This window comes from Phalacrocorax aristotelis, chromosome 1 (assembly GCF_949628215.1).
Source record: "Phalacrocorax aristotelis chromosome 1, bGulAri2.1, whole genome shotgun sequence".
Lineage (NCBI taxonomy): Eukaryota > Metazoa > Chordata > Aves > Suliformes > Phalacrocoracidae > Phalacrocorax > Phalacrocorax aristotelis.
The window spans coordinates 156,443,730-156,659,144 of NC_134276.1; the positions used below are offsets into that span (position 1 = coordinate 156,443,730).

At 39.6% G+C, this 215,415-nt stretch overlaps 5 protein-coding genes and 1 long non-coding RNA gene across 17 annotated transcripts; 3 read left to right on the top strand and 3 right to left on the bottom strand.

Annotated features, from left to right (window-relative positions):
- Nucleotides 1-5,789: 5,789 nt before the first annotated feature.
- On the top strand, nucleotides 5,790-85,232 carry MYBPC1 (myosin binding protein C1). 3 transcript variants are annotated; one of them, XM_075074757.1, is made up of 34 exons: nucleotides 5,794-5,920; nucleotides 26,696-26,728; nucleotides 29,702-29,743; nucleotides 36,261-36,296; nucleotides 37,549-37,584; nucleotides 40,168-40,272; nucleotides 41,704-41,852; nucleotides 42,210-42,327; nucleotides 43,624-43,675; nucleotides 45,311-45,367; nucleotides 48,909-49,075; nucleotides 51,305-51,437; nucleotides 53,058-53,182; nucleotides 54,264-54,369; nucleotides 54,676-54,842; nucleotides 55,896-56,058; nucleotides 57,299-57,405; nucleotides 58,627-58,760; nucleotides 59,919-60,075; nucleotides 60,767-60,871; nucleotides 61,513-61,701; nucleotides 62,739-62,873; nucleotides 62,946-63,026; nucleotides 66,419-66,487; nucleotides 67,605-67,772; nucleotides 68,241-68,329; nucleotides 69,713-69,908; nucleotides 71,307-71,446; nucleotides 73,166-73,325; nucleotides 74,830-74,966; nucleotides 76,093-76,279; nucleotides 81,100-81,158; nucleotides 82,626-82,632; nucleotides 84,523-85,231. In XM_075074757.1, exons 1-34 carry the CDS (start codon nucleotides 5,896-5,898, stop codon nucleotides 84,621-84,623), a joined length of 3,735 nt encoding a protein of 1,244 aa, XP_074930858.1. In that variant the 5' UTR covers nucleotides 5,794-5,895; the 3' UTR covers nucleotides 84,624-85,231. The 3 variants fall into 3 exon arrangements, with proteins under 3 accessions (XP_074930848.1, XP_074930839.1, XP_074930858.1); XM_075074738.1 differs by lacking the exons at nucleotides 62,946-63,026; nucleotides 66,419-66,487; nucleotides 81,100-81,158 and having other exon boundaries at nucleotides 5,792-5,920; nucleotides 82,626-82,665; nucleotides 84,523-85,232; XM_075074747.1 differs by lacking the exons at nucleotides 36,261-36,296; nucleotides 37,549-37,584; nucleotides 62,946-63,026; nucleotides 66,419-66,487; nucleotides 81,100-81,158 and having other exon boundaries at nucleotides 5,790-5,920; nucleotides 82,626-82,665; nucleotides 84,523-85,232.
- A 4,956-nt stretch (nucleotides 85,233-90,188) lies between these two features.
- On the top strand, nucleotides 90,189-114,922 carry CHPT1 (choline phosphotransferase 1). Of its 2 annotated transcripts, XM_075074776.1 has the most exons (9): nucleotides 90,189-90,550; nucleotides 100,757-100,904; nucleotides 101,947-102,088; nucleotides 105,649-105,733; nucleotides 107,330-107,461; nucleotides 107,839-107,997; nucleotides 110,658-110,783; nucleotides 111,262-111,372; nucleotides 114,748-114,922. In XM_075074776.1, the coding sequence occupies exons 1-9, from the start codon at nucleotides 90,308-90,310 to the stop codon at nucleotides 114,790-114,792; spliced, it is 1,191 nt and encodes a 396-aa protein (XP_074930877.1). In that variant the 5' UTR covers nucleotides 90,189-90,307; the 3' UTR covers nucleotides 114,793-114,922. The 2 variants fall into 2 exon arrangements, with proteins under 2 accessions (XP_074930877.1, XP_074930868.1); XM_075074767.1 differs by lacking the exons at nucleotides 110,658-110,783; nucleotides 111,262-111,372; nucleotides 114,748-114,922 and adding an exon at nucleotides 109,263-109,461 and having other exon boundaries at nucleotides 90,205-90,550.
- On the bottom strand, nucleotides 113,208-127,145 carry SYCP3 (synaptonemal complex protein 3). Of its 5 annotated transcripts, none has more exons than XM_075074819.1 (10): nucleotides 126,917-127,020; nucleotides 124,800-124,830; nucleotides 124,572-124,716; nucleotides 123,407-123,479; nucleotides 122,278-122,312; nucleotides 119,867-119,960; nucleotides 118,732-118,831; nucleotides 117,791-117,889; nucleotides 114,970-115,074; nucleotides 113,208-114,827 (listed from the first exon to the last, which is right to left on the bottom strand). In XM_075074819.1, the coding sequence occupies exons 3-10, from the start codon at nucleotides 124,699-124,701 to the stop codon at nucleotides 114,774-114,776; spliced, it is 690 nt and encodes a 229-aa protein (XP_074930920.1). In that variant the 5' UTR covers nucleotides 124,702-124,716; nucleotides 124,800-124,830; nucleotides 126,917-127,020; the 3' UTR covers nucleotides 113,208-114,773. The 5 variants fall into 5 exon arrangements, with proteins under 5 accessions (XP_074930920.1, XP_074930898.1, XP_074930889.1 ...); XM_075074797.1 differs by having other exon boundaries at nucleotides 119,867-119,984; XM_075074788.1 differs by lacking the exon at nucleotides 124,800-124,830 and having other exon boundaries at nucleotides 119,867-119,984; nucleotides 126,917-127,145.
- Nucleotides 127,146-128,855: 1,710 nt separating this feature from the next.
- GNPTAB (N-acetylglucosamine-1-phosphate transferase subunits alpha and beta) lies at nucleotides 128,856-174,895 on the bottom strand. Of its 3 annotated transcripts, XM_075074827.1 has the most exons (22): nucleotides 174,686-174,889; nucleotides 169,778-169,863; nucleotides 164,452-164,571; nucleotides 162,486-162,527; nucleotides 161,529-161,734; nucleotides 160,769-160,833; nucleotides 160,364-160,498; nucleotides 152,175-152,336; nucleotides 150,240-150,419; nucleotides 148,988-149,158; nucleotides 147,138-147,261; nucleotides 146,211-146,414; nucleotides 143,955-145,063; nucleotides 142,725-142,924; nucleotides 142,233-142,452; nucleotides 141,085-141,198; nucleotides 138,404-138,489; nucleotides 136,580-136,678; nucleotides 132,723-132,890; nucleotides 131,285-131,375; nucleotides 130,625-130,682; nucleotides 128,856-130,115 (listed from the first exon to the last, which is right to left on the bottom strand). In XM_075074827.1, the coding sequence occupies exons 1-21, from the start codon at nucleotides 174,800-174,802 to the stop codon at nucleotides 130,635-130,637; spliced, it is 3,747 nt and encodes a 1,248-aa protein (XP_074930928.1). In that variant the 5' UTR covers nucleotides 174,803-174,889; the 3' UTR covers nucleotides 128,856-130,115; nucleotides 130,625-130,634. The 3 variants fall into 3 exon arrangements, with proteins under 3 accessions (XP_074930928.1, XP_074930945.1, XP_074930936.1); XM_075074844.1 differs by lacking the exon at nucleotides 130,625-130,682 and having other exon boundaries at nucleotides 174,686-174,895; XM_075074835.1 differs by lacking the exons at nucleotides 130,625-130,682; nucleotides 174,686-174,889 and adding an exon at nucleotides 174,055-174,207.
- A 5,858-nt stretch (nucleotides 174,896-180,753) lies between these two features.
- Nucleotides 180,754-191,111, bottom strand: LOC142048203 (uncharacterized). 3 transcript variants are annotated; one of them, XR_012657431.1, is made up of 5 exons: nucleotides 190,214-191,110; nucleotides 189,163-189,214; nucleotides 187,958-188,081; nucleotides 182,320-182,505; nucleotides 180,754-181,313 (listed from the first exon to the last, which is right to left on the bottom strand). It is a non-coding gene; the product is annotated as an uncharacterized LOC142048203 (long non-coding RNA). The 3 variants fall into 3 exon arrangements; XR_012657430.1 differs by having other exon boundaries at nucleotides 187,958-189,214; nucleotides 190,214-191,111; XR_012657429.1 differs by having other exon boundaries at nucleotides 187,958-191,105.
- DRAM1 (DNA damage regulated autophagy modulator 1) lies at nucleotides 190,960-210,408 on the top strand. The gene is made up of 7 exons (XM_075074850.1): nucleotides 190,960-191,405; nucleotides 198,854-198,921; nucleotides 200,243-200,385; nucleotides 204,156-204,333; nucleotides 205,344-205,402; nucleotides 206,778-206,870; nucleotides 209,074-210,408. The coding sequence occupies exons 1-7, from the start codon at nucleotides 191,248-191,250 to the stop codon at nucleotides 209,116-209,118; spliced, it is 744 nt and encodes a 247-aa protein (XP_074930951.1). The 5' UTR covers nucleotides 190,960-191,247; the 3' UTR covers nucleotides 209,119-210,408.
- Nucleotides 210,409-215,415: the final 5,007 nt, after the last annotated feature.

Sequence of the window (215,415 nt, forward strand, 5' to 3'; positions counted from 1 at the left end):
TCCAGCATGGGTCTTGCTTACCTAGGCATAGCTCAGGTGAGGAGGGACTGCTCGCAATTTCACCTGTGGAAGTAAGAACAAAAATCTGGGCCGCAATGTCTCTTTTCTCTCCTGGCTGCAGGGTCCTCTTTCAAGTTTCCTCTTAAAAATAGAGGGAAATAAGCTCTGGCTCTCTTGAAGTCAGTGGCAAAGTTCCCATCACTTTTCCCTTCTTAGCAACCCTCATCTTAGTTTTTTCTGACTGAACCAGCCAAGCAGCCAACAGAAAGAAGCTGCTCTCCTTCTTTCTCCTGCCTTTTAGCCTGCTACCCTGACCTAGGGACTAGCCCTTGACTTTGGTGCCGAGTGCCTCAGAGCACTGGAATTTACTGTCAGAAAGGAAACACTCTGACTGCTATAGGACACCATGGGGCATGTGTTGCTTACACAGTAATGTCACCCTTTGGGTCATCGTAAGGCAGAAGGTAAAGCTGACAAGTGGTGTTTATCTGTCAACGACATCTTGTACATGCCTTGAAGTGCCTCCAAGCCGACTGTCTTGGAAAAAAAATGCAATCTAGGCTTTAAAGTTTAATCTTCCCTCGTCTTGCTATATAGAGTAAGACCCCATTTGTGGATACTACATTTATACAGAAAGTATTTCTCATCACTTCTCAACCAAGGTCATGTCTCATTGACATGGCACAAAAGTGAAGTGCATGACAGAGTAGAAAATTCTTTTTTTCTGGCAGGTCTACAATGCAAGGCTGTGATTAAACTCAGATGGCCAGGTAAATACAGGTGTCTTCCATCAACACCAATAAGTTCAGCCAAGTTGTCATGAAAAAAGGACTGCCTTCACAAATTAGATGGGGACTTAAAAAAAGTGAAAGATATCCTGAGATGCAGCATTCTTTCATGCTGAAGTACCTTCCTTTCTTGCGAAAGTAGAAGTTTTGCATTTTTTTGTTGTACATTCTTAGTCTTCCACTTGCCAGCATGGTAGATGTTTAAATAATTGATTTATTATTTTTACTGGAAAAAGAATAAAATGCTCTATGGATTATCAGTGATATCTATAATGTCCTATTTTAAATAGTATATGTGAAAAAGGCAGAATCTGAGCACAAAATGATGTCGCTATGATGCGATTCTCCTGCAGACATGGAGAACAGGATTTTCAGGCCTTGTGCCTGGTGGACAGGGCGTGGGACTTGAATGGGGCTTGGGCACTGTCAAGCATTGTTCCAGGGTCCTCCTGGAAAAATGCATTTATGAGTTCCTCCTGATGGGAGGGAAGGCTCTGTCTGCTGCTGCTTCTTATCCTTCATCCTTGGACTCAGTAAATAACTGTTTCCTAGAGGCTTCAAGGCTCCAAAAATTAAAACTGTTTAAAATGGTTCTCTGTTATATAAGACTTCAACACTTCAGGTTCTTTATTAGTGCAAAACCAAGATGCTGTTTATTTTTTAATGAAAATGCATAGGCACACCAGCATTTTGAGGGTTATTCCCAGATTTTGCGCTGCATAGGCTGGGAATCCTTTTCCATTCTCATCTAAACTGACAATTTTTGCCCAACATTCTTATTTCAATCCATCACCTTTTCTTAATATCAATCAAACCTTTCAGTGGAAAATTTTTTAATAGTTTGGTTAAAGATCTGTCTCTGAGGTCTTCTGGGAGTGTCCTGATCTTTTGGCTTGGTGACAAGATGAAGATTTTTCTCTGGTAACAGACAGCGACTTACTAGAATAGAGACTGAAGTAAGTGAGAGAGTTCAGTCCTAGGAATAGCAGCAAATATGAAGTTATGGGTGCAGATCTGGCAGCTGCAAGAGCAAATAAGGCTTTGGATGTTTGACCAAGGGAGTTTGTTAAAAACAAGCAAGAGAGAATGATTTAATTATCTGACGCCTTGGGTAGCTGCTGTTTGGAAACTGCTCAAGGAGCTGAACAGAGTTAAAATAGGATACTCATGTTTTGGAAAGAGACCACAGAAGATTAGTCGGGGCAGGCATGCTAGGCAAAGACTCAGAAAGCTTAGCATGTTTGGCCCCTGAGGTGACTGAGAAGAGGGCTTATGGCAGTACACAAAAGCCATACTGTGATGAGGATAAATTTTGGTCAGAAGGCATTCACTCTACAGAAGGGCAAAATACAAGGTCACAAGCCAACTTATGGAAGAGGAATGTCAAATTATGACAAGGGACGTTTCCATCCAGAGACATGAGGCAATCTGTGCAAACAGGGGTGCTTTTAGCAATAGGGTAAGTTAATGAAAGGATGACTGGGGAAAACATGGCCTTTAGTTCTACTGAGGTACAGAAGGTGGGCTAGAAACAAGATGGAGCACACCTATTTCCGCCTCACAATTTCTGTGAAAGGTCTGGATAAATCATTTGGCAAGTAGGCTGGTGGCTGAGTCAGAAGGTGCTTTGTGGCCCTTTCACTTGCTCAGGAGTTGTGTGTTCAGCACAGAGGAGCTAAACACTTCCTCTTCTGGCTCAGCTCTCACAAAATCAGACGCAATCAAATCAGATGAGTGATTGTCATACACAAGGAAGCAGAGCAAAACAGCAAGAAAAAAAATGTTTAAAATCTGGACTTCATAGAATAAATAGATAAATGCATTTATTAACAGAGAGTATACAGGTTGAGTGTATGGATAATTTTGTTTAGACGTCTCTGTGATCCAAGAAGCATAAGCTTAGAAATTACCAAAATGGAAAAAAACCCAAACAGGTCAAGCAAACCCTAGGAGAAGGTCAGGTGTTTCCTTCCCTTCTGTTTTTTCCCTTCTTTTTTAACCAGTCTTAAAGCAATCTGGGCAACTGTTGGCCAAAATCAACACCTCTCCTGTATGCAGTGGTGAAGCAAGTTTGGTGACTAACATGCACTCTGCCTATGTGGAAAAAGACTGTAAGAAGGTAAGCTCTGAACGACAGCTATCCAATAGCACCAAAGTACTAATAACTGTTACAACACAGGGAAAACGGTGTCAACTTTGTGACAACACTTGTGGAGGAAGAAAAGTAAACTAAAATGACTAGATTGTCTTAGAGTGGAGTATAAAGTATCTGCAGGTGCTTGAGGCATGCACTTAGTGGGAATTAGAATCAAACAAACAAAATATGGCTTGCTTTCTTACAAAATAAACTGCTTTCCCTGTCACTTCTAGTGCTAAGGTACACTGAGATATCACAGACTAAATCTACCCCAGTGGCATCTTTTATAATACTATTAAAATTACATTACAGGAAAGTTGCAATACTGGAATTTTTTATCAGAGTAAAAAAGAACGTAATATGAAATGCAATGAATTATACAAGCCTAATGTAAGGGTAGGAAAGAGTGAAAAGATGAGAAAATTTTCAGATTGTTGCTACTCCACAGTTTCAATTTATTTCATGTGGTTGAAGAGCCTTTTGCTTCCACTCTTAGCTGGCCTTTACAAAATAGAGACCTCAAGAAACACACATATCTCCACATGCTACAGAGGCAACTATAGTGTTTTGTGATGTTTTTCTACCCATAACCTATCTTCTTCCCTCATTGCCTAGCAGAGGTTAAAGAGCCAATTTAGTTTTTCTAGCTATGTCTATGCCAGTAAATAAAGCAGGGCTCAGGCATGGGTTCAAATGTTGTCCTGTGATTATCCATGCTGGAGGATGGTTAGCATGTTCCCTGGTACTATTTTGGCTGAGGCCAGCTAGCACTCTCCCACCTATGCCTAAGCATAGCTCAGGCACATGCCAGCCGCCACTCCCTGTGGACATTTTGACTGCAGTCTCACAGGCTCGGGGTAGAGAAGGGGTTTTGCCGTGCAGATGAGAACCACACAGTTTCATTTGGCCTTTGGTCTAGGGAGAGGTCTCAGTACTGATTTATTTAGTAGTATAAAGGTAGTCTATGAGTTAGATTCTGTCTTCATGAATATCCTTCTTCCTCCTCCTGTAAAGGAAGCCCTTTAAGGCTGTAAGTATATGCACTGGCCTCCAATCCTTTTTCACTGTAAGATTGCAATGGAGGTTCTCTCTAACCCATCCAGTGCTAAACTGTGACTGTATTTGATCTTGTCTGTATTAAAAGGAATCTCCAGACATGTAGTTCTCAGCACCTCTTGGCACATGGTGGGTGAAATGCAAAGCAAACTGTCTTTACATCTTACAAGGAGCCACTAAGGAAACACCATGCTGGAGAGAATTGGCAGTTGCTCTTCATATGCGTCTGGTTCCAGCCATCACAGTATTCGGTGCCTGGATGTGAGTAGAAGAAAGGGGAACAAGAAAAAATTATCTCTTTATTAGGTCTGTTCATGTACTAATTCCCCACTGCCACCACACTCGTACACAGAGGGACAAAATCCCCAGTTACGTATTCAGGGTAGCATTCTGCTTTTCAAGGACAGGAATTATTTCAGTGATATAAGGACGTTTACCTAGATAGTAATATGAAACAAAGGAGGAAAATAGCCTTAATATTCCTTGTTTGCGTTCTTGTAGGCAGGGGTCCTGCCTTTCTCTTTATTTTACAGGCACATGAATCAGTCAAATAATAAAACACCACAATGAGTAGAGCAGAAAAACACAGATGGTAGTCTGGTCTTTAAAAAAAAAAAAAGGAATGAAATGCCCATCCCTTATAAGATGTCTATAAAATGGCTAAATAGCCAGAAGACAACAGATTGTAGAGGAAACAATCATGCGTTGGCTACAGGATAAACAGGCACGTGACCACTGTTACATCTAACTCCTGTTCGAAGATGTAAAGTATGTTTTCCATAACATTTGGGTGAATTTAGAGAGTAGATTTAGTCTGCCTAGTAGCCTAGCTCTTACTGATATGTGATTATGGCATGAACATGTGTTTTAATAGCATGAAGCCCTTGAGGATCACTACATCTATTGCACTAATCACTACAGTTTTGTCTCAAAATCCTAAAAGGACATATGAAAATAAATCCTAGCACCCCCTGATTAACTTGACCTGCATTTCTATTGCCTACATAGTCATAGTTTAAGTAGGAGTTTAAGACAAGGGCACCCCGGTGGCTTAGTTTAGTGGCTCGGTGTGTGTGCTACAGATAGGATTTCCATTCCTTCTGTCTGGTTTCCTGGCTTGGCAAAGGCAAGGAGTGTTGCATCTCCTGGATGAGTGGAAAAGAGAATATCTCATCTCTCAGCAGTGACCTCCCCAGTTAATGAGGTAGTAGTGCTGACAGGAACACTATAGTCTCTACGAAAGCCAAAATGGGGATGGCTACAGGGAAATGACCCAAGTAAGTGTAAAAATGTAAAGCGAAGAACACAATAATCCTTTTCTCTTCATTAATACTGCAAAGTACTCTACTTCTCACTCCATCTTTGCATACCATTTTCTCTTGAAGATAATGAAGTTTCACTGCAGGCATACTGTCTATACTTATTTGTCCCTTTTATGTTGTGGGAAAAGGCATAAATGTATACAGGTAGTTCCTATAAGTTCTGCAGGCAGGAGGGGCTCTTTAATAGTGTGGCAGTCACTTTTTCAACCCCTATCTGCATGTGTATGCGTGTCTGCATGTTACAGAGAGAGACACAGAGAGCGGGCAGTGCAGCTGAATTTAGAAAGTTATAGATGTTCTCATCAGCCCCATGCAATGCAGCAGAGATTCCTTCCAAAAGCCAAGGGAGCAGAGGCTGCAGACAACAGATGTGAGAGGGGTTCCCATAACTGTCAATTTTCAAAGTGTTTGCATTGAAAAGAGAGGAGGTGCTATTTTGATTGATATTTCAGTCGCAGTATATAGACCAGAGGAATTCTTCTTACCCTCTGCTTGTCATACTGATCTGCATACTCTCTCAGCTGGACTTGGGGCTACTACTTACTGCATTTGAAAGGCTGAAACTCACTGGGAATAAAGAGTTCTTGTAACAATGCCGGAACCCACCAAGAAAGATGGTAAGCATAGCAAATATTACCTGAATGTTTCTTAATTACAGGAATTATGAGTACGCACACACACAAAACACCTTTTAGATCACCTTGAATAATTCAGCAACAAATAATATCTAAGAGCGATAGCCATGTAACATCATTATATCATTACAGATCACCAGTCCTTTTAAACTAAGAAATTACTTTCAGGTACGGGTATAGAGCAAAACTGTTTTGGCCTCTGACGATTTTAGCAAATAAACAATGGCTTGGCAGAGAAGTTGAGAAGCTACTTGATTGGGCAAATGCTGTATTCACTTTTTAAGGTCTGCAGGATTTTTTTAGTGCAATTAGTGGTTTCTCTATAGCTAAGATATCTAGACTCTGGAAAACAGGGGATAAGCATTTCTTATGGTTTAAAAAATCAACATGTTAGTATGTTTTTCATTAAGTTTTATAGGTTATTGAATAGACAGGTTGTGTTCATGAAACAGTTTTAAGGTTCTGATGAAAATGTATTCTCTATGTCTAATGCATAAGTGAAGAATATAGTGAGTTTTTCTGTACAGCTCAAACTGGAATGATACATTTTGCCACACTACAGAAATTCTTATGTTTCAGATGGATAGTTAAAGGCAGTAATACTGTCCTCTTTTGTGGTACTATTAAGCTCATAGCAAAGAAACGGAGTATGTAGTCTGCTAGCGAGATACAGAATTGTCCATTGGAGGCTGCCCAACCAGGCGTAAAATGTTCATGGTTTATTAATTCATAACTTTTTAAAAGCTAGCATTTACTTTTTACTATTTTGAAAATTTCAGCTAAATAAGTTTCCTATATTTGCATTACTTCTATAGCCCTTCTTTTATTTTTCTTTCAAACCAAGACATTTTGGCAAGAATTTTTGATGATTATTGTTTAGCATTGACAATATACATAACTTCTGCAAAGCCATAAAGGGGCAAACTGTATATGCTTTGCAAGTGTTGGAAAAAAAGTGGTATACAGGCAGGTTCCCTAATGCATTCCTAAATGCAAACTGAGTTTAATCTTAAAAATAATCTTGTGGAAAGTATAGAAGTCATTAAGTAGCATTTGTTTCCCATCATTTCTGAAAGATCTGGTAGGCCCATGTGTGCAGTTTGAATAAGTACATTTGATTTAACACTCACCTATCGATAGCATTTGCTTTATCTTAGCAGTCTTTTTGAAATATTTTCTGGTTTTGTGGAAGACAAGAGCAGAGCAACTATCAGGAGCATTAGGCAGTTTCAGCACCTTGTTGGGTTGGGGGCATATGAAAACCAAACTTTTTGCATGACTGAGTCTTAAGCAAGTAGTGTTGACAGACTGATGTGATCATTTTACTTACTGGCCCTCCTTAGTACTCGAGGACAATGATGGATGAAGTATCCTTCTGAAAATAGCTACACCAAGTGCACGTATTAATACAAGAGCCTAATCCTCTATATCAAACCTAGAGCCAAGCCCCTTCTAGAGTGTCTTATTTGTAATTCAAATGATTTACACATGTATTAAGTGTCCTTTTTATCTGATCTGTTATTTGACTGGATATTACACAGTTTAATAAGAATGCATTCTGTAGCCGCCAACTAAAAAAAACCCTAAAACATTTATGCACTTTCAAAAGATATGTGCTTTGCAGAAAATCTGTTTGGAGCCTCATGTTTCTGAAGGTTATTATTCTTTTTAAGACTAGATCGTTTCAAAGATGTTCTTACAATTCAGCGATTACTAATGCAGCTCCATAGTAGTGTTAAAAAAAAAACCTAGCAACTATGAACAACATTATAGCGACAGTGGACTAAATGTTATTTTTGATAAGTCAATATTCAGGAACATAAAAAATATTGAAGCCTTCTGTCCTGATAGAGCTAGAGTTCACAAGTAGTAATGAGGTCCGGAACAGTGATACATACAGGTTGTACCCTGGTTGTTCCTCATTGCATCCAGCTTATTTGCAGCCAGTAGATCAGGGTGATAACAGGTTTATTTTTGTACTTAAGAGATTAGCTGCTTCCTAAAGAATTTTTGTTGATCAAGAACTCACCTGAGCTGTGGCAGTACTTGTATAGTAAGTGCAAGTACTTGCTGTATTAGTGGCAGGAGGATTCAGTACCAATAATAGTATAATACCACGGCTAGTATGTGTACTAACTCTACCAGTTAGAATTCAGAACCTCAAGTGTCCATGAAATGCCCATTCTCAGTGTAATTTCCAAGGCATGAAGGATTGAAGGTAATTAATGACTGAAGGTGAACCTTGGACTGGCTACATTCTGGAAGGTAGCACTGGAAGGACTCTCTGAGAAACCTTTTGGGAACTGGTTGGCAGACTACAATAGGAAGCAGAGAAAAAAAAGAGGCTTAAGGCTTCTGCACCACAAGGGCACCTAAGCAGTATTCTTCTGACATTTCCAAAAGAGGCAATCTACATGAATGATCACGTACTCCTTATTCTCATAGGTCCTGCCAGTTAAAAACAGCACACGCAAGAACAAGCAGCTGAGAAGTCAGAAACTGGCTAACACTTGTATGTTAAGAAAATCTCAGCTTTGTGTTTTTTTGTCCCTGCAGTCTGAGGTACACAGCTAGATTTTCCAGAAGCACTACTGCAGCAAGCTCCCAGGCTTTTATTCAGGCCAAATCCTCTTTGAGCTATTTTAAGATTCTTAGATTACCAAAGTAAGAAATATCCTGACTTGGTGAGAGCGTAGTCCCACGATGCGCTCTTAACAAATAGGATCACCAAATTAAACACACCACTCAGCTTAGAGAAAGTTGCTGGAGCATTTCAGCCTGATGGAATGTGTCACTGTGGAAACAGGCTTCCATGACTAATGATTTAAGGCCTTTATTGCACTCCTAAAAAGTCGAAGTCCTATATATTATATCAGCTGTGGCTTCTTCGGAGTGTATGGTCATGCTGTTGTAAGATAGTTTTGTCTTAGCCTGTTCAAAATTTCATATTCACAGGGTGAAGTTTACATCAATGGGTTAACTGATCCCAGTGGATGAGTCGGATGGGACTGTGATGCCAAAGACCTTTACCAGTGCATTTAAATTTAATGGCCTTTAGCTTTCCTGGTGACTAATAAAATAACCCTCCCTCATATAATTGCTTCCTGGAATTTATTGTAATGAGTCAGTCAATCTTTCCTCTCCCTGCTTTCCTTTAACCAATATTCATAATAAGAGCTGCCCATTAATTAGGTGCCCTCTTAAACTGTCACAGGCCATGGCATTTGGATATGCTTTTGTAAAAGTGCCAAGTCTTTCAAGAGCAACAGTTTCAAACTATTTGTGGGCACCGTCCCACAGTGACAGGTGCAAGTCAGTCCCTAGTTCTGTAAATTTGCCTTATTTATTCTCCCAAATCTAGGAAATAATTCATGGCCATGAGTTAAGTGACCATTCCAGATTTCAAGCCAAGGCATTTATCGATTGTCTGCCAACTTAATTTTCTAAGGGTTTGCAAGCTCAGTTTGAGCACTGCTGGAGCACCCACATATTGGCAAGGAATCAAAATTAAAAATCAGTGTGTCTACTTTAGAAAGTGTTTCAGTAAAACTTTTTTTCAATCTATAAACAGCATAGATGTAATAGTTGTGAAGAAAACTATGTGCATATATTGCCTGTTAGAAGGACAATCTCTAAAACATGAAGGAATTTCTGAAAGGAGGTAAAAAGACATATCAGTAGAGACTGCTTTGGAGACATATTAACACTGTTGTCTCTGAAGAAGCCCAGTTGAAACAGCCTTTACTTTATTGGCTTTTAAACATGACCAGTTTTCTTTCACTGCACAATTCTTCTATAATTATATTTGCATTATATTTATAATGTTTAAAACAATACCATGGTCCAGTGTATCAAGATAATAGGCACTGTCAAACAAGTCAGCTAGTCATAAACCATGTAAGTAGACATGTAGAGCAGCTTCCCAGTGGGAAATCAATATCAATATCAAGGTTGGATAAGAGTTAATTAAAGTAAGACTTCTTTTAATATCCTATTTTCAAGACAAATTTTTCAGAGGTGAAAAAGAAGTTAAATGGAAATTCTGCTTTGGGATATGGATTTGGCTTGTGTCAAAATTAACACTGATGATGGAAAGTTTTCCTGAAAACTCAAGAACCCAGCATGTGAACATCGTATTACATTGCTTAGTGCTTTCCATGCAGAAGACTGGACCTGTATAATCATTTTATTGCGGCACCAAACTGGGTAGTGCAGCTGCTGCTGTCCTTGCTACATAGATGCATGCTTCAGTGAGGCAAACGAAAAGCATACAGACATCCATCTTCGCCATCATCATTGTCCCTCTGCAGGACTGACTGTAAATCTTGGAGCCAAATCACATTCCAAGTGAGGCCCATATATATCTTTTACAAGCCCCGTATTAAAGTCACAGGTAAATGGGTTTTGGTGGACGAGGGGAAGAGGAAACCCTAACCCCTTGTCTTATTTTCCCTCTTAATTCTTTAGAAAGTTTCTCTTCATCACCTCTATCTAATAAATTTAAAGCCCTCACAGACGGAAAGCAAACTTACGCCTAACTGTTGTAATTAGATCCATTAGGGTGGGCCCTGCTCCCATCCTGAGCCCTTTAGAGCAGTGTCCTCCTGCACAGATCTTGTCGCACGCTGGGAAATGAGTTGTTCTTAGATTGTCTTTGCCCTCCCATTGCTAATTTCTAAGTGTTGCTCCCACACTTCCTTCTGAGGTACCAGAGCATCTCAGATTTATTCTTTGACCTTCTGCCTCCACTACTCCTAAGTTTAAGACTACTTTTCCAGTCAGATTAATTTGATTGAGAAAACCCTACACTGGCAAAGAAATATCCCCAAAGTTGATTTACTTTGGATTTTTTTATGTTTTGTTTTATTATGGTGTAAATTGAAGGAACTACATTGATTTTTTTTTCTTATACAATGCATTGATTTTATTTTAATACTAGTGTAGGAGGATAATGCAAGATTGATATGACTTATTGTTGTTCTTACTTGACTTGAAAATCTCAACCACCCTGTGAAAAATGCAGTGCATCTATGCACAGGAAAAATATTTCGTATTGTCGCACTAGAAGAAAAAAACTCACTGAGTTTAGAAGGAAAGCAGGGAATGGTCTTTCAACAGACCAGAGGGTGCTTTGTACTTGGCAAAACTGAAATTAGCAAATGCTGCCTTTGTGCCTCCCTATGCTGCACCTGTTGGGAAGATAAATAAAGGACTGCCCAGTTCTTTCCCCTCATACCTCCTAAATATATCACTTTAAGAGAGCTTTAAAAAAACCCAACCATGCTACAGTACCCTTCTGTTCCATGAAAAACTGGATGAGTTTCTTCATATTAGTTTCAAGGATCTACCAAGCAAGATGGGAAGGTCTGTGGTCACATAGCAAAACAATAGCAGGGAGATCTGGGGAGACTTCAGTTATCAAAACATTAGTAGCTGCCACATGTTAACAGTCTTTGGAAAATACGTTGTACAACATATTTCATGTTTCACAAGGGGACATCCAGAGGGTTCCTTGAAGCAGAAGAGCAAATCAAGTTTGAAAATAAATTGCCTGGGGAAATATCCCTTGGGATACAGCCAGCTACTAGAATGGTCACTCAGGGAAAACGCAGAGATTCCACTAGGTTACAGGGCCTAATTTAAAAATTGTTCTAGAGTGAGGGGGAAAAGATTGTTCTCATCCAGACTGTAATGTGGCTTTGTACTGGATGTAAAAATCTGTAAAATAAAGGAGAAGGTAAATGGAGAGAATCATTAACTTCAGTTGTAATTGGCTTCTCTCAGTCTCACTGCAAACAGCTCTGTCTCTTGCATCCTAGGAACTGTGTGGCTGAGAAACAGTCTCTTCCCATCTAGCCCTTTCTGTTCTCAGTCACAACTGAAGTGCTACTTCTGAAGACTCAAAAAAAAGTTTTCTCTTTTTCACTGCTGTTAGGAAACCAATATTTGAAGCCATTTTTCCATCATTCACTAGGGGCGTTTGATGCACTTCACATCCACCAGGAGACTTCATTCTTTTGGTTTGAAGAGTTGTTGGTGTTTTAAGAGTTAGCAAAGAGAGGACTGATCTGACATGAACGTCCATGTTAGTTCATTGAAAATTTTGATAAGTTTGCAACCGTACAGAGATCCTAATGGTCTTTACACTGCCACAGAAGATCTCTGGGTTAGGAATCTGATACCCAAATGGAAGCGTGTGCAAGTGAATTAGGTGTCCCCGTTCCCACTGGAGTCACGGACAGCAGGTCATTACAGTCAGTGGAGCCTAGACTGGTTCTCAGCTGACCAGCCAGCAGTTGCCTAAACACAGGTGCCTACTGTCATATGAGATGCTCTAGGATACACAGAATACCCATTTTGGACATGCAGATATGACTCAGGACCTCTGGGAGATCTGCAACACCCTGGAGTAGCAGCTAGAAGCCAGAAGGGTATGCTACAGCATCTGAATGTCATTGATCACCTATGTTTAAGAACATTAATTGAGCTGTAAGCAGCTATTTTATGGTGAATAAAAATCTAATTCAATTGATTATAATGGTAGCTTGGGCTCCTAACTCACACTGTAGGCACACTCATGTGTCTCCTTTTTTTCTGAGTACCTTAACAATAAGGCTGCAGAGTTATTTTATATAATTTGTTCAATTAGTGTTTAAGGATTTTGTGCAATTATTAGTTTTATAAGAAGACAAGGAGAGTTCCACTCCAGCATGATTTGCATGTGATACTTGGATGCTCTCCCTCAGTACATGAGGGTGTACATTGGGCCCGGATTCCCTTGAGCAGAGGAGAGTGTGCCCTTCTGTAATCTGCTGGGTGCACTGATAAAAATAAAAATTAAAAAAAAAAAAAGGTGCTACTGCCATTTTTTCTGTTATTTGGAAGATCTAGCTAGGGTCTCTTGCTTTATTATTTGTAAAAAGGAGTTAATATATTTTATTTCATGGCTAAGCTGAGTGTTTAAATAAAAATTAAATTTATTTTTTGCATCAATGAGAGGAAACATAAGATTGCATTCCTCTTCAAATCAATATTAATTTCTCCTTTTCCTTTCTGCTCTGGTTACTCTCACTTCCTCCAACAGCTTTATGCTGTTCGATGAATGACTGGTTACAGCAAGGACATTTGTAGATGTGACTTACAAGTACTTTTACATTAAATAATAAAATGTTTATTAATATTCTACAATGTGTTCAGCAAAACACACGTAGTTTAGGAATCTCCATTATTCCTATTGCTGGAATTTACTCTCCCTAATTTGTCAGGTATGGTTTTAGCACCTAGAGCTCACTGAACCAGCAGGTGGTTCAGCCAAGATGAAGATGTTTACAGAAGAGAGTGAATTGGAGTCAAAATCCAGTTCTGTGTCCAACAGGACTTTATGTCCTAAGAAGCTGTTCTAGCAAGCATGTTTTGGTAAAGGTTTCAGTCAATCTTCACCACTTCCTGAGGTGCTGTAGGGACAGAAAGTTACTGTAGACTCAAGAAGTATGAAGATAGATTTCTGCTCAGGGACCTCTGAGAACCCTAAAAAATGTGACATTCACAAAATGGAGTGGTTCAGGCTTCACTCCCCCATTACCTATGTCTGTATTGCTAATGGCATCTCCACAGAGCAGTGGGACCGAGGCTAAGCAATGCAGGATGCGTTTCATCCACACTGCTTGGAAGTGCCACTGCTGAAGATGACCAGTCACACCTCCAATTCTCTACTGCTTGGCCAAGTGTCTTTACATATATTTTCAGTTCAAAGTGCAACAATAACCTGTGGCCTCTGCTGCAGTTAGCCGTGGTGTTAGCCGTTAGATGTTTCATGTCCTGCTCTCTGGTAGTGCTAGATGGGTGTTAATTTAGGATATTAGACCTCCTTCAGTAGTGTCGGAGGGCTGTTGAACCAAAAGTCAAATATGGCACAGTCTCAGAAAAGTTTCCAAATTCTAAAAAGAATGACCATCCTAAGAACTGCTGTTTGTTTGAAAGACCCTCACAAATACAGTAACTTGCAAGTCGGTCAGTACAGGTGGCTTCCATGCAGTGCAGAGATTTGCAGCACCAGGACGTGGGTGCTTGGTGACTCATTCCCCAGTTTAGACCCACTCCATGTCCCAGCTCCATGTTCCCAAAAGCGTACAGACACTGCAGCAGGAAGGGAGTCCTTTTGTATCCTGCAGCAATGGAACATGTTCAAGAGAGTCATTGCTTCCCTGGAGATTAAGAAATATTTCTTACATAACTTGCTATGCCCTGGCCCTATTACTAATTGAAAATAGCATGTGATCTACTTCTAAGGGCAGTTGTCCTTATATGTGGTGGCTCTAGCAAGTTATTTTGATCAGGTGATTATTACAAAAAGCTCCGTTCTAATTTAATTCTCCATAGGATCAAATGGTGGTTTTAGTGAGTGTCTGAAGGCATTGTTCAGTAGTACCACAATGCTTCCTGAGAGGGATCTGTATTAAAATACACACTCACCACGACTTTGCAAGCTCAGAATAACTTCCTAATTTTGGTCATAAATGCCAAGATTAGGTTGCAGTCATACACAGACACAGATAAAGATTCCCTCTTCATACAGATTACTGTTTATAAATCTTATCTCTGTTTGCATAGGTATAAATTACAGAGACATTTGCTCCACTTCTTGTTATTGAACCCACTGGATGGAACATGTTAGGTGGGAGCTGAGCAAAAGCAACTCACAAAATAGCTCAAATGGTTACTTTTTTCTTGAGCAGGAGCTGTGCTTTGCTCAGCCAGCATGCAAACCCAGTCAGACAGCCTATTCCATATTTTGTCTTCTCTCAAAGCCCTGAAGTTGTGATGAAATTAAACCAAATACAGATGCAGTTAAAACTGGAAGATATCCCAAATGAAAAGCTTACTGGTTCATTTGATGTGATAGGTCTTAATCCTTGATACTCACCTACTCTGGTGTGCGAGCGGACTAGAAGGAGCAGTGAGACATAGTTGTTGAACAGTCATTGAATTCCAGCCTTTGGGCATTTTTGTGTTCATTTCATAACTTTCTGCCATGAGATCTTTCCTGTACAAGAGAAATGCACAAATTATGGCCCCTAGCACCAGTTCCAACTGTTTTAAAAGGAAGAGCTGATTGTGCTACTGTAGTAGGGCCTTTCACTGTTTTCTGACCTGAAATTAAACTTTTCAAACCATTTGCACTCCTAAATGTACATATCATTGCATTTCTGTCCTTTTTCAACAGCTTTATTAGTTTCCAGTACCACTAAAGCATTGTTCCTAGCAAAAATTAGAGAAAACACTTATCCCTGGTGATGTGGAGAATATCTGTGGCTAGAGATATCTAGGAACAGTCACATGAGAAATGCCATGCAGATGGACTACGTCATTGACTAATAGCTTCTGGGTCTTGTGCTATGATATTCATGTAGATAGAGATATACATACACATGCTGTAGCATATTCAGTAGCTTGTGTTTTTATAAGAACATAGTATCTAGGCCAAAAAACTTATTTTAGACCCAAAGAGGAGCATAATACCAATGGAGGCTGTGGCTGCCACTCCTCCACAGATGCAGACTTCAGTGAAGGCACAGAGGGTCACATGCCTGGTGACATTTTTTCCATGGCATTCCCTCCAGCCTTACTAATCTTTCATCTAAGCTTTCCTTAGCCCTATTTTTAAAGGGGAAATCTGACCTCTGTCCTCTGCCCCTTTTTCTTTGCCCTTGTTTTGCATTTCCATGTTTTGCAATGAAGGGTTCTCTCTTACCCAACAGCTTTTTAGCTGGATAGAAAGTATATTCAGTGAGCTGTGACTGTTATTCCCAATAGCATCTCAATGCTGTTGTGCTTTGTAAGAGCTCTCTTTTATACGTATCACTTACTGATTTACTGATGAAAACCCTCACAATTTGTCTGCAAACATCCTGCCGTGGTGTTTTCCCTAAAGGCAAAGTTAAGTGATTTTTTTTAAGTGGAGGGTTAAAATTCTCACAGTTATCTTCATTGCTGCAGAATGGTCTTGAGATGTAGAAAATGTAACAGTATTAACACAGAGGGATGTATGTAATTTTGTATGCCTAACACCCACAAAGGGGCATATATGACTTTCACGTACATAAATATTGCTGCACGATCCACCAAAGATTTGCCTGGTGCCAGAGTTCTCTCAGACCTTAGTTCTCTTAAATTTTTACCTACAGAAAAGGTCCTTTCTCTCCACATATGCAAAATACTCCTAAAGATTTTTCAATACAACACTGAATTCATGGCATTTGAACAACAATAAATATTTATATGCAAATAAGCTTACGAAAAAAGCAAACTCCCAAAGTCATTACATAGAATTCCCATTAAATAAGTAAGTTTCTGAGTTGTACAGTAACTTCTGATTCTTCAAGTGTTTGGTATCAGCAATACTTCAATTCTAATACAGAGCTTTCCTGCACTGCCAGTTATGTTTGGGGGTTTTTTAAATTCTTCTCCAGACTTAATTACAAATCATCTTTGGCTGGCAAGTACTGGAACACCAGCAGTCACAAAAAGTAGCAGCCCCTGAATATCACAGCCCATAAATATGAGTTACCCTTAGTAAGCTAAGAAAATGGATGCTACTACCCTCTTTTTCATCTCGAGTGAGTTATTTTCCATAAGCCTGATGACTGAAAATTAGCATTGGGTAAAAAATTCAGGTTGACACAAGTAGTGGATTAGTAGTGATTAGCTACTTGAAACAATCTTTAATCACCTACGCACCTGACAGCCCTGTGTCAGGGTTCCTTGTTACAATCCCATCCTGTAAGACATTGTCTCTCAAGAGGAGACCAAGTACTGAAGTGCAGATGACAGAAAAGTGCTCTTATCTGAAGGAAGTCTGAGGAGACTCTTCCTTCTTGAAAATATCACAGAGTATCAGATTATCTGTCACCCACTGTCAAACAGACTTGAAGCAAATGCTTTTCTTATTTGGTATTTGGACACAGTCATGACAGTGTTTAGACACAGTTGTAGTACATATTACTTTGACAAAGAGCTGATAACAAGCTGAGAAATTCAGTACTGGGGAAATCCCAACATGTGCACGTTTAGTTTTGCCCTGACCCTCAAAGAAAAGTTGACATTTCAGAAGCTATGGAATGGGAATAACAGCAGATTTTAACTTTAAATTGTTGAAACGTTTTATTCTGAAATTTGGTTAAAATTAAGCCTATCAGCACATCTCAAATGTTTCCTTGTAATTTGCTGAAGTTAGATTGCATGTATTCACGTCACCACAGCTTTATGCCGATGCCTTCATTTTCCCCTGCAAGTCAAGCTCCCTAAGTGGAATGATTTCCTACTATCTGCACATATTCACATAGCTCTCGGGACTAACCTGAATGTACTGAACAACAGGAATCATGGTCCTTTGTGGAACTCACTGCAGTTACACAGCGCATTGGGTCCGTAACGCAATTTCCATAAAACAATACTGCAATTGATTTCCTTGATTCCGGGTGAAGTTTTTCAGGATAGCTCAGCAGAACAACAGTGTTGTCATTTGGGTCAAGCAAGATTGAAGACATTTTTCTAAATTAGGAAAATGCTTCTTGAGCTGGTTTGGAAATTATCTGGACAATCTGAAAGGAAGTTCTTTACTGGTTAAGTATTCATCTCTTGAAATAACTGCCCTTTCAACTTTATTGCTGACTTTTATCCTATAATTAGAAGAGCAACTGCCATTGAAAATATATTGTTAAACCTGAGGAATAAATTACTGTCATTCCTGAGCAGCAGTTCTTTGTTTTATGAAGTTTTTAATCCAATAACCTGGTCCACTTTATTACATTTTGCAGCTTCCAGAAAGGAAGTTAGCATTACTCAGTGTACTGCTGTGTCTGGTATCATACCATGGTGCCTTTTGCTTTCATTTTTCCCTAGGGAATCTCTTGAACTAAATTAAATTGTTTGGTTCCAGACATAAATTATTGACAAACTGTTACAAAGAAGGATAGGGAACTGAGAATCAGGTCTATCTATTGCCATACTTTTTTACATGGGATCAAAGTTTTCTGACGAGTGAATTAATTGATTTCAGTAAATGCATGACAGATTAATTAGATTTGGGTTAAAACAAGAATTTCACTTGGCTAGAAGTAATTTCAAAAGCTTGATTTCTCATTAGCACCTGCTGCCAAAAAATCATGTTAATTCACAGACAATTTAACACATTAAAAATGTGCTGCAACATTTTATGATTCTAAAGAAATCAAAACTATTCTGTGTTCATGCATTTTGTGTTTATGCAGAAAAGGCTGTCTCCTGAACATTGGAACTAACAAAACCCAGCTCTCTATTGCTGTGTGTCTTTTGTCTCCACAAATACTAAAATACGGATCACTGAATTTTAACCTGTGAGCCAGATCACTAATTTTTGACCTGAAGAAAAGAATCAGACCTGCTCTGACTCCTTGCTGCTCTCTGGAAATCACAGTCATACCTGAGGCTTGGAACCCGGAGAGCAAGTGGGGGACATGGGCGGTACTGTGAGCCGGCAGCGCCCCTTACGGGTCATTAGCAAATCCCACGGAGACCATCAGGTTTAGACGCATAGTACGCATCGGTTCGCAGACCTTAATGGGAACTTTTTAACACACACTATAAAAAAGGCAGAGTGAACACTCACAGCTGAACTATAGCATAGTGGGAGTGATGCTGCGGAGCTTCCACTACACCTACACCCCTGTAGACAGGAATCTGTGCTAAGTGCTGAGACGAAGCAGAGCTAGGGCTTTCAGGTATGAAACCGTAGAGGTAAATCTATGAGGTTGAGAAGTCTGGATCAGGTATTTCAGGACTGTTTTATTGTTGGCTTTACAATGTAAAAATAGGAATGCTGCTTCTATCCTTTAGACATAAGTACTCATCTGGTTCGGCAATATTTACACAGCCAGTTTTCTCCTTCCCCTGTTTTATCTGGAGCCAGAACCATGTAGCACATCATGTGACGCACCATTAAAGAGCAGCTCAGATGATTGAGAACAGGTAGGTGAGAAATACAGAATTTCAGGAGTAGGGAATCATTTCAGACTTACATTAAATTGATGGTATATAAACCGAGATGGTGCCATAATACAGGAAAGCTTGAGACTTTCTATCATTGAGCTACCATTTGTAGGAAGAAGCTGACTCTGGGTGGAATTTACAGTTTTTACTATGCAAATATTATGGAGAAAATGCCTACTAAGAATTTTTTCAGTGATATTTGGGATTGCATATACCTCATTTTATAACAAGCTTTTCAATTATAGTTCAAAATAAAACGTTTTTATTTCCAAACATAGAAATAAAACCTAAAACATCAGGATGTGGAATAAAAGATAAATCAATATAGCCACAAACAGACTTAGGCCCTGAGAATTATTCAATGGCTTTGCAGGGACAGCTGTGCTGACAAAGCCTTCTCATAAAGGTACAGTTACAATGGCAAACTGAATTACCTTATCAGCACAAGTCACTTCGATAAACACTATATTTCAGCAAAACCCTTTTGCCATATAGATGGTGCAGCCATTAAAACTTTTTCTACAAGGTTTTGCAGGATAGCATCACAAAATTTCAGTGTCGAAAGTTAAAAAAAAAATCATTTAACTTAGAAAACTGCAATTGTGAAAAGCTCAATGGAAAAATATTTAGTAAAAAAATTTCAACTAAGCATAGCCCTCAAACTGTAGTCTACTACTAGTCTGTGATCTGGGAGTTACAAGCAGGAATACTCTTTTTTCTCTTAGATGTACAAGTGCTCAGGAACTAACTTTTATGGATTAATTTCTTTTCATATAAAGTAGAAGAATGATAAAATGGAAATACAAATGGAATTTAATTACTCCATGTTGGTGCCTTGTGGGCTGAGTAGGTTAAAAATGAGTTTGAGAATGCATTGGAGCTCAATAAATAGACTAAAGGCACCAACTTTAGCTTTATCTATCTATTTAAAATACTGTCAATGTTTGGCAGCCGTCTAGTTCCCAGTTACAGTACATACACAACTTCCAGACTGCCAAGGAAGTTTTACACCATCTGATGAGGGTGCTGACTGCTGATGGCTGCCTCCTACCTACTATGAATTAAATATGGGGGAGTTTAATGCATAGATGACATAGTCCTTTACTGGACAGTCTACTTGCACAAACTTAATTTACTTTAAACTTAAATTACTTTTGTTCAGGTCATGGTTACAACGTTCTTCAGATATTCATTCCCATATGAAAGCAAAGTTCTCATAAGAAATGAGGAAGATGTGGAAGCTTACACATGATCAGATTTTACTTAATAGCATCATCTTACAAAAATGGGAACTGCAAGGAAAACACACTAAATAAGCAATGTTTGCTTTATGTGCTTTCATAATTGTGGATGGCAATGGAGACAAAATCTGGAGTCACCAATTACACTGCAGCTCCTCAAGTGGATCTATAAAGTACTTCTTTGGTGTCTAATCCGTTCCACAGAATTCACTATTACTAGGCTTTTGTTTCAACTGTTCATTCAGTTTTTCAGTCCTTAAGTCAGGGAACATTCTGCATTTATCATATGTTGGTTTAACTGTATCCCATGGCCCATAAAATCCTTTGCAATTTGAAGTATTTAGATTATTCCCGAAATGGGAGTATTGGAGGTGATATTATATGCTGGAATTAATTATTATCCTTGGATTTGTTTTTTCCTACAAGCTGAAATTCATCAGGAATGGTTTTGAATTTTAATCATATGCAAAACTAAATTTTTAAGCAAGCTCTTTGTTAAGATTATTTTTTCTCCAGTACCTACCTGAAGATGCATCACTGGATTACAATGCTTTTAATTGTTGGAATGTAAAAATAACTTCAGCTTCAGTGAACAGGCTGATTTGTTCACTTTGTTGCAATAAGAGACAGTATTTAACCTAAAGTTGCTATTTTCATGTCTGACCAGAAACAGTCACAGTGAGCCAAAACAGGCAGTCTCATCTGTCCACACCATCATTACAAGTGGAAACAGAAAACAGAAATACATTAATAAATTTATCAGTCTGGCTCCATCATACTGTTGGCCACAATAATAGTCATCTAGGCAGTCACCAGAGCACCACTTATTCACTTCAGTCCTTTACAATGACTTTTGCTCTTTACAATGTCCTTTACAAAGTCCTTTACAATGACATTGCTTTACAATGACAATGAGCTAGGACTCAAATTTGTTTAGAATAGTTTCTGTAGCTTTATTTTAAAAGTAATAGAGAAAATGTTCATGAATATTCATAAAAATGGTAATGATTTCAGCTGGTACTACAGTTTCCTGCTTCTGTTCAGTTTGTCTGCGGAAGTTGCGTGCAAATCCCATTATTTCTCAGTGGAGAACTGAGACTCATAAGGCAGCAGGCAGACCCTGTCTGCATGACTGACTGTGCTCAGGATTTGTAGAATTCTGAGTATTCCACTGTTTATTGATAAGACTAGTATTTACTTCAATTTAAGTCCAACTGAATGCATTAAGAGTGCTTTCATATATTACAAATGACTGAATGAAGCCCTCTGTTTCCCAATTAAATGCTCGTCATGCTCTGGTAATCTCTATAGTTTCTTGAACAAGTGCCTGTCTTCCAAAAGACGAGGCATTTAATCACATTGCATCACTGATGCCACTGTGACCCTATACTGGTCTGGGTGAAGTAACCCATAGGAAAATGGTCAGACTGTTTTCAGCCATTTATCTTCTTCAGAGCACTTTTTTTGCAGGGAATGTAACACTGAAAGGAAGAAGCTTTATAGCTTTTCTCTGCTGATGATCTGGACATGAGGTCTGTCAAGTAACTGTTCCACATCCTTGGTCTTTCCCTGCCCACCTATTTCAGTGGAGCATCTACCCCAGGGGAAAGCCATGTGCCACGACAGCAGTTCTCATGTCTTATAGGGGCCGCGCACAGGGAACAGTCCTTACACATGACAACGGCACAAGGGCTGGGGTGAGCCATGCTCTCTCCCCAAACTAGCATTTTGTCTATTTTTGTCTGACTAGCAGAGTCAGCACTTTAGGAATGCCTACGTAATAGTTATATTTGTCTGATCCCTTGAGGCTATGTCCGCGAGCTTAATCCACCTACTTAAATTTGACACAGGTTGACAGGTCTTTGTGACAAAAAGCATTAAGTGACCATCCTCGTGCTCTTTGACATATGAAAGTCACTTTAATATGCTGCTGTTACACAGACAGATATCATACCTGTATCCATGATGATGCAGTCCCGGTTTCCCTTTCAGGTAAATGGGAGTGTGCCCTCTGGTCAGACTGGGTGAGATCCTAAATCCCTTGGCTGTTCAGACCGGAGTCTTTGCTGGGTTGTAACCAATCTATATCTAACTGCAGGGGCAAATTAGTGCAGGAGACTTTCCTCCTCCCTCTTGTGAATGTTCCAGCCTAGTAGTGGTGAAATGCTATCTTTAGACTGTGCAATCCCTGCTTTAATGCTCAAGGTCATTTCCTTCACTAAGAGAAAAAACAAAACAAACCAAAACAAACCCCAAACCAACCACTACTCATTTTCCAATTTCACTGAAAGTTCCTAAGCCTGCCCAAAACAAGCCTGCTCCTGAGTACAGAGCTGCAAAATGAGAAGGGTTATCCAGCCAGACCTCTTTCCCGTTATGCTTGCAGATAACCTGTAGCTCTCCAATGGTCTGAACTGCCAGTCTCCAGAATACTTTGCTCCCAGCACAGTAGTAGAGTAGGACCTGGAGACTGTTTTAGAACTGTCAGCATGCCTCATTATGTTTACTCTTCAGCGTGAAAAGTAAAATATATGATGTCAGGGAGTTTCTATGCTTGTTGCTGTCACAAAAGCCAGTGGAAGTGGGAATTTAGGGCCCTTGAAAACTGGCCATCACACATAAGCACCCTGCCAGTTCCCTGCCAAAGCTTCTTGTGGTTATTGCAGGTCAGATGTCAGTGCAGCCAGACCTAAAATGGAATTGAAATTTTAAACAATGATAGTCCCAATTTAACATGGTTCTTAAGCATTTTCATAACTTTAGCACATGGGTAATATGGAACTTTTTAAAGCTTAGTTATCTATATGCATAGCAAGATATTTTAAGTCTCATGTGAAAAACTGAGCATAGTAAATGCAGAACAGTGATGGAAGATTGCATCTCCTGCTGATTTTCAAGAGTATATGTGTGCATGTATAATTATAAATCACAAATAAAATATCTTGGCTCTAAGTGCTCATATCCTATGTCAAACTGGATCCTGAATGCATCTCATGACATGGCTGAGGCATGAAAGCATTTCTGGAGACGTTATCTAAGTGACAGTTGTGCTTTCAGTTGATCTGCTAACTACACTTCTTAATTTATTATCCTTTCTGAATAGCCATAAAGAAAGGACTCCTAAGTTAATTCCTTTTCTTGCTGTAGAATTATATATATAGCCAGCAGCTTTACAAGTTTCACAACCAATGAATAACCTAAGGTCTGTGTTTAGCACAAACAAACCACTGAAATGCAGCGTTCTTCTCAAACAAAGAACTGCAAAGAAAAAAAAACATTACCTTTTGTCTTAGAAACTGTGAGGCAGAAGTTAGCTTTAGTTGCTTAGTAGAAGGCCCAGTTGAAATTATGGTATCAATTAAGCGGTAATTGGACCTTCAGGAGCCTCTTTCCCCTGTAGCTCAAGAGACATCATTACAACCAGGTGAAGAACACTTCTTCCAAGGGGCTGAGGAGTTGCTGGAGGCAACACTTTCTCCACTGCCAGCCCCTCGATAATGCCTCAACAGAGCACCATATTAGGTAATGGGGCTGTTGGGAATGGCATCTAGGGACTCCAGTGAGCATGCCTCCTAGGAAGGAGCACAACCGTAAGCTGCTGGTTGAGTGCACAGAGCCCTTTCCTGGCTGACGAGCCTGTTGCAGAGGTCAGCCAGAGAGGGCTATCATTCTTTGGGGAGTTGGAAACTACTCGGTGCTATTAATGGGTTTTTTCCTGGCTATCCTCAGGAATGGAACTGTAAGCCAAGCATGACCATGAAAGGGGTCGCACATGGCCAAAAGCTTATGTCGAAGTATCTCCCATGTCTCTATGTCTCAGCCACCCCCAGTGCCTGGAACTCTCCCCCTTCCTTTTTCCATTCCACACTGCACTTCAGGTTTCTCCCCTGAGCTCAGTTCTTGCCTCACTTTTCCTAGCAATAGCCCAAACGGTCTTGAATTATGATTTAGGAAAGAAACCACTGACTTCCTGGTCTGGCTTCAGTCATCACCCCATCACAGAACTGCAGAATAGCTGAGGTTGGAAAGGACCTTTGCAGGTTGTCTAGTTCAACCTCCCTGCTAGGAACAGGGTCAGCTAGAGTAGGTTGCCCATGTCATTGCTCAGGTTTTGAGTATCTCCTTGTACGTCTGCATGTATGAGGTGAAGTTTAGATAATAATAACAGTGTTTCAGATCTGGTCTGTGCTGTAGATTTTGGCTAACATCTGTGCCTACTGCTAGGTAAGACAGGACTAGAAAGATGTGTGATTTCTGACCAACACTACTGTGTGATGAAGCCATGAAATACCATTCAAAATAAAACAAAAATTCAAGGCAAGTCCCTCAAAAGGCTCATAACCCTTTCATATGAGCCTGGAAAGCGCTTAGTTTGGTGAACTTTTGTTTATAAATGTGTGGCTCTTGCTAGTAAGCCAGGCAGAATTTTCTAATTCAGTATTCATAAGAATACTCCCTGTTTCTAGCTATTGAATTTCAAAAAGACGAGTATACAGTCAATAATTTTCTTCTATTACTTTTCCATGCCACAGAGATGTTATTTTATTCTCAGTGGAAGCAGTGAAAATGTCATGGTAATAAAGGGAATATGTTCCAAGATGTACTTTTTGAGGTGGAATTTTCATATTTTCATATGAAAAAATATTCATATTTTCCTAGGCCACAAAGCAAAACTTGGTATGTTAGTAATTAGACCAGAAAAAAAGGAATTGCTATGAACCTAAGTAAAGCTATTTTAATATCGGACTCTCTGTCTGTTGGTCTTTAATATACATTGTCCCTTTTATTCCATACGATGGGTGCTGTGACCAGAATGTACAGCACTGAGCTCTTGACCCTCTATGAGGATTTGCTACAGCATCCGCCTATGTGGCTGGAAGTTGCTAAACCATATCAAATTCACACACTCAGCTTAAAATTATATTTGTACTAAAAGTATTCCTCCCTTTTAAACATTAAATGGATTTATTAAGAATGAGAAGTATGTTTTAGTTATATTTAGACCTGAGTGCAAAGGAATAACCTTACCAGCATTTCTGTGTGACAGAAATTGAAACTTTATTTCCTGAATATGACCTGGAGTGGGGTCCCAAAGGTTAATGCCCATAACATGACAAAGGTTAGTAAGAGCCATCTACTGTTACAGTTAAGGTTTTCAACCTTTTAAATCTTTGCTTGTTGCAAGTAGTTGAGCTACAAGTCAATGCACTATCTCCAATAAATACTACTATTTTCAGCCAGTCCAGAGTCCTAAGGATTTTACAGGTTGAAAATAAGCTTCCTTTAATGATTTAAAAATTAATTTGATCTAGTTAATTTGTTCTTATGTTTTTAGATCGGAGAACATGTCATCCCAAAAGGATAACATTTAAGTAGGCTAAAAAACCTGCTTTCTGTATCACACATCTGAAAGGGAAATGATTTCAATTAAAAACCATGACTGAAAGAAAGAAAAACCAAAGATACTGTAGGTCCTAAGCAGAGCAGCTAAGCTGATTTTTTTTTACTTTCTGCTCACACTGAACACTGAACTCTAGATCTAATGGTGCAGTGAATATGAGATAAAGGTCTCTGGATCCTCTGTGCATGATCCCCCGCAGTTAATGTATCCATTATGCTTCATGATTAAAGTAATAGCAAATATTATTCCAGTTGATGGGAAGTTTGCTTAAACATAGGGTATCACCTGACAGAAGCATACTGATATGGTAAGTTATACAATTAAGCTTAGGTTCAAGTCCAATTGACTTAAATGTATCAAACCCAAACTTGAAATTCAGCTTGGATTCCATGACATTCCAGAACTGTCCTAAACTGGAATTGCAAAAAGATCCTGAAATGTACTGGGGCCCACCTATGTATAAATTAATACAAATACATACAGGTAGATGACCTGCATGTCAGGAAGACACCTTATTGCTCCCTACAACTACTTGAAAGGAGGTTGTAGTGAGGTGGGTGTCAGTCTTGTCTCCCAAGTAACAAGGGATAGGACAAGAGGAAATGGCCTCAAGTTGCATCAGGGTAGGTTTAGATTGGGTAGTAGAAAAAAATTCTTCACCAAAAGGGTTGTCAAGCATTGGAGCAGGCTGCCCAGGAAAGCAGTTGAGTCACCATACCTGGAGGTATTTAAAAGACATGCAGACATGGCACTTAGGGACATGGTTTAGTGGTGGACTTGGCAGTGTTAGGTTAATGCTTGGACTCAGTGATCTTAAAGATCTTTCCCAATCTAAATGATTCTATGAGTATTATATCTCTCAGTAAGTCAATACGGAGTCAGACTCAATAAATTCAGTACCCTCTTTTCATAGAGCATAACTTTTAGGCCTCTGGTCATGTCACTCTGAAGATGCCATGTGTTGCATGTGTGAAAGCAAAAAAAATTGAGAACTTCATTAAAATATTAAATTAACTCACACTGTGTCCAAATTCAACAAGCATATACCAAATGTGTGAAAAACCTCTGTCTTCTTTCCTCATTTTTCAGAGACTGAAACTGAAAGTGCACCACCACCTCCAGGTTAGTGTAAAAAATGCTAATTTCTACTGTAACACTAACAATGGTTGCATGAGGCTAGATACTGCATTGCCATAATATGATTTGTGTTCATTGTCCCTTTGAAAATGAAAGGACAGTAAGAAAAGTAGGAAAACCTGCCCTAATAAGATCTCACTTCACTTTGCCTGAATGTTTATTTTTCAGACTCCATTTTTGTTTGTGAGAGACTTGTTTGCATAATGATGCAAATGTCCTTCAGGATACAGGAAAATTATGACTGCTTAAATTCGGTGGCTAAATTATGCTGTCTTCTTTGATGCTGAATAGCTTCTAATTACCAAAATATTCCCTTTCATTTCTCCTCAAAGGTACGCTGTGAGTAAAGTTGACAGAATCAAGCAGGGATTCATTTCACCTAATTTTAGCCATTTGAGGATTGGGTATCTTGTCTAAGTTCTTCAACAGTGCTCCACCTATAACCAATGGAGCAGATCCTGGGTCACACATGCTCATCCAATGGGCATTTCCTGGATAACCTGTCTAAAATGTCACTGGCTGTCTATGTATAGGCAATTGCCCCAAGGAATCTGGTTTTCTAGATTGGAGTGGGTAAAAAAGTTCCAGGAAGCCAAAGTTAGGTGAGATGAAACTCATTCATAAGTACTAGGGCTTCAGGTAAAGCTGAAGCTCTGTGCAAAGATGTTACATTTCCTTCCATGGTAACTGGAAAGGTAGGCAAGCCTTTGTCTTGTGGGTTTGATTTGCATTGAGTAACTTGCGTTATATTCTCAGATACTGGTTAGTACATATATACATTATCCATATCTAATTTAACGATTTGGTATTTTTTATTCTCTGTATAGCTACCTAAACAGCAATACCAAACAGAACAAACACTCTCCAGGTGTTTAACTTCCATTTACTTACAGTCTTGCAAACTGGCATTTTACGAGGCTGATTCAAGATATTTTTGTCTTTTATTTTTGATGATTCATTTGAATGATACACTCTTTCACTAGAAAATGAGAAAGTATGGAGGTAGTAGTATCATTTGCCACAAGGAGTTTCATGTTTAAATAAACCATATATTATTTTATGTTAGGATAAACTCTTTCATATTGCATATATTTGTAAAGAAAGTTAATTGATATTTCATCATGATGGTTTTATTTTCCTCAACTGTAAAATCTGTAGAGTTGATATTAAAGTAATTAATTTCAAAATATTCACACAGAGGTTCCTATCTGATATACTTTGTACTTGAATTCATGTTGTTCATCAATCTTAACTTTTAAGTATAACTGAAATGAGAAACTGCTTTTTGTAGACAGAAAAGAATAGCGTCTTTAAAGCACTATATTAAAAACATCTACTATCATTTTCAAATAAATACCATATTTGTTTCTATTTAAATACACATTATTAAATACTAAATCACTCCTATAACCCACTTCCTTTTCCCTATACCTGTACTTCTTCTGTAAAACTGGGATATTTCTAAGCTGGAAGAGCCAGTCACTTCTCCTAGCTGTCTTCTGCCTGACTCAAGATGCTGTCATCTTGGATTACCAAGTGCTATCACACAAAGAGGGAAGCTGGTTGTTCAAGAATCCAAATGCTATAACATATAAATAGTTTTTTGGACATAATCAGCATCTTGAACTACACCAGGAAATTTTTGGGAAGCCATTGTAAGAGCTCCTTCTAGAGCTCAATCTCAAGCCACCAGTTGGTATACGTAGCCCTGATGAGGTTTTCAAATGGGATTTAGACATGCTACCACCTGCCAAGAACAGTGAATTCTCCTAACCCCAGTTCCTAGCAGGGAAGGAAAGTGTTACTGTGGCAAAATTCCCATTAAAAAGGAACAGGTTTGACCATCTAGCCAAGATGGACAACCTGACAACTGGAGCTTGGAAATGTAGGGAATCCAGACAGAAGCATCTGGGAGTCTGTCACACTTCCAGAATATGAACTTGTCTTCCAAATGTCAACTTGTTTTCATAGTTACCATGGCTATGCACATGTGAACAAGAAATCAAGGTAATCGTAATATCAGCTGGCTCTTGCAGATGTTCCCCCCATAGCACAAAACTTATCTTAGCTCTATCTTGACACTGTTAGTCCATTGGCCATCATTCAAACCCATGTTCTATCAGGCAGTTGACAGGTAAGTTTGCCACAGAAAGTGATTATAAGCAGGCAGTAGAATATTGAGTGTTTACACCTTGAAGACAGCACAATTCATATGATTTGACACGTCTCTAAATGGCCTTGTGTGCAAATTGAATGAGATAGGAAACCAAAGAGAACAGGAATCCTATCAAATCCTGAAATAGAGAAAGCATAGAAAATTTTGTTTTGTTGAAAATATAGTCCAAGTTTTCTCATCCATATGAGGTCAAAGACAATTCACATTCATCTGCTTGGAGCAGAGGACAAGCTGACAACTCTTCTGATCAAGAAAACTAAAATCAAATAGCCTAGGAAATATTATAATGATAATGAAGAAGATGATGGTAAAGAATTAAGAACACCCTCAATACACTCTCTCTGCGGTGTACTTTGTCTTAAGTATAAACTGATTAGGGTGATGGAGCTCTAGATACCATTAATATTTGGCAGTATCTCATGTCTGATCCAATTCCATTCAAATTAACAATGATATATAACTCTTTTCAAAGGATTTTGTAAATAAGCCCAAAACCAAGAGACTAACAATTGCTACTTCTAAAAACCCCAGTATTTTTCTTTCACTGAGTACAAGAACAACAATCTTACAAGACTCATTCAAAACATAGAAAATGCATTGATGCCCACAGAGCTGCAAAATATTTTATGGAATTACAACTGTATGCACGTATATCAATAATTCTTTAATTCTGGTTTTTCAATACTAGCAGAATGTAGAATATTGCTGTATTTTTAATGCTGTGTAAGTTTTTCTTTTTACTTTAAGATCCTTTCAAAAATATACTTGTACTTCCTACACAGAACAAAAAACACCACAGGAGGGTGGAACTGGAAAGGGTAAAGGTGAGTCTGAAATCGTATTTAAAAAATGGGCAGTAAAGAGAACATTCCTAAATGCTGTCCTGATGCTGGATTGCTTGAGCTTTATTTCAGAATTTTGGTGCCAAATTTCCGAAGTGTGATGTGAAGCTTCCTGGATCCTTTTTCTGCATGACTTATCCAGCACAAGGAAGTTACGATACTTATGAGTATCTTCAAAAATTCCACAAAGACAACTGACACTTTAGCAACAGTATTTATATAGACTGCTTAATTAATAGATCAAATTTCAAGTGATTTGCATGAGCAGAGAGCCATGTTTAAGGGAGCCTGGATGTTGGCACTGAGCAAGCTTGCTAAAACTCAGATACCACATTGGTAGCTTTTAAATAAAGTGGACAATCTCCTACTATCATTCTAAGCTGTTTGTATTCTACCACAGAAACATGATATTGCATGTTTGACCTTTCAGCAAGGTCCAATAGATTTTTTTTCATCTGAAAACAGAAATCACTCATTTGACTCTGTCCTCATTGGGAGCTCAGCGATTGCGCTCATTACAAGCTCTGAAAAATGTCTTTGAGGACTGCCTGTGGTGAACAAACACATAACTGTTCCACTAGCAATGCATGTAAAAATCAGCTCCATTTTTACTATATATTTTTGTGCCACTGAGATTAGACGCCAGTTCTGTTGGCAATTCTTCCAGTTACAAAGCTATATTTTGAGGAAACTGGGCCAAATTCCACTCCTTTTTGTACTCCATGCCAAAGTAGAATTCAAACAGCTCATCAGCATATTTTGAAATTAATAATCTTTTTTTTTCTTCATTCTGATAAAAGCCTAAACCAGACCAAAATATACTTACAACTGATGCAATGCTTGCTTTTCATTTGGCACAGTTATGCTTTTTCATGGCAAATCAAGAAATGGCTTGCTTGAAAATGTATTCTGGCTTTTGGTCTCTTCCAGACAAAATCTTGCCTTTAGACAGACTGGATGCATACTTGGTACTTGCAGATTTATTTGGCAAAGGCATGCATGGCTATTTTTCTCAGCAAAGTCAAAATATAAATGCTAAGAGAGTGTGATTGAAGTACCCTTTTGAAAATAAAAATGCTGAACCAGGATTCAGTGCATGTTATTTTGCCAGCTATCATTGCATTGAGCAATTATTTTGACACACAAAATTTCATGTGAGTAATCAAATCTGTCATCTTGGTAATGGAAGCACAATTCAGGGAAAATTTGCATGCCTAATGATTGGAAAGAAGATTAAGGTCTTGCCTCAAGCTATTCCAGCAGTTAGTTCTGCTTGCTTTAATTTTGATATGAGAGAAATATTTGTTCCCAAACTGAATATGAATGGTGTCTTCACCACTGCTTACAAGTCTATATTTACTGAATAAAATGAAAACATGGTAGGTATCTTAGAAAATACTTCTATTATCTTTTTATACATTATTATGTTTCTGTTTTGAATTTAGTGAAGAACAGAGGTATTTCCTAAGGGCAAAAATGCTTTCCTGGTGTTTATCCTGTTTAGGAAGATTTTGCTAGTGAAGAAATTGTTTGAGAACCTAGTATGGGAAGTGTTTCCAGTTTCAGTCCATGGTGGCAGCAGCTGCCTCACAGAGACTTCCAGTGAAAGTCTGAATATCAGTATGTAGAAGGAATGACCTCCTGCCATGCTCCAGTGAAACTGTCACCTCTGCAAAGCAATGTAGATGTCATTGCCAGATACTCAGTAGTAATTTTTTTTAATTAGTGCAATTGTTCCTATCAGCTCCTATTTTGTTAGAGTCTCACCAAGTATGGGAAAGTATATTTTCTTAAAGTGATTCCTTCACATTTGTCTGCCAGATGAAAACCTTTATAGTGGTGAGCATAATTCACAAAATGGGAAAAGGTTCCATTCTTCCAATCAGTCCATTTACACTAGAAAATGAGCATTTCAACATGGAAATGATGGCAGAACCAGCTAGAGGTTAGCTTTTGTGTAAGCTATTTATAAAACTGTTTCTGTAGCTTCAGAAATAACAGACTTGGGTACTTCCCTGAATGGGAATGAGATGGGAAAGATTTCATATCTAAATTCCACAGTGATTCTACAATACCCGTGTGTTAGCAGTTGTGACCTCTTTGCTGATAATTTACAAGAAAGAGCATACTGTAGCAACCTGGGACAGCCCCTCTCTGCAGCACAGTCACGCTGTGCTGGAACCTGGCATCTAGGAAAGAAAACTTGGTAGTCCATGTAAACCATGTAGTCCATAATTTTCAACTCATTTCTAAGACAAGTTTAACAACAGAAGTTAGGAAGATAGAGTACAACTTATCTGTGTGTCTGTTTTATGTTCTGTTTCTTTTTAGTAGTTATTGTCTGTGTGAAATTACATATTTATGTACCTTTATGTTCATTGTAAAGTTAAGAAAAGGAGGACAGTGTGATAAATTCTTTGTTATCTTGTGGTTATTTCACTGTAAATCAGTAGGTCAGAGCAGTAAAAATAAAATTTCCTTGCATACATTAATCTTTCCTTGATCTTCTAGAGCATTTCTAGTTTCAAAAATATCTGAATTTAGTGAAAAAATCAGGATATCTATGATCATCCATTTTATTTTCAGAGAAAAAAGTGACTCAGCAGAAATCCCACCAAATTTACTCTGTTACTTCATATTCATTCAATTTACATTCTTCTGTCTTTATTTTTAATTTTAGCATTATCGTACATGTTGAATATTGCTATAATTGTATTCCCAATTGCTGAAATAATAATAGAATTTTAATATCAATTTGCTCATTCCTTTTTTTAGGTCCCAGCAGCCACTCAGAGAGCTACTAAAATTTCTGCATGTTTTACTGATATCTTTTTCTCTAGGTTCCATCCAACCATCTACTAAAATGTTTGCATGTTTCATCCTTGTATTTCTCCAGGTTTCACTTATCCATTCATCTCTCTACTAAAACCTCCATTGCTGTATGTATGTACCTCAGTTACTACTTCCAAAGTGCCAATCCCCTCGATAGGACTGCTGAATACTCTTTGAAAATCAGATGGTAATTGAAGGCGACTTAATTTTAAACTCTCAGCCTCAGAAGGGTTAAAATGTGCTCAGCAATTTCAGCATAATCCAAAATGATTCAGCCAGTTGGTTGAGTTACTCTGTATTTATTAAGGTACAGTGAAGAAAAAGGTTCAATCTTTGTGGTGTTTATCTACCTCCTGCCTTAGCCTGGAACACTTGATCCAGTGTGCAGTAGCACAGATAAATATTAAGGCACTCCGAAGTCACCTGCAGCTGCAAAACAGTGTCTCTGCCCTGTTCGCCACCCTGCCTATATATATATACATGCCTACCATATCTCTCATGCCAGATCCCATGGTCATCAGTGAGTGGGAGCAGGGAACAACAACAAAAGAATATTAATTAGTTCACCAGCTCTGTTAGCTGGTTAAATCAAGTTTGAGAATCTGCTCCAGTGGAGTAAATTCCAAAATTCCCCTGTTCAGTTCTGTAGCACCAGACTTTTGACACTGACACATGGCTTTCAAGTCTTCTTTTAAACAGCGAAAAAAGAGAAAAGTAAAATAATAGATTAATATGATTTTGCCACTTCTGCAAAACATTAAATTTAGCAACAATGTGACTGACGGCAGAATAGCAGCTTCCATTTTTGTCTGGTAGATTTCAAATCAAAGGGAACTAGAAGGTCTAAAATTCTTGATATCAGCAGTTCATACATACATCAGTAGTTATTGCTTATATTTTGACAGATTTTTCTACACTCCTGCTTGTCAGCAGTCAGAAATTTTAATATTGAGGTTACACTAATTATGAGTATAAAATTTTTACATCAGCTACTTCTGAGATATGGAGTGTTCTTTCCTCCTACAAGAAGACTCTGCTCCTGATGGAACTTTGAGAGGCCTGGTCCTCAGTTAATATAATCATTTCGATGCAAGAGAATAAACTTAAATATTGTGTTTGTTAATGAAAATGTGCCATAGATGAGTGGAATCCAAAGAACAAAAGTCTCTGTAGAGTAATACCTCCTATCAACCTACTGTCAAATGAATGATTTCTTCATACTTATCTCCTGTCATAAAACAGATTGCTAAATATAATCCATTAATAGTTTACTTGCAGAAGATAAGGACAGTGAAAAAATGATCATAGTTTTATCACCAGGTCTGGTATTTTGGGGTTTTTTGATATCTTCAAATAGAGTTTATTGCTTACATAAACAATTGTTCATCACAGAAAGTAGATCAGGTATAGCTGTTGATCATTTTTCACATTTATTCAGTACGCTGTTCATTGCATCCTAGAAGCCTGAGGTATAAGGAGTGATGGACTGATAATTACCCGTTTGTCAAAATAATCCTACTATCATGTATTCTTTTCATACTCTTTCCATTTACAGCACATTCAAATGTGCTTTTATTTTGGTACTTCTGAAATGTTTGATGTTAACATTTTGTTTGAAAAATTATAGACTACCCTGGAGAAAACCCAGCAATGCCTCTTCAAAACTAATCACACCTTTTTTTTTTTGTTTTAGTTTTTCAAACGTTTAAAGAAAATAGAAGTCAAATAGGGCAATCCTTTAATAACGTGATTATTTTACATCATCATGTAAGGTGCATTACATCAAAGGTTTTATGCTGATTGACCTTAATTATTTTTTTCTGGCCAGAGAGAATATTTTGTACCTCTTCAAGCCATCATCAACCACAACAGTGACATTATTGACAAAAAGCGCTAAAAGAACACTTTACACTTTCATAAAATATGGAGAAAGATTTCCAGTGGAATTACTTAGCCTTGCATTTATTTAGTTGCTAGCACAATATGTTAAAACATCTGACATGACTTTATCATTACCATGCTTTCACTGAAAAGCCACAACTCAACATCTGCTTATGCCATTGGATGAGGCAGGTGGTGAGAACTCTTCCACGAAACAAATTCTTTTTGGGTTTTTTGCTGTGAATAAGAAATAATTTTTGTAAGATAACACATTAATCCTTCATGTGTAGGCCTATCTTTTCCAACTGACATCCTCCTCCCAAGGGATTTTTAAAAAGAAGTTTGATTAATTGTTAAAAAGGAATGAGTAAAATGTTACGGCTAAGTACTTAAAATCTATTAACAGGCCTTCAATTAGCCTTCAGTGGTTAAGCAAGCATAAAAAATTAATATGACCTGTATTTACAACAATGCAACTATATTTTATATGTGGTTTTGTCATAGTTATTACATGTGTCCTTGAGAAAATATAGGCAAATTATAACTTTAAGGTCAAAATCAAAGGCTAACTTCAGAGTTAAAATTTGATTCAGGAAACCTAAATCTAAAAAACCCCAAACTCTTTAAAAAAAAGTGGGGGTTAATACTTTTCCAAAGTTATTCTTGATCAAGTGTCTTTTCCTCCACTTCGAAATGTTCTCCAGATGATTTTCTGATACCGTATAAAAGACATGTTGACTTTACACTACCTATGTATTAAATCCTAAATATATGTAGTTTATTCTAGCCTTTCAAATGCTACATTGATAGCATTAATTAATGCTATTAATTAATTAATAATGCTACATTAATTTTTTTACCATTAGGCTTTTAAGACACTAAGACTTCTTGCATATTTTTATCAGAATCTGGTATCTCTGAGGTTTCTAATCAACACCTAAAATGCAGAGAGATGTAGGAGACTCTTGTAAAAATAGTCTTTACCTTATTCTGGTTTTCTGATATTCATGATTGCAGCATTTCAGGTTTAATGTGAGTTTCATGGGTTTTTTTCAGGCTTTTGATTTATGTAAATATATACCTCAATGTACTCTATGAGATTAAACATTCTAAAATATCTGAATAACAATTGCTTGTAGTGATTTAATACCTGATGATGGTCAACTCTTAGTACGATTAAAAGGAAAATCCAGGGTGATTATAATAGTTCTGTCCTTATTTTAAATTATTCTCCTATAATATGGGAAAAAAATTAGTTGTTTGTCCCTTCCATTTTAAATTAATATTCTGGTACAGAAATTGAGAAGTATAAATAGGGGGGACTATTTTTAACTGTTGCATATCTTGATTTAATGACACTGAATGTATATATGGTGCACATTTTAATTGCAGACATGGACATCAAAGAAATGGCATCTTCCTCAGGTCAGATACGTGATTGACCTTGATTTCATTGTGGCTTTTTTGTATTTACTGTGGATTACACCTCTAACAAACAGAACCACTCAGCAGCTTTCATATAAACTCATGATTTAATAATAGATCACAGTCCACATCTCATTTTTCTTTTACGTGCTTGAAACATTAAGGTTTACCATTTCAGCTACTGAATTATGCAAAGCTTTCTTCATCAGTTTGAAGTTTCCATTGTGAATGCTCCTGACTATTAAGATTTCTTTCCCTTTCTTTTGCAGGTTTTACATTTACACATAATTGTTTTAAAGCAGATGATCGTCTGTGCTTTCAGCTTCTTTATGTACTTTTTTGTTTGTATTTCTTTTCACAGATGAAGATGACACTTCAGTTAGTACACCACCAGCAGGTTAGGACTGTGATAGTGCTTTGTGTGTGTATGTATGTATGCATTCTACTCTTGACTATTAATGAAGAGAGTCCAAACCATCGGACTGATCTCAAAACATATGAATTAAAGTTATGTGAAGTGCCCTATATTGGATTAATCTCTGTTCAGAAGACCTTCATACCAGATAAGTTTCTTTCCAGTCTTGTCTTGAGGACTTTGGTAGCACTTCTGCCACTGGAAGGTAAAATATCAGTTAGCAGCTCTGAAAGCAACTCCCCTCACCTTTTCCTATCAACAAATACGGAGTGCATTTTTAAGGTTAGTCTTGAGAGCAAATTCCAGCATTACAAATAAAACAGATGCTTTATGACTTCAAAGCAGGTTTATCCACATAATTGTCTACCATCTCATCTTAGACTGTATGACTTACAAGGTAGTTTGAACGTACTGCTCCAAGCCATCACTGCCAAGCTGTCAGATAAAATGCCTTTGGCTGTTGGCAGTAAAAGAAAAGCAACAGAACAGGCGTTCATCATGACAGATGTGACATGGGCAAAATTTCTCCATTGTTTGCTCAATATGTTTTTTAAAAATTACCTGTGAATGAAACAGATATTTTTGAACAGTAGAAAACACTTTGCAGTTTATTAAATGAAAAACATGCTCTTTTTATCTTCACTGCCCTAAATGATCACTTTTTTCTTGATATCTCCCAAAAGGATTTGCATTGTTAACTTTGGGCTGAATGCTATCTGCAAAGTCAGTAGCTGTACATTGATTTACAGTAGAGGTCCTCATTGGTAAAAGCTAAATATACAAATAACATTTAAAATTACAAAACCTTAAAATTTAATTTTAACTATTTGTCATTATTTTGTTCAACCTACATAAATAAATAGACTATTTAAATAATTCAGAGTACTCTCCCCTCAGATGAATATTGACCATAAATTCTTCTGTTACCTGGAACTACACAAATCATGAAGAAAACATCAGGTTCAGGGAATCCTTCTGAATATGAACAACTAAAAAGGAAATCTTGAATGGGAGTTAAACTAAACTAATATAGTTTTTCTAGAGAAAAGGGGGAAAGATGTCTGAATTTTTTTCTCAGCTGTTCACTTCCTTTTTCTGGTAATCAAATACTTCCTCATGGGTATCGTCCTAAATATTTTGTCTAATCTTCTTGCATGAAGAATAAATGTTCCTTAAATCCCAACAGTCTGAGGTCAGTTAAGCTGGTGTCATCTAAATTACTCTTCCCTTTCAGATGGGATGTCTAAGCCAACGGAAAGAAAAGATTCAGGTGAGACCTCCTGAAAAACATGTTGAAACAACCCAAATTTTACATAATACAATTATTAATAATAAGTTATTTCTTAAAGATTATATTTCATTTTCATTTAATTCTTTATACAGTATCAAACTGTAACTGTTGAAATGCTTTTAGGTACCAGAGCAAATAGGTTTCTAGGAGCTAAAGCAGGAGTGAGAGAAGGCCCTGCTGCACAAGACAGGACATCTACCAGTGCTTTACACATACATACATACCTATCTATCTATATCTATTTCTATATAGATAGATACGCAACTATTCCCTTCCTCCTCAGCCTACAGGGTGACAGTGGCTTACCTGAATCCCACACACAGGCCCCAGGAGACTGTAGGAAAAATGGCTTCTTCTCACAGCTCAAAGGACGGTGGGGAAAACTTAGCAAAGTCATAACCTCTTTCTTCCTACTCCGGCAGGTAACACATACTGCACCCACTTTCGTGGTTTCAGGATTTGCAGCCTCTGGAACAAAATGAGCAGCAAGTACTTCAACCATGGTTATTGACTTGGCATAGCTGCCTATGCCAGCCCCCCTGAGGCAACGTCAAGCCCACATTTCGTTCTGTTTGTTTAATAAATAGAAAAACTTTAATATCTAAAAGTGATGATAATATTTAGGTGTTATTTTATGTGGTATCAAATTAATGATTTTATGTAAGCTTCTTCCATTTATTAATATGTTTTTTCCATTTCACCCTGTGGTGTGTTAGGTTTGTTACCGCACATGACCAGTTCCTGTACTGAGCATTGTCATATCATTTTATTCACATCAGTAACTCTCACTTGTTCTTACGTCGTTTCCATATACTAGCATGTTATACTGGCATAATCTAAACATCTACATTTTAGAGAGAGTATATATAGATGTGTATCTATATATATTTGTGTTCATGTATGTCTGTGTATATGTTTTCATATATGTGTGTATATACATGTATATCTTTACCTGCAAGAAATATTGTACAAGCAGACATATACAGAGGTGTTAGGCACACCACCCAAAATTCATTGAAAGACTGAAAGAGAAGATTTTATAGCAAATCTATCTAGCATTGCTATAGTTCTTTTAAATTCCTAATAGACTTTAGGATAATAAAAATGGTTTGGTTGCATTTTCCCATGGTTGTCATGAGTTGCGTTGCATTCATGAGTGACGGAAATTTTCATGAGTTAAAAAGGTTCCCATATCAATAATCTTTACATAGTAGAAAAACAACTCTGACTTCTGGCAAATGAGTTTCTACAGAAAATATTGAGCAGGGAAAGGAACTTTTCATTTTAAGACCAGGATTTGGCTAAGTGAGAAGTGTTGTGTGACTCATTCCTCATTTATACTAATTATGAAACCAAAACTGAAAGAGCATTGGATAAACTATAAAAAGCTACCTTTGCTTCTGAAACAATTAGAAGTTCAAGGGGAACAAGGGAGATGCAGCTCTGACTTGAAAGAGACATATGGCTTTGCTAATTATAGCTGTACATTTCCACATTTGCTCTCCTCTTCAGTACTACCAGGGCAGCATTCTTTACTCAGTTTCCCCTATGCACTGGCCCTAACTCCCCCAAAAAAGGAGATGTGGCACTTGGACTCAACAAGTTCTCATTGGGAATATGAGACACATCCTTTGCGTCTCTATAGAAAGGGAGCAGGTAATGGACAGACATTCACTGCCTTGCTCTCCCTGCTTTTTCTGTTAGGAATCAGCTTTGACCGTGGTTTTGCATGTATTTGCCCAAGATGTAACTGCATAGCACAGAGCCAGCCCTGTTCAGATAAGCAGAAAGACCAGAAACGTGCAGCTGTGCCGGCACAGTTCTCTGCCTTGGGGAGACTGTTGACTTGCTTCTTCTCTCAGTACCGTTGTTTCCTCCCAGTTCCAAAATCTCAGTTTCCTGAAGACGAGGTGCTGTTGTCTGAACATGTGACACAATCACTTCCATCTGACAAATTATTTATCTGTAAAACATCAGCCTATGCATGGGGCAGGACATGGTATTGACTGATCCCCAAACTCTGCTTCTATCATGGTAAAAGAGAACAAAGTTCAAAAGTAAGTTTCATCCCTGGCCTATTTTGCGGACAAAGAGGAAAAGCTAGCTTGTACAATTGACTGAGTTTGGGCTTGAAAGAGACCCACCAAAACTATGCATCTTATGTGTTTTGTTTGTGCTTATAGCTGTTTGTGTTTTCAGAACCTCCCTCTCCTCTGAAAAACAAAGAGCTGACATTTGTGCATTGGCTCTGTAAAGCACTCATGGTTGAATGCTGATGCCATTCGAGTTGCTCAGTACCCGTCTTGGCTGATCAGGTTCCCCTCTCTTCCTCCCTGATAGTTTCATTTTCTGTCACCACAGAGGTAGCATTCTTGCAGGAACTGTATACAATGTGACAGCCAAGCAATGGATGTCAGTGTGAACAAAAATGTACATATCTTTCAGGACATCTGAAGAGAGGGGTAATAGGGTTAGAGAGTTTAGTAAGTTCAGGTAAGTGTCTTTTGTAGGTAGTCAAATACACTCCGATGACTGACGTTTCCTTCTCTCTCTGCATCTCAGTATGGTCTATTGGAGAAGGAGCTCCAGAAGAGACAGAAAAACGCGATGACTCCCAAAGATCCACTTTATTTATCGAAAAGCCTCAGAGCGGTTCAGTGAGCGTTGGTAAGTGCTTAGAAACAAAATCAAAAGCCACTTCCAGAGAGACAGAGGCAGATCCTGGAAAGGTATGTTCAGTTCCTGTGACATCCAGCTTCTGCCCTCAGCTACAGGTACTTCCACTGATTTTAGCTGGCTGTGAACTCCACTATTTGAAAGCAAAGAGGACTGTACAAAGAGAAGTCAAAACCAATTGTTTAATTCAAGATGAGCTCAAAATATAATAGTTTACTGAGCACAGTGGGTAAGAGGTATAGTTTCTGGAGAAGAGACCTGGTTACTGTGATGTTGTTGGCTGTACTGTTACTGATATGTCAGGAAGATATACCCAAAGGCCTGCAGCGTAGCTTAGAGATTGTCAGGTCAACTTTTGTACCCTACAGCTGTCTGTAGGTTAGCAAGTAAACTAATAGAAGCAGCTCTGTAGGGAAACTGGTAGGGTTACCCGCACTGTAACCATCCTGGGGGATTTGCTCTGGACTAGCTCTGGTTTAGTCTGGTTGTCTACACACCTATTAACAGTTGGAGCACAGGTGGTAAGCTTTCAGCACACACCTTTGATTTAATTTCATCCCAGAGGAATCCAGTTCAAGTGCTGTGAGCACTTTCTGTGTTGTGAACCAGAGCACAGTAAATGGGGACAGTTAGGAGGTTTGCATCGAAACTCCACTCCAAGGTAAGGTAGCTGCACCCTAAGCAGGGTAGCAGCAATGGTGAGATATTTAGTGCAGGCTACTTAGTATGTCTGCAGTGCTCTTGGATACACTAAGATGTGGTCAGATGGGGGTTTTTTATACATGCCTATTATTTTTCTCAGTTTCTGAGTAGAAGAAGAGCAATTTGGGAGGATTTATTTGGAAAATAAATATAAGGAGTTAACTGTATTCTCCTCTGGAAACCACGAATGTTGGGATGGAAACTCAGCAGGGGCTGGGCAGTGGTGTTCTGAAAATTGAGCTAACTTTTACTATTCCCAAATTATTATTGAGAAGACTCTTTCCCCTCTCTTCTCAGCTTAAAGAATTAATGATAGAAATGCATGAAGATTTCCAGGCTTTCTTTTCCAGACTGGAGTTTATTCATGTTACAGCTCCCTGGTAGCCTAGGAACACCTGTGCTTGTTTTAAGCAAGAAAATTCAAATATTGGGAACAAGTCACCCATGGCAACATGGAGTTTTGCCTCAACTAATTTATCCTGCTTCTTCATGTCTCAAGCTCCACATTGACATGGGCAGAAGGCTTCCAGGCCCAAAATCACCAATCTCTGTAAGACTGCAGTACTGTCATAGCCTGTGTGACTCCATTTGATTCTTACTGTCACGGTAGACCTAACAGTTGTATACTGGAAGAAGCAGTACTAAAAGAAACTTGCACAGACATGACTGACCAACCACATGTTCCTCAATAATTGCACTATTCTCTTCTCTTTTTAAAAGGTGAGAATATTACATTTATAGCCAAAGTAGAAGCCAAAGATCTTCTCCGAAAGCCAAATGTTAAGTGGTTTAAAGGAAAATGGATGGACCTGGCCAGTAAAGCGGGGAAGCACCTGCAGCTGAAAGAGTCTTTTGAGCGTCACACTAAGGTGTGTCTTTGCTTTTCCTTCTTATAGGGGCAAAGCTCCAAATAGAGCTTAAAGATCAGTTAAGACAACAGGTAGAAATTCAAGAGCAGTGGATTCTAGCCCTGTCTTCCCCATGCAGATTTCAGTAATGATCTCTGACCCTGAGCAGAAGCAAACTGTTCTGCTCTCTCAGCGCAGGACAACCAGTGGTGGGGAAATCAAAGTTTTCTGTTGCCATTTCTGGGTTCCAGATTCTTTCTAGAGCCCTTTATTTGAGTTATTCCTTACTCCTCGTTTAGGTCTGAAAGACTACTCTTTTACTTCCGCTTCGTGCAAATGAATCTCCTACATTAATGAACAATTATGTTTGATTTTTAGATTCACACATTTGAGATGCATATCATTCAAGCTAAGGAAAACTTCGCAGGGAACTATCGCTGTGAAGTATCTTATAAGGACAAGTTTGATAGTTGCTCGTTTGACCTTGAAGTCACTGGTAAGATCCCACTTGTATCTGTAAAGCTTTATAAAGATTTCTCTTTTTTAAACCTGAAATGCCACCTAATTTTGTTCAGAACTTTTAAATGAAGTAAAGCTTAAAGTGAACATTTTTAGCATAGAGCTCAGAGAATTTTATTAAGTGTATGTAATTTATTATTTATATGAACATTGGGGTAGATAGGATGTGAGACATTTATTCAAAAATTAGAAAACTGGCAGATAATATTAGTATTGCATTCAAATCAGGCTCTGGCATGCAAGACAGAGAGCTAGGCTTAGGGCTATTCAGAGACCAAGGCTTCTTCTGGCAGCATCTGAGCATAGAGATGAGGAGTGGTCATGCCTCACCAGTGCTTTGCACCCTGTGCTGGCATGGTATAATCATACTCCAGAAAGCTTTCTTCCACCCCTCATCAAAATAAAGAATAGCACAATATGGAGAGCACTGGAAAGTCATATCTTTGTCTACGTCTGTGTTATATAAGGCCTTATTCTGGCAAGTGTTAACCCACAGGCTTATCTTTTCTTCCAAGAGCCGTTCTGCCAGCGCAACAGCGCACGCATACCTGCATGATCAGACTGAGAAAGATGGATGGCTTCCGAAATGCCAGGGCCAGCAGCCAGTGGACAAAATAGTTGCTCACCCTCATGAAGCATGTGCCTAGGCCAGACTGTTCGTTCATCAGTCAGGGGAAGCCGGTCACAGTTAAGGGGACATTTGACGGCTGACTGACAGCCCGAGGGGCGTAGGTAGGTGTGTGTATTCAGAGGCCAGCGAGGCAGGGGCCAGCCTGGCCGCATCCGTTCACTGGCTGTGGATCAGAACTACTTAATCTGATTCAGGCTAGCAAAAATAGGTAATTCACACAAGGGGGGATTCATCCTTGCACTGAGAATTGACAAGACTCTGTAGCTTAGAGAAGACTGTCTCCTTCCTCTGATGCTTAGTGTACCGAGAAAGTGCAAGATGTCAGCAGGAAAGAAAGCATAGGGAATGGGAAGACAAAAAGGTCAGAGCCTGTGTATAGGCAGGAAGGGGATAGGAGGGAAATATCAAAGACAGATCTCCTATGCAGAACTGCAGAAAATAGTTCAGAGAAATGCATTAAGTAAACTTAGCTTAGCACTGAATAGCTTTGCATTTATCAGAACTTAATGCCAAAGGAACAGCACAAACTGTGGTCACTTAGTAGGAAACTGAACAGATTTCATATGCCAAATTACATCAATTATACGAATTCCATTAATTTCAAATTATGTGTTTAATTCCTGTATTACTGTCATTTTATAGAATCCTCCCAAGCTGCTCCATCCATTGACATCAGATCTGCTTTCAAAAGAAGGTAACTTCAGTGAACCTATGAAGCTCCTCAGTAAGGGATGCTGGTAGCATGCACAGAACTTGCAACAATCTTGGCAGACAACTGTATCAAGTGTTTTAAAAATATGTTTCTGTAAATAAAGATTAAAGAAGTGGGGCTTAAGGTAGTTGGCAGTGGGTAGAATGAAACAGTTAAAACGCATAGACAGTACATATAATATTAAATACTCTACTGTGGAATTACAGTGTCATTGCTTTAAAGGAAGATGCAATATTTAAGGTAATCAAGTATCTGTTTACTTAGAGGTTTTTAAAATCATATTTTAATTTACTAAAGTATTCTACCGCATGTTTCCTGAAAATTGTCAGCTGCAATATGAAAGTTCCTGGTCCCAATCCTGTACTGATCAAAAGCAGTGAGAAAATTCACACTGATTTTGAGATAGGATCTGGCTTTATGTTATCTTACAGTAAAAAAGTGTGTCATAAGGACAACATTACAGAAAAACTGTAACTAATATATTGCAAAGGCCATACGATAAAGCACTATGTCTGAAACCTTTTCCTTTGTTAAGTTACCTGTGTGATAAAATAGCAATTCAAACCAGTACAGACTGTGACAAAATCGGAATTCAAACCAGTATAGATGTCATCTTTACATTTTATGAGAAAACTGTCTTAGAAGGACAGAAGTATTCAGAATGAAAACGTTTTACAAACAGAAAATGAATGCACTTTGTTAATTTACACACACACAAGCAAAGCTGTGTTTCAGAATTGCGTTTATTTAGAGGGATTTGATTTAAAGAGTAAATGCAAAAATATATTACATTCAAGGTGCACTCCTTTCCTGAGCACATTTTAAAAAAATGTAATAACTATTCTGCCAAGCAGATGAAGACACCTGAACATTTTCTGATTTTCTAAATAAAATCTTGCATGCAAAATCTGGGATGAAATATTGGCATCATTTGACTTAACATCTGCAGGATTTTGCCCTTACTTTTTACAACTATTAAGGGCATTTATTTTGTCTATATGTGCTTTATAATAAGATATTACTGCTTAAGGTCACATTACACAAAGAAATGCACCTTCAGGGGACTGTGATTCCATCTGTAAAAATGTGCAATGTACCGTTTCTTCTTTTTTAACTGATTTCTCCCTTACTTTACAGAAAGGTTAAATCTTAAGTGTAATGCTTTGCAATCAGTATTTGACACAGCTATGCATTGTTAAAAGCACCACCCAGCAACGCAAATCTTTGTTTTATATTCGTAGCAAAAGATCAGCACAAGCCCTTTGTTTTTATACACATAAACTATGGAAATGAAAAACAAAGCTTGTTGTGTTGACTAGCTCACATTTATTTGTGTTACTGAAATCTAACACAAATCTGGGCAAATTTATGTATGCAGTTACAAAAATTTGTCATCGAAGTATAATAACAAGCAATACAAACCTTTGTGTTATTTTTCACAAGTGCCTAAGGAAACATAATTCGTGTGAAAAAGAATACAAGTTTGTGTTGATTTTATACCATTATTTGTGTGTCTGTAAAGTGTTGAGTATATGAGACATGTAGAGCGTTTGTAATGTGTGTTGTCCAAGTCTTCCTGTATTAAACAAAGATTTGATCTTTTTCTATTAATAACAGCGGTGATGGACAAGACGATGCAGGAGAACTTGACTTTAGTGGTCTCCTGAAACGTAGGTGAGAACCAAGTGATGCAGTGAGCAGGTGTGGATTGCAAACCATTAGGTTCGCACACAGAAAAAGTCAGGTGTAGCATTAATAACTTCTTAAGAATTTTCTGACCTTACATTTTTTCAATGTTTCTAACTATCATTCTAGTATAATATGCAAATGTTCAGTTAATTTAAATGTGCAGAAAAGAAACCTCAGATTTGAGTTCACTGGGAAAGAAGTGAGCCACAACTTAAAGAGGCCAATAACATTTAGTTAACTTGCTATTTCTTTTGTGTTTGCATGGAAGGTAGAGGGAGAGGATTTCCTACGCAGGGATGAGCAGTTCAGAAAATTGAGTCTGGTGCAAGAGTAAAAAACTTCAAGGGTTGAATTTACCTCTTTGGGTACATCTTAATTTGATTTTATAAGCATTGTGATATGAAAAAAACCCATATATCATGCTTTTAAACCACAGACATTGGTATCAATTCTTTATAGCTTTCTGTTTCAATATATGCACACAAATGTTCAATGGTGGCTTATTCAACTTAAATGCCGTGATGGAGAAAAACTTGAGTACATGGTTCTCTGGTTTGCCTTGAAAATCTGGTGTTATGACAGTTATGCCTCTAGCTATTTCAACCTTAAACCCAGTTTAGTCTTTTAACAGGTTAAGACAAGATAGTTAATTTGTCATTTTTTTAAATTCATCACAGAAGTTTTATACGCCATGGAAGTCAATGGCAACTCTCCACAGAGAACTGGAAAAGAAAAATCCTTTAGCTCATTTACCACTTACTCTGAAAGAGGAAAACACAATCTGCAGTATTAATTACATAAAAAGTTCACAATGGGCTCATGGGCTATGGTGGTGAGGGTAGTATTTATAAGCAGCTAAAGCAAAGAGGAAAGGCTGACAGTAAAAGTAGGCAGTGAAAGAATTACCTGAACCAATTCAAATCCACCAGGTCTTTGGTTTTTTAGTCTTCTCATCCCTAATTAGGATCTTCAGTTTGACTTTTTATCATACTAATACAACTTACCATGACAGTTCTCATGACTGCCTGTGGGGTGTTTTATTAGCAACATGAGAGTTGCATGTAAGAGGTCTTGGTGTTTTTGTGGAAAGAGAAATGTGGTTTAAGAGACACTATCACTTCACTAACAAGTTACTTGCATGTTTTGTAAGATAAATACTGTATAGCCGTATAAACATAGTATACCTATCGTGTGGTTAATGGGCAAAGCAAACTTAGTTTTTAAACACCAGTATTTAATATTGGTCAAATCGTTTCAACATCTCCTTGCTTCAGGCACTGAAATGCAACCTCACACTTCTGAGCTTAATTGAATAAGATTGCTAGTTAAGGCCCAGTGTGGATATTTTTATGAAGACAAATACCTTTTCATTTCAATTTTTTCAAGAGGCACTGTTGCAGGTGCATTCCTTCTCTTTTGTATGGTTATATTACCAAGAAAAGAGCTAGAACTTTTCACCTGTAGTGCATAATACTTGAAATATGTTTTTAAAAAAAACCCTAAATGCATAGAATCTACATACTGCCTATTTTCTAATTTCGTGCTGGTCTTGCAGGAAGACAAACCAGTTCTTATCTCAGTAAGCCGCTCTGTGACTGGTTATGCTTCGTCAATGCAATGGGTCAGTAATGGCACGAAATTCCAAAAGGCACAAGATCTCAAAGACACTCAAACATTTAGGTGCTTTTTTTTTTAAAAGTACATCTTTCAATGAAATGCACGTTTTTGGGGAAAAGACCTGAAAGTAATTTTGTAGAGTAATTTTGTAGAGAGGTCAATCTGTTTAGAAAATACCAAGCACTGCTTGCCCACTACCCACAGCAGAAACTACTGTGGCCTCAGAAAAAAAGTTCGTTTGCCGTGTCATAATTTGTTCTCCAGTTATGCAAGAGGAAAAAGAGTCTGGAATTAATTATTTTGAGCTGGTTGAAAATCAGGATACTCTAACCAATCCTCATTCTCAACTACTGCCTGATTTAAAGGGGTACATTATCTCAGTTCCCATGGAGTGTACCTCTCCTTAGCACGGACCCGCATTGCATGGCAAGCGGCCAGCCCTGGGAGAGGAGAATGCCACCCCATGGGGTGTGTCAGCTTTTACATATGTTTGCAAGCTGATCTCGACTTGCCGCCATGCAGAAGGAATCTCACTGAAACGCTAGTGTCACTGTACATAGCCACCCTCCAGAAAGCATGAGCACAAATAAAAGTAAAAGGAATGAAACATAAAATTACATACCTGAGATTGTCTAACAATAATTCTAAGATAACAATGTTAGTATTTCAAAGACTCCTCAGTGAGAAGCTTTTTTCCTGTTTAAAATAACACTGGCATATTACAAAAATTAGTAAAACTCGTGGATTTAACAGCAAAATGGTTTTCCATGGTTCTTCATCCAACCATGCAGAGATTCTCAGGGGCCCCCAGTGCTATTTCCATATATGTTAAAGAAAATCCTCTGCCAGACTTGACAGAGCTCAGCTCTAACACTGCCTCACTCCAAAACTCAGTCTTATTTTTATTTCCCAAAGGTTTATTTTCTCTCTCCGTTCTCAAAAGTACTGATTCCATTAGACCAACTATATAAAATCAGAATGATCCTGGTCTGATCCTAATAAACTTACAGGAAAAAATGTCAAAATTTCTGCCCCAATTCCTGGATTGTTCTAGCAGTTTACTTTTCTGAGCTAAACTGTCAATCTCAAAGATTATCATTTTGTTAAGATGCTTCCATTGTTCCTCACTTAATGGCTGCCATTGTGGAAATAATTATACTTCTCTTTGCTGGTTGTCTTAGCCTGGAGTTGCAGATAGTAAATATGGTATTGAAACTTCTGTATAAAGGTAATGCTATTCACACAGGCCTCTGAAAACAATTCCTGCTCTTAAGACTCTTAAGCACTGAAGCCAACAGATCCATCTTCCAAGTCCAAGCTGGTGTGGAAAGCTCCAGTTCCTATCCATATGCCAACTTTAAGTAACTCTGAGAAGCACTGGTGTAACTATAAACGGGCCCAGATTCCCTTGGATTTCAATGCCCTTTCATTGGTCACCCCTAGTGGCAGTTTCAGGAGCCCAGGATTTGAAAACATTTTTATGTAATTATGAAATTTATGGATTAGTCTCAGATCTCAGCAATGCCATCATAAATTGTAACTGATTCCACTCAAGTTACAACAGATAAAACTGATTTAAGTGGGATTACGCCATATACTATTATAGTACTACATTTTCAAACTGTATTTTTTTAAAATAATGAAGCAATATAAAAACTTTCATAACTGATTACATCAGAAAAGGCCAAATTAAAACTTATACCCAAATTCAGTCTTGAAGGAGTGTAAAGGTGCGAAAGTCATTCTGAGCTGTTCCACTCATGCCAAGTGAAATAAAAAAATACGATGGCGGCCTTCAAAATTTGATCAAAACATTTCTAACCTCACCACAGATTCAGCTCCATCTTTATTTATGGTGTGATAAAGCCTCGCTAACTCTTCTTCCATAATTTTATTTTGCTACTGTTAGGGAGATTAAACAGCAAGAGGAAGAACCTGAGGTAGATGTGTGGGAGCTCCTGAAGAACGCAAATCCCAGTGAATATGAAAAGATTGCTTTTCAGTATGGTATCACTGACCTGAGAGGCATGTTAAAGCGTCTGAAGCGCATGCGCAGGGAAGTGAAGAAGAGTGCAGGTATGAATAAGGAAGAATATTTTTATGTTCAGTAGTCAAGTATAAGTGTCCACCTTAAAAACCCAAACTTGCTTCATTTCCATGTAAGGGGCCTTGCATGCTACAACTCAAGCCTTATTATGGCAAGGAGTTAATCAGAAGATTACTTTGGTCCACTGTGGTTAGTGTAAACACCTTATCCCATTCAGTGTTTACCAAAAGCATCCTTCCCTCTTCGCCAAACAGTAGCTCCAACTGGAGCAAAGTCCCCCCAACTGTGTGGAAAGGTGCTACCTGACCAAACAGTGTGGAAATTAGACCTGAATATTAATAGCTTCTGCTCTAAAATAGAGTCACTCCAAACACATTGTTTGCTCTTCATAATTTGATTTTGCACTTAATCTGACATTACTCTGAAATCCCAGCTGTATTAAAAACCCTCCACCCTGTGCTGGGTGAGGACGTTCAGGCCTGTCTTTTCCCATCTACCTTACTGAAGAGTGTGAGTGGTGTAATACATACATAAATATAGTATATGTGTATATATGTATATAAAATATATGTATATGTTGCGTAACATGTACGCACACATATATAAACACAACACACTATTCATTATACTTTAGTGGCATTTGCTTGGCCCTGGAGAGCTCTTCAGAACTGGAAGCAATATCTGCTGTTCTACTCATTGCCAGGAGGAGTCCCTTTTGTGTAGGTGAAATCCTCCACAAATCCAGCTGTAATCCAGCTGCCTGATATAACCTCTCTCTTTATCCATTACGTCACATCATAACATGTTTTTTGTTACTACACAATAATTTTTGTTTATATTTTTCATTTGCTGGTATAACTGATTCTGGCCACAGTTGAGGGAGGGAGAAATGGAGTCAACGGGCTTTGGGGGAGCCACTGGGGCAGTTTCTGTACCCAGTGGCACTCTCAAAGGGGTTGAAGCCCAGGGAAACTTCTCACCTTCCTCGAGGAGTCTGGATTAGAGCTGGACGCTGGGGCAGGAATTGAGTGGCTGGCAGGAGGAGCTGCCCCCTACCCAGGTGCATCATATGGAAGTGCCTGAATGTTTTACTGGGAAAGCGGTATCTCAGCACCTGGGACTGTTCTGTCTGGACCCTCTCCCCAGTTCCCTTTTGAGTAGGATGGAGCTGCCAGCCATATCAGGATTTTTCAGTGGATGGGGTTTTCCCCACAGTAGGAGGGGCTCTAGACATTGGGAAAATGTCTATAGTAGTCACAGGATGAGAGTTGGGTGTTCTTCCCCTCACACTACCTTTATTATAAATTGGAAACTTTTAGACTGCAACAAGATACATAAAAATCATTTTCAGACTTAATAACTCCACTCATGTTGTGCCAATATACTCGGTCTCCTGCAATCAGACATATGCATTATATAAACCTTAGCAGAAATTGATTACTTAGTTGTGAGCAATTCGTTTCAGGCACCATTTATTTATTTATTTTTGAGCCACAGATATCTGCTCCCCTGGGTCTAACTTTTGTGGCTGGCAATATCTAAATGTTGCTGTTAAAGTGTTCTGAAATATTTGAGTTGAACGTGGCCTTACCTTGCCCAGAACAACTTTATACATCTCAGAGAACCTTTTTGAAAAACCCCATTAGGATTCACAGACTGACAACTTTTGTCTGGCTTCAAATATTTTTGTAAATTTTTTGCAGCTGTAACAATTATCACAAGTGGAACTGCAATCTACACCTTGCAACCTACAGAAAGAATCAGGAAAGCTAATTTGACTTTTAGACAAACCAATGTGTTTATTCTGAGAGTGGGAATCTCTATAGGAATTTTGGCTTAAAACTCCCTGTTAACTTGAGTGGCGGTTCTAACAGAGAAGGCCTTTGTAACAGATTCATTGTAAATGATTCCATGGCACCAGCTGTATACCATTTTAATCTGACATAGCACTTCTAAGCAAGCTGTCAAAGCTGCATCTACCCAATCCTATTCAGAATATAGTCACATTGCAAGGTCATGAAGTGATACTACCCTGAACTTCATCAGGATAGTCAGATCCGCATAGCTTTGCGCTTATTGTAATGTTGCTGTAAAATAAACTGATTCATGTGAACTAGCCTAAGAATATAGAGTGATGCATAACATTGTGTGCGGGTATTCTTACAGCTTTGATGAGATTTATGCAATGTCTTTTCAGCATTCATATTCTTACTCATTTTCTGATCTTCTTTTATAATAATACTTGGCTTCCACAACAGCTTTTTCCAAGGGTCTTGATCCTGCATATCAGGTGGACAAAGGAGGTAAAGTGAGGTTCATGGTGGAGCTAGCAGATCCAACAGTGGAACTCAAGTGGTATAAAAATGGCCAAGAAATACGACCAAGCGCAAAGTAAGTGGTTTTATTGTATGTAAGCAATAAAATGGGTACATGCGTACTTCCTTGACAAGTGCATTGCATAGAGCTATCTCTTTGCTCAGGTTGCACTAATTTTATTTCTGAATTTTGTTATATGTAAAAAGTATGTAAATGACGTTATATTGCCCATGACCCGGAAAAGTCCACTGTATGCTAAATGTTAATGCAGATTGGCTCCTTTGTCTCAAGACAAAAGAATTCAGGGTCCTCAACAAAACACATAGCCATTTTCTACTCTGTAGGTTTTGAAAAATCGGGAAGCACTGTGGGTAAATAAATCTCTTGTCCTCAGTACTATCTCTGAAGGAAGTCAGAATCTTTCCACAGTAGCTGGTTGATAAGAGATGTTTAACATCACACACTTACCCATGTGGCTCAGAAACCACCTGAGGAAAGACAAGTGAGGTTTGTCTCACCTTCCACCACCAGGTTAACACACTGAAGTGAGCAACCTGCCTCAGCTCAAAGTGACTTCAGTCATGGGCAACAGGTCTAGTGTACCCAAGATGCTTCATCATGTGTATCACCTGCATATTGGTTTACTCTCTGGCTTTATCTAGAAGAAGTGGCTTTTCAGGTGCAGACACCTCAGTACAGGTGGAGCGATGGCTGGAAGTTGAGCCCAGTCCCTCATGTGGGCACAACCAGCTCTTACCACGGGGTGCAGAAAATCCCATTCCACAGTCAGACACAGTTAGGAATGATGATGTGTAACCAGTAATGCATGGCAATGTAATGTCCCTCAGACGCTGCTCAGCAGCACAATACCCTAGCAACCTTCTCCTTTGGCCCTGTGAAAAAAATAGTAATTAGAAAAAGCCCTCTTACAGAAAAGGAAAAGATTTCCTTCATTCTGTTGCTGTGAAAATCAATGAAGGTTTTCAATTAATACTAATAGTTGACAAAAATGCATAATAAAGAGGGTAGCTTTTCTTTAGCCCCTATATCTGCCATGAGCACTTCAGAACTGTTTTGCAGGCAGCTATGTGGATACCTCTCCAGCAGAAGGACCTGGATTGAATGCTCTAGTGCATTTCTTCCAAGCTGCTGAAGCAGCTGTTAGATGCTAATGAGCTTTGGTCATTACAAACCTGGAGCAGATCTAAACTGGTGACATAAAGGTGACAGGCTCCATATCCCATTACCAAAACCCCATATCCCATTACTGATCTCTTGTGCCATCTGGCCTACCAATAATATTAACTTCTTAACTTCAGCTATTATTATACTTCACAAAAATGTCAAGAGTGTTGGAATGAGGACGGTGTCCTGTTACTGGTTATTTTCATCTTTACTCATCTAGAGTTTCAGACTCCACTTTATTTGCCATCCTTTAGAGCCTGCTCAATTTTGTATTTTTTCATATCACCCAAGCCTGGGATTTTGGAACAAGCCAGAAGATGCTTGTTGTCACTCTAAAAAGTCTATGACAGTTTTGTTGAATCTTGGAAATTGCTTCCCAGGACAATTTTTCCAGTTCTGTGTAAAAACCAGAATTTTCACATCTAATAATCCCTAAAGCACTTTCTACATAAAATAAGAGGGGTCAAGCAGTTTTGCTAATGTATCTTTGCTGCATTCCTGTTCAAACAGATACATTTTTGAGCATAAAGGCAACCAGCGAATTTTATTCATCAATAATTGTACGATGACAGATGATGCTCGCTATTACGTAACAGCTGGTGATGAGAAATGCTCCACGGAACTGTTTGTGAGAGGTAACTGTCAGCTTGCTCCCATTTCACCTGCTGTAGTGTGGCTTCTTTGACTGCAACAGAAACTAACGGGGAGGGCCTGGCTCAGTATATTTTTATATGTTCATTAGCAGCCCTTAGGATCACTCTGTATTTCAGTGTTCCCTGACCATTTTTTTCCTCACCCTGTATTTAGTAATTTAGTGAAATCCCTGAAATGGGGATATGGTTGATTTCACACTATGCATTGGGATCTAGTGGGGCTGCAGTCCCCCTCATAGTTTTAAAGCCATTTTGGAGACTCATTTGTCATAGAGTTGGCTTTCCCTAACACCACACTTAGGTACCTGATGACCCTGATACTCTTGGTCCACCTGATCTGTTTCAAGCTCCCTCAGACCAGGCCTTCTAGCAATTTTCATTCCATCTGCACAGATTTAAGGGAAGACTCTATCAAAAGCTATGAATGGGTGGCCATTTCTTCAGCCTTTTTGCTCCCCCATTGTTGATAATCTTATTGATAATATTCATGGCATGACTCACATATACACAACAAATCAAATAGAAAAACAAAACTTACAGTGAGAGAAAATAAAAATCCAATATTTCAGAAAGCTATTTAAAATAATGGAGCCCATTGCCCTTATAAATATCATAGGATAACTGTTGTACATTCTCTTGCTATTAAATAAACTTGAGTTTTGATGGCAGGAATGGATGAAACCAAAAAGGGCACTGCATTATGTCATCAGGTCGGCTTATAATGGGCTATAGGACCTAAAGAAAGTGCAGCTTTATGAGAAGGCGCTCAGTGGGAGGTAGGAGGGGAGTGTCAGCTTCTCATGTCAACTTGCGTGGACAAATTGTCAGTAAAAAGGGATGCAAAGCAGATATTAATCTGAACAAATGTTATTTTTTTTATTCAGCACATTTCCTACTAGCATCTTAATGAGCAATCACTTTTCTGATTTAAGGCAGAAAAAGCTGCAGGGAGACTGGTATTAGAATTTTAAAGTAGTCTCATCTTCTAAAGCATGATTTTCAAAACCTCTTTCACTTAGTTTTCTCTCTCAGATTGTAAATCTGTAATTTTCTCTTTCCAAAGATCCTCCAATTTTGGTGACCAAAGGCCTGGAGGATACCAGTACCTATGTTGGTGAACGAGTAGAACTGAGCTGTGAAGTGTCTGAGGATGATGCAAATGTGAAATGGTGAGCCACACTTTGAACAGATACTGTTTTCCTTCATAATAAAACGCAGAATATTTTAATTGTTGGCAAAAATGTAGACAGCTTTTTCTATAACAATAAACCTGAAAAATGTTAAGAAAATGTCAAGAAAACATTATTAAAAAATGCAGCAACAGCAAAATATCTTTACACATTCATGGATGAGTTTATTTAACCTTTTCGTGTGCCTTAAGACTTATAAAGTCTTCTCTGGAAGTTTCAGTCTATGGGAGTCATATTTGCACAGGACATCTATTGGAAAAAGAATCATTCTTTGCTTTCCATTAGGTTTAAGAATGGGGTAGAACTTACCAATGAACCTAAATCTCGGTATCGAATCAAGGTTGAGGGTAAAAAGCACACTTTGATCATAGAAGAAGCAGCAAAAAATGACAATGCAACTTACTCTGTGATGACAACTGGAGGCCAATCAGAAGCTAAGCTTTCGGTTGATTGTAAGTATCACCTACATTGCTCTTGAATTCATATGTCACAGTTTACTAGCTTACAGAAATAAATAATTTGCTTGCCTTTTCCTGGGGCTTTAAAGGGAGACTTAACTTCCATACCAATTTCTTTGCTGCAGATCTCCAGAACAGTGACTTTCCTTTAGATGCTCTTTGCAGTAACAAGCAGTGAACTAGTCCTGCTTTGAGGATTTTTCAATTGGTTTTCTATAAAACACTGCCTTTCCCATCACTCTTTGTTTCCTATGTCAGATTATAGTCAGGGATATTTACTGCATACACGTAGTACTGTGTGTTCAGCCTGGACTTTGGTCTACAGCATCTAATCTTCCAGGAAGTGCAAGTAAACTGGGGCACCAATTCTCAGACTCAAGTTTTACGAAAGCTAGTAATATCTGTGGCTATTTGTAGGGTGAGTTATGGCAGTTTAGCAAACATGAGAGCAAGTAGTGTATGAAGTTAAGCTTAATGGCCGGTCAGCCTTTGCTACCAGCCTGAAAAAACAGGTTGAGAACTACAGTCCCCACTTGTGATGGAATACTTTGGTAAGCCTCCAAATTATCTCGGCTCAGCTGGCAGAGCTTTGGGAGCAGTTAGATAGCTGTTAGGTCACAGGAAACGTAGGTTGTAATCCCTTCTAGTGCATAGGTCTGGGGACACAGGTCTTTCGCTTCTTTGAAAGTTTCTTACTGGACTCTGGGGGATAGAAGCACCCTACATCCAGCACCTAAACACCAGAGAGGGGACAGCACTGAGATTGTGCTCCTTGGCTTAGTTTTTCTACTGGCAATATCCATGCAGTTGCCCCAGTCAGGGCATGGGTATTTTGGATCACCCTCTCTAAGGCATCAGACTGCATGAAAAGAGGTTAATCTATGTAGCTTACATGTACATATTACTGGTATTTGGACTTGAAAACTTTATTATTTGAGGTATTTTTCTTATTTGAAGACTATTGTGATCGCTAGCAGTAGCTCCGTGACAGAATCGTGAGCTATTGTTTGATATTAACATTAACATCTCTACTTCTGTTTTCCTAAGTGAGACCACTGAAGATATCACTTGCACTACAAGACCAGACTGTGAGACTTGGACAGGAAATCCACCTGAAGTGTGAGATATCTGAGAATGTGGAAGGGAAATGGTACAAAAATGGGCAACTGGTCGAAGCTAGTGACCGTGTAAAGCTTTATCACAAAGGAAGGTAAGCCTCTTGTGTATTAAATTGACTTTTGATGGAATGACACTGTAGAGATGTGCCAATATGTGGGTTACTTCACTGAAAATTATCTGGTAATCAAGTAAACCTCTGTCCCTCAAAGAAATATTTATTTTTATAATCATAAAATCCTGGTCTCCTTGCCCCCTTTCATCTTGTGTCTTTTGGCTTTGGAGGACAATAATCAAATGCTTGATCCGTTTAAGTTCAAGCTATTAATTTTTCTTGACATTGCTGTTGCTGTTAGTATGGGATATTAAGTAGTAAGGTAAAAAAATTGTTAGGCATTATTAAAAATGTCTGGTTTTCTGATAGCTTCTGTTTGTGTCAACTCAGACCATGTATCTCTGCCCATGCAAAGTGTGTAGAGATATCAGGTTCCTTTGCATTTATAATCCGTACTTTTCCACCAAAAGTTTGTCAGTTTAAAAAAAAAAAAAAAAAAAAAAGGTAAACCAAAACCGGCATCCTTTTCACTTCAGCTTAGCAGACCATTCTTACAGCTGGGAACTGCACTTGTGAAGATGCTCCTAAACAGGCTATGAAATGATTGCATTGATTCAATAATGCTTGCTAATTCACAGTAAGGGACAAGTGCCAGCTGTGCAATGACCCCTTGGATTGACATAATGTTAAGGAACTGCCCACAACCCATGTAGGCCCATAGGGTCTAAGAGGTGAGGGAAAGGGGAGCAGGAAGGGCACAGAGGTGAGTCCTACCTTCAACAAAGCTTAGCCACAGCCAGTGATAGGAGAGCAAAAATATAATCATACTGGAAGACACAGTTAGGTAGTAAAAGCATCATATGCTTTCCTCACCAATTTTTTTATTCTGGCAAACAAATAGTAGATTGGATCCTGTCACAAACGATGGTCTAACAAAAGTCAGAACATTATCACAATGAGATCACCTAAAGATTTCTTCCTGAACAACAAAATTACAATCTAATGGCAGCAGCTCAGAATCCCTGTGTCAAGATTACACTCCTGTATTCTTCCACTTCTGTGTTCAAACAAAAATTATTAAAATTAGTTACATTAGTTTGGTGGGTGTCTCAATAATATTTTGTACAAATCAGCTAAAATACCACTAAGCAGCCAGCAAAATTTTCAGTCAGTAATTTTACACACTTGCACAGATATCCTAAACTTTTCACAGCTTTTTTCTTAGCTTCAAGCAGTCTTCAAAAATAATTTACATTGATTTCTCTTTCATTTTTTACAGAATCCACAGATTTGTTATAGCGAGCGCTGCTGTTGATGATGAGGGTGAATACATGTTTGTACCAGATGCCTACAATACTAATATTCCATGCAAAGTGCATGTTGTGGGTAAGTATACGGCACAATGACATATATAACATCTCTTTCTCTCACCTTTGGAAATTAAAAGCAGTGCGAAATACCCTTGATTACAATCAGTTTGTTTCCTCTGAGCAGCCATCTACCACAGAAAACAGACCCGCTGCTTCGGCAAAGTGCGAGCTAGTCAGAAAGTGTTTTGCCTGTGCTCAGGATCTGCTCATAGTTTGCAAGCCTGGGGGAGCTCCTGGGGAAGGCTTCTTGATGTTGCATTCCTAAACCTAAACCACTACTATGAGTTTGCGTAAAATACATGCTGCTATCCCCTTTTCAGATATACAGCGTTGTCTTCTTTGAAGAATTGGCTTGCTGACATTTCAAAATGTGATTTGGTTGGGTAAAAGAGAAGTTAAGTAGGTACATATTCCCTAAATACATCAGATGATCTCTAGAGAGTAAAATGTTTCTGGTCAGTTTTTATTCACTCAGCAAAACAGAAGGCTTGTTAATGATCCCAGTCATTCCAACAAAAATAAAACAAGGCATCGACTCTTCCCACAGCAATATCTCACTGGCTTTCAACTGCAACCAGTGACTTGGAAGTCAAAAGGAGAGCAATATAAATGCCCACAGTCTTAGAAAATATGGTTTGTAACTGAAGCTGAAAGAAGTGGGATATCTGTGTTAGGAAGGTTGAGGAGGAATCAAGAGGGAAGGGGTACTGGAGGGTATGCTTACAGATATAACCTTCCAATACATTAAGAAAAGTTGTAGGAGGATATTCAACAGTTGTTCTCCAGACACATGGGGTACAACGAAGGTGACCATTTCATTTTCAGAAAAAGGTTTTGGGTTAAGAAAACTTTTAAACTCTAAGAACAGTGATGTCTGAAGGGTGATAACTCCAAGTGTTGAAGAAAGCCTGCAACGGAAATTCTCAAGAGCCACTTAGGGGAAATCTCTCTCAGAAGTTACCTAAATATGCACAATTCTGCCTCAGAAAGATTTTTTTATGGTCCTACTATTCCAAAATTTCTATGGTGCTATGATTTATTTTTCATCAGACAACTATTTTATTCCAAAAAAATGTCTTCACAAATATTCTTCCAAACAAAAAATACATTAACTACCAAAATACCAGGAAAATACAAAACATAGAGCATGCTTCTCTATGTTGCAGACCTGCACCAGGTCACTGAACTCTCAGAGTGGCAGCCACATGGCAAATTTGGACAATCTCTCCTTTTTCAGATCCTCCTAAACTCCACCTGGATGGTCTTGGGGAAGGTAACACTGTGACAGTAGTGGCAGGAAGCAAGCTACGACTTGAGATCCCCATCACTGGCGAGCCAACTCCAAAAGTCATGTGGAGTAAAGGGGACAAGGTACATTGTCATTATAGACATTTCTTTAGCTTAATAAGGGGACTTTTACTTAAAAAAGTAACATTTAGCCTTGTGAAGTAATTGATTTTAATGGCAGAAAATAAGAAGGAGATGCATTTTATCTAAAAATCTCTCCTCACTCAAAAAAGAAGGGTAAAATGGATAAATATAATTTAGTGTTTTGTGGGGTCTTTTTGAGGAAAGGCTGAAATTAACGAAGTGAAATTTCATTTCATGAAATTAATGAAATTAATGATACAGTTTTGCTAAAAATAAATTGTAAAGGAGAAGGACATAGGAGACTCAGATGAAAACTAGTGAAAATCTACCAAATTGCTACTTCTTCTGTACATACTGCCCAGAACAGCTGCCAGGTTTTGACAGGAAACCATGGTATGGTCTGGCTTTGGAAAATGAATGATAAATTCTGATAGAGTGTCAAGTCTCAAATGAAACGATAGGCTGAGTAATTGGTGTCTTGCATCTGGTGTCTCAATGCAAAACTTTGCACAGATCAATCCCCGTCTCTCTAATACCAAAAAGATATTTTTCACATTTAAATTTTCATTGCGGTGTGTGGAAGCTGGAACATGTTCTGATCAGACCTATCTGATCAAACCCCTGACTGCTATTTTTCAAACATTAATTGTAGCATCACCACCGTGGACTTGTCCAAATAGGGAATTATTCTAGGAGAGCTCTTACTCCAAAATATGTGCCAGCATTTAAAATGTGTGAGGACAAATTACTGACCGTTACAATCACTCTGACCTTTAAACTGAGTGAATTACATTTCAATCTGACTTTTGGGAGAATCCACTACTTTCTTTCCGTTAAGTTAATGACAGGTAGTGTCGACAAAAGCATGTTCTTGCTCACAGGACAAGTAAGCCTACTGCCTCTTCCTTTGAGACACAATGGCTGGACTGAGTACTAAACAATTAACATATTTTAAAGTTATTTATTTGTCCCATAGCTATTTTGCTATCTTGTGATCGTTAGGTGACTGAAATTCTGAGCATTAGTGTGTTTTTTCTTATGGTCACTTCAGTATTTTTGATGAAGTGTCCTGTACTGCATTTGGATTTTGATTTTTGAGCAATTTGATTCTCAAATCCAGAAAATATGACTTTTCCCTCTGCTTACTTTGGTTCCTAGTGGATCACAGACAGTGGAAGAATACGGGCAGAAACATACCCAGACAGCAGCTGTCTGGTCATTGATGCAGCTGAAAGAGAAGATTCAGGTCCTTTTAGAATAACATTAAAGAATGAGGCTGGAGAGGACACAGCTCTAATCAACATAAAAGTGGTTGGTAAGTCATGTAGAATAGTGCACATGAGCCATGTCTTTTACCACAGCCCTTTTCAAAAAATGCTTCTCAAAGAACCCTACTTTTCTGTACCCCAACAAGAGACAACTTCTTCTTCTTCTCTCTGAAGGTTCTCTTCTGTAGATGTTGCCCTCCCTAGCTATGAAACTGTTGATTAGTTTGGTAGTTTAGTTTCAGTACACTGAGTGAGGAGTAACTCAGCAAACTTCTGTTTCTCTGTTTTTCCCTTTTTCAGATGTGGAATTGAGGTGCAAGGATACTAAGGCCCAGTGTTACTGAAGGACACAGGAGCTTAGAATGGGATTTAAGTAGGAGTTAATTATCACTCTGCTACCACCTCATGATGCAAGGGCTGAACTTAAGCAGTTGCCTCAGGGTGCCTGTAACACTCTGTTCTCCATTTTCCATGTGGCTGTGGGCTCTGTCTTACCACATGCCCTCAAGTGCCCCACAAGTGTCTTGGCTGCGCTGAAGACCTTGGCACTTATCCCTTCCTAACCACCTGCCAGGATCCACAAAGACCTTCTTTCTCTCTCTCTCCTCATTAGGAATTCCTGTTGCACTTCAAAAACTATTGAGATTTGTTTCTTATTTGACATTTTTTATTTCAACCTATGCAAAAAGAAGAAAAGTGGGTTTTTTTTTCTTTTAATAATTACTTTGTTTACAACAGATGTCCCTGATCCTCCTCAGGCACCAAATGTGACTGAGGTGGGTGAAGACTGGTGCATTATGACCTGGGAACCTCCAGCAAATGATGGTGGATCACCCATTTTAGGTACACACTTTTATTTGTGGTGCCGCTTTAATATGGACAAAAGAAACAAACCCCAAATAATGGATGCCATAGGATCAGAGTTTAGATCAGGCCCTGGAGAGTTGTACTCTGCATATCCAGTTGTAAGAATGTTCCACCCAAACTTTGACTTTATGGGATACCTGTTTTTCTAAAGCTTTGAGATTTGTCATTTTGTACTTTGCCACATTATCAATCCCCCTACCTGAAAGACAACCTCTTATAATTCCAAACTTTGAACAGTTAGCCTGTTTGAATGTTAGCAGGGATTTCAGAAATTATTTACTGAGTAAATTGGAATATCTTCTAATACACTAAACCAAGAGGAAGGTCAGAGGGGCCCAGAGGCCAGCAGAATCTGGCCCTTTTGACTCTCAACTAAGTACGGGGTGTTGTAAGTGAAGTCCAAAGAAAGCTTGTATGTGGCCATAAAAGCCAAATGGGTGACTATTAGGTAGTCTGCAATGGGGAAAATTTAACAATAACCCCTAAACCACTCTGAGGCTAGAAGGAGATACTGAGGTGTATCCAGGAAAAATGCTATTGGCCAGTCAGGAAACAGACCCTTTACTATTGAGCTTTTTGTCACCACTTAGTATAATAAAATTTTGTTTGGTCAATAGGGTATTTCATTGAAAGGAAAAAGAAACAAAGCTCCAGGTGGATGAGGTTGAATTTTGAACTGTGTAAAGAAACAACTTTTGAGCCAAAGAAGATGATTGAAGGTGTTGCTTATGAGGTCCGTGTATTTGCTGTTAATGCAATAGGCATTTCCAAACCAAGCATGCCTTCGAAGTCCTTTGTTCCTTTAGGTAAGTAAACAAGAGCATGGAGACAGGTATGCATTTAGAAACTTATCCTTGATACATTTTTACAGTCATCTAATTATATAACTATAGTTCTTGTTATACTTGTGTTGCTCAGGATGTGTCTTTATTAGGTGCTGCATAAACGGTATGTCTATCCCTGAAGGATTTATAGTCTTTTATAAATAAGAAACAAGGATGTATAGAGAGAAATATAGCCCACTACAATAAAACAGTGACATGCTATAGGTAAGCCTGATATACTATGATCAATACATTTTAAGGACCAAAATGAATAGTTCCATATTTTTGCATACCATAGGTACCTCCTGAGTCAACAGAGTCAAACTACTGGCAATTTACAGAATTGATAAAGACGATGGATTATAGTATTGGTTGGTTTTTGCAGAAAGGGATCACATATTTTCAATATCCTTTTTCAGACAATCCAGATGAGGCTAGGTCATACTTTACACTATTCTACATGTCCTCTTACTGTTTTATATTAATGTAACAGCTAAAGGGCCTTGTCATTCGCCTAGTGACAGACTAATTTGGTGGCCTTTTCATACAAAGAGGCAGATTTTTCAAACAACTGTGACAATCACAAGTCCCTTTAAAAGAAAGGTGCCTTGTTCTGGAGGCCAGCAAAGGTTCCCACCTCACTCAACGGCACCCCCGTGATGCAGAGGAGGAAGGTGGCTGTTATTGCTACAGCATGTTCTCCTCTTGCCAGAAAATCCCTGCTGTTGTAGACTACGTTGCTCACAACTTCTCTGCTCTACCTTCCACCACTCTTTGTCCTTCTCACTCCTGAGCAGGAGGAATTTAACTCTGGGTTAGGCTGTGAGGAGATATGGGACAAGGTACCTGCTTAGTTTGGTCCTAAATGGGAAGGATGTGTCAGGGATGATGGGAAATGCCTGGTAGGCAGGATTTAGCCTGTCACCTATGGTGCTAAATTAGAGGAATACACACCATAGATGTAAACCTTTAATTGTAACACAGTTTTCTGCCTTCTCCTTGCTGCCTGCTTGCTTCAGCTGTTACCAGTCCACCAACTCTCCTAGCAGTGGATGGAGTGACTGATACCTCAGTTACAATGAAATGGAGGCCACCAGACCACATCGGAGCAGCAGGGCTCGATGGCTATGTTGTAGAATACTGCTTTGAAGGAAGTAAGTGACAACAACTGTGGTATGTTACTCACAGTGAAAGTAGGTGAGACTTTCTCCATTTTTTCTCTACAGCTATCAGGTGCTCTCATTTTAAGGCAGAGACCAATCAGTCAGAAAACCTCGGGCAGCAAGGTTTTGTTCAGGCTTCCTTTGGTTTGTATTCCAGATCCTGCCCATTGATTGTAGTTCAACCCATCTTACATCTGATCTGAAATCCAAATCAAAAGCCATATGATCCGTTGCAGTGTACCGAGTACCGAGTTAATCGTTATATCCTCTTTTTTTGAGCTAAATTAAGAGTTGATGCAGTAAGGAGTGGATGGATGGATGGATGGATGAATAGGAAATAATGAATGGCTATAAGTGTGGTCCAAAATACATGCAGGTTGGCTGGGTTTTAGGGACAGGAGGTCCTCAGTGAGGTGATCCCTATGTTGACATATTACTAATTGGTTACTTCTAGTGCCAGATCCCAATACTGAGGACAGACAGCCCCTCCAATAGCTGGCTGTAAAAGTTATCTAGGTATGCAAAGTTCATGTCTGGATATTGAATTTCTCTAATGTTTCAGTGTAGTTAGATACAGGATCTTTAACTATGTCCAAGACATAAATCTATACAGAACTGAATGAGAAAGACGAAGACATACAAAATCGAATAAACTTATCAGAGTAAAATAACAAGGATTAGGAAAATATAATGTATATTTTACAACTAAGAGTCTTTGGTGATCAAGCAGCAGAAACTTAGTATTTTCCAGCAGATTTTCTTCTGAGTTGGAATGAAATGAAGTCTATTTTCAAAAAGTAAAATCCATCAACTCCTGGGTAAGTATCAAATAGCCTGGAGTGGTATGTGCAACACCCAGCCTCTGTGAGCAAATGCCAATATGTGGGACTCCAGCAATGTTGTGTGTTTGGATGAATGGGACACAGTTATCTTCAGCTCTGCTAGCTGCCGCTCTTAACTGCGCTGTAAATCAAGCGATGAGTTGGACACCTTTTTTCATAAAGGCATGCATTTCAACGAAAGCTTTTCATAAATGCAGTCCACAGCCTGGTGACAAGAGGTAGAGGACAGAACTTGTCATTCACACTGTCACGTGTTTCAGATTCAGACAATCCAGGAAAACAGTAGTTCACAAAAGTGGTCAGATACCACAGGAGCAGAGTGCCCTCATCTCTCACTCAGGCGAGTGGGAGAGGGAGTGAAGAAGAACCACTGGCTTTTCTCAGGAGCACCTAGCATCTTGTAGTATTGAACTGAATATCTGTAAGGAGCAGGAACAGACTGCAAGAAGCTCAGAGGTCTGGAGAAGAGTACCTGAAGGCAGACACAGCTGGAATGGTAGGAAGGGTTTTCCTTGTATATTGGGAGGGAGCTGCGGGAACAGCTCAGAATGAGTAAGGATGCAGTCTTTCATCAAGATGCAGCATTCCTATGTTTCCATTGCACAGGCAAGTTGTATGTGAATATAAAGGGGACTGTCAATGTGAGGACTTCAGCGTATGATGTATATTATGCTCTGTTTAGCATTGGTAGGATGGCGGGGGAAAAGTTAAACATGTTTGTAATATGTCACTGTCATAAAACCATTGACATTACAGTATGTCATTTCCAAATTAGGTGACAAGAGAGGATAAGAAATATATACACTCTAATGCAAACTATGGTGTTCAGAGGAATCTTCCAAATCGATCTTTTAAGGACTACTAGACAGAAGATCACTGTATACATGTTGAATGGAACAAATACTTTATTTTTTCTTTCAGATAGGTTTAAAACCTATGAAGATACAACAAAATGGCAGTCAACTCTGTCATTTTATTGCTACCCACCTCAGTTAAAATACAACGGGTACAATGTATTTTACATAACTTTATGAGTGTTTATGTATATCTATATATACCTCCTATATATGAATATACATCTATATATATACAATTGACATTATTTATGTATATATGTTATGAAAATCGTTAGGAAGAAGCAAGCTTAGTAGAAAATACCAATTAAAAAAGATATGTTATTGGAATATACATCCTTTTCTCTATGTACAGTCCTATTTTTCTTTCTTGCAATATCTTAGTGCCTCCTTTTTTCAGTACTTTCGGTGCCTGTTCTGCCTCAAACTAATTTCTTCTATACTGTTTAATAACTTTTTTAATTTCAAGGTACTTTTTATGACTGTCTATATTCATTCTGCTGTTCTTTTCTTTTAGTTATCTGTTTGTAAACTCATTTGTCTTTAACTTCTCCATTCTTTCATCTTTGTCACTGAAGCAGTCTTAAAGAGGGCTTTTTTTGAGATTTCTTTACCATAGCAATCATTAGGAGAAACAACAATCTGAAAATAGGAAGACAAAATATCTATAATTATAATTTAGAAGAATCATGTACCATAAGCATTGGTTTGGCTTTGCAAAAATTGGTACTTACCTTTAGTCTGAACCTCATAACTCAATCAACATGGTGGACTCTTGGACTTCCTTAACTATGGTATCACCTTTGACATCTCACTGTGTATGTTACTGAAGTGGAGTCTCATCATGAGTAGCTGGATCTGGCATTGCACAGGTGTGAATAACGTGAATATGGAACTCCCCTTCCCAGGGCCCGTTTACAGCATCCAACTTGAACTTCTTGCTGTGGTGATGTGGAGTACACCAAATATTGTTGACACTGGAGAAGTCAATTCCTAGTAATATATGCTGCTGACTGGCTCTTGTTTGACATTTCAAGGGTAGTCTGAAGAGCTTGGCCCTGGTTTTCCCTAAGCCACTGTTTATCTGCCTTTAAAGGGCCATTGTACCTGTAGATGATCTGTTTTCATAACTAGTAAATATGCACTTCAGAGAGTCTCTGTTGGCTGAGATCTTTGCCAGTGTACCCATCCAGGACTACACACAACTACTAGAATAGTGTTTTTACTATCCTGAAAATAGCCAAGTCCAGGATTCCAGGAAATCCAGGGCAGTCATAGCTTTGTCCAAGAAATAAAGCCTTAGTGATTACATCATATCTGTCATCATCCATTGTTTTGGCCTTCTTTAATTTTCTTTCTATGTTGCCTTTAGCTAAATGTGTTATCTTCCTCTGTTTCCCCAAGCTTTTTTTCCAAGACTTCTCTTTTTCTGTCTCTTACTCAGAATTCTTCTCTGAATTTCTTCTCTCTTCTATGATGTGTTTTCTTCTCCTCCTACACTTTCTCCCATCATCATTTTGTTTCATTTTTCTCTCTTCCAAATGTTCCTTTTGTCTCTTTCTTTTCATCTTTCCAGGGCTATGTCAGGCCCAAAGGGAAAAAACAACCTTATTTCCTCTTCTCCTTTATCCTTTAGCTTTCCTGTGAGCATCATGCATAACTGTTCTTTGATCTAGCCACCCTCTTCCCATCTCTTTCCTCCCTGCAGTCTCCGTAAATACAGGTCCTCTAAATCTTTAAAGCCCAGCATCTATCTTTGCATACTTACTAACAGGAATTGCTAACCACTGACAAAATGCTCCATCTGTGTGAAAGTGGGTGTCTCTGATTAATTTTAAAGATGGATTCTCACAAGGTATATCGACAGATCTGTCTGAGGAATTGGTGGAGCCACCTTTTAACCCGGAAGGTACAGTATTCAACAAAGGATATAAATCTTCTTTAATGAAAGAAAAACTCTCTTCATAAAAGTAAAGATAAATTTCTGAGAGTGAATTTTAGGGGTCACAGTCTACAGAATTTGCTGTAGTCTGTGTATAAGGGGAGGGGGAGGTGTTTGGGAAACAGTCACTGATTGCAATCCTCTTCTGCTAGAAGCTGAAAGAAGCAGCTTGAAGGAGAACTTAATTCCTAAAAGTAAGACCCACAGTTATGAAAATGTACCACAGTATTGTGCACTAAGTCTGCAAAGCTCCCTACCTTATAACAGTTCTCTTGTCTTCTGTGCCAATATTAAAATGCTATCTACCTTTATAAGATGTGGAAGGTATTGATACTGACTTGCCACTGCATAAATCTGACTTCCAAATGTCAAGGTGCCAGCAGTGTTAAAGTGATCTGCTTAGAGAACAGAGTGGAAAAGAAAGTATCATTTGTAGTTGAAGCTTTTCTGAAAGACTGTAGTGCTTCCATCACTCTATGGATTACATGCGACTGCCTAGGGGTAGGATAAAAAAATCCAAGAATGCTGTAATTACATGAATAATTCTGACACATTCTTAAAGGCACCAGGAGAGGTGGCATTTCATTGCAATTTGTAAATATTCTGTATTTCTCTCATCCCTGCAGTCTCAGTGGTAGTTTCAAGTGTACTCAGTACTGGTCTAACTGTGATATTATTGAAATTAATTACAAAACCCATTTCTCTCCAAGGAAGCTGTTAGAGCAATGACGAGTGCATTTGGAAATATAGTCTATGTCACCCTTGTTATCTATCAGCTGAATTTAAAGACTAATCAGTTTTTTCTCTGAAAATTAAATTATGGACACATACTAAAAACATTTATTTCTCTAATTATAAATATATAATAAGCAGAAACCCTTAAATGTTTGAATTATTTTTCCTACATATGATTAAAGTAAATCAATATCATGTTATAGCATAATTAAAAAAAACAAACCAGAGATATTCATCAGAATATAATGAACCTATTACTGTTCTGTAATTTTCCCCATCTCTGCAGGAGATGTATTTATAATCCCCTATTCTTTCGATTTGTCCTCCCCTTCTCTTTTCCGTAAACTAGCTGATGAATGGATCGTGGCTAACCCGGAGCTGACAGACAAAACGAGGTTTACTATCAATGGCCTGCCGACTGGCTCGAAAATCCTTGTGAGAGTAAAAGCTGTGAATGCTGCTGGTGAAAGTGAGCCCAGGTACCACCCACAGCCTATTTTAGTCAAGGAAGTGATAGGTAAGATCCTCCTGCCTACGCTCACCCACAAATGCGTTCTGTTTCTATATTTAGTTTGCTTTTTTTAAGGCTAATACTTCTTGGAAACTGATGATATGGCCTTTCAAAGCCATTGTGCAGTGGTTAGAAATCATGAAATGGTCTTTAAAAATATGTGTAATTCCTTATAACTCTTTAATTTCTGAGTCTTTATTGCTCAGCCTTTCAAGGCTTTGTTTCTGCAGAACTTGAACTCGATGTTGCTTTTTTTTGAGTTGTACTAAGTTTCTCACCTATTTCTACCACTATAACATTTGGTGTTACAAAAACTGATGGTGCACCAAATGTAACTGTGGGACCAAGAAATTTAAGATACCTCACTCATTAGTCACTTCTGGGAATTGGAGACCACAGAGTCTCTTATTTGTACTGATGCCCACCAGTACTGCCTAAGTCAGAAAAGAAGATAAGCTTTTGGCTTTTTTTCAGAACCTCCAAAGATTCGTCTACCAAGACACTTAAAACAAACCTATACTCGAAGAGTTGGAGAAACTGTGAATCTCGTTATTCCTTTCCAGGTAAGAACTAAAAACACTGGTAGGAAAACACTACTTTTTCTTGTATTGCTGCTTTTTAACTTCTTTCTGTGTAACTTTGGTCAGCCAGTGAGTTAACTTAAGCAGATGTGGAAGCACACAGATGCACACAGATGCTTGAAAGCTTTTGCTTTGACATCTCAAAGAAATCATGTTAAACCAATTAATAAATTGGGTAACTAGCTTAGACAGGCTCATTTGTCATCTGTCATCCAAAGGACACTTATAAATCCTCCCAGTAGACATTACATGTGAGATAATTGCTAGCACAATGCAAAATGGTTACACGGGCAGTAGTTAGATACGGTATCAAAGGTGGGACTGTCGCATTTCATTTTTTTCTTGAGAGAAAAAAAAGGGAGGGGAAGAGCAGGCAGAGTTTCACTGTCTCCTATAGAAGCTGCAACTTTTAAATCCTTGAGATCACAGCTATAACACGGCTCTTTCCACGGATATAGGACACATTTTCCCACAGCATCATGTTAACCTTCATTCCCATACCTTTTACAACAGTGACTTCCTCTCTACCGGCAGGGGCCTTATTCTTCTGAATACAAGGATAGGGCAGAATTAATTTCTGTTTCATCGCTGCACACCTAAAGAATGGGTGGGCATAATCCAGCTTCTATAAGGCTGTTAAAAGCCTAATAAAAGCTTGATCAGCAATACACTGCAATATGTACTGCTCTTGAGAAATTAAAGGAATATTCTATGGTTATTCTTTAAGATAAGACATTGAAAAAGGTGTGAGATTACCCTCTTCAGGCAGCATCTGCAAATTGTTTGCCTCTGGAAGGCAAATCCCATGGTAAAGTAGGTGGAATTCACTCTGATTTAAGTACCTAAATAGGGCACTACTAGGCCCATAAAATGGCACTCAGGAGACGTCAATCCAGCATACCTAACAACTATTCCAACTGCCTTTGCAATGAAAGAAGAGAGTTTGGGATCCCTGGAGGTTTAGGCTGCTATTTTCCTCTTTCAGTGGCAGTGTAGAGAATGTGGGCACTTCCAAATGGTGAAACTTTTTGCTCTGCATTTTCTGTTTTTTTCTCCTTTCTTTTTTTAGAAAACTGGAAATTAATTGTCAAATTTAGCCAGAAAGTTAATTGTCCACTTTAGCCAGAGTTTTCAGATATTTTCAGTCCCCTGGAAGCAAAAAAAAAAAAAAAAAGAAAGAAAGCTGCATTTTAGATGAATTAATATGACTGCTTCTCAAATGCTGTATGATTTAAAAAAGAATTCTTGCTTTCTTTCAGGACATTTTTTATTTCCCATTTGGGAAAAATGGGGAATAAACCTGTTTTCTCTTCCACGCTTTTCTCTCCCAAAACCATACACAAATTGTTTCTTGTCTTCTTACAGGGAAGACCAAGGGCAAAAGTATCATGGCAGAAAAATGGTTCTCCCATTGACAAGAACCAAATCAACATCCGCAACACTGAAAATGACACTATCATCTTCATCCGAAAGGCAGAAAGGAGCCACTCTGGAGAATATAACATGAAAGTGGAAGTAGAGAACTTGGAGGACAAAGCTACGATAGATATTCAGATTGTTGGTATGTTTTGAGAAACAGAAATAAATGCATGCCACAGAAGCAGACTCCAGCTATTGCAAGGCTATAGGAAAGCAGAGCAATCCCAAAGAGCATCCTTCATGACAGTGATAACTCTCCACATCCAATTATTTGGCTACAGATTTGCGGTCTCTAAGTAAACCTCCCTACACAGTGGCAGGTGCTTGTTGGAACACGTCAGTCTCTTTTTTTCACTGTTATGCTTTTCATGTTCTTGTCTATCCAGGATGCAAGCTTTTTCCCACCGAGTGGTATCCATAGCCAGAAATGGTAGTAAATTAACAGTAACTTTGTCACAAGTGTATTGTGGAAGAAATCCTAAATGTTGCAAGTACAAGAAAGTAAGAAAGACAGACAAGAAAACACATTTACTTTTCATTTTCACCAATCTATTTCTTTGCATATGTCATGGTTCAGCCTCAGTCGGCAACTAAACACCACGCAGCCGTTCGCTCACTCCCCCCACCCCTGTGGGATGGGGGAGAGAATCGGGAGAGCAAAAGCACAAAAAAAAATCTTGTGGGTTTAGATAAGAACAGTTTAATAATTACAATAAAATAATAATTATAAAAATAATTATTATGATAATAATAACAATAGTGATAACATAATAAAAAGGAAAAAAGGGAAAAAACAGAAACACAAATGATACAGCCACTCACCACCCACCAACTGATCCTGCCAGTCCCCAAGCCACTATTGCTGCTTCCCTCCCCCAGCCAGCCCCTCCCAGTTAACATACTGGGCATGGCGTTACATGATATAGAATATCCCTTTGGCCAGTTTGAATCTGCTCTCTTAGCTGTGCCCCCGCCGGGCTTCTTGTGCCCCCTCCCGGCTTCTTGTGCACCCAGCAGAGCATGGGAAGCTAGAAAAGTCCTTTACTAGTACAAGCACTACCCAGCATCAACCAACACATTGGTGTATTACCAACATTGTTTTCATACTATGTCCAGAGCACAGCACTATGCCAGCTGCAGTGAAGAAAATTAACTCTATCCCAGCTAAAACCATGACAACATAATAGGCAATACTGATAGCATAGCCTTTATAATGACTGTACAAGTTTGTCTTTTAAGAACATATCTTCAACTGGTCTTAACTTTTCCAAAATATCATGTCCTTATGTAATTAAAGAGCACGCGCATATTAGAAACCACACTCACAAAGCGGTCAAGTTAAGTTTTTCATAATTCTGACATGTCTTAATTTTGGAAAGTTATTTTGCAATGTCAGCTGTCTTTTGATGTTGGTTTTGGCATGTGCCTGTTGTGAGAAAGAGAGAGAGGAATCAAACTAAGTGGAAGATCTGTGTAGGAAAGAGGAAGAGAGAGAGAAAGCAAACAATGGAAAATGTAAGCTGCCGTGTTTTTGTTACAGATCGCCCAGGCCCACCAGAGGTTGTAACTATTGAGGACGTCTGGGGAGACAACGTAAATTTATCATGGAAGCCACCAAAAGATGATGGAAATGCTGCCATTACTGGGTACACTATTCAAAAAGCAGATAAAAAGAGTATGGTAAGTAATAAGGAGGCGTTTAAAAGGCTGTTGTACTCATTAATTCTCCCTTTTAAAAATAAAAAGCCTTACATGCTTAAATTGAGGTAAGTGGACAAAGTGCTCAGAAAATCTGGAAGGCCTCTCTAAAAACTCCAGAAGTCTCCTGTTCACTGTATCTAAAGGCTGAAAATGGAAATGTTTTCAAATGGTGCCAAAGAGGAGGACTAAAAAGGAAAGGACAGGTGCATTTGAGGGAAGTAATTCTGCTTTTTTTCCTTTGTCTCAATAGAAGAAAAAAAAAAAAAACAGAAATATTAATTCTGAAGTCAGTAGGCTGCTACTAGAATTAAAATGTAGTGCTGTTGTTTTCCGACCTGTAATGTCACATTGTGTAACTCCTTACTCATTGCCACTCCTTACTACCCATGGCAAAATGGTACATATGTAACTCGTAAACTGCTTTGATATTTACAGATGAAAAGGGCGTCATAGAGATGTTTCTTATTTTCATTAAACTAGCATGAATTTTACACTTCTTTATAAGACAGTAGTTGGATTCTTACATTTAACACTTACTGCAAATTTAAGCACTGGAAATCTAAGACAATATTTTGGGAGTTGCCTTATCTGAGGGAATCTTTTTGCCACCCACCCACTCCCACTTTAATACGTCAATCTGCTTCATGGTATGATCAATTCATTCTTCCTGTGCCATGATTTCCTTTCCCATCCTTCATTTTTTCTTTCTTTTCAGACTGTAAGAAAAGATGGTCTCTTTTCAGTGGTCAGAACAATGATATCCCCCGCCCCTAAATTACTGTGTTAAGGAGAAAGCAACAACAGCAGTGTCTAGGGTCCAGTGTGTCATGGATCATTCAGGTCACAGTGTCCCCAAATTCTCCGTGGTGTTGAATTTGCAATTCTGGCACAGCTGGCCTTCTACACTTTGGCTCTTAAAGATGACCAGATATCAGTGCAACCTGTGGCACTGGGAACTCGGCATGAGTTCACCTTTAGAAAAGCAAGAACACTATGTAAGGCAGAGTAAAGATAAGCAAACGCATTGCTGTGGTCATATTGCAGTTTGTATTTATTGCAATTTTAGTTCATCTCAGTTTGTTATTTAGGTATTGCGTACTAGGATAGAAACAACACATCCTGTTACTGCTGCAAGACTGAAGTGCTAAAACCCACCTCTCTATCTCAGCCTTTAGATATCAGCGGACCACCTGCATAAAATTACATTTCCCATGAACACTCAACCTGTGGAACAGGGGGTAGATCAGTGCATTGGCCTCTTGTGAGTACGTGTTACTGCAGAGTAGTACATGCCACTACTTTTCTTATCTGCAGCAGAACCTCCTCTGTCAGCAGTGTGGAAAAGGAATGAAGGATCCTGCCTTGCCTCGCAAAATACAGCCTTTGTAGTATTGGATTGCCTAAAACGAGCCCTCCCAGCTAAGACAGCGTAACAATTCACTACTGAAACTTTCATTCCGGTTCACTTTCCATTTGGTCTTCACTGCTCAGCAGTGACCTTTGTGGTATTCTCATTATCACTCATTTCAGACAGAATAATTAATTATTGCCAGCTTCACTATTTTAGTATCCATTTACATTCCCTTAATAGAAAAATCTTACTCCCACACGCCTGATGGTTCTTCCAAACAATTACTGGCTGAGAGCTGCAGGGCGCTGGCTGCAGGGAAGCTTACTCTCTGTGTTTGTGTCCTTCAGGAATGGTTCACAGTAATGGAGCACTACCACCGCACCAGTGCCACCATTAACGAGCTCGTCGTAGGAAATGAGTACTACTTCCGTATCTTCGCCGAAAACATATGTGGCCTCAGTGAGGACGCAACGATGACCAAAGAGAGTGCTTTGATTGCAAAGGATGGTTAGCTAATTATCCATTCCTTGTCAAAAGGGAAGGGGTGGGTTCAGAGGCTGGAGGGTGATTAGAGGTAAAGGCCATACCTCTAAAGCATTCAGATGCATTCCTAACCCCACAACCAGGTACAAGAAACAGCTAAGACATTTCATATTAGGACTTCTTGGTTTGTCCACATAGTTCATACTTGTTTTCTTTAATCAAGAGTGGGACATTTTTTCCATGTTCTGACATTTTCTACGCTCGTGTCACCACTGGCAGATCTAAGTTAACAAGAGCTGTAAGAGGAGTAAAGAAGCTGTTCCTTTAGAAGTGGTCGGTCACTGCCTCCCAGTGGAGACTTGGCATCAGCTGTGCAAGCGCTCCTGTCCATTTCAGGCAGGATTCAACAGAGAAGCATAACCCATGCTCTTGCTAGTGGAGCCGGACAAATTCTGATTTTGTGGTCAGAAATCCTGACATTTCAGAAATTGATAGTTTGAAATGGTACTGTATACTTAAAAAAAAAAAATTAACTGCACCTTTATGGAAGGGAAATTCTACAGACAGGTGGTTTAAAGAAAACCAATCCAGATTACCTCAGTTTGTCTGAAAGAAAGGAATACATGACTGCCATGACAACCTGTACAAGCCACAGTGACGGGCTGAAGGACTGAAAGCCCAGGGTACTAGAGCCCACTTCTGTTATTAAAAAGAAAACCACCTCTCTTTTAGAAACAGGATCATGAACAAAAGAATGGCTAACAGGAATTGTTTTTCATCACTCCCTACTTGCCCTTGTCACAAGAGCAAGTATCAGGCCTAAGCTGCACTGAAGTCAGTGTGAGGGCTTGGATTAGGTTTCAGTGAAGCAAAGATGTTTAAAGACACCTGTGCACAGAAACAGATGCCAGTCAGTCCAGCTGTTTTAAATGCCAGCTTAGTTTGTGGGTGAAGGTGGTTTATTGAGGGTAATCTTAATTGCAGAGCAGGGATAAAGTTGCAGTGAGAAAGTAGATTTTACTACCATGTTTTCCTTGTACAGAAACTACATCCATTCAGGTGTCTGTATTGTTAGTGCACTATATGAAGCAGAAAGAAAAATGGATTTTCAGATACAGAGCCAGTTTGTAATCAGAACAAACTGTGAAAAGTAATTGTCAACAGAGTAAACATGGTTTGTCAAGGCAGGCATCTGCAGTACATCAGTCAGGATCTATCCTGTTTCATAACATGTAGGGCATACAGGCAAAGATACAGAATAAATGTGTATTATTTTGTATACCACCTACTCAGGAGGAAACAAAGAAGAGCTCTCAGACATCCACACTATAGCATGATCCTTTAGGGCTATAGTCACTTCCCAGGCTCACTTCCAGCCTCCCCTGCAAGTGCAATTACTAGAGTCAGGTTGGTACCTAAAGCAGAGCAGATCAGAAGAAACTCAGACTTTTTGTAGCTTTTTAAGATGCTTGAGTATTTAGCTACATGCCAACACCCTTTTTATAAATGTTTTATTTTCATTTCATAGGTAAAGTCTACAAATACCCAGTCTATGACGATTTTGACTTCAGCGAACAGCCGTTGTTTACTCAGCCTCTAGTCAACACATTTGCTGTAGCTGGTTACAACGCTACTTTGAACTGCAGTGTTCGGGGCAACCCCAAGGTACAGGACAGCTCATAACAGTATCAGTTAAAACATGAGAGAGTTTAACCTGATAATAAAAATTGTAATACCATTTTTACTATTTGTCTCACTCACAAGCCAGGCTGACAGCAAAAAGAGTGGTGTGGGCTCTAAAGAATACAAAAAAAAGGACCTATTTACCTATGTTATAGGCATTGTAATAGTTATTAAATCCAAAGATAACTCAGTGAAAGGGTAGAACCTCAGGAAAAGGCTGGGCTATACTGGGACCAGCACTGAAAACAGCTGCACAGTTAATATATCAGTAAAGGTTGTTACTAAAATAAAGTCATAATTATTCTATAAAAAGCTAATTATGCTTTAAGAAAGCACATTGCAGGAATATTAGGAAAAAAATAATCACTGAAAAGGTTGTCAAACATTGGAACAGGCTGCCCAGGGAAGTGGTTGAGTCACCATCCTTGGAGGTATTAAAAGACATGTAGACATGGTACTCAGGAACGTGGTTTAGTGGTGGACTTGGCAGTGTTAGGTTTACTGTTGGACTCGATGATCTTAAAGGTCTTTTCCCACCTAATTAATTCTGTGATTCTATTATTCTATGAATACCCCAGGTACCACATTGATTCTCAGACCCACTTGTGCAATGCATCTTAGAGTTTCTTTTGAGTTGTGTCTTTTTGTGACCTGTTTTCTGCTGTGAAAAATTGAACTGACCTAGTAAAATGAGAACTCAAGAGTGTTTAAGAACATGTTTGCTGTTCACTCTTCACCTTCACAGTTTCTCACTGTTCTGTGTGCAGTGCTGTGAAAAAAACCCCATCCTTTTCTTATTGACTGCGAGTAATTGGATCTCAAAAGCTACTGCTCAGATGTTTGCCATCATTACACAGCACCTCTTATATTGACAACAGGCTGATACTTATGACTATGTGATAGGAGCTGCACTGAAAAAAAACTGTGCTTAAAAAGAGATGCATGATGCAGCCTGTGTTTGAGTTATAGATTAGTTTCCTTTCTACCACTATTTTGCTATTTTGTATCATTTCTGGATTACGCAACTTCAACAGAACACCACAAAAAGTGATAAAATACTTAAGTTCATCGGTTTGTGCTTGTGGGTTTTCTTCTGTTTTTACCACAGCCCAAAATAACCTGGCTGAAAAACAAAGTCCTTATAATGAATGACCCAAAGTACCGAATGTTCAGCAACCAAGGTGTCTGCACCTTGGAGATCCGCAAACCCAGTCCCTATGACGGAGGTACTTACACCTGCCGAGCAGTCAATGCACTTGGAGAGGCAGAAGTTGATTGCAAGCTGGAAGTAAAAGGTAAGGGTTTTAAATGATTGCAAATGCCCTGTTTGTCTGAAAACCATCTACACAGGAGTCAAAAGTATGCAAAGCAAAGGCAAACATCATTTTTAACTTTCCCAGATGAAAATAACAACTTGGTTAGGGCAAAATAAACTATATTGGTCACTTTGTTTTCTTTTCGAAGACCAACATGTTGTGCTTACTGCATAAGACATGCAAAACACGTACTGTCTTTTTTTTCCCCCCACACCAATTCACATATTAAGTGATTGCAAGGACTTTTTCCGCAAGTGACAAAATGGTTTACTGTACTTCTTAGATTATACCTCTTTGCCACTTACCTGACAGACTCTAGTAAGACTCAGCCATAGAGCTCTTTGGGAAAACATTAAAAAAATCAGCTTGGATAAGAAACAGATCTCTGAAGGAAATGGCAAGGGGAGAAGGAAGAAAGACTAGTTCAGGGCAGTCTTGGTACGCCTTAAAGTCACGCATTAAACCAAACATTTGCTTCCAAGGAGAACTTGTTAATGTAGTTTGTTAGCAAAATCATGCAGCAAAAAGCAGCGTTGTTCCCAAGGACACAAGCTAGTTGATATAATTGCTGTACTTACTTTAAGAACAAAGTAATCAAACCTATGGATTTTGCAAATACAGGGAGAGAGGACAAAGTAGGTTAGCCTTCTACAACTGAAGACATATATTTATTTTCATTAATAGATACATTTTATGAATTCCAGGTGGTTTGGCATTGATTAGGATATCATGAATGGCGATAGGATTTGGATTAGACTACTAATGAATTATCTCAGGACCGTACTTTTCAGAAAATTGCTTCCTAGGAAAAGGCAGGGTCATATTTAGCTGGACTAACTCCCACCAAAGGCTTTTGTTTCAACGGTGGAATAAGCTAAGTATTTCTGAAAAAAATGAATTTGAGGTTATAAGTAAGGAAAGCTGCCTAAAGCCAGCTGATAGGAAGTGTCTAACTCATGACTTTAGAGGGGATTTAGGCTAGCTGAATATGGTCCTAATTATAGTATTTCCATCATGCTAGTCTGTAATGAAAACCATAATATTTAATATCCTTATGGACTGTATTGTGTTTACTTTGGATTTCAATTTTCGTTTTCTGTATTTTCTGATGTACCTTGTCCCACAGCTCAAATTTGCTAGCAAGAAGTCATTGCAAAAATGTTTGGTCTATGAAGTTGAACATTTAACTAATATAATGAAAATACACATAATACATTTCTTAATTTTTATGAGGTTATAACATAAGATACTGGGTTTAAAAGGTGATGCCCTCATCCTGGAAGTATGATTGTTTTCCTTAATCACAAGCAATCTCTCTATTTCACAGTGTAACAGAAGACCTCATCACCTGAGAAGGCTGCTTCATCTACTTTTTTTATACTGAAAGGCCAAATTTGTTTGCTATTTCATTAAACTTCCTAAGTCCCCAAGCCTTAAAGTTCTTAGCACATTTACACTCACCTGTAACTTTTTAGTCTTCAGCACTTTGCTTGTAGGACAACCAAATACTACATTTTAAATACAAGAAGCTGGCTGTTTCTGTCCCTTATTTTACAAAGAATTTTTTTACATATAATGTGCAGAATACTATGAAACATTTTTAAGATAAGAAAAAATTAACCAATATCTCTCCATTTTAGGAAGTCCAAACTCTAAGTGTTTCCACGGATAACAGATTATTCTTCCTTAATTCCCTTTCCAGCTGTTGTGAAATATAGATGCTGCTGTTGATCTTGGAATTTTTTTTCACTGAATATCAGGATGAATTAGTTTGCTGTTTTTGAAGTGTAATACACACACCATGTCTTCATTCAGGCTCTCTTTTAATATGCAACAGTTTCCAAGAAATTATTCACCAGCAGCGGAAGCTGCTCTATGTTAGAGTTTTTAAGAAAGAAGTATGGAGATATTTTTGCCTTTGATCAATACTGATGGGAAATTTAATTTCTTGTATTTATGGACTGTTAATTGAAATAGGCTGGGAATGCTTAGATCCTTCTCTAGCCAATTAGAAGTAATGTCTCTAGGAAAAAAGCTACAGTCTGTTCATTAAATTGGTTACTAGGTACAACTGGTCCCTGATGACTTTTGCTGACAAATGTTTATTAAAGTTTCATAGGTCCAGTTTTCTCAGTAGTGTTCTGAAATGGAGAACACATGATACAAGCTGCCAGGCCTGTCCCATTCACAGCCGATTCTTTCCATAACAGCCACATTAAAGATTAAAACCGAAAAATTATATCTGGCAACATGGCAGCAAGCCTTTAGGGTAGGCGACAGTCAGAGCAGTGAAGCACTAGAGCAGACTTCCTGCAGACGTTGTAGAGCCTTTGGTATCAAGAGCCTTTCAGAGCAGCTTAGAAGAATGAGAGCAGTACAGTTTGTTAGGATTATGATAGGAACTAAATGACATCTCAAGATTGCTTCCAGCTCTGTGAGATTCTGACTCAGTTTTTAACATTGCCAACAAACCCTAGCACCTCAGTCAGATTCAAGTATCCCCCCAATCATTCATCCCATAGGAAACCGTGGATAGATGCACGGGCTTTGCATCACATCCTGAGGGTTGTATTAATCATCATATCAGCTGGTTGCAGCATGTCTACAGTCTCAATTTCTCTGGCACTTTATCTTCGGGTTGCAGTTGAACATACCTTTGCTGCACCAAGAATGAGGCTGTAAGAATGGCTCCCCTTAGACAAGATTTAGTTCATCCTTTCCCACTTTTAAACAAAACTTCGCACACCTGCTGACTGCAAAAGGCTTGTAGCATGGAGATTTCTAGACTCAAAAAGCCTTCTTTCTTCCAAAAAAAAGTAATATTTACTTTAAAAGACCAACTGAAAAATGGAATGCTATGCCTTAGACATCTTGCTCAGAGGAGTACTTTAGTTTTGCGACACACCTGGAAGAAGTTCTGAAAAATGTAGGATGTGAGGATCCCACCCGGGCTGTGTTAGTTTCTCTCTTCTTAGCTATGTGATGGACTGCTTCATTAACCTAAATACCACCTCCCCTATTTAATGGTTTGTTTCTGAACCCAACTGCATATCAACCATCACCTGGTGTAGTCGCACTCCCCCCACCAAGCTTGGTATTGTGGTTCTCTTCCAATGTTTGGGCTGTGAGTGGTCACCTTTGCGGAGATCCCTCCCTCCATCCTGGCAGGTTTAGCCATTACTTTAGGGTCTTTTTTGAAGACTGCTTAGACTAGCAATTTGTAGGGCTTAGACAGAGGACAGTTTTAGTAAGGGTTCAGTGCTGACCTCTTAACATGACTGACAGTTCAGCTGACGAGTTCAAAGGGAACAGGATTAAGCAAATACAGCAGCTGTAGCTTGGCAAACCAGGGTACGCTCAGGGTTTGCTATATGATACAGACAAATGCAAATTAGTATTAAACAACCAGAGCATAAAAACAAATTAAGTTTTATTTCACTCTTCTGTTGACCTATGTGTTGAATTACCATTCTTTTGAGTCTCCTAGCCTGTTTGTTCACTTAGGAGGGCTCTTCGGATGACTGCTCATCACACTGACGCAGAGCAAAGCGTTCTGGATTTCTGACTCACTGGAAATGGATTGCAGTGTGTGTGTATGTGTGTATGTGTATGTTTTCATATGCATAGCTTTAAATTCATTCGGCTTTACTCCAGCAAGTAACAATCAAGGTCTGGATTTGTAAAATGATGAGATACAGTTGAATGTTGCCTGAATAAGACCAACAGGCTCAAGGCTAGGCTACCCATCTGACGAATGTACTAGCTACAGCACTGTTCTTACAGGTCTTTGGACAGTAAGTCATGCTAAAGAGCTCTATGCCATGCAACAGTATATATTGCAGTACATTAATTTTCCTTATGTTGGCTAGAATTTATTTTATCCATCTCTTTCTGAGGTGTTGGAGTGCTGATATTAATCATGCATATACACAACCCCAGTCCTAGGAATGTCATAGAACGACTCACAAAACAGTCTAGGACTTCCAATTTTGCATAGTACTTGAACAACTGAGGAGCCATGAATACTCTGGCTATGAATACTATCAGTATGCTATAATCTTCTACTTTTTTAGCCATTCACTTACATTATTTTAGTGCTAAATTACACCCCCTATTTGTTATTAAATGTAACGCTCATTTCTTGAAAAATAAGTAATGATAATTATGAGCACAATAATAAAAATATAATAAATTCTTATTCTGTCCTAAAAAAAAAAAAAAGAGGGGGAAGTTGCATTCGCTGATGCTGTTTCAGATAGACAGTACTTCATCTTGTGTTTTCAGTTTTGCTGAGTAAACTGCCGAGCAGCAGTTACATGAGCTGCTCGGTACAACTGCATGTACGATGGCTTTTTTGTAACTACAAGTGTGATGACAAAAGTCATGTAATAGATCTTAGACAAAAGAGTAACTCTAACTCTTATATCTTGAAAGATGGTGAGTACACAAAATATAATTGCATATATATATATATAAGGGAAATTAAAAATATATATCTTTCAAGTTTGACGTAGATCCTGAATTATGGCTGTAAATCTCTCATTACAAGCAGGAAGGAACTGATTCCATATCAGCTTCACTGAGATCAATTAAAAGATTCAGATTAGTCATCATGCTTTTTTTATCATGAAACAAACATTTTTGGAGAATGTTGATCTTAAGGGCGAAATCAAGGTTGGTGATCACTCTAGTAAGTAGCAAAGGTGCTGTATAAAACGTATTAAAAACTAAGGTGTGAAGATCACTGGGAAGAATTTCAAATGCGAATAAATACCACTATAAATATTCTAATTCTGCAGTGATATATCACGGAGTAATTAACCCAGGAGAACCATTCTTCTTGGCGGGGAATAATCAGGTTTATAATAAGCATACTCCTCTGGACATTCCATTTCATTCCCTTCCTCTTTCCACATGCAAATGCATTTTCTGCATGCAAAGTGTGTATTTATTTGCTTTTTTAGATTAAACTAGCTAGCGTCTCATGGCATACAATGTCTATGTCACATGAGCAAAGAAGGCCAAATTAATCAAGAATATGAGTATTTAACGTCTGAGTTAAAAAGGGTTTAGACATATTTCTGCTACGCCATTGGGCATAAAACTACCTGTACCTATAAAGAATTTATTTAATGACTGTGACTACCTTTGGCCAGAACACTTAGACATTTCCAGGAGACAGAAATTTGACAAACAGCTCTCAGTTAGCCTGTAGAATTATTGAAAGAACAGGAGTATCATAAAGTCATTTATTGTGCTTAAAAGGCATTATTTATTACAGAGTTAGTCTTTGGCTACAAGTTAGTGCTGAGAGTGATAATCCATGTCTGAGCTTGTACTACAGAATCGAAGGATGAAATCTTGATCCAAGTGAAATCAGTGAAAACTTTTTACTTACAAGCGTATAACCTTACTTAATTACCTCTGGAGTTTATTTTAAATTCAGGTTCAGTGGGGTTCAGAGAATGTGGTTCTTTCTATAGAAATGTGTTTATATTTAGCCTTGCCCAAGCCCAGAATATTGGCAGTGCAGTTTTAAAATGTCAGAGATGCCCAGAAACTAGTCTCCAGTACGTTATGCACCCGAATTTACTATTTTAAACTTAAAACATGTGAAGAAATTAGGCTAGGTAATGTTCCTGTAGTATTTGAAGTGTTAAGGTATCTGTCTTAAACGGCTACAGTAGGCACAAAGTTGAGTGCTTTTGTATATATACATATATAAATATATATATATATGGATGTTTTATAGAGTCAAAATGTTTGTTTAAAGGTAAGGGCTCCTATAGAGTAAATAGCATGCTTTAAGTAATATATATGTGGATATGTGACAAAGTACATTAGTGCACAGGTATGTTATTAGTCTGTACTTGATTATTTTGCCTTACACAGTTTTGGCATATATATATATATATATATATATATATATATATATGTGCTTTGGTGTTATGTGTGTGCTTTTTACCCCTGGTGGAAAATACTATATATATATATATATATATATGTATTAGCTTGAAGCTACGTTTGGAAACTTTTATCATAAATGTCAGTTGCGTAATTTGGTTCCAATCTACACTTTAGACTAATTACAGGAGTTACAGTTACTCGTACATATTAATATAGCTTTTACATATTAATGATAATTTTGAAGCGAAACTGGATCCCTACCTTTTACTCTTCATGTGCTTCTATTCCTACCTATTTTACATGACTAAGGATTAAAACATCATCTTGACATAATTGTAAGCATAATTTCGCTCAACACTTTCTCTCTACTTTTGTGTTTGTGATTAAATTGTTACTTCTCTTTCTCTCTCTCCCTTAGTTACACAGTAAGGATTTTTGAATGTATATTGTCATCTAAGGTAAGCTTTCATATGGTTCTTGCATATGAAGCTTATGTCTGTTTACACGTCATACAATGTCTGCCTAGTATGGCATGATTTTCATTATTTCACTTAATGAAAATGTTTTTTAAAGTTAGTAGCATGATAGTTTTAATGCATATAAATCCAGATTTTCATAATAAATGCTTGTTATGGCAATTCCTCTTCGTAGTACCTCCCAGTACCTTCTAATAGTGCATGTTTCAATGGAATGTAACAGTGCATGAGTTAGCATGATTAATTTTAGCATGAATAGCAAGTAATTAGTAAGTAGCAATTTAATTAGCAAGTAATAAAAGAGCATTTTGCATTTACAGTCAGTTATTTTCATATAGGAATATACCTCTACATAAATGCAATATTTATTCCACACTTAATTTCAGTTAAAAATGAATTATTTGTATCACAACTTGCACTACATGAGTTGAAAAGAATGCCAAAAAGCATGCTTTTTTTTGACTGTATTGTGCATCTACCCAAGGTCGGGAGTGAAGAGTTCTGCAATGATGACGGAGTTATATGAGACAGCACAGCCTCATAAGCGCTAGTAACTAACAGCACTTTAATTGGATAATCCTTGTGTTAATAAAGGTTATAAAAATCCTAAAATCTGTACTCAGGATAAATGCTATATGTAAGTATCAGCTCAGCTGCAGTTAGCTGAAGCATTCAGAGACAGTGATACCTTCATCCTGGCAATGTACCTTTGCTTTAAAGCTTTTGGTGTGTTCCAGAAAAGGCTCCAAAGGTAAGTGCAGTCATTAGCGGCTGGTTTTGCAACTTGCAGAACAGAATAGTCCTGCAGGCTTGTAAGCAGAATAGTAGCTTCTTAGCTTGGTAGCTTTCTTACCAGAAATGCCTTTGTCTTGAGAAAGGGCAGGCTCTAATGTTTTTAGCAAAATATTTATCTTTTTTCCCCACTGTTCCTTCCAAATGTCATTTGGTTTCAGTGAAATTAATGGAAATACCCATGTGTTTAGTTTCCATGACACTTTTTTCAATGGCACAAAATTTCACTCCTAATTTGGATTATTGTACGAAATTACCACTTCTACATCAGTGGGATCTGGGGTGCCCTGGCTGATGTGTTAGACACTACATACATGTTCTTCTGGGCTCGGAAAGAAATATTTTGTCTCGCGATTGCTAAAATTATTAAATGTTCTTCAAAAATCTTTTGCCTTGTTCCTTTTTCCAGAACACCAAAGAAAACACTGAGTACTTCCAAAGATTTTCTTTTAAGCCTAGGTTTCTGTTCTATCAGTAACTTAAAATAGGTTTGGTTCAGTTTTTTACTCATGGTGGCTAACCCACAGTCAGAAGGCAGATCATCCCAGCTGTTATTTTCAAGCAACATGGTAAATATTTTTCTAAATACTTATACATCATTATAAGACCCAACACTAGAATAGTTTGAATGTCTCTGCATGTTTTCCACAACTCATCCCAGTCAGGTGTTTTCTACATTGTTCCTTCTGGGCTGACTTCCATCTCTGACTCGACTCCTCCCAGCCTGATGGAAATCCAAGAGGGTTATTTGAGGTGAAGCTTGTCATAGACTATTGCATGGCATGAGATAAATGGCTGGATATATGACATCCTAGAAATTAAATTCACCCTGCGCAAGAGGACAGGAAAGTCCTGTGTGGTACAGAGATGAAATAATGGTTAATTCTTGTGCTGGACTTTTGAACAGGGATGAATTTTATCCCATCTCAAAACAAAGTATGCAATAGGGACTGACTAAACCTTTGCCACTTACGCCAGAAAATAAAGGTACAAAGCTCTTGCTCCAGGGACCTTCAACCTGAAGGCTGTGTTATTCCTTGTTTGTAGGTGGGCTTTCGTTCTTCAGACTACTGATGGATGGAGTGCCTCCGCATATCATTAATTCATATATGCGTGAAGTGCAGGCAGACAAAACTGAGGGGAAGTGAGAGTCCGTCCACAGTGTTTCCTCCCACTGCGCTGGAAATTGGTAGCAGAGTTACAGCATTTTAGTTCTTGCAATGACAGAACAAACGTGTGGTTGGGGATTTTACTTTCTTTTTTTTTTTCTTCGTTGTTTTGTTTTCCCTACCTGCTCTTACTGAAAAGAAAGAATACGCATGGATTGCTTTGGGGTTGAAATGAAATGAACTGAAGACAACACACGTTTTGTAATGTTCAGCTTTATTTCCTGTTTGATATTGTGTTCTGTTTTTTAATGAGGAAAGAAGAGAAGCTCTGTAATAAACATGAGGAGGCAGTCAGAGTTTGTACTCGGTGGTACAACGCATATCTTTCTCAGACTGAAAGTACATGGATTAGCCAGTAGCTGTGCAATAAGACCTGTGGAATACATACCTCTTCGATAATGTATCTTATTCACCTGAGAATTGTTTAACAGAACATGGTTTTACTATAACTTAATTAATACATATGTACTTAATGATCAGTTAAGCTGAACGTACCTTCCTTTAGAAGTTTTGATTTCCTAAATGCAACTCATCAGTCTCTCAACTGAACTGAAATTATTTAATGTACAATAAATATGAAGTGCTTAAGATCTATCAAGTTCTTGTTTACTATTTTTTTTTAGCTTTTTTTCTGTCTCATCTTACCACACTTCTTATTCAATTTCCACATACTGTAAAGCAGGAACTTGAGCCCACCACACTGAGTAGAAAACAGTTATCAGCAGTCACCTAACCCAATGGGCTTACACCTGTAAGATACATGAGAAATGCTATGGATACATGCAATTTTGTATCTATAGGTTTTCAATATTTTGAATATTATAAATGCCAGCTGTGGCAGCCTTCATCATTCTGTATCCGCCCCCTTCCTCAGCAATTCACGGAGCTGTTGCAGGTATCGTAGCAGGAAAGGGGCTCACACCATACCACTAGGGAGTTTACCATGCAAGGCAAAACTGCCTTAGATAAGGTGAAATGGCTACATTACTTTTCCAACTCCAGCAGCATGAACGTCCAAGCATTTCAGGAGTGGGGGGGATTGTAAATCTCCAGCAAACTCTGAAGCATGTGAGACACAAGGTCACACATAATTTGGCCAGGTTGTTGATCCCCTATTGCCCTGTTATTTATTTACCAGTCCTCACTCTGGCTGTATAGATAGGGTAGGTTATGTGCTTAGTGACTAATGATTGATCTTCAATTACGGTTTATAAAGATAAAGGTCTGCTTAGACCAGTAGTACCTTGCAAGATCGTTATTTGGCGTCAGTGCATTTTCAAACATCCAGCAGTCAATAATTACGCAATAACAGAAGAATGCATTACTATCAACCGCCACTGCTGAACTGGTGTTTTCTCATTTGAATCACCACTTCTTTCACCTTGGGGATCTGAAAGCATTTTCTCACTTGATGTTCTGTAAATCTTACTCGCTCTGAGATCTTCTTTCTTCCTTCTCTCCTTCTTATCTTTGCGATTTCTTCTGCGCTGCCATCTGTGCAAGGAAGCAATTCTCCATTCCCAGTGATCCTGGACACCCGCCCACCTGCATTTCACCCTGCTCCTGCCAAAAGCAATTCTCTCCTACACATTCATTCACGCTGACACATGAAAGAAGGCAACACATCTACTAAGAAAATTCCATAAAGGATTAATAATTTCTCTTTATTCTGTACCTCACCAGTGAATCGGATCTCCCTTCATCTGTTCTGAAGCACAGAAGGCTGTAGGAGAGGGCGATTTTGAATACATGCCACCCAGGTTTAAGCATTTAAGCACATGGCCCTCATTTAAAATAATATCAGTCTGTTGAGATACCTTAAAGTCAGCACCAAAAGCTATGGTTATTTTGAGTTTGTGCTTTTCAGTAAGCCAAAAAGGATGTGCATAGCCATCTGCACTTTGTACACAGTGACGTTTACAGCTTCAAGCTTATGTAGCTATCTGCCTCCTCGGTCCTCATACACCATACATAATAACCTGGAAGCCAGCATAAACCTCAGCTTCTGTAGGCTCTCTGCCGACAGAATTAGCTACTCTAATTTCTACCAGATGCCAGCAGTGTTAAAAGACAAGCTGAACTAAGCTACTTTTCACTATGTGAACAGTAAGCGTTATATTCAGATGCCCTTAATTCCTCCCCAGTTGCGCTGCCCAGCATTCGCCATTGGCCGTCCCTCGGGCTCGAGATGCACCACGCCAACAGGAAGCACTGGGAATCGGGGCATGGGTGGAATCTAGATGAGTGGGCATTAGTGTGCTATATATTCATGCTCTCACTATGCTGAACAGCCAAGCCTCTGGGTTAAAAATTAATTGAAAATTACTTTGAGAGGAATAATAGGATGGGGTGGGATAGGAAAAGGATTTCTAGTAGATCTAAAACAGGTTGCAGAACCTTAAACAGAGAATAACAAAAGATAAAGTTTTGGTTTACGATGATTCGCCTAATGGGATTCTCCAGGGATGGGGTTTGATCGATGAAATGGTGTGACCAAAACCGTGGAGTTAAGAAAATGCTAATGAAATATGCAGTTCATACCAGCTTGGGAGAATAAAGACGTCCAAAGATAACAAAAACTACAGGCAAAACAACCTAGAGAGGATAGAAGCAGCAGAATATCATGCTGTAGAAGATACAGCCCAATGCTCCCAGGAATAAATGTCTCCAAAGTAGGCTTACATGGAATTTCCAGGAAATTAGTGAATCTGAAACAGACCTAGGAGTAACAGAGGGCAGCAAATAGAACCTTGTCACATGAGATAAAGTAACAGCAAAACACAAAAGCTCCAGCAGAAATGAAACTGCTAGTGCTTTTACAGCTTATGTTTGTGTTCCTCGATGTTTTGTAATATGTGAAACCAGTTTAAGTCTTCAGCTAGTTGCATTATTCATATTATCTGTTTGCTATGTACACTCTCCATCAATTAGTACGTGCTGAGGTTATAGTTCAGTAGCACATTTAATAAGGATTTTCTTTTCTGTCCGCTTTTACATATCCGGTAGGAATTTAGTATTTTTGAAAGCTTGGTGTTCAGTTTGACTTACGCAGGTCAAGGAAAGTTTTTACTTGGAGTAAGAAGGCAGACCCAAGCGTAGATATACACACAGATACACACAGAAAGAAGAATCAAAGTTAATTTAAAAAAGGGGGCTATTTTTAAGGCAGCCAGAGGAAAATGTTTTGTCTTCTCTTAGCTTGTTCTCCTTGCCCATGGAATAGCATTTGGTATATAAATGTTACTGTTGTACAAATACAGATCCATTCTCAAATTGCTGTATGTGGAGCTTGATGCAGGCATTGCAGTTACTCATTTGCATTGAGAGATCATGGCCAGTGTCAGCCCATTTTTCCCTCACTGAAAACAATCTCACAAATATAGAAAGGGGAGAAAAAACACATGCAAAACTTTGAAATAATGCTTAAATAGGGATATGCTGTTTATAAGAAGGTCTTTACTGAGAGTCAGAAATTTAAAAAAATATCTGTTAAAAAAAATGTTTCAAGCTCCCTGTACTTCCTTTGGGCGGGGCGGGGGAAGTATAATATCACTACCTTTTACAGAGCATTGTGAAGAGAGACTTAATTTATGAATGTCTTTTGCTGCAGTTTGGATTCTGGAGCAAAAGGCATTCTATTTTAAGCACAGTGTACTTACTTTCACTTGATTTTCATGGCCTGCTTTCCTGACTGACAAGTAAAGCTGTTGCTTTGCTGAAGCAGAGAGGATTTGGAAGGAAAAGTGTATCCTGAATACTGAGGAAGCGCTGGAAGTCTAAACACACTGGACTTTAAATTCTAAGTTCTCTTGTTCTATGCTTTGCTGCTGAATACTTTTTAAATTAAAACAAACCCTTCCCCAAGCTCAGTGATAAATTCAGTAGGGAGTCTACTTCTTCCTCCACTCATTTGGCCCTCACTTTTTATACCACTTACTTTCCCCTCCATTTCTTTTCCTAGTTTGTTTTCTCTTCTTTTCTTTTCTTCTTGGTATCACAAAAAGCTTGAGCAAACTCTCCATAAATACTGGTACCATTATGTTCATCGACCACAGTGATGCACAGGGTGCTAAAAGAAACAAGTGTTTTACCTTTTTCCAAACCCAGTGACTCCAGTGGACTGGGGATCTGGCTGGTTGTGAATCTAATTGTCACATTTCCCTTTTGCCATTCTCTAGGTGGCTACTATTTAACCTTTTGTTATTATGTTATGTATTATCCTCTTCTTTGCTGGCAGCTCCCCGCTTCTCAGTTTTGGCCCCTAATCCCAATTCCTGTCCCATATTGCATTTATTGATCTGTAAATGAAATCAGCAGATGAACAACATAGCACATGGTATGCACATACCATTGTCAAGGGATTTTGAAACCACCCTTTTGCATATGTCGCTCATTTCTGACCTTAGCAGTAGGAAAAGCTACTTTGGAACACATCACCAGGCAAAGGGAATCAGCTCAATTTGAATAACAGGAAACTGCTCTGTCCAGGAAATTGTTGCATCTGGCCAGAAAGTTGCAGCCCACAATGGAATAACTTAACAAAAGATTCCCGATTTTAAGAATCATAGAATCGTTAAGGCTGCCATTTGGGTATATAATACTCATTAGAGATTGTTTTTCATGCTTTCTACGCGCTCATCTTTCCTTGGCCACATTCAGAAACCACATACCTTCCCAGAGAGTCAGGGATACACCTAAACCCTTCACATGAGCAATTCAGATAGTCTGAAGTGTCGCAATTTCTGAAAAGGCGCATTTGTTTTGAAGTGCTTTCTCTAAGCAGGTCAAAAAGGTAAAGGCAGCCCTGCGTTAACACAATCGTTCCGCTGCCCCGTGACATGTAAGACAGCCACAGCCAGGGCAGTGGGCCTCCTCCCAGGGGTGGAAGCCCCCTCGGCTGCCACGGTGGGGACCAGCTCGCTGCAGAGGTGGCTGTGGTGTCCCGCTGGCTGCAGGGAGCCCACCCGCCGCCCAAGCCCAGCCTCCGAAGCAACCACGCCTTGCCTCGGCATCGAGCCTCGCTGGCCGCACGCCCCTGCTGAGGCCCTCACCCGCATTATAAAACATTCTAAAGGAAAATAAGAGGACTAAGGAGAATCACAGGAGACAGGAGGATTCGACCCGACCTGCCCGTGCCCAGCAGCGACGAGGCACGGACGCTCAGGCCCACCGCGCCAGGCCGCGGCTGCCCATGGGCCTGGGGAAACGGCGGCAGGCGGGAAGCACCCTCCCGCGACGCGCCCCTCGACGACCACGGAGGGCCGATGGGTGATCCTCATCCCCTCACGGCGAGGCGGGGCTAGCAGAGCTGTCACGGCCAGGGCAACCTCCCCAAAAACAGGAACACTACGACCGGGGGGGCGCCAGCACCCCGTCCCCGCCGCGGGAGAGAGAAGAAGCCGTGCCCCGGGTGAGGAAGCTAACGGCGGGCCGGGGGCGAGGGCGTCCGCCCCGCCTCAGCGACCGCGGGGGCGGTGGCTCCCCTCCGGCCGGGCCGGGGCTGGGCGTCGGCCTCTTCCGCCTCCTGCCGCGGCCCCTCAGCTCAGCCCCGCCCCGAGCGGCGGCGGCGGCGGCGGCGCCGGCCTGACCCCGCTCCGGTCCGGTCCCGTCGGGTGCGCGGCGAGCGGCGGCCCCTGCGGCGGGGCGGCGGCGGCGGCGGCGGCATGGCCGTGCCCTGGGCTCTGCCCGCGCCCCTCAGCCCGGCGCAGCTGAAGCGCCTGGAGCAGCACCGCTACAGCGCGGCCGGGCGCTCGCTGCTGGAGCCGTGGCTGCAGCCCTATTGGGCCTGGCTGGTGGAGCAGGTCCCTCTGGGGCTGGCCCCCAACGCCATCACCCTGGGCGGCCTCTTGCTGAACTGCCTGACGGCGCTGCCGCTCATCGCCTGCTGCCCCACCGCCACCGAGCAGGTACCGCCCGCCACGGCCCGCCGCTGCCGCCTCTCCGTCAGAGCCTGACCCCTTCCCGCGCCCGCCACCGTCTCCTCGCGGCACGGCCTCGCCTCAGCCCGGCGGCCGCTGTGGGGGAGCCACTTCGCTACCGCCTGACGGTGCCCGGGGCTCTCGGGCCCCTGCCCGCCGCGGGGTGCGGTGCCCCCCCGCTGCTCCGTGGCGGTAACACGCGTGGCTCTTCCCGTGGTAGGGGAGGACTGGGGCAGCGCTGCGGGTTTGTCCTGGGAAATCAGGGGAGCAGTGGTGTTTGGGTCACGCGCTGGGGTAGCAGGGGTCAAGGTGGAGGTGGGTGTTAAGGTTTGAATGCCGAAGTGCTGGGGGGTCATGTGAAGGGGCGAGGTTCAGTGGGCTCCTCTCTCCTCCCTGGCCCTTCGCTGACTAGAGGCCCCAGTGGGGATAGGGCTCCGACCGGGTGCTTGGCCCAGGTCAGACCCGGCCTCCTCCAGGGACCTTCTTACGTCCCACACGTGTGTCTCTGCTCAGGCAGCTTGCTGGGAAGGAGATGTAAGCTGTGTCCGCTCCCTTCTCAAGAGGAAGGCTGGAACAGTGGGGCTGCGGAGGTAGAAACAGACGCCGGCCAGGAGAGAAGGTCTGGGATGTGCCCGGGAGCAGGGCAGAGCTGGCTGGAGCTCACCCCGAGGCATGGCTGATGCCACTTCAGCATCACATAGTTCAGAATCGAGGTTTGGTTGTGTTGCAGATGTGTTAGCTGACAGTAGCTCAAATGCTTCCCGTCCTTGCATGGGAAACATTTACTTGCTTTAGCTTCTGTGGGGAAAACAGGCTTGTTAACATGGGCTGATGTTGCTGTCGTGTAAACTGGGTTGCCTACAGTTCTGCTGACAATTTGAGGCGCTCTGTCAGAGCTTCCCAGCCTGTTATGAGTTTCCCAGTGCAATTTTCATGGTAGTTAGGGTGGGAAATATCAGAGGAAGATGGCTTTGCGTAGGTAAAATGTCTTGAAGGGTGGCTGTTGTTTTTTTGCATTCTGATGGGCTTTAAATCCTGCTGGCAGAAGTGACGGTTGGTTGGGGTTTTTTAAGAACTTAGATACACTTTGGTGAGTGTTCTTATTGGTGGAGGTGCCGTTCTCTTTCTGTAGGTACTTTGCCCTTTGCGTTAGCCCCTTGGTGTTTGGGGCAGGCATATTGGGAAGCTGATCCAGATCAAAATTAACTTTGCTTTGGTCTAACCCTAATCACTTCCCTGATTTGCATCACCAGGTGGAGGCACTCTGTGGCATTGCAGGCAGCACGAGAAGGGAGGTTAGAGATGAGAGTGAACGGTTGAAACTGCAGATTATCGTCTCGTGGCACTTTCAAAACTAAAATGCTTGTGGAACTGCTACCTTTTAGTTTAGTTTTGTGATATAGGTATCAGTCGTGCGCCAGCTATGTGTCTGGATGTTTATTTTAGCTTTTTCTCTTTGCTATTCAGGAAAAAAAAGCAGAAAATAAATGTTAAATTATTTTTCCCTTGAGGACTCTTGTACAAAAGAAAAAGGTTGTGTTGCAGATGTCCAGAGAATTATTCCTTCCAGGAAAGCTTAGGTTGAGTTTTAGGAACTTTACTGTTTGTTTGTTGTTTGTTTTTTTTTTTAATTGTGGAAGCTGAATTTTATAAGAACCTACAGTTTGAACGAAACTTCCTTGTTTACATATCAACGTATCCTTTATAACTATGTAGTGCAAAGCCAGACTCCCTATCCTGCTGGTTCTTTGTTGTCTCTGCACTGTGAGAATAGCCTTCACTTTCTCTTGCTGCATCACTTAGGGCATTGCTTATCTCTCTTCTGCTTGTTTAATGACGCAGCCTGTCCTTTACCTAAGATGTCATGTGTCTGGGTGGCTTTTTGTAAAAAGGTAAAACTGTTGCAACACTAATAGGTGCTATATGTACTCTTGCAATATCTACTTTGTAATTTTGACTTGGATGTGTAGGCTGGAAGGGCTAGGGGGAAGGTGGAACTGAAAATAATGTTAAAGCTGATTGACTCACTGACTGAACTAATAGCATAGTGCACTTCAACATCACCTCTCTATACTGCCAAGCCACCTCTTCCATTCATGAACAAGTCTTGATGGACTAACAAGAGCTTGTTAGATCCTCTTGGTGGAAGTGAAGGAGCGCTGGATAGAATCACATAAAACAGTTTAGTGGGGTTTTTAATGAGTTGGGTTTTGTGTGGGTTTTTTTTTTTCTTCTAACCAGTCTTAAGTGGGCCATTTCTATTAGTCCTTTATTGAAAACACTGAAGTCTTGATGTTTGTACAAACTGTCCAAACCAAGTAAGACTGGTAGCTGAAATCCCTTGGAGAGTAGCTGCAAGCAGATGCTTAGAAAAGAGACCTTTCCCCAGTATACCCTTCTAGCTGCCAAAAGACTGTGGTTGAGGGGTTTCTCGGCGAGGGATTCTATTCAGGTTACGTGCTAGAACAGCAGCTGATGGATCTATTTCTCTACAGACACCTTCCAACTCATGATTTTGCCTTTTGAATTCTTCGTGTTGAACCTGTTGGTACTTTCAGCTTCCATTATGTCCTATTGAGAGGAAATGGTCTCAAGTTGCATCGGAGGAGGTTTAGACTGGATATTAGGAAAAAATCTTTACTGAAAGAGTGGTGAGGCATTGGAACAGGCTGCCCAGAGAGGTGGTGGAGTCACCATCCCTGGGGGTGTTCCAAAAATGTGTAGATGTGGCAGTCCAGGGCATGGTTTAGTAGGCACAGTGGTGTTGCATTGACGGTTGGACTTTATGAACCTAGATGTCTTTTCCAACCTTAATGATTCTAGGATTCTATTGCAGTGAATTCCACAATTTAATAATACCTCCCCCCCCAATGCAATTAATGTCTAAAACCATAAAATGCTCTCTGTAGCTGTTATTTCCTTATATGCTATTCTTTTTATCTTCATCAGCATCAGTAGCCACTAAACACCAGTTTGTTACTGACTGGCACAATACATTTTGGCTGTATAAAATATTGTCTGCTTCAGTAATGTTGTCTTATCTGGTAGGAACATGGGTTGTATCACTGCTCCTGTAAATGCACATTTCAACAGAAGCCTTCTTATTTGTAGCTAAGCCGTTAGCAGACTGCACCCCTCGAGTGCTGTTGTAACTAAAATCCCTGTGTGTAGATTTTTGTAGGGTGTTTGTCCAGTTTCCTGCTCTGTGTAACTTAGGACAATAATCTATAGAAATAATATACAGGACTGCACATTTCATGTTCTGTGGAGGGCTGAAATATCTTCTTCATTGTGACTGCAGGCTTTTTTTTCCTTTTTTCTTTTAGCACTAGTAAAATATTTATGAATGAAAAATTTTGCTGACTTTAAGTATGAACAAGTGTATCTGCTGCGTTAGAGTGTAAAAGGAGCACTTCTTAGGTGAGGATTTCCATTTTATCCCTGCCATTTGGCAGTTTTGCTCTACTTCAAGCTGATATCTCTGAAGTAGCTACAGTTACTGCATTAGGTTTTGCAAATGAATCCCTGGTTACCCCTTCCCATTTTGGGTGAAACTGACATATTACTTTTCCCTTGCATCAACAGCAGGAAGAAAACTGGCTGAATGTAATTCTCTATCTTACTTAAAAGGAGAAACCCTGACCCTCCTGCTTTCATAATTGCTCATGGGGCCTAACTTTGGTAATCCTTTGAGCTCAGCCACAGGGCTCTCTAAAATACCATGGGAAGCTAGAATTTTAGGACAGAGGTTTATGTTAAAAGTAAATATTGAATTTATATCTATTAAAAAAAAAACCCACAAAACCAAATGTCTTGTAGCAGTTACAACAAGATCTAAGCAAAGAGCCCCCCAAACTGATCCAATTAGATTTCATCCAGTGATGCAGACTTGTCTTGCATGTTCTCAGCTTCTTAGGTTCCATCATGTCTCATTTATTTGTGTTTTTTTAAGGCCTTTGTTTCTGTTGTCTATAATTTCCTGCAGGTTACTGGGAATAGAATAGAGGAATACAGGAAGAGAGGAGCATGGATTATGGATATGCAGTTTGGGCAGTGATGGCGAAAGAGGGCACGGGCTCAAGGGTTCTCATGCAGAGAGCGGAGTGAGGGAGGGAGGGGAGGCTTGTGATGGCTAGCTTCTGTAAAATTGCTTAAAAAATGGTTTAGTGCATTTATAAAAGGGTGCTATACCTTGCTGAAACATGCTATTTAGAAAGCCCTGCATCTAGGGAAACCAAAAAGCAGGGGAGGGTCTAGGTGGTTTCAGCTAGCTCTACTGTTAACTGCTTTGAAGGAGGGGAACATTGGTGAACTGCTGTTTACGCTTCTCTCAAACTCTCTTTTTAAAACACCCTTTTTGAAAAAAAACCCAACAACAACCAACCAATCAAAAAAAAAACTAAACAAAAAACCAACAAACCCTCTAAACCCCATATTTTAAACTGAAAGAGGCATCCTGATTTTTTTTTTTCTGTCAGAGGGAGAAATGAAGGGAAGATATTGACAGCTGTGGCCTTAGGTAAATAGCAAGGGCATAACTGAGCTTTCTGTGAGAGAGAATAAAGAAGTAGAAAACGGGGAACTGGAACTGCTGGTATGAACTAGGGGTGTGAAGGAAGAAGCATTAAGCCCCTGAACTGGTAGAGGAGAGGTGTGAAGCACTGAGTGCGGTGGGGAATCCAGCCCATATCCACGAGTGAAGAATGGAGTGTTCAGTAGTGAATGCGAGAAAGAGGTGTTTGGCATAAAAGAAGACAGTGAAGGTTCAGGAACGCCAGCAGAGAAGGACAGGAGCTCTTTCAGAGGGAGTTGGCGGGGGAGGGGAGGGTGCTAAAGGAATGCAGGGAGTCCCCGGGGTGCATGAAATGCACTTGGGAGTATAGTATGATTGTTTTATTTTTATTTTTTTTCCCTCCCTGCCCTCTCTCCCTGCTGTAACGCAGTCCCTTTGCTTCTTTTGCTATTAGTAAAATCGTACATAGTGCTTTGTGTGAAACAGAAGTGAGGGAAATTATCCATATTTGGGAGGAAGATGGAGGAAGTCCAGTAAAAATAACTCTCTCTATTCTGGATCTGTTCCAGAGAGGGGCTGTGTAAATTAGGGTGAAATTAGTTGCTGTGTCGTTGGATTGAGGAAGTGAGATTATGACTAAATGTCATGAGTAATTAAGGGGGACTGAGTCTTTAAATGTTGCATGAGCTTGGGCTGTTGAATGCTCTGGGTTTGAGAGCTTTGCTTGAAATACGTGGTAAGGGATTTCCTTGGCACATCTGGTCTTCTGCAGCTGTCCATGCTCTTCTATGGTGTGGAATCACAGCAGCAGGAGAATGAAGACCGCTATACAACCTAGATTTTCCCCTGAAGGAGAGGCATGCCACACATACCTGTCAAACCCTATATGCGCATTGTTTTGTTTCGACACCCTCTGGTTCAGTAGAATACCAGACCTGCTCTACCAAATCTGTGTGTGAAAAGGTTGGGGACTGTATCGTCTTTCAGGCATCCTTTTTAATTGAAGCAGAGAAGCCGTCTTTCCCTCTTTCCCCTCCCCAGGTTTGTGTTGTCCTCTAGTTCCATGAGAATAGCATCTAGCTCTAGCCAAAGAATACATTTGCTTGGACAGGATATAACTTTGGGCAGAGATAATAAACACCTCATCAGTGAAAAGCTGATGATTACTGGGAGCCTCCTGACCTTTCTACTGAGTCTGTCAGCCATGTCAGCATTCTCAAATGCTCCCACTTCTCTAATTTGCAAACTACTTGGGTCCAGCGTGGGATGCCAGCAAGGGACATCCCTGGATGAAGAGCCAGGCATGTGAGAAGGCGGAGGGGACGGCAGCTGTAGCTGTATTGAGAGGGTGGATAGTAGAGAGAATCTGTGGTTATTAGGAACTTCAGAAACCTCTGTGCACCTTCAGTGATTTGGAAAACTGTATTTTACTGATTAAAACATCAGAGCATTCATTTGATCTGTTTAAATGCATAGTAGATCATGAGTGATCTTTGGTTATTATCACTTTGGGTTTGATTTGAACTGACAGCCTAGGGATGAAGTGCTCCAGATTGTGTTTCTAAGGCCTCAGACACCTGTTCCCCTGTTCTTACCAGGATCATCTTCCTTTCTCCGCAGCTGTGGGGATGCAGATGAATCCGTTACAGGTGTTAATGGATACAGATATCCTTACTGGGAAGAGGATGAAGACTTCTACCCCTCTTTCCAGACTGTCAATGAGTAGAGCCTTCTAGTTTTGGAGTCTAAGGGGGTTGTTGCTTTGATTTGTCCCTGCAGGAGCTAATGCAAACAGGCTTGGATCAGCAGTCTTTATGATTATACCTGTACAATAACTTGAAACTCAACAAAAACCATTGCTTTGTCAAAAAGACTTGGTAAGAGAGGTTTAAGCTGAAACCAATTTATTTATTTTTATATTTAATGTGTTAAACTTGTTTTGAGGTAAAGTAAATGCAGACGATGTTATCTTGGACTAGAATGCTTGCCTCATGTTCTGTGGATTATGGAAACTTCCATAAGCTGCCTGCAGTAACCCTCATGCAAGCCTTCTATTTTCATTAGAATTGAGGCTATATTTCATGGAGCTTGCATTTCAAAAGATTGTGATAACACCAAGCATACGGCATGGAGCAGTATGGCTAATGATAAAAAAATGTGCCATGACAGGCTTCTGTTTCTGACTGGTGTTTCAATTATGGAAATGATCCAGTTAAATAAGAAACTGCCCACACTCTGGCATTTGACTTAATTGGTGACCCCACACTGGGGTGGGGGGTGAGTGCAGAGTGGGTAAGGAATTTAGCTTGCATATTTAGCACTGGATACAGTCTACTTTTGCCTGTGATATGGAGAACCTGATGCCTTTAAAGCAAACTGAAATTGATTTCAGTTGTAAGTAGATAGTTGCAAAAGAAGGGGAGTCCAATGCAGCCAAAAAAACAGCGGTGTCCTGGACAGAACTGCCAGGTGTGGCCTGGGTTACTTGCAAAAATCCAGGGATTAGCATGACAAGTTTCAGTAGATCTCAAGCTATCTTCTCATAACTAGTGGAAGTATGTCACAGTAAAGACATCTCGTAAAACACTGCAAATTAGCTTTGTGGCATTTCACAGCAATATTGGTGATAAAATTGGCGATGTCTTTAAAATACTACTTTAAAGGACTGCAGTGAACCCAGTGGTTTCCCCTGGCTTTCTGCTCATGATGCTTCATACACAGCCCTCTGTCAGGAGCTGCCTTGTTTGAGAATGTCTGTTATGCTCCATACAACAAAGGTATTCTGAAAAAGTCAATATAGCTACTGTGGTAGCTTTAATATGTGGATTATGTCGCAAGTAGAATGATCTTAGCTTCAACAGGGTGCTAACTGCACTTTTATGTCCTGAAATACCTGAGCGATGGCTGATAGCCCTCTATTTTGGAAAGGTGGAGAGGGAGAATGGGGGCCAACAGGTAGCCACTGTCCCCCTGCAGAATGTCTGACCAAGTGAGCTTGTGCCAGGAGAAGCCCTTGAACTTTCTGTTCTTCTACGTGGCTCCTGGTGATCTGTGAACCCAGGGTAGCAGTAGGCTGCTCCTGTTGTCCACAGGCTCTGTCCTTCCCCCTTTGCCAGAGGAGAGAAACTTTTTCAAAAGATGGCTAAGAACTCACTCCCTGGTGTAACCCCATCCCCCAGCACAGAATTCCTTGGTTTAACTGGACTAACAAGGGAGAAAAAAATGTAAATAACTCAACTAATTCCATTGGCAAACATCAAACGTGTATTACTGTAATCACTTGACCTGGATTTCTATAGTGTGCTCTTTGGGAGGGTTGTCAGATACCAGTGTTAAATATCCATTGGAATGAGAATATCTACTCATCCTCTTTCACGTGCTCAAGGCTTCTAACATCATCTGTGATGACAATTTTTCCTAGTTTTCTTGGATTAAGGGGAAAGATGGTCTTGCCAGTTTTGAAGAATTTTCTTCTAAGTTTTCTAAAGTTCTATGTACATAAAAATCCAGGTTTCTCACCTATAGCTGGAGTCCCTAATTCTTTGACTATCTTTTGCTTCAAAGCTGGGCGAAGCAGCCAACCATTTGACTTTAAATGGTGGAATGTTTTATTAATGAAGTTATCCAAATACTGGGTAGCAGGAAAATCATAAATTTGCTGACACTATTGTTTCCATGTGTCATGGTTTAGCCCCAGTCAGCAACCAAGCACCACGCAGCCGCTCGCTCACTCCCCCCTGGTGGACGGGGGAGAGAATCGGAAGAGTAAAAGTGAGGCAACTCATGGTTTGAGATAAAGACAGTTTAATAGGTAAAGCAAAAGCTGCGCACAGAAGCAAAGCAAAACAAGGAATTTATTCACTACTTCCCACGGGCAGGCAGGTGTTCAGCCGTCTCCAGGAAAGCAGGGCTCCATCACGCGTAGTGGTTACTTGGAAAGACAGCCACCATCACTCCCAATGTCCCCCCCTTCCTTCTTCTTCCCCAGCTTATATACTAAGCATGACATCATATGGTATGGAATATCCCATTGGTCAGTTGGGGTCAGCTGTCCCAGCTGTGTCCCCTCCCAGCTTCTTGTGCACCCAGCAGAGTACGGGGAGCTGAAAAAGTCCTTGACCAGTGTAAGCGCGACTTAGCAACAGCCAAAACATCTCGGCATTATCACCACTGTTGCCAGCAAAAATCCAAAACATAGTCCCACACTAGCTACTACGAAGAAATTTAACTCTATCCCAGCTGAAACCAGGACACCATGTTAAAAGCACAAAAGTAAGCGATAATGTAGCGTATCAGCCACCCTTGAATACATGAGGAAGTCTTAAGTAATACCAAAAGAGCTGTTCAGAACCGACCTTCCCTTAAGCATGCTGGTTCTTGGGAGGGATGTGTTTTATGATCGGTTTAACTGGAGGCATAACGTTTTTCCTAGCTCAAGTCAGTGAGTATGACAACACGAGAAAACAGAAGGGCTGGAGAGGCAGCTCACCTCATCCACGTTCTTACTGCTGCCTTCTCCTGCCCCTGCCTATGAACTGACTGGCAACTGCCCTTTTTCCCCAGCAGTGACACTGGGTTTATGTGAGTGTTGGCAAATCTCAGCTCACTGAGATTTCATCTGCTGTCTAAATCTGCTTAATAGCCTTTGCTGGACTTAGGTAATACGGGTAACTGTGTTGGTCTGTTTGCGCTGCAGGACAGGAATTGGAGAGGTGCAGAGCCACAGCAGCTGCCCCTTACCTGGGAGCGCGAAAGGATTCAGCTCTGTGGCTGCCTGTGGCACCTCGCTTGTTTAACCTGCAAGCTGCATTTCCAGCATTTATACCTAACTTCGTCTCTCTTCTTGTGAACAGTGCTTCTAAATGTTAAGGACACCACTGGAAACTACTTGAGGCAAAAATGTTACTTGTTCAAAAGGTGTTATAAATGATTTTTAGTAAAAACTAACTCTTAGGCAAAGACAGACTGTGCGTATGAAAATAATGCTTTTGAAAGGTACTACTGCAGGACAGTTCCTCTGAACCTAACACTGGTGTTAATGAAACTGATTCACAGCTTGTTTTTAAACTCTGACAGTGTATGTTAAGTAGATAGTTGTCCTTCATATTTAGTAAATGACTTAATTTCTACAAACCCTTGTCCAAAGTGCCTACGTAGTCAATTTTTGTATGTTGGAAAAAAAATCTTTCCCTAAAAGCCGAAGTCTTTATTTAGTAGAATGTAATGGGTTTTTGTATCTATATGTGGTACATCTGAGCAAATCAACTAAGCGTCTATCACATAAACTGCTTTAGTAAATGCCTTACTAGTATTTTCTTTTTTAAAGATTAATTTTATTCTCATAACTTTTTTCAGCACAAAGAATACAAATAATTATAGAAATACTGTGGTTTTAAGGTGGAAAAAAAGCCGATGCAGAAGAGAGGTTAAAGGTCGTCTTGTTGTTTTTTAAATAAATGGAAGGACTTGTGCTTCACTGGTGTATCCAGAGTAGTTCGTTATAGTAGTTACTACAGTTCCTGTAGGAGTAGCGCACAGATTTTGGTTTGTCTGTTAACTAAGTAACAAATAGCACAACGTAGTATGGTTTTGTGCTGAACAGTATTTTACCTTTAATGAAACAGATTATCAGCGAAGAAATTGGGAACCACCTAGTGACCTTTTATGTGAATCTCTTTCAGGCACCTTTTTGGACATACATCCTGGGTGCATTAGGACTTTTTATCTACCAGTCTCTGGATGCCATTGATGGGAAGCAAGCCAGAAGAACAAACAGTAGTTCTCCTCTAGGAGAACTCTTTGATCATGGTTGCGACTCTATTTCCACAGGTAGCCTTAACCTACTGTTACCCATGCTAGTTTTAAAAACGTTACCTGTTTTCAAGAGGAGCTGATTAATCACAGATTTGTTGAAGTTGGAAAGGACCTCTGGAGATCATCTAGTCCGACCCCCCTGCTCAGAGCAGGGTCAGCATGTTCCCTTCTTTTAGGACAACTTCACCATCTCCTGGTCACTGCGGCCAAGGCTGCCCCTGACCTTTGCATCCCTGACCAGTTTCGGGGAGCAGTACAGTTGGCAGATGTTAGGTAACGTGCATTCTGCTCTTACTTACGGGACATCTTCACGCACAGTGTTCTTTGAATGAGCTAGGTGGTGAACAAAGAATGCTGTAAGAGCACGCTTAGGGATTCTTTACTATACATAGCCTGTGTTTTCCACTAAGGTACAGGTGATGCCTAATAAAGGATTTTAAGGATCTAAAAGTCTGATGCTGATGTGTGAAACTAAGGATTCCGCTTTAAGAGTGCAGCACCAAAATATCAGTTTGGTAATAGGGCATCCAACCTGGCACTTAGGATAATTTATATTTCTTGGAAGAATGAGTTTAAAAATTTTATTTGGAATCCTTAAAAAGTAAGCCTTGCTCAGTTTTACTTTCCATAACTTAGCTGCTGTTGGTGGCAATGACTGTACTTCTATGAAAGCTTAATGGCTGAAACATGTGTCCTGGGATTTGGTATGTTCTTGACACCTCACTTCCCAGAGAAATGCCACTACCAGGCTGTCTGAGCTGGGCCCTTCAGGTGAAGCTGTCAGTGTCGCAAAGAACGAGAGATAACAAGGCCAGAAGAAGGGAGAATGGCCACCATAGGCTAAAGGTGGGGCCCTTGCTTGGAAGAGAAGAAGTCCTGTGTTTTGGTCTCTCCTGCCAGGACTGTCCCTGAGGTTAGCTACGCAGTAAAGTATCAGTCACATCACTACTTTGTTACAGAGGTGTAAAATGCTTTGTGATTATTATTTTTTTTATTTATTTCTCTTAACTGCAAGCAAAGAGAGCATATGACTAACATGTTCATTTCTGCTTTTCAGTTTTTGTTGTCCTTGGATCCTGCATAGCAATCCGACTAGGAACAAATCCTGACTGGTTGTTTTTCAGTTGTTTTGTGGGACTGTTCATGTTCTATTCTGCTCACTGGCAGACATATGTATCAGGCATACTAAGGTTTGGAAAGTAAGTAGGCATCTTTAGAAGTACGTGTGGCTTAATGTCTGAGACTGCTAGCTACTTGATTTCCATTTCTTCTTGGTTTTTTCCTGCTCTCTCTTCCTCTCACCTTCTTCCTCATCTCCATTCCACCCTAGCAGACTTGTGTTTTACCTGGCAAGAACTTTAAAACTCTGTGTAACACTGAGCAGAGGGTTTGTTCTTTCAGCAGCTGGTTTTAGCTATACATGCTTCGTTTGCATGCATTTTGCTCTTTTTTTCTGCAGATCTGTTCACAGAACCCATACAAGCACCATGCAGGCTCAGGCCAGACAGGTCTTGCCTGCAGTGTAAACAAGTGATCTGTGTAAGAGTAGGGACAGAGCAAGCATATACAGCACCTCCCTTTGTAACCTCCCAGCCACAGAGCGATTTAAGCCCAGGGGACTCTGAACCACGTGCATTTTTAGAGAAATTGCCGTGCTAATGGGTTTCTCTTCCATAGACGTTTTCAGTCTTCCTTGGAAAAAACTCTGCATGCCAACGCATGCAATATTCTTTGTCAAGGAGTTCCACAGAGCTACAGCAGTGCTTTAAGGATTACCCCAGGTTTATTTGGGGGCTTTGCTTTTAATCTGGCTCATATTAGTTTTGATGGCCTTCAGGTTTTGTGTTAGGTCACAATTCTAGTGATTGCTGTGATGCTGTTCATGACTTGGGTGAAACTTCATCCGCTCTCACTACAGAGTGGGAGGAGGAGTCATGACATTCATGTAGAAGATAACAATTTCAATTTAACTCCTAATAGTGTGGGGATTGCTGCACCCTCCCGCAGCGGTGGTGGTGCCTAGCCATGACCCTTTGCTGGTTTTAAACAATGAACTGCGCCTTAGTAATGATTTCCAAAAAGAGGAAGAGATGAGAGACTTCCATAGCAGAAAAATTGGAAGTACGTGATAGATGAAGGCTATCCTGATAATCCTAGTCAGTTGTTAAGTCACCTGTTTATTGTCCTACATAACTCTGACCTGCAAGAAGCCCCTTAGCCAATCTGAGCATCACTGGGCACACAGGCTAGTGATTGGCTATCCTTGTGTACTGTTTGGTGTCTGTTTCAAAAGAGAGATGCCTCTGTGGTAATGCCAAGAGCTCTTTTTATTCGCTGATAATGTGTTCTACCACACAAACCATAACTGTTCCACCTGCCTACCCATCCTACTCTTTTTAAAGGACATCTTGTGCTGTAAACAAAAATAGGTGCTTTAGAGTGATGGCTGAAATACGGTAATTTCCATACATGACAGCGGAATATAATGGAGGGAGATGGACTATGCCATGAACTAGGGTTTTTTTGCATAAATGATTGCTTTTCTGTGCCTTTCGTTCTTGCTTTAGGAAGGCACTTCCCTACATCACTAAGGCAGTGAGGCTCCCATGCCACATAAAAACTTCATTAAAAACATAATGGCTTCTACGTAAATACAGTGACAGTGCATAGTACAAGCGGTTTGGAGTGGCCTGGTGCTCCATGCTTACTGTTTGAAGTTAAATAGACACAAGTTCTCACCAAGATAACTTATTGCTGTTCAGTGAGAACAGGTCAGAGTTGTTTCAAGGCTCACCATTTTATGTCTCTTAAGCACCGAGGTGAGAGACTAAATGAAGACAATAGTATATTGCTCTAAATATTATAACACTTAGTAGCATGGATGGAAGCTTTCACCGATGCTGTTCCTGAATGAGTGGCACTTGATTTTTAGAAGTCAAATGGCAGCTGAGAGAGTCCTAGCACTGATGGCCAGGAAGGATCAGTGCAGCTGGGAACTGTCTCACTACCAGGCTATGTAGAACACCACACAGTGTCTGACTGAAATCTTTGGACTCTGATTTGGGCTGTGTTGCAACCAACTGCCTGAGCCTCTTGTCAAATGAAGTACTAAACTTTGGAACGTATAATGACTCAACTTCAAGTGTGAGCCTCCTCCCGCCACCAACAGCAGCAAGTGCAGTATGGCTTAGAGATGTAGGTTTTAGCAGTACAGCGTGTAGACTCTGAACACTTGCATATAGATGCTTTTGCATGATGTAACCGACAAGGTCAGTGTGCAGCTACAGCGATGGCTGGGCAGATGTAACGCTTCATCCCTGGCACAGAGGGATGCTCCCAGCAGCGCTGTCCTGTTTCCCCCTACACAGACTCTGTCACTTAACTTCAAGCCAATTCATGAAACGGGTAGAAGATTAAAAACCTGCACGAGGCTAGCAAGCTGAACTGGTTCACCTTACGGTCTGATGAGCACAACAGCTAGGAAAAGTGAGGGAGCGCAACGGCGTAGGAAGGAGAGGACTACCCATTCCAATGGCTTCAGGCGGTGACGAGCACCTCAGCACATCATCTAGTTGCAGCTTAAACTGTGGCTCTTCTAAGACTAAGCTTGTGGTGAAACTTAGCATATTTTATGACTATCTTTCTGATGAAAGAATAGAGTTTGTTACTGTGATTATCGAGATCAGATAAATGTTTTCCATTAGCCAAGAGTTGATTCCTGTCTCCCTTTAGAAATACAATTTCCTGTGCAAACAGTGCACGTGCTAAGCAAGAAATGATACATGTTCACTTTGGTCATAATACCCTAAACCAGCACATTTATTCTAACTGTTTAAGGAAACGTTATATTTTAAACATCCGTTGTTACGGTTTGCTGGTAACTTCAGTACAAAGATCAGGTACCTGTCTCAAAACCTTCAGCAGCATAAACAGTACCTTAGATGTGCGCTTATTTTTTTTAATTTATTTTAAAGCTTTATTGAAAATACTGATTCTTTCTCATGAGCCGCCTCTTATCTTTTTATATATTCAGGTCTTCTCAAAACATTTCATCAATGAAATACAGAAAGAGTTTGGCTATCTTGTCTGAGGACAAAAAGGTGGAATAGAGAGTCTAGACTTTAGGGGGCATACGAGGCTACCTACTTTAAAAACATTTTTATGGAAAAAAGGTATCAATTATGTGTCCTCTAAAACAGGACAGATGCTTAGCTGTCCACTGACTCAGTCCTCAAAATACTGCCCTTATGTTCTGCAGGCTGTACCTGTCAAGTTTTCATGATATGATGGCTTAAAGAAATCCCTTCTGTCCCAGCCTGTAGGGTCCATGCTTTTATATGATATGCTTTTAATGCAAATGTTTGATTCCAGTTACTATAAGCTTGCCTTAAATTTGATTTGATGCTTAACACAGCAACAACTCTATAAATTTATATAAAATTCTCAAATAGTTAACAATGTATTCATTAAACATTTTGCCCCTATTACAATTATATGCAGCTTGCTCTAGATAAGGCGTATAGGTTTAATTCTAAATCTTAACCAAAGGTGTGTGCCTCCATACAGAGTATCCTTCTCTGTCAAGGAGAATCATATTCTATATACACTGATGTAATTCAAAGTACTTTTAAGGAGATAATTCAAAGTTACTGGTTTTTTGATTTCCCCCCCCCCTCGCCTGCCTTACGCTTACAGCAAAAAGACCTTTTCTTTAACTAAATCTCTCTTCCGCCCCCCCCCCCCCCCCCCCCCTTACTAGAGTTGATGTAACTGAAGCTCAGATAGCCATAACAGTGCTGCTCTTGATATCTGCGTGTGGTGGAACAGCAATATGGGACTTTAAGGTAAGTGTATTAAGTATTCAGAGTTCCTGCTGAATATTCAGTTCCTGTTAAGTGTTTGCAGTTCCTGTGGTATTTGAAGCTATCCTCTGCGAGTACTGTCAACACCTACTAGTCATCTAATGTTCTGTTTTAGCTTGTTGTACAAATGTAGGTTATTTTTATGTTGTGGTTAACTTAGATATAATGGTGTCGCTTCCTATGCACAAATTTAGAGCTACACAGAGGAAAAAAGACCCCATCTGCCACATACAAACGTCTCATCTGGAACTAATACTCTGCGGATACTTAAGCTTTAGCAAATAGTTATTGTTCTAGTTTTATTTCTTTTGTATATTTTATTGTAAGACATACATTTCAGTTAAATGATTTATAGGATGCTTTATTTTAGAATTTAAAGATTAAATGCTTTAATCTAACAAAACCATGGCGTGAAGTTAGGGGGTTTTTGGTTAGGTAATCCATATTTGTGTGCTGATGAAGATGTACTGGTTTTTAACAGTTACGTCAGAGCCAATGTAAATATTGATATTTAAAGAATTTTTTCCTGCCCCAAAGCATTTCCCTATCTCTGGCTTTTATTCTGATCTTTAAAGATGTGCTTTAGTGGATGGGATCAAAAGTATATTAGACTAACATCTTCATCCTTTCTGGGATCTTTACTCAGAAGTGTGTAGTTCCACTTGGTTACAGCGCATGGAAGAGCTGAGACCACTCCCTGCTATTGATAACCAATGCAAATTTATCTAAATATAAACCACCAGGTAATTAAAATTAATTCACAAGTTTACTCAGCAATTAAGAAAAGTTTAGCTAAACTTTGTTTCCTTTCCCCATCCTGCAAGATGCTTTTGTTCTCTTTTCAAACAGCTTATTTTCATGTTGGAAAATAAAGCAGGTGCATTAGACTTTGATTATGATCGATTTTTCTTCAGTATTAAAATCTGTGGTAGTTATGCTGTATTTCAAAACAATCTGTATTCAAAAATGTAGTAAATGGTTTTAATTTATTACTGCTAGGTTTTTGGTTTTGGTTTTTTTTTTTTTTTAATCCTCTGCTGCCTTTGGAAGTTTCCTTGAAACTGCAGTTGATTCCAAAAGATAACTAACTGTTCAGTTAAGTTTGTACCTGGAGGCTATTCTAAATGCAAAGATACAGCACACAAATAACACGTACTGAAACACAAAGGAGGCAGATGGTGTTTGTGTTTCCTGTGGTGCAGTATTGTGTTACACAGTGAAACAGAAGGAACTATCCTTCTCCCCCCTCCCATGCCTTGGTAATGCAGCAGTCTGGGTCCAGTTTTTGCTTTGGTAGTAAAAAATATTTGAAGAACGTTGTAAGGACAAACACAGTAAGATTAAGACCAATTTCAAGACCAGAACTTAAGTACCCAAAAGTCAAGTTTAAACATTACGAACGAAATTCATCATCTCCTCGAGTAAGGACAAACACTGTCTTTCTGAGCTTGTTCCCGGGAAAGTGAGCGTTCAAATAAAACAATTGTTTGGTACGTATCAGTAGCTTTTTTAAATTACTCTTTTAAAAAAAGCGTAATCCTTAACTTTTAATATCGTTCTCATGTTTTTCCTGCTAAGGTCCCTTTGGTGGGCTTAGAGCTGAAGTTCTTTGCAGTTTTTGTCATACTGTGTGGAACAGCACTTTCTTTTTTCAATTACTTCCGTGTCATCTTTGGTGGAGGGGTTGGAAAGAATGGATCTACGATAGCAGTAAGTTGCTTTAAAAATTTGAATAATTTATGCCCATAATTTATTGCATTTCAGATGATCAGAAGGCTTTTATCTGTTTAAGCCTTTAAGCAGACAAGCATAGGAGTGTTGGGTGGCTAAAGCAAAGACTCCATTATCTGCCTTCTCTCTACCTGTTACAGGATTTCCTCTGTCACAGGAACCAGCAATGAATTTTCATACAAAATCGATGAGTGGTCACTGCAGGGGATACTAATGGCATTGGCATAATGCTAATGGACTTTCCCTGAGCTTTAACAGCTCTGGTTTTGTGTAATGATATTTGCAGTGCATATAAAATGTGGACCTTAGTGTGTGACTGCAGCCTAAGACAAATTTTCTGTCCATTTGCATTTCAGGGAACAAGTGTTCTTTCACCAGGCCTGCACATCGGACTTCTTATCACTCTGGCCATTATGATCTATAAAAAGTCTACAACTCAGCTGTTTGAAAAACATTCTTGTCTGTATGTCCTGACCTTTGGATTTGTGAACGCTAAGATCTCGCAGAAGTTGGTGGTAAGGCGTCTCATTTCAGTCCTAAACCTCCTAAAATTAAACTGGTTCTTGGCTTAACGCTTGCTGGATCAGTGGGCACTGCAAGTTTTCCCATTGTGCTCTGCCACCGTATTACCAGTTTCATTATGACCAAGACAATGAAAAAGACTCAGGCTCCTACAGACAGATTATATATGACGCTGATGCAAACACATACTTATTGTTGAATATATCAGTTAGAACTTTCAGGTTTGTTTAACTTATTCCTAGAAATACACTGTCTTTAACATCGTAACTGTGGTCCCTCAGGCCTTACTAACAGTGCTATGACTTCTGATTTAATTATCTGAAATAAGAATTTACTTTAATCGTTAGAAAAGTTTATCTCTTTGTTTTCTCTCTTTTGTAATTAAAAACCTCATAAATGGATTTAAAAAAATAAAATCTGCCTTACTACATATTTATTAACAAAAGTAATCCAGCCAGCTGATTTCCCCCTCTACCCCTCCTCCTGCCCTGGCATGACATATTTCAAACACGAGAAAACAGGTATTCTACAGACTTTCTTGCTAAACAGGAGTTCACCTAGTGAGCAGCTCACGTGGCTCAAGAGAGACAATGCTGGTAAGGCGTCTGAGCCTTAAGACTGAACTTGAGGCAGTTCTTCTACTCTGTCTGACACCTTGGCTCCCTTGCTCATTCAGAGGGCCCCTGGGCCCTCGTAACCAGCAGGCATCGCTGTGTGTACGTCAGCTCCCCCGTGGACACTTCTGAGCAAACCTTGATGCTTTAAGTGTAGCTTTGAGGATAGTCTGCTCCGGAGGCAAATCCGTAAGGGTAGTGGGGAAAGGATTGTTTTGGCTTTTGCAGTTTTCTGATGCTATTTCAGGAGGCCTTGTCCTTTAGGCACTCCGGAGAGAGCAAACTGCATGAAAACCTGGGGGCGTGACCAGGTGGGAGGCCCGGTGGAGACATGTGCCAAGGTCTGTGCAGTTTGTGTGGCTGTGCCAGAGCTGCTCCGCGGGCGCTAACCCTACGTAGCTGTTGTGCATCATGCCAGATGCGAGCCAGGAATTGCTCCTTGCTGCAGCAGATCCCTTTAGCAGGAGTGATGCATCCTTAGCTGGCTTAGTGTAGAAGCCTCTGTCAGCTCTCCTCTGGATGTAGGCCTTTGTGGTTTGTCCTGTCTTTAGACTGGGACACTCAGAGGCTTTTCTGTGAATTTTGCTGTTCAGCAGAGAGTTGAACATTATCTATGTTATACTAAGAGACCACTTTGTTCACAGGAACCTCTCAGTACTTTAATCATACCCACCAAGTATCCACAAGCAAGGAAGCAAGGAATGACAGGGTGATTTCTTATGGCAAACTTGGCACCTAGACTACTTTCCTTCTACCATTTTTGAGCTTCCTGGTATGGACTCTTCATATGTCCTTTATTAGGTCTCCAACTTCTTATAAAAAACTCTTCTTCTGCCTCTCAGTTAAAGGTGAGCTTAAGTTGTCTCTAACAATGCTAAATATGGAAGGATCAGGGCGCATGTAGGGAATAGGTTCTCTCCCTCTTCCCCCAGCAATCTTCTCCGCTTGGCCATTCTGTAAAGTGTCTCTGTGCATACGTCACTATCTCTACTAAACAGTGAAAACAAGCCTTGCCACGAAAGCAAAAGCCTAGGTTCTAGTTAGGTTTTTGCTAAGTAAAGCCAAAATTTTCAAGTCAGACTTGAAAGCAACACTTCAAGTGAATAGTATTCACTGTGGGCTCCCCAGTTCAAGAAAGACAGGGAGCTACTGGATAGAGTCCAGCAGAGAGCTACCAAGATGATCGGGGGACTGGAGCATCTCCCTTATAAGGCCGAGAGACTTGGGTTTGTTCAGCCTGGAGAAGAGAAGACTGAGGGGGGATTTCATAAATACCTAGAAATATCTAAAGGGTGGGTGTCAGAATGATGGGACTGGACTCTTTTCAGTGGTGCCCAATGACAGGACAAGGGGCAACGGGCACAAATTGGAACACAGGAAGTTCCAGCTAAACATGAGAAAGAACTTCTTTCCTGTGGAAGAGCAGTGGAAGAGGCTGCCCAGGGAGGCTGTGGAGTCTCCTTCCCTGGAGACATTCAAAACCTGCTTAGATGCGTTCCTGTGCCCCCTGCTCTGGGTGTCCCTGCTCAAGCAAGGGGGGTTGGACGAGATGATCTCCAGAGGTCCCTTCCAGCCCCTACCATTCTGTGATTCTGTGATTTTTCAGCAGTATGGTTGTGTAGTCTCACCCTTCAGATGCAGCACTGGAAAAATAGAGTGGGGAACCCCTGCAGATAGCCAAAATGCACTGGTATAGATAGGTGTAACTTACAAAAGAACATTGAAGGATGTGTAGATGTTTCTTGTATAATAAAGTCAACAAATACCTGCTGATAATTCAAATAGCTGTTGTCATGGATTAAAGTGCTATACATTGACTGAATAACCTGGGAAGAGGTTACTTCATCCTTAGGGAATAGACTGTCAGGGAGCAGCGGGCCCCGACGCATTTGCGAAGCCCTTGGCCTGCCTGCCAACAGCTTCCTGCAAGCTGCAGGCAGCAGCCTGTTGCTGGGCAGGGGTATTGTGCCGGCTTCTGCTAGCTGCACTGATCTTGCAGGGGTGCATTTTTGTCTGTTTGTGTCTTTCTTTTAACATAGGTGGCTCACATGACAAAAAGTGAAATCTGTCTTCAGGACACTGCATTTATTGGGCCAGGACTTCTGTTTTTGGACCAGTACTTCAACAGTTTTGTTGATGAATATATTGTTCTATGGATAGCACTGGTAAGCATTTTGATTTATACTTTTCATTTGGAGCACACTTAAAGGAATCGATTGAGAACTGTCATTCTGCTCTGCCATTTCTGACTCGCCCAGATTTCAGCTGTCACTGCAGAGGGAGTGCCAGGACACCATGTAAACATGTATTTGGGGGACTGAGTGGCTTTCTCTCCTTGGAATAGAGACGTGAAAGTAAATTTCCTGTGATTATGCTTTAGTCGAGGTGGTTTGTTTGAAGTTGCTCTGTGAACTGCAGACTGACCGCTGTTTATCAGCCTTTGAAAGTGTTCAGTGCCATTTGCTTTTTGGGTTTTGGGGTTTGGTGTGTTTTTTTTTCTTTTGGACTAGAACACTGTTAAAATGCTTGTTAAGCTTGTCACTTGGATAGATTCTGATTGAAGTATAGCTGAATTCATAGTAGGAAAAGTTTTTAAAAATATTTGGTTTTTTTTTTAACCTGTTCTGTTTTGTTCTTTTGAAGTTCATATCCTTGTTTGACATGCTGAGATATGCCACTGGTGTATGCCTGCAGATTGCTGCTCATCTTCATATACATGTCTTCAGAATTTCATCTCATCAAGCTCCTGAACAGGTTCAAAATCATAATGACTGATTAAATAGATCAAGGACAAGAGGAGAAGCAGTTAGGGGAATGCTCAATGAAGCAGCCTCTCTTTTTCTTGGGAAGACAGATTAAGAAAGAAGCGTTTCAAGAAAATAGTTTTATGAGACAGCTCACTCTATCTCAGATATGACCAGATGTTTGTATTTAGTAATTCTAAGTCCCACAGATTCTATTGTGATCAATACTTTTGAACCAGGATGTATTTCCCCCTGTGTTCTAAACGTTGCAGCTGCTATTTCATACCACAAACACCACATCTGAAACGTTTGCCATTTCCAGTTAGGTAACCTAATCCTGTAGTTCTGGCCAGGTGAATGTAGACTCTGCAAACCAAGGTGCTACCCACCAGAACGTGAAGAGGAATTTCACTTTTCCCTAGACCAAGTGACTAATCTCCTAGCGCTAGTTTCTAAAGTCATCTTGGAACTGCTGTGAAGTGGTAGTCAGAGGTATCAGTGACTACAGTACTGTATTATTAAGACTGGTAAAATGAGGCATCTGTGAGGTAAAAACTGCTTGTTAATCTCCGTTTTGGTATCTCTAAAGAACAAGCTGCTGGGTCAGTAGGATGAAGGAAGTATAGCTCAGGAAAATTTTCTTCTATTTCAAAATACTGTTATGCGTGCCTTTAGGATTCATGCATTCTCTAGTACCTAAGTACATAACTTACTGTGACTAAACATAATTGTAGCTTGCATTTCCTTTCAAGGCCAGTTTCTGGTTTCGTGGCCATAATAAGGTTTGCCCCATTGTGCTCCGTCATTATCCAGAGCAGAGGTAGATGCGTACTTCGAGGACACTAACGTTCCCTACCCTAACTTGTATCTGTGAAACTGCACAAGTGAATGACAGGCTCGCTAATAAACTTAAAGGACTGTGACAGTGCAACCCACCCCTATGTCATTGTCTCTGAAGAATGTTTGCTATTGCTGTGTTCGTCTACTTTATAACCTAATTTGTCTTGTAACTATCACTGTATTTCTTATCCAAACAAAACCACACAGAACTAAACCCTAATGTATATTAAAACTCTCCAGAACAGAAAGTCAGGCCCACCGTCAGCCTTTCCCTTCCTTTAAGAACAGGCCCCCTGGCTAACATAATGTGCCCAGCTGGAGGGCTGGTGTTGGTGTTAGAGGAAAGCAGTGTGAAAGTAGCTTATCTGTACATGCAAATCGTGGCTTGCACAACAAACCCTGTGAGCTCCTTTAAAAAGGTACTGTTTAAATATGATTTTTTAAAAAGCCGTTGAATGTAACTGTTACCCCTTTCAGTTGCTGTGATACGTAGCTAAGCTGTGAGTTTATGAAGTCCTTCCTGAACAGCACAAAAAGAATGCTATGGTTGGTTTTAAAAATAATACCACTGCAGCTTCCTCGCTGCATGTTAATTCAAGACCTCCTGAGGTGTTCAAGGAACTTTAAAAGTGGTGTGTTGTCTGCCAAACTTAGGTGGGAAGAAAATGCCATCATCTGTCACGCTCCTGCCTAAGGATACACTGATACACGTGAGGGACAACTAACGGTTACTGCCGAAGGACTAGGATGCTAAGTGACTAATACCAATTCCCCGTGAATCCTACTGCTCCTGTTAGGGGCTGGGAAGGATGCAGCATCTTCACGTGAACTTAGCCTGAACCTGGGCCATGGGCAAATAGAAGAGAAGATGGTAAAGACCATTCTAGTTTGTGTGAATACTGTCAGCAAATTAACCACCTGATGGAAGAGACACAGGCAACTTTTTCAGAGTGAGCTCAACTCCCCAGAACGCTCAAAAATGTGTCATGGAGTAGTAGTTATAAGTAGTTTTGAGGCTATGATTGAGGAATGTGGATGATTTATAGGAAATTAATGCAGAAATCAGTCAGAAACACGACGCAATACTAACAAATAAAACCAGAAACATGAGGCAATACTAACAAACAACCTAGTACTGAAGCTGGGAAGCACGCACTGTTAACTGTGTTTCATAGCACCATCTGCTTATCCTTAGAGGGCTGAGGCTCAGCCGCGCAGTTACAAGTCAGCATAGTTACCTCTTACCCACCAGAGGCCTGCACAGCCTCACGCATTGTTCTGGCACTGTAACTTCTGCGTTTGCCCCTTCCCTCGCTCCCAGCAGCCGCAGAACAAAGAGACCTCTGTACCAGGTGCTCGTTCAACTTCAGCTGCAACCTAATAGCCCAAGTTTCTGTAAGTTAGCCATCGCAAATGCGGCTCCCAGAACTGGAGAACCATCAAATGACTTGATTCTGATCAAAAATTGCTATTAAGCTGAGGAGGAGAATCTGTATGGACTGGTTTTGAAATACATTGTTACGAAAATATCACATTTGGGCATGTGGATGGTTTTTGTTTTATCTACCATTGTATCAAATCTAAGCATTAAATATGTTAGAAACCACTTAATTTGTAAAAGTGGATATTCAGGTGTAATGGTCTTCTGTAAAAAACTGCATGCAAGCTGAGCTGATTATTTAATTTATACTGATCTACTGAAATGATGGACATGAAAGATAAACGCTGTATCCTTAAAACTTAGGCATCCCTAAATTGTTATTTGGAATTGCAAAAAGTAACATTCCATCTCAATGGCTTGTAACAACTTGCACTGAATAAATGAGCTAGATTACTTTTAGCAGTGGTTCTACAAGAACTACGTACCCCCCAAAATGCATAATGTTTAATTATGCTTACTTGAGCAGCTATCATATAAAGCTGTGATACTCAGCCCATCCTTCAACTAGAGAAGGCTGCTTTTTGGCCAGATTGTGGCAGTTTGTAAATCTCTTCACTAGTCCAAAGACATTACAGTGCCTAGCCTACAAGGAGCGTTAACAAAATTTACTTCAATTTACTGTAATACAAATCATTAAACAATCTTGCATGAGCTATGTCGTACTCTGTGAACTGCTGATGTCAGCAGACTAACTGTTGAAACTATGAAAGTCTTGACATCTGCAGCTTGTGAAAAATGCTTCTATTTGCACAGTGTACCTGAAGGCCTAAATTTTTATGTAAAATCTGCGTAATTAATTTTTCATTAAGTGTGCCCATTGTTGCAATTTGGCATTATAAAAAGTTGAAACCATTTAAACAGTCCAGTGCTAATAAAAGTGAGTATTAAGTAGTTAAAGAGTAGTTGGACAGACAGTAAATGGTTTGGGGTCCGTACCACCCCCCACCCCCCCCAAAGTAATAGATTTACTAATATACATTCCTACAACATTATCAGACACAAGATTAGAACAATGCATGAAAGCGTTTAATAGGAACTTCTAAACATTTCAGTTTTAACATACCTCTCTATGGCTAATGCCTATACTTGTATCATGTTACTTAGGTACAGGTTGTTTCTCCACTGAGCCATCAGAATAACATGGACTGAAGAGACTTGCGAACAGTTGCCATCTCCTGCTGTTGCTGTTACAAGAAAAGGAGATAATGCTGAATAAATGCCATCTCGATATGATTGCTTTAAGCTAATTAAATGAATGTCAAATGACTTTTTCATAGAATGTTCTATTTTTGCATTTAACTACTGCTTCTTAGATCTGATACTTACGGTGTCCATCATGATCTTCTTCTGCAACATAGCCATTTCTTTGCGAAGTTCACTCTGTGCACCCGCTAGGAGATTTTCATTGCTCTTCTCCAGCTCTTCCATGCTCTGAAGTTAAGGATAATCTTAATTCAGGACTGTTCAATGTCAAAGGGGTAATTTAAAACAAACAAAGAAACCACTATTCAGACTACAATTTAATTTTTACAGCAGAGGTGGTCACTGATAATTAATTAGTTTTATCACAAACTTGACCGCCAAATCATATAGGACTTCATACTCCAGTCTACATTCCTGTTTAAACAATGTGGACCCTGTGAAGGAAACAGTCACCTCTGCTCAGCATCTGTGGGGTCTCAGTTAGTCATCCTGCATCTCAATAAAGATAATGATTCTACAAGAAAAGATTAAACAGACATCTTTCAGGAATGATAGGGTTTAATATTCTGACATCTTGGAGACCTGAAGAAAGGACTATAAAACCCCATTAAATTTCCTTCTCTTTGCACACTTCTCCCCAGATAAGCCAAGTAAAGCTCACTGGTTATCCTCCATTTAGACCATATAATTATGACTAACTGCATACATGGGTAGCTGCATTTTCCTTGACCTGCATTTAGTTAAGCTTATTTGAGGCTTCATTTCTACCTTTTGATATTCTTTGAGGAGAAAAATCAAAATAATATATGACCTTCTAATCAGTTTTTCATCTTTGATGAAGACATTTTTGACATTATGGAACAGTTATTAGTGCTTCTGTAATACCCTCTGTAAATTTTGACCATCTTAAACTAAGGGTTGCTCTATTTCAGGTTTATTTTTCAAAGCTACCAGACTTGAAAAAAAAACCCAAATATATCCTAACTAACTGAATTGTCAAAAAAGGGACCAGTTAGGAAATGACATGAACAGAAATTAAGGTTTGTCAGAAATGGACAGACTCGAATCCGCCCCATGCACCAGTATATGCTGGGGGCCACACAGCTGGAAAGCAGCTTGGCAGAAAAGGACCTGGGGGTCTTGGCCAGCACCAAGTTGAACATGCAGCAGCGGTGTGCCCTTGCTGCAACAGCAGCTAACGGTACCCTGGGCTGCACTAGGCAAAGTGTTGCCAGCCGGTCAACGGAGGTGACCCGTCCCTCTGCTCATCACTGGTGAAGCCACTCCTGGAGGGCTGTGTTCAGTTCCAGGCTCCTCAGTTCAAGGGACACATGGACTTAGCGGGGTGAGTCCAGTGAAGGGTCATGGAGGTGACTAAGGGACTGGAGCATTTCTTTTATGAAGAAAAGACTGAGAGAGCTGGGACTTTTCAGCCTGGAGAAAACAATGTTCAGGGAGAATCTTACTTATATCAGCAAATATTTTAAGGGGGTGCGTGCACAAAAGAAGATGAAGCCAGGCTCTTGAAGTACCCAGTGACAGGACCAGAGGCGGTGGGCACAAACTGAAAACACAGGAGGTTCCCTCTGAACATCAGGAAACGCTTTTTTTTACTGTGATGGTGACCAAGCCCTGGCACAGGTTGCCCAGAGAAGCTGTGGAGTCGCCATCCTTGGAGATACTCAAAAGCCCTCTGGACATCAAGTCCTGGGCAACCGACTCGAGGTAGCCCTGCTGCGCCACCTGCTGGCTGCACCAGGCGACCCCCAGAGGTCCCTTCCAACCTCAGCCCTCCAGTGACTCTACAGTACTGTGCCTCTCTATTCATTACAAAACCAATCCTTTAGGGTACTTTCATTTTTCTCTCAGTTTAGATTTCTAATACTTTACTTAGAAAAACAGCGGGCAAAGGAAATTCTGGGAATAAAGTGTTTTGTTCTTAGTGTAATATGACAATTTTTTTTAAATCAAAAAGTAACATTTTTGACTAGTTATAATGATTTTTTTGTTTGCTGTCTAGTATGTTAGCTACTTTGTTAAAAAATGAAACAAAACACCACAGTTGGTCAGTATGAATCGTGTGTTTAAAATACATTATCTCTGCAAGCACTGTTGAAAAAAACCCAGCGTTTGTAAGGGACTCCAAGCAAATACAAAAATTATGCATAAAGCGACAGGAAAGTTGAACGGGACTGATGGTGTAACCATCCAGCTGGGCCTGTTTTTACCCTGAATCATTATTTTCATCACATCCTGCTGACATTTTAGTGAATGCCTACCTTGAATACCAGGTTACAGAAAGGAAAACCCTTTCTAATGAATGTTGCTTTGGAAGAGATGAAGGGAGTTCTAGCTGGGCATTTTTAAGAATTTATTTTCTTTAAGGGCCACTTTCCTTCCCTAAAGCAGCAATAGCTAGAAAGGTTAATGACAGAAAAAATAATGGTATCTAATTCTCATTATGGGGGAGGCACCTGCCAGCAGTAGTAAAAGCAGTAAACTGCAGCCTAAGATGTGTTTTTAATAGTCTGTCAAGTTTCACTTTTTTAAATACATATCAAAAATCTAAGGGAATAATTAAGACAAAATCCTGATGATTTAACTGACCTATATAACCTTGAAACTGTTACAAAATTGTGTCCTGTTTAGAAAGTACCCTTTGAGGGTTGCGATTAATATCTGAAAGAGGTGAGCCAACGAGATCCCTGTGAGAACATGTTTAACTAGATCATGTATTAAACAGATGTAATCTGTATGGGTGTATAGAGAGAACAAGCCATGTTCTTAACAAATCAGCGAAAGATACTAACATGAGTATTCATGCAAGGCTGTTATTTTCCTCAAATGAACCTAAAATCTCTATTTCATAAAGGTTGAATTAATACAGTTTTCTTAAGTGATGTTATAAGGATCAGCTGCCTTCTAAGGAAAAAATTTACTGTACCTTCAAGAATTGCTCATAGACTTGCTTAATGGTTTTCAGTCTCTGACTTTGAACTATTCTTGCCTGTTGAAAAACTTTTTGTTGCTGACGAAACATATTCTGAAGCAGAAGCAAAAGAAGAAGAAATAATGGCATTAGTTAACCAAAAGTGCTTGGACAGCAACACTATTGTCATTTATTAGAATCAGAAATTCTGCCTTCACTGGAAATCTGGGTCATGTAATACGGATCTCTGCCTGGAGAGTTATCCTTGTTCTTATTAATGAAAGAAAGACTGAAGGCTGGATTAAGCCCCGAGTCACCTCCTGAGGCCCCTTCCAACCTGAATTATCCCTATGAGATCCTATAAGGATTGGTATCCAGTGCAATTAGTTCTCAAGGATATCCCAGGGAAACGTGCTGCCTAGGAAAAAGCAAAACTTGCAAATGTGCTGGGAGTACACAAACAGCAACACTGTCTGATTACGCTGTTGTATAGCTCTTATCCCCTTGCAATGATCAAATTCTCATATATTTACTATATGCCAGCATATTTTTAAGCAATGCATGCTAAAAGACAACGATGTTCGTTTACTCCTTTGTTCCCTGAACCCAAAGACTATGGATGCACAGAAACAGCCATGCATCTTTCTTCTCCATAAATGGTCTTGGCTTTTCTCAAGCCGTATGCTGGCCGAGGGCATCGCTTATTGCCATTTGTAAATTTGCAATAGTTTATAAATGCACCCCTCCTTCACTTTACAGTATATCCCAAAACTTAAAAATGTACAGTTTGAGAGCCACCAAACTTAAATTTTTTTTTTTTTTTTTTCAATCAAGAGGCAAACAATCATATGCTTGTTTGAACTACATAAAGTGTTTTTACATTTCTGGAGTGCCTAAGCAACAGTATTCCCTCCTTGTGAAAATACCGTGAAACTCATACCATGCTGGAAACCCACCGCTAGTTTTTCTTCCTGCTCCTCTGCTTTCTGCACATCTACATCCCATTGCTGAAATAAAGTCAGGAACTGCTGGGAGAACTCATGATTGAGCTTCTGCCTATAAACAGACACTAGCTGTAAGTATGATATTATGCTACAAACAATTACAAGGAAAGCTAAGGTTCAACACAGAGATGGAGCAGAATGAAAGGAGCTGGCGTAGATAAAGAAACAGGCTATTTTGACATCTGGCCCTGACTGAATACAGTGTATTTTGAAACAGTGAACACACATACATACACACACACTTTCTGAGTGAATGTGGATTATATATCTGTAAGGAGACAGCACTCATATAAAAGACTCAGGTTAAGAAAATACTACAACTTCTCTTCCTAACAGCGTCAGATTTTCTGAGATTTAGTTCGGAGATTTTCTTCTAACCCAACTACAGATCTTGACTTTAATACAAGGGGTGTATAATGAAAAATTGATTAGCTCATTCATTAGTTCATTATGCTCTAGTTTACGTAAACTTAATTTTTGTCAATGCAAGTTTCATATATATAAACACCACGACAGTCACAAGTATTGCTGACTTTTAGTTTTCAGCTGTCTCATTTTTCAGTTTGCTCTACCTGTAGTATCAGATGTAGTAAATAAATACACCTTAAGAGGCGAGAGGAATGTTCCATAGGGTGAAAATTATTTACAAGGTGAAAATGGAAATTATTTTCTTTCTTAACCAGGACAGTAGGAGAGTTTTACTGAACATTTTTCAGTTTTCAAGTAGAAACAGAAAATTCCAACTGACGGGTTAAAAATAAAACCTTTGGTTTAAAAGACAAAAATAACATCAAAGGTCATTTTTCATGAAGATAAAACAAAAGTAAAACCAGCTCTTTAAGGTCCTTTACTCTAAAACTTCCAAATCTTCAGCTTCTCCATTCAAAAGAGAAAGTGTTATGCTAAACTATTTAACCAATGTCAGTTAACCAAGTGGACACAACTGGAAGCAGCAGAAACAGAGGACCTGGGCAGGTACTTTAACTAGTAGATGCACTACTTGCTATTCAGCCGCAAGAAGATGGATCAGCTATCCATGCCGCGACACAAAAAGGAACTTGATTTCACAAACAAGGGTAAATGTTACCTTTGCTCCTGCTGTGTTTTCCAAACATGTTCAATCTTCTGGTTACTGGTTTTGAGTGAGGCTTTCGTATACATTTCCAATCTTTTCCTCTTAGCTAAGAGAGCCTTGTTAATATCAGCTAAAAAGCAAAGACTATTTAGACATTAAGCACATTGAGATACATTGTGCCTTTTATTAAAAATCCCGATGAGTTACGCTCTGGCAAAGTGAGTGAGGTGTGTTTAATGGAAAGAAGCTAACGTGACCTGGGCTCCTGGCTGCTGTGTTTAGCGTGTCCCTCCACCTCCTCTTGGCACTGGTGTGGGTGCTGCTCCCCCAAGGCCCCCACGCACCCTAACCGACACCTGGCCTCCGGAGTTGCAACTACTCATTGCCCAGCCCCACTGGCTACTCTAGCATCTGCTTCGCGTCCCACCTCTCTCAGGGGCCAGACCAAACAGGACCTACCATGATGTAACTCAGCTTTAGCTTCTTTCATTCTGGGCAGGACAGTAGCGGGTACAGTGCCAGACTGGCTCTAAGCAGACACACGCAGAGAACTGAAACTTCCCCGCGGTTTGAACTCGGGGCAGCTGCAGCGCTGCCACTGTATGCGTTTAAATTGGTTCCTTACACAACTGTCACCATGTGTTCCCATACTGCTGATTATGGTCCAACACACACTTCTAACGTATCATCCATGCAATAAGTACACATATATGCCTGAAACTAGAAGCACTATCCCATCAGTTCACACTGTGAATCTTCAAACATTGTATTTGGACAGCTCACGGTCTGTAAATTCTCCAGTCAAAGCTAGAGGTACTTTGCACAAACCTGACTGAATACAGACATCTTGCTCTGCCCTCTATTATCTAATGACGTTTTAGTCATATCATCAAAATCCTCATTAATTTAGCTGCATGACTATAGTGCCAGCTCAGAGTTTCAGAGTAATATTCAAATTTCGTAGACTTCAGGAATAAGTTAAAGGTAGTATGTGATTACTGTCACTGTGAACATATTGAATGAGTGAACAACAAATTATTTCTCATACTTCAGAGAAACTTTGTACTTTTTAAAAAGTATTCAAGTTAATATAAGTTAGTATATTTCACTTTCATTTACATTTGGAGATTTAACAAACAAGTCACAGCTTAAGGTTAATACAGCAATTTCTTTTCCTTCTCACTGTAGATTTCAGGAAACATCCGTCAAACCTCTCTAATTTGCTGAGGCATCTGCCCATGCTAATGCCAAACCTATTACTTTTGAGCAGACAGCAACCTCTCTGATCCATTCATTTTCCTTCCTTCTATCCTATTTTTGAGTCTTCAATAACAAGCAATCCTAGCTTTTTTACATGGAAATCTTCCCCCTATCTAGATTGCCAGATCTACAATAGCATTCGGATATGCACCTTAACGGCAGAAAGTCTTAAAATCATGGTTTATGGAATTGCTTGAACTCCTCTTTCACATTAAGATTTCCATGCAACTAATGACTGTGTACAGCATTTTCTTATACATATAATGAAAGCATTAACCAGCTATTGGGTGTGTAATACTGGCATTACGATGGTTCCCCTCCTTCCACGTCTTTTTGATGCTTTGTTCTGCTGCGATGTGTATTATAAATTTTTTACAAGTGAAATGTGTTTTTTCTCTGACCTGTCAGCTATCTAGAATTCAGCTGGAAATTTAAGTACAAGTAAAGCCCTCCAAGGATCTGACTCTGACTAAACTGGATCCAGCTAGGTGACATGCATAAATCTCTCATCACTAGATGACTGGCATTACTTACCCTCATTCTTTAGCTCTTCTAGAAACTTGTACTCTTCTTCCCAACTGCTGAAATTCTCTTTTCTACTGTTTCCCTGTTCTCTAGATTTCTGAAGGTGCGGAGAACTGACTACCCTCTAGTTGATTCTGCATCTACAGTCTACTTCCAAAATTCCTTGTCTAGAATTAGAACTATTCATTCTGTTTAGCTGCTCGTATTAACATTTACACACCCCTAATTTGTTGCCCAAATCCTGCATTCCCCAGTCTCTTCTACGTCATTGTAACAAAAAATTGAGTAAGAACAACAGCTAACTCCTATTGTCCCTTTTCAGTACAGTATGATCACTGCATCTTAAACTTCATCTTAAAATTGCAGTTGATAACCAAAAGCACTCATGCATATCTCTTTTTCCTTTGTAATCACCTACACTAATATTTACATCTCACTTTATATGCAATTATTCCCTTTGCTCTACTTAGATATAACTTTTTTTTGAAAACTGGCTTTTTTTAGAAATGCTGAAAAATGCCTAAAGACTGGCCATTTTATGTAAATATTTAAAGTTATTTTATGGTGTGGAATTACTGCCAATTCTGCAACATGAACATTATTTTTTTTTTAGTTTATCAGAATGTAAACATACTTACCGCCAAATCTTTCCAGCATATTCTGTACTTCACCCCTACAAAACAGTGTTTAAAATTTTTATTTGCCCATTTTCAGACTTTAGAATAAGACCTGTTGTATATGCTTAAAACTAGTTTTATTCATGTGCCTACTGTAAGCAGTGACAGAGCTGCTACTGTTCTACAAGATAAAAAGTAACACTCCTTCTGTCCTCCTGTGAGAGATCTCTTTTTTTAGACTAATTTGTTGGCTTTTTTAAAATTACTAGAATCTTTTGACTTACTCGGCAGTAAAAGGGCAGTATTAAGCATTTAAAGGGTCTTGAGTGAGGGAGGACAGTCAATAAAATCAATTATTCCTTATGCAAAAACAAAACACAAAAGGTATTTGGAACATCAAATGAAAACAAGTCCATCATAGTTAGCATGACTGACATGGTAAGAACAATCCAAGACAAATAATATCAGGGTTGTTCCTGAAACACCTTCAAGATGCTAACGCCAGTGTGTGACGCAGTGGCACAACAGCTGACAAGTGCAAAAAGGGACATGGCGTGTAAAGAAGAATGTTTATCTTGTTTTTATATTGTCTTCTCCACAGGATATCACTTTCTTTTTTGAAGAGTAGAAAAAAACCCCAAGTATCTTCAACTCAACAACTCAACAGCTATAATCTTGCTAAAAACTTTTTCATTATACAATTTTTATTACATTTACACTGCCCATAAATATTGAATTTCGTAAAATTTATCAGTAAAATTAATTTATTTTTCATGTGATAGTTGGATCACTGAAAGTACTGTTAATATCTTAAAGCAACTAAGATGAGAGGGAAAACAATGAAATCAACAATTTAGGATAAAACTTAAATAATCTTTTGTAAGAAATAAGAATTTTAAGAACACACACATACACATCAATTTTTTAAGCATGTTCAAAAGTATCTACAAAGGAATTGCAGAATTAGTCACTTTAAAATGTTACTTTTTTTCCCCCCCTACAACTACTGTATCATCTGTCACCTGATTTTTTAATCAAATATTAAAAAAACCCCAAGCAAAACAAGCATAGTGAATAACTGAAACTGGTATCTATTTAAGACCTGTTTATTTGACCCCCACCCCGCCCCCCCAAAAAACCCTAATCTTACCCCACATCATCTGGAACCACATGAGTAGTCAGAGGTCTCTTTTTTCCATGCTTGTCCATTACTGGTGTTTCACCTTAATAAAAATTTCAAACAGATTTACAAAAATATCTTATATTTTGTGGGGGTCATTTGAGTTATTAAAAGTGTAATTACTTTTCTGTAATGCCACTTCTCTAAACAGTTCCCATCCACAACACATGCAGCTCCTAAAACTTTGAATCTGGAGTGGACAGATGGTGGTGAATTATTCTGCAAGGCAAGATTTGAGCTGTTGCTGCCTTGAGTTCCTCTACACTGGTCTCAACCAGTTTTAGTTTCTCTGTCCACTACACGATTACTCCTAACTCACAACATAACAATCATCAGAAAAGTAAAAATAACCTAAAAATTGAAAAAGCCCAATCTGTAAGAACTTCAAAATAAGTACTGAAATTGTGTACTCTGACCTTTAAAAAAAGCAAAAATCACAAAGAGATATTTATATTCTTTCCAAAAAATAAAAATCTTTGGCTGGAGAGAAATTAAGAGAAACATCCAGAGATAACTGTGGAAAAACAAAAATCCAGAAATGGAGCTACACCAAACTTTACAAGAAACTATCATGTGATGAACGAGAACTGCATTTTTAAGCAAAGTCCACTTTTTTATGACACTCCCTGAAAATTAAACAAGAATCCCTTGGTTGACTTCCTTTCTTTTTTCCCCTCAGCTTTCCCTGCTTCTTCCTCTTTCTTTCCTTCAGTTCAGATTCTTCCTGAAATACTCTTAACCCTGCCAGCATTAAGACTGCAACTACCCTACCCGACTCAGCACTCCATACGAGCAAGCAGAGCTCTTCTTCTGGTCTATCACAATGATACATGCAGCCCAGTGATGGAAGGATATGGCATTAAAATGAAGTAACAAAATCATGTAAGAAAATCCTAGTCTATTAAAGACTCCACCTGTAACTTTAAGACATAATAGTGCACTATACAGACCTATTCTACTGTGTTCTCTTCTCTTACCAATCCAAGTTATACAATAGGAGAGCAACTGTCACAAACATTATGAACCATGCTTGCTCAAACACTCGCTAACACAGAAGCGCCCTCATTTCTATCCATAGTCAGAAATATTACAAACTTCACATTAAAAAAAAAAAAAAAAAAAAAGATACAAGCACCTTCTCTAGTATCTTCCTCTGATCCACTCAGCTCTTTCCGTTCCTCCTGAAAGTCATAGGCAGGTATGGCTTGATCTTCCTGGGCTGGTTTACTGGCTTTTCCTCCGTGCTTTCTTCCTGATGGTGCCATAATGAGATTTTCTTCCTAGTGAAACAGTGTGTTGTATTTGTTACATAACTTTCACCCCAATACTTTGAAGATAAAGATGTTTTCCTGCATACATTCACCTGTTATTGACACCCCTGCAATATGCTCCACCTGTAAGGGTAATCAAGAAGACTGCTTTAGTTTTGAGGTAATCCACAGGATTACTCATCAGTGGTGTTTTTAAGAACAGGGTGAAAAAAACATACCAGGGCTAGTAGCCACATACTTGATTCTTCTGAAAAACAAGGAAGTAAATTATGCACTTTCTTAAGGTGCCTGCCTGCTCGGTTTCCATGTTTATTGTATATTTTGTCATACCCACTACTGCATTCTCAGAAAGCTATACCAATATTTTATTCTACAACATCCAGAAGTGCTAAACCATAAAGAACAATCTGATTCTACATGCTATCCCACACCAGACAAATACACATGTGCATATGCCACTTTCAAAAATCCTGGGCAACTTTTATTTTCTGAATTATCTTTAACTATTATGCCTCTGCATTCTGTAATGTAACTAATGCAGTTTCTGTATTTGTAAATGTTTTACATATACACTGCCCTCTTAGAAAAGAGCCAAAAACCTATTTCTTTACTTTAGTAATACTAATTTATATATTCTGTGTATTTTTATAAACATTCAATGAATAAAATATCTATTTAGAAGGAAAAGAGCATAGTTGTAATCATGAAACACACGAGTGCCAAAATGAAATTTTTTCCTTAACACTTTATCAGCAATAGAAAAAATGTACAAATACCACAGGAACTAGCAAGCTACTGAGTCCTTGCTGAAATATTTCTTCTTGTTATCTTTGTCTGATAGCAAGAGGTATGAAGCGTTTCAAGTGCCACATGACATATACTTATAAAAATCCTTGGAAGAATACAGAAGAAAACATCAGCTCTAAGTACCCTGTTTTCTAAACTGAGCAAGATGTGACTCAACAGTGGATAAACTTCTCACTCTAGACGCAATTCAACACAGCTCACAATATCAATAGGCTTTCCACAAGCCAGGGCAAAGATAGATCAAAAATTAAGTTCACACACTGAAACTGAGAATTCCAGTAAAGATCTTTTGAATTTCCAGGACTGTGAAGTCCCCCCAACTTTGATAGCTGTCTCACACACGATTTTCCCATTTCTGTTTTTTGAATTAGTTGTCCATAGCTATGAAACCACTTTTTTTTTAACCACATATTATATGGTTATATACAACGTGATCACACTAAGCTACTAAGTAAGGAACATTGTTTTTTAATACCCAGCTTCTTCTGTGGTTGATGCTTCTCTACATAGTATAAAGATTTTTAGACTGTACAAGTTTCTTAAACCCACAAAGCCACAAAACCTCTTTAAATTAATAATTGGAGAATCATAAGCTCTTGCATTAACATTACACTCAAATGCGAAAATTTTCAACACTCATTCTGCTTTTCAACTACTGTGGCTGTTGAAAACATGTTTTAAGGAGGAAAGTACTGGTACAACATCTGGCTGTGCATGTCTCTGCTGCCAAAGTGCTTCAACGGCAAACTGCAAGCATGAGCATATATTTACGTATATTTTATGCCACATACCAGCACCTTTCTTTGTACTGAAAATCAATATACAGAGCAGAACTCCCCAGTCCCCCAGACAATGCAAAACAATCTTGCCACCACACGACCCCATACAGCCTTCGCCCACCCTGCGCAGCTACCTGCTTTAGCCGATTCAATAATCTTCAACCCACGGTTGCGTATTTCAACAACGATTTTTCAGATAAACTCACCTCCTTTTTCCACCCTGCCCAAAAAGATGTGAAACAAACCAGTGTTTGTGTGAACTTCCTCCCTGGGCCTTTCCACCATGGGGACCCACCTGTTTCTACCTCAGAGCAGCCAGGGAGACGTGGCCCCGCACCACACCCCTGCCGCAGCCGGTTCGAGGGGAAGCCGCTGGGGTGTCAAAGGCTGAGGGGCACCGCGGTGTCCTACCCCTGCTCCTTACCCTCCGCCCAACCACCCTTCATCCCTCAGCCCTGCCATGGGCTCCTCTCCGCTCCCACCGCCTCACCCCCGCGCAGCGCCCACCACGGCCGCCGCCGCCGCCTCACACGGAGGGGACCCGCGAGCGGCAGGCAGAGGGGCCGCCAAGGCAGGCGGGAGGGAACACCGCTTCGCCCAAAACCCCTCGCCCCCACCGGTACCGGAGGCTCTCGCAGCCCTCACGCTCCCTCCGACGCCTCTTCCAGGAGAGAGGTAGACGAGAGCACAGGGAGGACGGACCGCGGTCCCGCCTCAGCACCTCCCACCTCCGCGGAAAAGGCGGGAAAGAGGCCGGACCGCACAAAGCGGAGAGGGCGCACGCGCCGCAACGCGCCCGCGGGGCCCTCAGGAGCGGGGCCGGCCGGCGTTAAACGTGTTCAAATTTCACCTACCTTTACCCCCCCCCCGGCGTTTTTTTTTTTTTAGAAACGGCCTTAATTTCTTATTCAGACAACAAAAAGTCTGCAAAGTAGGTAGTTGCTGTGCACGTAGGCTAGGGCATGATGCCAAGGGAGGATTTTTCCATAAATCAATCGGAGCAGGCAATACTTCTCCAGTCAGACTGATTTTGCGAACTGTATGGTTTACATTTCAGATTTTTCTACTGTTATCACAGGATTTTCTGCCCTCGGGCAGTTAAGGTATTTTGCTCTTTATTTATGAAGACCACACACAAAACTAAAAAAAAAAACAATAAATGCTAGCACTATTTCAGTTTTCAGTCTTCTCATTAACCTCAGCCATTTGAGAAATTTTACTTAAACTCAGTATTTCCTCAATTACGTTTTTACTGGGTCTGGCTGGGATGCTGTTACCTTTCCTCACAGCAGCCCCCCTTGGTGTTGCATTTTATACTGGTGACCGAAACAGCACTGGTAACACCTGCACCGCAGCGCTTTTACTTTTCCAGTTCCTTCCCTCCTCCCGCGGGCAGGAGTGAGCGAGCGGCTGGGTGAGCGCTCAGTTGCCACCACAATAGTGGTTGCATTTGATCATCTTTCCCTTGCTTGCTTTTGCCCCCAGGTACCCTTGTTATCCTGAGAAGTGGGTTCATTCGCCCGGTGTGCAAAACACCAAAGTACACACAGAGTGGAGATGTTTTATTTAAGTGTTTTTGTGCGAAGATTGGTGCTAGGTGGTAGCTCCACAAAGCCAGCACAGCACACCGAGAAAATACAAGGCATTTATATAGTTAAATATGTCAGTAACAGCTAATATTCACAGCCCTCAGGTAATAATGGGTTAATTTCTTTCTCACTTCGACCTAAAGGTACAGCTCACGTTAAATTTACCACGCGTACTCAGAGAGTAAGGGGTTTATGTGAGAGGGGGCAGTTCCTGAACTGTGGGCCTGATTTTTAGCATTATAACGAGGATTTTAGTTCTTATCTACATCCCAATTAGTTGTTCTCCTTGACCATACACTTTATCACCCTGTTCTCAGCAGCTTCTGAGGGAGGGTGTTTACTTTGATCAGTCTCCCAGCTCTTCTCAAGGTTAGAGTCATAAAACAAGCGCTTCTGTATCTCTCAGTTTGTCTCTGGCTCTCAACATCTGTTTTGCCAGGCTCGCGTATTTATTGTTATGCCTTTAACGAACAGTTTCAAAAATTCCATTTTCTTAGGGATGTCACCATGCTCACAAATTTTAGTGTTTTTTCAATTGATGCGTCTCAGTGAGTTTATGCTACATCTAACTTCAGCAGAAAAACTGCCTTAAAATTTCAACCCACTTTTTCCAACTATTTTGATTAGAATGCCAAATGTTAGTTTTTTAAAAAAAACAGATCCTAGTTAATCTTAAATCTACTTAATAACAGTTTGAAGTGTAAGAAGCTGTCTTCTTGTAGCTTTCTTGTATTTCTTGAAATGTCTGTCTGCTAGTCTGAAGTACTGTAGATTTAAACTACTTATTTATATTCTACATTTCAGCATAATATATATTGCTAGCATGAAATATAACCTTAATAGTTAAGTGGTTGCATTTTTAAAATGTTCAAGAGTTTGATTCTACTTTGAGAATCCATTCATGCTTCAAATTAATATCAAATTACTATAGGAAGGTTAAGGGAAAAATAAGAATTTTTAACATACGAAGTCATACATGTTAATGGCTAATTTATCAAAATTGGTGAGTTTTGGTTTACTTTAAAACAGAAACAACACACAAAACTTTTATCACATTTTAGTTAATTTCAAAGCAAACCAAGTATCTTACCATACATATGCACATACATTTTATACATCATCTGATTACAAAAATTAATGCTTTTTTTTGAATACTGCTAACACAATTAACTGAAGATGCACCACCAAAAATTTCTGCTTGAAAAGATTCAGTATCCTTTTCCACATACAACCACGCTATTTTGATATCTCAGCAGAACACAGGGCCAAACCCTGTGAAATTTAAAAACACCAAAGCTTCATGTCAGTACAAATATTGTTTTCTGAGGTGAAACACTGCTCCCGTACATGCTACATTAAAAGTTTGTTACCCATTCATAGAGAGGCACTTTTCCTTTTATACTTACGCTTGTAAAATACTACACCTTGACCGTTTTCATTTGATTACAACCCTCTCTTTGTAATCAAGTCATAAAATAACATCATTGTATTCTTTGGAATATAATACACCAGATATAAGGTATCTTTCAAATAACCATTAGTTGTTTTTTTTTCAAGGTGTGTCCTTTTTATTAGCATATATTTCTTCCAAACCAAATACTATAAATAGGGGGATGAATTGTCACTGTGCTTTAAAGAATGTCAACATCAATAAATGTATACTAAATCTAAATGACAAGGTACATAATTCTCAATTTTCCCGTAGGGCTAAAAGGAAAAAAAAAAGCAGCAACGACAGAAATTTACAAAATGTTTTGGAATGCAAGGTCAAGGACCTGTTAAGCTGATCCCAAACAACTTTGCCTTCCAACATTTTATCTAGTTGGCAACATCCACTGCAATAAATGCAGCTACATTTCTTTAGGTAACCCTTTTTATAAAAAAGGATAACATGGCCATGAACTAACAGTTGTAAAGTAAGATCTGTTGAAAACTGCCTATGTACAGGTTTCCTGCAATTATTTTTGTTGTTGATTTGCATTGTCACACCTCCAGCAGCTTGTATATCACGAAGAGTACTGCTGAGAGTCTAACTGCATGATTTGTTTTTTACTTCATATCAACGTAGTTAAACGTCAAACCATAAGAGACACTTATGATAGATTTAAATGCTTATCACATCTTGAGGTAGACTGATCTTCAAAGTAAAGCTCTTCTACACTTTGATACGTTCATGACCAACTTCTTTTTGGATCCTTCTCCTTGGAAAAATCTTTCGTTTAAGTGCAATTAGCTGAGGAGAGAAAAAAAATACAATGTTTAGTTCTCCGCTGGGCTAGAGGTGCACAGCTGGTCAGACTTTCAGCCTAGAAGCTAGAAAATCTGTACCATCCACAGTAATTAAGTCAATACTGTGGTTTTTTTTTTTCCCACTGCACAGGAAGAAAGTTGTTTACTCAAAATAATCTATTAGGCGTGCACATTTCTACTGGACTTCTCAATAATCAGAATACAAGCAGAAAACGAAAAATACAGTATGCCCATATTCTGATTATTTTAAAGTTAACTTGTATATTTCAATTAATATAACATCAGGCTACATTCGGTTTCTAGAAGATCAACACAAAGCTGGCATCTTAAAACAGTATTTATGCACCTAGCTGTACTACTGAGTTGAGCACCCCCTTCCAAAACCAAGTTACTAGTGAAGGAAGTTTTCTAATATATACAAAAGGCTGAAAATCAAGGGAAAGATTCATGCAAAAGTTACAGGTGGGAAAAAAGTAATAATCAAAAGCCAACCTTTCAAGAATTACACCCTCTTCATCAGACCACGGAAAGAGTTACTTAAGGCCCCAACCTGCAAAGAATTACCCATATGATTTGTTCCATTGAATCCCTCTAAGTTTAGCAGGATTAATCATGCTTAAGAAAGCCACTTGATGCTTGCAGAAGTGGAGGGTTTTTTCCTTCGAGTCGAATTCAAAACCTTTTGAATTCAATAGGAGTCTCTGCAATTACTTACGGATGAGATTTAGACAGGGCCCTTAAATACCCTGAGGTTCTCCTCAGGGCTAGAGTATTGCTATTACTTAATTTTTGTTCCTGTTAACTTACTTTGCACTTATACCAATATGTGTGTTAATAGACCAAGACTTTCAAAAGCAATTACTGATTTTGAACATTCAAATTTAGCACACTTCTGGACTTGACAGTCACAAAGCACCTGAAAAGGTAACACCACTATTCCTCCCCCCATAAGGCTCTCTTTTCAAGGAATCTCAACACGATGACTTAAAAATTGAAGCAACCTGATCACGTCATGTATCATCTTTACTTCCTTTATGAAGGAAAAATCCTAGCTACTTGTCAAAACCTATTTAAGAAATCCATTTTATTTTATCCTGAATATACAGCAATCTATTGAACATTATAGAATTGATAAGAAGATATTAATTTTACCTGTTCAGCAAAAAATGAGATGACCGTAAATACAATAAGTGTTACTAGAACACAATGGGTCCAGAATTTGAGCTTGTCTCTATATGCCCTCCTGCACAAAGAAAGAAGGGAACAGAAAAACAGCTACATATATTATAAATGCAAGCATAAACTTCAAAGAGTTTCCACGAAACAGACAAAAAGTTTTTTCCAGTACTTAAAGGGTGGCTAGAAAGAGGATGGAGGCTCTCTCTTCATAAAGACTTACATGGAGAGGACAAAGGGCAACAGGTACGAGTTGGACTGTGAGAGGTTTCATCCTGATACAAGATAATTATTTTACCTTACCATAAGAACAACCATTCCCTGGAACAACCTCCCCAGGGGTGTGGTGGAGTCCCCACCACTGGAGGTTTTCAAGATGCAACTGGACAGGGCACTAGATAATCTCATCTAGGCTCCTTTTCCCACAAAACGTTGGGCCAGATGATATTTCGAGGTCTGTTACAACCTGGGCTGTCCTATGATTCTGTAAAGCTTTTTGATAAACATGGATTTCCACCAGCACTTCAGGATGCTTTAACCCACCCTGGCAGAAATCCGCTTTGGCTACAAACAAGTCAATATAAAGGGTTCCTGTGAAGCTAACAAAGCCTTGGGAGGTGTCTGCAGAAAGGGAGCCAACAATATGCCTGCTCCTCCAGCCCAGATTTCTACAGGTAACTGCCGGAAAGGGTTTGGTCCTGACTCCCCCTGCCACTGCTACAGCAGGGCTTGTAGCACCACAATCCATGCCTGTTGTTCTCATCTGCGATCGTTCTGATTCTTTCTACAGTTCCTCTAATATCTTCTCTTTCCTTACTAACAGCGCGCTCTCATAATTTGCTGCTCAGCAACAGAATTACTCTACCACTCTTGCCATTTTTATCACTACACTTTCCAAACTTTTGCTTGTATTCTCAAATCAACTTCCCCGATTTCTGAAGTTAAAACATTACTTATAAAATGGCAAGAGGTAAATACATATGAAAATTTCAGACATTATGTAAAAGCGAGGCACACATGTATCTTTTCTGTCAAGTATCTAGCTGCTTATTGCTGTCTGACAAAAAAATTACATCACTTAGAAAGTTAACATAGTTTGTATTGCCCCTCTGCTACAGCCATTCCGAACAAGGGGCTTTAAATATAAACAAAGGAAATCAGAAGTCCTGATTTTATTTTTTTAAACATTTCTTTGAAGTAGGTTAGGGCCAATGAAATGTTAATGACTTTAAAAGCAACAGGAAAAACCCAATTACTGTAAACCTCAAATCCTAGTCCATTCAAATCTTGTCACATTATGTTCACTGTTAACTTCTTCATGAAAATGCTGGGGGAAAAAATGGATTGTACCAATATGTTCTCTAATTATATGCTATCGCACTACAATAACTTGAAGAGAACCTGTGTAACATACCATTCTTGGAGTTCATGCATGTGAAGGAAACGATTCCGATATTCTCTTGGCAGTTCAAATTGGGAAGGTATGGGGAACATTGATTCATAAAAATCCCTAAGCACTGCTTTAACTGTCTGAGCGTCCTTATGATTATGATCAATGTTATCATTTAGGCAAACAAATTTTCTAGGAAAAAAAAGTATTTGTTAGAATATTTCCTTTCATAATACAGAAAAGATATCGGCAAACGAAGAACACAAATAGAATTCTTTTAAACAAAATTGATACAGTAGCCATTTAAAACCAAATTGATGTATTTGATACTGATAATCAGTTTCTTTACTGTTGCACTATTTTAAATTAATTTTGTTTTAATTCTAAGAGGACTGAGGCTGACAGCAAGTCAAAACCTCTGAGGAATCAAATGACAAACATTTCTCTCTTCTATTTATATAATGCTGCCATCTAATGGGCACTAGTATGCACCATCCCAGAGAAATGTATCCCACTGGATACAGACAGCAGGTTTGAAGGCCAGAATTATGATTTGGGTAAGGGTTTTTATACTTTTAAATAAATCATCATTAGTGAAGTGTATTAAATAACAAAATGAGCTCCACAGTAGGAAGTAAACATACTAAGTTATTAATATTTTACTGTGTATGCTGCACTCTGAGAAAGTCAACATAAAAACTATAAAAGATTGTACAAGAGAAGGCAAAGCTTGGTCCCACGCTTTGAGTTACTGGGAACACTATCAGCTGGGCAGGACGCGACTTGAATCACAGGCCCAAAGATGAACCAACCAAATCAACCAGATCAACCAAAATACAATCAACAGCCACCTAGATAGAATTCATATGGAAGTCATTGTGACCAAATAAGTATGCTCCCAATAATGCCTCTTGCCAAGAGTTATTTCCCATATAAGAAACACACAACTATCTTAGTTACTGCAAATCATTGAACTCAAGCAGCAGCTCATGCACTAGCCTGCTATGTACCCTTTGCCATTCTGACCTGGTGCTTGACCACAAAAATTCCCTTTTCCAAATATGGGCAAGGTTATGTGATTTATTTATATTGTGAGATACAAGACCCTTACATTTTCCCCTGAGGGAGAAATCATATCTGGTGACATATGCCTTGTAATTGCTAACCTTTGTAAATAAGTAGTTCTGGTCAGCTGCATTCTCTATAGTATCGTGTGCCCTTTCAAAGAGCAAAGTTCAGACTTCCTACTTCAAGCTGGAAATAAGCAGAACTATAGAGCATGTGAATCAGCCTACAACAGAGCATTACCGCTTTTCTCCTCACTCTGTACTGAACCTGGCATAATTGCTAACCTTGCCCTAGACAATTACATGCAGGGGACAAACAGTCATTCAAATTGCTACATCTGAGAAGAACAAAATACATCTCTTCAAAGATGAGCAGGTTATGTCTACGCTATCAAGTAATGCTATGCAAAGCAGCTGGTTACGGCAATCGTATGTCTACACTATAAGCATTTTGAGAGTTCACTCTGGACTATCCCTGACCTTGTCCCTTGGACTGGCAGCTCATTAGCCCTGGGAGTGCAGTAGCTGCACTCCTGGGGTGTATATCCCTGTTTAGCTTCATCTGACAGAGATGCAGTTTACAGACTGAGACTGCTACACAGAGCAAACCAAAGCACAGTAAGTGGGAGCGATGAGGATATTAACCTGCTTCAAATTGAAAGACTGTTTTAATCCATCCAAAAGAAACCAAATCTGAATTATTACCTAGATGATTAAGGCTCACTTTTCCTTAAGGATGTAAACCAAACATTTTAGGCAGATCAGTAAGTGAATGATGCTTTTAGTTTGTCCCAAGAAGGGCTCTCAATACCTGTTTTTAGAGACCGTATGTAACTAATATGTTGTTACATGCAGGGAAAGCATGGCAGAAAGAAGGAAATGGCATGCCTACACAGCCATGATAGGTCGCCTTTGCTAACAAGATATGACTACAGTACTGCATTACACTTTGCAGGAATACAGCCTAACCAATTGACTCAACCTCACTTCACGAACCAGCCAACAATCTGGGGCTACAATACACTCTTGTTCCTTCAGAGAAAAAAAACAACAAACAAAAAAACCCAACCAAAAAACAAAACCTCATATATGGGGTCTCACACTGAGTCTATAATAGCATGCCAGTGCATCATATGAAAAATCAAGAAATATTCAAGAGAGATCAGCTCTCCTGCCTCATCTTGCCTGCTGAGGTTCCTGTTACAACACGTTAGACAGACACCCTTACTCAAACAGATCCTCATCTAAGGATGCAATTACTCCACAGAATAGGCAGGTCCATTTTAAGTTGCTAGAAGGCCTCAATCCATTAGGTATACTCATACCACAACCAACACAGCGTCAGGATCAAGTCTGAAATGAGCAACCACCCTTCGAAATAAGAAGCCAGTGATTGCAAGCATGAACTTGAACACTGAAGGTGAGAAACTCATGTTACGTGCCCTCCTTGGGCCTAACAGAAGGCTTGAAATCACATCTACATTTCAAGAAAAAGTCCTAGCTAGCAGATACAAAAAAAATGGAGGAGGAAGGGGAAGTGACAGGATGAGTTAGGGCACTGCCCACTTTTCTTTTGAACCGGGTCATTGTGGGAACTGGAATGCTGGAATTGTGGCCAGAAGGCACTCTTGTAAGGAAGAGCAATTGATACAAACCACCTTCAGCTGCAAAGTGTTTCAAGACTAGCATTCCCCTTCCTGAATGAATGATCTAGCAAGCAGCACAATAGTAAGAGGCAAATGAAAACCTGCTATTTATCTACAAATGAAAGTAATGGTGTAGGCTTTACGGGCAGATGAGATTACCCGATAGCTTGCTGTGACCTGCAAGAGGAGGTTGCACTTTCCCTGACCCAAGGTACCTGGTCCTACTTTCCTCCTCGCTCTGTTTTTGACACTTGTTGGACCCCTCCTTGAGGCCAAACTCATTAAACTGGCAGAGAACTATGTAGTTTTCTGAAGACAGAAGCAAGATGCAAGATAAAAGCGTGCAAACAAGAGGAAGGAAGGAGAGGAGACGGGTGGAGGTGCTGTCTCACTTTTAAGACAGCTGCCTATTAAATTATCGCGTCTTGTTGAACCCCAGTCTTACGCAGTCGGCTCAGGACTATAGATAAATGCTTCTACGAAGCACATTCAGACTCGAGTCTCAAACAATATCATCCTTTGCTTTGCAAGGTGGTTGCTGTGAAACGTATGCCAGGGCATTCACTTTCCCATTTATCTCACAGTCATTTCAGAAGCCTAATTCAACACTACAGAGCCTGCCCTCAGATTTGGGTATCTAAACCTTTCACCACTGCAGAGTGGAGAAACAGACGGTTTCTCATCAAATATTTTTTTAAAAAATATTAATACCTCTTGCCATGTTGTAACAGATCATGAAAGCATAATGGATATGGAAAACTGATTTTGTAACAAAATAACCCAGACCTAATTTTAAAATTGCTACATAAAGCAATCAAAATGCTCTTCCTTTAAAACTACGTCCAATATAAACTGTATGCCCTCTAAAATGGCAAGAATGAAAGCCTCAAAAATAGCCGAATTTTATCTGTAAGTTTTCAAAGAGTTTAGATAAATAAAAATCTAACAGAAATTAAGGAAAGAACCCCTAGCATAACAGAGCCCCGTTACTTAGCTTCAGTTAAATAGAAAAAACAGACATACTTTTGGTTAAAATTGGTCTTGCCCTGTAACACACAGTGTAGAAATACATTGCAATAAATTATTTTTTTTCAATGCACAGTGTAAACAGTTGAAGCAGAAAATTAAAACCACCTCAAAGCTTCATGCAAATCAAGAAACAGGATACCTGGGATTTTTTCGTATGTCATCCAGCTGACCAACTACATGAGAGACATTTGTGCGAATCATTTTGAATGCAATTTCCTCTTCTCCCATGATTTCAAACCTTATTGTTAAAAAACATTTGTACGTTATCAAAACAACCTAAAGTCAGGTTCAATAAATATTAATTTAATATTTTGTTTAATAACTTATTTCTAATCTGACTGTCCAACCTTCACCAGAATTTATAATTTGATTTCTACCAGCATATTTACATCTTTCAGATGATGTTCTTGTACTGAACCACTTTCCTGTAGATCTATTAGTAGCTACCCATAAACCAAAGAACTGAATTATAATACAAATTATGTAAACTACAAGATTTGCCATAAGAGTAACAATCTGAAAGTACCTATAACACTCGTTATGACATGAGAAAACATGTTGTTCTTATCCAATCACCAATTCCAGAAAAATCTTAAAATGAAATTACTAAAGAATATATAAAACTACAGCCTTAAATACAAATAAAGCCCTCCTTACCCACCTAACCATTAACTTGCAGTCAAAACAAACATGAGATGCAGAAGTATATAATTTCTGAAGGATACCTTGAGTTTTAAAGGGGGTCAAATGCTCTCTCAATAGTCTTACTAGAGGTACCACACATTTTTCACCTTTCTTATCTTGATATAAGAAAACACCGTGCCTGCTCTTTGAAGTCTCACCTGAGAAGATACTCCATTTATTAAGCTCACAAAATCAATAATACAGCTTTTCAATATTAAAGTTCAACAGAACCAAAGCACAACTTCTATCTGAAACTGACATACTAATGTATTTAGATCATTAAGCACAGCAAATCCTTGCCTCCACCCCAACATTTTTCAGTCTGTGTTGTGTTAGCTTTTCAGTTTTAGCATAAACTGTCCTGGGAAAAGAATTACTTATAAAGTTTACAGCACAACTTGAGATACTATGAATTAATGTATAATAATGTCCAAAAATTGCCCTAAGCAGCATCTGTAACCATCTTCCATTCTACAGTTTTATTTGACTTTGTAGCCACTCACTGGGGCAACTGCACGCTTCAGAGGCTCCCCATCGCCCTCCCCTGCCCAACACCGCTGGTGAGGCAATGGACAGGAGACAAGGCTATAAGCTCCATGCCAGCAAACAGCCTCATCGGCATGGAATCGGTTTGCAGGTTGCAGAGAAGAAAGATCTGAGAGAACCTGATCTCAGGCAGGTCTATGCAAATACAATTATTCAAACCAACCCACGGTCACGATCACGGTTTGTCCTGCCCTTTCCAAAGGGGGTGGAAATGCTTTTCTTGTCCCACTCCCTCCCTACCTGTCACTCTTCCTCCTTGCAGGAAAACCACAATGTAGTCAGGGCTAAAATGTTTTTTCTTTTCTTTTTTTACACTTCAGTAGAAGAAAGGGTGAAGCAGATTTACAACTTCTAGGTACAGGACAGGCTCCTTCCTTCTTTTTATGCTACTCTAACTGCCCTCAGTCACTACGTATAGTCACTACATATAGTCATCTAGAGATACACTGACTTACTGTTGTACAACGTGAATTAGGATCTGGCCCAAGATGACACAAGTAGCATGGAAATATTTAGCTAACTAAATATGAAACCATGAAAAAAATCACATTATTCTGCACAATGAAACATACACAAGTAGGTATCAGTACATTTCTTCAGTTTCACTGTTAAAATAAATTGAACTAAGCCTTGTTAACATACACATAAAATCTTTGGTCACGTATATATTTATACCTCTTCTTATTCCTTTACAAAAACTACCGTGGCTTTTCACAAGACTGAAACAACATACCTGTATTTGTTTTTGTCCTTGTATGCCTTACGAATTCTGTCAGTCACAGGTTTGCAATTAGTCACTAGGTTTTTTGTTACTGGAGGCTGGAAGAAACATTATTTACATTACAGGTTACTGAAAATTACGGAGTCTGTTATAAAGATGTACTTTGTAGAAAACTTATATTAAGCTCAAAGGGCCTGTGTATGCTTTACTCTCCTGGAATGAAAAGCAATAGTTTCTTGATCAACTCTTGAGGGGAAAAACAAAACAAAAGAGATACTGGTGCATAACATCACAATTTCCTATGCATACAAACATTATATGAAAAGTACAGATTACTTTTGGCAAAAACATTCCAACTTCTAGATTTCATCCTCTAACATATTCAGAAATTGTACCTCATTTGACAGCTGTCTGACATTCCTCTGGTAGAGGCCACCAGTAACACTGGCCAGGCAAACTCTGCAGAACAGCTGATACATATTAGGCCTTATTTCTATCACAGGCTATGTTGAAACAGTTCTGAGAAATAAAATCCCTATTCTCAAGGGATATTTCTATGGCAGTAGGCTCATTCCAAGAAATTTAGCTGTTGCAGACAAATAGATTAGGCCTCTGTGCTAAACACAAACACTGTTTTGTCACTATTTGGACTGACTGGTAACATTAGTACATTAGGCATTAACGCTTAGGTTAGTGATATTTTCGTAATTCTCAATAAAAGATTAAAGTAATTTGGCATTGTTCCCAACCACAGACTTATTTTCAACCCCATCTTAAAACATATTAGTGTCAGACATCCTTTATTACTATTCTTCAAAGTTTTTATTTCACAGAATTTTGCAACCTGAACTGAGAGGCATAATGAGGCAAAATGAAGAAGTAAGGCTATAGTGGATGTAATGTCCTCAAACTGTGTAGGATTCTTAAATCCACATTTCCAGTTCTTCAAATCAGGCTGGCAGAATGGCTTTATATAGAACTTTGCTGGAATTCAGGTGCAGGGGAAAATATTTTTAAAACCTTGTAATATAACGTGATAAGAATACAAGGCAGGATAGGTGTCCAGAGGGGAGGGGAAAAAAGAGAAAGAGTAGTCAATGTCCATATACACTTTCTACATACACATTGTAGATCTTTCTACTATGACTTGCATGTGTTGGAGATCAATAATGCTCTTCTACTACCCAACTGCTCGTGAACTGTACTCATTTTGATTATTTTTACTTTCATACTGTATTGGTTTGAAGCTATAAAATACCAGGTCATCAATTAAGCAAAGTACATGCACACATTTTTCTCAAATACATAGGCTGCTGCAGGAATAAAATTCTCATTGTGAAAGAAATTTAGGTATTAGTATCAGATCTAGAGATTCTAGATTCCTAAATTCCAGCAGATTTTAATGAGAATTTAACCACTAAAATATAAATTAAGTACTTAAAACCTTAAGGAACATCTAATCCTAAGACCTCAGTTTTCACAGAATGGTTTAGGTTGGAAGGGACCTTGGGAACTCATCTGGTCCAAACCCCCTGCTCTTACAGGGCCACCTAGTGCCAGTTGCCCAGAACTATGTCCAGATGGCTTTTGAATATCTCTAAGGATGAAGACTGCCCACAGATGGGCAACCCGTGCCAGGGCTTGGTCACCCTCACCATAAAAAAGTGTTTCCTGATGTTCAGAGGGAACCTCCTGTGTTTTCAGTTTGTGCCCACCGCCTCTGGTCCTGTCACTGGACAGCACTGAAAAGAGCCTGGCTCTGTTTTCTTTGCATCCTCCCTTCAGGTATTTATATTCATTGAGACTACTCTTCTTTGGGCTAAACAGTCCCAGCTCTCTCAGTCTTTTCCTCATAAAAGAAATGCTCCAGCCCCGTAATCACCTTCACGACCCTTCACTGGACTCACCCCACTAAGTCCATGTGTCCCTTGAACTGAGGAGCCTGGAACTGAACACAGCCCTCCAGGGGTGGCTTCACCAGTGATGAGCAGAGGGACGGGTCACCTCCGTTGACCGGCTGGCAACACTTTGCCTAGTGCAGCCCAGGGTACCGTTAGCTGCTGTTGCAGCAAGGGCACACCGCTGCTGCATGTTCAACTTGGTGCTGGCCAAGACCCCCAGGTCCTTTTCTGCCAAGCTGATTTCCAGCTGTGTGGCCCCCAGCATATACTGGTGCATGGGGTTGCTCCTCCCCAGGTGCAGCACTTTGCACTTCTCCTTGCTGAACTCCATGAGGTTCCTGTCCGCCCACCTTTGGAAGTTAGGAGTTAGTCTGAAGCCTTCAAATTATGAAGAATTATTCTAAAGATGTCCATCTGATGGTTTGGTGGTTCTGCGAGTTTTGTTTTGGTTTTAATACATGGGTTATAATTCAGATAGACTTATCAGAACGTTCCAGTCAGAGAGGTCGTGGGCTTATTGTCTTTTTGGGTTACAACACTGAATTTTCCTAGCGAGGGTGACTTTTTAAATGCCTTACATTCTAAAGCTCATCTTTTCTGTTTTTGAAGGAAATTAATAGCTTTATAAGTTAGGAAGTAGCTTGTAAATTTATCATTTTAAAACACTTCGTGTACACACAAGTAGAAATTTTTGTAAATACTTTCCTTCTAGAAATTGCACCAGCTTTTCAAGCACAGTAATTACATGCTCAAGAAAGAAATGAAGCATCTTTTAAGACCAATGTTTCTTACCAGATTGGGATCATAATATGCTTCCTGAGTTGGTGGAATGACATGGATCTGAGTGATGTTGGCAGGAAGAGCTTTAGAACAATTTATTAGCATTTGTTCTAGACCCGTCAAATCCTAACAGAAAGAGAAGGGGAAAAAAAAGATAATCCTGTTTTCTCACTAACAGAGTTCTAAAAATCCAGGTTGCACAGACATATTTAGTGTTACCTACATAACAAATTTCTATGCTACTATTGGAAAAAAAAAGACTTAATATTCAGCAGACCCCAATTCAATAATGTGTGGGACTCCCCACATGCCTGAATTGAAGCAAATGCTCAGTGCATAGTTGAACTGAGACCAGATAAAGCATGATTTAATGTAATTTTCATTTAAAAATGAAAAGCACACCTTTATTGATGAGGTCAGGACAGAATTCCCAAAATAGCAATGGCATATTTAACCTCAAATCAAGCAAACAATCAGAGAAGTGAACTGAAAGGACAGGAAGAAGTTTTTCTGACTAAGGTACGGGTCAGGAACACACTGGAGCAGGGCTGTGTTACAGCTATGCCAATGATTTTATGGGCTATTATAAGAAAAAAACTATTTTACTGGTTTGTGCCGATTCCTCTCTGTAAAGCAGAAATAGTACACTTTGTTCTCTACCAATTGTCTCTAAGAGCATAAGTCCTACAAAGACCATGTCTCTTTGCTTATCAGGCTCCCAGAAAAACAGAAATGTGAATCTTTGTATATGGTCATAGTATTTACTAGTATGACTTCTTTGCTACCTTTTTTCTCACTTCTTTCTTTAGGCCACAAGTTCCTCAGGGCAAGGACTGTCTTATACTATGTATAAGCACAGCAGGATCCCACCCTTCACAGTGGCTTTTACCAGTGACCATCTTTCCTGACAAACCCACACTAACTGCTTTCTTGAACTCAGACACCAGTGATCCATTTTTCTGATGCTGCTAGCAATCAATTTAATGGTTGACTCCATATAACAATGATAGAGCACAGTGTTATATTGTCCCTGTAAGATTTAAGAATTGCCAAGTATTAAAGATGCTATAAGCAAGGATAAATAAAGATTTTACTCATTTTAACTGTTTTGTGCTTTAAAACTGAAGCTCGTCTAAAAGGTATTGGTAAGGAAAGAGTACCTGCAAACTTAATGGTAGTTCATGGATTCTCGTGGCCAATGTGCGAATCTCTCGGTCAGACAAAATGCCTGACTGGTCTGTATCAACCTCATCGAAGATCTGCGAAATGTTCAGCGGCTGGACTGCACTCATAAGGTAGTAGAAATATGAAAAAGCAAACTGCATATCTTCCGAGTGCCGCACTTTGTGAAATGATGTCTTGTCAAACTCCTCAGGAAACCTACATAAGAACATACACTAATTTAGTACTCCTGTTTACTAAAGTAAAACATTCCTTCCCTAAAACCAAATTCTCATCTAGAATTTTAGAAGGTCTTCAAAGTCTACTTATTTTAGCACAACTATCATTTTGTAATAAATGCCCTATTTCCCTTTCCAAAATAGAAATTCAAAGAGTAGCCATCAATACATTGGAAATAGCTATGGCAAAGCACCAACAGAAGGGTAGAATTACCTACAGTTTTACATTATTCCAAACAAAGACATACTTACATATCCTGTAGCTCTTGCATCACAGTGCGGTCAATCATGTGAGGCATGTGAGCAGGAACTTTCCGAGATGTAAATCCAAATTTGCTGTTCAAAAGCTTATTTACATATCGAAGGGAATCAGCAAATGTATCTTTCAGCTGCCTTCCAAAATGTTTACTATCAGTAAAGTACGACATTTGTTTGAGTAATGACTCTTCTTCCTAAACAGCAGGACAGGCATAAATCAAGTTTACATTACCAAAAAAGAACAAAAACATTAAACACAGGAAAAAATACATTTCAGCCAGGTGCCAATTCTTTACGATATCTGAAAATGGGAAGAGAAGTTTTGAATATTTTTCTTCACATTCCATAGTTCTCTCTTTAAAAAGAAAAAAGTAACATTTTCCTTAAAATTTTCATGCTTTGAGGAAAAGCAGACTATAAAAAACTTCCTTAATATTTGTGCTCTGACTCCACACACACACACACACACTCACACAAAAGCCCTCTTCTGCTACCAGTTTTATTTGTAACGTTGCCTTTTTTTTGCTGATTATTCACCCATATTTGATGAACTGAAATCCTATGTTTATAAAGATTCCTCATGCAAAATCCAATCTCAGATGAACAGAAAAGGTAGTCTTTCAGAACAAAGCCCTTTTGCTATTTGGAGTAGTGCAAAGCAGTTGCTACCAACTAAAGCACAGTCTCTATCTTCTCTTCTAGAGGTTTTCAGAACTGCCAAAACACTTTGGCCGGAAGCAGAGGAAGCTTCCTACGCATTTTCTTGACACGGTCTGGATATTCAGTTTTGTTGGCAGGCTTTCAATTTAACTTTTAGAACCCAAGTACTTACCATTATACATATTTTTACGTTTTTTTTTTAAATAAACTGAATCCATATTTGCATAAACGCAAAACAAAATTTAAGCTTTCTGTTGTAGTGCTATGCCTGAACAGCAGCACTGTGCCAACATACAACGAATAAAAAGAGAATCTGACTTAAAAAAAGAAGGGAGTAGAAAGGGAACAGAAATGGCTTTTCAGTTTTTGCCACCTAGCTAAGAGAGGCCCAGATCATAAACAAATTAGATTTTATGTGAAAAGTCAAAAGGAGCTTTCAAAAAAAGTCTCAGTATTTGCCTCAAAGGCAAGACATATTCCAAGTTTATAAATCATATTAGCAGTATTCCAATAAATGCATTAAGATGCAACTTTTCCAATAAGCAATGACGTTAAGATACTCACATCAAGAAGGTCCTGGAAATACTTCTTTTTCTCCCATGGCAAAAAGCCTTGGTAACTTCCAGCATAAGACTGTAATTTTCTTCCCACTAGCCCTTCCCTTACATTTATATCCCCCTGCACATGCCCTTTTCCTCCTTCCACTGCCTGTGCATCTTCTCCAGTATCTAAATTCCCAGTATGTTTTGATTTCTGGGTTTCCCTTAACATGAGTGCATTCAGTACTTTTTCTCGAGTTTCATTTTTATTTCCCATGCTCTGGGCTGGAAGTGTGGATTTAGGCTTTACTTTATAAATAGGTTTATTTGTGCTCATCGTCACAACAGCCCCCTTTGTTCCTGTACGCCTTGAAGGAACTTCTTCACGTGCTTTTATTGTTTTTATTTTGGCATCGTTTACATCTTTGTAAGGCTTCTGCCAGCTGGTACGGTTCTTCTCATCTTCTGAAGGATTATACATGCCCTTCTTTTCCAGGCCTATAATACTCTTTACTGTAGTTAAGAACTGAAAAGGTCTCAGGAGAGCAGCCTTGGATAGGTTAAATCCTTTCTGAGTTATATCACCATTTAGTAGTTTTAAGTCCAGGTTCTGGAGCGCTCGCTGGACATGTTCAGGGAGGAGAGACACATTTACTGATGGTATTATCACCTCTTTGTGTAGACTCTCCTTTGTGCCATTTCGATGTCTCCTGACTCTTGGAAAGCGTTTTTCTTCAGGAATATCCTCAAATATCATTTCAGCTTCTGGTACTGAAGTTGTAGTTTTAAAATCAGAGTTGGATTTTTGCATGGAAGTTGTGTTCAGTTTTGGTTCCTCTCTAGTATCAGCTTCAACAGCTACCTGCATTTTAAACTCTTCATCATTTTTGTTTAGAAACGTAAGGTTAAAATAGATCACAGTTGCATTCATGCCACTATGCATTATGAGGTGGATAGTCTTCCATTTGTTAGCAACTGAAGCATGTCGGATAATTGGATTATCACTGTATGAACCCTCAATACCTTTCTTGGCTATTTCACTGAAGCTGAAATAGGGCAGACGTTCACCTTTGGGAATAACATAGTAGGTCTGATTAAGCTGAAGTGTCACCTTGTACATCTCTTCAAAGTGATCTGTAAAAAAACCAAAAAAGCAAACCAAGAAACAAAACAAATTTCCATCAATTTGCAGTGTGACACTTATCTTTCAGGCATTTTAATTGTAACGTGCACAGCTAGATTCACTATACTAGCCGGGAGACAGCTTTATGAAAGAATGCCGTAGCTTCCAGTTTCTTGCTCACCTATGTTTGATAATGAATGACTAGAACATACTCAGATATGTAAAGCTGCCGGACGTTCCAGTGGTAGTTCTAAAAGCCAGTATATTTATTACTCTTTCAGTCTCCACCTGAAAAGCCTAAGTGCCTCATTATCACACGTCACTTAAAATTATGTATCAGTCCTAAGTAACATGCCCATACTACATTTTTGCCACATTTTAGTATATTAATGTTACAACGGTTGGATTTCACTACTGCACTGCATCTTGATTTGAGACTTCCAAAATCAGATAGGCCGAATCAAAACTTCTCCCTCCCACAGCAGAAGACAACATCTGTCAACTCTCATGCGTGCAAAACCTCACTGCCAGTAAGGCAGTTGTCTGAGCTAAGATGCAGCAGGGCCTCTATTCTTCGAAACAGGCCAAATTCTTCCATTTCTGTTTCCCCTGCCTATACTAGACAGCACTCTCAATCACTTCATTCACTCCTTCTAGTCTTTCATATCAAAATAAACTTCAGACAACTTCACAGGTGACTGAAAGGAGCCTTTGGCAAGAGCCCAGAGCCAGGCTTGAACTCAGGCTGTCAGCATCAAACTGGTTCTTTAATCTCTTAACCACTATGAGCACCATCAAGTCAGCTGTCCTTATTCGAATACAGACTGTTTGCATAGCTGAGATGTAATTTCTCCATTTAAAATGTAAACCTCCTGGGGCAAGGACTTTGATGCTAGCTGCTCTGGAAAGTATCAAGCACCCCACCCACGCTTGCTCAGTAACAGTTTTATTAAATAAAGCAGCATATAGTATTGAATCAGGTTTGGATTAGTAAATACAAGAAGCATCTGACTTTTTCTCCTTCAGCTGCTAGCAGCTCTTTTCCACAACTCTGTACAGGGTCATCTTATCCCGATCTGAGAGTAACAATAAACCAAAAAAGTCAGGAAATTCAAGAGAATCCCTACAGAAGGTTTATCAGTGATGTGTTTTACATACCTTGGCCACAGTCCCCAGCATCAAATCCACAGGAGAGGACATTGCAGGCCTGATCACAGAACTTGTCTGCGAGCCAGGAATTAGCACAGCCTTGGTTACAGTAAGAAACACCACTTATTCCTGCACCAAATTGCCATGGTGGTCCATTCCCAATACCTCCAACTGCACCTCCACCGGCAACATAGCGACTACCCCCACTGTTACCTACAGGGAGAGAAAAGAAAAAACCCCAGTCATTTGAAATCCTTATTTGTGAGGAAAGGCACATTTTAAGCCACAGCATTAGAGCTAGACTGAAAAATCGACAATCTTATTTATCAGTGGTGAAATTAAAATAAGGCAAATGCTAACTAGACCTCTGTGAGTTAGTGTAAGATCTGTAGTGTGCACAATCTCACTGCAGAAGTTCAGGAACAGACTTAAAATTGCAACAAAAGTTCCAACATATTTTGTCTTAACTTTAAAAAGGCAGGCAGAAAACTGATTTGCTACTTCTTATGCCTGCAGTCCTGACTTTACAGCCCTCTAGAGTGGTATCGTTTCCTCAATGCAAAAGTATCACTCCATTTTCCTACCCTGCAGTCCTGAAAATTCAATATAGAAACTAATGGTTCAGCTTCACAGTCCTGTTATTAGTTGGATTCTGAGTCCAAATAATATATTATATTTTATTATTCAATAATATATAATAATTTGAATTTAAAAAACCTTCCCTTCAGCTAGTCAAATTTGGTACCCTAAGATTTTCCTATGCCCTACTATTTGCTGTCATTTTCCACAGAAATTTGTAGTTTGCAAAATAAGGTTTTCATCTGTAAGCCAACTTTATTATTATTATTAAAGGAGGCAAATTTTGTAGTTACAGATTCATTCTTATAAGGAAAAACAAACAGTGCTCTCTTCCTAAATTTAACATCACTCTCTTACCGATGCAATCGCCTCCATCCCAATCACATGCTGAGTTATTACAGGCTTTATCACAGTAACCATCTTTAATCCACGAACCAGGGCATCCCTCAGCACAGTTTGGCACAGGCCAAGTCAAGTAAACCTGGAACAACATTATAGTCTTGAGACAAGGACTGGCAAACACTAAGTCAGATGAGCTTGTTTCTTGGAATACAGAGACTTAAAAATAATGCCTTCCTGTGTATAATGCCTTAAGTATTCACAAAGCTTTACAAACAAAATTTAAACCCCATCATCTGTGAAGTAAATGTTATCCCTTTCAAATACAATGAAGAACTGAAGAACCCAAGGCCATACAGCAAGGCAGCAATGGCCAGAAATAGAAAGCACGACATCCCAAAACCACTTCCGCAAACCATATTCCAATGAAAATTAATATTTTATCTTTTATCAGGTAAGAAGAACTTATAACTCCGAAGTAGCTCTGCAGTTCACTTGTTCTCCTGATTCAAAATGTTTCTTCATTACTAGCCAGTCATGAGATAAGCAGCACATGCTGAACATAATCCCTGAAGCATCTGATCATCTATGACTTAAATAATTCTAAGAATTGCCAAGATGAAAAAAAGTGTGTGGGTGTGTGTATTTTCAACTGGCAAGGCATTAAAAACCACATACGTTTTCCTTTAGGCCTTACTGTTTCAAGATTTTAGCAGCACATTTCCTACTGAAACACTTACTGATCTGGTTATCACAAACAACATCGCACCTAAGATGACTTCATCATCATAACTGAGAAGAATAACTAAAGAACAATAGAAACGCACCAACAATGTGATTTAGCAATTATATGCCTACGTCCTTAAAGACTTAGAACAACTAAAAGCCTCCCAACATCCTCAAGTACTGAAACAGTAATTTTAGGGTAGCTTAAACTAATTCTAATACAACCCTTGTGTGTGTGTACACAAGTGTGCACCTCTGTCTGCATGAAGTGTTTAATTCAGTGGTCTCTAGTGTCTTGTGTACTTACTGCTTTAATATAATAAAAATATACATCTTAATTTTTCCTCCATTTCACTCTTGTAGATCAAGCTCATGGATGAAAACTCAGCTGGCAACCAGAGTCTTTACGCATCACTACTGCTAATGTTTCCTCAATCTGCTTTCCTTGCTTTACCCCAGTTGTTGGTAATAGGTCTGTTGAAAGACTAAATTAATTTATGTTCATGTACATGTGGCAATATACCTTTTAGTAAATAATTATATACATGATTATATACAGACTGGGCAAAGATATGGGTGTCTGGAACAGAGGTAATTAGTGGTAAATTAGTGGTAAATTTAAATATTTGACCAGTTTGAATTCTGACCTCAGTGTTCCCATGGAATAATCGATTCTGTTTTCTTTTGAAAGTCTCCCACAAATCAAAAAGAATTTACAAGGGAGGGAAGACTGACAGCTGCCAAACACCACATCAGTCTTATTGCTCCAACAGGAAGTGGGAGAATTGGAGAACAACACTGAAACTAAAGCATGAAGCCTGACAGAGGAACCATTATATCACCAGACACCTGTGAGCGAATATGAAAAGAAGTAATTCTGCAACCCCAAAATCAACACACTACACAAAAAAAAACCCCACCAAAAACACACCGGTCAGAGCCCTCCCCACTCTGCACTTTTGCTAACAATTGTCTAGTTAAGAATAATGAACTTTTACAGGTAAAAGGTGGAGCACGGAGCAAAGGGAGATCATCTTATATTTGTTTTCCATTTTAAAGTAGTATTACTTTGATTTTTATTAAATTAGCACAGAAAAGTTTTACATCTACTTCTGGTTAAAATCCCTTTCATAATGGCTTACCTTTTGACCTTTAGAGTGACTGTAAAAATCATCAGGCCAAACATCCTTCCCAAACATAACATCATCATTGAGATAGATAAACTTCTGAGAGAGGCCGCTGATACGATGAATGTGACTTTCAATAGCTGGTGAACTGAAGGTAGGCAAGTGACTCACATTCTGAAATATTTCCTAAAACAAGAAAGCCCCAACAACCCAAAACAGTTTCAGAAGGCAAAAATAAACAAACAAGCCCCAAACCATAAAAGGTCAAGTACATCAGATATATTTGATACTTACCTACTAAAAAAAAAGTGTTATCAAGAAAATGTATGAAATACAGAAAATTTAAAATATTTTAGCAGAAAAGAAAGAAAAACTTCACTATGTCATTTCCCCACACAAAATCACTTTAAAAAGTCTGCTGCTTAAGTCAGAAACTGCACCTGGTTCAATGCAAAGACACAAACTCCTCTTTCACTGGGTAATGAATGAGGCCCAGTGTACACGTATATATACTTCTCACGCACTACAGGGTGCACAAAGTTTCAAACAAGTTGAACCTGTTCCAACATGCATAAAGTCAGGATTCTTCCATCTCTCTCAAGTAACTTCACAAGCAGACAGCAACAGAAGTTGTATTAGTACCGTGTTACCACTTAGGTTGCTCAGGGCTCCTATGGCATGTTCATATACCAAAATTACTCCCGATTTTGTAATAAGAAACTACTAGATTATTTTTGTTTCACTTATTCAGGAAGCTTGAAGGATTCCCTTCCTCTTTTTAAATGAGTTTTTAGAATGCATATCTACTTTTTTTGCAGCCTTTTTAGCTCCAGTAATTGTAATCCATCCTGTCTCAACACAAGCTTATTAGGTTATTACTGGTCCTGAGAGTGTTTATGGATTCAGATTACATTTTCCTCTCCCCAGGTTTTTTATAAATATACTTTATAAGGAAATTAGACATGGGTCTATGTTAGCTGAAGCCTCCGTATTTGAAAAGTAGACTAAATGAAGGCTTGATATAAAGTCAGTTATCTGCTTAGCCAAAATACAAAGACATACTGGGGTTTAATAAAACCATGGATGAGACAGGGAAGAGGTCATCACTTCTGCCTTCCAAATAAATGCAGCCTTTAGCTGAAAGGGGATAATTGCATTTCAAAACACACACAGAATCTTTACCAGTGGCACTTTCATACTGGTATTTTTGTTTGTTTGGGATTTTTGGTGGGTTTTTTTGCTTCATTTTTGTTTGTTTGGGTTTTACCTGATGCGTCACTATGGTTATCCGAGGATTATCCAGGTTAAGCCAGGAAGGAATCTGTCCATTAGTGACAATGAAAATATGTCGTACCCAAGGGGCATGCCTCTCTATTGATCGTAATGAGTATCTCAGCTCTTCATTATCTTCAAAACGGCTGGCAGAAATATCTTCATCCTGTTTAGACTATAAAAAGAAAAAAATCCATTCTTAGACTTTAAATAGAGCATTCAGGTTCTGATCCAGCTAGGTAACAACAGTGTGCTTCAGCATATGGGTGCATAAGCATTTGAGGACTTAGACATTCAAACACAAAAAGTACATTTATCAAGTGCCATTATTCTTCTAAAGGATCATATTCTTTTGAATTATCAAGGTGATCAATACAATCTTCTGACGTCAATGCTGACCACCTGGTATCACTAGGATGTCTGCTGACCACAATGCAATATGACAGTGCCTTGTGTGATCCCAGCTCTTGAAGAACGAACTCCAGAAAAAACACACCCTCCTGTTTTCCTGGATTATTGTTCTCAATTATTTTCTGATCTTGATCAAAAGCCAAGTTGCATTTCAAATCAGTAATAACATCTTTCAGAAATCCAGCTTTAAGAGGCTGGGCCCTTCCAAGTACATTCCATCATAAGCCGTATATATAGATGACACCTAATATAGATACACTGGAAGTGTCATGATGTAGCAGCTCTTCAGTTATCCCCTGCTCTTTCATTTTAAAGAATTTAAGCAGGAGAAAATTAAGGCTAATATTAACTATCAAATAGCTAAATGTTTCCCTATGTTTTTGTTAAAAAGACAACGCTTTAAATTAGAAGCTTTTCAGGTAAGTAACAAAATTAGGTTACGTGACACTGTAATGTATGTTTCTTTTCCCATGAGAACTTAAATTACCTCTTCTAAAAACAACAATTAAGGCTGCCTAAAAGTAACATTTCAGTCGAGCACACTCAACTGAAACAGGAAACTCAAGAAAAATTTGAATGTTTAACAATTACTGCAGATTCTACATACTGTAAACAAGTCTCCTTCTATTCTAATATGTACAGTAACACTGCTTACACATTCTCAAAAGCATAAAAACTGAAAACATTTCAGCAACACCAACATCCACTGGCTAGGTACCCATTTACAAAACAATACGTAATTTCAACACAGTGAAGTATAAAATTAGAGTTCAGGGTTCATATTAACAAGGAAAAGTTCTCCAAAAGCCAGGTTCAGAGGGTACAAAGACAGACTGCAATTTTTCCTGGAAAGCGAACATTTTCTTTACCACTAAATATTTACTGTAAAAGAAAATTCTAGCAGAGAAAAAACCCAAGATTTCAGAAGATCTTGAAACAGACACTTTGCTATTTTATTTTCTTTTGCTAAATCAAGCATCCTTGCTTGTATCAAAAGCATTCAAAGTAAACCTCCTTTCCTTACATACATCTGTATTTCAGGTCTTCAATATTTTTTGAAGAGAAGTGATTGGCATTTGCTCAGCATATATAATGCTGCACAGCAAAAAAAATGCCTAAGAAACATATAGGGAAGGAGATAATCATGTTTGTTAACAAAGCCCTCTGTCTCCCCCACACAAGAAGCCTGCTCATCTGCCAGTCAGAATCAGTTAAGCCTTTCAAGCCTTGACTGCACACAACTTTATCAGAACATGTGCAGAGGGCAAAATTTTTCACTCAGTGGAGAATAGGAAAATTTCAATTAAATGTCACTCTGTTTGATCCTTCTTCCCCCTCCATTTCAGAATTTGACAAGTGTTCTTGTGATGTTTTCTTACAACGTAACAGATACTGGACTCTTAACACTTCCAAGCTTCTGGAAGAAATCCCATGTTCCTTGTCACTGACTAGTTAGCCTCTCTCTACTTGTACTTTTTAAGTCCTACAACCTTTACATACTGTAACAGAATTTACCTACCTGACTGACAGAGCTGAGGTCCCATAGTAAATAAGCAGGATTAAGCATCAGTTCTTTTCCATCTATAGTCATGTTCTTCTTTGCTTGCTTGCTCAGTTCTTGGAAACCCTTAGGGTTATTCAGTTGCAAGAGAGCCACGCTGGCTTCTGAATAGAGCTGCAACTATACAAGCAGAGAAAGTTTCTGGCGTGCACCCACAGCAGCCCTCTTCCTTTGCCAATTCCATCTTTTTGTTGTATTTTTCTTAGTAGAGTTACTAGTAAGAATGACTGGTAAACACTGTTTTTAAAGAACTACAATTTTGTAAGAACACAAAAAGGGTAGTAGAAGGAGAAGTGAAAAACATTTAAAGACACAGAACATTTCTGGATGCTTAATTTTCACTTTCAAATAAAATTTCTTTTTACACAATGATCCAGCAACAGTAAAGCTGTCCATGTTATAAATATTTCTGGAGTAGGTGAACAGCTAGTCCCCATCCATTCCCTTCCACCCCAATGACAAAATTCATGTTTTATTGCAACTTTATTATATGACTGAAAGAATCATGCTTTTTTTTCCTGTCTTAATCAACCAATGCTCTTCTCAGAAAATTAAGGCCACCAATTCATCGTTGCTGTCAGAAGTGTGAAATTTTCAGAATGGTTTACAGATCAACCTACAGCTCAGAAATCTGAGATACAAAGGGCTCCAGAACTAATCCATGTGGGTCTCCAAGTCCTTAATGATGGTTGCCAATATGCTGTTAAGGTCATTTCTTAGTTGGGGACTGTTTGATCTGTTTGCTGTTTTTATCTCTTGCCACTAGTAAGTCTGTATATCAGATTTCATAATGCACAGGATAAGAAGGGGCTTGCAGTACATGCCCTCTCTAACAGATACTATAGCTTACAAATTACAGGGCGCCAAAACATTTCACTAGAAATATAGCATAACCCAATAAAATGCTATTTACCATATGAAGTAGCATGAGCAGACACAAACAAGCTAAAAGCAGAACTGCACTTTGATTGTCCAAGTGCATGCATTCAGTCAGATTGAGAATAAATGCAGTTAATCATTAACAATATTTATTAGATGCTATGCTTAATTTTTGTTTCTTCATGCAACGTAAGACAATCATGTCTACCATATTTTCAGTTGCATAAGATCTGAAGAGCAATTCAAAAGTTAATAAAATTTGAATACTGTCATGTTTGAAAACAGCAAAATCAGTTTATTTCGTAATACCCATAAGTGATTTTTTCTTTTTTTTTTATTAAATCTGATCCTTTCTGCTCATTTTAAAACGCTTGTCCCAGAGTTAGCACCCCTTCCCTTAGCAAGACCAGCTGTCCCACTTGTGACATTTTAAAGCTGTTGATGCTTTGACTCATATGCTATTTGAGATCTTTCAATCTGACTTATGAGGCCTGCCATTAGAAAAATCTGATAAATCTCAGACCTTCCAGGGAATCATCTGAACCTACGGGTGGAAAGGATGGCTTCAGTAGCTAAACGGCTGAGGTATAGTTACGGACTGCAGCTAGCAACCTCCAAAAATATCGATATTGAAATGCTACAGATTGCAAAGCTGCCTTCAGTGGGTATGTGCTTTATTTAGGAATACAACAGCGTCACACAGTCCCTTAGAATCTGTCATTTAAAACATACGTATAACAAACCAAAAACATTACCCTTCTAGAGCTCTGAAAGCATTTAAGAACATTTAGTTTTCCTTTAGCTTGTTTCCAAACTCAAAAAAATAGGTACCTGCACTACAGATTCCTAACTAGATTTATTACTAACACTTCCCCTTTCCCCCCACTAACACAGCTTATATGCTCTACGTTTTTAAATATACAAGTCCAAGCACAAACAAGAAGTAGTGGAAAAATGCGCTCCACTGCTCAGCATCGGAGTTAAGGTAACCCCCACATTGAATATGTTATTTTTATTATATTGATGTTTTTTTCCACCGATACCTTTTTTAAGAAACAAGTCTTTTCATAAGCAGAGCTAACAATAAGTTAGATTTCAGTGAAGTTATCTGGCGACATAACTAACTACATTCTAATAAACTGCAAGCTCTCCAAGCATTTTTGTTGCTGGTATATTCAAAATGGAATTGTCTCCTGGCAGACTTTCTAATTTCTCACAGGTATCAACCTTCTCTCACTGGGGATGCATACGATTACTCATTCCCTTGAAATACCATCTTCTAGAGACCATCTTCACCTTGACAAAACAGGTCAGCAGATCCAAAGGTATTGTGAAAATAGAATAGAAAAACAAGCAGGTGGATGCATAGAGTGAGCGTGATCAGGCAAGCCTCTGCTTCTAACACAAGCAGGCTGAAAAGACACCGTGCAGGCACACACCCAAACCACCACCCATGTACATTTATATCATCCACTTGAAAATGAGATAGGAAAACTGCATTCTCCCCACCAGGTAACTTTAAGTGCAGGTTCTCCTTCAGAGCTAGCATGTTTGGCAATACTTAGGCTTACTGGACCGGGAGGCAAGCCAGATGGGCTAAGGCATCCCATGCAAAAATAAACACTTTCATTTCCATGTTCTCAAAGTAAGAGGCCTCAAGAGCGGATATTTTTCTGAGGTGGGACTTAAACTCTTAAACAGTCTTTAAATTATTACACATTATCTTCTTAATGACCAAAGCTGATTGTTAAGGAAATGAGATGCTCCTTTTTTCACACTCCAGTATGAATATTGGGAAAACTCATATACCCACATGGCAAGGGATGGGGCAGGGCACGTGTTGATTAAAGAGCTACAAAAAGCTTTACATATATGAAATACTGTTGTCTTTACAAATTTATCAAGTTCCCTTTATAAGGTAACAGTCATCGCAGAGCCAAACTCACTGCAATGCCTTAGGGTTTGTTTGGTTTTGGGGTTTTTTCCCCCCTTCTACAAAGCTTACTTATTACATCTGTGTGAACATATAACACCAACTTCTGAAGCCACCTGTCTGCTCCATCAACACTGACAAGAGCAGCAGTAGGAATCCCAGACATCCCACCCTCAAGGCAGCAAGGACAGCAAACACCCAGCATCACTGTGCCTGCAGGTTCCTATGTGGATTTTCTTCAATTAGTAAGACAAGGTCATTATGACACATTACAGCCCTTAGTTTCCAACATAACTGGTCCATATATATGTGCATGCAGATTTAAGAGAAGTTATATTCTCCAAAGGAGGATCTGCAAGCTCAGATTTCCCTGAAGCAATCAGGATATTAAATCTTGAAGGAAAGTTACTTTTCTCCAAAAATGTTCACTGTTGGATACTATTTCAGTGAAGAAGTGTTAGCATCATAGCCTCAAATAAACCAAAATCAAACAGATCAAATCCCCTTGCCTTTTCAATCCTCCTCTTGTCAGTCTTTACATCACTACATAGTTTAAGTCACAAACACTTCTTTCAGGCTGAACAATAAGAGTTTTCTTTAGAAATGTAGGTAAGGGGGAAGGAAAAATTGTTCTTTCAGTTGTTCTTCATGCATAGGTACAACCTAACATCTTTAAAGCCTTTAAAGAAATATGGCTTAGCAGCAGACAGCTGCACAACCAGAGTAACACCTCCATCTAGTGGCTTACTAACTCACTGTTAAGAAAGAGCAGAAAATAAAAGCGCAGTCAAATGTAATTTTCAGCCACACCTGACATAACACACCACAAAGTAGAACAAGTGTGATCAGCAGACACACTGCTGCTTACCTGTCACCTGGAAATAAGCTTCCATATCATTACATTACAGTGTAGGCCGTAAGTACAAAAATTCAGTAGACCATAACACACATAATTCACCTTGCAAATGTATTTATTATATATTAAATCTTCAAAATTTAACCCCCTCTGGTTGAGGTCAGCTGCTTCTCAATGGGTTTTTTAGAACAAGAAACACCTGGTCCAGATGTGCGAGCAAATTTTGGTCCTCTTTGGATTCAGAAGTGATTTCAAGCAAACAAATTAAAGCAATCCAGCGTTATCAACATTCAACACAAACACACCAAAAGCTACACTCCTCCCTTGCTCACCTTTTTTCCCTTCTAATAGCAATGTTGTTGCAATTTTTTATTATTATTTCTTTACTTCTAGCACTGCACTAAGAAACAGCCACTTGGAGCATGCAGGAACCTATTAAGCATCAGGAGGTGGCTATGAGACACAAGTCTAGCCTGAACTCAGGTGCAAGTTTCTTCTTCTCCACCGGGCATCTCACACCACTTCAGACCTTAGATTCCAGAAATGATAACAGCAGAGGAACTGCTGCAAATTTGATTGGAGACTGTAAATAACCTAGCACCTCTCTCTAGCAAGGAGAAACCCATACGTGGTTATATTTACCATAACTGCCTATCTACAACATCTACTGAATGAAGAACTGATTCTGAGCCAGGATCTTAGTAAAGGCTTCTATAGAAATAATCTCATCCACACTTCATATAGAAAAATCTTTATCCTTGCAAACAAAACATTTATATACATCTGTTCCATTGTAGATATAACATAAAGAAATCACTGCTATTAGAGAACTGGTTGGGAGAGAATCCACTGCTATGGCCACGCAGGGTACAACAATCCCAATTTAATTCTGCTAAAGCATCTGCCACCAGGAAAATAAACACAACAGAGATATGCCTAACCAAACTGCAGAAGAGGAGCTCTTAGAACAGATAATGAGCTGATCACAATGGTAATGTTTATACAAAGTAAGAACACACCAAGGAAAAGAGAACCAGTACAGAAAGATTTGTGATCAACTGGATGACACATGACTGATGACAAAGAAAAAAACACAACCAAGACAGGGTAAGGAAAAATCATGTAGTAAGACAATAGGCACGGGATGTCCCTTCCATAAAAACAGACAAGGAGATGGGAGACATATGTAAGATACCCCAGAGATACAGCCTTTATGTTCATCTGGACAGCAATGCAGAAGCACAGAGAAACTATAGCATTTTTAAGATTTGCTAGAGTTAAGCTAGTGATCAGCTTGAATATAGACAACAAGTTAGCCAGCTGCTTGGACATGAGAGGCAGAACTGAAACAGAAAAAGAATCCATCCATCATATTTTGTTGGACTAATACTGCTAGGAGATCCTAAGGGAATGGAAAAAAGATGATGAAAGGGATCATCTGATGAAACAGAAAAAAATTACTTCAATCAAAAAAATTAAGGTCCAGGCAGAATCACTCCACAAGTCTTAAAACCACAGGATAATAAAAAAACCCAGCACATGGCTCAAAAGTAATTAGAATAAATCTGGGTATTCCATTCTTCCATGAAAGACGGAAGGTCTCCATTATAGCACAAGAGACACGGTTGAGTTTATGAATAAGGTCTGTGCTTGACAGATTTACAGCAGAAATCCTGGAGAGAATTATGAACTTCTCAGTGCTGGAAGCAAAAAATCCACACAGGAGTGTTAGGGAGAAAAAGCATCAACACTGGCTTGAACAATAGCTAGATAATGCAATTAGAGGAACAACCACAACTAATGAAGTTAGAAAGTACCTGGGGAGATCTAGGGAACAGGGAAAAAAACACCCACAGGAAACCCCCCCCACAACAACATGTATTCTTATACTAAAAAAGAAGAATGTTTTAGCAGCAGAAATATTAGTACAAGCTATGACACCAGACATCAGAAAGAAGAAGAGAAGGTGGTAGAACATCAAGGACAAAGATACTGAAGGGTCCAAGACAGACATATAAAAGTTACCCTGACAAACGAACACCAAGTGGTAACGATACAAGGCAAAAAATCAACCACAACAAAAAAGTAGGGTAGTATGGATGAAAGAACTGATTTAAGTCAAAATCATTTTGGTAAAAGAGCATGAAGCAACATCTGCTGAGGGACAGAGAATGAAATTCCAAATACTGTTTGAGGGGGGAAACATTCCTCAGAACTATGTAGGAGCTTGTATCTATGATGTTCAACCGGAGAACAACCATTGCTTAGGATGGTGCTCCAATCTATTCCCAGAGGTGGAAGCAGACAGATTTATTTTCCATGAAAAAGTCTCTAAACTAATAGAGGCAATATTATTTCAGATACCAATCTGGTAATTAATGAGAACATTACAGAAGAGCTGCTCCTAGAAAATAACCCTAGGTCAGGAAAACATAAGCTAATGGATTTTAAATTGAAGCAGAAAAAAATAATTAAGAAACATCTTGTTACTAAATTTCTTGAATGCTAAAGGGCAAGTTTAACGAATGAAAAGAGCTAGTAATTGAAGTCAAAGGTATTCTGAGCTCTTCAGCTCCATTAAGTCAAATGTGTTAAAACTATCAGGAACCTGTACCTTAAGCTGCGGTGAGGAGCTAGAAAAGGCTCCAAACCCAAGTGGATGAACCTGCACTCGAAGATTCTTCAGATGGCTCAAAGTCAGGAAACATTCAATGTTCCTTATGCAAAGCTTGAAATGAAGAACATAGCATCTCAGACAGCAAAACTGAAGTACCACCTCCTGTTGGACAACAATCTCATTTCTCTACAGTAAACACCTTTTCTTTAAAGGGTTTAAAAAATATCCATAGCACACAAAACAAGCAGAGACTGGCAGACTGTCCACATGAATATGCACTGCTATTAAACCAATGTACGGCCTTGGCCGTGCCAGAGCACACCTGCTATCACTCAGCCAAAGTAGTGACAGATTCACAATAGCAATAGACAATTTTTATGAAAAGCACGAATACAGGGCAATGGAAGGATGCAAGGGAGGTTGTGTAGAAACAGTGGCAGTTTGCAATGAGGATAATCTAGCGCACAGCAAGTCTGGCAGCCTTGGTTTAGCTATGTACTACATATTTTTCACTGCGTAAGAAGTTCCGGTGATGCCTCATTTAAAATGCTCTACAAAATTCCAGTCAATTGTGTTGAAGGCAGTCAAATCCACAAAGGAAGAGGCAGGGAAGGGCTGTGAAGGGTGAGAGGAATGGAGAACCAATGCTGTGGGATGAGCACTGCCTGATTAACTTAGTAAAGCAAAGGCTAGGAAGAACCATAGCCACTCTGTGAATACACTAGAGATGTAGACAAAGGCAAAAGAAGAGAGCTATTTAAGCTTAAATAACAGTTTAAAAGAGCTCTCTATTAAGCTGTTTAAGAGTGTGCAGGAAAAGAGGTACAGATGTGTTCACTTTGGAAGGTTTCTGCCATTAGCGAGACTAAGACAACCTGCTAACACAAGCTGAGACAAGAAAGAAGAAATTCAGCTTGCATTAAGTTGGGAGCGTGACCAGCCTACAAAAGGGGTTACACAATATCATTTCTGCAATAGCAGAATACATGATTTGTTAACCCAGCCCACCGAAAAAAGACAAGGAAAGTAAGTCATGCTCATTCGAGCACCAAGAACAAGCCATAAAGTGAATTAGCACATCCTACAGGCAGGCACCAGACTAACAAAGACAGATTACCTATGAATTAACATCCCTTTACCCCTCCTAACTCCTCCTCCTCCACAAACTCCCTGGTCTCACCCCCTCTCACACCACCAATCACATCTCTCTATATTTACACATAAGCCACATCTCTACATAAGCCAATGATTTTCAGACTTCTGAAACTTTAACCTATCTGTTAAACCTGGCTATAACTGGAAAAGGTGACCAAACAGCAGGGGAGAATAGAAGGCGTTAACGGATGGCACAGTCACACAAGTTGTGATCTACTGTTGCCTTGCAGGTGGGTAAGTTGAAGCACAACTTGCTCAAGACCATACAGAGTACTTGGCAGACAGAAATATAGCATTCAGCTGTAAAATAATCCAGTGTTGTTACTATTAAGATAATTCTTCTAAAAGCAAAGAGGGAAGAAAAAAGCTAGGAGGATACATAAACAAAATTCTGTCACATTAAACAAGCCAGTGCTATAGAGTTTGCTTCAGCAAGACAACAACAGCCTATAGCAAGTGGCTGAGAGAAGCTGATAAGGCTGGTACTTTTTAATCAGTTGTAGGCTAGCAAATCTAATTCCTAACAACTTGCAGTCACAGAATGAACAACTGGTCTTTCAAAGGCAACTGCTTGAGTCACTATCTACTACTCTTCACAACTCAAAACTATCAGAAACATCCTAAGTCTCCTAGGTGGGTGAGACCCTGTATGTGAACAATTCCAAAAAAACAATACAACTAAGTTATTTTTTCCTTCAGACTCTTACCAGTTTTACTTTAGATGCCAGGCTCTCTGGTAATTTTGTTCTTAGCTGATTTGTTTCTTTGAATGTAGCTGGAAATCCACTAAGGAAGGCCAAGTCTTGCATTAATACTAGACCTGGAACTTCTTTGTCTGTAGTCTAAAAACCAAAAAAAACCACAGGGTATGAAGACTTTAAGCTTACAATAATTCACATTTATTTGTCAATCCTTCATCAGGTGACAGATTTCATAGTGTATATACTGTCACTTAACCCAGACTTTAAAATGGAAATAAGGGTTATTTTAAAAGCTTTCATTTCTTACTACATGTGAGTTATGGAAAGAGAACAGCACAGATACACTTTCTAAAAATGTACAAAAAGTTTAACATATACAAAAGCTAATCAACAAATTTTAAAAGGACATACCAAGTAACCCCTCCACACTATCTGTTTGCTGTTGTCTTTTAACATTCCAGAATGGGCAGCTTCAACTAGAACAAATAAAATGCATTGCAAATCAAAAAGTGAAAGTCACTTCTTCTGTATATTCTAGTAACTAAGATATACTTTTTCAAATTAAAGACTCGGATATTTATGGTGTGAAGAGTTGTCTTTATAAAACCAGTAAATAGTTCTTGGTGGTACCATAAACACCAGTAGCTGGGCTAGTGGGTGGTAGTGGTCAGGCACTACATACTTAACAAAACAAGAAGCCCATACCTGCTCTGAGATCCTACTTATATATGCTGAACACAGGGATAATTTTGTTTTAAGGTATGCAATCCTTTGAGCAAGGGCAGAACTTATTGCACAATATTCAAACTAGACTTCAAGGCAATTAAAAGAGGATTTCTAAAACTAATCTTCCTCAGTCTAAACCTCAGTCTTCTGAGATTATCAGTGCAACACAGATATACAGATATCAAACCTGTTTTGCAATAGTGTTTTAAAGCATGGAACTCTAATCATAGGTAATCAGTTGTCTGGGAGGTAAGCAAACAGTATCATTAATGTCATCATTTAGAGGAACAGACTGAGGGCATGAGATGCTGAATGACTTGCTAAAGTCAAACAGAAAATTAGTGGCAGAGTCAGTATTGGAGGAAAAAGGAAAAACTAATTCATAGCAGCTTACTAAAAAGTTTTCACTAGAAAACTGTCTGGAGTCTGACAAATAAGTTCTTACCATCCTTAGGGCTATCAAAAACAATTACTGTCACGTTGGTAGAAGGATTTTTTGGTTTGGCTACAAAGAACACATTGTTAGCAGCTTGTAAAGCAGGATGAATGGACAGCAGGTCTTTCAGTGTGACGTTGGTAGGCAGCGCAGGATCCAGGACAAGCATTGGCACTTTGATGCAGTGTGTCAGCAAACACTCCAATTGCTTCTCACTACAGCAAAATACGAAAGGTATATTTAACACTAGTAGAAAATTTGAGACAAAAATCAATGTCAGATGCAATGAGAGATGTTTTTGTAAAATCCGATCAGTTATTTCTAACATCTGCTGGGGCAGGGGGAAATTACTACGGGCTGCTTATTTTGCTGCAGAAGGTGCAGAAGACTGTTACAGTGAAGTTCATTCCCATAACTGTGTTTTCAGGTTTCGAAGATTTCAAAGTTTGCCAACAGAGGAGACTCTATAAAGATCTCTAAACAGCAGAACAACAAAGCCAAATGAAGAATGAAACAGACCAGGCCCTGCCACTTCCGGGCAGTAGAGGCATAAGAGTCTCGGACTCTCCACAGACAGTTAGTAGCAGTCCCATCTATATAAATGGCAGGTGAAAGCAACACTGAAAAAATGTTCATGCTTTTAAGTTTTAAACCTCCAGGTACATACGTATTAAAAATCCGTACTTAGAGTAGGATCTATGCCTAACCAGTGACTAGGATATGCTTTCTGAACATCAGAAATTGTCACATTTTAAGCAGCCCGTTCATATATGTCACAATAACATTACTTGTATTCAGCATACATATATTTTATCATGCTGTCAATGTTTCTTGAAGTGAAATAGAAGGAAAGCACGCACAGGCTATAGAAAATGAAACAACCTCCCCAACCAGCATCTGCTTTCAGCTAACAATGAGTAGGATATAATTTATTCTAATTTATGACCAAAAACCACAAAAACTTACCTCTTCTTTGTTGGTTCTGTTGCATTCTTTCCAAGGATTTCCCTATTACAAAATTAAAACAACTACGTTAACTAACACAGAATTGACAGTAAGGGATTTAGTGTAATTTCAGACTGTTAATTGAGTCAGGGACACATTGTGAAAGCACCGATAACCCAGTTATAAAACTGCCAAGGCCTTGCCATTGGCCTTGCCAAGGCGAGCACAGACATACACGTGCCCCTCACTGCTCACCCTTGTTCTTGGTTGTGCTGACAGCTGTGGCAGGAGAACTCTTTTTGCTAACAGGATTTTCAGGGGTTATTATTAAATTACTTAATGAAACTGATGTTGATATGAAAAACACTGATAAGAAGCCAGGTTGAAGTGACCTGAAACTAGGCTGACTTGATTGTTTTGCCTAACATACATACTCCGATAAGGTCTATCATGCATTGGCCATTTGCTCATAGAAGCTAATGAGGATTCATGTAAAGGTGGTGCAGTGCCAGTGATAAATAATAATATCAGAAGGGCCCTCTTCTACACACACCAACAGAAGGAGAACCACCATTCATGAAGCTACTCTCTCCCACTGAAGAATAAAGCACCTAGACTGTGACTAGCTCAATTCAGCTGTTATCAATAAGTTACAACTTTAAGTTTTGCTATGCAATGCAAAATATACACTTATTAACAGGCATTTAGGCATCCTTGCCTTTGTCTTCTGCAGTTGTCTTGATACCTTGAAACAGCTTTTTGTAACAGTACTAACTGATTTCAAAGTACATGAAAAAAGTTATCTACAAGGGGGAGAACCAGGTGCCCCTTAGATAATGAACATGATATAGACAATATCAAGCCTATGAGTAAGACTCACAACTTCCCAAATCAGTGTTATGGAAAAAAACAATGTGTTTTTCCCTTGGTAAAATGAGAATCACAGCATGAGTGATGGCAATGCTAAAACCACTAATGTTTGCTATATGGACTGCTAGGAAAAGATTAGCATAAATTTGGAAGCTTTGCAGAGCAGAGACCACGTCTATGTTTAAGATGTTTAAACTTTAAATCCATTAAGTTCGACTAATACCTTCATTGTTTAGGTTGCAAAACAAAGATCCAGAATTTCACTGGTGATCACATTGTCAGTGGTACCTAAATTGCAAGTCATAACACGCCAAAACTCAGATCAATCCACTCACTTGTGGTTTTCAGACTATTCTGAACTAAACTGTTATTACAACCCTTAAAATACAGACTTGTTCTTCCATTTAGCATATTTTCTGGCCAAAATGGATCACGTGACCACAGAGTTGCTTACTAAGAACTAAATCAATGGTTACAAGACACAATCCAAGGTATCTGCAGCAGCCTGTGTTTGAAGCCTTAGATCAGTAATTTTGCAGAGCAGTATAGCACAATTTATAACACCAAATGCCGCAATACACGTCTCTCCCCACTTAGTTAGAAGGCTGACTCATACCTTTACAACATGAATTATTTCCCTCTTTCTCAGTTTCAGTGTTGGGGAGACTACAAATCTAACTGTAAAGAAGCCTTTAAGAAACATATGCTTAAGTTTTTTTAAGCCCATTATGAAATGAAATTTGGGGGGGGGAAGGGAAGAGGAAAAGGGGGATGCAGAGAGGTTATACATTTGACATATATTATTATTGTTATTTACAAACCAAGTTATAGCATAATATACACAAAGCAGTCTTCTCATGGTGTTTTACACATTCAAGATAGAACAGCCTTAATTACTTTAAATTATTATGCTTTGTATCTTAAACAGTTTTCTGATTAGACAGTACTTCATAGCTAAATGTAGAACTGAAACAAGGTTTTTAGAAAAATCAAATGAAGAAGTGAGAAAATGCGCTTTGAATTTTCACGTTGAGTAACGTGGGAGAAAAACAAAGAGGGCTAGTACTGCATTAGATTGCTGCTGTCAGTTAAAGAGAAAAATACATGAGATTATTACCTCATTATTTTCTGTTCTTCCTCCATCTGTTCTCTGACCTGTTGCAATTCTTTGATCAGTTCAACATCTGTGCCGTTCACCCAGGTGTATACCACATCAATTGGCATGGGTAAACAAAGCCTACATAATTCAAATGAAAGCTACATGAGCTGTTTAATATTACATTACAAGCATTTGTGGCATCCTACGATAGCAGTTTCTGTCTAACAACAGAAATACTTGGTGTCTGGGCTGCAAACAAGACAAAGCAAAAAGCTTCTCTTTAGCTATATATATCACCTCTTATACACAAGCCTTAGACAAAACAGCAGAGACATAAAACCAAAAAGGACATTAAATGGCTACAACAGTTCAGTAACTAAATGAAATCTGAACTTCATGCTCTAAAGTTCACTGATATTAACCTACAACCCAACTCCTTCAAACCCATAAAGTATTTCACAAATCAGCAGCAGCATCCAGGCACATCCTTAATTCACCAACTACATTGGACAGGACAGCACAAAGTATAAAGTCTTAAATCATACTTGCTGTTATTCAATTGCACAGAGACAATAAGATCTCAGCAGGACCAGGTCTCTATCCCAGGAATGCCTCAGATGTTAATAACAGGTCATTTCATAAACCAGCAGCCTAAGTAGGGTACATGAATTCAGACACAGCTTCATTCTTGACACAATTTAATATCCAGGACCTGTTTCTGTACAGCTACATATTTCCTAGCATACCTAAGGATATAAGAATAGAAGAGAGGGGGTTGGGTACCTTTTTTTCTATTTATGATAATCTCCTCTCCGAGGCCCACAGTTTTGTTTCAGTAGGTACTCCAAGGCTGCTGCCATAGGTGAACCTCTCAGTCCCAGACGGCAGCAGGATGCCCCAAACATTATTTTCAAAAGTTCCAGTGTCAAGCTATTCAATACCTTCCTGAACTGCAGATGGCCTAGCAAACATTGATCACTTCTCTAATGCTAAGATCCATGGGGTCACACAACGACATTTCCAAGGAAAGCTGTTCCCTCCCCACCCACTGCATCCTTCAAAAAGCATTCAGAAAGAGACAGAGCTTATAGGCTTCCCTTGCAGAGTGTGAAATGCAGACAACTTCCACCCAGCTTCATTTTCTACTACCTGAGATTCAATAACTAAAGCACAAAATTCAGCAGAAGGGCAGCCAGTGGCTGGCCACAGCACAAGAGGCAGGAATATTTTGTACTCATCATTGTTCCTAACTGAGCTACGACACTCAGAGGATAACAGCAGGTCAGTCTGAACATCTAAGTGCCACCTTCCCCAGCAGCACCACCCAGAAAGTCTCTCTCACCTCCGACATGCAACACTGCAGGACGGTAACTTCTCACTCACAAAAAAAAAATAAATTGCTTGAGTATAACTAACCGTCTAATCAGTTATTTCACCTCCTTCTCAGGAGATGCCACTAACTTCTGGTTCATTAACAGGTGCAACGCAAGGCATGTTTTCAACTAAGAAGTCCTCCAGAAGTAGAAATTCAATGACAGGAGCTGTTACAGCTTTTCTACATTTGTTGTGTTCAGTTGAATTATTGGATTGACAGTCCCTTGAATGCTACAGCTAGGACAAGAGTGTTTTAGGTAGAAGCACCTGACTCAAGTTAGCTGAGTTCAAAAATGTCCAACCCTCACTCTTCTGGGCAAAGTGCAGAGTTTATTTACCCAGGCTTTGCTGAAGAAACAAAAATAAAACCACAAACCAAACAAAAAACCCAACCCACCAAAAACCCCTCCTCAACTCCTTTCTAAGGTATGAGGCAATTTTGATATCTGTGAATTGCTAAAAGTGTGTTCCTGTGGAATAGCACATATAACTATGTAATTTGCTACACTTCATTTCTAGCATTGAAATTATGTCACATATAGCCAAATGCTAATAAACTCCACCAAAGAAAGGCATTTTTGGTCAGATGCAGGTATGTCAACTCTGAATGAACCCTGACATGGCAAGCTCATTCTTCATTACCAGGGGCAATGGAGACTATTTAAAAAGGCTATTAAAGCAAGTAAACTGTTTGCAGATCTACTAGTCTAATTGCTTAAAATTTATCCAAACCTCAGATAAATTTTCTTAATGCATTTTTTACAGCATACACTGTTTGAGAAAGTAGTGATTATCAAACATAATAAAAAACAGATATCTCACACAAATTTGTTGCCCCCGATTAGGAACAGTAACACTTAAGATTTCACCTTTTGGTCTTTGTCAAAGCTTTCTGGTTGGTTTCATGGCTCCTTAAAAAGTTCTGAGAGTTTATATTTTGAAAAGCATGTAGTGGTGTTTTGCTTTAAAATGAAAAAGGAACAGGAGAGCCACTTCTGCATTATCCTTCTCAAAAACTATTTTTAATATGTAGAGTCTTTTGCAAATTGGTCAAGGTCAGAAAAGATCAAAAATTTTCTCCTTCAAATTCTGTAGCTGCATTTCTCTTTCATGTGGATTTATACATTTTGTCTTCATCACAAATACCAGTCTGGCAAACAGATTAAGCCCAAGATGAGCTGCCTAAATGGGAATTACGTGAACACCTTTCTACAGAAAATCATCAACTTTCCCATTCACTACTGATTTTAGTACCAGCGAACACAGACTTTGGAAACCTCCTTGGAGACTCCCAGACAATTAATGAGGCTTGTTTTCAATACTCCTTTACATTTTCCTCTTTCAAAAACATACCCATTTTTCACTCGCAAACCTAAAAACATCGACAGGATCCTGCCTGAAGGCAAAGCCAGAGACACCAGCCCTCCCAGATAGCTCTTCTATGCACCTGCTGGGAAGCGCTTTCCACACCTGTGACGTTGGTTTACATACAAGAGCCACGCTCACAGCCCAGACTGCAGCTAGAAGACAAAGCCTCATTGTCTCAGCCTCCACAGTTGCTGGAGTACAGCGGCCTCTTGATCTCTCCTAAGCCACCACACAGTGATCTCCAACCTTGCTGAGCCTCTTTATGAAGAGTGCAAGTCTGTTACGCCCTTAAGCTCCCCACTGTAAACCTCCCAGCCCTCCTGCCTCTTACACCTCTGTAATTGCCCACCAACAAAAACTCAACTGTTCCACTGCTATTCTTGCTCCAGCTCCTCTTGGCTCCCTAATTTGTGTGTGCTTTCCTCTCTCCAGCCTCACTCTGCTCAACAGTTAATGGCTCCTCAACTACTGATGGCTCCCACTTGCTGTACCATACTGAAATCAGTTTGTACGTTTTAAAAGCTGAGGATTGTTCCTTCACATTTTGTTCCCATAACGTATTTTGGAGTTTTAAATATGATTTGGCCGTATCCTGGAATAGCAAAATTACACATCAGCATTTGCCAAAATGCAGAATTTGCTGGTGGAGAGAAATAAGACAGAGTTCTTGTCCAAGACTCTCATGCATGCAACTCCATTATTTAGTTTCCTTCTCTCCCTTTTATTTTCATATCAAAACTAAGTTTTCAAAAATGGGTTTGGATGAGGTGGCTTGGTAAAAAGCCCTGGAATTTCTACTCCACTGTCTTAAAGCTGCCTAAGAGCCTGGGCAATGTAAGTAGGAAGTTTACCAGCTGATGTGACTACCTGGAAGGTGCAACAGCTCCTTAATTTCCAAACCAACAAGCTCCTATTCTCTAATTTTGAATATTTTTTGCTAACACTAAAATAAGAACTGATTAAAATCAATGAATAAGCTAGGATCAAAACTGGAAGTTCACAATCCTCAGTTTATATAAATACCATGTGACACCCTACATGCTGCATTGATACGAGCCTTAAAAACTCCATTGAAACGTCACTGATACAGTGCATTCTGCAAGAAGGGGTCCATCGCTGCATTAGTGAAGTTTGATAATAAAACCAAATTGAACCCTTGACAAAGGACTTCTAGAAGCTAACGGATGCCTGAAAGTATGCCCCCGCAAAGACTTTTTGTGGGTATGAATTTTTACAGAAGTTGGTATCTGCACACAAATACCACAACAAGCCTCCCTGCCAGGCCTGACATAAGACTATTAAGGCATGTGGGTGAACTGGAATAACTTAAGCACCCATCATGAAAACCTTATGCTTTTGCTCCAGCATCCAGTGCCTGGGGAGGAACTATTGGATTTTTTGCTCCCAATCCACAGAATTCAACACTAGCTAAGGAGTGCTTTGCACAACCAAAATGAAGTAAGGAAATACAATGCAGCAATGGGAACCGACTATACCTACATCGCAAGAGTAAGATTCACAGTTTTGTTTTGGACAAACTCAACCAGTTTATAAATGCACAGTACTTAATTATCACAAAGTCAGCATTTGAGTACTGACAGGAACAAACTACCATGCTTTCACCTCAGTGCTGCAGAAACATGTAAACATTAAGCTAATCATCCATATGAACTGTATCACTCTGCTTTCATCTGTCACCCTTTGGGAAATAGGGAAGGGGAGTAAGAAATGAGACTATAAAAGGGCATAGGAATCACTGACACCATGCAATGTACTTTTACAGAGTTATCTTGCACCAGCTAAAGCAAGACAAACTGATCTGATCATTTCTACTGTCCCGTGATTCAAACCTCAAGGCAGATTAAGCATCTGCTTTCAGCAGGGGGGTTTTTTTCCCGGTCGAGTGTATCAACACTTAAAAGTCAGATGATATCTCCTTAGTAGCTTCTTCCACCTACCAATTCACAGTCCACTGACTTCCTGAGCAACAGGCCCCACGACTATTCAGACACGAACGATGAAACCACAAGAAGTCATGTAACAGTTAACACAACTGAAACAAATGGTCCATGTGACTTGGTTTCCAATTTGCTGTGAGTGACTTCTCCCATGAGCTTTAAAAAGCTGCTTCTTACTAGCTCTGGCTCCTCTACTAAATAACGTCCCTCATGAGATGTCATAGAAAATGTAAGGTAAATGAAAATTAACTTTTCAAAACACTGAAAGTTGGAATTTTAAAGTGCACAGGAACAGTACTTACATTTCCTTATCTTAATACGGAAAATATGTTACATCCTTCCTTTGTTGTTAACATTATCACCATTTTGATGTTTCACTAGACTGGAAGAATTAAATGCATTTAAAATATAAACCCTGTTATGTGACTAGAACTTTCAAATGCCAAACACCATCCAAGCTGGGATATTAAGCACTAACTCACAAGTTTAAAACCACTAAATTTAAAATTTGCTGCAGATTTAGAGCCCACACAATAAGGTCCTACTTAATAGTATGTTACTTCATCTAGAATATTTGATTTTAAAATTTGGAAATTCATTAAACAGTAAAATGTTCAATACTGCCAACTGCAAGTAAAGCTCACCGATTCTGAAATGATTTCCCAGCAACGTTGTCTCTGTATGAATCAAACATAACATGATACTGGTCTCTACTCCACTCCAAGACAACCTGCAAAAAAAAAAAAACCACAACCTTGATGCCACCATCTTGTAAAATTAGACACATTTCTCCTTTTGAAATGTTTAATCACAATCAATTTGATTCAAACTGATCTATGTATTAATGCACAACTGACCAGAACTTAATCTAAATTAAGTTATACACTGAGCCAGCAGTCAGACCCAGAACTTAGAGCACGCTTGATTTAAACAAACTGGTTTTTCTCCAGAAAAAAGGATTTCATGTTTTAAGGACACACTTTTTAAGCTACCACTCATTTAGGTTACCTCCCCCTTGTCTCTTAGCCTTTAAAAATTCAGCAATGTTTTCTCAACAAATGCATTTCAATGCAAGCAGGACATCCCCACACCCTCCCCGGCATAATTTTCCTTGTCTCCCTTTCTATTCTCATACAGGACATACTGAAGTATACACACCTCTGAAATCTGAGCTTTGCAAACTCACAGCTAGGCCAGGGCATATCAAATTATGCAAATTAACCTGGCCACAAACTTAAAACACAATAGCTCTTTCCCAACACAGGTGACGTCTTACACTGCAGACAGACTAACCCAACAGCAAGTACTTCTGCGGGCTGCAGCCTCTCTCCCATCCCCCCCGCGTTTCTGCCACCCCCCTTCAGCTTGACATGAGGTCACCCAACGCGCAGCGAGCCAAGTCATGGAGCCAAACCAACAGAAAGATGAACTTTCAAAAACCAGAGCACTTATCTTCCTCTACTTGGGCGTTGGCACAGACAAGAAATGGTGGGAACACACAGCTGAAGGCAGGGTTGTCTTCCCCATCTTCATCCAGCCATCAAGGCTGCTTAGCTAAAATGCCAAGCTGCACCCAACTTAAATGCCCTCTGCCAGCTGTCCCCACTCCCAGGCATATCCATAAATTAGCTATATGGGAAACCAATCACAAGCCACTCTTACTTTGGAAAGCTGCAAGTTTACATTTAATTTCTATTCTTAAATGTACATACACACACAGACACACTAAAAAAAGGAACGTAGTTACATTTCCATTACTAACAAACTATCTGGTATCATGGTTCAAAACAGAAAAAAGAAAAACAACCCAGACTTTTCAGTGCTGAAAAGGCTTAATATGCTTTGATATAGCAGAAAAGCTAAGTAATTTAAATAAAAATAATCCAAAGCATTAAAGTTCTACTCTGTGATAAACTTGCTATATCTTTTACAGTGAAAGCCCAACCTTAAAAACTACAGTGGCATCTTATGCTGCTTTAAAGATGAAGGGGTAGTGGCTTGTTTTACCTGGATAAGTACACATTTATATGTACTGGAGAGTAAAAAAGAATACCAGGAAAGGACAGTGCTTACTTTACACCACTCTTCCTAGATTTGAATTTTATTATTGCTTATTTCTTGTATTACAGGAACTGTAAAATATACCGTTTCTCTAAAATAGAATTCAAAACTATAAGATAGAGTACCCCCCTCCCTTTTAAGGGGATACACACCTCTGTACCCTCACGCCCACTACAGCAAATTAAAGCCTTCTAAGAGCAGGGAAGTCTCATCATGTGGCTGGGTGACAAGTGTGCACACACACAATTCCTGACGAAGCTGCAAATGGTCTCTTTGTAACCAAGATCACATCTGTACAAGTTCATTCCCCTTACACAAAGGACACGTGATTTCCCAGGTGAGCATAAAATCTCCTCCCTTAAATATCAAAGTCAAGAACTGTCTTAAAAACACAGTATTACACTTACTCATGTGCAAGTCATTACATCCTTCTACCAAATACACTAGTTTAATACAGCACACACTGAAAGGTAGCCACACAGAAACATTTGCTGCCCCTGATAATGATGAATAGACACACACTGATCTGCTTCTAGAAGAAATACAGACGTATTTAAGAAATTAATTATTATGAGAATAATATGGCTCCCCAGAAAAAAAGCATTAACCATTCAAGCATTTGCTTTTTGCCTTGGTGCAGCTATAACCAGAAAGACCCAGGACAGCTCGCTTTAGAAACTAAACTTTAAACTTTAGAAACTAAACTTTATGTTTAGTAAAAAAGTTAAGCTCTTCTCACCTGATATTTCTTTTTTCCCTGTGACTGTTTCCCCCAGTCGCGTTATCTGTGTTGCAATAACACCTGGAGGCCACTTTGCTTAAACTTTACATACTGATACTATAAAACCACTACGGGAACAACATTAAAAAAGAAAAGGGGGTGGGGGGGAGGAGACACCCTCTACTAGGAGATACTGTATCCGACAGGTGATAACAGCGGCTCTGGCACATTCTAGTTATAAAATATTTTACAAAGCTGAGCAACCTATGGAAGGACGGCCAAAAAGGGTTCACAACCAAGCCGTCCTAAAACTCAAAGCTCATCTTACAACTAGGTTACAGCATCAGCTTAGACCTGGCTACCCTATATGTTTTGGCAGAAATGCTCCTGAATCATGCTTAATGCACTGTTATTTCATTGAGCTTAAGTTTTTTTTCTTGAAATGAAGCTCATTTTCACATTGAGGCTGTGAGGATATTTGTTACCAATCTCAAATTATTTGCCCTAGCCATCCGTTTTTATGCCAGCATTAATACTGATATTAGCATGCATCTAAGAAAGCAGACTGCACTTTGCCTACTAGGATGAAAAAACTGCCTCTGGGGGCGGGGGAAAAGCAGAACTGCAGACACGGCTCAGACACTGGGGTCTGATAAGAGTTGCCTCATGGTGCTTTTTATTGCCTGACAGTTCCCCATAGATTGTTAAAAATGGTTGACCTGATAATTACAAGAAAGATTTATGGTTTCATTTTCAAAACAGTCTTTTTTTATTAGTTGCTACCTTGCGGATTCTGTAGTGAGGAAGTGTTTTCTGTTCCCACTATAGTTGTCAGAAGAGGCCTAGGAGTGTTTGTTCTCACAAGTCCAGCCTCTCCTAAATCCTTAAACTACCACCATTTACCAAAACACACCACTTTAAAACATAAAAGTAAAGAGTAAAATGCATGCAAACATCTCTCACCACGCTCATTTACCACCACTATAAAAAGTTTTTCTGTGTTTCTGTATGGTCATTCCATAAGGGTGGGGGTTTTGTTGGTGGTTTGTTCTGTTTGGGGTTTTTCAAAATATTTCTGGTCACTTTTTTCTTAACATATAATTTTGAAAGTTTACTCCAACATGAATCTGCCAGTTCTTTGCTCACTGTCTAAATAGTACCTAAGCTTTCCAAGTAGCTCTAAAAGGGATGGAAACTTAGCAGCAAACTAAGATTTGGTAGGAAAATTATTCTGAGCAGTGACTTTGATTCTCAGTGAGATCAGCTACAATCTGGACAACTACAGAAATGTTTTAGAAAACTTTCCAAGTCCTAAGGAATCCTAAAGTTGGGTTTAGGACCTCACTCTGAAGAAAGGCAAAAACATATCAAAGTTTCACCCCACCAAGAGGTAAATGCCAATCCAAGTTGGCAATCGGGTACAAGCAGGTGGCTAAAAGTACTACACAACTAATTAATTCAAGTGTTTCAGGAACTTGCAGTGTTCACAAGAGAGCAGGGATTAAGTACATCACACAAAGATGATGTACAGCTATACAAAATAAAGTTCTGACTGTGCCACACTCGAGAGTTTCAGATAATACTCTTTACAGCCCTTCATTTTTTCTGTATCTAAAAGCACCCTTCGAAACAAAACAGGGAAGAAAAAAAAAAAAGGGAAAAAGAAAAAAAGAGCTTGTCTTGAGAAATTTAGGAATCAGGAAATACCAGTCTGTTTGCATTTAGCACTGTCATCCTTTTACACTGACAAAAAGACTTTAATTCCCTGAATATACTGTATTCTCAAACACTACGCTGAAACAGGATTTTCTTCCCCTCCAGATTCTTTCATTAATGACTTCCAAAACAGATACTGTAATATGAAATGCAACTTTAAAATGTACTATACACCTGTATAAAATCATATCTAGTAAAAGTAGAAGCTGTACCGCAACATTTACAAAATAACAGGCAAACGGAGTAATAAGCAGCGAGCAACGTAATGCAGACTCCGCTGAGCTGCGGGGAGGTTGGAGAGGCGATGCTTAACTCCTTAAACTCTGGGAGATTCTGTCACCCCTGGTTGCCATTTGGGGGTTACGTTCAGCACAGGCTTTTGAAAAGTCAAATAATAAAAAAAATAGAGCACTAATGAATCACCTGATAAGGGAAGAGGAAGGAACTGCACAAGGCAAGAAAACACGAGCTCCTGGAGCGTGCGGATTTTTCTCAGCTCCCCTTCGCCAGGGCCCGCCAAGGCTGCTGGAAAGCACCTAACAGCCCCCCGGGGGGCACCACGCGCTCGCGTCACACCTGGCGTCGGCAGGAGAGCGGCGTCATTCCCCGGGGGCGCACCTCGGGCGGCAACGAGCGGCGGAGACGGCGGCCCGAGGGGAGGCAGCCGCCGCGCCCCGCTCCCCGGGGGGCCCGACGTGCAGCCCCCGCCGCCACCCCGAAAAACGCGCGCGGACGGGGCTGCGCCGCCTCGTTTCTCAGCCCCGACGGTTCATAGCCCAGAAGGAAAAGGGAGCCCCAGCACGTCTTCTCCCTCGTATCTTAAACAGACAGATGGATAACCAGCATTCGCGTCCCAGCTGCTTGCTGAGGGAACTCGCCGCTTACAGGGCATGACAGCCGCCCGCCTCCCGAAAGGGGAAAAGCCCCGAACCAAAACGCACCACCGCGCCCCCCTGTCCCCGCCGCCACAGCTCGGCTCGGCCGGGGCTGCCCGGAGGTAGGAAGGGAGGGAAGGGGGGGCTGCCACGCCACGCCGGCGCGGCGCCGTACTGACCTCCCCGAACTGCAGGGCGGAGACGATCATGAGGACGAGGCCCCCGAGGCAGAGACAGGGCCCATACCTGTGCGACAGGCAGGTATAGGTCTGGCGCTGCAGGAGCTTTAGCAGCATGGCCGGCCGGCCGGCGGCCGCCGCTACCGCCGCCTCGCCCGGCCCGGCCCGGCGCGGCGCGGCCCGCCTCACCGAGCGGGCGGGCGGGTCCCGCCGCCCTCAGCTCCCGCCCCGCTTCCGGCGGCGCCGCGGCGCCACCTGGCGGCGGGCGGGCGGCACGCTGAGGGGAGAGGCGCGCCCCGCCCTCACGGCTCCCGCGCGCTTCGCTCTGCCTTCCCGCAGGGCCCGGCCCCGCACGGCCATAACGGGCCAGACTGTGGGGTTTATTACTTCTTTGGCTCCTCGCTCGTGGCCTTGAGGGCTCATGGCGCAAGGCTTCGAGGCGTGCCGACGGTGGCGAATGGCCCCTGCGGTTTTGTAAGAAATCATCCGGATGAAGAAATCCGGGTCCAGTGCTGTGTGTGCCGCAGGTGGGCCGCAAAGTGTGCCGCGTCGTGCAGCGCTTTGCTGAGAACGCGTGCCCAGGCAGCTGAAAGGGAATTGATGCATGTGAGAACATGCACCCAGGAACGAAAAATCACACCGGTTTCATTTCACGGTCACGATTGCACTTCTGATTCTTCCCTTGCTACCTACTGGCTGTAGAATAAAATCTAAATGCTTTGGTGTGTGATGTCCTAGGCGATCTTGAAATTACTGACCCGCAAGGCAGTTTTTCCGCACATGTAAACACCTCTCCAGCTGTGGCCAGCACAGCTGCACCACCCTGTCGTGCTTCCAGATATGCTGCAAAGCAAATTTGTTTTCCCTAGCTAAGAAGGATAAGGAGGACTCTTGGGTATCATAAAGATACCACAGAGCTACGTGCTGAGATTTCATTTAAGCACTTCCATGCGTATTTTGGCAAAGAAATGAAGTGCACGGATAGGTTCATGAAAGGAGAACCACCAGGCTAGAAGAAGGTTATTCATGGAGTTCTTCAAGAACAGTTCTTGGGGCAAAAACATGATAACAAGAAACCAGTTAGAAGTCACTAGCTGACAGCAGGCTCTGCAAGTCCTTAATCTGCACCAGTTTGGTTTCTGCCATGAAGTTCAGCCATCGACATGGGACACTGCTAGTTTCACCACTGCCAAATTTCCATCAGGCAGAGGCAATTCTGGTTACCAGAGCAAAATCAACTGGTGTCACAGGCCCTCATGAGGCCAGGGTCAGTAGCACCTACCTCTGTAGTCAGTTATGCCTGCATCAAAAGGTCTTCTAAGTATTTCTTACAAGTCACTGCAGTGATTTTTCTGAGCAATAAACATCACCCATGTGTTCTTATTTTGCCCTGTGTAAAGTAACAATACCTGACCATTTCCAGAAGTTTGTCCTGGTATATTTACACAGCTGTGGTGTGAGAGGACTGCACCTGGCACTGCACCTGGCTGTAGTTATTTAAGCAATGTCCAAGAGTACACAGATAGCTCTTTGGCACAGCTTTCCCAATCCATGGAGCACTACTCCTGTTTACCTTTTTCGTGTCACTGTTTTTCCCTTCCTCACAGGCCAGATCATGGAGCAGTTCATCTTGAGTGCACTCACCAGGCATGAGCAAGACAACCACGGATTCATACCCAGCCAGCATGGGTTCATGAAAGGCAGGTCCTTCCTGACAAACCTGATCTCCTTCTATGACCATGTGACCCACCTAGTGGATGAGGGAAAGGGTGTGGATGTTATCTACCTGGACTTTAGTAAAGCCTTTGACACTGTCTCCCAAAGCATCCTCCTAGAGAAGCTGGTGGCTCATGGCTTGGACAGGTGTACTCTTGGCTGGGTAAAGAGCTGACTGGGTGACCGAGCCCAGAGAGTTGTGGTGAACAGAGCTAAATCCAGTTGGCGGCCAGTCGCAAGCGGTGCTCCCCAGGGCTCTGTTTTGTTGGGCAGCTGGGGCCAGTATTGTTTAATATCTTTATCAATGATCTGGATGAGGGCATTCAGCGTGACCTCAGTAAGTTTGCAGATGACAGCAGATTGGGTGGGAGTGTTGATCTGCTTGAGGGAAGGAAGGCTCTGCAGAGGGACCTCGACAGGCTGGATCAAAGGGCTGAGGCCAGCGGTATGAGTTTCAACAAGGCCAAGTGCCAGGTCCTGCACTTGGGTCACAACAACCCCATGCAATGCTACAGGCTTGGGAAAGAGTGGCTGAAAAGCTGCCTGGCGGAAAAGGATCTGAGGGTATTGGGTGACTGAATATGAGCCAGCAGTGTGCCCAGGTGGCCAAGAAGGCCAACAGCATCCTGGCCTGTATCAGGAATAGCGTGGCCAGCTCCTCCCCTTGTTCTCAGCTCTGGTGAGGTCAAACCTTGAATACTGTGTTCAGTTTTGGGCCCCTCACTACAAGAAGGATATTGAGTTGCTGGAGTGTGTCCAGAGAAGGGCAACAAAGCTGGTGAAGGGTCTGGAGGACAAGTCTTATGAGGAGCGGCTGAGGTAACTGGGGTTGTTTAGCCTGGAGAAGAGGAGATTGAGGAGAGACTTTATCACTCTCTACAGCTACCCAAAAGGAGGCTGTAGCAAGGTGGGTGTTGGTCTCTTCTCCCAAGTAAGAAGTGATAGGACAAGAGGAAATGGCCTCAAGTTGCTCCACGGGAGGTTTAGGCTGGATATTAGGAAAAATTCTTTACTGAAAGAGTGATGAAGCATTGGAACAGGCGGCTCAGAGATGGTGGAGTCACCATCCCTGGGGGTGTTCAAGAAACATGTAGACGTGGCGCTTCAGGGCATGATTTAGGAGGCTTGGTGGTGTTGCATTGACGGTTGGACCTGATGATCTTGGAGGTCTTTTCCAACCTTAACGATTCTGTGATTCTACAGCAAATTCACTAGGGGTTACCTTCAGAGTCTCAGAGCCCACCACACAGTGCTGTGTTCTACCTCCTTATCCTGTGTTATCAGCATGATTATACTTATTTGGCCCTTCATGACAACCCAGCTTTCTGAGTGCATCTCGGTATGCAGAAGCCTCTAGCTACACTTTCATCACCTGTTGCACAGAGACAGCACTTTCTCCAAACATATGCAGTCTTCTTCCTCCACATGTTCTCACCAATGTGCTAAAGTACTACCCTGGAGAAATATAACCTTCAGTCATTTGCTCGTACCTCCCTCACCTGCACCTCCTGTTCAAGCACTGCGCTATTATTGAGCTATTATTACTGAATGGCCGCACCTCTTTACCACCACCTATAGCACTGTGGCTGCAGTACTAGTGGTGGCCTGGTATACCGAGTCAGCAGACTGAGGTTTTCATTGAGAACTGAGGTACAGCATGTATGCAGAGTATGAAAACAAAAACATTAGTTCTGGTCAACAATACAGCATAAATGCAGTAATGGACTAAAATGTGCTGAAGATATAAAGCTGAGAGACAAAACACCAAAGTAAAGCAGAAAATCAATCAGGGAAAACTGGATGACTTCAAAGCCTGGATTAATAATTAGTGCAGAGTGTGGGATGATACATTTTTATAGACTAATAAATACTTCCATATAATACCAACGTGGTAAAGCCACTAAAATTCATATAATCTTTATATGATTTTGTAAGGTACCAGCCAAAGTATTCCAGTAGATACAGAGATGTAAAAAGCTACTGTACAAATAATGATGGGACTATATCTGTCCTTGCTTGTAGAATACTTGTGTTGAAGGAACATATATTTAAAATGAAATATGCATGAAAAGGAACAAGATCCTACATTCTGAGAAGACACTAAAAGATTTTGCCTTGTTCACATCACAGGAATGAAGATCAGAGGTTTATTTAAACTAAATGCAATACTGTCACCAGGTTAAAACAAAACAAAAAAAAAAAAAACAAAGCAAAGGAAAAAAAAGGAGAGAAAACCATGTTCTGGAATATATTTGAAATAGGAATAGTAGGAATACCTATCAAGCCTTGAGAGACAGCTTAGCCAGCTTGTGACAGAAGATAGGACTCTATACTCCAGATGTTCCCCTTTTTTTATCCCCAAATTCCCATTTTTCCAGGGGTTTATACACTGTTGCTTTGTTCAGTCCGTCAAAGGCTTAATTATTCCATGAAACACAGAAAGGCATGACAGAAAATAGATGAAAACAAGGCCACCCTCAACTTGCTAATTATTTGCAAGTTACAGAGTACACATAGTAGATACAGGTTCAAATCCCTTTTGATACACTCTGAATCCAAGTTGCTTGGATCCTTTTACATCTGTCACTAGAAAATCTTTCCAAGTTCAAAACCAGAAACCAGATCAGGGACTTTGCCTCACTTTGCAACCAACTTTGTGAGCATGGCTCTGAAAGGGGCTGGGCTTAGGCCAAAGTCTTCTTTTTTCACATTCTATCTAATTCATTGCTTAGGCAGCTGTACAGGTGAGTATCTTGCTATTGTATCGAAGAATGGGATACTTAACTTTCTTCACTTCTCCAGTCACTGAACAGGCAGATGAACCCAGATATTCTGCTTGCAGCAATAAATTCCACTAGGTGTCAGCATATCTAAAAATTAGATGCTGCCATTATAATCAAACATATATTTAAGGGCCTTGCCAAATCACTGTCCACGTAAACTGTTGGGCTTTTGGAATAATCTACATAACTGTACTTGTATTTGTATTAACTTGAAGATGCACGTAGCAGCGCTTAAAGTAAAGGCCTGCTTTCTGTGTAATAGGAAGTAATCTTAAAAAGCAGTCAAATAATTATAAACACACTTTATCTTGATCCTGATTTTCTGCAAGTTGCCTTCACCAACATTTTCTGTCTCTTAGATCTCAGAAAACTCTCTGAATTTGAGATGTTTTTCTTACTACAGTCAGAGCTTTCTAAGAGGGAGTAGAAGCTACTTACAAGAGGAAAGTAATAACTACTTCTTTTAAACAGGACTGGAAATCCTGTAATGTTCAGTCTTGAGTAAGGCAGGAGCTGCTGCTACCCTTCTTCATGTCTACTCTGGGAAAACAGCAATCACTCACATTGTTCCTTCCTTAGAAAAGCTGAATATTCTTTCTAAATCTTTACAATTCTAATTTACTGGGAAAGGAGAAGAGTAAGAGCTAAATATCCAAGGCAATAATGTAATTATATTTTGTTGAGGCAGAAGACCAGAAACAATCAACCTAGCATCTTAAGCTTCTCTGTTAGCCAAGAATAATATTCACTGCATGCTCCTTGAATCTTGCGCTAAACAAAGAGAATTAACATCCTCATGGGCTTCCAGTGTTCATCACTGTATGGTCTGTTTCACAAACATGAATTAATCTTGTAGCACCTCTATGAAGCAAATATTACCAAGCACAAAGGCAAAGGCAAAATTCAGGAAGTTTGATGCCTGCTTCCACTTTAGGACCCATTTTTCACAGTCCAGGAGCTAACCAGTAGTACTCTGAAGGCTCAGCAGTTCCTTCTTAGGGACTTCGGTTGCATTTGTGGATGCTCGGAACTTCTGAGCATTCAGAGGTGTCTCAAGTCAGGAAAGCAAAAGTAAAGAACATAGAAGTATTGACTTACCCATGGAAAGTTTGAAGCGACTTGGCTATCATCATAGAGTAGTTTTGCAGCAGAGGCAGGGACCAATTTGTATTTGCTTAATGTAATTATGCAGCCATCATTTCTATTCCTGCCTTATTCACATGACATCTTCTAAGAACTTCTGTAAACAACCTAGAAGTTCTACACAGCTGTGAACAGGTTCGACCCACGCACCGATGGAAGCATGGAGCGAAGAAAATAGCAGCCAATTATTTCACCATTCACCTTTGTAATGCACATGCTCAGAAGGATTAAAGTCCTTAAAAGCTCCTATAAAAGTGTCTAAATTCCTATCAGTTTTAGTGGCAATCAAGACACCTGCCTAAATGCATGCTCCATAATTACCTTTGTGCATCTGTTCTCAACAGCCTCTATCCAGTAACACTTAGGAAAAAAACCAAAGAGTAATAAAAGCAGTTTTATTAGCATAAACATAATCCAGAAATTCTCCTAATTTTTTCTTGGTTGTCAATACCTACCACTGAAATTACATCTCTCTGTTGTGCAAAAAAATGGCATGTGTAAGTATCCAGGGTGGCTTTGTCCTGTTTAGCGGAAGATGAATAATAGCAAAGACTTGCCAGTGTGGACTTCAGGGCAGGTTACATGAGCGCCTGGTATGAAGTATGTGCATTGTTAGTCCACAGTGAAAGCTGTGCTGCCAGATCTTCACAACTAACACAGTCTGTGTCAGCTGGGTTAAAATCAGCTGAGTTGAGGCATGACATTTTGGAAGCTGGACACGCTGACCCACCAACAGGGACCTACAGCCCCTCTCTACAGCTGTGTCCCATTTCTTCCCTGCCAAAGCCCTTCAGAGGCTCCTCTGTTACACTTCCATGTTCATTTACTATATTAACATACTCTTAATGACCATCTCCTCTAAGAAGTGACATATCTTCTGTGCCCCAAGGAGCCAACAGAGGACTTCGTAGAGGGCCAGGCCCTAAACAGCAGTCAAAACAGGCTGGTGTGCTTGTCAGAATTGTGAAGAGCTGCATAAGCACTTTCTGTGAAAAGAAAATGGGAGACAATAGGGCCTTCTAGGGCTTCTCTCATCTCCCACCACCCCCCAAAAGTATAACATCTATACTTCTGAAATCCTATTTAAAGCAGTAGCCTTAGGCATACTGGAATTAGTAGCTCAGTACAGTGCAGTGAATTTGGTAGTACCACTGTCTATCAAATACAATAATTAGATCAGAATTAGTCATTCAGAACATAACAGAGTAAAAGACAGGCACCAGACAGTATTTAAGCCTTCAAAATTTGTCTTATTTTGACTCACCATTTATAGAGATCTTAGCCTTTGATAAGACTCCATCTCACTGATATTACCTCTAAAATAGAGATTGAATGTAAGCGATCAGGATGTCAGTTTCTGAGAGATGATGTTGGTCCCTGATGCTATGCCTTGTCATAGATCATCTCTGAATCAGTCTGCAGTAATTTTAGCCTCATGAGCAGATGCAATCTCATTATATGCAGCTAGTGAGAGTTTTCACTCAGTACTGCAGCAAAAGTGGAAATTTGAAAATTGTGCTCAGTACTTCAGTGTGTCACTAATTTTCAAAATCCTCAGATGCTCGGCTCCTAACCCTCTGGATAGTTATGCAAGGAACATTTATGACTTCTCGAAAATGTTGTTGACAGAATATAGGACCCTTTTTTTGCTCCAAACCTCATTTCTCTACTGGCCCCATTTCTCTACAGGAAAAAAACATATTCTTTCTTAAACAGCAACCGGTCATCCTACCCTTTCCACTTCTTTTCTGTTGGTGCAGATACTAGAAAGGATATTTATAAAAAGTTGAAGAGCACGGCTGGTAAATATAAGGTATAACTAAACAAAAAGGAAAACAATAATGTCTTAGAAACCAAAGAAAAAGCAGTGCATGGAAAGCAAAGGATTGGAACAATGGCATTTTGAAAATAGCTGAAAGTGAGCATTTAGATGAGGCTGAGGCAATATGTGCACCTGGCACTGAAATAAAATTTTCAAAGCGTAATACTCACCAACACTTTCTTCTGAAATAGCCCATTATTTTTCTGAGCACTTCAAACTGAAATAACAAATGCTTGCAGAAAGCCAGAATAAACCTTCTGAAACTTTGCAGATAATTGTTCAACGTCAATGTGGTTAAACCAGTGGGCAAATTGGCCTGGTCCATTTCTTCTGCAGAACGTCAACTGCTCTGTCTTCTGAGGAAAAAGGAGTGAAGAGCCATCAAGTACTGAAATGAGTTAAATTAATCAGGGCATTAGGCCACAGCATATTTAGAATAGAATAGAATAGAATAGAATAGAATAGAATAGAATAGAATAGAATAGAATAGAATAGAATAGAATAGAATAGAATATTTCAGTTGGAAGGGACCTACAATGATCATCTAGTCCAACTGCCTGACCACTTCAGGGCTGACCAAAAGTTAAAGCATGTTGTTACAGACATTGTCCAAATGCCTCTTAAACAGGCTTGGGGGATCAACCACCTCTCTAGGAAGCCTGTTCCAGTGTTTGACCACCCTCTCAGTAAATAAATGCTTCATAATGTCAAGTCTAAACCTAATGCAGCTTTGAACCATTGTCATGTATCCTGTCTCTGGACATCAGACAGAAGAGATCAGCACCTCCCTCTCCACTTGCCCTCCTCAGGAAGCTGTAGAGAACAATGAGGTCACCTCTCAGCCTCCTTTTCTCCAAACTAGACAAACCCAGATTCCTCAGCCACTCCTCATAGGACATGCCTGCCAGCCCACTTTACTCTTTCTCAGAGTGAAGTCTGGTTCTCTGAAATGTTTGATTATTCTCAAGAGTTAAAAGTTATATTTTGTATTTCAACACTAAAAACACAGGGACTTTAGTACATTGATGAAATAGTGCTGGAATTTATGTTTCTTTTGTTAATCCTACCAAGTTGTAATAGCACAGACAACAGACCGTGTGGATTTGATTGTTAGAATGGGCAAGGTAGTCTTTTAAATTAACTCAGCAGGACACTTAGCAGAAAAAAATGGAGGTGCCTTTAGTGACGAGGGGTGGTCAGGAAGATCTTCCAGCTGTATCAAATGGCATGTACATTTTACACCACAGTGTTAATTAAGATGGAGGCTCAGAACATTAGAAGGACATCTAATTTTGGTTAATTAGAATCATAGAATAGTTTAGGTTGGAAAAGACATTTAAGATCATCAAGTCCATCTGTAAACCTAACACTGCCAAGTCCACCATTAAACCATGTCCCTAAGCACCACATCCAAACATCTTTAAAATACCTTCAGGGATGATGACTCCACCACCTCTCGGGGGAGCCTGTTCCAATGCCTCACCACTCTTTCAGTACGGAAATTTTTCCTAATATCCAGCCTAAACCTCCCGTGGAGCAACTTGAGGCCATTTCCTCTTGTCCTATCACTTCTTACTTGGGAGAAGAGACCAACACCCACCTTGCTGCAGCCTCATTTCAGGTAGTTGTAGAGAGTGATAAGGTCTCTCCTCAACCTCCTCTTCTCCAGGCTAAACAACCCCAGTTACCTCAGCCGCTCCTCATAAGACTTGTCCTCCAGACCCTTCACCAGCTTTGTTGCCCTTCTCTGGACACACTCCAGCAACTCAATGTCCTTCTTGTAGTGAGGGACCCAAAACAGTATTTGAGGTGCGGCCTCACCAGTGCCAAGTACAGGGGCACGATCACTTCCCTGCTCCTGCTGGCCACACCATTCCTGATACAGGCCAGGATGCTGTTGGCCTTCTTGGCCACCTGGGCACACTGCTGGCTCATATTCAGTCACCCAATACCCTCAGATCCTTTTCCGCCAGGCAGCTTTTCAGCCACTCTTTCCCAAGCCTGTAGCATTGCATGGGGTTGTTGTGACCCAAGTGCAGGACCTGGCACTTGGCCTTGTTGAAACTCATACCGCTGGCCTCAGCCCTTTGATCCAGCCTGTCGAGGTCCCTCTGCAGAGCCTTCCTTCCCTCAAGCAGATCAACACTCCCACCCAATCTGCTGTTGTCTGCAAACTTTACTGAGGGTGCACTCGATTCCCTTGTCCAGATCATTGATAAAGATATGAAAAATAACTGGCCCCAACACTGAGCCCTGGGGAGCACCGCTTGTGACTGGCTGCCAACTGGATTTAGCTCCGTTCACCACAGGTCTTTGGCCCGGCCATCCAGCCAGGTTTTTACCCAGTGACAGGTACACGCATCCAAGCCATGAGCAGGCAGTTTCTCTAGGAGAATGTTGTTGGAAATGGTGTCAAAGGACTAAGATTTAGGTAGACAACATCCACAGGCTCTCCCTCATTCACTAAGCAGGTCACCTTGTCACGGTAGGAGATCAGGTTAGTCAAGCAGGACCTGCTTTTCATAAACCCATGCTCAATCACCTGATGTGGACCACAGTATCAGACAGAAGGATGAAATAGATAAAGGACCCTTTTATGATGAACAATTTCCTTTGTTGTTTGGAAATATACTTAGAACTATTTCTATTTCTAGAAATGCTTAAGACACTACAAAGAGAGTAGAGTGGAAATAATTACTACAAGATCTTTTTGGAAAGCCCAGTTTACAGTAGTTCTTCAAGTCTATTTTATTTCAGAACTTGATAAGAATTCATCATAAGTCCTTTATTTTCATGTACCCTACAAATGCAGTGAATTACTCTGTTATCCCCAGAAAAACTAGACTTTGAATTCTTGCTCCATGAGCCTCCAAGGAACAATCTGAATCGCCTAGGGCCCAACCAGGGAGAAGGACCAAAGGGGTTTTCTCTAGCAGGGTGGTGGCAGGTGGCCCTATGAGATGGAGCAACCCACTTGGGTGGGCCCTAATGGGCAGCCTCTGGACACTGCTGTCTATGGCACCATTTCCCACCCGCCATTGAACCTTGATAATGGGCTGCAACAATGCACAACTTGGACCACTGGAAAACCTAATGCCTCTCTCTTCCACTGCCGTTCATGCGTGGAGAAGCTGGTACAGACAAGACCCAGGTATAGCTCACAATCTTTTCTCTGGGACTCCCAGAGTTGCACCAGCTTTTCCTTGATCTAAAGTTCCTCACCAAAATAAGCAGCAGTGATGCTCTGCTCCCACAGGTTACCACAGTGCTCACGGCCAGGGTACAAACTTGAGCATTTGCTTATGACTCATTATATCAATTACACTGCACTTTGACTGAACAGCAACAATCCTTCTGCCTTTGCTCTATATTATTTGTGGTCTTATCAGAGTTCCTAGGCAGCACAAATCTTTCATACAGAACTATGAAGGACATTGGCAAAGGCGAAGAAAGGATGAAAAACATAGTTTATTAAAACTGAAAAGACAAAATTGGACAAAATATTTGTGTTTTGTAAAATTACATTTTACTAAGTAAGCCTGTTTGTTACATTTGTATCAGCTTGAAACAAACTGTTCCAACATAAAGAGATTTCGTAATATTACCCTGAAGCACATTTAGCTGCTCTCTGTGGACTTGTTAGACCTTGGTGTCAACTCTGAGCAGACACGAAAGAAGGAAGTTTATGAAAGGAGCGAACAGTAATGCAGCCAGCAATGTACAAAGCACAGTATAAACAGGAAGAAATAGTTGGATGTCCTATATTTAGCAATATGCTGCAGTAAAGACAGACAAAGCAACATCCGAAAATTGTTCTGGCAAATCTAGTTTAACATATGAAAATAGGATCTGATTTTTCAGCAGTGGGTACTCCTCATTTCCAGGAGGTTTTACGTTGGACAAAACACATCATCAGCTACTTCTGATGTTGAGAAAAAGACATTTTTCATAGCTTTTCCTAGGATTAATCAAATTCTCTCAGTTTAGACTCTGATTCCTTTAATTACTTTTTCATCCTAACTGGACTCAAGGTCATGAATTTCATTACTTCCTTTTCCTCTTCAGCAAGCAACTTAGCGTCAGTTACTGTGTTCCACTCAGAAACCTGCAGAAGCACTTCTCTCAGATGTCAAGGCCCCATAAAAAGCTATAATTTTGCTTTGCATTATTTCCTTTTTTCCTAAAAATGTGCTTCTCTAAAAACGTAGTGTCAAAATTACTGAAATGCTAGAGCCAAATTCTCCCAGTACCAGCTTTAGCATGCTGACTACCTCATTTAGAGGGAGAGAGAACAAAGCTACTGCAGAATGATTCCTCTGCAGCTAACAGACTCTTTCTTGCCCTTTATAGCCCACATCAGTCTACACCTCATGCATTCTGGAAACACAGATTTATACCACTAAACCCTGTCTTTTGAAAAACATCACCTGAAAAGAAAATGAAAATAGAGAGGAGTTAAAAATATATATTTTGAGAGCTAACATTCTCCAGGAATTCTGGAAGATCAATTTTCAGATCTCAGTATTATTGGGAGATATTGATCCAAACCTGTCCTGCACCACAGGAAGCTTCTATCCTTTTTTGGAGAGAAAACGACACAATTTCACCCAGTAGTTACCTATCTTTGTTCCTAAGGGACTCATCAATATTTTTTACTTGCCTGGTTTTTTTGACAGCTGAGACATCTTTATCTATAGTTTGGTTAGACATTTGGTTAGATATTGTAATCTAGCTAACCATAGAGGGAACGAAAACAAACTGAGCAAAGTAATCCATCTTTTCTCTTGAACAGTAACACCTGACAACTACTTTACAACAAAATCACATTACTTGCCAGAAATATTAACATAATGCCAGGAATGCCTCACTGCATAAGACTTCACAGATGTTGGAAGTTGTTATTACTGCCCTTCTGAACTTCATGTCAGAAGTGAGAATAGCTTACACATGCTTTTGTTACTGAGAGAAGGTTACAGACATTTGGCATGTGACCAAAGAGGAAGGGAAGAGATACCACAAACCAGCTTCAGACCTTCCCACAGTAATCTGCAGAGGTCATAGGTAGTGTGTTTGATTTCTCCTGTAAATGTCCTTCTGGCACAACCTGTGGCTGGCAACTGCTTCCTTCCTTCCAGCCAATACCATCTTTACCACAGCGGTCCCCAGCTGCTGCACAGCTGTTACACCTTCCTTCCCTTGTTTCACCATATGCTACTTTTCTCTTTACAAGCAACAAATTCTTCCTCTTCTCTCTCACTTCATTCCCTGGGAAGGTCTAATTCTGCTTATGAGCAGTCATTAAGTCTGTGAATTCCAAAGGGTATGTTGTTATAGTGGAGCTCCCTGGATATGCAGATGTGGTTAAATACAAGTAAATCCAACGAGTAATCTCTGAGTACAAAATCTACAGACCATGTATTTTTATATTCTGAATATAATCTTCTTGCAGATTTTTAGGTTGTTTTTTGGTTTTGTTCTACACTGGAAACTCTTTCAAGTTTAAAGAAAGGGTAAAAGTCCTACAACAGTGAAGCAACACGCCAAAATAAAATTGTTTTTTCAGTTTTATTTAGGGCTTTGAATGCTTGTGTATGACAGCCAAAGGAAGCTTGGGAGGTACCCTTTACTTGTCTTTAAAAAACACGTATGATGTAAGACAAAAATCACTTGGCTTTGCTGCAGAGTTTGCTAAAGCAGGTGGTAGTAAAACAAAAATTTAAGCATTCCATTCATGGATCAAGGCTGCTTTTTTCCTAGTGCTTGTGTCTAGCAAAATACAAGATTTTAAGAAGTAACTTAAATACTTACCCTCTCTCTTGCTTGTGCTCCAGACTTTCATTACTGTCATGTTCTCATCTTGCTTGTTCTTCCATCTTCCACCAAGTTCTTTACCAAATCAGGGAAGAGCTACCACAACTATTCTGCAGAGGATCTGTCTGAACACCATGCAGAGCTATTAAAGACCAACATGTTTGGGGAGGGGGAGTTTTCTAAGTAGGTCTGTCATGTTCCATATCACTTTATAAAAGTGAGTTCAGAATTACACATTACAGCCAGCACTTTCTTATTTTATTTAGATCTCGCTCAAAATCTGCAACAGTGCTTCTCCATACCCTTATTTTTAAACAGCTTTCTTGTAAACACAGTTCTTGGGCAGCAAGCAATTTCAGTGCATGAAGTATTACGGGGGGGGACTAAAACAAAAACGTATCAGGACCATGCTTTTACAAGACAGACCACTGCAGTACCTCTCCCAGCTTCTCTCAGAGGAAACCGGGACTATTTATAAGCGCCCTTTAAGTATTTAAAGGCCGCAATAGGGTGTCCCTGGAGCCTCCTCTTCTCCAGGCTGAACAAACACAACTCTCTCCACCTTTCTTCACAGGAGAGGTGCTCTAGCCCTCTGACCATTTTTGTGGCCCTCCTCTGCACCAACTCTAACAGGTCTTCCTTGTACTGGAGGTTCCAGAGCTGGACGCAGCACTCCAGGTGGGGCCTCAACAGAGTAGAGGGGCAGAATCACCTCCCTTGACCTGCTGGCCATACTTCTTTTTATGCAGCCCAGGATATAACTGACCTTCTGGGTGCACATTGTCAGCTCCTATCTCACTTTTCATCTACAAAAATCCAGTGAAGCTACATTAAAGTCCATAGTTATTTTATATTTTTATACTGCCAGTGTTTTACTATCATTTGTCCAAATTACAATAAACGAAAAAACATAGACCTTATTTGAAAAATCACACTAATGTTCTCAAGTCCAGTAAACAAAATTACTTCCCCCAAGTTTGTGAGTTACCTGTATTTGATAATCCTTGCAGCCCCTAATGATCTTTTGAAGAACAACGTACTAATGCTACTGACAAAAACAAATTAAAGATCACTGCTCAAATTATATGTTGTTACTGACTACCTCCTACAATAAAAGTATGAAGAAACATCACGAGATGTAATAAATGTTTACATAGCAACGAAGTGCCTTTGCTAGTGATTGTCAAACAGTAAGTTACCACCTGATTGAGCCAAAGACGTGTCTTTTTCTTTCCTCCAAATAATGTCCAGGCACTGCAAAAAGTCATGTGAAGAAATTAAATACTCAACCCGCACTTAAGAGTGAGTTATTTACAACTTACAAAACTATAGTTAGTACAATGCGATTTTGCAGAACAGTGGATGAAACATTTTTCCAACGATGTCACTTAAATATTGATGCAGTAAATAGTGTGAATCCTATCCATTTTCTACAGGGAGCCAAATTGGAATACTATGTTACTGACAAAAAAGAATGCCAAATTCTGCTTCTATAAATACAGTGAACATTGATATATTTCTGCAGATATATTTTTAAAAGAGACTAGATATAGTGCCTGTATAGTATTTCTTAATTTCTTATAATTTTCTGTTTCAAGGGAAAAAACAAATATACCTTATATTGAGGGGCAATCAAGAAAAAGTTTTAAATCAGCATATATTAAGACAGCTCAAATATTAATTTTGTTCCATTATTTTTGCATCGCTAGCTTAAAAAGAAATAAACCCTTTCTTTCAGCCAGAAGTTTCTGCCACTCAGAATTACTAGAAGACATTACCTATGGAAAGATTAAGTATGAATTAGTGGTTTGGTTTGGTTTTTCTTCCAAACCCTTGCTTTCCCTATAATACCTCTCTTTCAGTGCAGTACAAAAGTATTAGCCAATACGAAAAGGCTTTTTAAAAAAATTTTTTAAAGTGCTCGAGTGTAATCATGAAGTATCAGTGAATTATTAGACTCAAGTTATACATTAAGAATGTGAGTGACATGCTACTGACAAAAGGCATAGGGTGTTGAGTACCTCGTCTTAGTGATAGAATAATTGGAGTGATTACTGTACTTATACCAAAGGTACACTATCCCAAGTTCTTTTATTAAATTTCTGTCTCGCTTCTTAATATCTTCAAAGGCATGCAAAGTACTTTCTAACTTACTACGTTTCCACCACGAGGAATGTGCACTGAAAGTAGCAAGACAAGACTCACAATAAATTTTCAAGGAGACGAAAGGAGAGAGACAGAGTGTGTACGTACTTGTCCGTGTTTCAGAATGGTGACCATGCACCTGGATTTTAGGTAGAAAAAAAAAAGATGAATACGAGTCAAAGGAAACAGAAAGAACGTTGACAGGTTGTCCATGGTTTCAGGTCAAACCAAAGCTAAAATGCGGAACAGAACGTGACTGTGAATCAAACCGTGGTTTCCCTCAGAGCGTGTGAAAAAGTGAATCCCCCAGAAGATTTGCAAATCAAGGCTACGTTACTGTGCTTGAAATGAAAGTCCAAGGCGGAGGAGTTTTGCACCGTGCAGGACTCCTCAGAGAGCCCTTCAAACCCCAGGGTTTCTGAAGCAGCCCCCCCCTCCCGCGCCGACCGGGCGGCCGCCCCGCCGACACCTCCGCCAGCTGCCCGCCAGCGCGGCTGTCCGGCCGGCGAGCGCAAGCCGCGAAACCCACCGCCGCAAAGGCAACCATCGGGCGGGCTGCGTTTCTAGCCCTTTTCCTTCTAACGATACCCGTGAAGGCACATGCCGCCGGCACCCCGCGCAGAGCCTGCCCAGTGCCCCCCGGCAGCCGCAGCCCGCCTCCGCGGCCCCGGGCAGGGCCGTGTGCGGTCGGAGCCACCGAGCCCGCCCGCGGCCGGGGCTGTGGGGAGACTTTTCTGTCGTCGATGGGAAACTCTCCGAAGCCCTTCGAAGCGCCGCCTCAGGTGCAAGGCGGAGGGGATCACCTGGGCCGGCCCCCTCGCTGCCCAGCGCCCGGGGCAGCCCGCCGGGCCGGCTGGGCCGTTAGCCGTTGGCGCCCGTTAGCCGCGGCGGCGGGCGCTGCCCCGCAGGGGGAGCGCTGAGGAGAAGCGAGAGCGAAGGGCGGGCGGCCGGGATTCCCCGGGGCTGTTGGAGGGGGCAGCGCCGCTGCTTGGCGAGGGGAGGAAGACACGTGTGAGGCGGACGAGTGGGAACGGCCCCGGGGTGCGTGGGTGCGTGTGCGCGGCCAGCAGGTCCTCGGTCGCGGTCCGTGACTTCAGGGCGCCGCCACGGAGCTCGGCCGGGCGCTCCCGCCCCAGCCGCTGATGCCCAGGGCAGGGCAGCCGCCGGCGATGCTGTGCTGCATGCCCGGCGTGGCTTTCGTCCCCGCTTTGCTCGTCAGCTGGTCCTCCGCCGCCTTCATCATTTCCTATGTGATCGCCGTGCTGGCGGGCCACGTCGAACCCCTCGTCCCCTACATCAGGTGAGGCGGGGGCGGCGGTGGGAGCGGCTGAGGTGCCGGCGGGGCGCGGGAGGCTCGCCCGGACTGTGAGGCGGCGGCTCAGCCAGGAGGTGCCGAGGGGCTCCTTCCCCCTGCGGCTGGGGCCGGGCCCCCGGCGCGGATGTGGGGTTCTCCGGGGGAGGAGAGGCAGCGGTGGCAGGGCCGCCCCGCGAGGGGAGGCTGAGCGGGGGCCGGCTGTGCGCTCCTGTCACCCATTGCACCCATCGCACCCAGCCCTCCCCGAGAGCCACGGGACCCCAGCGCTGACGGACGTGGTAGAATGGACCTGAAGCAGTTTTCTGCCGGAGCCGAAGTGTGCTGCAGGCCCAATCCTAGCAAAACTTAAGGTGACTGCCCTGGAGACTGCGTTGGAAATGTAGTTTTGTTTGTGTAACTCTAGAACTTGGGCAAACTGCACCGGGTGGTGACAGGACTTGAAGCCCTACAATAGTTTTTGTAGGACACACACACCCACAAACATGCATTTTTAGAATTTCAGCATAAGAACAATGAGTGTAGAAGGCTCCCCAAGAGATGACTGGCATGTCTTCTCTATAACCTTAGTCATTTAAGCGCAAATCTGTATAGATCATTTATACATTGCTTATATTAACATTTAAGTCTGAGCTGTGAAATTACCAGTATTTAGCTTTTAATAGATTAAAGATAAGCCAGAAATCCAAGAGTGGTCTCTGATATATAGCAGATCTAAAAAAGACTTTCAAATACATCTTCCAAGTTACATCTAGACCTAATTCCTTGAAGAACCTTATGGACATGCATAATTTCAGAAGGCTGCTGACCTGATTTGTACATACACATAAATTTGATTGAAAATTAGGGTCTGCCATCGTAAGCAAGTGAGCAAGTGACACCGCAGCCCACAAGAAAGTTGAGCGTCATTCAAATTGAGCCAAAGAAAGTCTGGCTTCGTGCTTATGTCAGCAAAACTTTTTAAGATTATCTGACCAAATCTGGACTCAGCTCTTGGAAAGCCTTGTTCTTGTGCATGCACAAATAACCTTCTGCCTGAACAATTGTGGTTATACTCATGCTCTTCCTTGATTACAGACACAGTTTTACTGACACAAAACCACTTGTAACCAGTGCAATTTACCCATTATTAACCAAGAAAAGTAAACTACTTGATATAACTGTGTCCATGCTCAGTACATGGTTTGTGCTCAGAAGGATTTTGAGGTGCTGTAGTAAGAAATTTGACACATGATGTTTCTTATGTTGGAGCCATGTCCTTGAATAAAATATATGAGAGAACAGGACAGCTTTTTTCTGTATAGTTGTGTTTACAGTCAAGTTTTTGACAGCCCAGATATCTCAATTGTAAGTGTCATTCTTTCTAAAGAGGCAGACCAAAACTCTGTATACAGTCACAGCTGTATAACTCTGATGATTGTGTCACAGCTGCTATAGTTATATCAATCTAACTGAACATCTCACTGAAAAAAATCATTCTTGTCCTTTAACTAAGGAATCACAATCAATGTCCACATACCCTAAAAAAACCCAAGACATGAGACTGTGTCAGTAATTAAAAAAAAAAAACAGCAAACCCACTCGCATTTCAGGCCCTCTGCAATTGCTAGTAAAATTTTTTAGATGGCAGATGTCTTGTTTATTTTACATCCTTTTAACACAACATTTGGACTGAGGATATACATTGACTATTGGTGGACAATCTAAAAATACTGAAGGTGCATGGTCTAAGCATATGACCTTCACAGAAGGAGCACTTGGGAGTAATGTGATGATTCCTCCTAAGTACTCAGGCCAGTAGTCATACCATAGTTCATATTCTTGTTCTGCAGCTCATTGCTTTAGCCTAAGAATCTGAATCATGGGATTAAGAATGTGATTTAGTGAAACTTAGAGTGATAAAAAAGAAAGAGGAAGAATGTTGCAACATTTCAGTTGTGCAATATCTTAAAATGAACTATAGAAATTAAATGGAGCTTGTATGGGGAAATTCCAGTTACATGAAGGAGAAAAATACTGAAAAATTTTAGTTCAACATTTCTATCTGCATTCCTTAAGTACCCTGTGTATGCCTTGAGGTAACTTGTTAATTTATTTATTTACCATCTCACAGCTGTCACAGTGAGAGAAAGACCACATCTAAATTTGTCACTGAAACTGTGTTGATGTCTGATCAAGTAAAACATATAAATACATTTCTGGGTAGACAAAAATGAATATGATTTTGTGTTTTCTAGCAGCTGAGGCTGAAAAGATGGTTAGGTTGTGCCCAGATTAGTTCTTTTGCTCATACTACTCAAAATCCAAACTAATTTGGATGTGCTAGGGTGGCTGTTTGGTGGTTTGAATTCCCAGTGAAAGAGTGAAAGTAATTTTCTTTAAGCTATTTGCTGCCAGTTAGTACCTGTGGATCAAACAGAATCAAACAGAACGCAGAACATAATCTTCCTACTTGAAAAAACTGGGACTTGGAGAAAAAATAGTTCGTGATGGCTGTGAAGAAAATTTGATGATGAGTCTTTTGGCCCTAAAATATTTATTTTCTGTCTCCTCTACCTTCTTGTCTTTCCACTCTTCAGAAGACTATTTGACTGTAGAATTCTACTATGTGAGATGGTGACACAAATGCTGTAATTTTAATACAGGGTTCCTCATCTTTTCCATGGTAGTTGTGCTGACCGATGCACCATTGCAAATAAGTGAGCACATATTTTTGTTTCATTTGTGCCATTTGCTTTTTTTTTCATTAAACTATCACAAATACTTTTTTTATTATTTTCCAAAGCAGCAGACCAGAAGTAAAACAAAAATGTACCTGAGTCTTCATTTAGCTTCAGGGATTTCTTAGTGGAAAATATGGCATTAAAAAGATTGTGTCCTTAAAAGTCCAGTGCAGTACTTCATAAATACATTATAGATATGACATAGCATACTTGGTATGAAATTTCTTGAAAGCACATATCTAAGATTATTGAGTTTAAAAATCAACAATAGTAAAATTTACCTATAACACTTCAGCTTGAGAAAAGCTTTAATTAAGAAATGAATGGAGTTCAGTACAATTTCAGGTTATTTGGATTGCTCTTATGATGTGAAGTGTTCCAAGAACTTCACATGGCTTTCTTTGCATGTGCCGATTCCATTCTCTTCTCACCTGAAGTCCTTCAAAAGCTTTGAAGTGATCACAGTCCTGTACTTGGCATAGAGCAGTTTCTGATTTGCAAAAGTCCTTCAAGATTGTCACAATTGGCCCACTTTTTAAATGGAGTCCTTTGTCGTATTAATGAAAACACTCCAGAAACATGAGGAAAAGATGTGAAGTTCAAGGTCAAAAAAATGTGCTAAATGAAGCGTGGATTAGGATGATTTTCAGAAGTGTCAAACAAAAAAATGAGAGCTACCGTACTGTCTTGATCAACTCCACTATCAAAGAGAAACAAGACTAATACAGAGGACAAGCTGGAGCAAGTCTTTGGACAGCATTACAACAGGAAAATACTGATGTATAGGGATTCTTAATGCCTGAGATGTTGTAAAAACTTGTTTAAAAGCCTGGTCCAAGCTTTTGTTGCCTGAGGATTTGGAACCAATCTAGTAAAAAGAAATACAAGATTTTTCTGTATTTTTGCATCAACCTTTCACAGGAAAGGATTCTTCCTTCACCCTAAGCTTCCTCCCATTTTTAATAAATCATCTTAGCAACTGATTACACATATGCTTCTGTAACACAGAAGGGGGTTGAGAACATATATTAATATCTAAAAAATTAATTTTTTTTATATGGTCATACTCTTCTGGCTTGAACTTAACAAAATGATGAAAATCTTTAAGAATGATTGCTTATGTAAAGTGTGCTTTCTCTTTTTGGGTGTTAAGAGCACAGGCATTCGTACTGACCACCTGTTATTTTGGCTGCACTCAGTGGTAGGTTCAGAAGTTTAGGACTGAAAACTAATCCAGCCTCACTGTTGGAATGAAGAGTATTTGTCTTGAACCACACAAAAATATCTCTAGCTAGTACTGACTTGTCCCATCATACTCCTAAAAAGAAAGTTTTGTTCTCAGAATCTTTGCTCAGTTTCCACTGAACTTTGACATTGTCTAAAATCCTTATATGTTTACAATTCTGATAGTATGCTTGCTTGAGTGCCTCTGTTTACACACTGCTGTGGTTTAACTCCAGCTGGCAACTAAGCAACACACAGCTACTCTCTTACTCTTCCCCAGTGGGATGGGGGAAAGAATCTGAAAAGCAAAAGTGAAAAAACTCGTGGATTGAGATAAAGACAGTTTAATAGGTAAAGCAAAAGACGTGCACACAAGCAAAGCAAAACAAGGAATTCATTCACTCCTTCCCATCAGCAGGCTGGTGTTCAGCCATCTCCAGGAAAGCAGGGCTCCATCACATGTAACGGTTACTTGGGAAGATGAACACCATCGCTCTGAATGTCCCCCCCTTGTTTCGTTGTCCCCCAGCTTTAGATGCTGAGCATCACATCTATACTATAGTATGGAATATCCCTTTGGTCAGTTGGGGTCAGCTGTCCCAGCTGTGTCCCCTCCCAGCCTCTTGTGCACCCCCAGCCCACTCACTGGTGGCGTGGGGTGAGAGGCAGAAAAGGCCTTGACTCTGTGTAAGCACTGCTCAGCAGTAACTAAAATATCCCTATGTTACCAGCACTGTGTTCAGCACAAATGCAGAATATGTCCCTCTATCCCAGCCAAAACCCACACATTCTCCATCCCTTATTTCATACAATTTACATCATGCTCAGGTCTCACGCTAATCACATTCTCCTTAACCACTACCACCTTTCCCATCCTTTGATATAACATACAGATATCACTCTTAGTCTATGGACCACCTCTATAGAATGTCTTTAAAATGTCCACAGATATCCACAAAATGTTCACTGAGTTCATGTAGTCCATGATTTTGGGCTCCAGCTTTTATGGTGGTCACTCAGGACAGGAGAGGTGTTGTGTTGCATGGAATTATTGGGCACCAAAGCCAGCTCAGGTTGGATCACTGCTGCACTTGCATTGCTTCTTGTAAGGCTTGTTCTCCATTGGTTCAGGTGGTTCCTGCTATAGGAATTTCCATAACATGCAACTCAAATCCTGGGTTGCACCAATTTAAAGGTATTTCCATTACAATCTCCACTGCTGGTCGCTCTGGACGAGACCATTGGGTTTAACATTGCAATGACTTCCTCCCCTTGCCCCTGCTGTGGCTTGGACTTACTCACTGACTGCAGTCCCTTAGGGGAGTACCTGCCTCAGGTGGAGCCTTATCTATGAGCCATAGTCTCTTCAGGGGTCCACCTGCTACAGCATAGACTTATCCATAGCCACAGTTGCTTTGAGGTGTAACTTCTGTAGCGTGGACTCATCCTTGGGTCACAATTCCTTCCAGAGGTATACCTGCTGCGGCACAGACATAACCATGGCCACAGATGCTTCGAGATATACCTGCTCTTGTGTCAACTTATTCATGGCCACAGATGCTTTGGGGTCTCCTGCGCCTGCGTGGACTCATCCACAGATCACAGTCCCTTTGACTCGAGTTCACACTGGAGTTCCAGTGTGTGTAGTTGCAGCAGCACGGAAACAGCAGCGGGGCCCTGGCCATCTGCCAGCCCAGGTGCATGGCCATTGCTGTTATCAAAATGTTCTTAGGCACAGCAGAGTAAGATGATAGGCAGTACATGAAGCAGCAAAAGCACAAAGCAGCCACTAACAAGCACTAGACTCTAATATACATTGAGGCAAGCAAGCCCCATGGCAAGGACAGGAGCCTGGCAATTAATAGCTGACAGCAATAACAGCAATAAATTCAATCTAGCACATTCCAATCAAACCTGTTGTTATCCTGATCCCTTCAAGCCACACATTGGGTGCCAAAAAGGACTGTCGTGGTTCAACCCCAGCTGGCAACTAAGCCCCACACAGCCACTCACTCACTCTCCCCCTGGTGGGATGGGGGAAAGAAACAGAAGAGTAAAAGTGAGAAAGCTTGTGAGTTGAGATAAAGACAGTTTAATAGGTGAAGCAGAAGTCCATGCAGATTGTCCCCCAGCTTTAGATGCTGAGCATGATGTCATATGGTATGGAATATCCCTCTGGTCAGTTGGGGTCAGCTGTCCCAGCCGTGTCCCCTCCCAGCTTCTTGTGCACCCCCAGCCCACTCACTGGTGGCGTGGGGTGAGAGGCAGAAAAGGCCGTGACTCTGTGTAAGCCCTGCTCAGCGGTGATGAAAACACCTCTATGTTACCAACACTATGTTCAGCACAAATGCAAAATATATCCCCATACTAGCTAGCACGAAGAAAACTCTATCCCAGCCAAAACCAGCATGCACACAGAGTTGTGCCTCTTGATACTTCTGAGTTACTGAAAACTCAGCTCACACTCAAATTATGTAAAGATTTATGAGCTACGTGTTTTCCTTTGGCTTGACCAACAGATCCCTATCAAATAGACATCAACTGGTTGTATGTTAGACAAGAAAAAATATCGTAAAGAGGTGATGGCATCACAGTATTCTTCTTTCAACAGAGCACTCACCTTGTATTAGAGAGTCCTGCTTGGGAGAACTTGAACCCACATACTCAGAGGAGTATGCCCTTTCTGGGAGGAAAGGGCATTCTTTGGGATGGGTGTTTGCACATACATATGGAAAAGGAGAAAGGCTTCTATGATTAAAGTATTCAATTTTCTACATAACAAATATTTTGTACATATGATATTTTTCATATATATGTATGCATGTATGTATTTGTATAAATTCTGTAGATATTCTCAAACCCGTGCTCCATCTGTCTGTCCCAGTGAACTTCTGATTATCCCCTATAAGGGTAAATTACATTAGCAGAAGAGACTTACAACACCTTGGGCCTAGAGTACTCTTAAGCTGTATCTACATTACTAAGTTAAACAGTGCCTAGGAGCCTTCCCGGGCATTGGAATGTAATTGCTTTCCTGAGGTAAAGTCCTTTGAAACAAATCAGAAAATTAAGCCCAATTCTCTCACATCTTAGGATACTGAATGCCATTAGATATGTTTTACTCTATCACAACGTTAGTTTAGCAGATAAAAGAAATCTAATTTCTAAAATGTCATTTATGTAATTATTTATGTCATTCATGAGCAAAGTTTTGGTCTGTCACATCTCTGCATATTGCATACAGAAAATGAAGAAATACAGTTCAAATAGTATGCTCTAAAAATACAATTGCTTTCTAAAAATAAAGATTCAGTACTACAAATGGAGCCTAAGTATGCAGCAGACAACATTCCAGTTTATGTGTTTAAATGTCTACACATATAGCGGCAGTTCACATAAGTTACATTTCTCTTGGGGTTTCATGTGTAAATCTCATTTATGTTTCACAGATCTCAATTAACTTTTAATTTCTTTCTCTTCCTGCTTTAGTGACACTGGAACTAAACCTCCAGAGAGTGGTATCTTTGGTTTTATGATTAATATTTCAGCACTTTTAGGTATGTATAAGGTACTTGGTTTGAACACAGCAAAGAAATGAAAACTAGCAAAAGCTGTCTGCTTACACTGCAGTCCATACAATATTCTGCAGAAAAAGTACTCCACAATCCAATGGTGGTATCAGATAGATGGAAGTAATATCTAGAGGGCCAGGTCCTTAGGGTCAGTAAGTGCAGGCTTAGAGACGCTTCTGTCTCTTAAGAGCACCTCATCAGTGCAAAGTAGTCAGTGCAGCTGGAAATAAAAAGTGGAAGAAAGATGGCATAATTACTTTGCAAAAAGTGTATCTTTGATGTAGGGAGACATTAGGTTAGGATGCTGCAGCAAAGGGAACAACAGTGTTGAAGCAACACCTGGTTTTCCCTGCAAGATGCCTATTCCTCTACTAAATGTCTACTGGCCTTGAATCAGGTAGTTTGGCATTTTCTATTCACTTCTAGGGGATGGAGGATCAAGGGCTGTTTACCTCTGTATACATGTAGTCCATGACGGCCTTCATGCAAAGTAAAAATCACACATTTTACCTTTTCTAAAAGCCTCATTCAGTCACACTATCTTGGCATGTTTCATGTAACCTCACAGTGTGTGGACAAAGTCACTTGATTTATTTTTCCAACCGTAGATAGACTAAAACTATGTTATGTGTTACTGAACTGTAGAATCCAGTCTACAGCTGTTATCCTGATGAACCAGTATCTAATTCAGTAGAGGTGTTTGTCAGAAGTGAACTGCATATTGGGGTCACGTAGGGTGGAATAAAATCCATGTGTAGTGGTTTTGGGATGCTGTTGTACTAAAGAGCAGACAGAATTGGCCCAAAAGCTTTGAAAATATTTTCTGAATACACAGCTAGTTATATTTTTTTCTGTTTACACTAACAAAAATGTATTCATTCTTTAGGGCATCCACTATAAGGAGATGTACTTCTGGTACAAGACTGCATATCAGAGCAGGATAAATTCTCCCACTTCCAGCTTATGGTTCATCTCCTTGTAATGTCTGTTGCTAATGAGGAATGCCAATGCTTCTGTGCCTAAAATGCACAGGAGAATGGGATTTAAATTAGTGTTTTTCTTGAAGTGATGTGCAGTTATTTCTAGATAGCATTAATGTGTGATGTTAGGACTAAGATGATGTTAAAGCAGTTCTATCTGAAAGTAACACATCTGAAATTCAGATTCAGATTCTCTTCTTCATCCCACTAGAGTTAAAGGCAGTATTGCATATAATTTTATTCTGTATGCTAATGCATTACAAGGGAAGGTGTTAAAATGTAAGCAATACGTGATCATTGAACAAAACATATTTTTTGTTTTTCAGGTGTAATTACAATGTACATCAGGTATTTATTAATAGAGAAGCAAAATGAGTCATCGCACTTTGTTAGGTCTTCGTGCAACGTGTTTTCATTGTGTATTGGATTGATGGGCTGTATTGGAATGTGCATAGTTGCAACTTTTCAGGTATGACTGTAAATTTCATAAATGAAACTAAAGTTGTTTTACTAGTTAAAAAATCAAACAGATAAGAGTGGTTAGTATTATCCAGTGTGTATACTTGGCAAATGGAGTAAGAATGTCTTTCCTACCTTTTTACAGTAGCTTTAACAAGACAGATTTACTTTCTCTATATATACTAGATTTTTTGCTTGTGCAGTTATGTCAGTAAGGGGGTTTGTGTGTGCTTGTCTTGTAACATGTCTGTACTAGAAAGCAACTTAATATAGATGCTTTGGCTGTAAAATTTTTGCTATGAAAATTTCACTGTAAAAAAGCTTTGCTATTCGCACTTTAGTTTGCTTACAGTCAGGTAGGGCAGAATAAGTCAGATTAGCAAAAGCACCTGTATTTTTACCTGCATGATGGCATGCACACTAGCAGCATTTTCTACAGAATAAACTAGACTTATCTGACAGGTTAGAACATTGAGCACAACATTAGCCCCTTGTTTTGAGTCTGTAGGAGATGGCCTAACATGGTAAGTCTTCTGACAGCAACACAGAGAATTACCACTTACTTTGCCAGAAAGGATAAGACATTTATAATCTCATTATAAATCAAAGAAGTCCAGCCCTCAGTGTCTGCAAGAAAACTAAATATAGACAAAAAATATTGAAACAGATTATTCTTTTGACCTTTTCCAGTGAGGAAGAATGTAATAAGGTAGATTCTGACACAAAGAAGTATTAGGACAACTGCAGTGAGAATCTCAGCTGAGAATCAAGTCAAGTATAACTGGCAGGTAGTTTGAGATATTGCCTTTAAATCTGTAGAAACAGCTGAATTATTTCTTTTAAAAGATGGTCTGCCTTGGGGAACATTTTGGTAAATACTGTTGTGCTCATATAGTGATCTGACAACATAGAGATAAATTGAAAATAAAGATTATTGGTGCTTCAGCAGCCAATATAATTTTGCATGTAATTGACATGGTATTTTCAGACACAAAAAAAAGTCTGCCTTAGACCGATATCTTGCTCTTTTTAGTTTTACCTGTGTGTGGATTGCAGTCTACTCTAAGCATGCTATTCTACTTCTAAATATCTGTATGCTTACTGATCAGATTTATATGTGGCACAAAAAAAAATGTTAGATGAAGGGGAATGGTGCTGCTTGATTGAAATAGAAAACAAACTCAGTTTCAGTAAGGAAAAGACAAATCAGGAATGCAAAATAATTTGGGAGAGTCAGGGAAGCAGAAACTTCTCTCCTAAAGTTTCCAAAGGGGCCCCTTGACACTCGTAACACTGGTTCTTATCTAATGTCTGTAGTCTCCCATTGCCTGCTCATAAATTTCTTCCTCACCTAATTTCTCTTTCATCTGCTTTGACCTTACTTTCCATGTTAAGTTCAGTTTGTAGGAAAACTTCAGAACATAGTAAGGATCTAATCTAGCTAAGGATCTGATCTAGCAGATTTTTGAGCATGCTTAATTGCCCAGGAAGATGGAAATGGTGGCTTGCAAGTCTTCAGTCTTTTAACTCTACAGTGTACAACTAGTGAACAGCAGACTCTTATCCCCATTTACTAGTAGAATAACTGAGACATGAAGAGGCTCTGAGATTTGCACAAGGTCAGGTGATTGTTTCAGGTCAGGAGACCAGAGCAAATCTGGAATTGGAAGCTATTTCTTTAGCATTCAGTCTAGTCCCTCTAATCAGTGGGTCATGCAGAAAATTCATGTTCATGTGCACTACCTGTTTGCTTCTTAACACGTATTTTTCTGCAGCAGGTGAGCTAACACCATACCTGAGTACTGTAGTAGAGCTGATTGACACTATTGGGCATCAGTTCATTTTCTCTTTCCCCAGAGCAAAATTCTAGTTCATTAAAAAGGCTTCAGTGTGAAATTATACTGGAAATACTTAAGGTTTGCTTTTATTTACTCAAATCTAGTGCCACTTAAGGCAAGTCTTTTAAGTAGCATAATTAGTTGTATGGAAATTTTTTTCACCCTTTTTGCTTCAAGGTAAGATATGGCAGGTAGCATGGAGTTTTAATGGTATTAGACTCTGGACGCTTAGCAAAAGTGAGGAAAGAGATGGGAGAAAACACTGGGAGTGTGTTTTCTAAAATCACAAGAGTTTCTGAGAAAATAAGTAATGGTCATGAATAAGGTGTTTTTTCTCTGTTTAAATAACAATGCTTGAAATACAGAAATGAAAGATAGTGGAGGGCTATCTTTAAGAAGATAATTGGATATGGAAGCAAAAATCCCACACCCCTTAATGAATAAGGCAAAACAATAATGCAGGTCTTAGCAGGTCTGCTTTTGCCTGTTAGACGTTACACGTGATTAAAGAGTAAATGACTAGAAAGCTTAGGAGGCTTACCATGGCAGATGTAGCAACATTTCCCAGGTTCCATAGGGGTTGAGTGTAATGGGCTTTTTAGGGAATCTGTGGCAGTTTGATAGGAGCAAACATAAGAGCCATGTTAGAAAAGCTCTGTGTATTGTGTAAGTTATGCTTGCTTAACGCTTTCCATACCAAATCCTGTCATTCCTATAAGAAGGGAAAAAATGGGACAGAGGAGAAGAAAATGCAAGTATAGATGACATGCCACTTAAATACCTGTGTGAGGAACATGGTTTAAAATCTGACAGAACTTAATACATCACAGGGAGATAGAAGGGAATGAGTAGAAAGAAAAGCACAGGGAAAAAGAATTTAAAAGAGCATGTTAACATAATCACTATTACAAGACAAAGAAAACAGTGGCCTCCAGGCAGGAAAGATGTTAAAGTATGTAATGAAAGGATATAGATGTGTTTTCATGAATCACTAAAATAGGACTGTAGTAGGTTAGATCATAGCACATGTTTTGCTATGCTCTGGGACAGAAAGGACTGTTAAAGCTAACTTACCTGTCTGATATTGGATTGGTGGTATAACTTTGTAATTTTTTGAAACTTTTAGAATAAAATAATTTCTCTGGAATTTTCATCTCTTTTGTTACTGGATATTCTACTTGTTTATGTTTTAAAGGAGAGAATCTTCCATAGGTAGGGTATTACAAAAATATAGGCCACATATAGTGATACTGGAATTTTATACACACTTTTACCTGTGGCGGAACTTGAATAAAAGTGGCTGATGATGTGGGGAAGAGTAAGAGGGCTGTATAATTCAAGAGACTGATGGTCTAAGACCTTCATATCAAGAGCTTATTTTAGGTAACCTTTTTTTTTTTTTTAATATATATAACTAATTTTCTGCCGACTTATTTCCTGGAGCCTTGTGGCTAGCCACTGGAGGGTGGGGGACAGAGCTATAGCAGCCACTATTTAGAACAGCTCCCATGAAACTTGACTGTTAGTTAGAGTATGGCCACACAAATGTGGATTAAACTTTCGACACAAAAGGATGGGAATCTTTGGCAGGGCAAAATGAAAAAGGAGGTATAGGAACATCTTAAGAAAAACACAAACCAATTTCTGTTTGGGGGAACATTAATTGGTAATCGACCAAATGTTGAACAGCACTAAAATTGATCTATGGTTTTACCTGAACACGGGAAATGACTTTGACCTGGTGGCTTTGGACGTAGTTATTTTATCAGTCTGAACTACTCCATTTTATTTCATCTTCCCTGTGTAGACTGCTGGGAGAAGGGACTGTTTCCCACTGCTTGTACATGCCCAGCATAATGCGGCTATTGTCTTCTCAGGGATCATTGATTCCCACCACTGTACAAATAGTAGCAGCTAACCATTGTGCCAATTTTCTTTCCAGGAGCTGTCTGTTCCCAGTGTCCATGACATAGGAGCTTTGGTGGCATTTGGCTCCGGTGTTGTATACATTACACTTCAGTCTATAATCTCTTACAAATCCTGTCCACAATGGAACACTTACTTTGTGTGTCACATAAGGATGGCCATATCTGTAATATCATGCATTGCTTTCATTCCCAGTATCCTTTATTGTGTATCCCATGGTTTTCCCTGCATGCATTCATGATTTTCCTTTTAAGTTAAACCATTGCTGATAAAGGATGAAAATGGGAGTTACAATCTTTGCTTAAGGCTCTCTAATATTTCTGCTATAATGCACATAGCTCGTTGAGGCGCCATTAATACCATAAAGATGAGTTTCAGGGTCTTCTAAAAAGCTGTATATCTTCTTTCAATGGTCTATTTAAATCTAATGCCCCAGTGTTCTTCATAGGATCATATGATAATAAAGCTAGACCAACTTTCCAAGGGGAGCATTGCTTCTAAAATGAAGATAACACATAGACATATAAAATACAGTTGGCATAAGAAGATTTCCTTCAAGCCTAAGCAGATCCTTTTGATCATGTTGGTTGGCGTGTGGCTTCATTAGATGCCTCCTCTAGAGACACACTCAGAATTCTTACCGGCTTTTCCCAGAGCCTGCTGAAATTAGAGTCATCCCATTGATTTTATTGGTCTTCAGGTGATCTGCCAGTGTTGGAAGGTGGTCGCAGCAGATCATCACATCAGCCAGGCAGCTACAGCCTACTTTTGGTTTCAGCAGCTGTGAAAGGGCTTTTAAAAATGTCCCCAGTCCTGAGGGAAAGTTGTACAAATATATCAAGGCAACTATTGTGGACCAATGGAAACCAACATGGTTCCCCTTTCAAGAATGCAGGACTCTGCTCCCACAGTTCTCAAACATGAATGTGATCTAAATTTTGGAGTGTCTCCTCTTACCCTCTGACTTTGGAAGAACCTGCAGAAAGCTTTATCTGTGCAGAAATTTTTTTGATTGCTGCTATCAGTTACCTTTCAATGATGTGTTTCATTTACTTGTCTTCTCAATACTTTGATTTGATATTCTGGTTGTTCAGGATCTCCTGTGTTACAGAAGGGGCAGATAGGGTCTTTTTTTTTGTAAGCAGACATTTTCACTATTACTCACTAAACTTTTATAGTTTCCTTTACACTGTGTTTTTCCCAGTGATTGTGTTTGCTTCACAAATTTCCATGACAAAAATTGATTGGACTCCAGGTGAAAAGGTAAAATCTCATTAGGTAGCCAACTTTCCCTGTGTGATATTATTTGGGGTATGCTGTTATGTTTTTCTAAAAGTGTATAGCATTACAAACGCTTCAGAGACTTTAAATAGTACATTATCAGGAAAAGACTTGTGAAATCTTGCCAATGTGTGCAATGCTGGTTTCCTGTTAATTCTTTATTAGAAAACTGTCTGTGGCTTGGGTAGGAAAACTTGTCACTGATGGGTCAATCTTTAGAGAGTTAACACTTTCATTTTAACCAAGCATTTGAAATCTATTCATAGAACAAATTGAAAACAAAAGAAAAAAGATATTCTGGAAGTGAGTTGTTCTACTTCCTTTTATAGTTGCATTTCTCGAAAATGAACTTCACACATGAAACAAAAGTGGACCAGTTTGATTCTGAAGTTTTTGAGGGTTTTTGCAATATTGGTTGTCTCAGCTTTTTCCTCGTTCTTAATTCAATAGTCTTTACTACTGTGATAAACATTGGGAGTTTGACCTGAAGTATACTGAAATCGATATCAGGTATTTGAATTGATTTCAGCATTCTCAGAATGATAACTATGAAAGGTAAGTTTTCTTTTTGGACAAACTTTGCCACATGGAGGTATTAAAAAAAAAAGGTTAAATAATGAAGAGAGTGTATCCTGCTTGAAGAGCTTAATGAAGCAAACTTGGCAAATGTACTTCAACCAAACAGTGGCAAGGCAGCTGTGAGATAAATCATCACAACTTAGATAATCTTAGTAATATCTACCTCCTGAGGTTTTTTTTTACTTGTGATGCAAGAATGAGAAAAATGTTTTTATTGAAAGAGGTGGGTATTTTTTGATGGTGTATTAAGAAACACTTTACATTCATTCTGTTTGTGGCATATTACATAGGTTTTCTGTTATGGTATACTTAAAACCAAAGGTCTTGTCAGGAACTGTCATATAAGGGTAGCCCCCCATTTTAAAACATTATGAGAATTTACTCTAAGGGGTGGCACTGCTGAACTCAGTGGCACTGAGTAGAAGTTTTGAATATGGACACTTTGATGTCCTTCACATAAGGACTAAATGTTTTCAGATGCAAATTATATTCTAGTAGTGTTTTGATCTTGGGCTAATGGTAGTTTTCTTGTACTATTTTTATGTTAGTGCACAAGACGTTGCTTAATGGAACATATGCAACCTTGTTATATACAGTTACCATTCTGTAAAAACTTTATCTGAACTGACTTTTCTACAGCAGGGTATTGGGATGATGGGTCATAAGTCTTAGAATATTTGTTGAATTTACAGAAGGAATTGTCTATTTTTATAGCATTCCTCTGTTATTTTGTTTAGCTGTTTTATCTGAAAATTTATTTTATGTCTCATTCCATCAGGATTATACTTACCATTTTGTGAGTGCAGTCTGTGAATGGACAGTGGCCTTTGGTTTTATCTTCTTCTTTTTAACATTCATTAGAGATTTTCAGGTTGGTATCTACATATTTTAGCAGTGACTAAGAAGTGCTATGAATTGTATAACGACAAACGCAATAGAAAGTTACCATTCTTTGTCTAAGCTAGATATACCGGAGTTATACAGAAACAAATTTTATCAGTCACAGGCTGATTTATGTCTACCTAATGAATACTTTTCCCCTGGGTTTTAAAACATAAATATCAGTTTTATAAATCAGTAATAGGTGTCTGGTCTTGAAAATTATTCGGTAAAATAGTGTATTCTACTTATTTACCATTTTTCTTGTAGAAAGAGGTCCTCAAAAGGTGAAATAATACCAAAATAAAGTTGCAACTAAAATTTCATTTCTTTCTGCCTGGGGGATTTTATATAATAATCCAATGCATTTAAACCATAGACATTTCCTTTCTTTTTTAAAATTATGCATTTTGATATATGTTCCTTCACAGTACGAAGAATGTCAAATACTTCTCAAAAAGTATTGACATGAAAACCTTCTGGTTTGGGTAGCTGGATCTGGTGATATCTCAAGCCTGACTTTAAAGAAGGGAAAATATTAGATTAGTTAAAAAGAAAATGCTTTTATACGGTTTGTGAAAGGCATGCCTTGATCTTATTTTCCCAAGATTTGCCTTGCCAGCTCTTGTTGTTTACACAGCATGTTCTAGCTGCAGTGTTTGATGGTGGTTTTGTTTGGTACAGGGATACAAAATGCTGAAAACACCAATGCGTGAGGCTTAACTTTGGTGAAAGAACTTGTAAAAAACCTAAAGAAAGCATTGCTCATGGCAAGTGCCTGTGGAGGTTTGAGGACAAATCCTCCTGGATATTACTGTAGGTGTTAGGAGGATCATGGCCTCCTTATCCTTCTTAGACTTCTGGATGTTTGTTTTCCCCATAAAGTAGTTGGATCTTTGCAAGAGTGGAGCAGAGACCTTAAGGTAGAAAAGACTGAGAACTGCTGCTTTATACTGTAATTACAAAGATGAACTAACTCAGTTATAATCACTGTAGATGTCATACCCCATATGTAGGCCTTCCATATATACCATTGCCTCACGCAAGTCCCAGAAAATCAAAAACTAGATCCAAGCACTTGCATAACTGTAGAACTAATAATCAAGATCATATATATGAGCCAATTGGTGCTGTGATAAATTCCTGGAATTCGTGGAGGTGGGAAGGGAGGAAAAATAGTGAGAACCCTCTAAGTCCTCTGGCATAAAACGGAAGTTTGAAATCAGATCATGTAAAACTTTGTAACTCATTTACTTGCTTCTTCGCTTACGTGCTTGCTCAGCACGGAAGTGATTAATACTTATATATAATCTGTACATAATTTCATAAGCATATACAGAAATCAATTTTCAACTAAGGATTCAGAGTTAACGTATTTTGCTAAGTGATAGCGAACTTTTCTATGCTGTTTTACTTTTGACTGATAGTACTGAATAGACCGTGGCTGCAGGGCTTTCCCTTAACAAAAAAAAAAAAAGGTAGGTTCTGCAGAACAAAATGCTTTTTTTAAAAAAAAGTGTTCAGAATTACACAATGCATTATCTTAAAGGCATATAATTACCTTCTAAACCTGACAAAAATGTTGAAGTACCATTTGGAAATGCATGCATCCTTAAATTTGTCATTTTGGGGGGCAGGTATTTATTGCCAGTCCATCACTCTCTGATGTCTACGTATATGATGGTGTCTCTTTTATCAAAAGTCAGACTCGTCCCTTGGAGATACATATTTACAGACAATGCCGTAGCCCTCAGAGTAGCGAAATGAGTTGATGAGTCTGCTTCAGGTCACAGACGCCAAAGTGTTCAACAGTGAAAGTTTAACTATGTACAAGTATTGTGAACGTAATAAATAAAAGATAGTGATGGTATTAAACTAAATAGAAATGCAGACATTTTAGATTACAGGCTATGAAGTAGCATGAAATCCAATGTTAGTGTTTGACACTAATGACAGAAATATTTTTTACACTCTATCCTCTTTTTGTTCTAACCAGTGATCTCAGAAAGGCAAACAATTAATTCAGAAAAAACAACTGCCAGGCCCTAAGAAAAATGACCCTTCTTTTTACTTTTAAATTTCTCACAATATGTATTTTACTTAAATATATTTTTTGTTTTATCTTCTTGTACTTTATGTCACAGAACTGTAAAATTAGTTTATCTTAAGCTATTCTTGTTTTATTTTTCTTTTAGAGAGTTTCTTTAAGGATATCAACAGAACTACACGAAGACTCCTGATAGTGAAGAAAATTATGTTTTTTATATATGAATATTCTAGGCTTCTTTTTACTTATAGAAAGTGTTGCAGAGGGACTGGGATTTTCAAAGTTGTATAAAGAATGCATGCCATTAACTCTGCAACATCTATAGCAGCATTCACTAAAACATTTTAAGAACTCACAGCAATGTTCCTGCTACCTTTTTGCAATATTTTGTAATTTTTATACTGTTTGATATATTAAAAATACTGTAATAGAAGCAATCTGTAGAAGCAGCTGAAAGTCAGTCAAGACTTTAGATCTCCTCAGCTCTTCCCTTTTGGACATATCCATACTTTTCATTTGTTATAGTCTGATTAGTAACATTAGTTTCAAACTTGAGAAAGTACGTTTTACAAATCATTAGGAAAGTCTAAAGACAATGGAAAACACTAAGGCTGAGTTACAACTCTTAAGTTGCAAGGACTGTGGAGAAAGGTGTGAGCAGAAGTGGGCATCTTTGTTTCAAGACTAGGAGTCTGTAGTTAGTGGATTGCAACACTATGCTACATGTTTCTGTTAGTGGACACTGTATACAAATACAAATCCTAGGAGAAGTTCAAACTACATCACTTGAAAAATGTTTTCTAACCATCACTACAACGTATATTGTAAAAGTCTCCCCCTTTTTCCCCTTTATGCACTACTGGCCATAGGAAGCTTAAGACTGAAGTGGGAATAGCAAGTAAATTTACATTTATGCACAATCTACTAAAGAGAAATCTTCGTGTGATTTGGTTAATACAAAGCAGTTTTCCAGCCTATGTTTTAATGTGCAATGATGGAATGAAGAGAGCCTCCAGAAAGTCATTGAGAGTGAATGGAAAACCAGAAGAGTCACCAGTAGTTGTCAGGTATTTAGTTACATGTGTACGAATATTATATGTATAAAAAACTGAAGAAAAAAGGTTCAGTAGTGCAGATATGGCATATTTGCTGCTATAAACTTACTTCTGTAATGAAAGACTTGGAAATGAACTGATTGAGAAGTCAGATGTTACAAGTATCCAGGGGCAAAAGGGTCTTTCATGGACTGATTTGGTACCTCCATTTAGTGCATTAACCACTTGGCCATCAATTGAGTTCTCTGAAAATTACATTTGCTATGCTCTATCACAGTTTATGCAGAAATATTGATGATTTTCAGTTGCTAATTCTCCATGAGATAAAACAAATGTGTGTTTTGGAGAGTCATGTCTTAAGACTAGTCATCTGTTGATGTTTCCTCTAATATGTATCCTAAACTGTATTAAATTCAGCTGTTTCACAACTTAAAGAGTCCACGTTTTCTTTATAAGTTCTTCCAAATAAAAATAGTAAAAATGTTTTCCACTGGCAGATTTGCTTTCCACAGTATTCAGGTAATCTTGCAGACGTTTATAGTTACAGTCACGTTAAAAATCATATCTAGTACTGACTAAATGCAAGACTTATGTCTTGATGATTGGGTATCCTGCAAGGGGCACACATTTCTTCAAGCATGTTAAGAAAAGACCATGTTTCTTAGTGCACTGTGTATTGTTCTTCTACTGCTTTTTATTCTTACCTTTCTTAAACTAAAGCATAAGAAGCTTGAAGCTGTTACTTCAAATTATATGGGATTTCGGCTCATCGATTTACTAAACGCTTCACATGGATAAAAGAAATTACATTAACTTGAATTTCAGCCTTAACTAATATTAAAGTGTTTTTACAGTGAATCCAAGTACACTTAAGCAGTAAAAGAACTCTTTGTATTGTCCTGATTTAGGCAGGAAATCACCACAATAAGTTTCACAAGTTTCAAAGCAAGAGATCACTAAGAAAACGTTAAATCATCATCCCAACACAAGGCTCCTGAAACAAGTTCACACTTATTGAATCTCTTAGTACTCTCTCCTCCTCAAAAGAATCATATCCAGGAGCCTGTCAACCATTATAGTGTTTACAGTCTCTTAAAGAGAAAAACAAACACAAACTTTTTTCAGAGAAAGTGGCTGCATCAAGATAATCTTATTTGCTGAAATCAACATATTAAATCAAGTACTGAAGAGCTACAAAATTAAATCCTTCCCATTTTCTGAGCTTTAATGTGACACACTTTTGTATGAGTTACTTTCATGACCAAGAGTTTGCTTTTCATTTAATTTGTGAGGCCAAAGCCATCAACGTGCACCTACATGCAGATGGAGACAATGGATTATTACTTTCTCACTTGTGCAGTGTACAACTATTAAAAACACTTTGATTATTCTCTGGCTACAGGCAGCTTTTCAGTCAAGATCCTAATTATTTTCTTTAGTTGAAATGCAAGTTGACATGTTGCAAGCAGTTGGAAAGTATTATATTCTACCAAGTTCTATCACTTTAACAGTAGATGACTCTTGCTAAATACTGCTATTTAACTTCTTACAATCAAATGTTCTCTACAGGTTAGTAAAGATAATGTCACAGTACACTTCACAACAGACCCTTTTTTCTGTATTTTCACATTTATTAGCAACAAGAAGTATCTTTTTTATTTTTTTTCTTGGGAGCTATGCTAGAAATATTTTTACCATCTACTCTCTTTTGTGATGTTTTCTGTTTGTCAGCCCATCATGAGTGATTGAGAAACTTCTTTTGCATGAACTACAGTAAATCACATGACAGTTATTGTTACTTCTAGTGATTATGCTAAATCGTTTCCCTACCCCTTCCAAAAGTGCAAAGCCTCGTTTTTCTAGGTTGTGCAGCTTGATCTACCAATGAAATACTACCGCAGCAGGCTCTCACAGTTCCAAGTCACGTAAGGATGAAACTCAATTGACTCAAAATACCTAAACGCCACTTTGCCTTAGGACACAGTTACTGTCTCTGCTCTTCTCTCCCATGTGTGCTCAGCCAGTGGTCACCATATATTGCACCTTTGTTTTAGTTCATAAGGAATTCTAAAGTTTTATGTCTGACCTGCTCTGTTTGCATGCTGCCTTATCTCTGACAGCAGCGTATGTTTGATAGTAGTAAAACGATCTTGATGGCAAAGGCTTTATTATTTGGCAGTAATTCTGGTTGCAAAAGTTTTTAGCAGACTGGAGGGATTGTAGTAATATATGTCAGTAAGTTTTGGACATTTCAGTGTGAAGTTTGTACAGACATTCTAGGGCTCGGTGTTTTAAACTGCTCTGAAAATACAGAGTCAATGTCAATGGTGCCTCAATATTGACACCACATTTTTACAGTCCTTCAGGTTTTGGAGGGTCTGCTTGAAGACTTCAGAGTGTTTGGGGTGGGGGAGCGGATCCTAGTGGTTTATGAGGTCCACTATACATATTCTCTCTGGAAGAAGCTGGAAGAGCTGGAAAAGCTGTTCTCCTCCAAGAAATGGTGAAAGGCGGCATCAGGAAATCCTTGGAAGATAAGCTGATGTGCTTTTATTTGGGAGAAATTTGACATAACGTAAGGAAGTTGCAATAGCTTTTAATTCATAAAATTTCTGTAGCATTGACTAATACTACCACAGCTGCATCTGTCTTTCATGGCATTTGTGTGCGTGTGTGCCCACGTGGTCTGCATGCGCACACACGAATGGTATTGGCCTGATGAAGCCTGGCAGTGGTTATAGTCCTGCATGTTGCTGTGATACACATAAATGATAATAACTGCTGTATTTTGTAAAAAACAGAAGTGATATGATGAACTTGGTCTGTTTTCTAATTGGTACTGTAATGCAGAAAGAGTATTTCTCACATTTTAAAGAGAAAATAGGCAAGTTCTACATTTTGTATCTGTATTTTCCCCTGTACACAATAGATGGCACTAGTAGACCACATGATCAGGGCTTATTGTCCACGTTCAGGCTAGCGAGTACAATAGTTTTGTAGGTAGCTTTAACTGTTTTTAATAGTCATCTGGAGACCCAGTTTAATGATCTTTTTTATTATGCCTTTGTGGAAAACAAGTCAGATCTAAGTTCCCTTGCCATCCCTCCCTGCCTTAATCTAAGTAAATATGTTTTGCTACCACAACATGTAGTTTCATAGCAACTTCAATATTTAAATTAATTTGTCTAAATCAAAGGAGCCACTTGCTGTAGCTAGCACTGGCGCAAGCTGCAGTTCAGCTGTCATTATTAAGCCACTTCCCTTGGGAAGTTTTTTCCTACCCTATTACAAAGAAGGTACATTTTACCCCCAGTAGCTCCACTAGACTTCTGTCATTTTGCAATGGAGCATTGGAAGACAATATAGACATTATTTTCATGAGACAACAATATAAAAAGAACAAAATTTTAACGTTTCAAAACTGTAGCCATTCTGCACCCAGAAACAGTGGCATGTCAGGTTGTGAAAAAAATTCAAAGGCAGCGGCTGCATCTATTTAAAATCTACTTTTGTTTACCTACAATGTTTGTTTTCACTTATTTCCTTGACTAACTAAATATTTGGATAGCATTTTTTGCATGTCTTCTGTGAAGTGTAGCAGTAATCTGGGCCTCTGAACTTCCATTATTTTACCTGAAATTATACAAGTTCAGAATTCTCAGTCTTTAAGCCACATTGAGCATAGATATTCCTCTAAAAACTGTCATCAAATGTTGCATGAATTTTTAAAAAATAAATATAGAAAGTGCTTTGACAAATTATGAACACTTTATTATTGGTAGACATCTTTAACATGCTAGAACCTTCTTACTACATAATGTGACTCCTCTCCCAACACATGCTCATAAAATTCATTTTAAGTGGAAGGTACATTTCCAAGGAGGTTTCTCTGATGAACATCTAGGCTTTCATCATGAGTTCTGAAGGGACAGCCTCTCTGTAGCCATACTTTTATTAGCGATATTAGCAGCTGATGGATGTCCCTGCAAAGAGGTATCTTTCCTTCCTCTTACACTGTATCAAATAGTTGAAACATATTAGGTGGTTTTCATGGACTTTTTTCTTTTGGTTTGATTTATTCAAGAGTATTTCACTGTGGCAACAGGAAGAAGGAGGGTGGTGGCAGCACAGATTAACATCAGCTTGGTAAGGTGGTCACAGCAGGTGCCACTCAAATGTGCAATGTCACATACAGAGGCAGGTCGGTGTGAGAACATCATCTGTCTGCAATAGGGGTTTTGTTTTATATTGTTTTGCTTGGCAAAGTCGGAAACCATACAAAAAGTCAATAGCTTAAAGTTAATTTTAAAGGTCTTGTGGAAGACTGGGGAAATTCTAACCAGGAAAAAAGGAAATAAGACTGGTAATGAGATACAGTATGTGCCTTAGCTTTTATCTTTGTACATGAAGGCTCATTTTTATATTTGTTCATTTTAGCTAGAATCTGGAACTATTTCTTTTCTGTCTGTCTATGGGTGACAGGGTGATGCAATTCTTGGGATATGCTACAATTCAAAGGATTTTAAAATTTTTGTTCAAATCAACCAGCTTCCCCTTTAGACATCCAATGTGTAGATAATTCAAAAACCTTGACTATGCTCCAATCAAATGACCTGAAACAAGGGCTTATGCAGCTAGACTTTCTCATATCCCAGGATTTCTAGGCTGGTTTTGTATTTTCTAGTAATCTGTGCTAGATTTGATTCATATAGGTGATCTGGGAAAGTAAAAAAACTGTTATTTTGGGGTTACCATCATTATTGTTTTATATAATTGGTAATTTCTTTCCCAGGATAGTTTGTCATAGTAAAATAATTTGTAGGCTTTTTTCCTTTAAAAAGTTATAAATAGAATTCTGTACAGATTTGAACTTTCACTAGGATTACATGTGAAATCTTGCCTTTACTGCTTAGAAATTATTTTGACCATAGCTCTTGATCTTACAGCAAAAATATAATGTTCAAAAATTCCTCCTGAACTCCTCTGTTCTTATAGGCAGCTATTTAATCTTTGGAGATCCAAATTCAACAGGAGATAAGAAACTTCACCTGCAGGAAAAGGGATCTTCTTACCTTTAGTCAACTAAAATCAGATTACAAGCCTTTTACTGGCTTTAATTGTTAGCATTTTTTGCTCTGTTTACCAAGTGCATATGTTGTTCATAGGGCCTGGAGATGTTTCCTGGAGAGCTTCTGGAGTCAGCAGAATAACCTCAGGGATGAATCTGGAAAATAAGTTATTTCTCTGTAAGCAGTTTGAAGGAGACATCAAGCTCTAAGACTCTCTGCCTGTTCTGTTCTTGCTCCTTAAAGCCAGCCTGTTTTCTTATGGAAGAAACGGAAACGGAGTGTTCAAAGAGAAGTGTTTAGAGCTGAGGTATCAGAACCAATACCACAGATTGCAAAAGGATGTAGTTTTGATTAAGCCTCTACTAA

Coding starts and splice junctions, on each gene's coding strand:
- GNPTAB (XM_075074844.1), bottom strand. CDS start 174,802: ATGCTGCTAAAGCTCCTGCAGCGCCAGACCTATACCTGCCTGTCGCAC. Junction 141,199..142,232: donor AACTACCATTAAGTTTGCAG/GTACTCTTTCCT, acceptor TCTTTCTGTTAG/GATTTGACGGGTCTAGAACA. Junction 138,490..141,084: donor CATATTATGATCCCAATCTG/GTAAGAAACATT, acceptor TGTTTCTTCCAG/CCTCCAGTAACAAAAAACCT.
- SYCP3 (XM_075074788.1), bottom strand. CDS start 124,701: ATGGCACCATCAGGAAGAAAGCACGGAGGAAAAGCCAGTAAACCAGCC. Junction 123,480..124,571: donor AGAGGAAGATACTAGAGAAG/GTGCTTGTATCT, acceptor ATTTTTATTAAG/GTGAAACACCAGTAATGGAC. Junction 117,890..118,731: donor AGCAGGAAGAAAAACTAGCG/GTGGGTTTCCAG, acceptor CTTCTGCTTCAG/AATATGTTTCGTCAGCAACA.
- MYBPC1 (XM_075074757.1), top strand. CDS start 5,896: ATGCCGGAACCCACCAAGAAAGATG. Junction 60,872..61,512: donor TGGTGGATCACCCATTTTAG/GTACACACTTTT, acceptor TTTGGTCAATAG/GGTATTTCATTGAAAGGAAA. Junction 74,967..76,092: donor GTGTTCGGGGCAACCCCAAG/GTACAGGACAGC, acceptor TTTTTACCACAG/CCCAAAATAACCTGGCTGAA.
- CHPT1 (XM_075074776.1), top strand. CDS start 90,308: ATGGCCGTGCCCTGGGCTCTGCCCGCGCCCCTCAGCCCGGCGCAGCTG. Junction 100,905..101,946: donor TTGCGACTCTATTTCCACAG/GTAGCCTTAACC, acceptor TCTGCTTTTCAG/TTTTTGTTGTCCTTGGATCC. Junction 111,373..114,747: donor CTCATCAAGCTCCTGAACAG/GTTCAAAATCAT, acceptor CATGTTACTTAG/GTACAGGTTGTTTCTCCACT.
- DRAM1 (XM_075074850.1), top strand. CDS start 191,248: ATGCCCAGGGCAGGGCAGCCGCCGGCGATGCTGTGCTGCATGCCCGGC. Junction 191,406..198,853: donor CCCCTCGTCCCCTACATCAG/GTGAGGCGGGGG, acceptor TTCCTGCTTTAG/TGACACTGGAACTAAACCTC. Junction 205,403..206,777: donor ATTGGACTCCAGGTGAAAAG/GTAAAATCTCAT, acceptor TCATTCCATCAG/GATTATACTTACCATTTTGT.